This window comes from Carassius gibelio, chromosome B20 (genome assembly GCF_023724105.1).
Source record: "Carassius gibelio isolate Cgi1373 ecotype wild population from Czech Republic chromosome B20, carGib1.2-hapl.c, whole genome shotgun sequence".
Taxonomy (NCBI): domain Eukaryota; kingdom Metazoa; phylum Chordata; class Actinopteri; order Cypriniformes; family Cyprinidae; genus Carassius; species Carassius gibelio.
This window is the reverse complement of record NC_068415.1, coordinates 8,028,384-8,290,301: the sequence shown is the minus strand read 5'-3', so window position 1 is coordinate 8,290,301 and position 261,918 is coordinate 8,028,384. Positions and strand designations below refer to the sequence as shown.

The following is a 261,918-nucleotide window of genomic DNA, read 5'->3' as shown; positions in this document are numbered from 1 at the left end:
CCAGGGGGTAGCATTGTGTAAGACGTTGCACTACAGAAGAATAATATATCCAACAATCAAGCTCCAAAGCAAGTGTTCTGAAGCAAATGCCAGGGCCCCCTAGGAAAGTTTCTTCACCTCAGTTTTTCTTTTTTTAGTAACAGTGGAACATGTGTTCTCTTCTTTCCGCTACAACAGAATAAAGGTTCCAGCCGAGCAATCTATCAAACCACAACATCAATACAAGCTCCCTTTGTATAGTGAGTGCTTTTAGAGAGGTGGTTGCGATAATGGGAAAACATCGTGAAGCAGCATGAAGTCAACTTCAAACGTTGTCGGAATGCATAATCACAATACTGAGAATAAGGAAACACTTTGACACAGAATACCTTTTTAAAACATCGCCATATTTTCCAAACAAAATCAAATATAGGGCAGTTTCATTGGGGGCACTAATATATATGAAGCACCGTTCATTCACATACTCTGCACTTTAGAGTATCTCAGCTTCGCTATCTATTGAAGTTTTGCCTTTCAGTGAGTAAATCCTTTATCTCATCCCAATAATTAATAGCTTTATTGAGGTATTAAAAAAAATAGAGAACCTGACAGTAGTGGCAAAGGATGATCTGATACTTTGACATTGTTCTACCAATTTGTCACAGCAATTTTAATGATTAATTGTCCTCTATGAATACATGAAAAAATATTAAACCTCTTATTAAATAAAAAATCAGTATAAACATTTATCTGCTCCTAATGTCAGTTCAAACAAACACATAACAAAATGAGAATATTGACTGTACATCAGTATTGTAACGGTTATATTTGTGAAATATTTATTATCCTAAAAAAAAAACCAATTTAATTTGTTTTTGTCTAAATGCATTTTAGTTGTGTTTATTTTAACACAGTATAATCTTCATTTTCATATTAATATGAAAAAAGTGCAAATATCAATGTGCATTTTAAACACCCAAATACATAAGAAATACAAATCAAATTAGCTTTTGGATTTCTAGATCCTAAACTTCACAGAGTTATGGGATGTGTCCATAATAAAATATGAAATATTATGAAATGTTTTGAAACTGTGGATAAACTGTCACATCTGTAAAAATGACTAATATTTTTGTGGGATACGGAATACATTTTCTCACTGCCGATCTCTTAAATTCTAGTGGGGATCAACCTTCCAGAACGTTCCCGTAGGCTAGGATTATATGAATAGAAAACAATCTTTCACTTGTGTCAAACATACAGCAACAGAGTATGACAGATGCCTGCAGCACAGGTCTGGCAGTGTCTGCGGTGACAGCTGCGCATCAAGGTCAAATAATGCTGGTGCTTCATATTTCAGAACTTTTGGCCCATAAAACTTAATAACACATTTGAATGGGTTCATTATCCCGATGCATTTGTAAATTGTAATACCGGGGTACAAGTACAACATGTAATGGTTTAATGGTTTAATCTTTCTTTCTCTCTACCTCTGTGTGTGTGTGTGTGGGTGTGTGTGTGTATGTTACAAATTATTATTATTATTTATTTTAATTCTAACAACATATCTTAAATTATAAAATAGCCTCTATATCTGGAGCAAGAAACTTTTACAGAATGTATGGATGACTTTTGATATCATTTTTATTAATATTTATTTCTTTATAAAGAGTCATTAATGTATAATGAATGAATGAATTAATTAATTAATTAACTATTTTATTTGAAATTGTTTTGACTATTTAGTTGAATTATTGAAAAACAATGCCAGACAAAGCAGAATCCCAGAAAATCATCTTAAATGTCAATTAATTCTAAGAATTGTACACCTATGAATATTTGCTTTCAGATTATTTATTTTAAATGAAGATAGCAATATCATAATAGCAACATCATGAATACAAATTGAATGATTTAATTCAATATTAGCCTATAGGATTAAAAAAAAAAAACATCTGTACATCTGGAAATAGTGAATAACACCATTTATGTCAAAAAAATTAAATGTAAAAATAATAAAACTAATAACAAGAGGCCTTCTTTAAAGTAATTCTGATATTCAAATACAACGTCATAAGATCACTATTTTTGAGAGACACAAAATTATATCAAGCTTACCCTATACATGAATAGAATATTGTTTATGTAAATCATAATAACGAAACATTAAATTATTATAATAAATGTTAAACCAAGAGAATACATAAAAAATACACACACACACAGACATAAACATACATGGTTATAAAATGATTGTCATATCAATTCTAATAAATTCTAATAAAAAATATACTGGATAATTATAACAAAATAAACAAATAATAAATAAACATAACAAAATAAAATATTAAACAGTGGTCTCACAGTTTTTGGTCCACCTCACTGTATAACTGTGTCAAGAGATAGAACATGGAATATTGTTTGTGACAGCTCTGTGGTTAGTATGTTCAAGCGGGAGAGAGAAGACCTCTCTAAGCATGCAGCTAGATCTGCTGACCTGGCATAAGTCACACTCTTGGGTCATGTATTTTTAAAGGCTTTCAGCTGATGAAATGACAAAGATAAGTGTTACAACTGCTCATCAATGTTGCCCAGAGCAGGGAATGCCCACTGGAGGAATCCCAGGTGGCTGGGAATAGCCCTACATAAGTAATGTGCATATCTATCTATCTATCTATCTATCTATCTATCTATCTATCTATCTATCTATCTATCTATCTATCTATATCTATATATATATATATATATATATATATATAATTTATATATATGTGTATATGTGTATAAAATACCCATTACTGAGAGAACTCAAATGGTTCAGAGAGAACAATTCCCTGAGCTAATTTAGTTTAGCTAATTGTCTACTACATGAAGTGTATCTTGTGCTACACATTAAAGTGCACAAGTCCCATTTCAGTAGATTAACAAATAGATTCCAAACAGTGCAAAGCATCACATTAATATTTTCCTTTAATATGTCAAATGTCAGTCTGAATCATCAGTGGACAGACTCATCTCAAATAACTCACAAACTTGTTATCAAAGTCAATACTTTTAATTAAAATATCAAATATAGCACTTTCTGTATTATTGTCTGCTGGCAGGTAAATAAAGTGCTGCATATTTAATGGAAATCAAGGAAATCAGGTGTAAGATTGCCTTCACTCATGTTTGGATTATGGATCAGGACTGGGACTCCAAACACAAGTGACTCGGAGAGAGACAGATGCACGTGTGAAGCGGGAAGGGACTCTGACAGGCCACTATTACATATTGAAATATTGCTCCATCCATCCACAGGCTTTATAAGCTCGGTGTTTTTCTATTCCGCCTGCTCGTATATCACTGTCAGCTGTAGTCTCGATCACAAGCACAATGACTGCTTTTTAAATCTCAACTGAATTGTCCTGCATTCACGCAGACTATAAGTTGTCTGTTGGGTGGTCATGCTACATGTTCGTATAAACGATCAAGCTCTTATAAGAAGGACAACTCTAATTTTCATCCAGAGTAGAAGTGTCACAAAAGTCTTTTATGGTGTGGCCTTGGTAATGGCGCATTTGATGCAACAGAGTAGGATACATAAAATGACAGCTAGCCCTATCTCAAAGAGTCAGTCGTTTAATCTGAAGAAAAAAGAAAAGAAAGAACACAGAATGCGGTTTAGAATTATTGTTATTTGGATCTATTGCAAATCACAGTTGTTTTTTCAGACAAAGATGTCAAAATAGACACATTATCTCTGTGACAAATTAAATAAACTAAGTGAGAAAGAATTCCCAGGGCTAAAAGTGTTATTATTGCAAAAAAAGAAGAAAAAAAATGCACAAGAAAACAGGGGTGTTTATTGACTTTATGTCTTTTTTGTCACACAAATCCAGAATGTGAAAATATAAAATCTATAACTGATTAAATTTAAACTTTGATAGTCTAAAGAAGAGGTTAAATAAACATAAATCATTATATTTACTATGCAAATATTTTACATCTATTTAAAAAAAAAATGACTGTCTAACTGTTGACAAGCATCTAGTTTCCACTACAACAAACAGTGTTGGTCTACTTGTTTTCCAAGGAGCACCTTGAGTTTTTATTATTGTGCATCATATATAATCCAGTTTTAATTTGACCAAATTGTGCAGTAAGTGTGAAAATACTATTAATTTGTGTACACTACCGTTTAAAGGTTTGGGTCTGTAATGTTTGTTTAATGTTGTTGAACAAAGTCAATAATATATCAATAAAAGATTTTTTAAAAAAAAGTTAGTAGTCGCATTTGTGAAAATTTATTACAATGAAAAAAACAACAACATTGTAGATTCCCACTGAAGGCATCAAAACTATGAATGAACACATGTGGAATTATATATGGAATTATATGCATAACAAAAAAGTGTGAAACAACTGAAAATATGTCATATTCTAGGTTCTTCAAAGTAGCCACCTTTTGCTTTGATTACTGCTTGCACACTCTTGGAATTCTCTTGATGAGCTTCAAGAGGTAGTCACCTGAAATGGTCTTCCAACAGTCTTGAAGGAGTTCCCCGAGAGATGCTTAGCACTTGTTGGCCCTTTTGCCATCTGTCTGTGGTCCAGCTCACCCCTAAACCATCTGGATTGGGTTCAGGTCCGGTGACTGTGGAGGCCAGGTCATCTGGCGCAGCACCCCATCACTCTCCTTCTTGGTCAAATATCCCTTGATGCCTTCAGTGTGACTCTACAATTTTCATAGTCTTTTTTCATATATATCCATTTTTAATGTGATGAAAAAAATTATTTTCAGTGTTCAGTGTCCCCTGATCCTTTAAAAAATAATCCTAAAATGCTGATTTCCTGCTTAAAAAACAATTCTAATTATTATCAGTCCTGCCGTTAAATTGTTATTTTTATTTATTAATTTTTTTGTGGAAAGGTGGGAACCAATATCAAATCTTTTTTTTCTTTTTTTTTTCCTTTTGGATTCTTTAAAGGATTGGAAATTCAAATATATTTGAAATAGAAATCTTTTGTAACATTTTATGTACTTAAGTTGTTTTAAATGCTATTTTAAATGTTTAAATGTTAGCTACTTGAAATATCTTTACATTTTCTTTCAAAAACCCATTTCCACCACATCATCTCCTCTGCACAATTCGATTAAACAAAATATATGGTGGCAGAAGTGATCAGAAGTCTCTTTCAAAAAATTCAAAAAACAAAATTCCCATCTGATGATTGTATACCAACTGCAGCATTATTATACACATTTTAATAGAGCATAAGATAAGTGTATTTTCAAGGAGTTTTCAGAAACTCCACAGCATTAAAATTGCTTAGTTGAAATCATCATGAATGACAGCACTGCAGTATTTGCAGGAGGAAGCCCTCAGTTCAGCGTAGCAGGAGGTTACACTGGAGAAAACTGCATGCTAAATAATTGATTATGTACATAAAGCAATGCAGAAGGAACGAGGGGCAGGAAAGAACCTCAGAAGCCTGTAAATAAATCCACAAACACCTAAGCAGCAGCACGACGCCCTGGTATCTGTTTTGCTATCTAGTGTAATCTGCAAAAGAGAGCAGGAGTGACTGTGGCTTTCTAATATAAATCTATTGATAAAACTGTCAGTCTTACATAATTGTGGCTATTAAGAAATGTATTAGCTGTGGCACAACATCTTCATGTGCAATCTCTTTGGGGACTATGCAAATACAAATTGCAAAAGGAGAGAGGGAAAAAACTGTTTTGCATTATTCATAAAGGATGCCTTCAGAAATTATAGCACATTACACTGCAGGTGCAATTTGAAATATGAACAGCTATTAACAGGAAAGATTAGTCATTTATTACTGAATAGTAGTTATACAAAGAAGAAACACAAAGCATGCTTTGACAAGGCTATCTTGTCATGAAGTGGATGAAAATAAATGCATTATGAATACACTAAACTTAATTTGTCTCTAATTTGTAGCAAGAGACAAAATATGTAGTAAAATATACTCAAATTAAGCAATTCATTAAAATTAATATATTAAATAAATGAAGACAATTAATTAGTAAGATTTCAATCATGTATAATAATAGAAAATGTGTAAAAGCCTACTAATAAATTCCAAACTGAATATTCATAGGATAAAGAACAACAAAATGTAATGTTTTGTATCTGAATATGTTGCAAAGGCTATTTGAAATTCCATTTCATTGTCTGGATATATTTTAAATTGCCCTTCCACAAATCCTATTTACATCTTCTGAAATGTGAACTGTCAAGACCAGTCACATTAATAATGGTGAATTGTTTTCTTTCCTTTTTTTTAACATTATGTTGTCAGATACAAGAAATTGCCTTTAAAATACATCAAAAAGAAAAAAAAAAAGAAGAAGAAGAAATCTGCCCCCGGCACAATGTTAGATAAATATTTTGCCATATTCTCCAGTCTAGCAAGCAATCTGTAAGTAAGATAATAGATCACAAAATTACCTCTTTCCACTGAATGATATTCAGTATAGTGGCTTGATTTTTTTTCATTACCTAAATAAATTCCCAAAGCCGATGATCATGACAGTCATTATTCACAAGCATTGTAAAGGCTTTTAGTATTCCAAAGAGCAGCTCAAACTACAGCTCCATGTTGCAGTGTTAGCCGACAGATGGTTTTGCCAGCATGAGTATAATAGTAAATAAACGTATCAGAGATGGCCGCAGCTGCTCCTTAACCGTCCAGGTGGACATGGGTGTGAAAGTGCATGATTACATGGTTCAGTTTAATGATAAAGTACAATCAGTGACTAAAGCAATTGGCTGGCTGTTAGCATTTGTAAAGCCACTATACATAGAAATGACAAAACCAGGTCCCTCCATAGCAGCTCTGATCAAAAATTCTAACTTAAAGTGTTTCACTTAAATCTGGATTTCTCCTATTCAAGCTTAATGTGCAGAGACAATTACAAGAATGCCATTGATAGGTTGGCTATCAAATGGATGTTATCACTGTGGCACTTTCAAAATATTGCACTGCTTATTTGAGTGGAATGACTCAACAGTACTCATTTGTCCAAACAATGAATTTAAGGAGCAGTAGAAGTAATTGGGAAACCTGTTTGGAAACAGCAAGTGCAATATGAACAGCTATTATTAGAAATGGATAGTGGCTAAGTAATTTATTTGTGATTTATAGATCCATTGAAGGCATGAACTGTAGATATGCCAAGCAAGCAGTGACAAGGATGTCCTTTGTCACAAAGTGCATTAAAAATATGTATTATGAATAAACTAAAAAAAAAAAAAAAACAACAACAAAAACAGACTTACTTACAATTGACTGCAAGCTCGGATTTAGATTTGCCTCCAGACAATCAACCAGTCTCCACCATACATTTCTTTCTTTATAATCTGTTTCAGTCAGATGTATAATACAGAATAAAGAAACATATTCATTATGCCACAACATTAAAGAAATACATAGATTACTCAAAATGAAACTTCTGTTATAATTTACTTATGTTGTTAGAATTCTGAATCATTTTATTAAAATCCACTGGCATGAATTCAATACCACTTTTCTCTTCATGCCAACAAGTTACTTCACATTTCTGCCACCTACTGACCAGGAGGAACAAGGGCGGTTGACAGGATTTTACTATATTGATTTTCACCAAGAGCGATCTGATCAACTGAAAAATTTTCAGCGACCAGCATGTACTGTACTTTCTGCTGACACTCTTGGGTACGTTCTTAAGCATTTAAGTAAATCATGATGTACAAACATTGTGCTAATTTTACCAAATTGGACATCAATTGAGTTCTCTCAGATAATCAGAAGCAAGAAAGTCAAACAAAGAGGTCTGGCACATGAGAGTGAGAATTTTCATTTTGACTAAACTGTCGCTTTAAGGACTCATCTGGTGAAGAACCATGCTTCTCACGGCTGCCCTTCCACAGCTTCTCACACTAAAGCAATCTCTATAATAAAAAGCTGAAATCTGAGAGCATCAATTTAGAGAATGTAACTGGATTATTAAGTGCATGTTTATAGGTAAACACGACGACTGCGGTGTGATTGCAGCTCTCCAGCAGATATACACTCCCACACTTGCCCCAGCCCAGAAATAGATCAAAGAGAATCCAGAAAGTGTTGATTTCCTCTGTGGATGTCCTTATTTACCAGAACAGCAATGATGAGTCAGACTGGAATACCCTGCAGCTCTGTTTCATCAAAACCAAATTAACATTTGCTGAGAAACTGCGAGCGAGGTTAAAGAAACACTGGCAACTTTTCATCATATTCGCAAAAACACTTAAAGTAAAATGTTGCTCTTCGTGTTACTAAAATCATCTTTCCAGTTGTAATAAATCGCATTTGCTCTTCACAAGGTGGCCTAATAAGGTTTTTGAATCTATGACATTTTTACCCAATTCATATTTGTAGAGCATCGCCGTCTTACGAACTATTGACAATTTCTTCTGTTTTTTCTCAGCGATGCTTCATGGAAGAGACAGAATGCCTAAATGGCTGCACGCTGTCCATTTTTATCTCACAGGCATGTCATACATAATGAAGTATAGTAAGAGTGTGTGAAATAGGATTTCTGACACTCTGAGGAAGAATCAATGCTGAGCAGACGTCCACAGAGCATGTCAGCTGGGGATTAGCAACTCACCGGTGGAAATGAGAACAGATTCCTCCATCTTTCCCCGCTTAATTCCTACCCACAACCATATATCATGGTGTCCTGACAGCGTGAGAGGACAAAAGACAACTAAACAGTCGTGGAATATAAAATCCCTGGGATAATGGAATGCAGAAATGGGAATAAAATAAGCATTAACATCTTATCCACCTAATGCTACAATAATCAGATCAGCTTTATCCTAGTCCCTGTTGTTTGACCACAATAGCTGATACTTTACCCTTTCAGGCCTGTCCCTAGATCTACGGTTGGCCACATCATTCTGCACGGAAATCCCACTGTGCATCCTTTCTCAAAAGCTATTACCAGAGGAGAGCAGAGCAGGTGCGCGAGCCAATAAGCGAGGAGACCCCACAGCAAGGCGGAGGCTCGGTAATTCACTTTTTCCATCTTCATGAACTTATGTGATTATGATAAATATGGTACTTTTCTGCAAGGGGGGCATTTGCAGTGAAGCATTTATAAAACAAAAACAGGGTAGGGCAATGGAAGCCAGACCCGGAGCCAGGCACCCAGTGCCTTTCTCTTGATTTTCTTATTTGCTTTTATCAGTACTGTCAGATGTCCATGCGTTATTCTTTGTACCTGGATAGAAAACAGGCCTGTTTTTAGATAAGCCTCAATTTCATTGCATTAGTGGAGTGTTTTGATTAAGACACCTAACCTGAGGGTACTGCCATCCGATAATGAGGTGAAGGGGAGACAAGTGGACTGGCTAAAACAATGCTAGTAACTGTCACGGATTTACGCTGCCTGAAGGAATACGGAGTCGAGGATAAACGGAATAAGGTTTTTAATATATCCAACACAGGGGATATCCAACATGGAGCACAGAGGTAGACACACGTAAGTAGCAAGTGGTCACAAGTGAGCACAAGTGAGGCACAAGTGAGACACAAGTGAGAAGACCCCACAAAACAGAACTGAAGGGACACGGCTTATGAACAACAGATAATTGGGGAAACACAGGTGGATGGAATCATTAAATTAACAGGGACATGGAACACATGAGGAAGATAATGGACACACCTGGGAACTAATCAAACACGGAAAGACAGAAACTGGGTCACGGGCAAAAACACATTAAATGAGTCCAGGTGTGTGACAGTACTCCCCCCTCCCGGTAGGTGCGTCCTCGCACCGTAGAAACAACAGGGGGAGGCGTGGGTGGGAACTTGGGAGGAGGTTCCGGTGGAGGACGGACTCCCAGGAGGGGGCCAGCAGACAGGGACCACAGAAGGAGGAGCCAGGGAGGAGACGGAGGAAGGAGCCAGGGAGGAGACAGGAGCAGGAGGAGCCAGATGGTCCACCAGAGACCAGCCAGGACGGAGATCCAAGGTGGAGTCGACGGCGGGAGGAGCCATGGTGAAGGAAGGGTCGATGACACCAGGGGGCCGACAGGCAGAGACTGCACCGGTGGGTGAGGAGCCCAAGATGGAGCAGCACAGCCGCAGAGCCAGGGTGACGACGAGGATCCGGAGGGCCTAGGTGGAGCTGAAGGCTCAGGCGACCAAGGTGGAGGCGGGGTCCCGGCAGACCGCTGTGGAGCCGGAGTGACCGAGGATGGAGGTGGAACCGGAGGGAAGGAGGAGCCTGACAGAGCCGGAGGGATGGAGTGACGAGGTGGAACCAGAGGAGTGGAGTCCCGAGGCGGCGGATGGTCGACGACTGACCAAGGTGGAGCCGGAGGGACGAGGGAGCCCGGTGGAGCAGGTGGGATGACAGGCAACGGTGGAGACGAGGGAGCTAAGAGCCAAGGCGGAGCCGCTGGGTCGAAGGACCGAGGAGGAGTCCAGGGCTCGGAGGCTGGAGGCGGAGACAGGGCCTTAACACGCCAAGGCGGAGCTGGAGACTGGCAGTCCAGCGGCGAACCACCGCGCCCCGATGGCGCGGACTGAGGGTGAGCTGCGGGACTGACTGGCACCAGCAGGGATGGCGAGGAACTGGCTGGTCTAGGAGGAGGAGAGAGGAGAAGGATGGGAGGAAGGACAGGAGGATCAGGACTGGATGGAACCAGCGAAGGAGTAGAGGGACCAGCAGGTTTGGGAGGAGGCGGGAGAGGGAGGCTGGGAGGGAATACAGGAGACACAGAAGGTTCAGGGCTGGGCGGAACCAGCGGAGACACAGAAGATTCATGGCTGGGCAGAACCAGCGAAGACACAGAAGATTCAGAGCTGGGCGGAACCAGCGGAGACACAGAAGATTCAGAGCTGGGCGGAACCAGCGGAGACACAGAAGATTCAGGGCTGGGCGGAACCAGCGGAGAAACAGAAGATTCAGGGCTGGGCGGAACCAGCGGAGAAACAGAAAACTCAGGGCTGGGCGGAACCAGCGGAGACACAGGAAACTCAGGGCTGGGCGGAACCAGCGGAGACACAGGAAACTCAGGGCTGGGCGGAACCAGCGGAGAAACAGAAAACTCAGGGCTGGGCGGAACCAGCGGAGAAACAGAAAACTCAGGGCTGGGCGGAACCAGCGGAGATGGAGCAGAGGAAATGACTGGAGGAGGTAGGAGTGGGAGACTGAGAGGGTATACAGGGGAATCAGGGCTGGACGGAACCAGCAGGGAAACAGGAAAATTAGGGATTACCTCCATAGACCAGTCCATCAGATCCTGAACTTGCTCCATATGATCTTCAGAGACTGCATATAGCTCACCCTCAGTCGCAGGAGTGTGGGCAGGGCTTTCCTCCACGCCCTCGATCTCCACGAGGACTCCCACGATGCACAGTGTTGCCGGCTCACACACCTGGTCAGTCGCGCTCTCGAGATCCGGCTCCCTGTCAGTGGATGGCTCGGACTCTGCGGCTGCGGTGGGCTCTGGCTCCGTGCGGCGTGATGGTGGCTGGCTGGTCTCTGAGTCGGGAGTGGGGCTGGCGAGGTCCTCTATGGGGCAGACGGTGAGAGGTGACCCATTTCTCGCCAGAGTCCACTCCACGAATGCGGCGAAATCCTCTCGAGGACCATCTTCGGACGACAACACTCTGCATTTGGAGTTCAGGCTGGTGTTGTAGAAGGTGCAGAGCGCGCCGTCCGGGTAGCTGGTGGCATTAGCTAATAGGAAAAACTGTCTGGTATGGTCCTCGAGAGAACGTCCTTCCTGCTTCAGCAGGAGGATGAGGAATTCGGGACGATAGAGGGGATCCATAGACACTAAGAAAAGAAAAGACTGTGAAAAAACAAAAGCAAAACGGAGGGAAGAACACGCAGTTTTCTATTTTCTCTTTTGTGGTCGGGTCTTCTGTCACGGATTTACGCTGCCTGAAGGAATACGGAGTCGAGGATAAACGGAATAAGGTTTTTAATATATCCAACACAGGGGATATCCAACATGGAGCACAGAGGTAGACACACGTAAGTAGCAAGTGGTCACAAGTGAGCACAAGTGAGGCACAAGTGAGACACAAGTGAGAAGACCCCACAAAACAGAACTGAAGGGACACGGCTTATGAACAACAGATAATTGGGGAAACACAGGTGGATGGAATCATTAAATTAACAGGGACATGGAACACATGAGGAAGATAATGGACACACCTGGGAACTAATCAAACACGGAAAGACAGAAACTGGGTCACGGGCAAAAACACATTAAATGAGTCCAGGTGTGTGACAGTAACTAGAGATAAGAAGAAGCCTTTCTTGACATTCTGTTTATTGTTCTCTTTCCCAGAGCTGTGTGCCAAATGTCTCTTTTTGGAGCTGGAAGATGAGGAGGACTTGAATAATGAAAGCGCAGTCATGACTACAAAAGAGAGGCAAGATCATTAAAGGGACAGTTCACCCAAAAATGAAAATGTTATTATTAATTACTCACCCTCATGTCATTCCAAAACCGTTAGACCTTTGTTTGTCTTGGGAACACAAATTAATATATTTTTTGATTAAACCTGCAAGCTTTCTGACCCTCCATAGACCCCAAGGGTCCTACCACATTCAGTGTCCAGAAAGATGACAACAACATTGACAAAATAGTTCATGTGACATCCAGTGGTTAAACTGTAATTTTATGAAGCTACAAGAATACCTTTTGTGTGCATAAATAAAAAAATAAAAATAAATTTGTTCAAGTATTCTCATAGCTTCATTAAATTACTGTTGAACCACTGATGTCACATAGACTATTTTGAAGATGTTTTTCATACCTTTCTGGACCTTGAATGTGGTAGGACCCTTGCTATCTATGGAGGGTCAGAAAGCTCTCAGATTTTATAAAAAATATCTTAATTTGTGTTCCCAAGACAAACAAAGATCTTACAGGCTTGGAGAGACATGATGACACTTGAGTAATAAATCCCAGAATAAACAATTTTGGGTGAACCATCCCTTTAAGCTTAAAGGGGGGGTGAAATGCTATTTCATGCATACTGAGTTTTTTACACTGTTAAAGAGTTGGATTCCCATGCTAAACATGGACAAAGTTTCAAAAATTAAGTTGTACGTTTGAAGGAGTTTTTCTGTTCCAAAAATAATTTTGGAAAATACTTCCGGTCTGTCACAAGTTTTGGAAAGTTTTATTCGAGTATGGCTCTGTGTGACGTTAGATGGAACGGAATTTCCTTATATGGGTCCTAAGGGCACTTCTGCCGGAAGAGCGCGCTCCCGTATAGCAGAGCACTGAGAGCACAGACATTCACTGATCAGAGCGAGAGCGTCGCGAAATGTCACAAAAGAAGTGTGTTTTTGGTTGCCAGGGCAAGACAACCCTACACAGATTACCAAAAGAGAAACAGCATTAAGGGACCAGTGGATGGAGTTTATTTTTACAGAGCATCAACGGAGTTGTGCAAGTGTTTGTTCCCTGCATTTCGAAGATGCTTGTTTTACAAACAAGGCCCAGTTTGATGCCGGATTTGCACATCGTTTATTTCTTAAGGATAATGCAGTCCCAAAGAAAAAGGGTCAAGATTGTGTGTTGGAACCGCAGGCGGTGAGTAAAACTGCTTCAAATATCTCTGTGTTGTTAACTTAGCTATCGGCGCGTAAGCACATCAAGTAAACAACATGCGATGTTGTCATCAAACTGCACTTTCCACATGTACAGCTTAAAAAAAAAAAAAAAAAAAAAAGACGACAAAGTGGGACTTAGTCATTTTCCAAAACCGCTAAGCAAATATATACAGTTTCAGTAAATACCACATAGAGACGTCGTTGCTGAGGCTGCTCTTGTTAAATTTCAGCCTCTGGATCTGATTCTGGATCATAAATATACGCTGAATCTGACTGTTAGCCATGGTTTGTTTTGGTTGGTTTTGTCCTCACGGTAATGTCACAGCTTCCAAACGCTCTCAACGTAAAAGCCTACTGGCGCTCGTGATTCTTTAGCTCCACCCACACGTCACGCCTCCAGCCGGTCGTGTTTTTCCGGGAAAAATCGGTACAGACTATCTTTCTCTTATGAATATAATAAAACTAAAGACTTTTTGGAGTTATGAAGGATGCAGTACTACTCTATAGGGACTCAAGATTAAAAGGATATTGAGTGAAAGCGAGCATTTCACCCCCCCTTAATCATCAGTATTTGTTGTATAATACTGATTGCAGTCCCTTGTTTTCCTAAAAAGGTTATATCGAGATACTTATGGTAACTTTTGATAGTATTTAATTAAAGGCATAAAATGCAGGGGGTTTTTTTATTTCTTTAATTCTTCTGTTAAACCTTTGAATTATTTGCGCTCTAAAGTTGTAAGACGTCTGTAAGACGTAACTGAAAGTAGTACTGTGTCAGCTCACTAAGGCTGCATTTAACTGATCAAAAACTTTAGATTTAAAATTGTATCTACAGATACTGTAGATCCAGTAATATTGTGAAATATCAGTAAAATTTAAAACATCTGTTTCCTGTTTCTTAATATATTTTCAAATGTAATTTATTCCTGTTATGGTAAAGCTGAATTTTCAGCAGCCATTGTTCCAGTCTGTAGTGTCACACAATCCTTCAGAAATCATTCAAAAATGCTGATTTGGTAATAAAACTTTCATTTTTCAAATTCACATTTTTTTTTTTTTCAATGTTTAAAACGGTTTAGCTCCTTAATATATTTATGTAAACAGTTAAGTATTCTTTGATAAATGTAAAGTTCAAAAGAACAGCATTTATTTGAACTAGAAATCTTTTATAATGTGGTAAATGTATTTATTTAATTTGACATCATCCTTGCTGAATAAAACTATTAATTTCTTAAATAAATTAAAAATGAATAATAATAAAACATACTGACCTCAAAAACATGAAATAAGTATAATTTTACATATTGTTTTCACATTAAAAATCATGTTTACACATATTGTTTATATCTTGTGGAGCAGTTTTAAAATAGAATATTTCAACATTTAAGGATTGGCCCTATTTACATGCAATTGTAAAGTGCCTCATTGTAATCCAGATTCTGTATTTACTTGTAATAAAAAAAAAAGTGGCAAACAATGTATTTTTATTTACATGCATACCCACGGACGACTGAAAATTGGCTAGTTTTTTATTTTTGTGTAATTTGCTAATTATTTTTTTCTAAAGCAACACAAAACGAAGGTATACATTTCATCAGTTTTTCCATTCCCCAGGAATCAAACCCACAACCTTGGTGTTGCTACTGTACCACCATGCTGTACTGTTTCCACTTCAGGAGCACTATGGGACATACATCATTGGTATGGAAAGCACCCGGATCTAATCTGATCTCAGCCGTCGCAGTTGCTCCTAGGCTTAAAGCATAGAGTATTAAGTTTAAAAGTGCTGCGGAAAAGGGTTTCACAGTCTGGAAGAGATAAACTGCTGTTTGGGAAGGAAAGTAGGCCCTCTGGGCAATTTCATTACGTCTCCTCTCAGCTCAAGCCAGCCCAGACACGGGTAGGTACCTCTTCCATGTCCTCACACATCCAGTTGGGCTTATGGACACAGTTAATGTGCCGCCTTCGGGGAGTTCTGGAAGTGCAGTGAGTAAAAGATGAAGGTGGAAGCAGGCAACCAGCCACTATATGCTGATGACAGTGTGGCTCCCGAGGTAGCACCAGCGATGCAGAGTGGTGATTCAAAATGTGCTAATAGGTTGACGGAGGCCTGGAGAGAAGTCGAATCTTGTTACACCCACACTCACACTACGCTCATTATCACCCAACTAAGCAGCAACTAAATGAGGGCGGTTACACATGCACCTAATAAGAAGATTTGTAAACGTCCATTTTATAAACATGGGTAAGAAGTCATGCAATCTGCAAATGTCGTTTGTTCTTTATGCATGCAAATGCAACATTGAATCCAGTGTTAAAGCTTTGGAGAAAAGCTTCTGCCAAATAGTTCACTAAGACACAAAATATGCTCAACTGCATCTTAGTAATATAATATTATTACACTCAAAAGCACTTTCATATCCTAGGAGGTTAACTAAAATATTTTCATATTTTACCAAACTCCTTATCAGATCATTCAAATGGATTGTTTATTAACTTCTCAAGGATGCCAAAGTCACGATGAAACGGAAGTAGCAACAGATCTTGAAGGGCTGGGACTTGTTCTATTTATTATTTGTTGTGGGCGTTGCCCTCAAAGAGTAGGCAAAATATATAAATAAACAAATACAAATTTAAAAAAGTATGTGAAAAGAGTAGTTTGTCTGATTTCACAATATTCATAAAATGATGTTTTATTAACAAGATTCGGGAGGAGCATGTCAGATACTTAGCCTAATCAACACAGGTGGACCATAATCAAGTAATCAATCCCAAAGTATAAATATTGCTGACTTACCTCTATTCATCCATCCTCCACCCCATCTCCTCACTTTGAGTTCACTTTATAAATAGACGGGGTTCGGGCCATTCCAGAGCTCGGAGCCCTTCTCCGGACAGCACGCCAAACATGCAAACTATGCCTCAGCAAATTATATGTAAGCGTGAACTCGTGAAACAGTAGATAAACAATAAATTATAATATTTTGATGAAAAAATACAAGGTCAATTTAAAAAAAAAGACATGCATACATTAATTGTGCACAATAAGATCAATAACATGGATTTTGAAAATAGAAAGGTTAAAATTTCATCCCATACAGATTTTAAAGGGCTTTGAAGAGTGCTTTTTAAAAAATGCTATTTTTGCTGAAAAATAAAATAAAAAAATCAGAAACATGATTCCAGGTGAAATAATAAAGTGAAAGAATTTGGTAAATAATAGCATATTTGGCAAAATGCAAAAGCAAATGATCTGTCCACATTACAAGACCAGAATAACAAAACAAACAAAAAAAGTAGTCAAGAAAGATATATTATTTGCAGTGTAACCTCATTTCTTATCTATGCATTTGCATTAACCTTCATTAAATGTGGTCAGAGTCCGTCCTAGACTACCTTCAAATGTATTTTCATTGATCCAAACATTATCACAATGTACATTGGGTCAATGCACACATGGATTTTAATGTGACTGAGGGCAACCGTGATTCGGTTCAAAAGCACTAATATACTCAGTTCAGCTACTTCTCAAGTAATTACTGCATTTTATCGCTTCTGTATTGATTATCAGTGCACTTCCATCAAGGTGAACTTGCAGCTTGCATAAGGACACAAGTTAATAGTCCTCAGTAGCTGTATATTCAGAAGGCTGACTGCTGGCTTCACTAACCACTAAAGCTAAATTAAAAAGCACAGGCCATAAGTGAATGTGGGGGAACAGAGCAAAATAACAAAAGACACGAACAGTGGAGTAATGGAGGAGAGGAGGCATAGGCTCTGTGAGCATTGTGGGCTGAAGATAAAGTGCTGATCCAGCAGACAGTGTCCTAAACAGATTGGTTCATGCGATGGACAAATTAGAGCAGTGCCCAGACACATGGTGCGGCTCCAGCTGGGTTTGACATTGCGAGGCCTGTGGCGCATTTGATTTAAACACTCACTCAATGAAATTGGAATAAAGATAGTGATCTTCTGAAGGGCCTCTTTTTACATATATGGGTTGGCGTGGGACATAAAAGGAGATTTAGCAGAATGTCTGACACTGAGAATAGAAAATTTAGAATTGCGAGATCAAATAAATTCACACAGTCCTCCCAATCTCACATAAAGGGGAAAAAAATAATCACGTCTTTACTGACATTAATACACCTCATTACTGACCCCATTTTAATTCAAAGGCAAAAAACAAAACAAAAAAAAGATGCAAGAAAAGTCAAGGAAATTGCAAGATGCAAAGTCCACATTGTGAGACAAAATACATTTTATTTGTTTATATTTTACATTGTGGTGGAAACAAGATTTTATATTTCAGATGTTTTTTTTGCATGTTGACTAACATTTTGTGTTCCATGAGAAGCTATGCCACAGGGGTTTAGAAAATAATATGCAAGTAACTGCTGAAATAATTTTCTTAATATAATATCTCGAGTTTGCTTAAATGCATCTAGTTTTAGAGATGTTTCAATATTTTTACTGGAAAATATTAAAATATGATGATTACATTTTGCATTCATAATTTTGCATTCACAATTTGCCTGTAAGATAAGATTCTGATACTCAAATGCAAAGAGAAAATGAACAGTGTCATCTAGTGGTTGCTTCAAAAAAAAAAAAAAAAAACTTTTACTTGTGATGTCTCAGAATTTTCCCATGATCTCCACCGTCTCCACTGATCAATCAATGTACAATCAGAGATTAAAACCAGCTGTCAGGTTGACATACTGTATGCCTGAACAATTACTAAAGTGCATTAGAGATTCCACTGACCTCACTCACGTCGGAATAAATTAAGCTTATGACTTCTGGTGACCCATGCTAATGACAATTTCCCAAGTAAATTAGATTTAAAATTCAGAAAAGCTTTCATTAATATTTCATGAACACAGTAGGAACCAACATTACCCCTTAGTAGTACTTTTCCTTGGCTGCATTTAACCAGAGCCTATCAGTACAGTAGCCTTGTTTAGACAGCGCTGTCAGTTAATCAGGAGGCACTCCACTTATTACTGTCAGTGTACAGCAGTGCCACTGTCAGAAACAAATCCTTACAGAATGCTGTGTTGGGTGTTTCTCTGATGGTGAAGGATCAGTGAGCGATCATGGGTAAATCAATATGCTCTGGGGCCCTGCAACGGTCCAACAAAAAAAAAATTAACTCTACGCCTGTGGTTTGGAACAGAAATTACCTCATTTCAACAACCAGCCAATCAGAAAATCTCTAAATTAGTTTTTAAAGATGCATAAAAAGATGAAAATATAAAGAAATACATGTACTGGTGGCAATTACACCAACTGCAAATTAACGTCTCCACTGAATGCCTCTCATCGCATAAAAAAAAAAAAGAAACTTCGGCTTAAGATACATTTAATTGCTCCCCTCGTATTCTGAATGCTTTTATTCCACTAGAGGATGTCAAATTAGTATGCTATAAGTGATGCAAGATCTCTGATGCGCTCTGTGCAGTTTTTTGCCAGGGATTTGTCTTCCCCTTTTGACATAAATGCGCTCAAAAGGTGATCTGTAGGGCTTAGAAATTCTCAAAGGAGCTTGTCACCGGCTTTAAAGATTGTCACAATGTTGAAAGTGTTACTAGGAGGAAAGCCATTCTTGAAATGTCACGAGACTCTAGCCTTAAAAAAAGAAAATCATTTTTCAAATAATACCAAAAATGGTATTTGAACGTGAATGGACAAAATATGAGTATAATGGGCTTCACCAATGGCATTCTTAATTTACCCTCAATTCACCTTTCTTAAGATGAGACAAAACGGTAAACAAAAAATCTAGAGAAATGAGCATGTTATCTACTTCAAATGGCTAAAAATGGCCTACAAATGGACTCAAACAATGACTCTTGTTTTCTTTAACCACTGCATTCTACCGTCTTATCGTCAAAGACGTTGCACAGTGACTTGTTGATGCATACTAAATTGGGTAGCCCTGAAGGCCCAGTTCTGATCATACTCAGAAATGCTCAAATTTCTACGGAACAACAAAACTGGACAGATGATTTCAGCATTACACACTTAGCTGCAGTATTTTCTTACCTTAATAGAACTGTTTTATACTTTCTGACTACAGGAACTAGAACTCTGGAAACGGCGCCCTCTGGTGATTGGGGTGTGATTACAGAGGGGAATACATCAAAACAAAAGTTAGAGAAATAAATTATTAAGTAGGCCTACATGATTCATGAAATGCTGATTCCTTATTTATCGATTGGGATATTTAAAAAGTTTATCAATAGCCTATGATTTTAATAGAAATACACAGTTTATTGAAAAGGATTTAGTTTCATAAGCCATATATATGTCTTTTGTTGCCTGCTATGACAAAGAAATATATATTTTAATTAAAAAATTTCACTTTTAATTTTACGCCACTATATTACAAAGCATTTACTTTTTATTTAACAATATTTCAGGGAGGAAGCTGAATCGGGAGCCGAAAGTAGGCAAAATTTATTTAGTAGTGAAAAAGACCTGATATTGATGTCCAATCTGTGAATGAATCATTCTTTCAATGAACCAGTTAACAAATTGTTTAATAAATTTGCCTGATTCGATCGCACAAACCTAAATATTTAGCTGGAATAAATCATGTTTAAGGAAAAGTTTGCTCTTTTACAGAGTAATATTCAGCCTACAGTATGTATGTAAATTTAACAACGTGTTCTCTTTCTTCGTACGTTGCAGTCAGAACTTGTCAGGTCAAGTTCATCAGATGATGCAAAAAAGCTTTTGACAGCTCAAGGACTTTTGTTAAAAATATAGATAATACTTCTGCATTTTTGTATCCCTGTCACTGGACTGTTGGATTGAGCAGTCCACTTTTTGATTTGTCACTTCAGGAACTTTTTCCTCTTGTTTTTATTTTAACAATTCATAAAAGATGAATCACTGTCTGGCCATCTGAGATTTAGATATGAACAAGGATTAGGATCATGATTGTTGGTAGGCTATATATACATGTTTTATTGCCAGTAGCTATAAGGTGTAGTAGCCTAAGTGTCAAATTCCACAATGTTTTAATATATGGTCATGGTCTCTAAAATGCCATAGAAAATCAGCCAGTGTGGATCTGTAAGACCTCTATCTGTGCACTTGGACTCAGAACACAGAAGCACCTGACAAAACAAAGCGTCCTTACATTCATTCTCACTGCAGTGACGCAGCAGGTCTGAAATGTCTCGCTGGCAAGTGCTAGAAAACAGCCAGGCCTGTTTGCACCAGATAAGGTAATAGCAGTAAGGTGCTGTGCAAGGTTCAGGATGCCAAATTGCTTCAGGTGGTCCCAGACCCCCAAAAGGTATCTGCATAAGGCTGGAGTAAAAAGTCACACGCTATACAACCCGTCTCACTTTCTCATTCATTATTTTCTTTGTCCTTAATGACCCATAATGATAGGAGGAAAACTGCAAAAAGAGGCATACACTAAAAGGTTTCTAGCACATTTAGTTGGGGGCGAACATTACTAAATAGCTTCCTTAATGGTCCTCAAATTTGTGATCTATATAAATATGAATGACACTGTGGGCTGGTATAACCCTGTGGGTAGATTTTATGGAAATTTTATAGCATTATCAGACTGAAACAATATCATCTATCTCTATTGCATAAATATGATCCAAATTAAGGATGATGTATACATATTATCAAAGTGTGCTGTGTGAGGTTAGAGAAAGTATGGATGCATACCAATGGTAACATACAGGCTGTACAGTGTTGATAAGCTCATGGGTATTATTCATCTGCCTTTTGAATGAACCATATGGACAATGAATATGCAGCAAAACTACCCTAGATAAATACAAATAAAAAATATATATAAAAATAAAAAAACAGATGGCCCACCACAGAAATTCTTAAAAAAGCAAATAGGTTTATTTAATATTCTTTAAAGAGCAAGTTGGTTTGGATTCTCATTTTGTGAAACAACAGTCTATGAAAAGTTATTTTGCTATTAGATTATACATTCAGTGTCAGAACAAACGTTCTACAACAGAACTTTTGCTTATTATATCATACTGGGTATGAATGATACAGTATGATGAATTCAGATTTTGATGAGACAAGAAGAATGAAATTCTTTTATTAACTATTACAAACGTCTTGCCTACACAATCATACTTAACTGTCCCCTATTCTGTCCTGCAATTAAATTATGGCACATTGAAAAGACCTTCATTTGTCTTTGTCAGGGAATTAAGGAAAATCTATCTAATGGACCTCCAACTAATAAGGCAAAGAAAAGGTCAAATCATTTTCACTGTCTGAAGCCCATGGCATTTTGTCTTGATTTAACCCTTTCCAATGTGAAGTTCTCGAAGCTGAACAATAAATATCAAGTTATTGTAAAATATACTCAATGGAAAGCCTTAAAGTAGTGTCGGAGAAAAGAAAATAATTTAACAAAATAGAAAACACTAACAATACAACACATAACAACAAGAAGAATGTAAGCATGGTTTCACACCTTCCAAATTAGGTGTCCAGCAGAATTGCCCTGTGGTAAATGTGTAGTTCTGGTCTCCAGGTGCTCGGCCTCTTGACTTCAAGAATGTCCTCATCTCAAGCACAGCTTTTATGTTTCTCTGCATACAGTGCAGAGAAACATAAATACAGTACATACACCTTAAGAAATTCCATAGATATTTCTTATAAGACATGAACGGTGAAGGTCACCATCATTTTTTTAAATATATATATATATATATATATAATTTGTTGGTGGTTTTCAGCGAATAAATGGTTTCAATTTGACAAAAGACCTGGACCAGAAGTAATATACAAGTAAATATATATATATATATATATATATATATATATATATATATATATATATATATATATATATATATATATATATATATATATATATATATATGTATATATCAGTGTCTGTGCTTAAGTTTTGTCTCCTCACTCATATCTTCCAGATGTTTCTTGTTAACATTAGGTTCTTGTGTATTTATAGCCTTTGTGTTTTCCTTTTCTCTGGGCAGCTTTTAACCTGCTGTGTGCTGTGAAAGTTCAAACTGTTGGCTGTCTGTATGTTCACTTTCGACAGGGAGTTTTGAAATGTTGTACTTTGATTTATCCCTTCACAGGAAGTGGAACAAAGAGTGTTTTTTTGTTCATTAATTTGCATCAAAACATGGCTACAGTCCCATCTTTTTGGTCTATCTCACTGCATCTGCAGTAAGCATGTTGGTCCTTACCCAAAAGTGGCTGTGCGCAGTGATGATTCATATGAAAGCAAGGGCTGTACTCAGGAACTAGAAATGGTCTGACCTTTGTTGAAGGGTAGGTGCTGCATTTGTCTGTGGCTGAAAATAACCCAATATGTGTTTTATTGGAGTTTTGAATGTCTCTGAGACTATAAATGTTTCAAATTATGTACTGTATGTTAGAAAAAAATGATATATTACCCATAACCTAAAACAACAGTATGCACCAACTACAGTTCACTAAATACAATTCCACTTTTTTTTTAATAGTAAAACTGATAATGTTTTACCCTGCTTTTTTCTCCCCATGGATAATTCCAGGAAATTTTCTGAAATGCATCTCATGCTTCTCATACGATTAATGTCATCCATAAAACATCTCTTTCCAGCGTGATAGGTCTTGGACTGTCCAAAGTTTGGATAAAAGCTCCATTCAGATGCAGACACCCTATTAGACTCTAAATGGACATACCAAAAAACATAAATGATTCTGAAAAATTATCCCAGAATCTAATGACAAATTCCAAAGAAGGAGTTAAAAATAGAGTTAAAAGTGTCTTAGATGTTACAGCCTAAGTGATTACTGTAATAAAGTCATAGGAAACTTTTCATGTACAGCTGCCAGTAAAGATCTTTTTTTTTAATTCTTGAGATAGAAGTTGCTGATCAAAGCCTGAGTCACGTGGGAAGGATCTCATCAGTTTCCTTTCATTGGGAAACTTTATGTCTTTGATGTGTGGAAATGAGGCGTCACTGTATCGAGGTTCAGGTATCCAGCACAACTCGGATTTCCAGTCAAGAACATATCTACAACCATTGGTATAATTTTAATTAAGTTTATAAGAAAAAACTCCTATGCATAAAAACATAGGAAACACATAGACATTAGGTTTGACTTGATTTGAAATATTGACATTGGCTAGAGATGGAGCAAATCTCACAGCTAATGTAATGTTGTAACCTCAGAGCTTTAAAATTAAGACTCAAGAGTCTCTCATGTGTCCCACTCAGAAACTCTGTTCAATTTACAATTCAAGTTACGCAATAAAACTTTGACACTTTGCTTCTTCTGCTTCAAACAGTAAAGGAAAAAATGAAAAGCTGTCATTCACAAGTAACTTCAACTGCAGCTAAATTAATTTTTAATACTTTATGGAGAGAAACTGATTCATGTAGTTACTCAGTGAGAACAGGCTCAACGTGTCTAACGTGAGGCTTGAAGTCCTGCTCTTTTTCAAAGCTCCAGAATGAGTCAGCATTGTGACACCGTGTCACAAGTATTCATAAAATGTAAATAAAATTTTAATTTAAAAAGGATGATCCAGTACTTTCTGAACTTAAAGTAAATGTAGGCCTATAGGCTATTAATTGTGTTGTAAGTTAAGTATTTCTATGAAAAAAAAAAATAGCCTAGTCTACTTGTGCCCACAGCAACTTGTGTACTATAAATTTTTTGTAGCAGGCTAAATAAAAGATCTATGTTAGTGACCCCAACTAAGCAAGCCAGAGGCAACAGCGGCAAGGAACCAAAACTCCATCGGTGACAGAATGGAGAAAAAACCTTGGGAGAAACCAGACTCAGTTGGGTGCCAGTTCTCCTCTGACCAGACGAAACCAGCAGTTCAATTCCAGGCTGCAAAAAAAAGTGAGATTGTGCAGGAGAATCATCTGTTTCCTGTGGTCTTGTCCTGGTGGTCCTCTGAGATGAGGTCTTTACAGGGGATCTGTATCTGGGGCTCTAGTTGTCCTGGTCTCTGCTGTCTTTCAGGGATGTAGAGGTCCTTTCTTAGGTTCGATCCACAATCTGGTCTGGATAAGTACTGGATCCGGGTGACTGCAGTGACCCTCTGATCTGGATACAGACTGGATCTGGTACCTTGGAATAAGAGAGAAACAGACTAATATTAGCGTAGATGCCATTCTTCTAATGATGTAGCAAGTATATCAGGTGTTATGGGAAGTGTTCCCGATTCCGGTTTACCTAATTAATGAAGTCTAAAAATCCTTTAACGGATTTGGATATTAAAAGCATATTAGTATGTTATGTGTATGCCAAGTTAAAGAGATGGGTCTTTAATCTAGATTTAAACTGCAAGAGTGTGTCTGCCTCCCGAACAATGTTAGTTAGGTTATTCCAGAGTTTAGGTGCCAAATAGGAAAAGGATCTGCGCCCGCAGTTGATTTTGATATTTTAGGTAATGTCAAATTGCCTGAGTTTTAAGAACGCAGCGGACGAGGAGGATTATAATGTAACAAGAGCTTGTTTGTTCAAATACTGAGGCGCTAAAACATTCAGGGCTTTATAAGTAATAAGCAAGAGTTTAAAATCTATACGATGTTTGATAGGGAGCCAGTGTAGTGTTGACAGGACCGGGCTGATATGATCATATTTTCTGGTTCTAATAAGAACTCTAGCTGCTGCATTTTGGACTAGCTGTAGTTTGTTTACTAAGCGTGCAGAACAACTGAGACAGCTGAGTCAGATACAATGCACTGTAAATCGATTATATATATATATATATATATATATATATATATATATATATATATATATATATATATATATATATATATATATATATATATATACATATATATTTGAATAAATAATGCATACATTACAGAATAATATAAGTAAAAAAATGATTTGATTTTGCCTGATTTTAGCCTGTCAAAACGCAAGATGGCGCAAGAAGGTAGTCTAATTTATCCATACAATGATTTTATTATTGTACTGTCATGTCTACGTTGAAATATGGAAAGTGGCCTGTCAGGATGATGTCTGACTTTGATATTAATTGATTTTATAAATATCTGAAGGATTTATTTATTTATAAAACCTATAAAAGGGGAATCTTTTTTTAAATGACCCTCTTCTTTCTGTCAGGGAATAGCAAGTTGTGATTCCTAAAAACATACATCGACTATTGGCCAAATGTTTCTGTTTATAATGCAATCTGTATGAAATACATGAGTTAAGGTGTGAGGGAAATTAGGTTTTAGGGGTAGTAGGAGATAATGTAATAAATGTGATTAAATTAAATTGATTTTATTTTCATCTTAATAACTGTCGCTGTTTTAAAAGGTAATGGTAGGTAATGCTGTAGGACCTGCTTTGACCCAGTGTCTGATCTGAGTGAGACAGAGGAATAGAGAGCCAAAGAGAGAGAGAGAGAGCTCTTTAAATCCACCTGTTAGCCGGTGTTAGGACACCGGCATATATTCTTGCGCCTTCGGTTTGGGAAGGTGAACTGATCGCCAGGACCGTGTACCAGGGTTTTAACACAAAATTCTGCATTTTTCCAAAGTCGTCACCGCGAACGATCTGCATCTTTAATGGACTATTAACGCCGACGACACCGTGAGGGACAATGTTAATGCATCATTTGCTTAACCGTCCACAAATGCCTTGATCTCGCAGGGACTTCGCAACAGTGCCGTAACTCGCGCAAAATCGGCACAAGACAGGACTTTTTGTTTTTCATTGGTGAATATGGCAAAGCGACTGCACTGAACTGGAGCCGAGGTTTGCAACACACTGTTGCAAAATTTTTGAAGAAGAACACGATGCTCTCCCTCTCGCGTGCCCCGTAACTGCTTCCATTCATTCAGTCCAGCTTGGCTCGAGCGCCGTCTTCTCTCCTGGAGATTTTCCTTCCAGTTTCCTCTCAATTATGTTCACTTTCGCTGCCTTTTGTTATATGCTTTCCCTCGTCCTCTGTGCTTCTCTCATCTTCTTCGCGATCTGGCATGTAAGTGTTTGCATCTTTGACGTGCTTTGTGACAATATGCTGCAGAATGGCATGCATGTGTTAGAGCAGAGGTTGCTACATCAGACTAAACTCTCTATCACCAGATGTAAAGCCTCCTTGATATTATGAATGTCTCATCAAATTCTAAGTCACTGATGATTATTTGAGTGTAAATTCATAGTGAAATTAGACTTGGGTCACAGCATTGGTGCATATGATGACTTGGTGGTAACAGCTTGTGTCAGGGAAGTCTTTTGGACATCTTTTTGGGGGGTTTCCCATCTCTCTAATGGACAAAACACCTTTGTGGGTTGTTTCAGATCCTGTTTATCCATTTCCGGAAACACATACTTGTGTTTAACCCCCTTACAGTTCTACTGTACAAGCCACAGTTTGTGCCTGACCTGTTTTGATGTTACACTGTCCTCTATGTCTGTGGACTTCATGCAAGGTGTAACACTTTTTTTTTCTTCATTGAGGAAAGCTGCATTAAAGCAGTGGCTCACGTTCACAGCACTGCAAGACTGCTCTAGATTTGGGTCAGCACAGCCATTTGCCCTAGGCTTGCTTTTGCATAGCAACTGACATTATAGCCTCAAGGGTTAAATAAGGGGTAATTATGAGGACATCACATTTGACCCCGACCTTTCTGTAAGACATCACTGAACTCAATCTATTTCCAATAAGCTGTCCTTCAGTTATTCTAAAAGAAGTTCCTTTTATTTGCCAGTTATTTTGTGAGGAAGGCAGAAATGCTGTCCTCAGCGGTTTCAGCTTTTGAATCTTTAATAGATTTAATTCCATCGGCTCACAATGGGAAAATCCTGACATGTCGACCCTCTTTCACATCTGCAAAAAGTTTAGCATGATGTTACATAGTGTACAGTATGTTTGGAAGCAGAGTTTTTATTGAATGCACTGAATATAGAGTATAGGCATTATGAGACAGCTTCCTCACTGTCCTTTAAAGTCATGCTGACATTCAAAGACAGCAGCATCCGCTTTAAAAAGGACCTATTATTATGAAATCATGATTATTGAATGCCAAGACATTGGGAAATTCTGAATATCAGTGAAACTTTAGTTGATAGGTGTCCTTCAGCCAACATCCTTTTTGTAAGTGATTCTGTTTTTAATAACACACATAAATTCTTATTTACATATACAATTATCATGCTGACAGTACTTATCGGCTGATAGCACCACACAAATGCACACAATCCCAAAGGACTATCTTGAGCTGTGGTGTGAAAAGCAGCAGACAGGAACAATATCCTATAAAATAACATTTCATGCTTTTAAGAACCCTCCACAAAGAAACTGGAAAAGCATCTACTGTTATATAATATTAGTGATTTATTTATTGTGTTGGCAGAAGTTTTGGGTTAGTAAGAGTTTAGAATATTTTGAAGAATTAAAATATTTATTTAGCAAGGACAAAGTAAATTGATCAAAAGTGACAGTAAAGACATCTAAACATTACAACAACAACAAAAATCAAATAAATGCCGCTTTTTGGAACTTTCTATTCTATTTCTATATGTATCACAAAATATTAGGAATGCACAAATTTATAATAATAAGAAATGTTTATTGAGCACTGATTCACTATATTAAAATGATTTCTGAAGGATCACGTGACACTGAAGACTGAAATAATGCTACACACAAGTCTAGTGAAAGATAGCAAAATCCTTGTACTCTCTTACAACACCTTTTAAAAGTGAAGTTTTCAAACCCTGCTAAGCCTATCTTTCTTTAACTTTCCTTAACTTAGATTACGAGCATGGAAGAATTTGTCTGCCGTCCTTTTCAAAGGGATCTAAAGAGATGCCTAATCTGCATATTGCCCCTCGCGTGTTATTCTACATCTGAGGGGAAATGATCCCCACATTAGCTTAACTAACACTGAGAGTCAAAAGCTCCCTCAGCAGATGTTTCCAGTCCACTTTCACAGCTAGTAGAAAACCAACACATTAATGCCCACAAAACGTTTGGCAAAGATGCACAGTTTAGAGCAGTATTTAACAGATTGTCTATGAATGCAGTGGTGCGTTCATCCGTGAAGGTTTAAATGTATTATTGAGATGTATAGTGGTTGGCCTAATTGTGGCACATTTAATAAAAAAATCCCACAAGCTACTGTATTTCAAAGAGCTCTTGTTAAACACTGGACGGCAATTTGATTATGATACAAGGGGAACTGTGTTAAGGCTTACACATGCTAGCATGACTCGAATAATTCCAATATACGAACATAGTCTTTTTCAAACAATACTTTTAGAAATAACACCTTTGCTATACAGACTAGATTTTCAGTTATATCTATGTTCACAAAAACAGGTTAATGCTCTGTCTACTACATTTGAAAATAATACACCATGAACTAAACCCTACCCTAAATCTTACCAGTAGTGTAAGCAAAAGCTTGCTTTTACAAGAATAATAGTTTTCAGCTATTTTCCAGCTATTTTATCATGACTCATGATTCACATGATACCTGAAATGCTCTGCATTGCAATTACAGTGGTTACCGGGGGTGCTACTGAGTAAGTTTACTACATCAGAAAAGCCATACATATGAAACGTTGTGATGCAAATGTAAAAATTCATTAGTTTACAAATTATATACTACGGAAAAAGTCGTAACTGTCATTGTAACTCTCTTAATATCATAATTTATGTGAAAAGAAATAAAAGTTGTTGGTGTTTTACTGCTAATCGGTAATTTTATCTGGAATTATTTTAGTGTAATTTGGCTTACTCAGACTAGTGGTATTAGGAAGGGCTTACGCAGGCTAGTAGTATTAGGAAGGTCTATAACCCAAAATCTTGGTTAATACCACTAAGAAGTGGTATTAACACAATTTTGGAAATAATAGGCATTGGGTCAGTGCGAGGTGATGGATTAGGGCAAGTGTGATATCATTTGTAGACATTACAGCAGGCAATCAAAAAAGAATCTATATTTTCTCACAGCCCAGTTCCCTTTTACTGGCTACAGATTGTGTTATAATCATGACAAATATGAGAATGTTTTAGGAAATCACATCTAAAAATTATAAATATTAAAGACAGAGTTTACTGAGCAACGATTCTATTCTGTGCATTACGAGTATATTTATATAGAAGTACAGTTCTCCAGCTCAGCTTTTTTTCAATACTACATAACCCCCAGATGGGTAAACTGATGTCACATAGGGAACAAAACGGCAATGTTTCCACATGGATGCAATGTGCACATGTTATATTCTTTGTTGATTTTCTTTCTGGAAGGCATGTAACATATGCAGGAACATTTTGAATTTCACAACTATGATTAGGATTCATATGCTGCTGTCAGGTTTAAACCCGGCCTTATTTTAATTGAACCCGTTTGAAATGGTTTTTATGCTTCATCAACATTTATGAAAAGTGTTCAGTTATTTATGTCACTTGTGTAGCTTATATGGTTCAATGATGCCCCTTTCACGGTGCAAGTTTAAATGTGATTATTAAAGGATGGCCAGATTTAAAACGTGTATGTAATGCTTTTTTTTTTTCTGGTTAGGTAGCGGTTACACCACACACACTTATCTGACAGCCAAGCAGAAAAGCATCTAAAATCAAACCCAATTTTTACTGATCATGTCGCCTTCAGAACTGAGAGAGGACTGATATACTACAGGAGAGGTAGTGTAGGAGGAGAGGGCAGTTTGGTCTTTAACTGGGGAAATAAGCTTGTCTAATTTGATCTAACTTTAATTTAGGCTTCTCTTGCCTTGTGCATGAGCTATAGCCATGAGGCACCATAAGACCCTATTTGCTCTAATGCACTTAGTAAACGGGATAATTTCATATGCCTTTTCAATCTGTATAATTTTTGTCACATCAAACACTACTTCCACCCTCATGATATACTGGATATTCATGATATATTAAAGATTTCAAGATGTTGTGAACTCAAGAACCTTTATCACATGTGGTCTTTTATATATCTCATTCTACATCATATTAATGAATATACAGGTGAATCTCAATAAATTCGAATTTCGTGGAAAAGTTCCTATATTTCAGTAATTCAACTCAAATTGTGGAACCCGTGTATTAAATATATTCAATGCACACCGACTGAAGTAGTTTAAGTCTTTGGTTCTTTTAATTGTGATGATTTTGGCTCACATTTAATAACCCCCCCCCCCCACACACACACACAAAAATCTCAACAAATTAGAATATGGTGACATACCAATCAGCTAATCAACTCAAAGCACCTGCAAAGGTTTCCTGAGCCTTCAAAACGGTCTCTCAGTTTGGTTCACTAGGCTACAATATCATGGGGAAGACTGCTGATCTGACAGTTGTCCAGAAGACAATCATTGACACCCTTCACAAGGAGGGTAAGCCACAAACATTCATTGCCAAAGAAGCTGGCTGTTCACAGAGTGCTGTATACATGTTAACAGAAAGATGCACAACCAACAGAGAGAAATACAGCCTTACGAGGATTGTCAAGCAAAATCGATTCAGGAATTTGAGTGAACTTCACAAGGAATGGACTGAGGCTGGGGTCAAGGCACCAAGAGCCACCACACACAGACATGTCAAGGAATTTGCTGAACCACAGACAGCGTCAGAGGTGTTTTACCTGGGCTAAGGAGAAGAAGAACTGGACTGTTGCCCAGTGGTCCAAAGTCCTCTTTTCAGATGAGAGCAAGTTTTGTATTTCATTTGGAAACCAAGACCCTAGAGTCTGGAGGAAGGGGGAGAAGCTCATAGCCCAAGTTGCTTGAAGTCCAGTGTTAAGTTTCCACAGTCTGTGATGATTTGGGGTGTAATGTCATCTGCTGGTGTTGGACCACTGTTTTTTGTCTTTTTGAAAATCAAAGTCACTGCTTAAAAATGGACTCCCAACTCACTTTTGAAGCTCATATAAATCACCTATGCAAGACCTCTTTCTACCATAACATCTCCAAACTCCGCCACATTCTCACCCTCTCCGATGCCGAAAAGCTGGTTCATGCCTTTGTCTCTTCCAGACTGGACTACTGAAATGCACTTCTCATTGGGATCCCTAGAAAAAGTCTGCAGGGGCTTCAGTACATCCAAAACTCTGCAGCTAGGATCCTGATGAAAGTGCAGAAACATGAGCACATTACCCCCATTCTTCACTCACTCCACTGGCTTCCTATCTCCACCAGGACTGAGTACAAGTTTTCCCTCCTAACACATCAATGCATCCGTGGACATGCCCCCCCTCCCCCTCCACCTCAAAGAACTTATCAACCCACAAAGTACAACCCATTCCCTCCATTCCACTCACTCAAACCTCCTTCACATACCCAGAACCAGACTCAGGACAATGGGAGATAGGGCCTTTTGTACCGCTGCCCCACATCTATGGAATGCCCTCCCTGACTCCTTGAGGGCACCTCAATCACCTCACTGTTTTAAAAAAGGCCTTAAGACATTTATTTTTAGGATTTTTTTTTAACCTGTAGCACTTTGAGATCTCTGATGAAAAGTGCATTATAAATAAAATGTATTATTATTATTTATTATTATTATTATTACCTGATCCCCATAGAGAATCAATGGTGTATTTTCAAGACATCAAACAAGACATCAAAGAATAAAGAGGAGCTGAAGGCCTTGGCTTCCATACCACCTCAGCAATGCCACAAACCTTTCACCTCCATGCCACGCTGAATTGAGGCAGTAATTAAAGCAAAAGGAGACCCTACCAAGTATTGAGTACATGTACAGTAAATGAACATCCTTTCCAGAAGGACAACAATTCACTAAAAATGTTTTTTTTATTATTGGTCTTATGAAGTAATTTGTTGATCTAGTGAATTGGTGGGTTAAAAGAACCAAAGACTTAAACTACATCAGTCTGTGTGCACTGAATTTATTTAATACACAAGTTTCAAAATTTGAGTTGAATTACTGAAATAAATGAACTTTTCCACGACGTTATAATTTATTGAGATGCACCTGTATATATAATATGATTAATAATAGTACACAGCATATTTCAGTTGTATCAGCCAGCATAACTACTATGCCAATGAGATGCTGAAATAATGGATGATCAATCAAAGTTATAAAAGGAGCACGTATCCTTGAAAATCACACAAACGCTGCAAATTCATGTGTCTGGCCTAATGATAATGATCGTGTTCCCTTTTTTTCTTTGGGTTTTTTAGATAACCGCCTTTGATGAGCTTCAGGCAGACTTCAAGGTGCCGATCGATCAGGGAAATCCACTTCATGCGGTAAGTCATGCAAATAATGGACTTGATCATTTGATTCATTGCCCTTGTCCATGGAAACAAATGAGTTTGTATGCGTGCGTGTGTTTATTTGTTTATTGTGGGAGTATATCTTAGCAAGCCCTCTGATCTTTTGCAGGCACCAGGTGCGTTGTCTAGCCTACCCCAAACTCTGAAACATTTCCTGTCATCCGCAGCATTGCATGAATAATCCATAGAGCAGCTGTCTATGTGTTGTCTTTCCTCTGCTGGAGGCCCTGGCAGATTTAATCTCACTAATTAATTCAAGCTGAGGCAACTTTTCCAGCTTTTTGGATGCACCAACTGTTATCCAAAAGTTTAGAACAACCCTGTCAATCTAGATGCCAGCATTGCAAAATAATTTACATGTTTGTGCTTGATACCTCGCCAGGCTATGTAGTGACAGAAAGCAAAGCAAGAGGCACAGGCGAATGCAGATATTTTTGGTCTTTTGGACTTTGTGTCGGAAAGTCTCACTCAGAAAGTGGCACTGTGACGTGTAGACAAAGTATCTGAGTCACGTATCTACTCTGCACAAAACTTCTGTAGTTGTAATTTATTGCTGTCTTCCCAACAAAGTGTCAAAGTAAAAGATACACACTCTCTATGTCACCCACCCCTATGTCAGACTGGAAGGAACAATGGAGGATCTGGAAGGTGGGGGTGCTAAAAGATTGATGGCCTCCTAGTTGCTCTCACCACCCAGTCAAGTCAGTCTCACACCCTGCCTGGCTAATTGGTGGCTTCTGTCAGTTTTCCGCTGGGAGGAAGCCAGGACTTCATCCTGTGATTCTCATTGGAGCTCTCCTTATGACTCTAGTCTGCGCAGTAGTGCTGCAGTCACTGTGTACAGTCCCTCAGGCTCCTTTTACTTCTGGCATTAACATGCTTTTCATAACCAGACAGCAAAATCATTTCTTTATGAGTAGTTTTTAGGACTGAAAATGAATGTAATGCAATTAATATAGATGCAATAATTCACACAATTAATGCAGCATTGTTTTTGTTTTGTTCTTTTTTATTTCTGAGGGTATGTTTTATTATGCTTATGCTGTTTGTATCAAAACAACCCTGTCTACATGTACCCTGTGATCAGCCATACTTGAATGGCTATAAATATTAATTTGTTCCTCAGAAACTCAGGGGGAAAAAACAGCAGTATTGGTAAAGATAACTGTGAGACTGGCCTTGATAGTGCTTGATAGTAAAAAGATATTAGCATAAGATAAGACAGAATAGAGAATCTTGAATTCTGTTTATTTTTCTAACCCCGCTGGCAAGCAGTTTTCACCTTGTTTAAGCAGAAAATAATAGTAAAAATATATAAATAATACCACTATCAGTATAACTCTTCGTAATTACGATATTGGTGAGACTGATTTTGATAGGACAAAAAATGCCATTATGTACTGTAATTGTATGTGATATTTTATTATATTTTATGTAAAATTATGTAACATCTTTATGCTGATTCTGTATTTAATTGGATATTCAGTGTGCAATTATTATTAAATATTTTAATGTTAGATGTAATTAGTACAGATGAATTATTAACAGAAAACTGACTTCTTAAAACATTTTACTCGGTTTGCAACTTGTTTTGTAGTAGATCATATCTAAACATCCTTGAAACTTGAATACATTCACTTAGAGAATCAAAATTGCTAAAGATATTATCATAAGATAACAGTTTGTCTTACCCCATTTGGAAAATAGCATTTTTCTTGTTTTAAGCATAAGTCAAACAAAAACCAGTGAGGGTTAAACGTTTGAAACTTTAATATCACTGATAAATCAGAAAGCGAGAGCGAGAGCTAGCAGAACTGTCACATTTAACTGCCCTTGACTTCCGCTGCCCGGCTAATTCTGTGGAGCCATTCAAGACATAATTATCCAGCAATTAAACACTTCTGATGCTATTCTTTTATAAGAATCTCTAACAATCCTTGATGAGCTTTCTTTATGCGTTGAAATAATCATCTTTCAAGTTAACGTTATGAGCTCATTAGACTGAATTTGTATCTGCTGCGCTGCTTGACGCGCGCAAGCTTTTAATATTTAATCATGCTAATGTTCGAAATTGACATTACTATGCATGTGACTGATTTCAATGTAAAACAACACTAAATTAGAGGTATCGTTATGTTGCTTGAGAGTTGAAGAGAGTTTTATAATCCAGATGTTTATCAGCAGCATGCACAACATGAGCAATCCAACACATCAGTGCTTTTAGATTTACTTTTGTAGAAACGTATAAGGAACATTCAATACACTGTAAATCAAACTCGGTGCCAAGCTTTAGCTGAGCTACAGAAGGATTGATAAAACATTGGTTAATTGTCTACTATTCAGAACTTATGGTAACTATATTACTCCCACGTCATTTTTCGATTTAACATTAGACAAGCCAGAATTATTCATACAATCATTTATTTTCATAAAAGTAAAAAAGTGTAAATTACTGACATTTTTTTTTTTCTGGTTTTTTAAAACTGATTGTGGTCAGTGAAAACTGTTTGCAAATGAACCCCTACGTAATGTATTCTAAGCCATGTTTTATTATAAATATGTTAAATGTTTTATGTTAAATGTTTTAGTTCATGGTTTGAGTATGAGGGGATGCCACGCAACATATCCATGTTGGCATCTGCCTAATTTGGGCAGTCTCTTAAGTGTCCAAAATTAGTTTGTTCAGAGGCTCAGCTTTTGATCACATCTGTTCATGCTCTTTTCATGCCATCATTATAGATGCTGAATATTATTTGTGCTACAGAGATGACAGACACAGTTCTGCTGTGTTTGCATTTGTATGTCCGTCAAGGATTACCCATTTGTACGATGCAGATTGCATGGTTCAAGAGCATAATATTCTCACTGCTGTATTGACTCTTTGTCGTATATTTAATACATTGTTTACACTGTATGCCAGCACTTCTCAGGCAGAATTTACGCTGATGAATATTTCAAAGGGAGCTAAGTCTAATTGCCTGCTAATTAAAAGTGCTGATATGGCTGCAGTTATCTCCAGTCGCTATAGCTGCCAGTGGAATATATTTGCATGCTGTTGTTGAGGAGGAATGGTGTGAAAAAATATCTTAGGCAAATTTGGATGAACTAAAATGAGGTGCGGTCCAAAAATAGGATGAGAGTTGAGTGCAACTTTCATGGATGTTTGGTGTAATCTCTGAAACACAGCTGTGTGCTGGAACAAGAGAGTGGGAGGTTGCCAATCAAAGCCTTGAAAAAACTGTTTAAAAATGCACTGAGGAAACTTTGGGAAAATAGCTGCATATCAATTACTTTTCACAAATTCATCAAATAAGCGCAATGCCACATTTTTTACTACTGGAATTATTTGTGTCTTTGATAAATGCATTGCAAGATCATTGTAGTAAAACAGTTTTAATTCGTAATATATAAATTTTGAATAAATATATTAATGTAATCTATTACATTTAATTATATTATGTTAATATATTTAATCAGGCAACTTTTTTTTTCTTCAATATATTATACTGCATATTATTTGACCCTGGACACATCTTATATTAAATGAGAAATAAGTTTATTACAACGTTTGTCTCCCATGTATCTGGAATACAGTGTAAAAAAAATAAAAAAAATAAAAATAAATAAATAAATATCAAATTTCTTCTGTCTGAAAATCATTTGTACTGTACATGTAAAAGCAAATGGGAAAATAATACAGTATCATCATTAGTTTGTGTATGTTTTCTACTGGTATATTTGTGGTATATGTGTATGTATATGGTATATGTGTTTAGTGACATGGGTATTACAATGTAAGCAATGTTTATGAGAACACTTCCTGTGTCCCTGTAAAGCAAAATGCTTAAAACAACATACAAAATTCAAGTCTTATGAAATTCAAAAATTGCCAGTACTTTTCTGTAAGGGGTAGGTTTAGGTTTGGGGTTGGTGTAGGGCATTAGAAAATACTGTTTGTACAGTATAAAAACCATTACGCCTATGGAGAGTCCCTGTAAACCACAAATGCAAGTGTGTGTGTGTGTGTGAGTGTGTTTAAACTGACTAACTAACACTTTTAAGGCAAAGTGCTGCCATTTTTCTTCTGTGTTACTCATGTAAGATTTATTTGTGCCTTAACATGCATCCATGTCCATACATGCCACCAATTGAGTTCTGTTGCTTTTTGTGCCTCAAATATGAAAAATTATTCCATAGTACATACATGACAGAAAAGGCATAAAGATCTCCTAGATCTTCCATTGCACACATGTATGATAAACCATATACTTCTATGTCTGGGCATGTATAAATAAAAAATAGATTTTGAAACACTGTCCCCTGGAGGGTACAACAACAATCCCTGCATCACATGTGTGGCCTTCATACTGGTTTTGTCCTTGAGACTGGCATTTTAGGTGTTATGGGAGATTTAACAGATATTTATTTCTCTTAACAGCGTGAAAGACTTCGAAATATAGAGAGGATCTGTTGCCTGCTGAGAAAGGTATGTAACATCTTTATCTGTGGTGGTGGTGGTGGGGGGGGGGGGTTAAAGATAAACCCATCCTGATTGACAACTTTACTGAGCATTAAAGGGGACATGTACTGTATATTCTATTCTATGCTATTCTATTCTATTCTATTATACTGGAAACTAGTGCTTAAATATTTCAGTATGCTGCAATATATGCATGGTTATATATGGCTATATTGGAGAATTTATTAATCAAAGGTATTATAAAGTGTTTCCCACACCTACATGTGAAACTGAGCTCATTCTATGTGTTTAAACATTTGAATCCAAGCACTATCCAAGTTACAGAGGGAATATATATATATATTGTGCCAACATCAGCAAAACACCTTTATGAGTAATATGTCTGAAGGTATGAGGCTCGTCTAGATTCCCAGCTGCTCCGTGTGCATGTGCACCTCGCAGAAAAGGTTTCCGCTGTCACTCAGTTTCACCTGACTGCAAATGAAAAAGACAACACTGCCCGACAAAAGCACTTATCCAAGCAGAGTCTACAAGGGTGACTTGAGCTGAATTGCCTTTAGTTTTACAGACACATCATTTATAAAACAGTTTATAGCTTGTGATTAGACAAACCACATTTAAAGGCAATGAATGTTTTTAATGCTAGCAGTTCCCCCCTCCCTCTTTGTTTCTCGGATGGGGTCTTCATGTACACAGGGCATGTGGTTTGTTTGTCATTTATTATCATTATTAATTATCTTGGTTGTAAACATTAGCTTAAGGCTCTTATCGCTTCCCAATGGGCCACAATGTTTTTGATATGACTGACAGGAGCACGATGATAATTTGTTAGAATCAAGCCAGAGAGTAAATAAACAAAAGTGCATTTTCATTCTGAACAGGTAGTCCTATAACAGATGGTGTCTCTTTACTCATTAAATAAGAAAGTTTCATATATTTCTGCATAGGAGAATAAACATATACCTAGCAGAGTTTTTGTCAGTGAGACAATTTTATTGCCGAGTGAATCTGTGAATTGTGCATTTTTCCAGAATGAGACATTATGCTCACAGGTATTCAACGCTAGGGTGACAAAAGCTAGCATGAGATCATTTATTTTCCCCCACTAAAGGTGCAGAGCATTTTTCACAGCTGAAAAACAAACATGCATGCTTTCTCATTTTTGTTAGCCCGGTATAAATGTCAGTTTTTGGCCTCTGTGTCATTGTGTGTATTCACCAAAATGTGTGGATTAAAAAAAAGAGAGAGAGCTAGAAAGGAATGGTGAGTCAGTCAACTTAGATTCTGTCAGACAAACTTATGCTGAGTCACGCAGAGCTTCCTTGCAAAGCACCAGCATATTTTTACACAACTGCTAACACAGCTTTTCAGGATACAGTGGGTACCGAAAGTATTCAGACCCCCTCAAAATTTTCACTCTTTGTTATATTGCAGCCATTTTCTAGAATCATTTACAGTAAATTCTTTTTTTCCTCATTAATATACACACAGCACCCCATATTGACATTTTTGCACATTTATTAAAAAAGAAAAACTGAAATATCACATGGTCCTAAGTATTCAGACCCTTTGCTCAGTATTTAGTAGAAGCACCCTTTTGATCCAATACAGCCATGAGTCTTTTTGGGAAAGATGCAACAAGTTTTTCACACTTGGATTTGGGGATCCTCTGCCATTCCTCTTGCAGATCCTCTCCAGTTCTGTCAGATTGGATGGTAAACGTTGGTGGACAGCCATTTTCAGGTCTCTCCAGAGATGCTCAGTTGTGATTAAGTCAAAAGTTCATATAATTCAACAGTTCTGTGCTGTGGCATTGTATCTATGAATAGTAATATTGAAATTTTTCTGTGAAGTTCTGTCCCTGCAGTTTACCATCATTGTTTTGACCCTGTCTTTCTCTTAAGCTAAGCTTTTCCGTCTAACTCTGAAGGTCAAGGTCAATACTCCAGCAGCCAATCAGAGGCATCCGCTGGGGGAGTGCGGAGTAATCCCCTGTGGTCGCCAACGCTGTGTGTTTGTTCTTCAAACGGGAAGCTACTTTTTGATGTTGCAGTACAAACGTTTCTGTCCTCTCATCATTCCACTTCACACTTGCATTCATCACCAAAGGCATTTGCGCAGAATTTGCGATAAATGGAAATGACAAGGTGGAACTGAAAGGCAGAGGATCATTCATAAAAGACCTGTATGATATGCATATCTCTTTGGAAACTATCCTAATGATGTTCGGGTACATGCTGATACACATAATTCGATATGATAGAGCATTAAACATCTGATGAGACTTTTTTTGAACCCAGGGTCTGAGATCTGTGACGTTGCATCTTGTCAGAGGACCACAATAAGAACCTTGTTGCTGAACAGTGTACTTCTTGCACCAAAGGGATTTGCAGAATGCTGATTTTTTTTTTTTTCAAACAGGTTGCCTGAACATCAACCAAAGATAAAATAAATACATAATATATTTGGGGGGAATTTATAGAATTATAGAAATTAATACTTTTTAGCAAGCATGCTTAAAATTGATCAAAAATGTTATGATAAAGACATTTATAATGTTACAAAATATTTTTATTTAAGCTAAATGCTGTTTTTCTGTAGTTTCTATTCATCAGTGAAACTTAATAATAATTATAAATAATAAATGTTTTTTTGTTTAGCAGCAAATCAGAATATTAGAATGATTTCTGAAGGATCATGTGACTGGAGTAATGGTGCTAAAATTCAGCTTTAAAATTACAGGATTAAATTATATTTTAAACTAAATTCAAACAGAAAACAGTTGCATTAAATATGAAAAATATATATGTTTTTTTTTTTTTTACATTTTTGGATAAAATAAATGGATGCTTGGTAAGCAGAAAAGAATTCTAAAAAAAAAAAAAAAAAAAAAAAAAACATTAAAATCGCACTGCTCAAAACTTATGACTGGTAGTGTATATGTATTTTTAAGCACATGCATACACAAAATATACCCAATTATTTCTATGATGGTGACAACATAGGCCTTTTTAAGAGATTGAGATGCACTTTTGTCAAGCATAAGTTATAACAAAACTCATTTCAGATTTGTAGACTGCTGTGTTTCACCCCAAACTTACTGTAGTCTCTCGCTCTTATGACTTTTCCATGCAATCCTTATCTCATTAGAGCAGGAAATGTGATTTTTCTTTTTCACACCCTACACTGATATATTTGGGGGCGCAGCAAGAAATCCTGCCTCTGCCTGGAGGAAAAGCTCCATTTGCCATCAAAGGGCTCAGGGCAGAGAACGAGGAGGGGGCTTTGTTGCGCTGTTCTGAATCTACCTAGCCAAAAGCATCCCAGCCGTCATCAAACAGTTCAGTACAGAGACTAAACTACTGCTGCCGAGGCGTAGCCCGCAAATGAATTTGCATGAGCTGCCTAGATTGGTCGTGTATAATGAAAAATGGAAACTTGCTTGAGAATTTATTAGCTCGTGATGTATATGCTAAACTCTTTTCAGAAAGAAAACCACGGTTAAAAATAAACCTTTGTTATCAAGCCTCTTGTAGCCGGCCTGTCGCTGTAGGAGAAAAGAGCATTCTACTTTGTGGCCTTTAAAAATAGCAACATCTGGCTGGTAATCAGACAGTATCTGGTCTCTGTATGCATCTTGTTAGGTCTGAGACATGGGTGTAGAGGGCAGCAGGGGCCTATTAGCCTGTCACCAGCCTCTGAAACAACGTGCTCTCATGCAGCAGAGGTGTGGCAGAGATGCTGCTGCTGCTGCTGCTCATCTGTGGTATAATTAACTCTGGCCCTCAAAATCACAATCTTCCACTATAACTTTCAATTAGTGTAGCCCTTCCAGCTTGACGTCATTCGCTCCTACCCAAGGGTAATGTACATTTGCATATTTATTATGTTTTTTTTTTTTTTTGCGAGACTGATTGTTTAAAAGTGTTACGTTTCTTTCTGCACTTAGATTATTCAATGAATTCACATTATTATTGCACACAGAATGGATAAAGCAGGATTGCAGAAACACAGCATAATACTTTTTCAATTAAGTTCAATTTAAGTTTCAATTATTTTTTAGAATAGAATTTTTTACCTGGAAAGGTGCCACACACAGCCATACATTATCCAGAATGGTGATAATAACAGTCTGAATAGTTAAATGGAGAGCCAGTTCTTATGCTATCTAGTGTCATGTTCATCTTTTTTAAAGAGAAAATATGTATAATTCTTTGCTGCAGTTAATTATTGGCTGCTGCTGAAAGAGAAAGACAGTAATTGGAGGCTAGCAGCTCTTCTGATCTGTTAAAGCTGAGAACATTTTGCTGCTGCAAAGCTGAGATCGCAGCCAGATTTTCCATTGTAATGTGAAAAGGGAATGGTTTCTGAACATATATGAAATTATTTATAGTTACTGTATGTCAACCCCTATATTCTTGTGGTCAGTTCTCTGCCACAAAAATGTAATGTTATCACTGGTGCTCTTCCATTCCTTTTTTATCTCCATTCTTAATATAAACATTGTCAAAACCCATCGCTTAATTAAAGCGGTATCTACAGGTTTGGTGTCCACTCCATCCATTCTGCACTAATAGTGGACGTGTCATTAGTAGTAAGACGTGTTAATTGGAGAGACCTGCAGTGGCAGGCTGGTGAGAGTTTGTTAGGAACAGAAGGTTAGAGAGCAAGTGAGGGAGACGGAATGTCCACAGTCAAAAGCACAAAAGCCACAGCAGACCTCTCATTAGGTGACAATACTAAGAAGAGGCGCTTGTGTTTCCCTTAGGAAGGAAACCTTAAAAGTTACGCTTAAAACTCCTCAGCCACAGCCTTGTAATTATCATTCAGCTATAGGAAAAATGTAGGAGAAATTAGCTCCTCCTGGATGGTTAAATATGTGCATCAAAAGCATCAAGTGAGAAGAGTCAGCAAAATGCAAGAAAATGGTTGATATACAGTCCAAAATCTAGGGGACAAACGAGTTTAAACCCATTAACATACATAAACTCAGAGAAACTTATAAGACAATCTTACTTTTAACATGACATCTGCAATGCTCAAGATAGAAAGTTCTTTACTTTTTATTCAAATTGATCCCATAATATGGCTTTATTTATGCAGATTTATATTTAATGCTGGCTTAAGTGTCGCAGCTGGCCTGCTGATTAAAAGTTAACGGCACATAAACATCACAAACAAAATCACCACAAAATTGCTGTTTTTGTTTATGTGTGCCTCTGAAATGAAGGACAAAACATTGTGGCTAAAGTTAGTCAGATGTTCAGAAGCCCTGAAGTCTAATAGATAAAGACTGATCTTCCAGATGGGCCCATCCTAACCCAGCTGCCAGTCCATATTTACTTGATTATGCAGCATTCATCACTGCCCTCAGTTTCTCTGTTTCAAAATCTATACTGTGGCAGGATTTTAAGGCATTATAGGTGAACATAAATCGCTTCGAAAGGTATGCAATATAATTATGCTGATTTGTAAGATAAGTCTACATGTGCAGCCAAATTTGAAGTCAGTTTTACAAACATAACTCAATGCTCATTATATATCATTTTAATGTATTTTTTAGTTCAAGACTGAAACATATTAGAATTACTAATTAGAGTATTGCATTAGTTCAGCAACATGCTAACAACAAACTCTCCCATGCGAAGCAATTGGAGGAAGATTATTTTATTCTAGTGAGGAAAGTACTGTAGTAGTTTCAGCCAGTTTTAGACGAGAAACTTTGCCAACGGCAGTTCACAATTCAGCTAGAATCCAGATAAGAAATAATCCATGAGCCTCAGCTTGAAGCGAATAAATACACTAAGGGAATGGTTTGAGTTACTAGAATCCATGCGAAATATGTAAAAGTTTTTTTCATTTCTGTACATTTGGTTAAATTATGCATTATATTTCTCATTATGAAGATAAGAATGTGGCACACAGATAGGAATTACAAGGATAAGACTTTTTTTTTTTAAGCATTTATCATTTTCTTTTTATATCCAGGGTATTTTTGTATTGGCGATGGAATATTTTGGACCAATAAGGTTAAACAGCTAGGACAGGTCAAACTTTAATGAGCCCTCTTACGTAAAGGTTGGCCTGAACCACATTTCCTTTAGCTTGCTGTGAAAGGACGCCACAGGAAAGGTTTGTGCCTTAGGATGTTGTGTCTTAAATGATAAATGATTCACTGAAGCCAGCCCTTAGTCTGTGTCAGGTATAAACTGAAGTTAATGACTACAATATTACAAGCCTTGAGTCCTACATACTGCAAATATATAAACTACACTTGGCGATCGATTTGCTATACAGTCTGAGGTTTATGTGATGTTAAACTCTTGCTATTGTGTTTGTATTCATTTGTCAGTGCTTGATGGGGTTTCGTTACAAAGGAAACCCCACTGTGAATGGGCAACACATCTGACGTTGTTTGGGTATTAGAATACTTAGTAAGAAAAACCTTAAGTTCTGCTCAAAGTAACTGCCCTAAGGATCCCCTTTCTTGTCCATTTACAGCAAACTGGCACAGCAGTGCTGCCAAAAATTGTTCCGCTCTTCCTCAGATGAAGGTGATCTAACATAACCTAGAAACCATGTCCTAAAACCCACAGTAATGTTAACTCCAGTGATCACATACAGTACGATTAATTAATTTCATTTCATCAGGTCTTAGAATTTCTCTGAAAAAATGAATAGCTGTATCTCTTTTTCTTAAAAGAAATCCAATTCAATTTTCCCGGATCTCTGAAATTTCTCTAGAGCAACAGATATGAATATAACACAGTCAGTTCCTTTCTTGAAGGGATTCACCCCTAATGATAACAGAACTTAGATTAGATGGCATACTGAATTTATTGAAGATGAAAATGAGACTGTGAGTGACTGATTTACAATCTTTACAATGACACACACTGCATAAAGGCACTAGAGCACATAACAAAACTGTTTTATGGAGTTTTTGTCTACGTAAATGTTTTTTGAAAAGACATTTCATCAGCTGGACTATCTGCATGTTGTTAAGCAAAAGTACAATCCATTGAATGCACTGTACTTCCATTCCTCGCCTTGTTTTAAATTATTTTTTTAAGTTATTTATCTGCGTTCTCTTTAGTTGGTGCTTCCAGAGTACTCTATCCATGGACTCTTCTGTATCATGTTCCTGTGTGCTCAGGAGTGGCTTACTGTAGGCCTGAATATCCCTCTGCTCTTCTACAACACATGGAGGTGAGCACCTGAACCAGCTTTTACTGCTCTTAAACAAGCTATGTGCCTACTACCTGACAGCTTTCACTAAAACAGGTGTCCTGCGAAATCACACTTGACACCCTCTATAAACTCTCTAAACAGCCCCCAGACTCTATAGACAGCAAAACTTCTGATGTTAATATACCTCCAGTTTATGATGATTTAAGTACAAAACAACTAATTATTGTTATTGGAAAAATAAAAAAGCCATTATTATCAGCTGTGCTTGACTGAATGATCATCTCCAAAAAAATAATCTAAATAAATAAACAATTAAATAAGCAAAAGTAGAAACTCTTAATATTAGTTTTCTTGCTAAACAAAAAAAATAAATAAAAGAATAAATATCAAAAATGCAATGTTTTCTTGTAAACCGGTGTTTTTATGGATGCTTTACATGCATTATTATTATCAATGCTCAGATCATTCCCATTCCTAATTTTCCAATTAAAGCTTCTTGCACAGTGTTTTTATAATCTTGTCACTGTGCATGTGTCTTCCAAATTTTTTGTAGATGAATAATAGCAGACTGAATGCTTCATCACACAGTGAAAGAACTGGGGAAATCATAACTGGGATAAAATGAGTTTCAGTCATTTTGCAGTGGAGCTCTTAATCTTTCTTCGGGGTTTGTTACTGAATGTTCAGAGCTGTTGTCAGTTTCTGCCACCATCCTCAGAATATGAGAGATCATTCTGTTGTTTGTTTGTTTTTACAAGATGATGAAACACTGAACTTAATCACTACAATAGTAATAGTGGATTTTAAATATTGTTATGAAGTTATGTCTGATTAGCTGGTTGATCTTGCTATCAAAAAAATTACTCATCAGATTTATTGCTTTCCTTGAAATAAATAAACCTTTCTATAGCAGATCTGATGATGCTGCTATAATGCACTGTCTTTCCATTCTTCCCTCTGTTTTGCTCTAATTCTTTCACGTTTTTTTCCTCCTAATGCGCTTAAAGCCTCCACTCCTTGTTTTCGATTTCCCTAATAGAATTATTGCACCGGGGTGATGTTTTTCCTTGTCTTACAATTACAGGCTATATTTAAATATTCCATATTTAGGACTGCAAAGATTGACAGAAGTATTTAAATTAGGGCCGGGACTCGATTAAAAAAATTAATCTAATTAACTAGAGGCTTTGTAATTAATTAATCGAAATTAATCGCATTTTAATCGCAGATAAATATTTGACCTGAGAACAGTGAGAAGTAATTTTTTTTCACATGGATTTATAGTATACCATGAATAATGACTGAATACATAAGCTTAAGCAACAAAATATTGTTTATTTTTGTTCAACCAAGTCTAGCAGACCAGTGCAATTTTTGCCATGAAGTGTAGCAATAGCATATTTAGAAACAATTTAGAAATAGTACATTTCAGAAATTCAGGAAACTTATAGGTGCTGGAACCTTCTGTAAAGCGTATTTTTTTTTTTTTTTAAGTAAAACACAATACTGTCAATTAGATTCAGAACATTGGAAACACTGACTATTAGAAAACATCTCTCTGTTGCTTCAAAGGCCAAAACATACTAAGTCCAACTCTCAATAACCTTGGTCAAAACAATAAAGAGTTCAACATAAACTGTTGCACCAACAAAATAATACATAGTTCAACATAAAGTGTAAAGTCCACGCTAGCTGCTATATGTTTTGCGTTGAGGTGATACTTGAGGTTCGATGTGCTGCGGTGATATGCGAACGCTAGTTGGTGCTTCAGTATAATCGGTTCGCCGAAACTCATCCAGTGAGAAACGTTCCGCGGTGCAAAAATAAGTTATTAAAAATGCGGGAATTTTTTTTCTGTAATTAATTAATCTTAGTTAACGCGTTATTTTTTGTGTAATTAATTAATCTCAATTAATGCGTTAAAGTCCCGGCCCTAATTTAAATTAAAGAGGCTTAGACAAGCTAAACTTTGCATTAAAATAAATAGTTAAATTAAACACTGAATACATATAAATTAATAAAATAATCAATTCAATTCAATGTAAAAAACATACGTTCACTTAATGTTTCAAGACGCACTACCCGGCTCGTGTTTTTTTCCCATTTTCGGCAGGTACTTTCACAGCCCCACAGACACTAAGGAGCTTCTCTACGATCCAGCATCAGTCATGAACGGAGACACCCTCAAATTCTGCCAAAAAGAAGCCTGGTGCAAGATGTCCTTCTTTGTCCTCTCATTCTTCTACTATCTCTACTGGTGAGTAGATATCCAGCTGTTGTCTCAACCAAACTTAAGTGCCAACTAATGAGATTCTGTGCAATTTATTCACTGATTTTTTATCATTACAGCCAAGTATGCTTTTTAGTGTGTGCCTTTGCTATAGTATAAGCTACCTTAAGCCTATAGCATAGCAGAGATATATACGTAAACAAGCATTTGAACTGACAAGGACGCACTTGGATGGCGCCAACAACATGCCTTTGGGTAGAATTCCTGAATTCCTTTTTTCCTCCACACTATATCACGTCACATTAAATGTTAATGTACACATATAAAAATGCAAATATTCACCCTTCCAGCAAACAGGCCTTATGACCTTTTGTCAGATCAAAGGCAATTGTTGTGCACCAGCCATGTTCTGCATTATTTAACGCAGTTTGCTTCTGGAATTGAAGTTCTAGGACAAATACAGCCTTTTTGTTCAGAGTCTTTTGTACGCTGACCCACTCTGAGGAGTGACGGTAGTGAGTTGGGAGTTTTTATTCTCAGTGGTTATCTACTTAAACTTTGTCTAATTGTGAAAACATCGTCTTACTTCCCTTCATAGCATATTGCAAGGGTTTCCATCAATGGTCTCTGTAACTTTGATATTTGACCCCTCCTCTAATTGACCCTTTGCAAAGTCCCGCCCCCCTTTGTTACTGTTGCTACAGTATGTCCGACAATCCATGGCACTCTCACGCAACACCATGTTCTCATGTAGCGGAACAAAGATGACACTGACAACACATCTTTACTTTAGGTTTAAAACAAAGACCCATCTTTAATTTTTTTTTTTTTTTTTTTTTTATTATTCAACCAATAAATACAGTTTTGCGACTTTGTAATGTGTCGGGACAGATCAACGTAGCACCTCATTTCAATAAGCACATGAACTATTCCCCTTGTCATATTTAAAAATTAAATTAAATTTATGCATTTAGCAGACGCTTTTATCCCAAGCGACTTACAGTGCATTCAGGCTAGTTTTAACATATCACGTGTTCCTGGGGAATCTAACCCCCAACCTTGCGCTTGATAACGCGGGTCTCTACCAATTGAGCTACAGGAACACTAGTTATATTTACTAGTTAAAGCATGAAATTAACATGAATGAACATTAGAAGGTATCTTGTTTCAACCGCGGAAAGACTTCAATGCACACTTCTTTTCAAAGTTCAAGTCCAACAATGTTTATCTATTCTTCTGTCTGGTTTGTTTGCCGGACAAAAATGGCAGATTCAGCGTTATGATTGGTCAGATCCCCTGTCAATCAAACTCCCCGCAAAAGATCAGTTGTTTGCTTTTTATTGCTACCTTCTTAAAGGCATTCATTTTTATATAACATCTGATTTGATGAATGCTGCCGATTTGCCTGCCTTAGTGTAACCCCTGTGGCTTGATCTTCAAACTTTGTTTGTACTCTAACCCTTCTTAATAACCCCTTCCACAATGTTGTGCTCCCTCTCGCAAATCAATCTTACGAATCAATTGCAAATCCGACATCAGCACACCAGGCCATCACCCATCCAATTACAATAGTAGGTTTGCATTCATTCATTCCTTTTTTCTAAACACCATTCAAACCTAATGACTCAAGAAAGGAGTGCCACTCCAACAGAAGAGAAAGAGAGATTTGGGTAAACATCTCATGGGTTCTCATGTGCTGAAGCTTCACAAAGATTGCAAAGGCATAAGGAACATTGTTTGCCTCAGGCTCCATCGGGATCATATCTATGATCATAGCTGAAATACATTTTTCATTGATCTACCACTTTCAACATGAACACTAAAATTGTGTTTTCAGGACACAGATAAGCCGCAGTCCTTAATAATACAACTTTAGATTTGGGATAAGACTTCAGCAGTGTGCACTGAATATAATCATGACACTCAACATGCGAAAAACATTTTCAGAGTCAAGTATGCTGCAAAATGTAGCAGTGATATACTTCTAAAGAGCATCAATAGATCTGCTTTTTTTTTTTTTTTAAGATAAAGAATATAAAAGGTTCCACGCTGCTACTTTTCCAACCCCCACACACTGAAAATAATAAGACACAGCGAGCCAAGAACTGCTTATGCTGTTTTTATCAGGGCGACCCCTTATTATGTATTAATGCCTGTGGACAGCATTCTGGCATGACATCAATGGCCCCTAGTGGAAAGTCAGCACAGAAATTCAACATACATCAACATATGGCAGTGCATTCTAAATAAATACAATCCGTATCATACATGACCTGCCTGGAGTGATCCTCAAGCTGGTGAAGCTGTCATTTTCCATAGTATCAGCTGCTTTGAAGCCTCTCGCCTTATATTTACATGCCTCCACCAGCTGAGTATGAATGCTGCGGTTTCAGCTGGATAATTTGGGGACAAAATGCATCTTTGTGTTTGTTTTTAGCTAGGGAGAAATGAACTAATTAAAGCCATTCCCTGACAGAATGATTTAACCCACGGGCATAAACTAATTTCATCAGAATCGAAAAGTCACGTGCACAAAGGGAGAAGTCCCCATTTCAATGCAAGGGATGGGGGTTATGTAATAAAATATTCTGAAATCAATTAAAATTCATTCCATCTGTCTGTCTATTTATCTATCACAAGAAAGCACTCATTTTCTTCAGAAAATATAGAAAAATAATTGTTGTTTTTTGGGGGGGGGGTTTGTTTTTCCGTTTAATCCATAATGTAAAATGGATTGTTATTTACAAAACTCAATGAATTTCTAATATCAGATGCTTTCACTACAGCTTTGGTCTTTGAGATAAATCATAAACTCTGAAATTTGACTGATTTAATTGATCACAGCTCACTGAAATCATGAGTGCATGATTGACGTTATAAACTACTTCTGGTGTTTCTTCTATTTGCATTTTAAATAGCTCATTTGCCACCTTCAAGTAAACAGATCAAAATAACTTTGAATATGGCCCACAACCAAGATCTTGTGTAAGTTTTTAGTAACTCCGAACAACATTCATCTGATTTTACTCAATAGTTTTTTATTCTAGTCTAACTTTTGCACACAAAGTTACTAACGCTTGTTTGTTCTGTCTTCCAGTATGATCTACTCCTTGGTGACTTCATAACAGAGTTCTCAACACTGCTGATAAGACACTGTTTCTTGAAAGCTCTAAACTAAATTTGGATTTAAAAAAAGAGCACCGCTAGACACAAGTTCGACACACTGCAGTGTCTGAACCTACAGAGAAGACTTGACCCCATCTTCCCAGAGTATCAGAAGAACCCAGTGTTGTTTACAGATCTGACTCAACGCCCTAGATGTCTCATGGACCTGGTGTGACGCGCTTTTCACAAGCTCACAGTAACATTTGCACAGATTGTCTCAGGCATAGCACAACATGTCCTTTACCACTCTGAGGCACAAAAACTGCCAACCTTTACACTCACTATATGTAGCTTCAAATTCATGTCGGGTTAAAACTAAGAAAAGAAAAAGATGGCTAACTTGATCAGAGAATGTTTCATTTTTACCAGTCACACACTAGGCCACTGGGTTTGATTAAGTGAGAAGCTTTTGTGATATATTTTGTGTATCTGTGCACTCCTAAAATAAGCGTTTTTTTAATATGAAATACTTATCTGTTGCATTACTTGTGTACATAAAGAACTTTGTGTAATGCTATGCTGTGTTGGTGTCCGTGGGTTGAGTTGTTTTTGGACTTTATATCTACAAATGCTGATATCGAGGCTTTGTTATAGAAAACAAGAGCCACTTTTCCACAATTTTGCACAAAGTTGTTATGAGTTTGCACAGTAGATACAGTTATTGGTTGTGGTGGAAAAAAAGTCATATTTATATACCCAGTATGAGTCTTCCAATATATTACAGTGCATCAAAATAACACAGATTTTCATTCTAGGGAAGAAATTAAAACCACAGCTCATGATCTACGCATTTCACTTTCTTATTTTGTATTATCATTATTATATTAACTGTATTACTGTTATACGACAAGGTCAGCAATACTGAAACAAGTTATTTGAGGAACCGTCGGATGAGTTTGTCTCTATCTATCTATCTATCTATCTATCTATCTATCTATCTATCTATCTATCTATCTATCTATCTATCTATCTATCTATCTATCCTCTTATTTTTTTGGGTCGTAAAAAAAAATCTCCAAACACACAGTTAACAAGAGTGTTTCTGATTACTGCTTTCTACATTTTTTTAAACTATGTTGTTGGATCAGTTAGGCTTACTGTCTGAAGTAACCACATGATGCATATAAGCATAAACCCCTCAAAACATCTATATGTGATGCTTTGGGTAAGCAGCATATAATGCAGAGTACTGAAAATAACAGTATTAGACACACTACATCATTTTCATTGCCGTGTAGGGGATAATAATACCAGTCCCCAGCAGTACTATACTATGCTGCTGTCATGTAGCCTGCTGTCTTTTGTATGCCTTATGTAGTTACACATATGATGACCAAACATTTTCTATATCTTTATTGTGGACGTGTTCACCCATCCAAATATCATTTGTATATTAAATAAAACAGACTATTTTAAAAACTGTTACAAGTGCTTTCCTATGCATGCTTCTCACGTATGCTTGAATACCACTGGAGGCATTGGTTTTTTCCCCTCCATATTCATATTAATTTCATCAGTCATGCGGTTCATGATCCATATGTGGTTATTTCACTCAATTACCCACAAAGCATTTCTCACATTTCCTCATTTGAATCCTCACCCCGGAGTGACTGTCTGAAAAACATTGCCTCCATCTTTCACATGTCTCCTCTTCAGGGAACGTTGCCTCCCGCTCGTAAAGTTGACTATTATCTGCGTTTTCCGGAGCCAGGCCCTGTGTGGCAGTGACTGGCTGACAGATCGGTGACAGGCTGTCCTGCTCCACCTGCTACCCGTCCAAATCACTGCCACATGCTCCGTAATTACAGTTTGTAAAGGATGCGGCTCCGTTTGCCAGCAATCTAACACTTTGCCACTTATAGCCGTGAAATTAACGTCATCAGATGTCTGCAGGTCTTGGCGCCCAAAGAGCGTTTTTGCCACCCTTTCGACACCCATCTCTTACCCTGGTCAGTATGCCGTGACACCAGATGTGATAGGTGATGAATTTTGGCTTCGCCTTCAGTGGGACATGAAAATCTGAGATGCATAGCTACAGTAAAGAGTTTTTTTTTTCTGTACGTTTTCATGAAGTATCTTTGCTTTTAAGATTTCCATGCGTTCCTCTTTCAGAAAACATCCCTGCCCTCAAGCGAAGAGCTTTGCACATTATATGCTTTGACAAGTGTGCTTGTCCCTCACACAGTGCTGGATGGGCAACCTGTCAGCTTGGCGGGTTTCTCAGATGCCCTGCCTGTCAGCACAGATTACCCAGAAGGCCAGCTGAGCATGGATTTTGCCTAACTTGTCTTTCTAGGACTTTTTCACCTTGCTTCCTGGCCACACATACAAGCACATAAATATTGGCTTGTGTAAGCTTTCTGCAAAACTTTGTATACTCTGCAGTTGCTGGCACATTCAGACAGCGTGCTGGCAACAAATCATAAAACCTAATAGTTACCCAAGAGAAGAACAGTCACAAAGGTGCTGGTGGTTTTTTTCACAGATTTTGTTCTCGACTTACTAATAGGCTACATCCTCTTAGGTACCAGATAATCATTAAAACAGGATAAAGAATCCAATCAAGCTTACCCCATGTTCTATAGAACAATAGCAAATAAAAAGAACATCTGTAAATGTTCATAATCCGCTTTCCCCCTTTACACATTTCTTTTTTTTTACAAAACTATATGCAGAATTTTTTAGTAACGTGCATTTTTTTTTTCATTCTTTGCTCTCAACTGGCATGGCCTTTTTAACTGAAACTTTTAAGTGTTTTTTTTTTTTTTTTTTAGTGTACTAAGAAATCCATAGGGTTCTCTTGCCTTATTACTGGGTATATTTTCATATCAACAAACAGTGCTGACTATCAACAAGCTTCAACTACAGCCTTCTGTGAATCATAGCTTCGGGTTATTAAAGACAGATGAGCACCATTTCAGAGGAACGCAAGAAAATAAAAGCTGATGCTTGCAAAAGAGAGCAACTCTGATCATTCCTAGTTAGATAACAACACAGATGCCTGTACTGTATATGATGCATAAATTGGTCCGCTGGGTAAACTAAAAAATGATGCTGAGAGCAGACATCAGAGGATGTTGTCCTCTGCGGTGATTCCCCTGCTCTCAGTGTCTGAATCTAAAATCCATTTCAAAACACGTCAGTACGGATGTAGAAAGGCGATAACAACACCGTCAGGTGGAAAGCGCAGTGTTGGCCTCGCTATTGTTTGCACAGAACATTTATTTCCTCCCACCAGCTAAAAAGAAAATGCCAAACCTGAGATCTCAACAATCTAACCCATTTAACACAATACAATGGCACTTCCTACTGTATATCTGCTAACCTGACAGAAGCTGAATCAACTCTCTCTGCCAAACAATCTGCACTTTGTGTTCATAAACCCCCCAGTACTGTCATTTGGCTGAACAGTTTTGTAAATATATTCATATATCCATGTCAAATATATGTATATATATTGATGTATAGATTTATCAATGACATTTTATTGCTTATAATTATATGCATTGTTCACAGACAGTGATGACTATTATTTTCTTATATGATATACAGTATTTCCTAATTCAAGTATGTATGAAGAGTGACCCAGTCATGGTCAATCTCCTCTCAATTGCTCACATATTGTTCCAGTGGGTTGAGAAAGGGCAGCGTTGAACATCTGCCTTTATTAAATGAATGTGGGTGCATGGGGTTATTCAGTGGCCTAAAGCAAAAGAAACAGGGACATCTGACTAATGAGGATATGTATATTAAAATACCAGAATAGTCAGAGCACATGGACTCAAAACAAATAACTATGTACCAGCGCCACATAAAGCTCCACAGATTTTTTTTTTTTTTATTAGAAAATGTTTGATAAAAGAACTATATTATTAATTAGAGAGTAAAAAATCCAGCTTCCAAACTGTGTTTACTTTGGTACTTTACTTTGATAGACCTATAATAAATATTTATAGCCAAATCGCAATCAAAACAATGTATTGTTTCTGCAAGACGTTACATAATATATTCTGTAAAAAAAAAATAATAATAATAATAATAATAATGAAATAAAAATCTTTTCTGGACCTGCTAATGACATATAATTCTTAATAAATTAGCAGTTCAGAGAAAATTCCACTGCATGAAAAGTAAAATGCTTAAATTTTTCATGAGGCCTTCGATTCCATCTCAACACATTTCTCAGTTTTCTCGGCTATTAATAATAATTATCAGAGTTAACCGACGCGCTCTTCTATAACGAGGGTGGCTGTTTGCATTAATCTCGGGCAACTGGCTCTGGCTCCTGCGTGGATACGCCTCAGTGAGTCTGGGGGAGGACAGCACAGATGCCTGAGTCTCCATGAGTCTATTAATTATGGTCAATTCGTCCTGCCTCTTTACTCTGTCTTAACCTTCAGCCTCGTCCTTTGACTGTCTCGGTCATATCATCCGCACCTGCGCAGCGTGTAGGAGGGAGGTAGAGAGGAAAGCACTTAAGCAGACTGTACTGATGTCCTTACTGTAGGAAACAGCACTCTTCCTTTCATTCACGCTGAAGTGGAGATATGTATTGGTTGGATTTACTGTAACAGCTTTGTTCTGATGGATTTAATTTTTTACTAAAGGATGGCATAAGGCGTCTGTGTGTGTTGTGTTTTGGGTTTGAGCCCTTCTATGAGTCAGACAGCCAGTCTGATCTCTTGGTTGCCATACTCTTGGAATGTGCCTGCTCACACCTGTGCATAGATTATAAATGATTTTTGTGCCTTCTGTCATACTATAAACAAGCCTGTGAAAGCAAAATATGGCCCAGAACAGATTAGAGTGTATATATATATATACTCTCCAGCCTGTTTTAAATGAATGCTCTTCTGTCTGTTTATCAAAGAATTGCGCAAAAATTATATCACCTTTCCAAAAAAAAATTCTAAAAAGCACAACCATCTTTGACACTGATAATAATAATGTTTCTTGAGCACCAAATTTGTAATGACAGCTGAAAATATAGCTTTGCCATCACCAAAATAAATGATTCATATATGTGTGTGTGTGTGTGTGTGCGTGTGTGTGTGTGTGTGTGTGTGTGTGAGACCCTGGACCACAAAACCAGTCTTAAGTCACATGAGTATGTAGCAATAGCAAACATTACATTGTATATAGTAGGTCAAAATTATCGATTTTTCTTTTATGCCAAAAAAAAACATTAGGATATTAAGATCATGTTCCATGAAGATATTTTGTAAATTTCCTACCCTACATGTATCAAAACGTAATTTTTGATTAGTAATATGCACGTCGGACGTCATTGGGAATATGGCAGTGGGGATTTCTCTGGTTTTCAGTATTCATATGAGGTGGTATCCCGGACCCCCGTCCAAATAAATCTCTGTCAGCTTGCCCAGAACTAAGGGCTGAAGACTGGCCAGCAGAGGGGAACAGACAAGGCGCTGGCAAGCAATCACCACCTCCTCATGCACTAATGCACATTCAAATTCCCCATGCCCTTCTCTACTAGTACCTATTTAATATTCTAGAACATTTCCCTCCGTGTTTAGCCAACACTATAATATTCTGCAGAAGAATAGAACATACATGTTTTATTCAGTCCTATATAAATGCATACTACCAGTATTATAATAATATTGTACATTTCTACATTACCATTACCATTTTTTATTGCTTAAACCGTAATATGAACACAATGAGCACAAGGGAGGTAAAAAAGAGCTCAAATGTCACAATATTTCTTTTATTACAGCATGTTTATTGTACTTTCAATTATTTATCATCCAAGTTTTATTGAAGAAGCACTACCTCCCTTGCCTTTTCTAAGAAAACAGCCCGAATGCTCTTGAGTTAGACCTCTGTCCTCATAACCACACCGATTCAGGGATGTTGTACTCATAAACAAATCTAATAACAAATTGTCTGCTGCAGAGCTCCTAGAAGAGTTCCTGAAATAGCTGTAAGCATGTTAGTGGCTATTGGGGCTCTGCAGTTGTCCCTCATGTCCACACGAAACCAGCACAGAAAACTCATCTGAGCTTGAACAAACAACTCAGCCTTCAAAGACTTTAATTCTCCTGGTCCAAACCATCATCTTGTGGAGCTCTCTTACTCCCTAGCATTTTCACAATACACTTTTGCAGGTCTTGTATCACTGAACAAACAGGAAAATAATAGAATCAAAGAAGCAAACTTCAAACATAATACCAATTTTCCTCATGGCCTAGCAAACGAACACGGTGTGAATAATGATTCCAGGCTTCATCACAAGTCAAATTTGTGGTTTGAATATTCAAAAATGTTGCTTCAAGATTGGGGTCCATCATACTGGAAAGACTTAAACAGCATGCATTAGGACCACAAACTTAGCAGCTCTGTGCAGCTTAATATGAAAAAGAACTGAGAAGTTTAGTCAGTAATGAACCTTCTCTTGGCTGTCTATAACTTTAAATAATCCTGCTCTCATTTTAGCCTTCATACTTCAATCCATAAAGTAAGCATTCCTTATCTATCCTTAATTTCTGAGGACTTATTTTTCATACAGATGAAGTTGAACATGTTTCTGTAGATAATGATGAGGAGTCACTGACTGGATTCTGCCTCTCGCCTCTCTTACAGCTGGATTAAAAGCATGGCAGACCAACACATTTGCACATTTACTCATTATTCATCAATTGGTTTGAAGGAAATGCAGCTTTCCGAAGAGGCGATCTTAGCTTTCATTGAGGTCGAATGAATGTCTTGAGTGATGCAGAATACATTTGGTGGCACCGGATTAGTGAAATGCGGAGAGAGATTAATTTAGAAACACTGAGGGACAAAAAAGCGAGGGTGTGAGAATGTGGGTTTCTCGCTGGCTCGACAAGCCAGTTTTTGGCAGGAAAAAAAAAGTTTCCTTTTTTTTCCATTGATGTGTATTATTGGCACCATTGCAGTTTATCTAAATACTGATATCTGAGCCATGTATTGAGATACGAAAAGGGCTTGTTAGGAAATACTCTTTTAATTATGATGAGTACATCAGCTAAAGAAGACTTATTGATGGGAGAATGTGGTGTGTCTCACGATTAATCGCATCCAAAATAAGAGCTTTTGTTTACAAAATATATGTGTGTTTACTGTGTATATTAATTATGTATATGTAAATAAAAACACATGCATGTATATATTAAGAAAAATCTGCTATGTCAACGCTATCTCACGACCAATTCGTACGTATTTTACGAGGTGGCTTATTCGTATGAATTTGTACGACCCCAGTGACGGTTAGGTTTAGGGGCGGGGTTAGGTGTAGGTCATTCGTACAAATTCATACGAATTGTGCAACTCGTAAAATACGCACGATTTGGCAATAATCATATGAAATTGTACGAGTGTGGTCGTACGAATTCGTACGAATATGCCACCTTGTGAAAAATGCACGAATTGCCGTGAGATCAGGTTGGCTATGTTTATATATATATATATATATATATATATATATATATATATATATATATATATATATATATATATATATATATATATATATATAAAATATAAAATATAATAATATAAATATATAAATTTATACACATGTGAGTATTTTAAAGATATATACAGTACTGTATGTGTGTATTTATATATACACATAATAAATAAACACTACACATAGACATATTACGTAAACAAAAACTTTTATTTTGGATGCAATTAAACACATACACTCACAATACAACTATTTAATTTGACACATTTGATTTTTGTTATGTAAAATAAATTGAAATATAAAAAAAGAACATTACACGTTTTTTTTTTTTTTAATCATGAATTTTTCTCTTTAAGGTCCACAGTACTAATATCTAAACATTTGAGACTGAACTTCTCGAATCTGAGGGAAATAGTATCTTGGCCCCATAAAATTAAAAATCACCCAAAGCCTGACATGCCATGCACCTCATGCACCTGCCACAAACAAACAAAGACAGCTCCTTCACATAAACAAGGTGATACAATGGCTCAAAGTCATTCAAAAGAGTGGCCTGGATCAATACTGCAGCTCCATTGTTGCATGCTTTTGTCCTTGCACCATTCACTCTCTCACACACAGTCACAGACCGCCGTTCGTCTGATTCATTTAAAATGTCTCCCACTTCACACTACGCTCAAAATGGAATCCGATGGAAAGAAACAGATTTTTATGGCTTCAGTGATACACACAAAGTTATTAATAAGGGAGTGATTAAATAAAAAAATGAAGTCACAAAAGCTGAATAATTCAAGTGCACCAGCCTCAGCGATGTCAGCCATGCAGCTTCAAAGGCTTGAAAGAGTGCAGGATCATGTGGGGGAGTTTCTTTAGAAAGACTTTTCGGCAAACCAGCCTTTCAACTCCCTTTTGTGCCCCACAGTTTTTCAGCTTTCCAAAAGAACTCCTTTAAAATGCTTTTAATAAATTACTCTGCCGTGCAGCAGGCTGGTAATGACCCGCTGAAGACCCAGACTGAAACACAGCTCTGCTAAACTCCGACGCACAGAGCACAGAGCCGGTCATTTGTAATGACCAATGTGTGTTACAATGGCAGTTTTTGAGTATTCCACAGGAGAATTCAGGAATGCTAAGGCACAGTGGGAGGTGTCAAATTGCCTCTCTTAATTTGCCATTTTCAGCTGTTGAAATTGAGATCTATATCTCCGTAGTGATGGTATTGATCCATGGCATTGATCCACGGGATGTGACATGTCACATCCCATCACCCCTACAGGACACAATGTCCTCTGATTGATGACACCCATACAGCACATTTAACTATGCAATTACGGGGGCCTCAATTGGGATTTAATGGACATTTGTAAACCATCTTAACAACACTAGTTACAACAAGTCTTTTTTTAAGAATTTGGTCACTTCATTTTATTCAAACAGACTAGATTAAGTATTTTGAATATGACTGATTGTATCACTGAAGGTCACCATATGACTGCTTATTATAGTAGGCGTTCCTGTTTGTTATTTTTGTGATTGGTAGGTGAAAAAGTGAAAATCAATACATAATGCATTATATCATAAATGACTATCAGACTCACATTTTTGGCAGTTGCAGACAGTTTTCTGTGCATTTTTTAGTACTACACTATTATACTGTAAACTATTATAGCTTTTATTTTGAATTGGCTTTAATTTTTATATTTGAAGTTTATTACTAATTTGTTTAGTTTTTATATATACATATATATATAATGTACACACACACACACATTTAATTAATATGAATTAAAGATCAATTTTAATGTTTTATTATAGCATTATTTTAATTAAAGAAAATGACAATAAAAACACTGCATTAATTCTAATTCCATACCAAATGGATTCTTGGATTGGATTTTGAACCCAATACCTGTTTTGTAGTCTTCATTTCTTCTTCAATTTTAACAAAATCACCAATTAATCCGCCTTTTAAACTCAATATCTAATATTTTCCCCTCCATTTCATCCAAGCACCAGACTGAGCATCTGCCGTTCAATCCTGTATTGAAGCTTACACGCTTTTTCAAACCTAATGATAGTTCCCTACTGCTCTGTTCCCTCCGCCAAACAAAAAGCACTCATTCTGCTGAACAGTACAATAATACTTTGTGGATCCCTGGTATGTATATATGGCTTTTAAAAACCTGCACCATGTCAGAGACAGTAGTCAACCTCATTACCAGATAAACACACACACACAAGGGGGTGGTATCATGCCGGGGAAATGACCTTATTACTGCCTTTAAGCCTTAACCCAGGCTGCTTCTAAATATTTATGTACTCGCCAGGGAATAGGGCAACGGCTCTCAGCGTTACATGTTGATGAATGCAGGCACACTAAAAGGGCCATGGACAACATACTGTATGTCAGAGACACAAAGATTTCACTTTACTATATAAATAATATGCTATTGATGCATTTCGAGCTGCATATCTAATGGGCCAAAGTGTAATATTGCCCTGGGAAAGAATATGCTTGCCAACTGACACAATCCTCTGGTCAGGCTTAGAATTAGATTAGTGAGCATCTCAAATTAATCCTGTCTTCAAACAATGCAGTATATTTAAAACTTTTTTTTTCAGAGGCATTATGTCAGTAATGACTTTGGGTAAGTAAAAATGACCTTTTTATTTATTTATTTGGTTAAAGCATCTTGCAGTCAAGCTCAAGTCTAAGAATCCCAGTGAAGCTCATTGTTACCATACATTTTTGCGGAGGATTTTTATATCAAATAATATTGCTGATTATTGACTGATCTTAACTGTCATTTTAAGAGCTGTGAGCTCTTGCCAGGTTATCATATATTCTTGCGGCTTTTATGTTAGCATTCTCAAAACAAGAAATAAAATCAGAATGAGCTGACTCTCTGGGTATCATTTCAAAATGTTTCATGTACCATTAGTTGTTTGCATATTATTTATTCAATACTGTGAAACATAATTGTAAAAGAAGGCAAAAGAAAAGGCTGTTTCGAAACCTAGATGCTGCCATGTAAAAAATGCTCTAAACAGGAGATTCATCTCACAATTTAGTTCAGTGTTAGCACATTGTTAATCTAACAGTATGATTCTTGAATGAATATAAAAGCAGTATTTTTTCATGCACTCTGGGACTGCTTTCTCCATTGAGGATATACATGTGATATTAAATTTGTCCAAAACAAGGCAGCATAATTACTGCATAATTTGTCTACCTTTAGAACAGATTTGTGTTAAGAACATGCGTATGATAGAAATGAATGTCTCAGAGCATGAGCAGAATGTAGGTAACAATAAGAAAGCAACATTCATATAATGTATCCTTACATATACTGTGCTCAAGATGCTTTCAGCAACTAAACCATTTTAATTAGTGCTGGATGTGGCATCTGCAGTCTCATACTGATCTCCTCAGGCTGTGCATGAACAAATGAAACTCTACTCTACTCTAGCATTATTCATCAAAGTAGAATATCATAAAGATGCCTCTCACAATAAAACACATATACAAAAACCGTAAGATTTAGCTTTTGCATGTAAATCACAGTGCATGTATCTGTTCCACTTAAATTAAGATTATTTTAAAGATTTATTGAGAAATTTAGCTTTTTGTTTCTTTCTCACAATCAACTTTTATCTACAAATACAACTTTTCACATAAAGTTTATGTTTCATAAAATATATTTACTGTTTATCATGTAAGAAACAATAAAAAGCATGGTTGCAAACTAGCACTACAATACTGGGTAGCTCAACAATGGTAAAACATACACAACCTGTTACATAAACCCCAATTCTGGAGCTTTAACTAACCAACCTTTTTTAGAAATATTAGAACTCAACAGGCCACAAAACCATAGATTCCAATAAAGAACCCTTCAGAACTTTTAGAGTGTACAGTACAAAGGACTGAAGCCCTGTACCCTCAGAAGGATAACTAAATAATGTATGAGCCATTTCATATTCTAATAATTTTCTATGGGGTTTGCAGTTTTGTACAACCCCGGAAACAATTGTATATGTCTGAAACCCAGATTAGTGTGATTTTATTACTGTCTATATTATGTCAGTATCATATGGGATACAGTCGATACAGTCAAGATCTCTGAAGCAGAAGATGCCCAAATGTGTCTTTTTTTCACAAAATGTGTGTGCTGCTGTTACAATGTGAGTGCACTGATTCTCTAATACTTCTGTAACCGGATGTTTCTACAGTGAACTATTGCTTTTTTGGCTTCTCTATTGCAGTGGATTTTCTCAAACAATACACGATATGTCTGAGTGTAGGTTTTCCCGCAGATTTAAAGCCAGCTTACTGAGGGAACAAATAGATGGCCTTCTTGTTGCAGGACTTGCATGAGCAACCTCTAATCCAATTTGGTCATAAATAACACAAGCTTTTATGATTTCCACATATTAATTATACTTAGTGCTGCGCTTTAGCCAATTATCACTGGTATGCGGAAATTATCGGGGTTTTTTTTTTGCTTCTTTTGTTTATCGTCGATATCTTGCATCCCAATACGCACAAACACTAGTGCCCATCAAGAAGGGAGCTGCAAATAGTTTTCCCTCAAGCATGACGCATCCATCTGACATCCAATTTTGAGTGTATTAATAGTGTTTGATTTTTGGATCGTGTGCGTTGTTTGATGTTTATACCATCCCCCCACCATACACCCTTCAGAGCCTGCCCCAATTTCCAGACTAGCTTTAAATAAGACGAATGCAGTGACATCGCAGTGTCTGCTGATTGAGAGGGATGGGCCAATAAATATGTATCATGTTCTTAGGGTATGTTATGCGCTTATGTGTTTGGACAAAGGGATACAATTTGATGTGAGCAGTCAAGTGTATTCAATCCACAGGATATATTTTTGTTGTAATGACTGGGCCTAGTGAAGCAGAAAGCCAATGTTCTCCCAGGGCAGATAACAGAGCATTCAAATAACCCAGAGTACATGTAGAGGTGCATCATGATGCTAGACATTGAGGAACATCTATTTAAAGGGATACAGCTGTAATGATGATATTTCAGCATATGCTATCTACTCACAATTTGTCTTCCTAAGAGGTTTAAAAAGATTTGGGGGTTTAGATTAGTAGTTGTAGTAGTAGTATTTGCAAATTAAAATTGTTTAGAAATTGGAATAACAATGAAATGTTATTGTCATTTATTTTTCTAATAATAATAATAACAATAATAATAAATATTAATAGGAAACATATTTGTTTTGTTTTGCAAATAATAATAATAATATTTATTTTTAGTATTTCATTAATAATAATAATAACAGCAACAAAAACAATAACGCTTTTTCCAAATGTATTCAATAAATAATTCTTTAATTATTATTAAATAATATCATTTATATTTATAGAACTATTGTTATAATTATTTATTTATTAAATAATTTTTAATATATATTAATTATTATAAAATAGGAATTATTAAAATAGGAATAAGAATAAATCACTTTAAAAAAGCATCCATGGTATTTATCCCATTTTTCATTTGGCATGATTCAGACTTGTTGTGTGATTCCTTCACTGTGCCAGATGGAATGGTCCAGTCAGATCATCTTAGTTATTTGACCCACAGTTAAATCAACCTGATCGCATCTATTAATTGGTTGGTGAGCAGGAAGCGGGTGGAATGACTCCAGCTGTTTCCCTGATGGATCAGAAACCATCATTTATTGATTCATCCCTCTGTTCTCAGGTGTCATTGATCAGTGGCGAAATGTTCAAGTGAGCTTTCTCTGCACTCCCATTCACACTGATTGTGCAGGAGGTTTGCTGTTGTTTAATAGGGATCTCAGGGGAAAGGAGGATAACATTGGACAAGGGCTTTTGTGATTTCTGGTCTGCTTATTGTCCATCTGGTGGCAAAACGTCTATTGAACTTCTGAGGGATAAATAAAGTGTGATGTGCTCGCCTCTCACACAATGACACAATGACACAAGCTTTATTACTTTAAAGACCCAACGCTTTCAGTGCCACAATTGAGAAGGACAAATTCAGTCCAAAAAGCATTCATGGTTATAAAAAAATAAACAACAACAACAGCTGGAAATAATATACAATATGGGTACTTTCCACATAATGTTATTACATAAGCCTCTTTATCACAGTCTGGTAAATGGCAAGTTATTGCAGAGTACCACAATATTTTCCAGAATTATGTAGCTATTGGTAATGCCAAATTAGATACATTTATGCATTTGCTGATATTTTTTTACATATTCACTTAATGATACTGACTAAAAACTTAACAATATCAAAAAGTATTTTGACAAATTTTGCTACATCATCATGTTCCCGTATATAGACAATATAAAAATAGTAAACATTACTTTTTATACCAAATGTTGTGGCCCCATCAAAATGTAAGTTTAGTAAAATACTAAATGAGAATACTTTATTAAGCATGGATGCATTTAACTGAACAAAAGTAAAGATTTTTATCATGCTGATTTCTATATTAATATTAAGAAGCACAACTGTTCAGCATTAATAATATTAAGAAATCAGCATATTGGATTGAAAAACTCATACTATTTCGTAATATTACAATTTTTACTGAATTTATGATCAAATAAATGTATCTTTGCTGAAGATGAAGGGTTTTTTGAGTAGTGTATAAATTGAGACTAGAAAAGATGACATTTTCTTTAAGTGGGTCTTTAAATCCCATTGTATCCTACTGTGATTTCCAGCACACTTCAAATCTCGCTTAGCATTTGGGACGGACAGTAAGTGTATTATCATTCACCCAATGTCTATATCTAGCATATCTAAAACCTCTCTGTCTCATCTGGTTACACTAATCGTCCTCCACAGCGTTTCACAATGCACTTCACAAACTCAGCCTCTCTTTTCCCAGTCAGCTCTGCCGACTCTTTGAAAAGTTCTGCGTTACAGATTCCAGTCAAATGAAAAGTTTGATCACAGCCATCATGCCATTATCCGTGGGATCGAGAGTGGCAGAAGGCCCGGGTACGGCAGCTTTAAAGTCAGACGGTAAGCCACTCTGCATACAATTTCCTCCACGAGTCCCCAGAGGCGGAGCAGTGGTAATGGAGAGCAGGAGCAGACTGTCATTATCTCCCCCTGTGACGCTCCATCTCATTGTAGAGCAACAGCGCATTAGTAGACTGACTAACTACGTGTGGAATAGGGGCAGTGTGGAGCTTGGTCGAGGATAAAGGACAAACATATGCTGCGGGCATCATTTCAGTGGTGCTAATCAGCTTTTAATGGAGTCACAAAGCATTAAGACTCCCTATATCGTTTTACAAAGAGTCAAGTTGTTATTCATTACTTTGTATTGTTCACTCCTGAAATGGCTGTATGTAGTGTTAATAAACCTTGCATAACTTGGCTTTAACAAAATCTTTAATTCGTTACCTAACTAGTAAACTATTAAACAAAAGGCAATAGATTTACAGCATGTAAACATATGCATTAATGTTATACAACAGAAAGCATGCATGTTAAATAGTTTTAACTCTTTAATAATTTAACACTTTTTTTTTTTTTAATGAATAGTTCACCCAAATAAAAGGTTCCTTACATTTACTCACCCTCAGGCCATCCAAGATGTAGATGAGTTTGTTTCTTCATCAGAACAAATTTGGAGACAGGTAGCATTGCATTACTTGCTCACTGATTGATCCACTGCAGCGAATGGGTGCCATCAGAATAAGAGTCCAAACAGCTGATAAAAACATCACAATGATCCACAAGTAATCTACACACCTCCTGTCCATCATTTCACATCTTGGGAAACGGAAAGTTGTGTGACTGAATTAAACAAATTCATCATTAAGACATTTTCGACTTCAAATGGTTGCTTCCAGCTAAAACGCAAGACCTCTGTCCATGATTTTGCTCTCTCTTCAGTGAAAATGTTATCTTGTCTGAATCAGGAGATGAAATATGTTAGTTTCAATGAAAAAACAAACTCATCTACATCTTTGGATGGCTTGAGGGTAAGTACATTTTCCTGTAAATTTTCATGTGGGGGTAAACTATTTATTTAAAAACTGTTTAATCCATTCAAAATACATCAGTCTGATAGAAGCAGCATGAGGTTATGTTTTGTTTCAGCTTGTGTTTAGTATGTGCTCTCCATGACAAGCATCAGTGGGTGTTAGATTAGACTCGCGGCTGTGTTCATGTGCGTGTCCTGTAGACAGGACTGACTTATGGTCAACAGCAGGACAGTATCTGTGATGGTGACAGCTAAGGTTAATAAACAAGGCGCAGATCTTTGCTCCAGGGTTGTGGACGAGTGAAAACCCTTGTCCTTTGCATGGCCAGCAATCAAAAGGAATACTTAAATGCAGTCTGATATCTAAAGAACGGGTCTTCAACCTTGATACAGAGATGAAGAAAGGACACCCTGCCATATATTGTATGAAATTGAATGTTTCCTTCAAAACACAACAGTGCCATAGCCCACATTCCATTGTTTTGCTTTAGAAAATCAGAAATAGAAAATAGGCTGTTTCTGTGTAATTGCTGTACCTGGCGGAGGAGAGAGCTGCTGGCCTTTTATCCGCTAGTTCTTTAAGAAGTGAAGCCCCAGCTAGGAAAAGTCTGCAGGGGGTGTCCATATGCTTTATTATGCTCTGCAATGGCTGAAACCCCACCTGTTTCCTCAATACACGCTCTGGAGGGAGCTCCCTTTTCAAAACCTTCAGTTCCAACTTACTGCTTTGCAACAACAAGTATTAATTGAAAAGATGATGTAATGCTTTGAAACACATAGACAGATTGTTTGAAGATTAAACTAGGTCACAAAACTTTTACTGTATCTTTCTTTTACGAACTATAGGCCTAAATGTTTTGCAGCACTTTTTTTCCTAGAAATTCTAAATTACTGTATGCCTTTTCACTTGTACAGGAGACTGGGGCTAGTTGTCACCAGGATTCTCATTGTATGTTAACTTTCGAAAGTCAGTATAACCAGTATTATTTTTGCAACATTTAACAAACTATTAAAGTTTTTTATTTATAGTTTAAATTAGTTATTTATTCGTAATATTATTATATTTTCGTTGTTGATGGTGATAGCCTTGTTGTGAGTAGACAGTAGAGCGAGCCAAAATTTGCGCTTCGGGTGTCTCGAGTTCGAATCGCACTTCGTGAAGAACACTGAACGTCGAAACACGATGCCAAGGGATCCTTACCAAGCATCAGTTTGTTACAATTCAGGAGTGAGAACATGTTTAAAAAACAATCATTTATAAAATTGGAATTCCACAAAAAAAAAAAAAAATGGTACTGAGATAATGTCACAACAAGCCCAACTAGTCACATTTTATTCTAAGAGAGACAAATATGATCAAAAACAATTATTCATTTAATGCACCTCTGCTATAGCTAGTGAAGAGTGAAATATTGAAGCTGAGGTTGAAGCTGTTATTCCTATGGTCTTTAAAAACCAGTGCACTGGACTTAATTTTTAAAAAGTCACATGATGTTGTTACTTCCCTAAAACAAAATGCAAAACAAATCAAGTGCAAATTCATTCAGTTATATTTCTTTCATCATAACACATTCATTCTATATTTATTTTAGCCTTATCAATAGTCTTACCTTTATTGCATTATAGTCATATGAATTAGGTGACTCCTGTTATACATTTTTCAACTGACATGACTTTAAAGGTTTGACATTTGGTTTGTGTAAGTATAAAATAACGTGCAGAACTGCCAGTGGATATGATGGCAAGGGTTAATGTTAAGCCTCATGTGTATAAAATGGATCTGTGGGAGCATGAAAACTCTGTGAAACAGAGCAAAATTAATTCAAGGCTTTCTCATGCGTATAGTGCGTCACACATGACTAAAAACAGCACACAATTAAAGTTCTGAGAAATTCACATCGATCACTGAATTATGAATGTGATGTCATATCAACAGCCACAAAAAATACAATGCATGTAATGCAATGAAGAAAGAATAGCATTCATTCTTAATCATAAATCACCATTTATTATTATTGAAGTACATATAATTGATTTATTTTTCTTAATCTATTTCAATGTAGGAGGGACAAATGAAACATTTTTCTGAAAATATCAAATGTCACAATGTTAATTTCTTTCTAAATAAAGCATTTTTTCTTAGTAACGGTAACTGATTACAGTTATATTCATTTTGTAATTAAATTACATAACGCTGTTACATGTGCTATGGTGTCAACAAACACTTAAATAGGGACACTGTACAAATTGTGAGTAAAAAAGTAATGGAATAATTTACAAATTCCATAAACTTATATTTTATTCACAATAGAATATAGATAACATATCAAATGTTGAAAGTGAGACATTTTGAAATGTCATGCCAAATACTGGCTCATTTTGGATTTCATGAAAGCTACACATTCCAAAAAAGTTGGGACAGGTAGCAATAAGAGGACGGAAATGTTATATGTACATATAGGGGGAAGTTGTGGCCTAATGGTTAGAGAGTCGGACTCCCAATCGAAGGGTTGTGAGTTCGAGTCTCGGGCCGGCAGGAATTGTGGGTGGGGGGAGTGCATGTACAGTTCAGTTCTCTCTCCACCTTCAATACCATGACTTAGGTGCCCTTGGCTCCAAGGCATCGAACCCCCAACTGCTCCCCGGGCGCCGCAGCATAAATGGCTGCCCATCCGGGTGTGTGTTCACAGTGTGTGTGTGTGTTCACTGCTCTGTGTATGTGCACTTCGGATGGGTTAAATGCAGAGCACAAATTTCTGAGTATGGGTCACCATACTTGGCTGAATGTCACATCAAATCACATCTATAAGGAACAGCTGGAGGACCAATTTGCAACTTATTAGGTCAATTGGCAACATGATTGTGTATAAAAAGAGCCTCTTAGAGTGGCAGTATCTCTCAGAAGTCAAGATGGGCAGAGGATCACCAATTGTGGCGCAATATCAGAAAGGAGTTTTTCAGAGAAAAATGTATGTACATGCAAACATAAACATAATCTGTAGAGAGTCACTTCATGAGCATTTTACTTATTTTGAGAAAACTATCCTCATATCATATACAAAGAGACAGCAATGTTTCAAAAAGACACCAATGTTTCAGTAGTTTAGTACACAGAATAGGACACATGCTTATTAGATAACCATATTTAAGTTGATTTATGCTTTTATTATTATTATTTTTTAATTCAAACCATTGTTAGATGCAGTGTTTCCTGTCGTTGTGCAAAAATTTGGTTTCAAAAACAGTATCAGTAAACAATTTCTTATGATTTTAAATCTGCATTGAACTTCAGATCAATCATAAAGTAAAAGGCAGTACTAAAGTCTGATTTTGTGGTGGATTTGTCCAAATTTGACTTTTGGATTTTAAAGTCTGACAGTGTTGAGCACTACTGTAAGGTTAACCCTGCATGGTGTAAGCATTTGAAAATGTTGAAAATAAACATTCATTAGAAATTTAGAAAAGTAATCAAAAAGTAATCAGTTACATTACTTTAATAAAGTAATTGTAAAAGTTACATTACTATTACATTTTAAACAGGACAACTTGTAATCTGTAACCTATTACATTTCCAAAGTAACCTTCCCAACACTGCTAGCGATGCAGAAATGACACACTTCATCTTTAAAGATCATTATGTTCTCAGTGATAATACAATGAGGATGTTTCTTACAGGAAAGTAAAACAACTGACAGAATGAGAAGCTTATAGAAAGATAATCCCTTCAATGTCCTGCATTTTGATGATAAAAGAATTTTCACTCAATCCCTCCAGGAAGCATTTAATCCCAGAGCAAACTCCCTGGCCAAAAAAGAAGAGTGCATGGCTTGCATGATCTCAAGCACCTGGAATCACAAAAGCCTGCTGATGTGGGAAGATTTAGAGATGCCTGCTCAGGCTTCCATTAAAAAAAAAAAAAAAATTCTAAAGTCAGATGCAGATTTAAACAGGATGTATTTTAACCCAAATTCTACTTTTTCTTTTGTTGGTGGCTCAGATAAATATTTGATCAATTTACCATTAAAAAGCACTCTGTATCCTAATATAGTGGGTAAATTTAGAGTCCATTGTGGTGGTGGTACCTGTTTATGTTTCATGATCCTTTTTCTCTAAATCTCTAACACAAATAAAGATACATTAATGGAGTGGCAAAGACAAAAGACACAAGCATTTAATTTTTCTATCTGTTACTTTTCTGTTACCAAATAAATAACTACATGGACATAAAATGATAATTTAAGTCTGTTTTATAATTTTACCTATATAATATCTTGTTATTATATAATGATATAATATATAATATATTAATATATAATATATTATATAATATGATATAATATATAATATATTATATAATGAGCCAAGTCCTTTAAAGCGTACTTTTTCAAGTTTAATACTCAAATCTAAGGACTCTAAAACATCAATGATCACAAATCTGTTTGGAAACTTGCAGTACACAATCTATCTACAGCATGCCTTCTGTCATCTAGTTGATAGTTTACACTTTTCTAGCAAGTAAAAGGCCTTTTAGAATAATTCCTAAAACATCCCCATTCAGCATGGTACAAAAATCGAATGATTTGAAGTAAATTTAAGTAATTAGTGCTGTCAAACGATTAATTGTGATTGTATCCAAATATAGATTTTTCAGACTGCTAGAAAGGACTTAATATTTACAGACTACTGAAGTCCTCTGAGGTCATTTTCAATCAATAATTTCAAAACGTAGGTGCAAGATGGCAATATGCTTTAAGTAATCAGCATTTCATGTAATAAATGTGATCAATATTTGACTATGTGATCAAAGACAGCCCTAGTTTGTACTTTTGTGGTAATAAAAGTAAAATCTTTAAGAAACGTGTGTTCATGAACCCCTTCAAACAACCCTGTGTTGAACATGCTGAGCCAGGCCATTTAACTGATAGTCCAGATTCTGTCAAAAGGGATTTACGATGGGATTAGGATACTGCACAAAGTTTTTAGTTATCACCAGTATGGTCCCAATGTGACTTTACCTCCTCACTAATTAGCTTCCAGTGAGTTATGATAATAGGTAGCTAATTAACCAACGTAATGAAGCTCTTCCTAGACCTTGGTGAGTTTATAGCACTTGCACAGATGCAACACGTCCCCTTTCCAACTGCCTGGTAAGCACTGGGATTTTACAGAGATCCACTTCAAAGAGTTGATGACCTTTCTCAGATGATCTGTACAGCGTTAGTGCCTCTGCGATGCTGTTTAGTACTGAAGTTACACATGCAACAATGATCTGAGCAGTGCAGTCCAATGTACTTGTAATTTTAATATACTTTTATAAATGTGTAATGTCTACTTTAATTTCAACTTGAATTCTTTTTTGTTCTAGCAGAACATACAAAGCTACTGTACGTGGCACTCATTAGTTATGAGGTCGGAGGGTCTAATCTTAATTTATTCAAGAAGTCAATTTTTTGCTATAACACTACTATCTGCATGTTGTAAATTGGGATAATTTGTTTTATAATAAAAAAAAGGTTGAATCAGTTCATCTTGCTGATGGAATTAAAGGTACAATTTGTAAGATATTTGCAGTAAAATATCCGAAAACCACTAGGCTAGTGTTACATATTTTGTCCAGCTGATTACTAACAACATTTCTAATGTTTTCAACTACTTGTAAATCATGAGAAAATGCCCATACTAAACAGTGACATGGGGCAGTACAGTTGCCTGTCAATGACGTCAGTTACCCTTTGTTACCACCTTTACAGACGTGGAAACCACATGACAACAGTGTCGTAGACAAATGCGGAAGTAATGTCTAGCGTCCAGCAAACCACTAGCTTGCTTCAAGCAGTTCCTTATTTACTTCTTGCACATTTTATGGTGGATTGTGTTACTTATTTATGGAACATAATTACTGTTTACTGTCTGCCGTTGGTTCTGTCGACAAAGACAACTCCGGTAAACGTAAGCGTACGGGCTAACCAAACAACCCAAGAAGAGTTTGGGACAAGAGGAGAGAAAGAGCGAGGATCAATATCAGTGTTGCATTTTCTAGATGGAGAGAGCTTCGCGAAAAACTTCAACTATAAAGAGATGCCGATCTCGCTTGTGTTTTACTCGACAGGTGAGTTGTTTTGATTCATATCTTTACAGAAAACGTATGCTATTATAACGATCAACAAGATTAATATTATGCAGCATACACACCAAATGCGGGGCATTGCGTCTCTAGACCCGCGCGAGGACGCGTCTGATCCATAGTCTGATCGTGTCTTTGCATTGACTTTGTATGTAATCTACTCGCGCAAATCGTTGAACTCGCGTTTGCTATGTATGCACAATTATTGTGTTAGAAGACAACAAATCCCATCATTCCACGCTCCTTCTTAGCGTCAACAAACCACGCGATTATTATAGTTTGGTAGTGTGCCCTCTAGTGGCAGGTCCTACAACCTGTACCTTTAAGAGAATATAAATGGGGTTATTTCAGCTTCCTTAAAGTCAATTAAAATTTAACAGACTTCATCAGTTTGATTTTGGATTGGTTTAAAATTAAATATTATATATTATGTAATAATGTATGTATGTAATATAAGTAAACTAAAAAAAACAATATATTAAAAATAGAATATATTTAATTTTATAATAAATGTATAATTTTTTGAGATGCTTTTTATTTATTTATTTTTCTTTTCATAGTCCATCTGTATGTACTGTTAATTATGATAAAGAGAACAACAACAGTCATTAATATTCATTGCTGGTGTTCAACAGCACAGATGCTGAGAAATGTTCTTAAGTAATGTTACTCTATGAGTACTCCACTACCTTTGCCTGACTAACTACTGTAGTGGAGATCGGTACTTTGGGAAAGTGCACCATTATCCCCATAATGAGGGGAGCTGTCATAAAAAATTACATCTAAATTTTATTACAACCTACACATGCTCTCTGCCTCTTTTCAGAGCATGCTTTGAACTCCCATGAATCGGAATAATGCACGCCAACTTTTATGATTCATATCATTTATCTTACAGAGGAGCTGTCTCGGAAGATACAGGCAGTTATGGAACTAATTCAGGACTCGAAGGATGAGGGAATTTTCTGGGACTGAACTCTAGTAGAAAGGGCGAGCGAGAGAAGAGGTGTTGAAGGATTAATTAGGCTTTGGTGCACTCGGTGAGAATGAGGCTCTGTGGCCCAGTTGGAGAGTAATGATATGTGCCCGTGCTGGTCAAGGATTACAGACTGTGCCTCTGATGGAATCTCATCCACCCCGTCCACATTGACTTATTAATGCCACATCAACACCAAAACACTTCCACTAAGTTCCTGTGCACTGCATCCTCCAAACAATATGGGACTGTGACCTGTGTATTTTCACCAGCTCTGAATATTTTTCTCTCGCAGCTAGGTACTGTTTTTGATAAAGACTGCCGGTTCAACTATTTGTGCACACAATTCAGTCTTACTGACATACCTAGGGGATTTGAGTCTCTGTTTCCTTGTAAATAACATCTGAAGTCTACAATCTGGACAGGCAGCAGGAGGCAGTGTGACTGAGAATTTGAAAGGTCTTTCTGATACTGTGAAAATGTGCGAATCAGATTCTCAAACTCTGTCATAACTTCAGAAGTCGCACTGAGCTTCAACTCACAACTAAGTTAAAATGTGAAAAGCAATATTACACAGGAAAGACTGCCGAGTATTGTTTGACTGTAGGCATGAGGCCTGAAATAAAACCGTTTAATAAAAGAAAAGTACAATTTGTCATCAAATAATATGCTAAATTGTTGAATAAAGAGATCTTGAAGGAATAGTGAAAATGAACCAAAAATTGAAAAGTTGCTGAAAATTAATTCTGGTCAAACAAATACCATCATCACTTGCTCACCAATTGATCCTCTGCAGTGAATGGGTGCCATCAGAATGAGAGTCCAAAGAGAGTTGATAAAAACATCAGTGTAATCCACAAGTAATCCACATGATTCCAGTCCATCAATGTCTTGTTAAGCAAAAGGAAGTGTGTTTGTTACAAAGAAATTAATCTTTAAACCATTTTAACTTTGAAACATCATATCCAGCCAAAATAAAAGCCCCCCCCCCCCCCGAATGAAAATCATCATATTGTCAATACCAACAATCAGCAGGGAAATACAAAAAAATAAAATATGAAAGCAAGACGATAGAAAAAGGATGTGATAAAGTACTATCAGACTTGTGTTTTGAAGCAATGTTTCTGAAGTAATATCATAATTTACAGTAAAACAAACAGCAAAAGGCCATTCTAAATAAAGCCTACTTATATTTGTTTAAATCGATTTGTTTCTTGTATATTATGTATGTATTATTTATTACTAAAATAATACATAATTATATATAAATAAAAACATTTTTATGCAATACTTACATAATATCTTAATCTGAACTCTAAATTACACACCAAAAACCTAATTAACCATTTGTTATATGCACCTTTGTGCAGAGTTTACATCTATACACTGTGTGTATATGTACAAGGAGACTTTGGCTTTTGTGGTGTATGGGGTTTAACGATGTTGCCTCAGTCGATGGAGAGCGTTTGAGAATGGGTCTCTGTAATCCTCATATACAATTCAAAAAGAGCATATTTAAACCTGTACAACCCGCCTATAGCAGCTGCCTCCACAGTCGAGGGAAAGAGATAGAAAAAAAGCTGGAGTAGATGATGGAGGAAAGACAGGATAACAATTAATATAAGGAGGCATTTCCCAATCAGTTTATGCCTCTGTGTGAAATTACATTTCTGTTTATGTGCATGCTTCCATTGCCTGTGACTGACAGCCCTGAAAGCACCTGTGAGGGGAACGAGTTTTGAAGGAGTGAGGGGATGCACACAAATCTTCTAACACTTGAAATGTAAACACACCTGCCACCTTGCATATAACAGCAGTGCAACATTAGCAACCATATCTCTGTTTCACCAGACACACTTCACCAGTTTTTAGAACAGAAGTCTGCTTTTTGTATAATTGCATGCAGCCCCCAGCAACAAATTATTCTCTAAATCTGTACTTTTGTCTTATTTTCAGAGAAAATATCTAAACATCCTTAAAACAAAATCAATTTAGTTGCGTAAGATATTATGATTTGTTTCCAGAAATGTTTGACCCTTTTGACAAATTCAGTTGATTAATTGAACTGATTAAGAATTGTAATTAGATTTAGAAAAACATAACCTTAATTCAGTCAAAGATTGATGATGCATAGAGTTATTCTATTTTAATAAAATATTTACTGGAAAACAAGACAAAAATACTGAAATAAAAAGTTTTTTCTGCGGTTACACTTGCTGTAAAAAGCATTCAAGCTCTTACTGATGATTTTCAAGAGCAGTGTGGTGTTTGTGAGGAAACTTTCTCTTTCCTAACTCTGATAATAAAGCCCTAACACAGGCAGTCGCATGAAACAGAGCAGGAAGACTCCTTAGAGAAAGCCAGATGGGTCTCATCTGAGCGGAGAAGATACAAGTCAGGCTTTCAGGCAAACATTAGAGTAGGCTTTCACTGTCATTGTGAACTCACAAGACTAACCAGAGCAGAGAACAGTTGTTGAAATAAATAGCAAATGTGTAAACACTTATATCTGAACAGAAATATTACAGTAATTAGCCAAGAAAGACTATATAGATGTTGACAGATTCTTTTAGGTGCAGAGCTGTTGTGTTCTTATAACAATCTGTTAAGACATCTAAAGGGACATTCAATTGCCAAAGACAGTCCCAACAGAGTATTATGAGTCTCAATGTTGCATCTCCTACAAACACGACAATCTCTGACAGTCTCTCTGCTAAGACTTCCCCAATAGAAAAAATCCACACTCATTTAAGCACACAGAAAATCATTAACGTTTCATTTAACTATACTTTTACTGGTTCATCTGAAATGACCCTTTATCTAACTGTAAATACCAATGAGCAACATATTATTAAATGTTTACTTTAAAGTCATTTGGTACACAGAATCTTTAGGACAAGCAGTCAATCTAATGGTAATTTAGGCTAAACCAAGAACCAAAAAAAATGTCATACCACCTGACAACCACACAGTTTCTAGTTTCAGTAAGACGTGGATAAAATTAACATAACACCTCTATCATATAACATTTGAGAAAATTCGAAGTTGAAAACAGATAAGAAAATCTCAGCTGAAGTTCTGTTAAAGCCGTCAGGGCCTGTTAGAGAGCCAGTATTTTATGTAACGGCAGTCTAAGGCTTAAGTCAATGAGTCATGAGGCCAGTCAAGTGCCTCCATTTAATACAACCGCTAATATAGTCGCTTTTAACCCTGAACTGCTCCTTCAAAGAGACGTCAGCAATCAGAATGTTAAACGGAGGAATATCTGGCAACACTGATCTGTATGACAACATGAGCCAGGACTGCATTCATTTAGAGACATTACTATGAAACCCACCTATTGATTTTGATCAAATATGACAATTTTGTCTTCAAATGTTACTTTTAAAGGGTTAATTTTTAGCCTAAGGGCCTTTATTCCACTGTGTGAACATGCTTAAACTTCACATTTAAATTACAGAGCTATAGAGTGACTTACAATAAAGCACTCAAAAAGGAATGTCAGATGCCGCTAGTAGAGGGAGTGTTTTTTTTTTTTTACACAAGGCACATCATTAGTGTCTTTTACTGCAAACATTAGATCCAGAGGAACACTGCTGTTGTATTTTACTGTGCTGTAATCATCACAACCCATGAAAGACTTATCCGCACCTGCAAAACATCCCTTAATGTTTTTTTTCCCGCAATTAACAGTGTTCATCATGAATGCAGAATTATTTCCCAAGGTGCATATTTTAAACATTATAGTAAAAAAGAAACATGGCTTTAGAGAATTGCATGAACACAAACCCTATGCATAAACATAATGTCTTATTTGATGAGTATTTATTTACTACTGTATCATTGCTCGTCTTAAAATGAAAACTGTCAACATTTACTCACGCTCATGTCATTCCAAACCTGCATGACTTTCTTTCTATATGGAACAAAAACAAAGATATTTTGAAGAATGTTGGTAGGTGCCTATTGACTTCTCAAAATATATATATATTTTTTTCAGAACAAAGTCAGTTAGCAACAAAATGAGGGTGAGAAAATTTTGACAGATTTTTTTATTTATTTTTATTATATATATTTGGTTGAAGTAAAACAACACTCTATACTAAATTAGAAATAATGTTAACCATTATATGTTGCTGTATTTACAATACTAGTACAAATTTCATTAGTGAGAAAAACACAAAAGGTAAGCCTGAAGAAAATATTCTTAATAGAAAGATTCTTTACTTCGTTGCTATAGTTTGTCTGGACGTAGATATTATATTTCTATATCTTTATATTTTCTACATCAGTTTTATACTTTTCAACATCAAGTCAAATATAGATTTTTACCATGATGAAACACAGATGGAAAGAAAATGAACAATTTTTTGGAAATGATAAATACAGATAATACACCTTTGTGGCTGTAGATGTAAACGAGGTGACCTTTGACTCCATTAGACACTCTGTGGGCAGTTACATCTAATACTGGATCTGCCAAGAGGAAAACTATCTCTGCATATGGTTTCATTAATCATTAAGTCTTTATGGTTAACTGTTAGATAGAAATCACTCTTAAGTGATGACCAATAACAACCCGAGTGGAGTTTGGCAAACAGCAGTTAATGGACTAAGACCCTGTCAAAAAAGATTCTCTGGTCTGATGAAATAAATGTTAAACTCTTCAGCCTGGATGCCAAGCAGTGTGACTAAAATGGCTCAACACCTGGCTAATACCATACCTACGGTGAAACATGGTGATAGCAGCATCAAGCTGTGGGGATGTTTAATAAGCCTCAAGATTACAGATCACAGTTCATTTTGGCAACTCCAGCATTTCTGCCAAAATTTATACAGAAAAAGCAGCAAGCAAGTGTAGCGTGTTTCATTCTTAAATGGCTGTACCTTTGAAATAGCATGCTTCTAATTAAGAGCTGAAATTAGTTTCTTAATCATATTCAAATATTAAAAAGGTTAAACACCAAAGAACACCGCTGTCCATTCATCCGGGTTCAGTAAAGCTTGAACAGACCCATGTTTTGAGCATATTAAAATTTTGGTATATTATGAGAGTATAGATCCAGCTTTTCTTTTTAGGGTCAAAAATATATAACATCCATGGATTATGATGAATTTGGATGTTTTGTTAAGCTTATATTACTATTATCTCGATGCATAATGTCATTGCCACAATGCAGAGTCAATTTGCAAATGACATCAATAATACAAAACTGCACTAAAACAGCAATTTATCTCCTTCATCCATGGAATTCCAACTAATGTAGTGTTGAGGGGGGGGGGGGGGGGGTTCTGTAGCTGATTAATGTAAGCTGCTGTAAAGCTATTTGGTGCCAGAATCATGTCAATTTGTTGTTGTAGATCTACTAGTGAAAGTGAGGCAGTTGGAGGACGCTGAGTCGATAACAGCTGGTTGAGGAGGAGATGCAGTGAGGGGTAAGGCATCTGCAGGAGCTCCCTACTATAAGCTACGGTCGCCATGGCAACGCTGGGGGAAATTAGGTGTTAAAGGAGTATCTTGTTATGCACAAAAGCACAATGCACCAGTAATTTGGTTTCATTTTTAAAGTTAGACAGTAGATATCCACAATCAACTGAGTGTGAAAACATTGCATGCTTGAGTGAATTTTATAGTATGTCATGACATATCAGGCACTATTTCATAGGTTACAATAAAAACACTGTTTGTGTGTGTGTGTGTGTGTGTGTGTGTGTGTATTAGGACTGGTAAGTGATTATATTTTTTATCTAATTAATAAAACATAACGTGTGACAGTGCGCGGTTTAAATATTCAGTTTAATATTTAATGTTCTTTTAAACTTTTAAATGCACTTTGAATACACGCTGTCCCAGCAGTTGGATTTAATATCAGTTAACTGTAAAATACCAAGGCATAAGTTTTAGCAGCCTGCTTTAATAACACCTTCCCAGCATCTGAAAAGATCCCACTCCTGTATGTGGGACTGCAGCTTCAGCGCCCTGGGTGGAATTTAGAGACAGAATGATGATTTCAAAGGAAGCTTATTCAGCTGTAACAATCCGATGAGGAATTCAGTCTCAGGTGGTGCTGGAAGTTTACAGTCGGTCTCTGAGCAAACCTCTATTTATTTCGTTTAGGCTTCACTGCATCTTAACAAAAAATCATTTGAAGTTGCGAAATGTGTTTATTGTGTGTATACTGTATACATCAAATAGATAAACAATTTTGAGAATAGGTTTAATTACATTTAAACTGCTGTATGATACAGTATTTTTTATTTACTCACCTACTAACAATATATTTTGACAGCGTCTTCTACGTAGATGCTGAAGGACAATAAAAAACACTTTTGATGAATAATACATAGAATATATAACATGAGCTTTTGTAACATTAAGTTAAATGTGAAAACATGTTATTATTATTAATACATATTAATAAAAATAGGCATTTCATTTGTATAGGAAAAAACAAACGCACACTTCTTCCTTAGTTTTTGTAGGATGCACTGCTCTCCAGGTCGCCTGAAAATAGTCGACTGGTGTGGGTGAAAATTATGACTATCTGCAGAACAACAGCTCTATCATTAACCTGTCAAAGCAAGTGTGGTTGGAGTTCTGTGAAGCATCGCCATTCAAACGCAGAAAATTTCACGCTGTTATTATACTGTGCTCCCAACTTTTGGAGGTCGTTCGTGATGTGACATCAGATGTGAGGATTTTCTAGGCCCTGCAGGGAAGTTCATCAGATTTCAGCTGGTGGATGGGTCTGTCACGAAACTCTTCTGGGCTGGTGCACCGAAGTCTTTGCAGAGGAGAGTGATTAGCCCTCGTCTGGGCTACGTAATGCACCAGCGAGTTGATGCTGCAGTCACATTTCCATGGGTTATCATGCAGAAACACCTCCTTTAAACCTGAATCAATCAGAGATGTGATTAACATGTTACCCTTAACAGATAAGAATAAAGAATTATTTGTAATTGTCTTCTACTATGAAATATTGTTACATCCTCTTGTCGGCTAATAAAATTTTTTCATTTATATTTTGGTTTGATATATTTAGTTTCAATAACACTGCACTCCATCAAGCTCAAAATGACTGAAAATGTTTACCACAGAAGGCCAAACTTGATCTTTCCATTTATTTTTAGCTTTGATATATTTAAGAGTTGCATTTTTAAGACTACAGCTCATAATTACTATGGAAGGCTAAAAACTTGTCTGAGGGTCATGGGCCAAAAGTAAATGTTGTTTTATATCTAGCTATATTATTATTATTTTTCAAATCAACTATTTGCTTTACATTTTAGTTTAATGTTTGTTTGTGATACAACATTGTGGGCCAAATCAAATGTCATCACCTGCCAACTTTGGCCCTTGGGCTCTAGTTTGGGCATCTCTGGATGCAAACATAAGCTATGTTAATAGCCCCTAAGAATCAAGTCAGATCGGGGTCAGAGGAACCTAAAACTAGCCTAATAATTTTTGGCCAACTCACATACTAGTCCTAGTTCTTACCTTGCATGTTGGCTAGCATGTTTCCGTCAATGGCATGAAGCTGATTCCCACTTAAGCCCACATGAGTAAGTTTAGGTGTGTGGCGGAACACATCTGCTGGCAGACTCTCTATTTTATTCTTTCTCACATAGAGTTCCTGCAGGTTGGAAAGACCTTCTAGCGAGGCCGCGGTGAGTGTGGAGAGAAAATTGTTGTCTAGCACCAACATCTCAAGACCAATCAGGGACGCAAAGGTCCCAGCTTGGATATCCTTCAGCTTGTTGTTGTCCAAATTGAGAAAAAGCAGCTCGTCAAGTCCGACAAAGGCTTTGGGAGAGATGCTTTGGATGTGGTTCAATGCTAGATCCAGGACTTTGAGGGCAATCAGAGGCTTGAATGTATTTGGTGGGAGAGCAGTGAGGGCGTTCAGGGGCAGATCCAGCTCTGAGAGGTTCCTCATGCCAATGAACATGTTAGGTTTCAGGCTAGCTATCTGATTCTGGCCCAGCATGAGAAAGCGTAGGTTTAGGAGATCTTTGAAGCCCTTCACTGGGAGTTTGGACATCCGGTTTCCTTGCAGATTCAGAAGCATCAGTCGCTGGGCCCCAGAAAATGCTTGAGGGTGTATTGATTTGATTGAGTTTCGCTCTAAGTTTACGCTCTCGATTTTAGGGACAGAGCTCAGGATGTTGGCTGGAAGATCCTGCAATACATTTTCACCTTGAAAATGAAGAAACAGAAGGAAGCGAAAGAGGTGGATTTAATAAGTTTTGCTGAAGTAAACATCATTATGCTCATTCTTAGGGTAAACAAACAATAGAGTACAACAGTCGAGTTCCAGGAGTAAAAATCCCATTCATTTTCTCCATAGGGGAATTGTTTTTTAATGAATAACTTAAGGGGAAACCAAATGGAAGAATGCAGCTGAAAAAGTAGACAGGCACCATACATATAAAGACAATATCTCAAATTCCGTAGCTGATTTATATAGATTTTAAATGATGAACCAGAGCTTTAGCTAGAGACCAGAATATCAGGGTATGTTGAGACAAGCACATAGCAACCACCCAAAATACCCTAGCAAGTCCTTAGCAACCACACAGAGCACCCATTTCAAATACCGTAGCAATGGCCTTGCAACCATTCATAACACCCTAGTATTATTATGATGGCTGTCATCTAAAGTTTCTTCAGAAGATGTAAAAAAAAACACTTATTCAATTAAAAAATACCATTCTTTTAACTGGTCCATTCTTTACTGTAATAGCACACAAATTACAAATTGTTCATTCTTTAAAGTAATATCATACAAGTTTTAATCCAAGAGAGAGGTTTAGGTCTAAGCACTGGGCCAGGAATAATAACTAATGGACTAACAGTGTAACCACAGTAACCGTCAAATTACCATAATTATTGTAATTATTATTACTGTGAAACATTAATATAGGAATACTGAATTTCCTTTAAGTAAACAACACAACAGTTTCCAACACTGATAATAATAAGATTGTTATTATTGTTTCTTGAACGCTAAATCAGCGTTCAAACTATTTTGTATTAAGTTGTATTTGTATTAAGTTTGTATTAAGTTGTATTAATATTTCAAATATTACTGTTTTTACTGTGTTCTTGAACAAATATAACATTATATACTGTATATATATATATATATATATATATATATATATATATATATATATATATATACACACACACACACACACATACAACAATGAAAATTTTGAAAGTACACTGAAAGTATATACTTTCAAAATTTTCATTGTTGTATGTGTGTGTGTGTGTGTGTATATATATATATATATATATATATATATATATATATATATATATATATATATATATATATATATATATATATATACAGTATATAATGTTATATTTGTTCAAGAACACAGTAAAAACAGTAATATTTGAAATATTAATACAACTTAATACAAACTTAATACAAATACAACTTAATACAAAATAGTTTGAACGCTGATTTAGCGTTCAAGAAACAATAATAACAATCTTATTATTATCAGTGTTGGAAACTGTTGTGTTGTTTAACATGTAAGTGGACTATTTCCGGGTTCTTTGATAAATAAAAGTTTAAAAATGTAGTCAATGTCACTTTTGATCAATGTAATGCATCCTAGCTAAATGAAAGTATTCACTTCTTTCAAAAAAATAAAAACATTTTTGTATGGTTATATGAAAATCCATGACATGAAAATTTTTAATATAAATCTTGTTCCTTATATTTTGTCAAGAGGGTTGGTAATATAACTGAGAATATTTCCTCCCCCCAAAAAACTTTGCAGTCTGCTCACTCATTTTAAGGATCCATGTGTCCAGAGGGAGTTTGGGTGGGATGCTCTCAAGTCCCTTCTTCTGACAATTGACTTCAGTCTTTTCCGTACTAGTTTTCTGGCTGCATTTACAAGCATCAGGGCAGTTTTCCATGGCCTCCACAACCCACAGACACAGCACGGCTAACCCTGCAACCAGCTTCATATCCCTGAAAACATACAAAGCCAGTGATTTAATTAGGCCATAATCCAACTGAAAAGAGCATTAGGAGTATTACTGCAAAAAGAAACCCACATATCGCCTCAAAACTTACATAATGTTTGTATTAGATGCAAATTATTTATGCAGACTTACCTTGTGACCAGACGCTTAGTAGGACTTCAGCTTCTAAATTCAAAGCTGCTGTTTCAAGCAAAGACAGCAGTCGGTCTGTGCTCGGTCTGGAATGAGCCAAAGTGTCTGTCAAAAAAGGGCAAGGTCTGTAAAAACTCCCAAGCTGGTGAGAAAAATGACATGCACAGATCATGACAGGTTCCCTGCCAAATGAACTCCCTGGAGAGAAATGTGTGGGCATGTGTTTTTGCGTGGGTGTGTGAATTCACAGGTCACCTCATGCATGGCTTTGATTGTTTAACTTGGCACAGGTACGGTCTGGTTGACGGCAGATTGATGTCACTGTTATATCAGTGAGCACACATGATAATAAGGCCGGTGGGTGAGCACTAGTGAATGGTGGAGGGAGGTGCCACAACCGCTCTGCTCTCTGAGACCCTTCTGAGCTGATAAGGACAAGGACCTCATACAGCTTCCCCCTTGGGCTTTTCTTGGCATTGTCCGCCAGGATTAACAGTAAGCGAGTCACAGTTTCTCAGGTTCTCACGAGCATCATCAGTGTCACTCTCATTTTACGCTTTGAAAGAGGAGGCCTGGCTGCAGGAAACGCGCAGACCTCCAGAGATGTTATTATAGCTGCGTCTTTAAGTTTGATGTGTCTGTTCACCGAGATGATTTTATTGCGTGATAAAGTCGAAAGCTCTTTCAAGGCCCGCCAACAGCAACACAATACGCAAGCCATCTGGAGCAGCATAATTATATTTTCTCCAGCTCAAAGCTGAGAAAAACTGACGCACCGCCTCTCGCCTCCCAAAAAAAGGAGCAGTCAGAGCTGCTAAAAAAAAAACGTCTGTGTGATTCTGATGAATATGTGTTAATGCTGCATCTGTTCTTTAACCATTATTAATTTCTGTATCACGTAAACAAACAAAAACAGCTAGATAAATCAAAGTTTGAAGTGCATTTCATGCTTGCTTTCAGTGCACACTGCACACTACTTTCAACATTACTGAACGCCCTCCTACCACCAATATTGATGGATGTGTTGTTGTAAAATTAAACTGCGTCTCGAATGCATTTCTCAGCGCACTACAGCTCTACACTCATGCTCTGTGAGCAATGCTGAAAAGTACCAAAGCCGGATAAATTCCTGTAATTTCCAGTGCTGTAATAAATTGCAAATGGACTCAATCATGCTGTAGTCAAGAACGCAAAGATTGAAGACAAAACATGTTACTAGAGATCACAAATTGTCTTAGATTTATGTCCATCTCCAATAATTGGGCTCTATTAAAAATGCCCATCTTGCTCTGTATGAGAGGAAACGAGGGGTTACATTTTATAACAGCCATTGGGAAGTAATGATGAATGCACTTGGCTTGGATTGTGTAGCCTCTCCATTGGCAAATATGAAACACAACTGAGCAAATCTTTGAATAATTTTCACATGAAACCTCATTTGACTTCATTTAAATTGGTATTTATACAGTCACCGAAATTGTGTGTTTAAAACAATGATTCAAATATGCTAAACTCTTACAAAATTGTCACGGGAAAGAAGAGAAGTCGTTTAAAAGCCAGAAGCACTTCACACAGATCCAGGCTAACAGGTGTCGTCTCTAATAAAGCACTATTTAGCATGACACTAAAACCAATTAGCTTTCTAATGTGCACATTCATGGGTGCTTCATTTGTTGCGCATTGGCCAAGGAGTGAAATGGTTTCATGCATCAGTCACTTTGTCATTTCCCTTGATGAGGGAAGTGATACTCTGACACTACATCCTTCACCCCAGGAGCCCAAAATAAACATCCTTATGCCAGCTGACCTATCACAGAGCAAGCCCTACATCAATTGTACATTACTTTGCTGACATCTAGTGTTAGACTGTAGCTAATGCATAAGAATTATCACTGACGAGTTTAAGCGCTTGTTCATACTCGAACGTCACGAATCCAGTATGGGGACAGGCCCTAAGGAAAGGAATACAAATTTGACAAATTAATGTTTACCCACTCTTCAAATACCGACTCTTATTCCGTGGAAAATAAAGGTAGTATTTCTGAATAGTATGTATCCTCCATTCATAGTAAGGGATGTTAAACTTTCAAAAACTTACTTGCAACCGACTGCCAACAATGGATTATGTGGCCTAACTAAACTTCGACATTTCCCGCCCAAATTTTCTTACAGACTCCAATGTGTTTCTAACTTTGTTTATCTGTTATATAATATTACATCCAGGATGAATATGCATTTTTTAATCTTTACAAGATAAGAGAAATGGAATATTTTTATATATTTTGTGAAAACATTGATCATCTGACCTGAAAGGGCAGAATTACTGATGGAGAAAAAAAGGATAATGTAAATTGGATTTTAAAAAAAAAAAGAGGATGGCATCTACAGTAGAGGACTTTAGGTTCAACAGGCAAAATTAATGAACTATTAAATATCTTCCAAACTTAAACTATAAAAGAACGTATTCTGAACATTTCATTTTGTGGCAACACATGTGGCAGACGGTTTGTCTAGTGGTTTAATTATTAATGCATATTTAAAAAAAGGTGTTTGTACAGAAATTGATTGCCAGGTAACCAAATTTAACAAAAGTGAACACTCTAAAATTTAACCAGATAAATAACATTGTACAATGCTTCATTTCACTGCGATAAAGTAAAAGCTCATCTTAGCTATAAACACTTATTTCAAACTTTCATTAGGACAAATGTTATGCCCACAGTGATATACTCGCATTATAGATAAGTTAAGAAAAGCTTTACATTAAATTCACAGTTTATAGCATTGACATTTTAAATTAAAACCTTAATGAAAATGTAAAGAAGTGAGGCTACCTTGTACAAGATTGAAGTACATAGCTCAACATTATTGTTCACAGCAAACAATTATGATTTCGCAAAAGATACTTACGTAGACACTTCACATAGTGCCTGAAATCCACAGTTTCCGAAAACAAAACAAATTTTTTACGTTGTTTTCAACTGGAAAAATTCTGAGGTAGCAAAGCCAAATCTTGTGAACTTTGGATAAAAAGAAAGTTGTTTAACATAGTGCATAATGCCTAAAATACAAACCAATCCTAACATTTTTCTATTAAATATGTACAGAAATTAAGAAAATAGTTTTTTTTTTCACAAATTGCTGGTCCTGAGAAAGAACATTCCATCTTTTCTTACTATACATATTCAAAAAAAAAAAAAAAAAAAAAAAAATCCCATCATACACAATATACAAAAGCATTAAACGAACTGTTGTTACAAAAGCCAATGGTAAATAGCCAAGCAGATACTTTAAATGTGTATATGTGTACATAAAATGAGATTTAAAGTTACGGATTATTCAAAACAATCTTGTGAGTAAAAAAAACACCTGTACAACAATATACATCTTTAAGAGATCGAAAATGGGGCAGTGTCCACAATCCGTAAACATTTTGTGACAAAGCAAATAATTTGGTTTTAACTTGATGCTCAATTACAAAAAAAGTCAAAGATTTAAAAAAGAAGCCAAGCTGCTAAGAATTCATTCCCATGTCTGATGTTCAATGTCATCCTGAGGAAAGTTTTATTTTGCCCCCGAGTGTCCGTAACAGATCGAGTCTGTGAGTCCTCAGTATATTCCCGGGAAAATGCGGAACGGAACAGCTTTGCAGTACTCGTCCCATGCAGAGCCGTACTTTTTCCTGCACTGGCGCTCGTCCCGTGCATTACGGTGCACCAGCAGACCGATCAAGTAAATCAGGTAAAAGTATGGGATCAAATGGTTGAAACCTACAGGAAAGATCAGGAATAAAATGCAGGACTGAGTCAAGTCAAACTGATATGACAGCTTCACTTCATCAGAAAGGTGAACTCAAGAGACAAATGCTTACCGCACGGAAGAGACCAGGCCAACCCCATGATGATGTCACCCAAGTAATTAGGATGACGGACCCACCCCCAGAGACCAGACACAATAAGACTCTCTCCAGTCGCAGTAGGGATGGTTTTCAGGTCTGATAAGATAAAAATGTAAATTTAAATCAAACTATTTTAACATTCTATGTTTGTTCTTTTGGTTAATTTGTTTCAAAACACTTACGAGACACTGCTGGGTCAGAAGGGTTCTTACTGAAGGCAAACTTCTGAGAATTGGCTTTCCGGAAAATATAGTACCCAACTCCTATTAGGGAAGTTAAAAACTTGTGTTTAAAATCTGAGCATAATAATATTGTGATCTTTAAAACTAGTGTAGCTAAAGAGAAATTGCACAACAGAAACTGACCATTCATAGCGATGAGAGTAATGATCCAGAATGCAGAGAGTTCATTGGGATGGCTGACTAGATAGTAGGCTTGACAGGTGAATGTGAAGGGAACAAAAACCAGATCTCCAAATGTCAACATAAATCCGAAGCCATCGTACACTATATCCATCATGGTCAGAAGTTTCTCCTGAAATACGGAGTGATTTCATTACAATCAGTTCATGGTTTCTACACCGCATTAAGAAATAATTGTGCTTCATTTGTAAAACACATTTGTTGTACCTCATGCCAAAAGCCATCAACGACCCACAGGAGCTGGAAGATGTTGACCAGGAGCATCGCTGGAGAGGGATTCTCAAGATTCTGGTGCTTCATTTCAGCTTGCAACATCACAAAGTTAATCAATACCTGTGGAAACAAGCAATGATTATGTTTCTTCAATTAGTGAAAAAAAGAAAATTATATAGAACCAGAGATGTATAGTAACGAAGTAGAACTACTTCACTACTGTTCTTAAGTACTAAAAGACGGTATCTGTACTTTACTAGAGTATTATTTTTTTCTCCTACTTCCACTTTTACTTCAGTACATATTTTTACTGTTTAATACTTTCTCCGATATTTTTTTATGTGCTGCATCGTTACTCGTTACAATTATAAAAATGTTACGAATCATTCCATTACAAACCACTGCCAGAACTGTAGATGGCATGGCAGGTTTGATGAAGCTGGCACATCATTGAGCGAATCAAGCGATTAAGAAGACTGCGCATGCTGACTGAACTGCTGTGAAGAGAGAAATGAACACCGAGCCGAGCCAGATAATGACTCGTTCACGAGTCAAGAACCGGTTGCATCGGTTCTCGGATGACCAGTAACGTTAGTTCTTTCTGACAGTTCGATTCAATAAAACAGTTGAAGAAAAAGTTCACCGATTCTTTTGCGCTCGACGCAATGGCGTCATTGGCGTTGACTGCACCTTGGCTCATAACATTAACACAGAATCAGTTCAGAATCAATCACCAAAAGAATCAGTTCGGTTCAGACGCTCTGTGTTTCTGTTTGCTTCACGCTAAATCACACATGCGCAGCATCATCAGCTCCTCGGTTCACGAATCGGACGCGTCTGACAGAAACGGTTCTTGACTCGTGAACGAGTCATTATCTGGCTCGGCTCGGTGTTCATCTTCAGTTCTCTCTTCATCAGTTCAGTCAGTGTACTGTTTGAGTAAATGAATTACTCCGGGATATTGGTTTGTTTTAACTCAGAGGGAGTGTCAGACACATTAAACAAGTTAACAGCTTAATTCATCTGTGGATTAATGCGTATTGGAGACGCGAACTGTTTAAAACGATTCAGTTCGATTTGGTGAACTGTTTCAAAAAGATCCGGTTACATCGATTGATTCGTTCGCGAACCAGATATCACAAACTGCTTTGTTTTTAACTGTCTTACAACAGACACGGAAGAGAAGACAATGCTGAATAAAGTCGTAGTTTTTGCTATTTTTGGACCAAAATGTATTTTCGATGCTTCAAAAAATTCTAAATGACCCTCTGATGTCTTAAGGGTTTAAACAACATGAGGGTAGGTAATTAATGACATAATTTTGCAAATTGGGCTAACTAACCCTAGTAATGGTTTTTTGTTTACAAGAAGTTACAGTCAAAGGAATTGTGATTGTCCTGTAGGTTAATCATTTGAAATAGTAAAAACAATATGTTCAAACTTTTGACTTTCTTTAATAACTACATAACACAATACTTCTACTTTTACTTTCAGTACTTGAGTAGTAAATTTTAAAATAGACTACTTGCAATACTTAAGTACAAAAAATGTTGAATATTTTAGTACTTCTACTTAAGTGTGGTGCTTAAAGAGCACTTCTACTTCTACTCAAGTGACTTTTTTGATAGAGCACTTGTACTTTTACTCAAGTATGGGTCTCTAGTACTTTATACATCTCTGTATAGAACGCTATATTATATAACGAACATGATTGAAACTGTGAAAATTTAGAGTGTTACTGATGTTTGACCACAAGAGGGAGTGATTACAACATCAGTCTAACCAAACCAAACCATCACTGGAAAGATGTAAAACAATAAAAATACTAACCCAACCCATCAGGCCTGGGCGCATTTCACAGAAGAACTTGATATCGAAGCTCTTGATGCGGGGATTTAACTCTCTGCCCATGAAGAAGTCATAGATAAAGTAGCCTAGAGGAATAAAAGAACAAGAATAAACTTTTAATTATAATCAACTCTGTTTGGATGATTATTTAGACCTAAATAATGGTGACTAGAAACTTTAAAAGCCATCGGAGTGAAAATAACCAGATCTAAAATGGGAGAAGACGGTCAGTGCAGCCTGATTTAACACTAAACATCTTACCAGAGTTGCCTCCAGGAGCGAGCTCATCTTCAGACGCCCAGCGGGAGCGGATGAAAAGGTAGATGCTGAGAAGAATGACAATGAGCAGGGCCGAGGTGTAAAACTGCAGGAAGTGAGCATGGATGTAGCTGAGATCCACCTCCTGATACATGGCAACACCTACTGCCACAGCCGTGAGGAGAAGTGCATAGAAACCTGATGCAGAACACAATCAGAGATCATTAAACAGATCATGAGTAGCTATCTGAGTAGTAAAGTTTTAAAAACCAAACCCAAATATGCCTCATTTTAAATGAGCAGTTGACTTCCAGAACAAAAATACAGATAATTGGTCTCACCCCCTTGTCATCCAAGATGTTCCCGTTTTTCTTCAGTTGTAAAGAAATAGTTTTTTTAGGAAAAAGTTTCAGAATTTAATTCCATATAATGGACTTCTATGGTGCCCCCGAGTTTGAACTTCCAAAAGGCAGTTTAAATGCAGCTTCAAAGGGCTCTAAATGATCCCAGCTAAAGAAGAAGGGTATTGACTAGAAAAATAATTGCTTATTTTCTAAAAAAAAATATGTACAATTTATATACTTTTTAACCTCAACTACTCGTCTTGTCTAGCTCTGCATGAACTCTGTGTATTTCTGTTCATGACAGTTAGGGCATGTCGAAAAATCTCATTCTCTCCTCCAGCATCGCTGCAGAAGAACCAACCCACAGTTTACGAAGTGAATATGCAAAGATCAAACGCCCTTTACAACAACAACAAAAAAAAAACGAAAAGTAAAACCACAATGTAGGATGATTTTGAAGTTGAAGGAGAAAATGAGATGTATTTTGGAAGTTCTAACTCTGGTGTACCGTAGAAGTCCATTATATGGAGAGAAATCCTGAAATGTTTTCCTCAAAAAACATAATTTCTCTAAAACTGAAGAAAGAGAGACATGAACTTCTTGGATGACAAGGGGCTGAGTAAATATCTGTAAAAAAATTGTTCTGGAAGGGAACTACTCCTTTAAGTTTGTTAAATAGTAGTCTTTTAGATTGTCGTTAGAAATGATAACTTAAAATGTATCAACAATGAAGACTAACCATTAATCCTGTATTTCAAAGTTTTTCCATTCTTGAGAGGCATTCCTTCAACGAGCTGTAGTGTGGAGGGATGGAGAGAGAAGAAGGATTTACATCTGACCACTAATCAGTGTTGTTTTTAACTAAAACTTATAATTTTGTTAACTCAAATAAACCTGAAATGACCTAAATTAAAATATTAGAAAAAAAACTTTACTAAGAAAGGTAAAAAGATATTAAAGTATTAACTGAATTAATACTAAGTACTAATTATATTATACTATGCTATTACATTATTATTATACAAATTTTTACATTTTCAGCATAGGATTATCATAATATTTTAATCATTATAACTAAAATCTTACATTATTATATATTACAGTGATTCACAAATATTTTATATATTACATAACCATGTAGTAACATCTGTTATTCTTGTGACCTAATACTTTTTAAATAAAAGGGACACAATCCAAAGTAATATTCATGAACAAATAAGTCTGGCAAAGAGTTGTTTCATGTTATGCTACACAAGTTGAAAAAGCAGTAATACATTAAAATATGAAAGGATAAGCCATATATAAATATATTGTATTTTTTGAACTCTATAATAATGCATCAAGTAGTGACGCTGCTTTGCAATTGTATAGAAATACATAGTTATAGTGTGATTAGACTGGATGAGATGCATCAAACTAAATCATTCTGCTTGTGGTCAAATATTATGCAGTATATAAAATATAAAATAAACCAGCAAGTCTTCATGTTTTCCAGAAAGGCTCCCTATCTGCATGCTACCAATAGTGATTAATCTAATTTAGCCTGCTTTACTGCAGCTAACAGGCAACGCAAAAACAAGAGCCATGGAGATATGTGGTCATGTGCCTAATCCTGGGTCACGGGGAGTCATGTGATTGTGACAGTACCTTTCCGACAGGGAGCAGGGAGAGAACGGCCTGGAAGAGAAACCAGAGCAGGACGATGCCAAAGACCTGACAGTCCCAGAGAGACTGAAAGGCAGGGAGCTCAAGAGGGAAGCTCTGGATACTGGCATCCTTCTGTCCACAGAGAATGAGCAATGCCAACACAGCCACAGGCAACAGAAACATCAGGAAAAACACACCTGAAAGACCAAGGAAATGGATAATCATAGCCTTTGATTTACTCAAAATATCCTGGAAATAGATATTGACATTTCAAATGCACAAAATTCTGATAATAATTAATTATTAATGCTTGCTTTGCTGTAGATTTTGAGACCATTTCCTACATTTGTTAAGCTTTTTGTTTGTAGCTAAATTATTTAGACCAACATTTTGCATCATGATGGTGCTGTGGATGTCTACACAGTCCAAAATCCCATTAAAGTGCTGAGAAGACTCACCAACTCTTCCTCCGAACTCCAGATCAGTCGTCTTGATGGCACTGGCAGTGGGTGGTTTAGTTTGCGATAATGTCACCGTCTCTGTCTTTTGCTCCATCTCTATTGTCTTGCCATCGCTCTGGTCCTTCCTGCGCCGTAGATTGTAGCGCCCACCTGCCTGGTTCTCGGATTCAGTCTCTGTCTTCTCCTGTTAGAACATTTCAATGAGAAAGCATACTAAATATGAATACTTTATTCATAAATAGAATAAATACAAAATATATTTTTAAAGACATAAATACTTTCATTCAGCAGTGATGCACAAAAGATGACAGTAAAAGTCATTTGTGTTAAAAAAGCTTTTCTATTTCAAACAAAAAATCACAACTGTTTTCAACATTTAAACCAATAAGAAACGTTTCTTGAACAACAAATACTAGAATGATTTCTGAAGGATCATGTGACACTGCAGACTGGAGTAACGGCTGCTGAAAATTCAGCTTTGTCATCACAAGAATAAATTACATTTTAAAGAAAATCATTAAAGTTTCTTTAAACTGTATTTATATTTGACTGCATAAAAGACCCCAAACTTTTTTAGGTAATGTAAATATTTGTATGTGTTGTGTCATGCTCGAGCACAAAGTTTCAGTGGCAATCAATCTCAACGTCAGTCCAAGTCAAGAAAAGAAACATTAGGATTACACAGTCATACTAGTGTAAAGGTAAAGCCGTCTGCTCATGCTTTGTAAAGCCCATTCATTTGTCCCATGAGCAGAAACATGCTGAAAAATGTGAGGGTATGATTGAACAGAGCCCACAGTCAGCTTTAGCTTTGTGTGAACAACTAAATGGGCTCCTGTCACACATGAGAGGCACAACATGCATGCATCATGACATTCCAGCCTTAACTACAGCAGTTTCGAACATCTGACAGGAAACATTAAGGAGGTTCTATTGTTGCTAGCGATTAAGACATTAAAGAAATGTGAATCCATGATGTATCCATACCTCTGTGATTGTGGAAGCTGGATTGGCTGTATTATTTTCCTCTTTCTTCTCATGTTTGCCATTGCTATTGTTCTCGTGTGTCATCGACTGAAACAGATGGCAGTCAAGAACACATAAAGTGAACCCATGAGGAGAGACAAATGAGTTAACAGCATTAAAATGCTTGAGTTAACTGCTTTAAATTAGATTCAACTCCTTTACTTGTAATCAACCGGAATAAAATGTATTTCAAAATATTTTAAAACACGCAAAAAAAAGTTGTAGTTGAATTTAAAAGTAATACTTCATAATTTTACACTTTTTACTGTGAATGCAGCCTTGGAGAACATGAGACTTCTTTTAAAAAGGTCTAAAAATCTTACCGAAAAATTATTGTTAAATCTTAATATGAAAAGAACAATGTTTTTACTTTATACTATATATTAAAGTTTTTAATGTATTTGACTTCCTGAACATGCTACCAAACAGATCGGGGTAAATAAATAATGATTCTGTGTTTGTTTTGTCCTAGCACACAAGTCCCTTACCACAGGGGTGAGTCGGACCTCCAGTGCTTCTTTGAGTTTTTCCTTGCGCACATCTGTGGTGCGAGTGGAAGATCGGCGGGACGTTCTAGCTGGAGAACGGGAACGACTGCGACGAGGGCGTCCTGGCGAACGAGAGCGGGATCTGGACCGAGAGCGTGCAACGCCCTGCTTAAATACAGTCAGGCTCTGCAATGAAGAAAACACCATCCACACCGCAACTTAATCTAGTGTAAAATCTATATAAATGGATTTAAAACCTAGAAATTAAGCTTTAGGATTAAAAAAATGAAGAAATACTATGACATAAACTAATACAAATATTGTGCACAGTTTCTAGGTCACTAATAAATCAAATAAGTAAATTTGTGACACTGATCATGCAAACTCATTTGTATGAGACGATCAGATGCTCTTGATTCCAGTGAAGCACAAGACATGCTCTCTAAATGATTCTAAAATTCACTCATACCGTGATGTCAGATTCCTTCAGCTCCAGTTCAGTCCCATCTTTGTAGATGACAGTGTAGAGCCGAGTCTTGTTGTCACAACTCAGCACCTTGACCTCATAATAAAGGTTACTTCCAGGCCAGCGGCCCATTACAGTATCTCCATTCTGAAACCTCGCAGTCGGCATCGTTTACCTACAAAACAATTAACACAAGATAATTGCCTTTCCTTTTTAACTAACTACCAAACAAACGTAACAGTCTGAAAATTAGGACATACTAGAAACAAAACACATCAACAGCAACTCTACTGATGATAGCATCCTAGCATGCAGCCTTTAAAGATGAAGTCAAGTGTGTAATCTCTGTGCCAAAAGCATCACCAAAAGGATTCTACAACTGGTTCAAGCACTCAGGTTTCAGAAAAAAACAAAAGTAGCTCATAATGGTATCCTGAGATGCTCCAAAAGAGTTTTGGTAGAGCCAGTGTTTATACTTTTTGGGTCAATTAACATATAAATAGCTTACAGTTATCTCTGCTTATTACACTGGGATAGAAGTATTTTTACACACAGTTCACCTTTATAATCTTAGTGCACACGAGCATTTGCTATCCCTTCAAAACAAACCAGTAATCTATCTTTACAGACTTAAAGATTCTCTGTGATATTTCAAACACGTTCAGTGGTAAACCCATAAGGGAATCACCAGAGTAGCTGCACATGGCCTGATGACAATGAAGTGATGATGTCAGCTGCCGTCTCAGAAGTGCTGATGGGTCTGAATTACACCCCCACACTGTACTCTCTGCACCAGCACTATTGTTGAGCTCTCAATGGCCTTTATGAGAGGGATTCTACTATCAACAACTTCTGGTCAGTGAGATGATTTTTACTATCCATATGCAGACCAAAAACAAAACAAAAAAAATCACTACAGAAAGACCAATGCAACTATTTTTGTTTACAAATTCACAGTTCTCTACTTAACTGGTTCTCATTTTTGGATCTACACATAATTGGCACCATCTGGTACATCTTTACAGAATATTGCCCAAAAACACCATTACACTACTATATTTAAAAGGAAAAATAATAAATAAAATAATACAATTTTTGCATAATTATTTAGCTTTTTACAGACATTCATACCCAAAATAAGAAATGCACTAGAATATAAGCAAAATAACCCCAAAACAAGACACTAAAGAATAATACATATTTCTAAACATAAAATATGCTCACTTGCAAAGATTTAGACTGTAAGTTTTTCATAAATACAATGCTTAAATAATATTATAATATATAATAAATTGACCTCTAATAAAAATATATTATTCAGAATGCAGAATACGTTTTTTAATTGTTTAACAGTCTAACAATTACTGGGTTATAGTGTCAAAATAATAAAATTATTCTGGATATCACTTACACATTTGAACATAAAAAATAGCAAATAAATAAATAAAGTTAGTGTCTAAATTACATTTTTTAACAAACTACCTCTTCAAGCCTGAAGACAGTAACACTTGATAATGAAAAATATATATATGTGTTTAAAAATCTGTTGTAAAGACCAAAACCCAGCATCAAATCATCCTGATTTTGGCACTTAGGCAAGGCCAGAAACAAGCTTCTGCCCATACATCTAGAAATACTTTATAAGCAGATACTCTCCATTACAGGAAACACCCAAAAAAAATTATATTGAAACCACATGTAAAGTACTGATCATAAAAAACATGAGCCATCTACTCTAAAACCATCTAATCCAATGAAACACATTCCAGACATTCCTGAACCAGATCACAGACACACACCCAACACTGAGATGAAGTCCAGCACTGCAGAAATCCGATGTGCTTCCAGAGAGTTGAAGTGAAACTACAGAGCAAAAGATTTAAACTGAGTGAACGTGAATGGGCGGAGCCTGTTGCTTTTGTTATGCAAACGAAGGGGGCACACAAACGACACGCGCACTTTTAATGACTGGTTTTAAGCACTACCAGCATCGATTCAAAGTAAAATTTAAGACAGATAATCTGAATTTACTTTTTAAATCTACAGTATTTTCAACAAATGACCACATTTTTACATTTTACATGATCAAACCAACGAATAGAATATATTAGCTCTGGCGGACTGAATATAAATTCTGGATTATTCATTAGAAATATGATAAATTAAATAGTTATCGTGTCTCATTGTTCTTTAATTTGATGCAAAGGCACCCAGAGCAGATTCACATGCTGTTCCTTTAACACGGCAAAAGAATGACACAGGAATGGAGGGAAAACGTCATGTATTCAAACCATTGTCAGTCCGCATGCGAGAGAGCTCATAAATAGCAACATTAAATCCGTGTTAATAAACAACGGACACACAAAAAACAACAACGGTTACAATGAACTAATAGTGTGTTAAACACAAACATACTGCCAGAACAGAGTAAAATTAAGTTAACGTTACCATTAAACAAGACTATTTCGCGCAAGATTGGAAAGAGTCACATGCACTTTCGTGCACAAACAGAATAATGAAACTGAAAGGTCCAACATAAATGATAATTTTAACTAACGTTACTCCAAAATTAAAAAACGAATGAAGAAGTCGTGAGGGAAACCAGTAGTTGTGTTAGAACACAATAAATGCGCGCGTGCCCAAGTTTCCTGTGCAAAGAGCCGGCTGTAAATCGGGTATATGAGTCAAATTTCAAAACAACGACAAACAGTGGTACTATTTACATTAATAAAGAGTTAAAATATTATGTTTCCTGCAGACAGAACTTGTGATCCTTAATAGCAATACATTATGCTTAGCTAACTTTACTTCATAAAAGCAGAGCTGAGGGCGAGCGCTGATCTAGTTCTGCACCGTTAGCTACGCAGTCACAATATACACATTCCCATACAACAACAACAACAACAAAAAACATGCAGAGTGAATAGATTAAGATTTCTTACCTTCAGTCGATCTTAATATCCTAAAATCTCTAAAGCTTATCCACGGTACTTCATAAAATAAAGAATATTGTTTAAAAACACTGGCCCCCGCTCTGAAGTCGTTCCTCCCTCTGTGACCGCTCAACCTACCAGCGTCCTTGAGGGCGGGAAGCTCTCTGATTGGCTGGGATGGCCTGTTTTTAAATTTTTGAATTTTCCGATTGGACTGCGTAAGGGTTTACGTGAGCTTTGATTGGAGGCAAAGCATTTGAGCCTGAAGGGATCGTTTTTTACAAAATGGAGTCATGTCCTGGGGAGACAGTTGATGATCAGTGAGATATGATGAGAAGAAAGAGGATGGACAGCCAACGTCATACGTTGTGCTTGTAAACGCGAAAAGTTTATATAAAAAAAAATGCTTATTATAGTTAGTTAGTGATGGGTCGAGGCATAGAAAGGGTCAACCAATATTTAATAAACCGGATGAGAGGGCTAATAACTTATGATTTGTTTTTGTTTGTAGAAGAGCGCACTGAAGGGGTAACGTTAATGCTTTTAGATACATAACGTTTATCACTAAAACTGACGATGGTTCACAAATATACTCTTAACCGCCCATCTCTAACTTACATTTTTATTCAAAGGTATTTCTACATAAAACAGAATGTTTTTTTTTTAAATTCAAAATACTTTATGTAAGTTACATGTAGCAACAATTTTTTTTAGTTGATGCCAGAAGCTATTAAAAGTGGAATTTATATTTTATGTATAGACCACATCTAAATTTAGTGAACATTTTAATTTTGTAAACTTTGTGCAGGCAAAGTACAGTACAACTAGCATAAATTGTGTAAATGATTGATTTGATTGCAATTAGATTCAATGTTTAGTATTAATTCTTGTCTTAAATACCATTACAAGAATATAAAATGATGCATAATTTACAATAGTTTACAAAGAAGTTCAACATTTGTAGTTATTCACGAATCAAACTTGTTCATCACAAACCAGCTTTTCTTTTGGTAACGTTATATGCTGAAGAGTAGGCACTCAGCAGATGTAGTCTCAGTTTCCGTTTTTGCAAAGTTGCATTGCTGCATTTGACCTCAGCTGAACTGTAACAATGCCTTTAACATGCTTAATCCTGGAGGTGTCAAGAACTGTGAACCTCGATGCTTGAACTGCTCATACTATTGTAGATTGTTGAAGAGAAGTATAGTGCTCAGTAGCTCTTTGTGTAATGCTCTTATTTAGCTTCAGTGTTGGTTCAGTCATGCCTTCTTCCTGTTTGCCACAGCTGAACCATACAGCAGCAAACAGAAAAGTAGCAGCATTTGCTACCGAGGAGTGTCATGTTGAATAAAGTGTAAATTAGTACATTCCAAAGTCAAGTGTACAATTTATGCTACATTTGATTCAGGTTTTAGTAAAAAATCTAAATGCATTAATATAGTGTTTACAAGCCAATTGAGATAATCATATGTGAATTGTGAAGTAATCAGTTTCACAAAAGTTATTTCCACATTTAAAATTCAAAAATAAATGCAAACAGCAATGTATTGCAATTTTTTATTTAATTTGCTCAAACAAAACAATGTTAGCATGTAAGAAACTTCTAATTAACATGAAAACAGTATGGTACAACATGAATGATAAAATAGAAAGATAAGCAAACTGAAAATTGCATTACAAGGACATTCAGTTGAATCCAAGCATCAAATTCTGCTCATAATCGAGTCTCCATGTGCTTACAACTCCATGAACCTTTTGCAAAGATTGTTCAACTGATTTCCACAAGGACAAAGATCAGTTTTTCAGATTTCGCCAGCATACATGGTCTTAACCAGAACACAAACCACACTGTAATGCAACAGAAAAATGACACTGAGAAGAATGTGAATGCATGTTTGATTTTAAACAAAGATCGTAAAAGCATCCTTTGCAACTCACTGAAGCAAAATGCAAAACAAATGATTAAATTTATGGCAGGCCCTAAATTAATACTCTCTATATATACGCTTTTAAATGTTTGACATATCAAATGCAACTTCCAAACAAGGCACAAACCATGAAGTTCACAAACAGGTTTATCCAGGAATGAATCAACCCTGATCAAAACATTTCACCTGCTTCACCTAAAGACCAATCAACAAGAATTATTTGTTGTCAAAACAAAGGTGGATCAGGAGATTGTGACGTTCTAGAGATTATAGTTTAGCTTTGGTGATAGTGCCAATCACAAAGTGACGGCCGTCTTGTCAGCAAGAGAATCATTTGAATTTCTACGGGTTTTTAAAGTGCAATCAATGCTGTAAACACTCTATACAAACTTTCGGATTCCTTGAGAGATTATTTCGAGTGATGGTTTTGAAATGAAAAGAAATGACAAAGGACTGACAAGTGAGCATGGCGGGGGGAAATGGATAACAGAGGAAAAATCTGATCGGAGAGAACGTCTCAAATTCATGTTCTCGGTCATCTCCTCCAAATTCGCACAGCCTATATTCACACTTCATATGGCCTTAAAAAGCATACTTCCCAATATAGTTCCCCAATAAAACAGTGTTGGAAGTTAAAGCCCCTTTGAAAAGCACAGCCGAGTGCCTTCCAGTGTGTAGAAAGAGGTTTAATGATAAACGACCGAAAAATAAAAATCCCAAAACCATTCAAAAAAGCGGTGATGTGCTGCTTGGCCCTCATTAGATACTCCAGACTTGTTTAGTTGATTGGTAAATAGCCCATGCAAAATAAATGATCTTTCGCATCCCAAAATAAAGTAAAATGTTGCAAGATGTCAAACCCCTGCAAATTTATTATGGCTATAAAGAGGTGTCCGTTGCGAACTGCATTTTGAGAATACGTATGGAGAACGTCAGAGTGGACAAAGGAAAAAATGGAGAGAGAGAGAGAGAGACAAAAAAAAAAATGCAACAATGCTACACTTATTGCTTATGAACAGAAAACTAAAGTATTTTTCGTGGCAACCATTTTTCCCTTACCAATCATAAGACGACATGCACTGAAATATGAAAAGAGCCTACGGTGAATAAAAAGTTCATAGTATTTCTGGTTAGCACTATCTACAGATACGGTCTGAGTTGACCTTGACGTCAACCTTAACTTCGATTGGCTGAGAGGATTTTGGTAGAGAGCTACAATGATGTACAGTAGAAAGGCATTGTCCTTCGTGATCTTTCCGAACACTTAGCGAACACACAAGACGAAGGTATACAGATACAGTAACAGTGGCTCACTGTTAGAGACAGCCTGTTGAGCATTCACGTTCGAAAAGAAGAATGAAAACCGGCCAAAAGAGCAAGTGAGCTACCTGATGTGGTCATGGCATACATTGACTGAATGACTTGCAGGTATAATGTTTATTTTGTTGTCATCATTTTAATGTACATATTCTGGTTAAAATAGTAGGAAGACAAGCTTTAGTGTCCTGCAGCAAGAGACCATACTCATTTGGTTGGCCAGATTCAAGGTTTTGCTCTATACAAGGCCAACTTCATTAACGTTATTTTCACCACCAACACCACTTTTTCAATTCATAAACAAAGCCTGCCCTTTGCTAAACGATGTGCCGTAGAATGAATGTCATCTGCTTGATTTACAATTTCACTCTTCTATGGTTAATACAGTATGTAATTCAGTAATAGTTTGTCTTTTTTCATCATTATCTTTCCACAGTAAGAGTCATCCATTGCATACTGACAGTCACTTCCTCAAGACTGTGTCCTGACCCCCTTCAAGACGGGGCTTTTGGTGTATGACGTCGCTTTGAGGTGTCTGGTTATCCTCTGGCTGTTACGCCTCCTGTGCCCCCACGCTCAAAACCAATGTCTGTCCCGGCATCATACTCAACATATCCTTCGAATTATCATGGTTATTGTGATCACCACTGGTTAAAACTGTAATTTTCCATTTTCATTGCTTTAGAGAAAGTGTCTTAAACTGAAGCTGACCTCTGAAGTGACAGATTGTGGTTAAAAAAATACAGGTGCATCTCATTCTCCTATGCAGAGTTTGACTTGCCCAACTCCTCCCTGATTGCTGAAAATACAAAAACGACAAAGGAATTTGATATAGTCCAGGTCAGACTGCAAGTTTAGTTCCATTTAACACTAACAGTCAAAGGTTTAGACACCTAATCATCCATTATTATCATTTCATATATTTTAGAAAAGAATCATAGTAAAGTCATTAAAACCAAAAAATAACAAAACGGTGATATGGCAATCTTGTAGTGACCAAAGACGAATAAATCTTGTATTTTAAATTGTCAGAGATTAGCCACCCTTTGTATGCTGGACACTTTGTCATTACCCATTCCTATTAATTTATTTGTAATTAACAGTTTACAAAGGCAATTTTGTTTAAAAAATTTAATTAAATTAAAAATGAAAACATGTACAGTATAAAATAAGTCATTTATAATAATAATAATAATAATAATTATTATTATTATTATTATTATCATCATCATCATCTAGACCTTGTAGGCTACTTTTCCTTCATCTATTTCAACTCTTATTTTTATGTTTACTAAAATTTTGTAAAGACATTTTTATTTGAATGAATGAATAAATAACATTGCCATCATAATCAGCATAGGGCAGAAAATAGGAAATTAGGGAAATGTTTTTTTTTTTTCAAATATTATTATTTATTATAAAATAATATTATAATATTATTAATTTATAAATATTAAATCAGCAGTTTAACCATAAGCCATTAGATCAAATAATTTTTTATATCATAAGAAGAAACAAATTCAGTCAAATGTATCCAAACTCTTGACTGTTAGTGTCAAGTATTTTCATATTTCTAATGTAATAAAGCTAAATGTGCATCATATATAGTGGAAATACAACATAATGTGTTACCATCAATAAGTTCTTCTTTCAGCTTTGATAGTTCCTTCCTCATCTCCTCTAGAATGTCCTGAAAAGCAATACATTTGTAATTAGATTAGAATATTACTTATAATAATCTACAAATCAAAAGAAGTCAAGCAACTTATAAGTGCATGTCACAGAACTGTTTTCTTGTCAGTAATATTGCATATTAGATGATAATATATACAATAGAGAAGAGAAAATAGCTACCATGATACTGTGACAAGTTAAAAAAATGCATAATAAAAAAATATATATATATATCTCTCAAATGCACTTAGCCTTGGCCGTTTAAATGACAAGAGGACTAGATGAGTAGGTGTATGTTATAACCTCAACACTAACACTCATTACACATTAACATTCTCTGGGCAAAGCTAGAGTGAAGCAGACAGAGCTGAGCAGTAACTGTGTCCTCTGATAAGTAAGACTCCCTCTCATATGCCTTTCATATCTAACATGCTCATTCATACAGAAGGGAGGCATTGCCTATGTAGAGAGGACTATAATTGTACACACCCACAAAAGCATAACTGTACAGTCAACCAGTATTTCTCCCTTGTTTTTTAGGAAGTGCTGTAATACCAAACACGTTTTTCAAATGAGAAATTGTACCACTAGCTTTGGCAAGACTTACATGCTAACATATTGAGGAAGTGTACAGCCCCTCTATCAAACTCGTAAGGGCTAAAAGGTTACATGAGTTTCAGTTCTTCTTGAATTTCGAGAAGTACCTGTTTCAATCTGTCGTAGTCAAGAGCTTCTGTTGGCACCCCATTGGCACTTATGGATCCGGTAGGAGTTGGTGTAGACCTTGGTCTAAAGAGAAAATAAATGGTGTGATGCAAAGCAACTTTAGTCACCATAGTCGTCACTGTGCAGTCAAGATGCAAGGCAGAAGTTTAGTGACACACTTTAACAGTCATTTCAGATCTACAGGGTTGAATCACAATTGGTGATTCAAAGAATAAACAGCACTGACATGGGATAAATTCAAGAGGTGCAAGGTATTTCAGAAACTGCTGTACTGCAAAGGAAATAGACACATCCAGATATATACAGTATATGCATAACTGGGTGACATGAGAATTGTATTTCCTTGAGAGGAGCTGCAAATTCATCAAAACCAACACATTTGTAAAGTCAGCCTCAAATAGAAAACATTTCAAAGCACAGCAAACCAAAAAACACAGCTTGAGACACCATCCACACCTTAAAACACACAATGCAGCTGCCATATCACTCTCATGCTTGTCTGTAGCCGAATCAGATAGGATACTATTGCCAACACAATAATCACCACAGGGTGGAATAAGGGAAGTGAGGGAAATGACGCTTTAGCTATCCCATCGGGAAAGAAACGAATGCTGAACAGTGGGTTGCCTTGTTCAGAAAGGAAGTATAAGTCAAGCAGATAAGAACATTATGACAGCTTACAAAAAAACTAATTATAGCGCAAAAGTTATGTATCAAAGCTTTCTGCATTCAAAGTGAGAGGATAACTTCCTTTCTTGGCAGGATAAACTAAATTAAATGCACATTTGTAGGGGAGGGGGGAAGTGGGTTATCTTTGGAGCCAGGTGGACGAATTGGCAAGAGTGGACAAATGCTCCAGCTTTCTGATACTACATGACCTCTGACGACATCTAGTACTGCAGAATTTATCAGGACGCTCTAATAATCGTTTAAAATATCTTGGACTTGATATTTAAAATCCATTAGTTTATTACTTTTCAAATGCCTTATGTATATATTTTGTTTTACTCTCATCCAAGACTTAAATCATGAAAATCCATAATGTTTTATTACATTAAGAACTATGTTAATCTATACAAATTATAAAATAATTGTAAAATTTGTATCATTTATATATTTTTAACAATAACATTCAAAAGTTTTTTTTTCATTTAAAAAAATAATTCCTATGCTTAGCAAGGCTGCATTTATTTGATCAAAAATACGGTAAAAATATAGCAGAATTTTCACCAGCAATTATACCAGTGTTCAGTGTCACACAGAACTTCAGAAATCATTCAAACACATTCTTATTATTATGTAAAAGTTTGTACTGTCACTTAATTTTAAAGGCATCCTTTCTAAATATAAGTTATATATATATATATATATATATATATATATATATATATATATATATATATATATATATATATGCCATTTCATGGTGATTATATTGTTGGCAACGGCAGAAAAAGTGATTTTTTTTTTAGACAATCACTGCAGCAACCCTCATCCTATTTAGAGAGCACTCTCCGCAAACAAAGTCTAGAAAGAGTTCTCAAACTAGTCTCTTATACCTGTTTAAGGAATCATAGTACTTGTCAGTACCCATCTGATTTCTCCATGGTGCATCCCGTCTGTGAGAGTAAAGAGACTAACCAGGTCAGGTCAACAGCGTGGATCGGAACTATAGTAAACTTCTAAATACACTGATTCCAACTCAGATGAAAGGAGATTTATTTAGATTTCAGCGTAGACCTACTGAAAAGTGCTTCAACCATTTGTATAGCTGTATATGCAAATGCCTGAAAGAATTGCATATACCAAGCAAAAAAAGAAATGCTGAACGGCTCTGGTACACACTGATCTGATGAGAAGCAACAGCACTGTGCTTTAGTGATGTCAAGCACGGGACCCGACTGCCTGCATTCTGACATGCGATTGTGAAGGGCCCCCAGCCGCAAGCATGTGATGCAAAGCAGTCGAAGCAACAATAATTCAAATTAGACCTGCTGAAGATTTAGATCCCAAACTCTGGACATTTTCTTTAAAAGGCATTATAGTGCGGTGGAGGTATAATGCACACACTGATTCAGTTCATCAAAACAATGACATGCAAATTATTACCTTCCAATGACTGGTGATTTGCTACCATTCATGGTGTTTGTCCTCTCCCAAGGCTTTCTGGGCATATCTGTGTGTGGGGGGCAATGAATGTTAAATTTTATGATATTTGCAGTCTTATTTCACATAAAAGCTATGGTATTGGCTTTGAGGCCCAGACTGAACAAAATTAAATAAACAAAAAAAACACTTAAGTGGAATTTATTTAATAGATATAAAGATGACGAACTCCACAGGCTCAACAACAAGCTAATTTATTTAGATAACACTGATTGAACAGGAAAAGAGACATTTATTTAAATTAACATTTTCACCCCATTCACTTGAATAAACTAATGATACATATGGAGCATTATTATATGGTAAGCTGCATTTTATCATTTTTTTAAGCACTCCCCACTTACCTGGTGTGCTACAGGCTGACACTTTTGGAGTTATGGTAGCCTCAATATCATCCTGATAGAAAAATAAAAAGGTAATCAATCTGAAAATCAGTCACATAAAGGGTATTTTCATATCAATAGGTTACATTAAGAGTAGTCTATATGAACAGATTTAAGAGACTGCATACAGCTGAAAGAAGCAGTATTAACTCACAGCTTTCTGCTCGGGCTCTGGTGATGATCCCTTCTCAGCAATTCTTCTCCTGTATCAAAACAATGGTACTTAATGGTTCTTAAATTTCATTAAATTACTGGATATGATATAACATTCTGATAATCTCAAAAACAAAACTTTTAATTAGTAAGTTAGAGCTATGCTCTGCTTCTATCACCGCAACTGTTCTGGCATTAGAGACAGATAAAGCACACAGTTCACCTCCTGGCCAGCAGGGCGCTCATCTCCTCCATCAGACCTCCTCCTCCGGGTAAAGGGCCATTTCCACGCGATGCCTCGGGCTTGGCACCACCAGAACTCACCGCTGATCCTGGAGCTGGAGCCAGGGGCTCATCACTCTACAGTAACACAAAGGATTTGGTCATGTTTAGCATTTTTGATGATGTTTAGAAAAAATTAAATGTTGTTTCAGTTTTAGTGTGAAGCGCATCAGTCAAAAATAAACTCTTCCATTAAGAAGCGGTATTTGCCCTCTGGAATTTGTTTACAAGGACATTTTTCTAAACTTTTTGAGGGCAATTTTTACAAACACCTCATTAAATATATCTGAACTGGCTTACATTAAATACTTAAATTAAACCAATCACCACAAGAAATTGGGCAAGGCATGTTTATTTACATAGCACATTTCATACACAATGGTAATTCAAAGTACTTTACATAAAAGGAAGTAAAATAATCATAAAAAATAATCACAATAAAACAAGGAATTTAAAAACTTAAATAATTTAAAATAAATGTAAAACATAATTATTAGATATAAAAAAAAACTACAATCAGTTCATACATATTCAATAAATGCACAGCTAAACAGATGAGTTTTGAGTCTGGATGTAAATGTGGCTAATGTTTTAGCACATCTGATCTCTTCTGGAAGCTGATTCCAACTACAGGCAGCATAATAACTAAAAGCGGACTTGGTGTTTCTAACTGACTCAATCCTAATGATCTGAGTGGTCTGTTAGGTTTATATTCAGTAAACATATCTGCAATATATTTAGGTCCTAGGCCATTGAGTGATTTGTAATCGTGTGTTGTGGATGAGACTTACTGGGAACTATACAGGCTAAACAAGAGAAGTGCAAGAATTGAGCCTTGTGGGACTCCGCATGTCATGGATGTCCACTTAATTAGAATACTAGGTTTTTACCAATACAGCATATTGCAATGGGAGCAGATCTAAATTACATGCCATGGTAACACTCTAAGGTGTCCTAGTTACATGTTACATCCACTTACTATTATAATAATAATAAATTATTCATAATTACACACAAGTTACCCTCATTCTAACCATATTGTAAGTAGATGTAGTTAATTAATATTACTCTGAATGATTACACTGTAATGATGACACCTTGAAATGAAGTGTAACCCACGCAATTAATTAGCTTTCACATTAATTGTGACAATCATAATAGATTAAGTGTAATTATGCAGGTCCATTTTTGCACCCTTATTTTGAATTTTGGAGGGAGATTTTTGCAGTTAATTTCCAACCCTTGTTCTGTGTTAAGAAGCTTCAGGTGAAATTCAATGCAAATGAGAGCTTTATGGTCCTTTAAAACTTACCCTTGGCACTTTCTTTAGCTTGGCTCCAGCAAGGGCAGCTGCGAACCCAGACAGGCCCTTGTTCTCCTCTGTGGTGGGCGAGGGGGTGAACAGACCCGAGGGCAAAGGTGGGGCCGGGGGTGGAGGTGGTACTGGCGGTGGTGCCTGGCCTGAGGGTAGAGGCGGTGGCCCGGGGGGAGGGGGAGGACCTGTTGGGGTAAGCGTTGGGGGCAGAGGTGGTGGGGGAGGAGGAGGGGGACCAGGGGGTGGTGGAGGTCCAGCAGTGGTGGGAGTCACAGTGGAGCCGGGAGGGAGAGGTGGTGGGGGTGGAGGGGTTGGTATCCCCTGTACTGAATCTGCAGTGTTGAATAAAAAAAGATCATGAAAGTTAAAAACATGTCTTTCACTTGCTGAGCGGAGCAGTTAAAACTGTATGTTCTGCATCCAGGACTCTTTTGAATTATGAAATTGATCACCACACTCAGAATGAGCTAAATGGATGTCAATACAATACAGTATAATATAATATAATACACTAGAGTTCAAAAATGTGTGGTTTCTATTATAAATGTATCTTCTCTCATCTTTGTCCACTTTAATGGATGCTTGCTGAACAAAAAAATAATAATTTTATGACCCCAAACCTTTGAACAGCAGTGTAATATCAATCCATCAATGATAATAATAATTAAAATAAATAACACAAACAACGACATGCAAAGCTAATTCGTAATAGTGAACGAAGACAGATGAAATTAAAACATGATGTGAACAGACTGAACACTTGCCAAAAGCTGATGATCATTATACAAACTTCCACAAGAGACTGATGAGTTATCATAATAAGAAACAAATGTGTACATCAATCTAACAAAATGCAGATATGTAATTGGGATAACTGTCTCAAACCATTTAAGCTGATATTGCACCACTTTGTATTATGAGATAAAAATCTTCACAATTTAGGAACGTATCAGCTGGATATAAACAGCTGAAGTTTTTCAAGTCTATATGACATGCATGCCTGTCAAACACACAAGTTAATCATATTAGTGTGTAGAATTTAGCTCAGTGTCAAGCTGCATCATGCATATGAGGTGTTAAGGCTCATTCTGAGGACTAATGAAATGATATGAATAATTCAGAGGAAGGGTTGATCTTATTTCTTCATTGCTGTTGACCTGACTTCATATTAAAAGCCCTGCTTACAGTATGCACTATGCAACATACAACCTAGTCGAGGACAAACGTAATCAAATTCATTGTCATTTTGCTTCTTTTTAAAATAAGGATGTGGTATGAGACAAATGTGTGAATGTCAAGAAAAACCAAAAAGGATGCCGGGCGGCCAGTTATAGATCATGTAAAGCTCACTGCTTAATTACAGCTCACTTGTACATGTTAACATCTAGAACGTCTTTACCAAAAACCAAGAATCAGAATGAGATGAGATCAGAAAAACACTGATGAGAACTAAAGCGATGATATCGCAGCTTTGCGATCTGAGAGACTCGAATCAAAGTATCACGAGAGAGAGTGGAGATGTGTTTTCATGCCATGCAATTTCATCAAATTACTTGCCACACAAATGAGCATCCATCAAACAGACGAACCAGTACAACCCAACAGACAAGACAAAAAAACAGCAAAACATTCCTAAGGACTTTCATATCGAGCCAAAAAGCAATCGCCAATTGCAGCCCAAAAAAAACTAAACAACAAAACAAGCAACCCAGCTCAACATGGCAGGCCCCCTCCTTGAAACCCGAGTAGTGGGTTAGTGGAGGCTGAGCGACACAGAAGAGGCCTTACCCGGCTGGCTGGGGAAGTCAGCAGGCTGAGTGGGCAGCTCTGGAGCAGAGGAGCAGGAGTCTCCCAAACCAGAGTTTACAGAGTGCTCAGCAGAGGCGGGGAAGGCTGTGGAAGGAGAAGGGAGAACAGCAGGCTGGGGTGAGGGACAAGACACAAGGGGAGCGATGGGCAAGGTGGGCGAGGGGGAATATAGGGGCGGCGGAGGGGGTGGCGTCGGGGGCAAAGAGAACGGCTGACCCGAGACAGGTGATGAAACATGGAAGTGAAGAGAAGTGGGTGGCCCGTTGGGCGCAGAGATGGGTGAGGGTGGTTTCTGGGAGAGCGGACTAGGGGCCGGGATCGCAATCATCGGGCGAGGACCTGTGGCCTTGCCTGGAGGGCTGCTGATCATGACCGGAGGTGAGGGCGGTAGGGGTGTGAAGTTGTTAGCTGTCCAGACTACGGATTTTGAGGCCGGAGCTAAAGGAGGAGCTGGGGCATGGGGCGGTGGCGTTGGCGGTGCGTGTTGTCTGCGAGGTACAGTGGCGTAATGAGGCAAGACCGGGTGGAAGGCGGAGCCAAGCGACGTGGCGAATCGGGAGGCAGAGTGGCGCAGGGGCGGGGTTGGAGGAGCGGCTGTGGAGGGCGATGGCGTTGGGGGTGGGTAGCTGGGGGTGGAAGGAGACACAGGTGAGGAGGAGGTGGTCTTGTTGTATTCTGGAGGTGGAGGAGTGTAGAGGGAGCTTTCAAATGCTGCACACAACCGGAGGACAGGACAGGATGGGACGGGACGAGAGACAGGAAGCGGCAACCGTGCAAAGGGAAAGAACACAAGACAAAGAGAGAAAGGGGGAAGGAGACAGAAGAGAGAAAGGGGGCAAATGAAGCAAGAAAACCAGCAGAGACCTACAAGTCCATCATATGTACTTATTTCTGTCTATGAACAGGGAACACACTGGATTAGTACAATTGGTTAGCCATTGACAACATCATGAACCAGAAAAGATGGATCAATTTCAACACATGTGGACTTGCACAAACATCTAGTTTAGCATGTAGTACTTTCAGGAGAGAGCACCGAAGGGTTACTGTAAAACCTGGATGCACATCACATTAGGTTAGTGTCTTAGCATCATCACACACCTGCTACAGGCTATTCATCCACTCTCGTCATGCCAAGAAATTGCTAATGAAAACTTGCACTTTTTTGCACTTTCTCCAGTATAAGATATGACTGAGACACTGAATTTAACCCGGTAACCAGTAACCATTTTATACAGTGTATGTAACAGGGGCCCTGACATATTTAAGGGTGTTTATGAAATGCATGTAAATTTATGTTTTGGTTTATGGTGAGACTGCACTGTAAGAGTCACTGCCTGCCATATGTTGGCCAAATCTTTCTGCTCTAGTGATTCTCATAAGCAGCCTGCAGACCCAGCTGCCCTCCTGCTGCGTGAAGCTCATCACGCCCCCCTGAACACTCTTCAAAATACATGTCGACACACAGGCAAACACAAATTATCATGCCCTACATTCAGGTCATCTCCTCATTAACACTTTTCTATTATTCACGCTGGCTTCATGACTTAAGTACCACTGTTTTCTGTTTATTCCTCGTTTTAAATTATAATGTAACCTATCTGTAGTACCTTGCTTTCTTCCATTTCATTTTCCTCCTCCGCCTTTCCACACTATTAGCTTTGACAAGCAGAGCACATGACCCATATTACCCATTATGTAGCGCAGTATGTTCACCAAAGTGACTTAACGAAATTCTTCCACTCCTAAAGCACAGGCGGTCACATGGCAAGACCTATCGGCTGTGCTCCAGAGAGACTAATCCAAATGTATTAAATCAACTTGTGACTAAGATCCTCACATAATGTTTTTAATACAGTACTAATGAGTTATACTACTCTAAAATACTAGCGAAAGAGTGAAAGGATAGCTGATCGTTTTGCTATAAATATACATTAATGCCAAAACCAAGAGAAGAAGAGCTCCAACTAATGATACAGATTGTGTTATACCTATTTGCCTAAATCTCAGGGTATTTTTGTTTTGATAATTCTCAGCCAAAAGCAAAATTCTCCAAGACATGACTCAGAAAAATCACTGAGCCAAGACAAGATCCACTAAAAATACAACTGCCATGCAGACGTCTTTCCAGACAGAGAACTCAATCCGGTCTCAATTCAACACACAGAATAAAACATTCAGTGAGAAATGCATCAGCTGCAGTCTAGCTGTACAATGATTTGCCAAAGCACAATGTACTTTAAAAAAATGTTTCTTTTTTAGAATTTTTCTTATTTTTTCTTTTTACTACATCTCCCACAATTCCTTTGTCCCTTTACAATATCCCTTGTATAATAGATATCCAATGGAATAAAAGAGAGCAAAGTTTTTTTTCCAGTGTTGTAATCAGACACACCACTACGTTTCAACAATTTTAACGAACTTTGGATATTTTAACATCTCATATTCAACAACGACACTGTAGCATTATGTCAGAAATTTGTGATCAGGAAACATTATTCTTGCCTTCCTTGAGAGCATTTGGATGCATGTAAAAAATAAATTAATAAAATAATCTAATATATAAATCTTCAATGCGAGTGAATAAAGCTTCCGTTTTCTGTAAAATTATGTCTCCTTCCCAAATCTTGCCAATATATTCATGTGTAACAGGAGCAATTTACATTCAACATTCCTGAGCAATCGATGCTGCATTTAAAGGGTTTCTGACATCTCTGCTGTGGAACAAAGCATTACATCACTACCAAATAACACCGATTATTTGATAACATGATCACACATGAACTAAGCTAAACTGCTCAAATGTTTAACACTTGAAATGACAATTGTGTCTATCAAAGCCTGAGGCCTGACCTCCCACACATCATCTGTGGAATAAACATCGCCTCCCCATCTTCAGAAGAAAAATGTCTATTTTTGGCACATGATTCTGAGCAATGTCTGCAATCTCCATTTATGAAAATTTATCTTGTTTGGTTTCTTAACGAAGGTTCCTAGTCTTATTGTGAACAATGTCTTATTCTAAGCAAAAAAAAAAAAAATCTAACTTTCCTTTAATTTCTACTAACTTGCATCCAATCTAACCCTGATGGCTGACAAAAAAATAAAAATAAAAAACTCAAATTACAAAAGTGAAACAGGTTACAGCAACATGTGTGTTGACAGCTGCTGAAGATCCATAGCCTTTTTCGCCTGTCACCTAAATTCTTGAGTTTTGTCAGGTTACCCATAATCCTAGTGGGCTGTACACAGGATAGCATGAGGGAAACGTGGTCAGTGTTCAGCTCTCCCCGAGTTTTGTCATCTTTCAAGCTGTTGATTCAGACTCTTCCAACATACTGACAGATGGACACGTCAGGAGAAGATCACATATTGATATATTAAAACGCGAGGAGGTGCTGACCCTTCCTTCATATAAACAACAGCTTTACACAGATCTACAGGCCAAAAAATATATTTTAAAGCAAGAACAACAAAAGGAAATGTCTGAACCAGAGATTCACAGCAGCAGATATCAGTGGATTTGATTCATTTAAATTTTTAATTTTTTTAAATCACATTTTTATTTGTGATATCCAATATAAGCGACTTTTGGTCAATTGTTTCTGCCAATTTTTAGATGTTAAATTATGTCTCAGTTCATTGTTTTAAAGGGACAAACCCTTTAAAAGCCATTTCTTGAATACTGCTTTCTAATAATAGAGACCCTGCTTTTTTCATTCAAACACACTTTTTTTTTCTTATCAGATGTCCAAATGAATAGCTATCCAGACTTCATTTTGGGATACTATATTCACTCTGGTGCCTACATTCACAACCCTGATTTAACATTGACAAGAACAGCACAGAGTTATTTTTAGACAAAATAGTACAGATTTTTTTATCTTTTGTTTACCGGTTATCAGCCATGGCAAGGAAATCAGCAAAAATTATAATATTGGTTCATCCCTGGTCAGAACACATTAAGGATTAATGCATGCTAAGCATAGTGTACAACAGAAGAAAAGCCACTTGTACTGTTAGTTTGTGTTAAAATCTCATTCATTGTCCGACTCCAGCCCATCTCGTCTACATCTTATCTGTCAGTCCTATCTATGAAAAGACATTGGAGAAAATGAAGATGCTCACCGGCGTTGGAGATGCGTCTCCCTCTCTCCCAGTCCATCTGCTCTCTGTCCAGCTGCTCTTGATGCTCCCTTTCTTGCTTCTCTCTCTCGGCACGCTCTCTCTCCATCAGTTCCCGCTCGGCGCGCTCCCGTTCCTGGCGTTCTCGCTCCAGCTGCTCTTGCTCTTGACGCTCACGCTCCAGGCGCTCCAGATGTTCCTGCTCGGCACGCTCCCTTTCCAGTCGCTCCCTCTCCAGTCGCTCTCGTTCCTGACGCTCCCGCTCCTGACGTTCCCTTTCAGCGCGCTCCCGTTCCAGCATCTCTCGTTCCTGGCGTTCTCGTTCTAGCCTCTCTCGCTCCAGTCGTTCCCTCTCTTGCTCCTTCTGACGCTGGAGCTCTTGCATCTGCCTGAGGACACATGAGAGCAGCAGGTAATGCCCAAGTGCACAGTGAACCTACAACTTTTTATTTATCAGGTTAGATTAAAAACAAGTTTGCCACACCACCTTAGTATCAGATTCTGATTTGGTTTCAGTGGTTTTGGTACAATGTATTGTACTATTCAAAAGTTTGGATCAGTAAGTTTGCTTTGCACATGAAGAAACATATACATACACACACACACAATTAATATTAATTCATTCTCAACTGATGGCCTATGAAAAGCGTCTTATTAGACAATTCCAGTGTGTAGATAGGTGTCACACAAGAAACATTTCATGATGGGTAAAAGCATAGAGCTTTCTCAAGACCTTTGCAACCTTATTGTTGCAAAACATGCTGATGGCATTGGTTACAGAAGAGTTGTCCAAGAGCCAAGGATCACTTGGGGAGAGCTTCAGAAAGACCTGGAAACAGCATGTACAATTGTTTCAAAGAAAATAATAAGTACAATAAGTAATGCACTCAACCGCCTGTATGCACGCTTCCCACACAAGGCTCTATTGCTAAAGAAAAAGCATGCTGAAACTCGTTTAAAGTTTGCCGAACAACATGAAACACAAGGAGAATATAGTCTGGACAGATGGGACAAAAATAATACACACCAAATTTGGAGGTCAAATGTGACATCACCTAAAAACATCATGGGGTGCGGCACTGGCAAAATTCATATAACTGAAGGAAGGATGAATGGAAAAAAAAAAAAAAATGTACAGAGACATTTTTGATCTGCTGCCATCTACCAGGATGATGAAGATCACAAGGTGGACATTCCAGCGAGACAATGATCCCAAAAACGCAGCAAAGGAGACTCTCATTTGGTTTGAGAGAAAGAAAGAAAGAAAAAGCTGCTAGAATGGCAAAGCCTATCACCTAACTTGGATCCAATAATAAATCTATGGAAAGAACTAAAGATTACAGAAGAGGTACATGGAAACTTAAGGTACATGGATTTGAAGACTGCTTGTGTCAAAGAATGTCCCAAAATCACACCTGAGCAATGCATGCGACCCCGAGTCATTCAATTCTATTGCACAAAACTTAATTTCTGAACTTATTTGTATCGTTTTCTTTGTATGCATGGGTTACTTGGGTTGCTACCAACATCTGGTGAGAATTTCATGTCAACAGCACCTTTAAACATACATTTACTGAGAAAAAGGTGATTCGTTCAATACTTTTAACTGCTGTGTGTGTGTCATATATATTTATATATATATAGTCATTTGAGCTATATTTAAAATACATTTATGCTACCACTGTTATATCACCAATGGTTGTAAAATTACAAGCAGTGCAGTACATTATATCATACACTAGATGGTAGCACACTCAAATGGGTAACAAGAGATGTGAGAAGAGCCAACTTCGCATCCAGACCAGCTCGCCTGCAGATGTTCTGCTAAGTAAGGGTTTATGAAAGATTTGCTTGTCCGTCCTCTTGTGCTTAATCAGCATCCAGCACAACCACATGCCCAGAATTCCAGTGTGTAATTACATTAGAGAGCCAGAGACATTTAGACTGTGGACAGCGGGGACAGTAAACAAAGAAAAATGGGCTGTTTGCAGCTCTGGCGCTGAAGCAGGACAGATGGACCTAACTCGAAGAAAAGGGGCTGAACAAATTGGAGAGCATTCATGAATGAAAGCAAATGAAATGCAAAGAGCATAACAATATGAAGAGTCATCATGTAAGGTTCATCTTCCAGGCTGTCCTTAACATGTCTTTTTTGTAACATTTGACTTTAAATAAACATTAAAAAAAGTCATAACTTAAAATCATGTTGTTTCAAACATGCAATAACAACAAAAGTAAAAAAAAAAAAAAAAAATTATGTATATATAAATATATACACATACAGTATACCTGTGTATTTTGAAAATATTTATATGTATTAACATGTATACATTTATATAATTTATATTATATATAAATAAATTTAATATATAAGTAAAACAGTTTTCTTAAATATATACATGCGTGTGTGTATTAATATATACATAATATACACAGGACACATATGCAAACAAAAACTTTCATTTTGGATACGATTAATCGCGATTAATCGTTTCACAGCACTAAGATAAATATATATGTTTTTTATATAAATAAATATATACATTTTAATATTAACTTGGGATGTATATTTATACATTTTAAATATATTTCTATAATTATTTTTGGGCAACTATTGGGAAAAGCTATGGAAATGTGTGTAAATGATACATTTTAGGATTCAAACTATTCTTTTAAAGACACCCACTTTAACTTTTTGTTGATTTGTATAACTGTTGAATAGTTTAAACTGTGTCCCACTGTGTTTGTGAACAGAGACAGCTGTCATGGGAAACTGGATAGATGATAAATAAGACATCAGGGTCTCGTCATCAGGGTTTACATTAAAACAGGTGATTCGCTCTTTCCATCTGACTAATAATCTCCCACACGTCTTTTTGTATGAATGGGAGTACATAATGTCATTTCCTTGCCAGACACACCTTCCACTCAGCATGACAGTCATCATCATGACAAATTCTAGCTTAAATGCAGTAACATCATGCCTCCACATGTTTCCAAAGAAGAGAACAAGATAGGAAACCACACCTCAATCTAAGACCCCTTCAGAAGAGCAAATTTAGGCCTAAGGCTCCAACGGATGCAGCCACACCTGAAGCGATATACAGTCACTCCTGCTGTCTCATCAGTCCTGTCATTGAAATTGACTTCAAATCTCAGACCAAAGCCAGGGCCATTCACATTTATATCAAAATACCAAATGTATCAAAATGTTTTTACCTTTCAGTTACAGGATTAGTTCACTTTCAGAATAAACATTTCCTGATCATTTACTCACCACTCATGTCATCCAAGATGATCATGTCTGTCTGCAGTCAAAAAGAAACGGAGGAAGATTTCTCTCAATATAGTGGGACCCAACAGGTTGATTTCACACATTACATAGTCACTTTGGAAAGTTACGTTTACTTCTTTGTGTACAAAAAATTTCTAAATGGTAGGGTAGGGCAAAAAAAACCTAAAATTTTCTCCTCCAACTTCAAACTTTTTAAGTGCGCTTAACTTTCTTTGCATGTTCGCTTTGTAAACACTGGGTCGGTATATTTCCGCCTTTCCAACGGAATTACATAATGGTTAAGTAAATCATTTATTATTTATTTTAGAAAATGTCTAATCATTTCACTAGATAAGATACTTCTTCCTCGGCTGGGATCGTGTAGAGCCCTTTGGAGCTGCACTGAAACTCCAGTTTGGACTTTTAATCCATTGGGTCCCATTGAAGTCCACTTCATATACGAAGAAAAAAATCCAGAATCTTCTTCCTCAAAAATCTTTATTTCTTTTCGACTGAAGAAAGAAAGTCATGAACATCTTTGGATGACATGGCAGTGAGTAAATTGTCAATACACCTTACTTCAGAATTTGCATATATAGAGTTGATTTAAATCCTGAACAATGACTGCATTACAAACCTCTCCTCCTCTAGCAGCTGTTGTCTTCTGCCTTACCAGACTGTTTTCTAATGATGGTCTACTAAAGTCATGTACCTTAAGCTTTAAGCTGAATTTTACACAAGATATCCAAAAATGAAGTAAAACGTGGTATATGCATTTAAAATAGTGATGTAAGATACAATGTACTGAACCCTATTTTAAATAAATGTTGAGAAGTGCAGGCCATGGGTTAAACTGTGTGTCAGTCTTCATTCTCAAATGAATTTGTGCAACATCAGTAAGAACACAACATTTTCTCCAAGGTAAATTTATATAAATGTAATGAATCAATGATTCGGGTCATAGTAGAGGTGACAGCTAAAGAATTCACATTATCATAGTGTTGAATAGATAGTAGCAGATCTGTTCATTATCACTTGAGATCTTTTACAAATTCGGCTTTTCTCTTTAGTTGACTGATGACCATCGATTCTGATGGTGTGTTTAAATATCTTATGAACTGAAGGCACACGAATGCCAGTATTTTGAGTGGGAAACTCTAAACTTTCCCTTTACCGAGTTTCTGAGATGGGGTATGTTAGTGTGAAAATATGGTGGACACAATGGATGCACTTAATAAAAAGCTAGGTTATGACTTCAAAGAATCAATTCTTCCACATCTGAAAAGGATCCGACAAATGCAGCTGGGTTAATTAGAGGGGAATAAAACTATTAAGAGCAAACTGAATCCACAAGGGCCACTATATGTAGATCTTCCAAAAGGAGCTTCCATATGCTTGGTCTACTGCCCGAGTTCTCTAGATCTGCTTAATTTAGTTACCTTGTTTCAGAGTTGTTCTTGTACCTGGGTTCCCAGAGAATTATATCCTGAGCCATTCCATTATGAAATGCTGTCGAGGCGTGGATTTCTGCGAGCGTGTCCCACTTCCCCCAAAATCCCTGCTGAGCCTGAGCCATGCTCTCAGAGATGTAATTAAAGAGCAGAGGAGGCCTTGTTCATGTCTGTGAAAATATACTACCCCAAAAGACCCTGGCAGCCAAACCGGAGCCATCCATAAGTCATCCCTGGATAGGGTTTTAGAACAAGCCCCCTATAGAGATGAGTGCTGACTGAACGCTTAGAAGAAATAGGGTCAAATGGATATGTGATATTAGAGGCCTATGTTTAATTTCCATGACACATACGGGTTGTGCGAGGTTAACTTTTCATGATCGTAGAGGGGTTGAGAGGTCACAATATCATCAAAGGCTTCTTGTTTTCGGGAGCTGCTAAAATAAACTTAGAACAAACATTACTTTAAACCAACAGGAAAAAGGATTTATGGGATCAAATGTGTGCACTCCTTGTTGCTTAAATAAGAACGAAGTGCAGTTCACACCCTTTCGGTTGAGAGCTTTATTTGTGCGTAATCCTATCGGACACATACACATTCCCTGGCGTAGGAGATCACAACATTCTGAAATAATCAGCAGCACAAACTGAAGGGGCCAAAATATGGAGTTAAGGGGCTTTTTTCATTTTACTTTTTCAAGATTCACCTCTTTCTGATCATGTCAGAAAGGCTGAGCAAGCACTCTAGCTCTTCAACATGCCAGTGCATTTATATAATAGCCCCAACAAAACTCATGGCGGCTTAAAGGTACGGTTTTGTTCCACTGCAATGACATACTTAAAGCATGACAGGGACTGTTCTTATATTTTGGAGCAGACTCCGAGATGCTTGTCATCCAGTATACTTGCAAGAAGTTAAACCTGTCCACAGTGTGAGAAAGTCAAAAAGTCCCATAAAAAATTATTTTAAAGCAATCAAATAGCAGGCAATTGACCAAATTCGGAATCTGCACCAGTTTATGACAGTTCTGCCGCAGTGTAGAGTATTCTTAATATAGGAAAAACTACAATGGATGCAAAATTTGTCTACAAGCCCCTCCCCTCAAACGTTCCCCTCTCCAGCATGGAAGAAGGACTTAAAAGATGGGAGCCATGCAGCAGATCCATTTATCGGCGTCTCCATCCTGACATCAGTTACCAAGGAAACCGTAGCTAAGGGAGTGTAGGCGGCTCACAGCCTGATTCAGAATGTCTTCCAACAACTTACTACAATAGATTCCAAAGGCTGTATGACTTCATTAGGTTTTAAAACCGTAGTACTACAATACAAAAATACAGGATAATATGATATAGAAAATAGATTTTTTGCCCCTCTATAACCATTTAATTTCAAATGATGTGCTACAAATAATCCTTATCCATCATTTAGAATGAATGGGCTGTACATTTTCGTTCATTTTCTATTTTCACAAGTTAGGAAAATAAAATTACATTGTATATTAATGTGAAGTGCTATCTACAGAATATCGCTTTTCAGCTAACTTCATTATTTTCCTCCTGATTATTTCCATGTTTCCTTTGTATTCTGCTGTAAGTAAATGAAAAAAGAGCACATATACAGTGCATTAGTGGTCTGCTCTCCCAAGTTTATCTAGTATATAAACCATGAATAATTCCCAGGAATGCACAAAGAATCTTAGTGTCTCTCTCCAGGTTTGTTTTCATGTGAATGCTGTAAATTGTATTGTTACGAAATAGACATATAAACCCTTAATAATAATATTTAACACGTCTGTAATATTAATGCAGATAATAGGGGGATCTTTAGAAGTTATTCATGGTGTGCTGAAAGTAGTTGGTTAATGCTTTTACACTTAAAACATTTCCTTTTAATGATCCATGGTTGAAGGCTGAGTGAAAGTGTCCCCTCGTTGTACCTATTTTTTGAAAATGCTTATTATTGTGTTCATACAGCGAATCGTTTGCTGATTGCTTATGGAGTAAATGGTTATGTTGTAAAAAATTACGGGGTGTAGGATAAACTAAAACAAAACTGTCAGCTTATTGAAACAAGATAGAGTTATTTTCATCGTACACTAACAACTAAAAATTTAACAGTTGCTTTAAGTTAATGCAACATCTTATAAGGACCAAGTCTAACAACGCTAATTAAACACTCATTAAAAAGTATTATATGTGAAGTTATGTATATCATTCCTAACTTGCAGACCCCAAACAGCTGTTCAAAGATTAGTGATATAAAAGAAAGTCATAAAATATCACTACCAATAGTTGAAAAAATAGAAGAAAAAAAAAAAAAGATTATGTGCAGGAAAAGCCAACTTTGACAGACCGTCGTGAGCAAGAGAGCAGAATGAGCACCATATTGAAATCTTTTTGGCAAGTTCAACTCCCCTCTCTCCTGGAAATGCTCGGCAATTTGGTTAACATTGGCTGTGTCTAAGCTAAGCCATATGGTGTCTTTTTCAATGCTTCCTCCAAAATTTCAACACATTTGGGCCCAGCTCACTGATTCCCCCTTGCACAGAAGAAAGAACATCTTTGAACAGAAAGGGCGGAACAGCACATCCTGAAGGAGCTCAGAAAGCAGGATGTGGGCTTTCTGTAGCTGAAGGGTCATTCATAAAGAGATGACAGACATCCGGATGAGGCTGCCGAGCGATCCGGCGCATTATTGTGCTGAAGTGTGAAGAAGTGGCTATGATTATGACAATCAGCTTTAAATTATGCTATCAGTCTGCTAATGAGGTGATGGCTGCTAGCGGGATATGGTCGGGGAAAATGTTCTTTTGTGTCTCCACCTGACAGATGTGCTGAAAGCCGGCAGAGCAGCAAACCTGGATCAGCGTCCCACTGACTATTTTTATCCTCCCATTATGCCACTTCATGTGTTTTTAATCAAATACTAATAGGGAATATTTTTGGCTCACAGAACACGAGTCGACCCACATGTCACTGCGTTCCTGCTGGAGTTGGAACAGCCCGTAGAAAAACATGAAAGCTAAAAACTACAATCTCTATTTTTATACATGTAATCCCCTGGAAGCTAATCCGTGAAGTCCTGGTGACGGAAGACATGGCCAAATATTTATTTTTCCCAGCAGGAAAGTAATACAAAAATGTAGCATGTCTCAGTACAGGGGATGGCATGCATTTCAGACCTAATGGGGCATAAATACGCCACTACGTCATTTTTGAGGTCCTTCAAGAGCTTTTTGTCATCATTTCATCATGAGGTTTACAGGAATGCTCGAGTCTCTAATTCAAAGCATGTGTGTACTGAAAAACTCTCCACAAAATGAAAAGACAAAAAGAACAATCCCAAAAAAGTAGCTTTGGGAAGAAACATTCTGGGGCCTCAAACATAGTGGATGTTTTGCACAAACAAAAATGGACACAGACTCATACAAAAAGAGCTTTATATGAAGAATTATGCAAGACCACAGAGAATTTTCTTTGCGGTCATTGCTTCAATGTAATTGTAACCATGCAACACCAATGGTCATTTTAAGGTGGTGCACTGGTCAAACTGCTTGCTATTAAGATAAAAAGCACTCAGTGTCCAAAATAAAAGTTGTGTTATGCACAATGTTCTGTCTGCAAATTAATGTCTTTTCAAGGTAACCGTTCAATCGGTTGATTACAAAAATAAATTCCTGGTAGCACCTTCTATGCAAGCATGTGACCTTTATTTTAAAGTGACCTCAGAAATCCTGTCTGACAGGAGTGACAGCACTCCTAATTCGTCTTTTGACAGTATGCAGATGCCCTGATAGCTGTTTATAAATTGTCTGAGTAACCTGCCTCTCATTCCTTTCTTCCGCTCTCCTTCACAGCAGCATTGTATCAGGTTTGCATCACGAGATGACATCAGACACCAAGCATGCATCCAGTTCCATTGACTGCAATAGCTAAATATGGCTGTGGGCCGGCCGGGTGGGCAGCAGCAGGCCAACTCTATTACACGCACTCAAAGACATTCTTTTAGAGAATATGAGCCCTTTACTTTCTGGCAGATCTAACACCGAAAGGGGAAAATATCCTTATAAGGAACATTTCCACTATATGTACACTACAGCACCTGACTGATGAACACAAGATGTTAGAACGTATGAATGACTGTTTTTTTAACTTCCTTAAAGGGATAGATCACCCCAAAATGAATATTGCTAACTCTTATTTCTTTCAGTTTTAAATACTTCCCTGAATTTTTTCAGAAATAGTGATAGCACTTTTTTATAGTCTTGTTAACCATATACTTGTTATATTAATTAGAATAACTGGGTAATAACTAGGTACTCACCCTAAACCTAACCAAAATAGTTAACACATTATCCAATACTTCCTTAAGTATGTACACTGTAAGCACTGGTAAGTGCACATGCTGATAAATAAAGTGAAATAACTAAGAGTCTCTTTTATATTTAAGCAAAATCTAGTCTTAATTGAGCAGTTGTAAATCATAAAAACGAAATATGTACCATAAAAGTAGCCATGCATTGCTATCATACTATTCCTCGAAAAATGGAAATTTCAAAGAGGTTTATCCAGTGTTATTGTCAACTAAAACTATTAAAAATGATCTTCAATTATTGAAATCAAGCTGAAAAAATATAATCGTATAAATATAAATCATTTTTTATAAAAAATAAATGATATAATAAATGATAAAAGTTAAATAATAATGACAAAAGCACCTAAAATGACTACAATTTAAACTAAATTTAAAATAGAAACTGAAAAACAGGCTATTATAAGCTCATTTAAAATATTAAAAATATATTATTTTAAACCAACAATAATGAAACTGGATGGGTCCCATCATTTATTTTTCCAATCTATTGAATATCTTATTTTAATCTGACCCAACACTAAACACTAAAATACAAAACTACTTCGAAATTACTTCACAGAACATTATGTGTGTAAAAACAGCCAGTTCTGAAGGGAAGGCCAGAGCTATTAAACCCCCCACAGCATTTAACCATGCAAGAGAAAGCACTGTCTGTCCCACACTATTTTAATAAATCCCAAAACACCTGCTTGATGATTATAAATTATAAATGGTGTCTGCAGTGTACTGAAGCTGTGCACCCTCCTCGGGGCGCTTCACTATGCCGTGGAGCTATCAGTCTTGAGAGAAAAAGCCAAACAATGTTTGTTATGCAGGACGCGCTGCATTGTCCAACGCCGTCCTCGCCTGGCTCACAGCACGCAGGGAATACACCAATGGTTAATGTTTAACAGGCTGCAGGGGCTCTGCAGATAAAGCCTGTGAAGATTGAACATTTCTTCTGTAGCAGAGAAGTAGGACATGAGCACTGCTGAGTCACCATCAAAAGACTGAGATCATATTCCGTATTCAACAGAGCATCCCAGACTCCCTTGGGTTCGTCTCATGGAATGATGCATCACTGAGGGAGAAACACTCACATAGCAGATCTGTAGAAGATCTGCTCTCCGTCGAGGCAAAGGCTCAACTCTTAATGTGAATGATCTGTCGTTTACATTAAACAAAAGAAAAAATTGGGCAGAAGGATTTTCATAGCCTTTCTGCCCCTTTGTTAAAAAAAAAAACATTACTGCAATGAAAACCAATAGAGATGCAATAGCTGCATCAATGGCAATCTATTATTAAAGCAAAAATTTGAAAGAAAACTCTGATAAGCAAGTAGTGAGCTTTGAGCATGTATATTCCAGTCAAGCAGCCTCAACCTTGACTGCTGCTTCCTTTGGGAACTCACTGCAGAAAAGCTTTTCGATAACGAGACCAGGGTGATGAGTAACAGCCTCCGTCATCCTTTGAAGTCCACAGAAATCTTGATAAAACACGCTCATGAAAAAGCGAATTCAGGGCTTCAAAGTGGCGATTTAACTGAACTTAGTCCAACAGACATTAACATTACTTTGCTGCTCTATCAGTGTGAGAGTTCACCTGGTTCATATTCTCACCATCACACATGCAGATGTCAACTCGTAATCTGTGAGTGCACGTGTTCTTTCATGGGGTGCAAGGTGTTTTGTAGATGTCACTTTCCCACTAACACTAATTTTACACTAGGGCTGCAAAGCCATTAATCATGATTAATCAAGTCAAAATAAAAGTTTGTTAAAATACTACATGTTGGCTATTGATAAAAATATACCCCAGCGACTTAAGACTAGTTTTGTGGTCCAGGGTCATATAGTTGCGTGTACTGTGTATAATTATCATGTACACACACACACACACACACACTTTATATATAAATCTAACTTATTTTCCTTAATTATACAGGTATGTGTGTGTGAGTACACACACATAGACAACTTTGTAAACAAATATTTATTTTGAATCGATTAATCGTGCTTAATCACTTTGCAGCCCTATTTTACACCTTAAAAAATTAATTTTTGATTAAATAATCACAGTTTTGTTGGAATTTGGGAAAACAAATAAAATCCCATAAAACATAAATAACTTTAAACCTTTAAATGATAAGCATCAGAACCCAAAGGCTTTTTGTTTGCTAGCTGATTCAAGCTATTAACCCAAGATTATATGGTTTACTGCAGTCAGTGTCTGTAACTTTGGTTTTTACCTTCTCTGCACCTCCAGCTCCTCTGGTGATGGGCCATTCTGCACCTGAGGGGTCTGTCTTGGCATCGGGGGGCCTGTGGGAACAAAATGGGAGAAAAAAAAAAAGGGAAAAACCTGGAATAAGTATCTATTTGAAACTTGGAAAGAACTTTGAAATCTGATCAATAATGTAAAGCACGTTGGACAAGCCCCAAAAGAGTAACAGAAGATCAGGTTTTAGAGAGAGAGAGAGAAAGAAACATGGGCCGCTGCCTGCAAGACACATCGATCAGGTGTGTTGGACAGCAAGACTTAATTAGGACATTATATATCAGGGAAAGGGGAAAAGATTATCTGTAAAAGGAACCGTCAGCAGCAGTTCAAATCACTATCACGTAGAAGAAAAAAAGAAGTGGATAAGCACCGAAACAGTCAGTGCCAGGTTGAATTACTCCACATTTTTGTCACTTTACATTTTTGTTAGAAATGGATTTGCATAACCGTAGCAAAGATTACTACAAACTAAAATAAAATTAAAATATAAATGGAAGGAATTAATCCTGGCTGATGACCTCATGCTGGAAATATATCATGCAGAAGGAAACCCAAGACTTGATATTGTCTTTTTTTTACATCATAGCTTGAGTATAGAGGCTCTGCTGATTTTGTCAGGCTGAATTCGAGAGCAGAGGAAGGCTAAGGTCTGAATGAAAGCTTTAGCGCAAGTCTCTGCCATGACACGCTTGACTAATCGATCAATGCAGCATTGTGCAGGTGAGAGAGGTCTGTTTACAGAGTCTGGAGGCAAGGCCCTCTCTGAAGCTCATTACCAGACTACATATGCCCTCTGCCATTTCCTGTTTATATGCTACACACAGCAGGGCACTGCAAAAACAAGAGCTTTTTTATCCTTAAACCTGTTTGACCCATTTCTTTCCTGTAGTTTCATTTATTTAGGGGACAACATAATAGCAACATATAGACAAACTATTGACAACACAGCAAAAGGTCTGGCCCACATTGCTGATTTGAGACCATCTACCAAACAAAAGGTCAATAGTTGAAAATGTTGAAATTATGTAAGCATGTATGTATTTCTCTAAAATGGATTACGGATTAATAAAATCTAAGCAAGCTAAAATAACAAAACATAGCATTTCACAAAAAAGCATAAACCCTTTAAAAATAAAAAATATGTAACCAGAAAAAGCCTAAAAAAGATTTTTTTTAATTATATATATTTTATATATATATATATATATATATATATATATATATATATATATATATATATATATAAAACCCAAAGAACAACATAAACATAACATTCAACATACATTACCTATCATAAAAAAATACAAAATAAAACGTACCATTACATTTCACAAAAAAGACAACACAAACTTAATTTTCTTTGTTTTATAATACTTTAAAAAAACTATATAAAACCTGAAGAACAACATAAAACAATTAACAAAACAAAATATAAAACATTTCATCCAACATAAAATAAAAAACAATATAAAACAAAAAAACAACACAAACGTAAATTTTTTTTGTTTTATACTACTTTAACATAAAATAAAAAACGATATAAAACCTGAAGAACGACATAACATAAAACAAAACAATTAACAAAACATAAAATATAAAACACATTTCAGCCAACATAAAATATAAAACGATAAAACAAAAAACAACATTTAACAAAACACGACATACAAAACATAAAACAACATCTGTCCCGGGATAATAAGTAGCATATTTTTTACATCAACATGAAAGTTGCAGCAAAGTAGATCATGGCATGCAATGCGCACCAAGTAGCAAAGCTAAACTCAACTTTAACCAGAAACAAATGGCTTGCAGAACACATTAATTGGATTAAACAAGTCTGAATGCAGAATTCTCCCCACAGCACACAAGACTCCATGAAAAAATGACATTAAAACTGAGCCATCTGGACAAGCCAAGCAGTAATCAACTCATCTTTCAAATCTAATCTAACATTACAGTTTTGTGCCCCCCTTTAAGAAAATCGACCATTTTTTCGATTGTCCATGTTGGTGTAACCCACTCTACAAATTCCCTTCTCAAATGTTCTGTTTTTAACACATAAAACACACCTACGCTAGCCTTAATGTGTATGTAAAAGGCCCTGTTATATAAGCAGGCACCCTCAGTTTCTCTTCCTTCCTTGAATAGAAACAAACCATGAGCTTTTTACAAATTATCAAAGCTATTCAGATATCATCTAATGAGTCAGCAGATATAATCTCTCCAGAGACCAAGGTCAAGTTATACAAATATTAACTTGATTTGTTTTTATGGCTACATTATAGAGATTTTTGAGTGCAATGACTGCAATTTGAAACTATGGCACAAAGGCAAGTATACTTGGCCCATTTAACCCTGGCCAATCTGAACAGCACTTTAAAGGCTGGCTCTGGTCCAGAAGCACTCAGTGTCAGCTTTAATATGGACTGATCTTTCTTCAAGCCAGTTTGGTAATGTACTGCCATTAGATCACACACAGATAGCATAACCTACAAATGGACCTTTTATTCTACTAGTATTCACAGATCAAATTTAATTAAATTAAGGAAAAAAAAAAAATTCAATAAGATATTGTATAAAATAAAATATAAATATTAAACGTTGCATCATTAGAAACAATTAAATTTGCATCTTATATTAGTTTAATATGTATTAAACAATTAAAAAATAAACTTTTTTCTTGTACCACCTTGCTGAATCCACACATGTAACTAATTATTAGCAATTATTCAAAGACAAAATAATATTTGCACTCAAATATCAGCTCAGTTTAAGTTTCCACTTATTAATGGATTGTTTACAGACCAACAGAAAGCGAGATAGTCAGAATAGCACCTACATGAGATGAGGGAATCACCGAGCCTCTTCTGACAGCAGATGTATTGTAGAAGTCCATCCTGGTCTTTATGTACACTTGTAACAAGTGCACTAGAGCCATTCGCATCAGCTCCTAAACTGCCATCAGTGACTCCATGAGATCTCAAAGAGAGCAGCATGTTGTTCTAGCTATTCTCAAGCAAACGCTGCGGTGGTAAAACAATAAATTAAAAAAATAAATAAGACTGGACCAATAGGCTGTCAGATGTTAGACGCTCTGCCACAATGTTCACTGAGCAGGATGTGATCCATTTATTGCACTTTCCGGACCTGATCAATTATTCATGCCTGGATGGGCGAAGGGTAAAGCGGTCAATGTTACAACCACATCACAACTATTACAATCATGGGTGGAAAATAGGGGGTTTAACCATTTTGAGGCAAGGACAATGAGATACAGCTGAGACACTAAAATCTGGAGATCTACTACAAAGGGCAAATTTTAGACACACACTTCAAAAAAATGAGAAAAAAAAATAGACTATTTTCCTCAGGGAGGATCAAGGAACTTTCTCTAAGCACTGACAAAGAGAAACAAAGCTGGTCTTGGCCGCAGGACCAAGTAATGGGCTTGAAATCAAGTTATCGGATGATGTCACCAACAACTAATAGCCATGAATACACCAGACAGCTTTAATTTCACAGAGTTGAATCATCTTTCACACCATCAAAATTCACGCCTTATTTTATGACCATAATAAGATCACAATGAGCTCAAGGGAGGAAAAATAAATTCTGTTCCCTTCTGAAACTTTGCACAGTTTACCCGTACTTACTATATGCACTCTGTGACCATGTCTTAATGGATAAAATAATACTGGATATCTTTTTTTTTTTTTTTTAAATATTTGAAATGTTATGACAAAAATGTTTGGTTACGGTATAGATTCTAAAATTAGTTTTTTTGTTAGTTCGATAATTTTAAATTAAATTTTACTTCTGTGGAACAACGTAAAATATTTGTACGATTTTGGTCGATACAATGAAACTGGCTTGACAGTTACTGTATGGACCAAAAAAAAAATGTTTTAATCTAAATATTCTTTGACATATCTTCTGTTCTAAGAAATACAGTCATACAGATTTGAAATAACATGAGGCTAAGTAAATTATAATGTGAATACACACATAAAACATCCACATTAATCCATAAATGCTCTTACCAGGTACAACACGGTAAGTAACAGAAACACAGATTAGACGTTCAACAAATGTATGGGACATTGTCATGGTTGTTCTGGATATAAACTAATTTGTTAGCAATAGTGCAGTAACTCATTTACATGAAAGTGATTGTTCAAATTCCTAAACCTACATACAAGCAATAGTAATTGGGATGCTTCTCTAAGCAAGCACCATTAATTATGCCAAAAGGCTTGACAATCAGAACAAGACTGAGACACCACCTGTTCTTGAAAGACCATTTTTTTCTCCTCAATGTTTTAAAACAACATTTGGGAAAAAACAAGGAGCCCCATTACCAAACCATGATCCCCTTATCACTCAATGTGTTTCACACAAGACGGGCCCAAGCCTTCCAATTAATTCCACAGTTGTGCTTCCACAAATGGGAAAATTACAGTCAAGTGCTGCATAATTTGAAGATGAGGAAGCAAACGATTAGTCATCTAGCTCTAAACAGATTCTGATTGGATTCGGAGCAAGTCTGTGAACCGGTTAAATGGGATGTTATTAAAGCAAGATTATGAAAGTCAAAAGAAATGTTGCATGTCATTGTATACAGGATTCCTGTCTCAGTGGTAGAAAGGTGAACCAGTCAAAGGAGCGGAGGCGTCCTAGGATTAGGATATAATGATAATCGTTAGCATCACAGTTATGACTCGTCTCATTATTCAGGGCTTAAAGACAGAGACACAAAATCAGGCAAGAAATGGGACTGGGACCTAAAAATAGCAGAAATCACCGGGTTCTACTTACTATATCTTGCTAAAATAGTTTGTACATCTAGTTACACATTGTGTTATGTCAATGTAAAAATAAAATAAAATATTAAAATAAAATGAAAAAAAAAAAAAAGATAAAATTCTTAAAATAAAATGGTAACTAGGAATACTACTGGCGCTAGTTCAGCTGCCTCATGTACGAGGTGTTGATGTTTTCAGTGTTCGGCATTACCCCAGAGATACTAAATAGCATCACCTGATCCCACTTCAGCCCTGGGTCGGGTAAACAACTGCAGTGGCAGGAATGAGGTGCAAAACCATTGGGGGGAGGCTTTTTGATGCAATGTTCCCTAAAAAAAGTAGTTCTGCTTGGAAACAGTTCGGCCACTTGTAGTCCAAATGAAAGAAAATCCGACCACTGAATACGTGCAGGGTGTAAACAATCAATTTTAGCACTTCTGAAATAAGCTGCCAAGACCACTTTTATCTAAAGACCTCCTGTCGAACTGTAGTCTATACAATGTGTTCTTTTATTGAGATAACGGATGTCTTTAAAAGCTATTGTCAAACTAGATTCATTACATTGTGTAGACCATCACAAACATGTCACTTACATTTCTGGTAGAAAGCTGAAATGACACTGGGAAACTGTATTATCTTGGAAAGGCAAATCAAATGGAGAAAAAAAAATTACCTACAGGATAAGCAAGATTGAGAATGGCTGCAAAAGGAGTGAAAAGACTGACTCAGCACTCCGAGCTAAAACAAGCACACATTTCACTGAGAAAAAGAGCAGCTCTTGGATCGTTACGGACAATCTGTTTGAGACATTTAATGACTTCTTGTGATTAACTTGGCATGGCTGTGCTGTTAAAACCCAGGAAAGGAACGTGGAGTGGTTAAGTGGTTTGACTGATCAAAATCCGTCAGCTGTCACAATTAACATACATTGACCAGTATTTTGGTTTGATGTTGTTTAACAGATTCAAATCTAGAACCGTACAAATTGCCATTTGTGCTCAAAGCTGAAGTAATGCGGTGCAAGAAAAGGAACTTGCTTTTAATAGGTAAAAATAAATAAATTAATAAAAAAAAACGTGACTTTTTTTCCATTGATCACGTTCAACTAAAATGACACATCTGTAATACACAGATTATTGTGCTAATACTATATACTGTATACTGAATAATGTGTGTTAAGACTTTCCTTCCTGTGGCAGGCAACCAAAACCTTTAACAATAAACAAGACCGAAATATACAGTTACTCTTTTGAAATGCTTACGCTTTACTATTGCTAGCCACTCATTTAAAAAAGAAAAGGGAGATGAAATATGCATTCTCACAACCATCTATAAAATATTGCAATAAACACAACAAAGTAATCATTGTTATAATTCATCAACAGTAGATCATAAGCAATATTGTGTGGTTTTCACTGAATATGAACTGCTGCCACGGTTTTACTTTGAAACATGCAGCGTTCATATTTAATGAAATCATATCTTTTTGAAGTTTAGTAATGAAATTGGAGTACACTGCAATTCCTGCTTTTCCATGCCTTAATGTATGACCTCTTAATACGAGACATTTGTTACAAAGATTTTTTTATGGACCCACTGGGACTTTTTTTTTTTAATTCACACATGTGCTGCTAACACACATAATTTTAAAGTTGGAAATATGAGTGAGAAGCTCACGCTGTGAAGCTCTGTAATCCTGCCACTAAACGAATTCTACTGCCTGAGCTGCTGCTGTTTTGACTGGCTGCTTGAGATTTTGAATTTTTTTTTTTTTATACTTGTTTTGGTAGTAAATCTATTATTATCTATGGTGTAATTTAAATCAAGCACAATGCTTTTAAATTGTGTAACAAACTGAATAATCTTTCTTAATAGTAAACAAACATTGTATCACATGCCTTCATTTCATTTGTGCTCAGACAGATGATGCTTGTTTTCTAGGACAGAATCCGATAACCAGGCTTAAGCATCTCAAATACTGATCAAGATTTTTACAAAGGTTGTTGCATCTTTTATTCATAGCCATTTTACTATTTACCTCAAGCACATCACAGTTTATTTGAACCCAGCGGTGACCATGTGCCGTCCCAGAGTGCCCTGACTGCCCCTGCTGGGAGTCTCTCATGGCTAAAGCCCCATCCCTCCCCATCAAACTCACTTCTCAAGATGATCTCAGTGCGGCTGATCTTCTGCGGGAAGCGGTACACTCTGGGGGCTGGCATGATGGACAGGTGCCTGCAGGCCTGCCTTTCTGCTCTGATGCTCTGAACCCGGACCAAGTCCCACTGGGAGTGTCGAGGTAGAGATATTGGGCTCTACTCTTGTATACCTGAGTCAGATTCCCATTCAAAAAAGAAAAACTGAAGGAATGAAACCGCATAACTAAGCACAGAACTCAAAACCAACACTAATTCCACAGCAACCAAGCCAACCTGAGTACTGGAAGATCCCAAGAAGTGACAAGCCAAGCTCTGCAACTATTTAGAAAGCTGGAGAAGAGAAACCTTCTGCAACGAGGACTATTAAGAGTCTGGGGCAAGAGAATGAGCTCATCGATAAAAAGTGTTCTGGGCTGCCAACGTCATCTCTCCCACCTTGGCTGTTGGAGCAATTTGGTGGTCATGTGGTGTCAGGAAGCAAACAAACACCAGACACCGGTTCAAGCCCACCCCTTTCAAGCCATATTTAGGCTCCACGGCCAGAAAAACAAACTCTTTTTGGCTCAGGAATGTTCCATCTTTCTATTTCCTCTCAGAGGTGGCGCGTCTCAAAAGACAAACACCTGTCCTGCCAAACTGTAAAGTCTCTAAGCAGGCTGACCTTCATTTAGACCTCTAGACGCAGACAGCTTCCCGGGGGTCTACGGTAGGACGGGGTGAAAAGCCTGCTTTGTTCTGACATGGATGAGCTCATGCAATCCCACATATTTCACGACTGTCAACAGGTCGTCACAAGACAGTATTTATACACAAAAGGTGGCACAGGAACCTCAACTCATGACCATCTTACATGTGGCAGATAGGCTACTGGCTCCAGAGAGGTTATTATACGGAAGCTAGTGACAGATGACTAAAATTAGAGCTCCATTTAATCGTAATGGTATCAGGCTAATTAGTTATAACAGTTGCCAGGTAAAGCTTCCGAAAATCCCAAAAATATAAAAGATTAAACAAGGTTGTTTTTCTGTGCTACTACTTTTCTCACTAGATTACTAGTCCACCCTTCCATCTAAGAAAGTGATGAAATGAAGGTCAGGGCACATTAGCCATGTGACAGCTAAGGTATCCAGACTTCTAGAGCGAAGATTTTTTTCCCATTTTAGGTAAAAGGATGTGCAAGATGCTGGGTAGCTGGGTATAAAAGCACACACTTATATTCAAAAATGTCCTCTGAAAACAAGCCTTATATAGCCTAGCTAAAACTATTAATTATACATATCACAGTTTCACTGATCAGAAAAAGAGAAAAATAAAATGCCAGATATATGATTAAAGTGCCCCAATTATGGGTTATGAAAGGTTCATATTTTGGTTTTGGGAGTCCCCAACAACAGGCTGACATGCATGCAAAGTCAAAAAACACATTCATTGTCTTAAAATATGCATTTATTTTTACCTTACTTGCTCAACTACTCCCAAGCGATTAGCTCAACGATTCATTTTTCCAAACCCCTCCTTTGCATGACAGTAATTTACATGATTGGTGCAACTGGTCATTTGTATTTCATCTTGGCTGTAATGACTGATAAAGCAGTGTTTGTGAGCAGTGCTGCTTTGTGTACAGCGTTACCGGGGGGACAGCTATTTTTACAGCTGCAAAAGTGGCACTTAGTGGCAAAGAAGAATGAATTAGCATTTTCATTCAGACCAAGTTTTCCCGCGTATGTGTGCCCAACAAGTGGACAGACAATATGCTAATGTTTCATGTTGACATCAACATGAAAGGGGCTTGCGATTCATTTTAAATAGGCCTCAACTGATTCAGAGTAAATTCTTTCTTTCAGATTCATAACTTTGCAGAGTGTTTTTATTCACTTAGAGCTGTTACACACTGCATGAAAGGTCATTTTCAAAAAAAAAAGTTTAAAATGTATATATTTTTTTTCATTTAGACAAGCAAGATGAACGTCAGAACATGAACATAATTAGAAACCAGAGTATTTATATCGGTGTATCTCAATTGTGAAAGAGCATTTCAACAACAAGGTGATTATTTAGGTAGAAGACGGGTCTTTTTCCCCACTGAGATTTCACGGCGTGAGAAATCACACGGCTTCAGCTAAGCCAGGGTATTGGAGGAGCTTAACCAACAGCAACTAAATTACACTGTCCCATCAGCACTACAACAAACTTCACATCCTATTCCTAAACCACAAACACCTGGCTGTCTGTGCCAGTAAGCAATCATGCTATTGTTCACACATTCCTAACAGTCACGTCAAGGTGGAAGATAAACAAACTAAAATGAAGAAAGAGTAAAGTTTACAAAGCTAAACTCCAATTACCCGTGGGAAAGATGAAAGGTCACATTTCTCATGTAAACTCCGCAAGTGGATTGTCTGGTTTGGACGCTTTGATTTCTCAATGAAAAACATGTTCATACATTACCTCACCAATACATCAATCAGCAAAACCATCACGCCTCCATGTATATATAGTCCATGTTGCCAAGAGCTCTAGGGCCGTCTGCCTTGCAACAGAGATCCTCAGTCATGCTGGCAACAACATTTATATAAAAACTCACCAAATCTCACACAGTCTATGGCTCCAGTGTCAGTGTAACATCACCCTGGCATGTGACTTATGTTGCACATTTCACTCAACTAAAATTAGCAGATCCATTCTAGGTGTTTGTAAAAAAAGAACTTTTGATTCCCCTGGACTCCTCAGCAAACTCTCAAACGGTGTTGTAATGTAACGAAGTAAAAATACTTCGTTACAGTATTTAAGTATTTTTTGGGAGTATCTGTACTTTACTTGAGTTTTTATATTTCAGGCAACTTTTACTCCGATACATTTCCCGTAAGTATATTCATTACTACAAAATAGTCAGAAAAACACAGACTCCAGGAAAGCAGGTTTGACAAATCAGTGGTCTGGCGTTTGCAAGTTAGACTCCTAAAAACACTTTTGCTCATGTGCAAACAAGTGTGCGCCGCTCACAACCACGAATGCTTTCATTTCATTCACTCAAGTCGAGTCTGGGGTGTGCGATATACAGTACGTCTGCGATAATATGGTAAGTGTTGTTGTAATGGTTTTTCTGCAGATGCATAATCACATTTAATAATCATTTTATTCAAGTTCAATAAAGCAATAAGTGACTTACATTTTAGACATAATATTGCTTGTTTTTGCTCAATTTTGCCAACGAAAATAGTTCCAAACAAAGATTACAGCCCTGTATTGCATCTCTAAGCAATGGACTGTGTTTACTGAATGAATCAGCTTTTTGAACAAATCGGTTGAATAAATGATTCAGTGATTTACTCATTAACACAGTCAAATGCTTTGTTTCTGAATTAATCAACTGTTTAAAAGAATCAGTTGAATCTCAATGACTTACTCATTAACATTCACTTGCTGTCACCAATTGGCAGTTTTAATTTCACATTTCAGCTTTTTTTCCCCCCATGTTTTACATTTTCAAATTTCAGTATTCAACGTTTTATGTTAAAAACAAATCATTAAGCCTATATATGAATCTGTAACTGCAGTTTAAATTAATCCATGTCCCATCTGAAATACACAAACTGTTGGCTAAATGCTATGTCAGATGCTGATTCCAGAAATGTTTTCTTATGTTGGAATGAAAGACACTAAGTATCGGATGAAGTGCTTCTTATTCTTACCCAAAAATAACAAAATGGAAGAAATGGTTAGAACTGAACACAATCTTGCTACTCAAGCGATGTATGAACATTTATATATATGGATGACATGCGGCACAAAAACTAAACAAAATATAAACATGAATGTCTTCAAAGGAGATCACCATTAGCTAAACTTGCTTTTACAACAGGATGATGCACAAAAATAATGCACAAAAGGGTCACAAACATTCCTATCTGGCCATGTACACATACTACTCCATGTGATGCTCCAAAAATACAAACACAACAACTAAGAGTCTTAAAAAAGGGATGACTACATTGTTATTCCACCTGAGTCTGTGTTTAGATGCATGGTAGAAGACAGTGGATCGCATTCTGGGATTGAGGCATGTGATATCTGAGGGGTATTGGCCCACCTGAGGTCATGAATATGCTAAGAAAACATCGGCTGACATGATTTAGTAACAAGTCTGCCTAGCAACATTGAAAATCACTGTACAATCAACAGGTGGCATATTTTACTTTTATTATTTTTATTTTTTAATTTTTCTCAATCTGAATATGCCAAGAGAGGTAATAAATAAAGCCAAAGAGCCAGGAGCTAAACGGTTTAAAACAAATAAATTGTTGTTGCTTTTTTGCCCACCAGTGCTTAAATTTTTTAATTTATTGGCTGGTAGTATTTAGGAGTTATGAAAATAAATGTGAGTGGAAAAACAGTCAAGCAGGGGTTTAAGGTAAAAAAATGCATAAATACTATTACTGGACAAACGTGGATGAATCTCAAAGCCCTTAAACATGTAGCAAAGGTTAACTGCATCTTGACTTGAGAGCTTCAGTAAAAGAGCCAATACAAGCACACACTGCAAATAAATTCACTTTGAGATCTGGACGCAGACTGCAGTTGGTTAGATGGCTCTAATAGAACACATTTAGCTCTATTGCAGCTGTACACAGCTTAATATTGACAATGTGATTTAAGGAGAGCCAATAACGCTTTTCTGCTCTGGCACAGTCACATGGGATCCTACTGCCAGGTACCTACAAGCATTAGCAAATTCAGCAGAGATAGCGTAGCACACACGTCAGTGCTGGTGAGTAACGCTATTAACGTAACTGGTATTTGTCACATTACACAGTAGCTCAGCAGCAGGGGCAGACTAGGACCAAAAAGTGGACTTGGACTCCACCACACATAACGCATCCGCCACTGTTTTGATGTCATTTATTAATTTAAGTATACAATTTGGGGATTTTAACCAATAGGGATACAAAAACCTGTGTGCAGCAGCTTTTAATTTAACGACTCCTAGTGAGCGATACATGCTCATCATGACACAACATTCACCTAGAACTCATACTGCATTCAGTTAACAGATCCATACGAATCATGCATGAAATAGAAGTTTATAAACTCAAACGATAGCTTTGTGCGCTTTACAGATGAACTTGGTTTTTATTTATTCGATTTGTTCAATAATAGATTATCTTTAACTCGATAATACACGTTCATGATCTGATTCGTGAACAGATTATTCTTTTGAGTCAATCTTTTAAAATAATCATTTATTTTGTTAAACGAAACAAGTGTGGAAACCAATGGTTCACACACTGGACAGATCTGAGGTTCAAGGCTTGTAAAATCGCCAGCCCGACATCTCGGGGCTATTGTGTTTTCCAGTCGGGCTCCAAAATATATCACCGCCCTAACCGATGGGCTATCGTGAATAGTGATGTAAAATTCCTAACTTGATTCATGTTGGTTACTCGCGCTAGAAGGGGTGAAAAAGATCGTAGTTGATTGTTGGCACTGGTTTAGAAATCTTGCCGATTCAAGCGTTTTAAACAATTTGCACGCGTTCGGAGCTTGCGCACTCATTCAAAGCATGCGTTGAGAGCAGCATTTCAGACAATGCGCGTACACAGAATTAATTCATCTTTCGCGTATCGTAACTTCTGAATGAACACATACACACACAATTCTCTCAAAATAATTGTCTCTGCAAGTATTCTCGTAAACACAGTGAGTTATGTTTTAAGTGAGCTTGGCCAGCAGTGGCCTGCTGCTCAGAGAAATTCGCTGTACCGGATGAATCTGTCTCTCGCTCTCTGTAAATTAGATGATGCGAAAGGGGGCATGTTTCAAGATACGCAATGGAGTAGACCAAACCAAACAAACTAAACAGGGAGGGAAGGCAAAACACTCATGCAAAAAAACACACTCATCCATTTGAAAAATCCAGTCTCTGCCTGTGTCAGTTTGAGTCCTGGTAAAGTTTGAAATCCCTGCCGCCAAGATGCTCCTCTGTTGGTCACGGATTATGAAAAGCGAAACAAATCTATAGGGGTGGTTGGATTTATTCCACACTTTAAAATGTTTATTTGAAGCTTCTTTCTTTTCAGATTCTTATTTATGGCTTTATCATAATAGGCTGCATATTAACTTATTGGGAGAAAACCACAAGTTATATGTGAAATCATACATTTGAGCACTCACATATAGTCAGAATGGCATAATCATAACAACCCGTGAATATTCGACTGTGAGATTGGTAGTCGAATCAGGTTCCTTGAATCGAAGCTTTGAATCGTCGACTATTTGGGGTCAGCCCTACTTTAGATATAGATTTTTAGACAGTATTTTTCACAAATAAATGAATATTTAATAAATATATAATATGTATAAAAAAAAAAAAAAAAAGTAAAAACCATAATCAACAGAGCACTCAGTATTCTGGGAAGTTTGTGTGCATTGGGAATTATATTTTTCAAATAAAGCCAGGGTAACCCATTTTACACAGCACAGCAAGTGTAAATTATATGAATATGACAGTGGGCAAATGCATAAAGTGCAGTGTAATTTAAAATCACGAGTTTAAAGTTTAAAGCATTCAATTCACACAGACTGACCATCACACAGAGAACACGCGATAATGCAGGATACACATACATTTGAGCTTGACTCCAGCTTTGCATGGTTTGTGAAATTAAATGTTCATTAGTCATTCAAAGATTTGTTTAAATTATATAAATGCATATTTGCTTAATGCTGACGGCAAACGAGAAAATATAATGTTTGCCTTTCTATCACTAAGAGGCCTAATATAAAATAAATTGTTATAATACTTTCTGTATACATTAATTCCTTTGTTTAACCGTTCTGATTATTAAACAGACTATCCGTATTAGACAGAACTGTTAACGCCGACAATAAACAAGAGAGAGTGTGCTGTCAAAATAAAAGTCCCACCTCGAACACATCGACCAAGCAGAAAAACGTATCGGCCAATTCCGATATTTGGAAAAATGCAGAAATAGGCCGATATATCGGTCCACCACTACTTTTAATAATCAAACTTAATAATCTTAATAATCAAATATGCTGTCAGAATTTAGTTTTATTCAGATTTTCTTTTTACCAACTTTAGTTTTCATTTCATTAAATGTTAATCAAAAGCATCTCTAATTTATTGATTTTATAAAAAAAAAAAATTATTTTAGTGTATGTATTTATCTTACATAAATGTAGCTTTGTTCCAAATTAGTGTAACTAACTACTGCTCAAAAGTGCAGCTTGACTGTAGCAGAACTACTTTAAAATTATGATTAGCTTGTGTTCCCAACACTGGCACAAAGTAACAAAATGTAAACCTAGTCTCTAATAAGGGAGAAAGTGGACACATAAGGAAGGAAGAGAGGACCAAAGGGATCAGATGTGAGAAGAAAGCTGCAAGGCAGATGAAAAGAGAGAGAAATGAAAATCTCAAAGGCAAAACTCCTTTGTTGAAGACTCCTCTGCCCCAAGGCCTCAGGAGATGATCAGAAATTTCTCTATGTTCCCCAAAGCTTCTGTCTGCAGGGTCTGAGAGATTAAAACAAAAATCTCACAATAAACAGCATTTTACATCATTCATTCAATGCTTTTTGGATTGCAACAGTCAGAGGACTTGGACTGCAAGACTATCTGCACATCAGCAAAGTATGCATAATTAACATTGCTTTGCATAATTAACTCCCGTGCTACCAGGTAATTAATAGGCAGTATTAAGGCCACAGAGTCTGAAGCTTCCTGTGGTGATAACAGGAGCCCAGAGCTGTGACTAGATAACTTTCCATAGCGAGATTTGTGAGACAAAGAACTGAAGGTCATGGAAAATGGCAACAGTCGCCATTTCTGCACTGCTTGAATAAATATTATTTCACAAAATGCCTTTTCTTCATTCTCAGATACAAAAAGAGAACCAAGCTGTGGAAAATACAGCAAACTCTAATTGTGGTACTTTGGTGGTGGAAAAAAAAATTCTGGGTGGGAGGGAAAACTTATTTTATATATTTTTTTCATTTTTCTTTTTTTTCCTTTCCTCTCGCAAATATATATTCGATCTCTCTTTTCCTGTTTATGCATCCCGGTATGCATCAAGAACCGCGGTACCACCGGTTCTTGACGAAACGTGGTACTGTGACATTTTCATTTTTCCAGAGATGGAAAAGTTACGCCCCTCACCATATGGTGATGACGTGTGTGCCGGCACGACAAGACAAAAACAAAAAAAACCATTACAAACGAAGCATTTTTTGCATCCAGAGGGGACATAATTATGGATTATAATGACTTATACTGTCTTATTACACGTTCCATTGCGTATCGTGCTGCGAAAACCTAAAACCATGTCTGCATTGTGAGCGGACAAACAACTAGCTCTACACAGCTCAAGGCGAAAGTAAAATCACTTAATTTGGCATTCTCAAAGTAGATGCATTTAGGAATCTTTAAGATTACTTACAAAAGAACAGCAACTCATTTTATGGACAACCGTTTCGTGAACCTAGGAGAGAAGGTCATTCTGATTGCTACGACAATCTGGTGCTTCTGAATCAACTACTGTAATGTTATTAGTGCTGTTATTCATTTATTAATTTTCTATTGAATGTTCAAATGCAGAGTTTTGTGACGCGTGTGTGTTTGAGACAGAGAGAGAGAGAGAGAGAGAGAGACAGGGTTGCACAGTGGAGACAGTGGAGTGTCTTAACCGTGTGTGGCTTTTCTACTGCAAACACATAGGAGCTTCATCACTGTCCGTCACGCGACTCTGTTCGCCTTTTGGGCTTGAACTGATGGTAAAACTAAGGACATTATTAACAGTCTTTACATTTATTTTGAAAGATGAATATCACGATAATGGAAAGTGGCGTTACATTTCCAGCAAGTGCTTGTGGCCGTTCGGCCAAACACAATGCTCTGGGTCAGTTGGCCAATCAGAGCAGACTGCGCTTGTCGGAAGGAGGGACTTTGTAGAAAACGAGGCTTTAGAGAGATGCGGGGCACAGAGGACCTACAATAAATGTACAGTATTTGAAAAAGAATGTTTTTTGAACATTAAAGGTGTAATAGGAGATGTTGGAAAATGCGAACATTAGCCTGACAGCACTGAAAGCGAACGTCCCACCCTCTCTGCAAATGGCGTCCAAAGCCACGCTCCCTGAACGCATTTATGCTCACAGACCAGAATACCAGAGACAACATTACTACAATAGGCTACATCAGTGGTTCCCAATTCAGGTCCATGTTCCTAAGTGAAGTAAACCCCTGCTCAGGGAGTAGGGAGCAATGAACACAGTGTAGGGACCATATCGATTGTAACACAGTTCATTCACATAGCTCGAGTTGGTCATCTTAATCGGGTGTGATAAGCGAGACATGCAAAATATGTGGGCGAAAACTGGAATTGGGAACCGCTGGGCTACAAAATGTGTCATTAACCAGCAAGAAAACTTTAAAAGTACTACAATACCAGGAAGGAAGTCCGGGTTGTTGATGTTTGTTTGCCATTCTAGCTCTATCGGCACGATGTGCGAATAACGTATTCGGTCTGCGCGAACGGTACACAGAAGTACGCAGATACACATGTTGACAGGCAGGTAGGAAAGCCATTTAAAACACTCAGACGGAGCGTTTAGATTGAACGTACATTTCTTGATCCTACATCTTCCACAGATCATATAAATACAGTTAAATAAATTTAAACCACTTAACTTAATGATTGCTATCAGGATGTGAAGAGACTTTCAACCAGTATAACAAAAAATGTTTCTGAAGACACCTTTAAAGCATGTCAACATATTCTGTTACACAAAATAATGATCTTTAAAAAAAGCATCATATGACCCCTTTAATAAAATATAAAATTTGGGCTTTTGACATCACAGTCTTATATTAAGCAACGTTAAAATACAAATTTTCTATGAAACACTACATTGTGGACATACAGAGCTGTATAAACCACCACAAGCTGTAAAAGCTTAGGAAAATCTCAAAAGGCGAACCAAGCTGTAAAGTAAATAGGATCAACAATCAAATCAAACTCAACTGGTTTTGCCAGGAAACGAAAATATCTTTGTGAGAGAATGCAAAGTTTCTTGAGGGAATATTAAACTCTTATTTTTTCCCCTCATTTTTAATTTTTTTAATTGTTAATTGTGTAAACTTCAACTTTATCTTCATTAACTGAAACCTGAAAAAAAAAAAAAATGAAATACACCTAGAAATGCTGTGTGTAAATGCCAATAACTTCTAATACTAAAATGACCAAAGCTGAAAAAAAACCCTGATAAAAATAAAAAAAATACAAAAAAAATAGAAAGCAATTATATAGTTTGTATAGTAAACTTTGCCAAAAATCTAACTGTGACATTCATATTTATTCTATACATCAGTAAAACACCATTTTCCTATAATCAAAGCCTGACTGAATAGAAATCAGCTTGCTGCAATGGATACAAACAATCCTTTCAAAAGCTTCCTTGCCTCAAACACACAGTATGGAGTTCACAGAATGACCTTACTATTGTGATACACAGTAGAAAAGAAAACTGCTCAATATGCATCAGCTCAGGACTCACAGATCCACCATATCTCAAAAAGACAAGCAGGGTCCAGTCCAAAAAACAAAGCATCATCTGTTTCTAATGGCAAAATAACCTCAGCAATGAACTGCTCTGACACGCTGAGAACATTGAGCTCAGTGTGGGGAATGACCCCCCGCTGTGATCGTGCCAGGGTCTCAGACAGCAGAGGAAAAAAGGCTGAAAGCGACACGTGTATGTACACATGCACACGCAACCACTGCAGATAAATGGATTTCATGCAGACTGTTATACACAAGCCGAGGCACCTCCTCCTAAACCTAATCAGAGGTAACCCAGACTCTCACTCTCATAAACAACATGCATACCAAACAAAACCCCTGTGAGTGGGCCCCGTTTGCTAAATTACAATTAATTGAGCACAATAGGCTGAGTCTGGCTCCAAATGTGACCTCACTAACTGGGCAGAGAACAGAACACAATTAAGTTCTGCAGAGCTCACTAGCACTAAAAAAAAAAACAGTGAAAGACCATTTACTAATTAGACTGTTTTTAACAGATTTAAATAGTGTCTAACTTAGAATAAAAGCACAAAGTGCAGCATCAGTGTTCTTACAGTAAAGCAGCAAGCCATGTGCGTTACAGCGTTTTTAACAGCGACATTGGCTGAGGTTACTGTGGTACAAAATCACTGATGCACATCCTGGAACTTTTCAAATAATGTTAATTTTAATATGATATCTAATCTGAAATAACAGTAATATGACACCAATATACTAGTATAATAACAATAATAAAATAACAACAACAACAACATTTCTAGAAACTATTAAAATGGTTAAACAAATAATAAACACTAATGATAACTAAAAAAATTTTTATTAATACATTATTTTATTTGAACATGACAACCAAGAATCATTATAATGACAACAATAATACTTTTTGTTTTTGTGGTTATTATTGTTATAATATATATATATATATATATATATATATATATATATATATATATATATATATATATATATATATATATATATATATATATATATATATATATATATATATATATATATATATATATATATATATATATATATATATATATATATATATATATATATATATATATATATATATATATATATATATATATTTTTTTTTTTTTTTTTTTTTTATAATTTTAATGGTTTTCAAATGAGGCACTTATATTTATTTAATAAAAATACTTTACAATTTTTAAACATAAAAATACTTTAAAATTTTTTAACATGATTCACCCTAAAATCTTTAGAACTATAATTATTATTATTATTTTTTTATGTACACTGTTAGGAGGATGATTCTGCAGAATTTCCTAAAGTAGTTCCAAAATGATTCATCAGAAGAATCCTGAGTATCACTATTGGAATGCTACATAAGTGCGGTAGAACCCAGTTCACACAATTCTCACGTCATTAAGCTTTGCACGCTGTTTTGAAAACAGCATTCTCACCTGCATCCTGAGAGTTCAGCACCTCCAGGGCATGCATCATGGCACTGGCAAATACATTGGCATCCTCTTTGCTGCCAAAGTTAAGGCCGTACACCTGCCGTGCATCTCGCCACTGGTGAAACGTTTGTGTGGCCTGGTTGTACTTCAGCCCCTTGGGAATGGCACAGTTTATTACCACCTGTTGACAGAATAGAACAGCATATATGCAAATCAATGCTTGAAAACCATATAATTTGAAATGCAAGCCTTAACTAAACTCAGAACAGCTCAGAAGGCTGTAAAGCACTACATGCTGTATCCTCACACAACATAAGTGTTGTAGTAGTCCATAAAACTCCACATGGTCTCGGGGGAACAATGTGACATTGCATACAAATTGCTGCAGCTTTCATGTGAAGTGTTAAAACAAATGTTTTTAAGCATTTTAAAACCTCATCTGTACTGAAGAAAATAAAACCCATGTTTAGTATGGGCAACATAATGTTTTTGCATATGCTTAGCTACTTTTTTCCCTCATGAGATCAAACTGATAAAACTTAAGGTTTCAAAAGTTTCAAGTAAAAAATTCTCACTAAACCACCTCTCTACACAAAGGACAAACATCTGCATTACTAAAAGAAGAACTTGCTCAAAGGTAACTGAGGCCATCCCAACACCAGGCAGGTGCTACAGCAATAATACTTCTCGGTTAATATGGTAATCGCATATGGGTTGGAGATACTTAAACATCAAACACTTGACTGGCTCCGTCAACAGGGTGAATCTTTCTCGAGCTTCTGTGGTAACTGGCTGTTTTCCCAGTCATTTCAGTTTCTCATCCTTTGACATCAACGTAATTACCATGAGAAGAGCAACTAATTAGCAAGCTTTATAAAAGGAACTGTGAACTGTAAGCCATCCTGTCACAACTCACAAGTGAAGAAAACTTCTCAGTTTTTTTTCAAACACATTAATGAAACTGAGCAGCAAGAATTAAGACTGGGGCATGGTCTTATATAAGCAACTTTTCTATTGTTTGAGCCCTGCTAGTAGGGCTGTGAATCTCTGGGTAGTGAATTATTCAATTCGATTTACAATTCATAGGTTTTTGATTCGATTCAAGAACAATTTTTGCAAAGTTACACAGCAGCCTTTATGGTTACAGAACCATAGGTTAGAGATTTATATATAAAAAACCTTTGTCCATTGTTCGATGCTAGATTAATGATGCTATGGCATAAAATAAAAAAATAAAAAAAAAAAAACTTTTAAAAGTATTATGCATAGGCTAACATTTTGTCAGACCAAGGGTGTATATATATATATATATATATATATATATATATATATATATATATATATATATATATATATATATATATATATATATATATATATATATATATATATATATATATATATATATATATATATATATATATATATATATATTTTTTTTTTTTTTTAAACAAAGAACTTTTCTTATCTTATTTTGAATTTGCTTTAAGAAATCAAATACACTGCTGGAAAATATTTAATCATTTGTATACATTTTTCCTAATGGCAATAGGGCTGGGCGACTTGGCAAAAAAAAAAAAATAATTTTGATATTTCAAGATTGTTTGACCAATTAACTAAATTAAGAAAGTAATTTATTGTGTATATATTTTGAAAGCACTTAATCGCTATAGAAATCGTGATTCATTTGATTCTTAGCATTTTAAATTGATTCCGGTCCTACATCGACAATTCACGATTTAAAAATCCATGTTTCAAGATCGATGCATCGAGAGAGATACTACTCCAACCATTTTCACAGAAAATATGAAAGCAAATCCTTACTAGCTCATCTTAATATAGTGTTGTTATTGTAAAAATGTTTCTAATAAATGACTAGGCTAATTACTGGCACATTTTCAAGTATATATATCTAAAGACATTGGTCAGCTATATATAGATGCCAAGGCTAAACATAAAAGGTGTGTTGACATTTTTGTGCAGCACTTTGGCGCTTTACTCATCTTGGTCACTAAACCATCATGAATGGCTCATCAACAGATGCCAACAAGTTTCCTGAAGTAATACTAATATTCTCCATCCTCTGATATCAGTGATAATTGTGCCATTCATGACTTAACGCAACTAGGACTAAAAAAAGGCCTAGCTACTCTTAGAAGCAGAAATAGGCTTTCCACAAAACACTGAATAACCATAAAAAAAAAGCAATGAGTCATGTACAGTGTCACCACCCCCTCAGCATTTCTGCCATTTGTGTAGCAGGGTGCAACAACCATGGTCAGTGCTGAATAAAGGTTACCTTTAAGTGCACATTATCTTGCACTTCACTAAAAATGTAGAGATGTCCTCACCTAAACAATGGAAGGGAAAAAGGTTTCTTTAACGGTTCATTTCTTCACAGGAAATGAACAAATGAAGAAAGAACCAGGACAGACACTAATTAAATACATATGCAATATACAGCCTGAAGTGAATTACGTGTCGTGAAATGGTCTAAATTTAGCACACAAAAGTGCATTTCTATGTTTCTGAACAGAAAAGCCAAAACTCTTTCCAGAAAGTTCTTAAACATGCCTTGTCTACCACTGTTTGAATAAACCGATAGCTCTGCTGAAAACTCACATCACTGATTGGCCTTTCTTGCTATGCCAAGCTGTTTAAGATGCAAAATCAGAGCAATGTTTAAGGAATAGTTCACCCAAAAATAAAAATTCTGAAAATGTACTCGGCCTCAGACCATCTAAGATGTAGATTTGGATCACTTGTTCATCAAAGGATCATCTGCAGTGAATGGGTACCGTCAGAGTGAGAGTCCTTGGTTGCAATATTAAAAACAGTATTATGGATAGAGGACTTGTATTTCAGCTAGAAGCAATGGCTTTCAGTTAAAAACATCTTATTGACTTATTTAATAAAACCATGCAGTTTTTTTCACTTGAAAAGATAATAACTGATGGACTGGACTACTTGTGGGTTATTGTGATGTTTTTATCAGCTGGAATCTCATTCTGATGGCACCCATTTACTGCAGAGGATCCACTGGTGAGCAAGAGATTTAATGTCAAATTCCTTCAAATCTGTTCTGAAGAAACAAATTCATCGCCTGAGGGAGAGTACATTTTCAGCAACATTTTATTTTTAGGTGAATTATTCCTTTATACACAGTAAACTCTATTCAAGGCAATCAACCTGAAAATTACTTCTAACCTACTACAAACTTGTTTTAAACTGAATTAATGACTAATGCGCTTAAGTGAAAGTTTTTTGTGAAAAATTGTCATAAAAAGAAACAGCTACAAGTGCTGGTCACTCTAAAAAAGAGATGCTTCAACTCCGTGACAATACAGATTTTCACGTACAATTAATATGTGCCGTTTAAAGACAAACACTAACACACAGCCTTCACTGAGTAACCTTCACAGAGAGATTGATTGGCTGCCTATTAACATAGATATAATGGTCTTGGTTATATCAGGATACAGCATACAAATAAGTTCTTGATGTCAGGAAATATAAAGCAGACTTTGCAAGGACATGGCAGCAGCAACTATACTGAGCTTGAAAATGAAAGCATAATCAAAATGATAAAATGGATCCAATTAATAGTTCCATAAGCAAGTATTGTTACTCATTTCAAATGCAAACATGTTTTTGATGCATAGAACCTTAACATGATCACTTTAAAAAGGAAATGTACTGTAAAATACAAGTTAAGCTCTATTGACCACATCTGTGGCATGCTCGTTTGTAAAAACAAATGAAAAAACAAGATCAACAGAAGTCTATATTTTCAATGGAACCACAAAGCTGCTGCTAAACAGCTGCTTTCACATTTAAATAACCCATTTTCGACTTTATTTTTTGTGTTTTGCATACATATAAACAGTTAATTCTGTATATTATGTCTTTACTGCAACTGATTGGAAATATAAAGCATGAGAATATGAGCTTTTCATTTCTTTTTCTTCATACCTAACTTGTACTAAATCAACCAAATCATCAAATTTAGTAGTTCACTGCATACAAAACATCCTTAATTGTACGCACTAAAATAAACGAGCAAATAAAACAGATTTTGATTCAAGGGTCATTTAAAAATAAACTGCAATATTGAACACATTAATATGCCTCTCATAAAAAAAAAAAAGTTGGGTAATACTTTAGAATAAGGTTCCATTACAGTAGTTAATGTATTAATTAACATGAACAATACATTACTGTATTATTTATAATACTTGTTAATGTTAATGTTAATGAAAATAGTTATTCATTTTTTAGTTAAATGCTAATTCACAGTGCATTAACTAATGTTAACAAACACAACTTTTGATTTGAATAATGCATTAGTAAATGTTGAAATTAACATCAACTAAGATTAATAAATGCAGTAGAAGCATTGTTCTTGCTTAGTTCATGTTAACTAAAGTAAAGTAGTTAACTAACATTAACTAATGAAACCTTATTCCAAAGTGTTACCAAAAGTTATTCTATTCATTCAACAAGACTGTATTCATAATGTGAACTTATAGATAATACATTTAATTACTTTGCCTAATTCATTGTTGGCATACATAGACTCATGGATGACAACAAAAATGCATCACAAGCAATATTCAACATTAAAAGGAGGTTCCTGTTTTTAAGTATAGGGGCATTTAATGAAGTCTCTCCCACCACATACGGGAACTCACAAAATACACATAAAACGATGAAAGGTTAAAAGGTTGCTGAAGCAGCACATACTTCTCATGTGTGCATGCCCATTTTGCAGAAACTATAGAGTAGATATTTTAGCAACCTCATAAGCTTTTAAATTACATCAATAAAAAGTAAGAAATACAGTCTTTTTTTTTTCTTCTTGCGGCAGAATTTATTTTTTGAAGTTTTATTTATGATATGTTAATAGCATTCAAATGCGACCAGGGTTACAATTAATCTCAGCAAATGGCACTTTAAGACAAATGGCTTCCTAACCACAAAATGTACTTGAACAGCACATAAATCATGAGATTTTTAAGAAATTTGCAACCATTTCCACTTAATGCAGTAGCTAGACAGTTCACACTTAATTCTGTATTATTAATATGGCATGAGAAAGATGCAGCAAGCGCATAAGTAGGGAGGAAAAGTGATTTGTGTATAGGGCTGGGCGATATATCTAGCAATATGATCACGCGCATCGAGTCAGTAAATCTGATTCCCTGATTAGCGGTAAATCGCCATCACCCGCTTTCAAATGGAGCAGCATTTAATAGACAGAGCTGTAGATCACTGACAAACTACACAATATCGTGTTCATTATTGAAGGCGATTCATCTGGGATAATGAACGTGATATTGCGTAGCTTGTCAGAGAACCAGATTTACTGACTAGATGCGCATGATCATATCACTAGATATATCGCCCAGCCCTATTTGGGTATTTGGTTAAGAACACAATTTCTCTTCTGAAATAAATGGGATTTTTAATGTTTTGATGACCTGTTTCCAGCACTAAATTTCAGTTTGACCCATAAATCAGGTGAAGAAATGGACTGGCTTCTTGAGCTATTAATAGCTAGAAAAATAAGAGGCATTTTCAGCAATTCAAATCACTTGCTAAGGTAAAGGTTACTCTGAGTAAAACAACATTCCCAAATCCTGAATAGAAGTTAAGTAGTTCAGTGCAGTCCATAAAGCTTTTATCTTAAAGGAATGGTTCGCAAAAAAATTAGAACCTCAACTTCAGTTCTTACACAAAGAACAATTTAAAAAATTAAAACAAAAAGCCTAAAGCATCATAAAAATCCTAAAAGCAATCCATAGGACTTGTGCACTATATTTCAGGTCTCCTGAAGTCATATGATGGCTTTGTCTGAGAAACAGACTGATTAATATAGGTCATGGATTGTATGGACCACTAACATTTAGAACACACGGAAAATAGCTGTCAGAACATTCTTTATCATTTCTCTATCAAGAAAGAAACTGCTCCAACTCATACTGCTCAAGAACAATTTGATGCGGAGGACACAGTGACTTTTTATTTTTGTGGGAATTATTCCTTGAAACCCCACAATGAACCACTAAAAGGAAAGATGAACGGAATTTTCCAAAATGTAGCCAAGCATAACATTCTTGTAATGACAAGAACAGGAGCATCTCTCCTGAGATGTTATTCTCTTTAAAGCATGCTGTGCTGATCTGTGAGCCACTCGAACCTCCCGTGTTCTGTGTCATGGGTCATCAAAGCACTGCAGTGAAACCAGAGCCCTCTCTGCAGGAGAGGCCAACAAGGCAAAGCAGACAGCCTCCTGGTTAAACCCACTGCCTTTCTGACACTGACTCCATTCTAGAAGACCTCGTGTCCAACAGCACCATTTATCTGTGACAATATTCACAATCAAATTACAGCATCACATACCTTACTGCAGATACAGTTAAAAGGTAAAATGAAGGCCCAATTAATTAGCTTTATTTTCAAAGCCATCCTAAATTAAAAATGTGAAAATCCACATTAATAGCAGTAAATATGCCACACTGACAGACTTCAAAAAGCCTAAAAGTGATTTAAAACATTGAAATAAATGAATTGGTTAACAAAATTTAGTATAAAGTTAATATTTATAGTAATACACTCTAAAAACAAATGTTTTGGTTTAAAACTGCAAGTTTGTATCAAACTTTTAGTAACAAAGTTAAACAATTTTTGATTGCTCAATTACTCAAATAAAGTTGTTCCAACTTATGAGCACAGTTGTTTGGTGGCTCTGGAAATAAAAAAGATTCTTATCTAAATTTTAAATAATTAGCTAGCACAGCTAATGCTAAAATATAAACTATTAAGCATGTGAATTTAATGAAGATATTACTTGTCAAGAGCATTGGCACAGTCATTACTCATAAGGTCATTTACTACAGTTACTACAATTTCTTTTTCTTTTAAATCAATTAATCCAGAAATTTGTTTAAATTACACATTATGTTAATGTAGTTTGCAATTTATGCTACTTTCTAAAGCAAATATTTAATTTGGAACCACGCATATAAGTTGTGGTAACAGGTAAACTGAATTTTTTTTTGGAGTGTAAAGCTGAGGGTAAATATTAACCTCTATTCCTGTAACAAGTATAGAAACTTTTCTTTGTCAATTCATCATGCTAATTAATGGTTTCCAACTCCCTGACACCAGAGCTCCCCTTTCTCTTACCTGGTGGTCCTGAATTTTTCGGCCCACTACTCTGAAGGCGTTGTTGCCAGTGTGGTGGTAGATGTGGACTCGACTAAAGCCTGTGGATCCACCAGCCGGAACCCACTTCTTATTGGCGTCGTCATATACCATGACGGCAGCCCGCGCCTGACAGATACTCTGCTCACTGAAAAGAAAGACAGACAAATATATGCATTAATGGATAAAAGAAAACTAATTTCACTCGATTCAATAAAAAAATCATTCATTAAAACTGAGAAAATTCAATAATATCATTAAAAAAGTTCTATTTCCTCCTCCAGTCTCTGGTCTAAAATGGCAATAAATATGGGAATCAGTGCATTAAATTCAATGAGAAGACATTTTATGTTAATAATTGCAGTAGTTAACTGTTCTTCCAATTACAGAAATAGAAGTAACCATTCGTCATATGATCCTTCATCGGCACTCAAGTACAGAATACCTTTATAGGTCACGCTTTCATTAAGTCGTCAGCCATTAAATGCAAACACTAGAAATAATTTTCCCTGTGTCTCTGCTCACTTTGCGCTATAGAGCAACTATAACACTAAATTATTTACAATGACTTCCAACCTCCCACTGCGTTAATAAAATAGGAAGAGAGACACTGAAAGGCACTAACATACACTTCCCTTATCATCACATGGAAGCAACACTTAACGCAGGTGGAAAAAGGAAAGAGCGAGGAAATGAGAAACAGTGGAAAAAGTGCTCTGACCTAGTGAAAACACATTTCTGGTTGTGCCCTTTTGGAAATCTCCCTCCTTTAGAAACCTTGACAATGTTTTAGCCATATTTCTTTCAATAAATCGGTTGTAGTTGTAATGAATCGGTGCCACTTTATTTCGCTAAAAAGAAAACAAGAAAGCTAGAATTTATGTCATAGTTCATGATTAGCTACGTTTCATTGGTTGCTTGGCTTCATGGCACCAAGTAGTTTCTAGTCTTCATGTTCGAAACACTGTATAAATAGTGCCAATTACATGATGTCCCTACTACTTGTTGATTTACACCAACACAAAACATTTCAAATTCTCACAGAAAATGATGTCACTTAATATTCACAGAAGACCACTGGAGAGATGGAAAGACTTTAGGATCAGATGCCACACATGTCTAACAGCATCGAGCTAATATGGTGAAATAAATAATCATGACCAAGCACTCAAGAATATACATTGACAGACTGTACAGAATTTTGTTTTGCTTTTCCCTGAAATCAATCTGAGGAGTCAGATGAGATCCTGGGATCATCCACCCAGCAGTTAAGGGCTAATCTAACAGGATTGTCCACCGAGACCAATCCCTGCACTTTAATTAAGGAACAAGCATGCAGAAGAGGGCTCTCCGGTGCTCTATGTCATATTAGATTGAAATTGATGGCAGACAGTCAGAGAGCTAAAGGCTTACACAGGACAACTGGCCAAGGCGAGAGAGCCATGACACATCCCCCCAAAAAACCCAACAAATCTATGACTCAAACAGAAAACTTTTGCATCCCCAAACGGTTCCTGGATAGAAACAAAAGGACTCACGAAACCCAATACCATTTAAATTTTTTATTTTTTTTATTTAAACTATTTAATATTTTCATTTAAAACAATTAATGAGCTAATCAAAACCAAATACACTCAAACAATTCACTCTCTCAGACTAAAGGCATTCTCTGATCAGATCATGATTTCACCCATAACTTGCTGCTTGTAAACTCAAACTGACACTTTAGCAGGCCTGGAGAACTGAAGATTTCAGTCTCACAATCGGACTACTGACAGTCCACCATTCATGTTTATATAGTTGTTCTGATTTGGAAATCTTAGTAACCTTCAAAAAACTATTTATCCCCCAAAATTCAAAGGACAGAGGGAGACCAGCACAAGGAGTTATGTGATCAAAGGAAAACTTCCCTTGATGGAATAATGCACATGCCCACATTATGACAGCTATGCAGTTGCATTTTCTTATACATTTTAGGATTAATAACCCATTTAGGGAATAAAAAAAAGCTCAGCAGGGCTGGAACTGGATGCAAATAAAAAAAGCAGCTTAACAAGCTAAACTACTGGTGCGTGTGTAATTATCTTTTTCAAACCTTACATTTGTCGACAAAGCTGACATGAACAATGGTAATAATTATATTAATATTAATTGGCAAACAATTGTCTGAACCTCTGTTGAACATCAAATGTTTGACATTTGGATCAAAGATGAACCGCAAAACTGTTTGGTTAATGCTTAAAGGAATTAATTTGACTGTAAACAAGCATTATGACAAAGTGAGATCAAAAACCCTATGATGTAAAAAAAAAAAAAAAAAAAAAAACTCCAAAAGCACAGCAGCAATGCAATCAGGAAACATTTTCATTCCCTCATCACTTTAACATCTCAATAGTTAAATAATACGACATCAGAGAGCTTCGTGCCGAGGCTGCAGTGACGCGAGAGCAAGCGCTGTCTGCAAAATGCTCTGGGGAAGAGCATGGTTTACCAAGATCTGATTACGCAACACAGCACCCACAACATCAGGAGGAATCATCATCAACCTTCTACACAGCTCAAAGTAACGTCCTCGATGACAGCTCCATTGTCTCTGGCCATGTAATGCACTCATTCACAAATAAACTACACAAGTTAAGATGAAGGGATGCTTATTGCAGCGTGTGGGATAATGGCTTTGCAGCTAAAAAAACAAGGACGCAGATTCTGCATACTGACAGTGATGCTGCCAAAATAAATTATGCAACATTGTGAATATCATCATTTTAATGCGCCTTTTATTCAGCCGTTACGTCACCAGACTAGTTTTACAAACCTACATTGTCTCAATTCAAACCATCTAATTAAACCAACTGTGACTCAAAAAAATGCTTGCATTATATTTATATGACTTATATTGTAAGTCACTTTAGATAAAAGCATCTGCTAAATGAATAAATGTATATGGTTCAAATTTTGTAAAAACTGGTTTTAAAATAAATTCATCCATTTAGGCAAATTCAAATAATGCAATAACATTCTATATAAATTCACAAGCAGCAGCAGGCTGTGTGTGAATTATACATGGATCTTGATATTTGTGATGATGCATGATGAATAGCCCTGAAGGTTTGATATGAATCAAGCACGTCACGAAGGCTAACTCTGACATGCTCACACTTTAACACTTAGTTTGTTTACACCGCTCAAATTGTCTAACACTATAACTCAACAAGCTGCCATCTCTAAGCCACATCACAAATCCACTGACACTAAGAAAAGGAATCAAACCTCCTTACAAGTCAAGTGGACTCATTGGCCTCAGGTCCAGAGATCTACAGCAATCCTGCTCAGAGAGCAGGGGATTTGAGGTGTTGTTGAGATCATGTATAAAGAATATATAAAAAAAGAATGAAATACAGACAAACAGTGAGACAAAGTTACCACTTTAATATCACAATATAACCAACAGAGAAAACCACAATGTGTTTCACATAATGAAGGAAAACTGATACAGATCTTGAAGGACAAAGCTTCATAGGACATGCTGTAAATCGTCAAGGTTGAATTGCTGGGAAATGTGCCCTTTAAACTTACATAGACAATGCTGCAAAAGAAACAGAAGCCCACAAACAAGCGATACAATTTAGTCTACTCTGAAACCATGTTTGCCAAGGTAGTGAAGAGCACAGTCATTTGGGTCAGCGAGTCAATTCAGTGAGAAACAAAGGTATTTTCATGGAGAAAATGTGGTGTTTCTAAGTGAGCCTATAGAAATTCAATGTCCCAGGCCCTGTGACAAAAGAATCCCATTAAATACCCTCTATGGTATAAACTACTCACTGGACCTGGGCAAGCAGTCAGATTCACAAACAAGGGACTCTTATGAAATGATTCCTTTTGGTGAATTAAAAAGGAGCACAAAATTTCTATAAATTCTCCAAAAAAAGTAATCCAAAAGTTCCTGGATGATCTATTACTCCTGCTGAGATTCTGGAGTGACCATTCAATTGACACTGGGCCATGAAGTTACAGGAGAGAAGCTGAGAATGACATTTACAGAAATAATGATGCTGGTAGTAGTGTTGGGCGATATGGTCATTTTTCAAATCGTCATATCGTCAGCCTGTAGGATCGACGATACACGATATTATCGTGCACGGGTGGAGCAAGAGAGAGACTCTTTGTCCTTTTCATATCATAACTATTTGGTGTTTTAAACCACGCAGGTGCGTGAGAGAGAGCCTATGGAATCTCCAATAATCAAAAAAATGTACTTTAAAAAATACTGATAAACTAACGTTAAATATAAAAATACTGTAATTAAAACGGCTAGTATAGTCGGACACAACTATAGACGGTTTCAACGGCATCAACATAAACAAACGTTAATGCGCGTGAGTGCTTTTGTGGACCTAACTTAACTTCCGGTAGACTCCAAATAGAATCAATAACAACAGCCAAGTCCCTCTAGAGTAGATATTTTTTTTATAACAAACAAAATGTGTTTTCTGCGTGGATCAGGCGGACTTAATGAAAATGCTAATTCATTATTTGCCAGCAGGAGATGTTTTAAAGCATAGACATAAAGCGCGAGAAATAGAGGTTTCCCCAGTAACAGCTGTAAACAAAGCAGAGCTGGTACGCTCACACGCTGCTTTATCACGCATATAACATGCACGTCTTCTTTCAGAAATACAGCGATATAAAAACACCCGTGCCTCGTTTTGATATGTAAACATAAATGTAAGGAATTATTATTATTAAACGTGCAGTACGTTACGTAACGTTACGTTACTCATGTTTATTAAAAGACGCCTTTTTGAAAATCGATCAGTTTTAAAATTGTTGCGAGTCTCCAAAAATAAATAAATGTATGGGAAACACATCCCGCAGCACAGCCATCGGAGCCCAACTTCAGTCTACTCATCACCTTGGCTTTAACTGCGTTTGTAGATGGCACCGCAGCCAGACCGATATACACAACACAGACCGGAAGTTAACTTATGTCCAGGCGCGTGCGCCCGATGAAACCGTCTATAATATAACGCGTCCTGTGACAAATTTGCCGCATCTGCGCACAGAAGTTATCAGTCTAAATGTTCTGCTAAATCAGTCAACGGTGAAAATCAACAGTGGATTTCATTTAAAGTCTAACAGTTTAACACTAATATTGGGCATAAACGAATACGTTAAATATAAAGTATTCAAAACAGGTAAGTTCATATATTATGAGTAAAGTTGAATTTACTCCGGACCACACACCACATGACGAGACCGACGCACCGCCACAGAAACAAGAATGAGATGCATTCTTACATAACTGTGACATTAAACTCCGTTAGTAAGGGCTCGTTTAAAATATTGCACATATATAATATAGGCCGTTCAGATTACTTGTTAAAGTGCAATGAAATGCCTTATATCTGCAGAGGATGTACGTCTGTTTGTGGATGGAGACTTTGTAAACGGCCAAAACTATGTACTTTGCATGCATCACAGTGCGGTGTGCATGGAGATAATAACGTCAAGGCGGCAGAGTGAACTTATCCGCAGTGGTTCTCACGTAGTCCTCCTACATCATCACCACATAGTGTGCGTTATAAATTAAGTGATCAGTCTTTAAGAGAAAGACTACATGAAAACCACAATGGAAGATAAGTTCGCCCTGCCGCCTTGTTATTATTTTGTCTTTACTTTATTTGTAATGCCAAAAAAAGAGTTCATCTCATGTATGAGAAGAGCGCGTTGCTGTGTACCAGCCATTAAATGTGTGGGACACAAAATCATTTTCTATCACTTTCATTTCATGGATTTAATGAGTTATCCGAATCAAAGCAGACACCTTCAGTGGGCTCTAATCCTCCTGCGAGCGGTGTGTGTGTGTGTGTGTGTGAAATGCGGTGCTAAAGTGAAATAGCTGGGCAGTTTGAGAGACAAATTATAATAAGCCGCCTAATAAATATAAAAATAGTAGTTATTATTATTATATTATTATTATCTAATATATTAATAGTAAAAAACTAGCCTAATATCGTCTTGATTATCGACAGAAAAATCAGCTTAAGTCGATTTCGCTGACTATATGCTGAATGTCAACGTGGCAGATATAGTACATCCAAAAAGACAATATTTGATTTCGAATCCGACTGAAATAAACCACAATCAAATCCGATGTAAACCGGAATGGAACCAAATCCAAAAAGAGTTTGGAAGTCAGAATTTTAATAAAACTGGGAAATCTGTATACAGTTGATACAGATCCAACTTTAAACTCTTGCCTTTGTTTGGGCCAATATAATTTCAAGAATACTATTAGTACAAGGCTTCCTTGTTTTTACCTGTACTTATTAAAGCTGAGATACGAGAAAGCACTACAAAAATGAAATTAATAATAATAGCAAAATTAACCAAATAATCAATGTCATAAAAACCCAATGTCTCCATTTGAGTGATTCTACGAATCCCTAAGAGGGCACAGACTCCTAAAATAACACTTCTTCCATGCTTTACCTACTCAACTAGCCACAGGTGCGTGAGAAAGAGCAGACAGGAGCTATTTTAAACCATACTCCTGTAACAGAGATGGCTCAGGCTGAGAGCTGACTGCTCACAGGGAGCTCGAGGGTCCACAGCATGGTGTAGGCGTTGCAGGGAGCTGGAAATAGGCTCTGACACCCACTGTGAGAAGCATACCGTCTCACAGCCACAAGGTGAAATCAGCGTACAGTGACAAATAACTCAAACCTTGATTACCGTCCACAAACTGAGATCATGATGAACCTGGCTAGAGGTGACCAAAACACATACATAAGGAATATGTATGGATGTGTAACAGTAACGTTATATTGACAGCAGTTTGTTCCTGAGGCTTTGTGTGTCATTAAATGTTAATCAAACAACAGAGTACAATCACTTTTGTAGCTTTAACACCGATTTATTAGATTTAAACAGTGAAGACTATGCAATGTTATTTTACATTCTGTACCTGAATAGGGTTACACTTACCTGAAAAATATAAAGCACTGCTTATTTCATTTGTATCTTTGGTCTGTATTATATTTTTCTATTTTTGTAATTTGGTTATTTTTTATACCGATTTACTCGCCTATAAAATCACCCCGATCACTGATTTTTTTTTTTTATTTATTTTTTTTTTCAAATAGAGCTATTCAAGACATCTGGTGATTTTTTTTCTTTTATAATCGCAATATATAAAATCGCAGAAAAAAAAAGAAAAAAAAAATATTCGCAATGTGAGATTTTTTCCAATATCGCGCAGTTCTAGATTAAACTGTCATTGTGTTCCATGGCGGAAAAAACATTAATGTGTAAAACAATTTTGTAAATTTTTAGTTTACAGCTGAACCAGATTCCTGTTATTAGAAGAATGAACAAACACTTTTGAATAGTAGTCAGGCAAACTGAAGAATTCGGAACATTACTCTTCCTGTATGACTATATAGGAGGCGTTTGGAAGGGGAGGATGTCGAAATCGCTGTATGAAGCAGCATGTCAACTGATTCAGCACTTGTATCGGTTTCCTGTGCATTTCATTTCCTCCATTTTGAGGAGGATATTTCATTATGTATTCCACAGAACTGTCCGTGATACAATCTTCATGCCAATTCAAACGATTTCAGACTCCATAGTGATCTCACACTAGTGTCGAGAGAAACATCCTAATAAGTCACACATTTTTTTCGCTCTCTTTTGGTCTTTTTTTAGACCGAGGAATTAAAGCCATCACCTTAGCAACACTGTGTACGTGGGTGGGTCTTATGTGTAGCTCCTACATAATTCTGGGAAAAAAAGATTCTGTATGAGAGCCATTCAGGCTCGTCTTTTGCTTTTTTGTTTTGCTGTATAACACGAGCTCTGAGCTCATGATCAGGCGCTAAATAGACAGTAAACTGGTCCATCACGAGACTATCCCAAAAATACTAAATGGATGTTAATTCTCTCAACCCGGTGTTCACTGTTCACCTTGGCATCTTTACTATGATCTTTTCCAGCTAATGACAGCAACTGCTTCCTTCCACAGTCGAGATGGAGAGTCCCTGAGCTGCCAACACCTCACCTCCTCCACAGAAACTGCAAAAACTGGCTTAAAAATACACTCCACTCACAAACCATGAGTCACGCAGAACACCCGTTTCGGTGGATGCCAGTGTAGATTCATTCATGCCATGCTTTGCAGGACAATGGGAGACATCAGGACTGTATAAACATCTCTGGTGACATCCTCTGCATGGGCAGCTATTTGGGAGAAGAGTCTGCTTTTAAGCCACTGGTAAGGGGACAAGAACACACTTAACCGGAAACCGATATGAGCAGAGTACTAATACCGTTTTAATTCACAGATTTGATAGACAAAATGAGCAATACGAAAGCTGAGGAATAAAAGTCAGCATAGAATGTGCCAAACATTTATTAAATATAGAAAAAAAGTATCAAGTAAACCAACTAAGACTCCATATTTTTTTCTAGACCAAGTATTTTTCATTTCTATTACATTTTTTACTCTCATCACATAATTTACCGTATTTTCTCTCGCGGCTGTAGATGGTAATGTTTTCTCTTGGTTCATTTCAAATTAATTTTGATAAATAAGTCGCACCTGAACAAACAAAACAATCTTAGCAAAATGGCAGCAGCTGCGTTTGTATGGAACAAGTCTGCGTTACCAGAATGACATAATTAAATAACTGTACACCATTTTGAATCGAGTTCTAATATTTTATTAGCTAAACAAATGCAAAGCTTCTACCAAGAAAAAAAAAAAAAGTTCACGCAAGAGTACAGCTCCGACTGCTGTTACCCGGATGAGCCCGAGTTATTAGATTTTACCCGTGTTATTTTCTTCCCCTCTAAGACACACTGAAAAAACCCACAACGCACTTTTTCTACAAATAAAAAAGGTAGACACAGACCTTGTCATTGTAGGAAATTAGTGTTTTGAATGTTTAAGTATAAATGTTTAAATATACCAATATCCACTGTAGCACAAATTTATGCCATTTTCCTTCAGGCGTCCTTGTCTGACTGGCCACTAAAAAACATCAGCAAAACAATGCTATCCTAAATACATTTTCACTTTGACAGCTGCCATCTGTCATCTTTATCGAAGCAGAGTGTCGGGTGTAATCCACACAGTTTGACATGTAGGACACTCAAGGTGTTCATGGTTGTATTGTCAGACGGATGGCTTTAACAAGTCTAAGAAATATTAGTTTCCTCTTTTTAATCATAAGGAACTTTTACTCTAACTAGGTTTTCCATCTACGATTTGAACTTAATTTACAATAAATACAGTGACCTTTAAGAGCATCATGGAAAGCACAAGTTCAACCACACAAAACCCCTATTTCATCAAATTACTCAATAGTTCAAGTTAAACCAAGCTTACATTGCCCTCTGAAACCATATGTGACCCTGGACCACAAGTCACAAGTTGCACAAGTATATTTTTGTAGGAATAACCAACAACACATCTTACAGGTCAAAATTATTGTTTTTTTCTTATGCCAAAAATTGGGATATTAAGTAAAGATCATGTTCCATTCATATTTCCTACCATAAATATATCAAAACAATTTTTGATTAGTAATACGCATTGCTAAGAACCTTATTTAAACAACTTTAAAATACTTTTTCTTCAATATTTCGATTTTTTGCACCCTCAGATTCAATATTTTCAAATAGATGCATCTCGGCCTAACAAACCATACATCAATGGAAAGCTTTAAGATTATGTATAAATCACAATAAAAATCTAAATAACTGACCCTCATGACTGGTTCTGTGGTCCAGGGTCACATGTTCCATATTTTCTAGATATGAATTTTTATGTAAAAATGCATTGCTACCCTATATAATGCTACTATATAATAATAGTAATATGTATTTAAATTAAAACGAATACATGTAACATTTTTGTTTGCATTTACAGTATGCTGCCAATGCAAAAATTCACATTCAATTTATTTAATATTTACATACTAATCTTTTTATGAGTTGGGAATGCTAGTTAATGTGTGTATATAAAGTTTACACATTCAAGAAATGTATTTAAATTAAAATGTTATAATAATAGTTATTATTATTATTATTATTATTATTATTATTATTATTATTATTATTATTTACTACTACATAAATATCTAAAAATACACTGTATACTATATATGCACATACACGTTTTTATTTGCATTTAATTTGGAGTGAATGTTTCCATAGCATTAAACAAAAATAAAAATCTTAATGAGCAGTCCTAACTCAAAAAACAGGTTCAGCATGACAGGTTTTACTCAGCACAGTACTGCAAAACATCAACATCAGCTAAACAAAGAATTTCAAAGAATCTTCTTGTTCCTGTGAAAACGGTCACCAACACCACACAACCAGAATGACCCAAGGCTCTCTGAAAACCAGGTTTGTACTGTGTTTATATACACAAGGCAATTCACTTTTAACAATAGCAGGTGAGTGTTGACAGTGACCTGTTTTGCCTCCACTGAGCTGCTATTCACACCCAAGGAACACAGTGACTTCTCACACTTTTGCATGCATGGAGGTCCCCCTGAAGAACTTCACAAGTGAAACTTGTTAGAATTGACAGCGAGTGGAAGCATGGTTTCTAAAAACACCCCATTCATCGCAGCTAAATGGGGAAACACCCTCCCTCCAAAGACTTTTAAGCACTTATTGGAAGTGAGAAACCCAATTTACATGGGTTGAGAACACTTATCAGTAAAACAAGGACAAAAATAAACTTTGCAATGGTCTGTAGGGCAATATTTGTGCGTTCAGATAAACTAGTCATCAACGTTTGATGAGTGAATTTGCAGTGCACAAATGTTGGTAGCCTGCCACCCGTTTTATAGACCAATTTGTGCATCTCCCATCCATTCCACAGGGAGCTATTAGAGCAAATGAAACTGATCTTACTGAAAACATTTTCCAGCACACTTCCTAAAGCAGCTCACATCTGCCATAATTACAATTGAGCACTGCTTTATTAATCCCAGACAGCAAACGAAACCAACGTGAACATAAAGATGTCTTTGAGCTACATCAAGGATGCAACAGTTGCTCGTATCAGGAAAACAGACCCACGAAGCCTGCGGTGTACGTACCGGTGGACTTCCATTTTTGAAGACATGCTGCATCTTTCATTCAGTATGAAGCCGGACACCTTGCATTGTGCTGCAGAGTGGAGCTGCATGGCTTCCTCCAGCTCCAACACTGCAGATTCGATCCCGATCACACTCACCTATTCATTGCGTTCCCCCTATTCTTAATGCATCGGTGATTCATTATTTAGAGACGGGCTCAAGTCAGCGGTGCTTCTCCATGCTGCTCGCGTACACAATCCCGCTTTTCACAGTGCTGGACGGTAACCTGGCAACAGGCATTTGAGCGCTCACAGTTGTTAAAGGAGATCACGTCTGAGAAGATGAAATTGCTACGCTGTGTTAATACTGCTCAACTGAGCAGGCTTTTCCCGCCCTGCCTCTCCCTCTTCCTCTCTCTCTCTCTTTCTCTCTGGTCTTTCCTACCCCCACCCCTCCTCTCTTTATTCTGTGCTGCTCCATTTCAATAGTGATTTATCTTTGCTGGCTAAGCTTTGTTTCGAAGCAGCCTGTGCATGCAGGCATCTGTGCAGAATGAGGTAAACATGTTTTAAATGCATGATATACAGAATGCAAAATGTAACGATTAAGAAGAAGTATTGAGGTAATCGAAAAGGAGAAAACTCTTATTTTTGGCCTTGTGTGACCTCTCAGGTCACAAACGTACTTTAAGTACTTACATAAAATGTGAGTGCTTAGACGGCAACAAACCGCAGTACTAAAGGGGGCGCTAGAGTTACAGTGTCGTTAAACCAGATGTGTTCAAATTAGTTATAATATTGACTTCTATTTGATCAGCTAATTACCTAGGGCTGGATAATATGACTGAGAAAAAAAAAAGAAAAAAAAAAGGGATAACTTGCCCAAAAACGAAAATTCTGTAATTACTTCCACATAGCATTCCAAACCCATAAGACCTTTGCTCAGTTTCGGAACACAAATTAAGATATGTTTGATGAAGTCCGTTATCTGACCCTCCATTGACTGCAAGGGTACTACCACAGTCAAGGCACTTAAAATTATGTTTATAAACCATATATAATCAATAAAGTTGCTTAAACAATTAGAAGAAGAAAAAAAAGAAACAGCACCATGCATGTATGTATAGTTTAATAGAAAGGACCGAAAATTAAATCACAAAAGTAGGCTACTTCATTTAAAAATATGAGAAACAGTGGGATGGGGAAAAACCACCATAAAGTATTGAGACATGTTTTTTTTTTTTTTTTAAGTTGAACTTACATAAATTTTACGTGGCTTTCTAAACATGCCGCTCTTGAGCGAGACGCGAGTGCAACGCTGATAGATGTCCCTTTAAAAAATGTGATAAATATGCATTCTGTGTGAATGGCTTGGTTGTAGTTTGATGTAAACAACATCTCCACGCTGATGCTCTCATTTTCCGCAATATATGGAATGAACAACGTAGCAGTGCCACATCTATTGGGTTCAACAGGATAGGCTGACACAAGCATTAAAATGCAATGCCACTTACATTGTAATCGCATTTCGTGCGCCACTGAAAAGGCTGCCTGATGTCTGACACAGACCTAAAATTTGAATGCAATGTTTTTGCATTCAAATGTGGATTTTTTTTTTTTTTTTTTTAATTCAACAAATATTCACATTTTTACAGCCCTAGTGTGCAGCGCATTAAGGAGGACAAAAAAAGACAAGGGGAGTAGCCTATTATGCCAGTGTTCAGACAAATAATGCTGACTCACAAGCCTGTAAGTATGTTTTCATATTTAAGGTATTCACCACTAACTATTCAAACGTGAGTTTTAAGCATTTTAACGCATGGTCCCTGAACAGTAAAATAAACCTGGGGGAACGTGTGACAGATGCACACTAGGATCATGTGGTTCAGTGCATGACACAGATCCTGTGGTTTGCGATTGTCTGGCCTGTCTCCACAGGAACAGATGGGTGTGAGTGACAGGTCAGGTGTGGAATAAGAGCCTTGTCATTTCTGAGGGTGTTACTGACTGAACAGACGCCTGATCATAATGCACGGGCACACTCCAAGCGTCCAGCCAGTAAACTCTGCAATTAATCACTCAGGAGTTGACGTGGCCTGCACCGGTCAAGGACCCACCCAAATCAACCATCACTGACAGGGACGAGCTGACTGCAAGAGTAATCGATACGGCTTTGGTGTTTCTCAGTAGGGCTGTCAAGATATCACACTTTTAGTAATCTATATTAAATGAAATACCACAGCCATATTACTAATATACAACATTAAAAATAAATCAATTAAAAACTATTGATTTAATCATATTATAAATAAAACATAAATTTCTTATTTTTTTTACTACTACTACTACTACTACTACTACTAAAGATTACAATTATTTTTAAGCAGTATTTTATTATTATTATTATTATGATTATAAAATGGTACATTATTATATTCTACAATATTTGCAGTGGTGTTGAAAAAATTATATGGTGTTTACCCTGTAAAGACTAAAATGCCTACCGCTCAACACCATTAAACCAATTGCTGAAAGCAGAAAATGTTCGCTCGCATTTTCCATGTCACTGATGGAACCTCACAACTATTTTCAAACCTCTAAATGTTACTGCACTTGAGCAAACGTGCAAATCAAGCACAGTCACAGCAAGCTCTCACGTTTAGAGCTCACCGCAATTACCCAGGAATCAATTAGCTACTACGGCTGAGAGAGCAGTGGGCCAACAAGCTACCGACTTTAACAGCAAAAGTAGGCCTTCGGAGTCTCACGTAGACTGCAGTCGGCAGTCCCAGACTTGTCAGGCACTGAGTGAGCCACCTGGAAGCACCAGGTCCCGTGAGTGGGCAGTGAAGTCGTTCAGGCTGAAAGTGAGAAACCTTGAGCCCGGCATCAGATGAACACATGGTGCATGGGAGGATACAAGCAACACCTCTGCTTATAAACCACATGTCCACAGGAGGCCTGGCACCACCTTTTCAAGCTTTATGCCTCTGCAGGCGGTGGCAAAACAGCCATAGAACCAGTCAGGGCTTGTCCCTTTCTGAAAAATACTATGACACTATATGAGTGTCCTTCTTTCTCCATAGAAAGTCAAAGTGCTTAATCAGATAAGTGTACAGAAGGTTTGCACTTTCTAAAACTTCTTTACTTAGATATGGACACTTAATGTTCAAAATAATGTGTTAGTTGTATCTTTAAGTGATGTTGTATTATTTGGGATGTAAATATATGTAAAGACAAGGACTAGATTTATTGACTCATATGACCATAAGATACTATGATACCATTACTGTGCCAGTAATTTTACTGGATTGAGTAAAATTATATTTTAATGTGTATATATATATATATATATATATATATATATATATATATATATTACACACACACACACACACACACACATACATACATATAACATATATACACACACACACTTTAGGGATGTTCATTTTGGTTATTTTTTCTAACCAACAACCAACGCTCATTAACCACTTATTAACCATTAACCGACAAGATTATTTTAATTTTTAATTTATTTTAATTGAATTTAATTAAATTAGAAAGTATCCGTGTCTGTGACCCATTAAAAATACTAACATTTGTTTCCTGGGGATCAATTTTACATGCGCAAAAACCAGCAATTCGCAGAACATGAGGATTCAAGTTCGTCAAATCACATCACGCACCTGCAGCGATTCTGTGAGTGGAGAAAAACATAATAAAGCTAGGTTGTATATAACAAATAAATAGGCCGATACGAGAAATATATTTTTAATTAATAAATTAAGAAAATGAACGAAAAAACGCAGTTTCGGTTCATTTTGGTGCTGCAAGAAAGGAAACAAACAGCAGAAACCGATATCCTACTTTTCTTTAGGCTTTTTACAACTTAAGAAAATTTTTACAATTCTGATTATATTTCTGACTAAAAGGAGCAGCTGCTTTCACTGTTAGAAGGAAAAACTCAAGTGATTGAGCTGGCGCTGTATGTGTGCACAAAGTTAAACTTTGCTACCTTGACCATGTAGCCTGTTCATTACCATCATAAAATTCAGCCAGTTAAAGGCAAGACGAAAATAAAAATGTTTAAGACGAGATTTAAAATAAGCATAGCATATTTTAACCATGCAGCAAACTTTCTATTTTGATAAATAACTGAAAATAAATAAATAAAAGACTTTTTAAACCGTTTAACATTGTACTAATCAGTCAAAGTTGGGTTAACGGTTAAAATGAAAATCCCTCTATATATATATATATATATATATATATATATATATATATATATATATATATATATATATATGTGTGTTTTTTTTTTTTGATGCACTATGAATTACAGTTAGAGGTATTTTAACACTTCTAACTGTGATCCAAATTTTGAGCTGCTCAAATCTGAATTGAAAAACATGTGAATGCCTTTACATTTACATATGCAAGCACTCTATCCTGCCCCTAGCAACAACCTCCCAGTATGCTGCTATATTCTAATACATGTGACAGCAGACATACAGAGCCAGACCCTAGTCTGTCTGTCTAAGCAGGATATCATGCAACATTCCAACCATCTCAATGTCACATTTTTACGCAATGCTATAATAGACATCGACTTCACGGATTCTTGCAGCATATTTTAAAGGTTTTGATGTCATGATTGCTTCACACAATACTTTTTTTTTTAAGCCAATACAGCAGTATAACCCTTAGCAGTAGAAAGATCATGAATCATCTCAAGTAGTGAGGATACACTCATCCGCCCTTAGACTAAACAGAGCTCAGAAAAGTGCTGACAGCAGAGTTTCTTCATACCAACACATACCAACAAAAGCAAACAAAAGGTTAAGAGTTCACCAACAGATGACCATACATGATCACCACTAAGCCAAGATGTCATACTGATTCATCATTCATCAGTATGCCGAGTTTGTAATTTCACTAAATATGAAAGTCTTACAGTCTTTACAAATCTGGATTCGATTTCAGCTCACATCCATTTTATATATATATATATATATATATATATATATATATATATATATATATATATATATATTTTTTTTTTTTTTTTTTTTTTCATTCATTCTTTTTAGTATAACAGCTCTGAATAATAACCAGTTATTGTTTCTTAACAATAATTTTAACTTTCACTTCAAAAAGATGAAGGAATGAAGACTGTGCCCTTCAAATGTGGAAAAAGAACAGCAGAAGGCCATGGGGCTCTTGTGTTCTCTGCACTCTCAGAAGCAGACAGACAGAAAAATCCCCAGATCAGTACCACACATCATCCTCAGAATAACAAATGGAGGGAAGTAATGCGGCACTGAACAAATTCACTCGTTCTTCCTTAAAAACACAAAGGTTTCACCTTATGTACAGAGTCAAGGCATCTCCGAGAGGTCATGAGCTGAGATGTTAACTTAAGTTCCTTTTCAGAGAATTGAACCGGGACGCCTGCAATGCCGAGGGGTAGAACAGACCAAGCAGGACAAGCAAGAAATGCTAATGATTTACTGCAGTACAGACATACATAACATGCAGAGCATCACTATCCCAAACAAACACATATGGCTCCAGGTGACTTATTCGACAATCACTTCAATCAGCTCTGCAAACTATAACGACTGCACATGCCAGACGCCTGCTGTCTCATAACATGCATCTATATTTTCGATAATGGCTTTAAATGTAACTATCGGCATCGGCCCGATATGAAAAATTATGCCGATATATCTTGCCGATAAGAGGAATACATGAACGCACAGGGTGTGTAGCGATCAGATCCTAATGCCCACTCAGTTAGGAATTTTATTTCATTAGCTGATGGCCTACTTCTAATGAAATAAAAGCAAAATAACCAATCAACATTTAGACGGTTTCTGATTAAATAAAGCAGTAATTGATGGCATAAAATTATGAGTAGCCTATGTTTTAATTTGAAGGTCAGGAGCTTTAGCTTACACAAAAAAAAAAAAAAATCACAAACATTACACTTGTAAATTAATTCTATATACACTGATTTATTCATTGTTTAATGTTATATTTTTTTAAATTATGATCTCAATTTTCAAAGATTTTTTACAAGATTTTTTTTTTGACCTTTTACAAATGTTAAATCTTAAAATAAAATGTTAAGGTTAATACTGCATCTTTCAAAAAAAGGAAGTTGAAAAATATCAGCATATCGGATAATCAGCACAATCCAATATGTTCCATCCCCAATATTATCTTATTTGTAAATGTAAGACCTGCTAGTCTTACAGAAACCACTTTGACAGGTGATGTCAAATATCAAATTAAAAGAGCCAGTTGTATCTGTACAGTGCTTTTCACAATGCAAACTGCTTTAAAGCAGCTTTACAGAAAATAGTGTCTCAGTACCCAAAGCGACAAAAAGGCAAATGTGCCAGGGAGAAACATATTAAGCACATAATACGGTGATACTGAATAAACAGTTTTAAACTGTATAGACAGAAAAACCTGTCCCCGACTATACTGCTGAGCTAATTTACATAGATGGTGATGAAAAGAAAAAAAAACACATCACTCCCCATCTGTTAAGAATACATGCACATGCTGGAGAGTTGTTAATTTGTGTGTGGAGAAACCACATGATGAAGTGTATTATAATCCATTGATTTATTACATGATCCAACAAACTCATTACTCACAACACATACACACATATACATACATATATATATATATATATATATGTACACATACACACACACACACACACACACACATATATATAAACACACATATATATGCACACAGACACACACTGTATATGTACGGTACTTACTGTATAAGCTACTGTAACTGTTGATTGATAAGCACTCTCTATTTTAGTGCTCTACGCTCATCTCTGGGTTAAAAATAATTAGGTTGGTACCTCTGCCCATCCTAAATTTAACATAAGGTGGTTGAGTTTAATATTCACTTGCTGTAGTGATAACCTCAAGCCACTTTTACCTCAAGTTCTAACCTAAGCAGCACAAGCCAGAGGGTATGGTTTATAGTCTCTATTTTTACTCAGACTTCAGAGAACACCAAGATTAGTTATCAGGAAAGACATCAAGCATGATTACTTTTCCATATGTTCATGATACAGAAATATCCAGAAATCATATACAATAAATCCTCTACATGTCCACTAGATCTTGAGGGCCTCAACCGAGCACTCTCTTGGAGACTTACACGTCACGTGTCATTGCTGCGTGATCCAAACCTCCACCCGCAGTGAGTCTTCCTACTCCTGTTCTTCTCCAAAGCGTCGTCCAAAGATTCCTCGGAGTCTGAGGTGTCCTCGAAGCTGTCAGACGCCTGACGGGTCTGTGGGACTCAGAGAAGAGGCTGGGACAAGCTTCGCCGTTAGGACCCCTCCCTCAGGGCTAAATCAGGCAGGCTGGGCAGTCCCTTCAAGAATGCCCCCTCTCCCCAAAATAAACCTGCTGACTGAAGGGTGTCATGAGCTCACTGATATTTTCTTTTCTCTTTCACCCCATGTCTCTCATACATTTCCCAACTGGGGCAGTAGAGTAGTGACAGTTCATTTACTGTCCATTAAATCAAACCCAGATGGGATGGTATACTAAATCTAACAAGCACGAATGACGACTAGTAGTTAAAAAGTTATGCTTGCATGAAGGGCACAAGTGGGCTGCGAACCACAGGCTTTGAAATTAATGCACTGTTAACGCTGAATAATAGTTCTTGGTCAAGTTTAAGGCCCTTAGAGCTCATATTACATATATGAAATGATCCTGTGGTAACAAGGGTCACACAAAATTAAGAATAGGCTCACTTAGTTGGAATTTGAATTTAAATGGTCACATTGAACAAGAAGTTCACCTGGACTCACAGGAGCAATTCACTGAAATGCAATACAAAGTAATGTTTCTTTCACTCTGGTCCAGAAAGGTTAATTGAGGTTAAGGTTAGTCTGTCTGTCGTTCGTTCATCATTTGATCTATCATTCTTTCTGTCTACCATCTGTCATTACCATCTATTGTTCTGTCCAGTCTTTTAATCGGTTGCTCTGTCCATCCTTCCTATCTATTGCTTTATCCATCATTCCATCCATCCATTATTTATCATTCTATCTGTTGTTTGTTCTATCATTCTTTCCATCCTCTCGATCCCCCTTTTATTCCTTTCTATCAATTGTTCGGTCTATCTGTCGATCTATTAAAAATAACTTTTTTCAAAACTTTCAAACAAAGCTTTATCAAGCCCACATACAAAATTCATCTTGTTTTAATACATTTCACTATTTAACATTTTTAAGAAATACAATGTATTTTGATCCTACTTTGCATTAAAATTCAATTTGCCTCGATTCAATTGAGGAACTTTACATTTAAAAGGCAATTCTCAAGTCATTTCTGAATAGCACTAAACTCTGTACTAAACTCTGCTTTCCAATGCTCCAAGTGGTAAGGAACAAGAGGCTAAAGATTCCAACCCTTAAGGTCTATTTCCTCACAAGTAAGTACCCTCAGTACATGGCGTAGTGATGTAACTGGCAAACAAGGGGTTAGTCCTTCAGTCTGCAGAGGCTTTTCTAAAGTTACCATGGAGAGGAGCTCTGCGGTGAAAGCCTATCCTTGAAAGAGAACGCACAGGCCACCGAAACCAAACTGCAAGTTTGAATGAGCTGGGATCCAAACAGAGAGCCACTATTAAATAGATCCCTTAAAATACAGACAACCCTGTATCTTTCTCCAAGCTAACCTTTCAATCCTGGCCATTTGTTGAACCTGTCTCTATGGTGACTTGGCCCCGTCCATCCATCTGAAGAGATGGGACCGATAGACTTGGAGGGGATTGGAAAGAAAAGGGACCAAAACTTTTTGCTGTTCTCAGACTATCTGGGATTTGGTCGAAACATTCAGGAGAGCCAAAGTCAGTTCCTCCACATCTAGTTTGGAACTGTTGGACGTTTTTGTGGTGTTTCACATAGCAAGTAAGGCTTGGGTTAAATCCCATATTAGCCACCACAGCGAGGGCCTGTGTGTGTTTACTGAGAAACTGAGGAGCAATACAGTGACTCAAGCATGGAGTCTGGCAGAGCTTGATCGGAATTCTCAAATAAAACCCTCAGTGGCAAGAAGTTGTTTGCTAGCGACGGGGTGTTGCTACAACAACGTGAAGGTAAAGATCAATGGGAAACACAGTTTTTATGCTCTGAATAATGGGGCAAATCAACCAACCCCAGGTGGCACCACTGGGTTTTACTGGTGCTGCTTTGTACAAAAAAATATATTTTTATAAATAAATTTAAAAAATGTAATATCAGTGTACTATTTCTGAACATAAACAATTCGGTCCCTGACAGAAAACAAATAGAGGGTAATTTTGATCTGCTGAGCAGAAACATAGACGTCAGGTTGTGGCCTTCTTGTATCAGCTGCCAAACTTGTGTCTTGTTGTTGACAAAGTGCTGACTATTCAGCTGTACGCTCAGTTTCTCAGGAAATTCTACCGCAGCCGCTGGCCAACTGCATTCTGATCTCTAAACAACCGGAGTAGCCGATGGATAGCGCTTTCACATGCACTTTCCTTTCTGTATCATAAAGAACAGAGAGATGCTGTTACATGGAATCAGGTGAATATTCTAATGGAAAATTAAACCTTCCCTGTCAACAAACTTGCATCAGAACTATTTGCCTAATGCATTACATATTCCAGTAGCTTCTTTGGAAACGCTATACAATAAGGTTTCATGAATTATCATGAAGTAATGAAAAATACATTTACAGCATTTTTTATCTTGTTTACATTGCTAAAACTTTTTTACATTTAAAGTTCTATAAATTAACGCAAGCTAATGTATTATGAACTAACAGGAGTTAAAAAGTTGATTCTCCCAAAAATGACATTACTGTCATCCTTTACTCACCTCAATGACTAAGACAAATGAATATATATTTAGGTAACCAAATAGTTATCTGTTAGTTCATGACACCTAATGCATTAACTTATAATAATGAACTGAACAAAGGCTGAAATCAAGCAAAGAATATCTGGATGTCACATGGAACAAAATCACGTTTTGCTAGGCTGGGAAGCGGCTCCTGCCAACCTGGTCACGTAAAAAACAACAGGTCGCCCTCGGTGCTCTGTCACTCAGCTTACCAGCAGATTTCAACTGGTAAAAGCAGGATCTAGTGCTTCAGTGATGCTGAGAGCATAATCCCTAAATCTTTTAATATCATGTAGAAAATGTTCGGACAGAGGAGGAAAAAGTCATGGACAAGTGAAATATCTGGGCCAAACTGCTCAATAACAGACACCAGGAGTGAGCAATGTGACAAATTCTTATTTCAAGGCAAGTAAGCTTTTTCTTAAAAAAATAAATAAATAAAAAGTTCTGCTATATTAAAAACGGTTAATAAATAAAATACTTTTCATAATTTATTTCAAATCGACGTTAACATCAAGTTTTTTCATTATAAGCTTATAAATACTACAAATACCAACCTGACAAGTCCCAAGACTCTACTTGGTTTGCCTTAGAGCAGCTACCTACCCAGTTAACTCAGGACACAAGATCCATTGATCAAGTACACCTTAGAATATTGATTGTTCTGGACCACAAAACTGATACATTGCATTGATTGTGTGCAGTCGATTCTTTGGCACTGTACACAAAAGATATGTCTCCTTTAGGGCTGCACGATTAAACGTATGCAATTGTCATGCGTGTCTCGTCAGTAAAGCTGGTTCTTTGATTAGTACTAAATGTCCATCACCTGCTTTCAAATGGAGCAGCACTTAATACATGGAGCCGTAGTTCGCTGACAAGCTACGCAATACTGCTTCATAATCGCAGATGAATCGCATGCAGTTATGAACGTGATATTGTGTAGCTTGTCAGCGAACTTCTGTATATTAAGTGCTGCTCCATTTGAAAGCAGGCGATGGATATTTACCGCTAATCACAGAACCGGCTTTACTAACGAGACACGCATGACAATCACATGTGATTAATCGTGCAGCCCTAGTCTCCTTGTAGGAAACATCTCACGCAAAAAAAAATTAAAATAGAGGAATCCACACTGATATCCATGAGACTGGGATAATCTATCCTTCTTTCAAACACATCATCATCATCATCCAACATAAATACTCCATATTTACACGCATGAAACAAATACAGTGAAAACTTCACTGCTAGTTTAAACTAAATTGCGAACGTGAGTGTTCACTTCGCAGTAAACATACTGAGAGATGGTTTGAGATTTTAGCAGGAACAGATTTGCAATCAATGCCAAAAGTCATAAACAATTTCACGTGTAAATAAATGAAATGGACAATATAATGAGACGAAGCAGTAGATTGCCTGATATGTAATTGTAATGATAATGAGCCACAACACAAAAGGGCATCTGTCACGTGCAACTGAAGTTTTTTATTATGATAATGACAAGGCATAGCATAAACTCTGAAGCAAACAGAAATAATGTTCTCATTGCTACCCCTCCAGGTCCAGGGATGTGTTTGAGTCTTTCTCTCCCGCTTTCACTGAGGTAATCAAGTCCACATGGAGGTGAGAGTGAGCCGCTCCAGTACCAAACATGGCAATCAGCGTGTGATGAGTCATGCTGCCTTTTAAGCTGCCTTAACCCCCTGCTCTCCATTTTTCACTCAGAGAATAACTCTGGAGTCAGAGATCTGGAAGCTTGCGGGTCTCCACATTCCACTCAGAGCTGGAACTTTAAGTGATCTGGGTTGTTGAGCTCATCAGTATGAGCAGAGGCAACTCCAAAGAGGACAAAAAAAAAAAAAAGAATAATAAAAATAATAATTCACTGCATACTTTCCACCTCTTCAGGCTATCACTCATGGGACACAAAAAAACTGATGCAGAGTACAAAAGCAGCGCAGCACGCTTCAACCACAAAGAAACCAACAAAGAAACAAAAAAGAACTTTAAATGTAGACTTTTTGAACCATGCCAGAATTCTGAGTTAAGACGATCATAACTAGAATCAAATACATCAGCTTTCAAAAGGTGTGGGTCAAGAATGTTTTTTAAAGCTTTTAGAAAATATTTTTTGTGCTCACTAATTTTGCATATATTTGATCAAAATACAATTAAAACAATATTGGGTAATAATATTTTTCTTTTAAAAGTTTTTCCTTTTAAAACTTTTTTCTTTTAATTTTTTAAATATTTTTGAGACAGCAAAACTGAATTTTCAGCAGCTATTACTCCAGTCTAGGGATGTCAGTGATTAATCGGTGATCGATTGTCGATAAGATGTGCAATAGATTAAAGCTATCGATGGTCTGTTAAACTATTTAATTTTGGGCTGTATGCGGCTCGTGCACAGAACACGTGCGAGCGGCTGTGAGTGACAGTTACGGTATATAAACGCATCATCATTCATTCACAATGTACAAATTAAGCTTTTAATGTGATTTAAACTTTAAAAGTACATTAAAATAGAAACAACATAAAAGTTCTTCAACATAAATCAATAGAAATGTAGTAACTAATTAATTTCCACATATAATTGTTTCATATCGTGCACTTTGCAGGGCTGTGGGACACAGTGACAGGACATATAGTCTATGCATTCCTACAACTTGTTAATAAGTTCCTACGACTTATTAATTTGTGGCAATTGTCCAATTTTGTCCAATTGTTAATTTTGTTCCCTAAATAACCCATGATTTAACTGAAATAAGGGAACGAATTTATAACTCTAACAAATTCTTAATTCATGAAATCTTTCATTTAATTTTAATTTAAATAATTTCTTTACCACAGTAAGAGATGTGAAAACAGTGATTAAAAGTGAAAGATAATAAAATAAACCTGTGAAATAAAAGGGTTAGACTATGAAGATTTCGGAAAAGAAACAATGCCTAAAAAACTGTTTCGCTGCAGCAGCGCTGATGTAAGCAGTTAAATGTGCAAAGCAGTAACACGCGCGCCATTTGGGATCATTTTATTTTAAATACCATATGTTCGTTGAAAACATTGCAATTGGGTTTTAAAATACAACAACGAGCACCACAAAACCATTTAAAGAGGCGCGTTTAGCTTAGCAGTCTCCTTGCGGGATAGGAAACGGTCAACAAAGTAAAATGACCGCACGCTCGCTTCTTTTTATGAAATGATCATAATCACATCGATTCATTTTAGAATCCTGATACTAGCATTTTATTCAGACTAAAACCCCTTTAATTCAAGTGAGAAATGTTTTGTGTGTGCGGGGCTTTTGCTCATCCTGCCATGCCGGTGCAATAGACCGTTTCGCTGCATTATGGTTAACGATTAATTGATTCCTTGGTCGTTAATCGTTATTCACTGCAATAGACAATTTTGCAGCATTATGGTTAACGATTAATCGATTCCTTGATCGTTAATTTAAACGACGATCGATCATGGAAATAATATTTTACATCCCTAATTTTAATAGTTTTTATTTAAATGTATCCTTACTGAATTAATTTCATTAAAAAAAATAAAAATAGTTAAGAGTCTTAACTATCCCAGACTTTTAAATAATACTTAAACTACAAGGATATGCAAGGTCTGAGGTATGTGAAACTGCTTATGGTGCAAGGAACCTTAACTAATTTACAAATGACTTCAAATAAATAAGATACTAAAAAATTAAATACTACAAAAGTGCAGAATATAGACCCTTTGTTGACACGTGTATCCCAGGCATAGTCAGCAGGGCAAGAAAAAAAAATACCCTCAAGTGAAACATCCAGATCACAAGTAAAACAAGACAGAGTGTGATCCAAGGCACATTAAACAATAATGCTAACTGATTTGGCAGCAGTTGGTTTAATTAAATCCCAAGGCCGCAGGACCTTAATTACGAAGCAGAAGTCAGCCGCAGCCAAGTGACCCAAGCCTGGCCCTATGCTAAACCCCTCTGCCGTCTCCTGGGACAGCTGTGACCTGTATTCACTCATGACCTTACATCCTCCCTCCATTCAGTGCTACATACATCACACAGGTCAATTATCCGTATCTACTGCATAGCGATGATAGAATATAAAACATGAGATGTCAGAGTGAAGGCTTATCGTGCAATTCACATTAATAACACGTTCAGCAAAGTGGCAAATTTGATCTTCATAAAAAGCATTATGAAGTGTTTTTCACCCTCAAGATTGAGCGGTTACATCAAGTGTTCTTTGTAGTGAGTTTTTGAAAGAAACTAAAAAGAGTGTATCCAGTCATTCAACAACTCTATGGCTTTAATGGGCAAGCTGTCATTAATCACGCTGCGCGCTGCACGGCTCTTAAAGTCAGCTCAAACTCTCAAGTCATCCAAAGAGTCCGCTTGGGGGTGGGGGGGGGGGGGGGTTCAGCAAGACTGCAGGCCGAGCATTTTCAAGATATCTTAAAAGAAAAATTCCTCAGTGGAACACAAACATATTCACATTTTGGCATTTTCTTCTTGCACCCTATGGAGTGTGTAATTGATTTAGATAGTAATTGGTTTCAAAATAACACCATCTCACTCCATCATAGGCTTCTAAGAGGGTTTTATTCTTAAATATGTGACTGGAAATAGAAATCTGACCCCTTCAAGACAAAAACACTGATGTTAACTTTTTATCTCTCAGTACCAAACAACAGACCAACAAATACATTTAATTCATCACCACTAATCAGATCAGAGAAGCTGACGAATTCCCCATCACTTAAAAACAATTAACGAAAGCCTCTGTGTAGTACTTTTCATATATTAACATTTTCTTTGATAAAAATACATACTGCTTAGTTTTACTATATATTGTTGCATAAATGATCAATAACCATTTTTATTGTTGTGTTCCCTTTCACGATTAGTTTCGTGAAAAAGTTCAGAAAACGGGACATCAGTTTTAGAAATCAAATATAATAAAACTAAATAAAATTAGATTCATGTCTAAATAACAAAAGGTGCAAACAATTAACGAATGGTCAAAAAAAAGAGATTGTTTTCTATATATATATATAGAAAATATTTTCTATATATTGAGAACAAAGCATATTGGGATATCTTTCTTGCACAAAACCACTTTGATATTTCTCATCTCAATAGCGCCTTTGATTAGCAGAACGTGTCAAGACCACGTGAGGAACCCTTTCACGGTCTCATTTCTCTTAAATCATAACTTCTATTAATTACGAGCTGCTTAGCTCTGGGTCTAGAGCTCTTCCTTCGCTCTGCGCCGAGCACCATATTCCCTCGCGGACAGGCGAGAGAACACTGATCAAATAAAAAAAAAAGAGAGAGAAGCAGAGAAATTCTTCACATATTCACTCCAGGGCTGGCCACGTGCCACAAAAACACTCTAGAGGCCCTTTCAGCACATGGCCGGTGGGAGGATGGGGTGCTTGTGAAGAAAAGAAGGGAAGGAGAAGTAGGAGTGCTGGTTAATATTCTGACAGTGCGACACAGTCAGGCTGGATGCCGCAATGAAACTACACCAAATTTTTAATGTGCTGCCATTGGCCAACAGGAGCAGAGAAACTGCACTGTCCTCTAAACAGCCCCAGAGGACCAGCAGCACACATATATAGCTGTGTGATGGCAGTTGTAATTGATTTAATTGAACCAATCTGATCATGTCCAAGCAAATGCATCATGAAGACAGAATACTGGCCACCTGACAAACAACAACTAGCACATACTGGTGCTCTGGATCATTCTATGCATCTGTCCATGACACCCTGTTAGTCTTTATTAACCCTCTCTGATAGGGCTAACAGTTATGAGAAGGTTCTGCTGTTGATGCCTAATGAAAGGCAAGGACCGGTTGTCTGATGTTGACTGAGGCTCACCTGTTTCACCCACTGCTGCAAGTGTATTTGGGATTGACACAAAGACAGACAGAAAAAAGACAGCTGAAACATTTTCAGCTGTTTTACAACCTTCAATTCTGGCACGTCAATAGCATTTCCATCACCCTTAAAATTGAGCAAACTCAAATTGTGAATAGAATATAAGTCTAATGGAAATGCGTAAATTTCGCAAAAGCTCCTATATTTAGCAAAAAAAAGTGTTCATGCTCACATGAGGTGGGTTTTTGGGTAATTCAAAAAAGGAATTATTTCGCAAAACTGCAATTGAAACTTTTTTTTTTTTTTTTTACAGGTGACATGGCATATGTAAAATGTCATATGATTATTCTTCAATGTACTATAACCTCCAAGAAAGACTTCAAATGTGGCCGAGCTCAAGTGTAAGGGGCTTTCCCTGCCATTAATGCTTAGACAATTTACACTGCACATATCTGCGTGGCTCTGATACGGCCACCGGAGTTGATCTTGGCAACTGTAGTCAATGCTTGTGTTTATATGAGCTGCGCCGTGCTGCTTTTGTTAAGTTGAAGGCATACACTTGTAACACTTCCTATTAAATATAGCCAGAATCCTTCGAAATCCCACCAAATTCCATTGCCATGACTTCTTGTGAGAGAGAATGTTTTTTTTTTTTGTTGCATAACATCGGTTAATGGAAATGCCGTCATTAATCAACATTTATAAAGCATTACCAAAGGTTTGCGCAAATCTGTAATGGCAACGCACCAATTGTTGGTAACCAATTTAAAGAAATAAAACTGGCAGAGAATACATTTGCATTTGAGAGATATCTATAGAAAGCCTGACATGTCTACTTTTAAACTAAACAAGTGCCGCCGAAAACAAATAATCTGTGAGAAAGTAATCCATATGAAAACACTATGTCCGTTTTGCAAGTCTCCCTTCATTATCTTCTAATGCGACCACGACCACCCTGGCCGCACGCTCACAGTCTTCAAACAACACGAGCGCTGTCTTGCTCTCTCTCCCTCGCCCATATTAATCAATTGAGATGATGGTGCCGATGTTTTAAATAATTTAAAATGAGAATGTAAGTGTGCTCACCCCATTTTTGTTTGTAAGAATTTTTTTTATTAGATTTCATATCGCAATATATAAAATCGCAGAAAAATAAAATATCGCAATGTCATTTTTTCCCAATATCGTGCAGCCCTATATATATATATATATATATTTTTTTTTTTTTTTTTTTTGTAATGAACATCCCTAATACCACGTACACACTCACATATATTTATTTATTTTTTCATTATAGTAATGGAACTGCAGAAAATTCAAAAAGAAAAAAAATCTCTTAAAGCAGTTTTTTGTTTTTCTTTCTTGACAACAAACATGAAGAATATGTAAACATGGCCCTCTGTTAGAAGTAGTAGATAACACAGGTAGAGAGTATGTGACACTAATCCTGGAACAATAAATAAAGAGTTCAGAGATCCCAGTACCAGAAGTAGTGTAACATAACCCACAGACTACAGGAAAACAGCAAGAAGAAAAACACTCAGAGGTAATAAAGATGACAGCTGCTCTCTCTCGGACAGATGGGTCAACATAGAGACCACCTGTTCAGTACAAGCACACTGAGAGATTCCCAACCATAGACCAACAGGGGCAAAAGGGGTTAGAAAAAAGGGTGAGGACTTTGCATGAATGAAAGAACGGCCGTTATATTGAATCCCAAAGAGAAGATGAAAAAACATGGACCAGGGAAGTCAATTACAAAACTAGATAACCCTCCCAAAAAATATCCCGAAGAAAAATAAAAAAGGACTGCACTTGTATTCTCTATACTTTACATTAAAAGACACAAACACTACTCCACCAACCTCTGCAAAGCCTTGCATTTAAGTCACAACATCTGTTGCAATAAGGGTCTTTGAGCCCAGGGCTGACATGTGCTTCTTTCTGCCCACTAGTCAACCACAGGACATTGTATGAGTACTGATGTAGAGAATTAAATGGTGCCAACAGAAATTCTCCACACTTACTGTTAAAGATCTACACTAAAGCTAGTCCTCAGAAAGATCAACAAAAGTTACTGGCTGTTCTATTCCTCATGCTGAAACTTACATAAACAATTCAGAGACAATAATGATACACATTTAGCTGATGTACTAAAAATTACACTTCACTAAAATATATCCAGCATGCACAAAAGAAAAAAACAGTTGGGAGGAAAGGGCATCAGATTTTTGGGCAAGAAATGGCTGTAGTAATGAACAATGAATTAAAAAAAAAATGTAATCTTGATTTTCTTAATCAGATTTTTCTTTTTTGGTCCATTAGAAAATTATTTTTAAACAAAACTGGATAAAGTGAAACTTATTTTCAGAAGCATTGTCTTTCCCAAGTATCAAATTGTAATAAACAATACAGAGAAAAATACTTCATATACATTCTCTGAAAACAAGAATCAATATCTTAACAGTTTTGCTTCCAGTAGATTTTTCTCGGTTTAACAATGTTTAGATATTTTAACAGAGCTGACAAGGAGGTCACGGTTTAAAGCACATTCAGAGATGAACTGATGGCAGCTTCAAGTGGAACCAACATTTCATAATACACAATGTCCTTGCAACAGCTATTTTGTGCTGAAATGGAAAAAAATCTCGAGTTACAATACTGGAGCACAGCAAAAACAAGTCATTCCTGAAGATAAAGGTTTAAGTATCATGGAAAGAGAGATCTCGTATAATAAAGGTCAAACCTTCTAGTCAATTTCACAGTGATAACATACACACTGAGAAACACCAATAACAAAAGACAATCATTCCAAAGATAACTCCCCCCACAAAAACCTCACAAATCTCATGGCATATCAGCCATCCCACTTTTGAGTTTGTGGCACCTTGAAGATGATCCAACCTTCATTGAAAACAATAGATTTTGAACCATTGCTTGCATAAGCAGGCAGTGCCATTAGCACAGTGATTCAGATTAGGACATTGGTGATGCTGTTTTTTGTTTCAGGGATGTTCTCTTGGCTTGTGTGCTGTGAATGGCACAGCTTGAGGTGGGCAGAAGGCAGACGCAATGCTGGGTTCATTCATGCAGCTGGATTAGGGCTGTGCTTACAGATCTTTTAGCAGCACATGACACAGAGCCGCTGCATGGCATTCAAGCTGAAAGATCATGTGAAGCTTCTTAGCAGTGCCATATTAAATAGGGAACGCAGATGTATCCTTAACATTCAATCTGATATTGATAAAAGGCAGCAAAGAATGATTAAAGAAACACTTTATGAGAGACAAGCTGACATTAATGAAGCCTTCAAATATGAGAAAAGTGCATAGAAAAAAGCAAGTATTAGAGTCGACTATGCATAAAGAAAGAGGACTGGTGCTTGTTCAAGTAGGCAATTTTTGCCAAGTCCCAAAGTGGGGTATAACAGTATCTCATCCCCAGATTTGGCCAAACTTTTGGGCAGTTTTTACTGTTTTTGATAAACACTCTTCAGAATCCAGAAGTTGGCTCAGGACTGTTTTGTTAAACGCCCACAAAAGCCAGAGAAGGTTTTACAGCCAGTGTCCAACAATCCAGTTTCAGGGTCGAGCTCTATTGTTGCACACACAAAAGGGAGATGTTTTATTCACAATAGCAGGGCACTACATTGTGTAGGGCATCGGGGCCGGGGGCCTGGCGAAAAGGAATGCGGACCGATTGCCTCTCAACCTTCAAAGCCTCTATCAATCGTGCAGCTTTGCATTCTTTTGTTTATATTAAAACACATCGGTGCATCAACAAATTCCAAATTCATTCAATTCTGCCAAAGCATCCTAGTTGGATATCGTGTGGTAACTAGATTTTTTTCATTTTCTGAAGAAAACCAGCTTGGGTTAGCAACTCAAGGTGAACATAATCAGTTATATTAATTCTAAAGTCCCCTAAGATTATTTACACCATAACTGATCATTCAGGCACAAGATGGTGTCAGTAGAGGTTGTGGGAAATGAGAAGTGAGGCTTTGGTGTGATATGAAAGACGTAAAAGTACCATTGATTTTGATTATATTGATTTCAGTTATATAAGCTATTGCCATGGATGTTTGGGAGTATTAGGAAACATCTGACTGTCAAATGCCACCAGCACTGACCAATCAGATTCAAGAACTCTAAAGAGCCATGTAAAAAGTGCTGATGTTTAATACTGAGGATTTGAAAAAAAAACGTGATGTTATAGCAAGGATTATTTTGCTGATAAAGACTGGTCCTTATCCAAGTCTTTTTTGAGATAGCTATACAACCGTGCAAACTCATCAGAATTCTATGTTGTGATAACATTCACAGCTGTTTCAACACTCTACACATTAGAGTAATCATCCATGTCCTCCTCCGCACGCCGAAGTGCAAGCACCACACGCTGCCCCTTAAGCTTCTTACAAACCCAAATTTCACATCGGAAAAGTGTCTTTTTATTGCGACAGCAGCCTAAAGGTAGAGTGCCTGCCGAACAGCAGTTCAAGTTACTGGAACAGCTCCACAAACACAGAGGGACGGGGGTAGAAAGGAGGCCGTTGGACGACAGTAACTAATCCGTCGCTTGCTGTTGTGCTGCGTAGCATGCCATCTTGAAAACAAGATGAGGGATCCTGGCCAGATTTCTAAACCGAACGCACCCACACACACAAAACATCTTATCTTTGCTTCAGATGCTGTTATCTGTTCAAAGCGAAAAGGTCTTAAGACTTTGAACGGAATGCAGACATTGGGGATTCTTGTTGGTCAGCTTCACTAAGAGGAGAATTGTTAGAAAAATGCAAGCAGGTTGTAGATGCAGGTTGAGATGCAGCCAGAAGGCCACAGAGCGTGATGAGCACCACGCGCTCTCCAGTCATGAAGGCGTCCAAATCGAAAGACCTGGTTCCTCAAGGGGCTCGGTTGAGTGCCAACAGTCTTCGTTAGATGCTGGTGCTGCTACTTCAAGTCTGTCCATGTTTTCCTAGAGTACAGTTAAGTGAAGGTGAGAACTTCATGATATTAATGGTTGAGGTTTGGGAGGCTTTTTAGTCCCATTTTTTAACACGTCATTTCATTGCCTAAAGTCAAAAACCTCAATAGGCCCAGCATAAATTTTCCAGCCAGAGCTGTTGATTAATAGTGCTGATTGATTGCAATTTAAACACCAAAAGGTGGAAAACTGTAGCATTGTTCCATTCATAGGAAGTACAGTAGGGCCCCAAGGCATCGATGCATACTGCATAATGTTTGGAGAAAGGGATCACGAATAAGAAATGCTAACCAACTGGTTATGCCTTCCCAACATGCTTCTGATATTTTCTTGTTAATCAATCCAACAGACTTGGCACATGTAAAACTGATAATAGCCAATTTCCATGATCATGAGATAGAAGCACCGGTCATGTGTCAGTAACCATAAGTAGTTTTCAGTTTAGTTTAATTGGAACTTTAATTGGATCGGTTGAAATGCATCAAACAAAAGCGATGCACTAAAATTAGACTTATTCCTCTAGAATATAAAAGTTAATTTAGAAAAAAAAGGGTGCCCAGAAAAAAAAAAAAAAGCACATTCATGACCAGTCCACATTAAGAGAATAAATTGTGGTTGGCGTAGCATATGCAGCTAGTTAAAGGGGAAATAATGCAATGGTTAAATGATGCATTTCCTCTAGGGGAAAAGAGACAACGTGTCTTTCAGTCTAAAGATAGATCACTATTAGCCTTTCTGAGATGTGTAAATAGCATCTAGACAGAGTAGAAAATCATTCTTAATCACTTGATGACATGTATTGATTACGATGAAGCCATCTAAGGCATTATAAATACTGAAGAAAATTGGTTGGTATGGCCAGACTCAAGAGTGCCATGGACAAAAAGCTAAAGCCTTTTTCCAATGAAAAATCCTAAATAATAGCTCAGTGGTCGCTGCTTACATTGGATTATGAACAGGTGCTTACTGTGAGCACAAGACAAAGAAAGAACTGTAAGGAAACAAAGTAAGCAAAATAAACCCAATTAAAACTAAACATATGGTAGATAGATGGTTCGTGCTACCTCTCAACACTAGATGCAGAGTCAGTCAGCAGCATAGTGAAGAGGGTACATTTGGGTACACGCCACACGCAGAAGCAGCACATATTTATTTTGGTGCCCATGTTAACAGGTATTACAGTCCACACTGACCACACAAGCACTGTGCAAGAAGAGTTTCAGTCTTGATCTTGTTTTTACCATGCTTTCTGTTCTAAACTTAGCAGAAAACACTAAGAGAAATGTAATGCAGTCATGCAGAAACAAAGCCAATTATTGTTTTGTTTTTTAATTCGATTACTGGTATCAGGTTTTGCAACATTTCAACAAATCAAACAATTTATGCAGTTTAGATTTTGCACTTTACGACAATCAAGTTTGTAATGATTCTCAACTGCCAAGTTGAGATTAAATTATTCATTTATTGCAGTAAGAAAGACAAAAACACTTTAGTTACCTAGAAATTGCATTATTTTTACTTCACTTATGCACCGAATGCATTAGCAATATGAAACAGGACTTAGATAGAAAACAGTGCTGTGCTCCGCTACCTGACAACAAGGCCTTATGCAAACGCAACAGGAACTGTAGTGTATCTGAGACACTATCAAGCCTATTTTAAACACTCTGGAAGGCTTATCGGCCTTAAAGTGGCCATAAAGCATCTGGGAGACGGTGCGGACAGAAGAGGTAATCAGAATCGCTCAACTTGATGATTGCCACTGAATCTTTTCACTGAAAATTCAAGCTGCAGAGAGCCATGATAGCAGGTGTGATAGCAAAAAATAAATGAACTCCCAAAGTGACTGAATTTAGAAAAGCAGCAATGATAAAGGATTTGTGAAGACTACTCAAATGCAGCATTGAGCGATTTGTTCATAAGGGACCTACAAAGCCATAACAGATTGCAAGATTTCACAATCACATGCAGATCTGGAGCTAACAGGCATTTCTTCCTCTAAACTCAAGGACGGGGTCACCATCATTTTATGACTAGTTCTGTCTGATAGCAACAGACTATCCAAAAGATATCTATGATGGAGACGGAACTAGGCTAGAACCAAAATATTATTCCTATAATGCAGATCAAACCAAGACAATAATAATATACCCACTTATTCGTTGCTCATCCGTCTACTGAAAAGCAAGCTTCGTCTGCTATAGCCCTTAAAATTTCTAAGTGACTGTGGGCTTAAAATCGTGCTTCAATGTCTCATTAACTAACAATGAGCGTTGGGGGAAATTATACTGTCATCTTTTTTTTATAATATTGGTTGCAAATGTGCCATCACTGTTACCTGAATAATAATGGAAACGGTAAGTTCATGTTCCATTTGAGAGGCATTTCTTGAGAATCAACAGGACGACTGAATTCAGCTACACTGTTCAAATCAATCTATGCAGCATTACAGAAACAATCTAAGCAAGTATATTGCAATAATATACATACTTTGTGTGTGCAACATTGCATGTAATGAAACTTAGTCCATTACGGTAAGAAAATGATGTCAAGCCAAGCATTGATATTCAATGACATTATAAACTCGCTTTAAACAAAATACAAATCAGTGGTAATCCAGTATGATTAAATGCATTCTTGATTGCTTTTGCTTTATCTAAATCCCTCTAGAAACAACTTGGGGTCTGTGGTAAGTGAGGAGTGCAACAGGATGAGTCTGAGCCACTGACGTCAAAGATAAAGAACTTTTATAGAGAGCTCTGTATCTAAATGAGAGATGAAATGGAAAATCTAATGGGTGACAGGGTGTAATAGAGAGATAGTGCGTCTACCTCATCTGCACCACCACCCCAATCTCCACCAAAGAGAGTAATTACATAAGAAGAAAAGGAAGAGAAAATTTTAAATGGCCCCTTCAAAATGATTGTGCTCGCGTATTATTCTGTTCTGATTAGGCATGAATATTCTGAAGGGGCTTGAGTCCTTTCTAATGGTATATAGTTACAGCAGGAGCATACTAATGAATTCATAAAGACACTTTCACCTCTACAAAGCCCTGATGGGGCATAAAGATCAGAACAGCCTGATTTGGATTTTCCTAAACTGTCTGAAAAGATACAAAAGTGCTCAAGACAAAAGTTGAGTTGATTCTGATAGACTTCAGTTAACATGCACTATAATGAAAACACATGACCCACATTATTCAAGTACGTGGCTATTTTCATGATCTATGAACCAGACAGCAGTGTTACTAACTTGGACTTCGTGGAACTTTGGAAATCTTGGAACAAGTCTTTCAGGGGGTTGGTTAAACTTAGTTACTAGCCTCAAACATAAATTACCAGCCACAAGTCTGGACATACTCATTCTTTACTACCACTTTTTCCACATTTAAGGAAAAGAGTAAAGTCAACTATTAAACAACAAAATAGAAATTATGCTTTTTAACAGCACTGATGAAGTTCTTATGATGGTCATAAGCTAAAAACTACATGAATAATATTTTTGTAAGGTAATGCAGGGTTAAGCACTTTTTTTAAGACCACAAAAAGTGTCCAAACTTTTGATTGTTAGTGAAAAAAAAACAAATCTAAAAAAGCTAATCAATGGATTTGATTCACAGAAAGATTGATTATATCAGGTTCCTTCCTCACACACATAATAAACCTATGGTCGTGTCACACAATTAAAAGCTCGACACTTCCCAACACATGCTCGTGAAAAGTAAGGGGGAACAGCCTGGGTCTAAAAACACACAAACCACACCTGTTATGGCTAACAAACATGAACATTCGCCTCCGCTCAATCGCCCTCCTGAGCGAGAGACAATCCTGTTTTTGACACAAGAAGCAACCCACATACATCTGAGGTGCTTTACTATGCAACGCCACAGTTCGTGGGAAGACAGGACAAATAATACAGAAGAGATTCATCTAAACCTAAGGGGAAGGTTACATCACATCATCCGAACTCCGCTTTAAGGGCAGCTCGTTTCTGATGAACAGCTGGCTTGTTCTTCATGTGTCTTCAGCAGGAGTGTGGGAGGAAGTACTTTGTGATTCTGATCATCAAAGCAAGGCTTGAACATTTTAACACATGCTCTCACAAGATCACCAGACACTTGAAACATGCCTACAATGTGATGCAATGAATCCAATATTGAATCAACCAGTTATTAACAAAGAGTCTAGTGCATATTAGTGTATAAAAAAATGAAAGCCAACAGACACGAAATATATATATATATATATATATATATATATATTTCAATATAATAAAAGGAGGAAAGACTAAAATGGCATCATCATATGAAATGAACCCAATGTGTTAAAACACTTATGTTTCTTTTCTTTGTAACATGAACAAAAGTGTCACATGAATACGCTTATATAATGAATCCTAAACAAACAGGATTTCTATAGTTTAGTGCAGAGCAAAACTTGTCTATTTACAGGATTGTTCTAAACTGAAATGCACGCAAGTGTATGCACGTCTTTTCCTCGTACCCGATGTGAAGTATGAAGCAGAGCTTAACCTGATTTTACTAATTGGTCAATTTAGCAGTGAAAATTTGAGAGATTAATTATAACAATACTATCAATTAAGAGACTAATGCAACGACAATCCACATAGTGAATCGAATTCATTTAAAACAACTATTTGTTTATGAATTATTTATAAGATAACGCGTATAGCAAATAGCACGTACAAAATGTTCAGCTCTCTCTCAATGTATCGTGATCTTGATTCGCTCTGGGTTGAAATTAAACAAAAAATGTTCTTACCTCATGGTGATTTCTGCGCTATATGTTCGGCGTTATATAATTTCAGAGAGTTTACAAAGTTCGCACTTGATCACAAAAGATATGAATGAAATGCCGCAGGACAAGATATAGTTTTTATCCCGCAAAGTAAAAAAATAAAAACTAAAGTAAATTAAAAAAAGAACTCGGTCTACATGATCTACCACATTGCACCCCTTTTGTGGATGCTGCAGCGCAAAAAAAATGTAAGTGAGAATATAATTCTCTGTTTGGTCTTGCAAGCGCCTGATCTTCTAATAGCGGCAACGTGCCACTGGGATCCCCTTCTACAGCCACAGCAGCGACGCAGAGCTTTACTGGGCTACGTCACCACGCAACAGACGCACAGGCCACGCCCCCATATATATTTTTTAGCTATATAATATTTGTACAAGAATACACAAATTCTTGATAAAAAAAACGGAAATTAATCAATTAAGACAATATTAATTAAAAAGTAACATATATAAATGCCAATGTCGTCTTTCCAGCTAAATAATTAAAGACTATATTTGATAATATTTATTCAAGCCTTCACCATTTTAAAATGCTTGACATGGGTATGTCATCTGACTATGATCTGTCTGCTGTCACCTGTTCATAAAGGCAACCAATAGTGTGCTCGCATTGATGACAGAGGTAATGGATCTGATGGTTCATCACAAGTGCTCAAACCGTGTGACTTGAGCAGGGTTAAATCCACGTATCTCACTTACTAGATAGATCAACTACCACTGTCACTCGTGCATCTCCGATTCTGAACTGTGGTACTTACATGGGAATAAATATGTGGTTTGGGTATATGACTGAAGGCAAAATAAAAGGGATAAATTTGGAATACAAATTCAAAGTTGTGTGTAATGCAACTTTTAAAAGATATACACTGCCATCTACTGGTGCACTTTTACAGAGTTTAGTGTGCAGGCTTATTTGAACAAATCAATATTCTCGTTTTTCTTTCTGTGTATCATATCGTTGCTTTTCAGACAATATTTAGAGGTTAATACAATACTTCAATAATGAATTATATGTGCAATGTACATCTTTTAAAAGTCTTATGACGTTAAAAAAAAACACATCAATCTGCACATATATTGTTTTTCAAGACAATTACGATCGTTCTCAAAGACAAATAATATACTGTAAAACAGTTCTCATTTATTCCTCTTCTAGGACTCTAGACTACACGTCACTTTAACAGCCTTTCAATGGATATTTACGGGAAAGTAGGGAGTATTTGGATAGGACGTTGTGTACCAGCAGGGAGCGCTCTGGGGCTCAAAAAGCCCCCAGAAATGATCTTCTGAGCCGCGTTCAAATCGCAGGACGTTTTGAGTCCTACTAGGACTCATGTGTAACTAGAACGTGTAATCGTTTTTTAAAAGCTGTTATTTTAATGGATATGTAACTAGAATAACTATTGAACTCCGATTTAGCAAGAACTACAAAATTATTTTAAATACAGTCATCACAAATAACGATGATTGGCCCAGCCTGACCTGCGCTGTAAAATGTATCAAGTACCACATGACAACGCGGCCACTAAGCTCCGCCCCTCTTTCCACTTGTTTTACGCATAGACAGTAAAAGAAATGGACACAGCGACCCCATTGGAACTCAATTGAGACAAATGAAGCCCAGTTTTAGCGTTTTTTAGCACTTCCGTTTCTGACGCGCAGACTCAAACGAAGCTTGACGACGTCAGCAACCTGTCTGCCCAGATGTAAATCTTCTAGTGGCTGTGCGTGCAAACTGCCATCGTTAATCTTGCAGAGACGGCGAGCTTGAGCGGGGAGTTCTTTGTCGTGAGTGAGCAGGAGTAAGTATTCTGATTGATTATTTTGTATAGTATTTTAAAATGTAACGCCAGTACGCCATATTAAGTTAATTGCCTGCGAGCTTCTCCTCCTGTCTGTACGGTAATGCGACAGCGAGCCGAGTGGTTATGACGCAATCGTTAGCCTATTTTTTACAAAAACTGTTTATACGGGGCCATAATGTAACATAGAGGGTAATGGAGCCCTTTATACATTGTCGTGTATCTTTAGAAATAAATAATGGACAAACAGAGTCTTTAAACGCCTCAGATGTAAAGTTATTCGCTGTCAAAGTGACGCCAAAATGAATGGGAGTCAATGGGAATGCTAACGCAAGTGAAGTTCTGCTAAAAGATGGCAGCCCCCACCCGACTTCAACTTCCGGTCGAGTTCCTTGCCCCTTGGTTTTACGTCACTCGCGCATTCTATTCCTATAATAAACCAATCGCGACCCTCAATTCCAACAAGTACCCTACGTGTTATGTACGCATCAGTGTGCACGTTTTCTATTGGCGCGTTCAGCTGCTGACCAATCAACGTGCGTTTTCAACGACTAAAGGTGGCCATATTTTATGCCACCTGGGTTTTGCTTCAAACAGCTGTATTTTGCCTCGCCGCTAAAATATTTAATAACATTCCCTATATTTAGTTTATTACATCATGCCTTATTATCAGACGTGGGAAGAGTTTGCGCGAGCTGCAGAAAAACTTTATTTGACAGATCCGATGAAGGTAATTAATTAACAACCTCTTAGTTACAGGCTACAAGCACAGCTCATGTTCACATATTTTAGTCAAAGAGCAACTTATTAGTACTGTTGAAATGTGATCGGTGTGTCGTAGAAGCATCGTGTATATGTGCCCCTAAATTAAAGTGTCAAGCAGAGAATGGCTGCAGAATTCAAGCCTGAAACGTGCTGATGCACTGTAACTGTTTTGTGAATGTTGTTTATTCAGGTCAGAGTGGTTCTGAAATATCGACACTGTGATGGAAATATCTGTATGAAAGTCACAGATGATTCTGTGGTAAGTTTTGAGCCTTTTAAGTAGACTGCTTTGTTTGTGGTCTTGTGTAGAAGTTGTTATATTCACTATATGTTTTCTTTCAGTGTCTGCAGTACAAAACTGACCAGGCTCAAGATGTAAAGAAGATTGAGAAACTGCATGGGAAACTGATGAGATTAATGGTCTCCAAAGAGTCCCACAGTGGAGCCATGGAGACGGACTGAGTGAATCAAATGAACCGTTGGGATTGCATGGACAGTTGTTTGTTACTCAGTCCGACTGACAATGAAGAGAGAAAGAACCACAGGAGGTTGGAGATGAAGTTTGGGGGATGTTTATTGACTAATACTGAGGATGTTCATATTATGCTTGTTTGGAGAGCAAACCGCAAGAGCATCCTACAAGAGGCCGGTTTTTGTGGCCCTGTTTGGAGGACAGACAACGTTGTAGTGATTATACCGCTGTTTTCATTTGGTCTATTACTTAATGTTTGGAGAAAATAAGTTTTAACTGCATCAAAAATAAAAATAAAAATATTTTTTTGAAGCAGGACCTTCTTAATTTCTTAGATTACAGTAAAATTTCAGTTCTGAAGTTTGTATGTCTATTCATGATGTACAGTGAACCTTAATAAATGTCTATTTTTTTTTTCTCAACTTTCTTCTCAAGTATTACTCTCTGTAAAACATTTAATGAGTGCCTTTAAATGTCATTCAAATAGACGTTTTTTTTTTTTTCATTTGAGTTTTGACTACACTTCTGTCTGAAACACAAGATAGAAAGCAGTTGTGGAGTGAAGGAGTAGTTTTATTTGTTATATAATTTACCAGCTAATTTTCTCCATTGTAGTTTTTGAACGATTTAATTGCTTCGGTTTTTTATTTACTGAAACTTTTGTGATGGATGATAGATACAATATACTTTTAACAGAAAATCTGGTCTATCTGCTTAGGGTAAACTATCAGTAGCTTTCTCTGTCATGTTTCAGCTTACAAACCCTAATCCCAAACAGTAAGATTGTCAGGATTTAAAGCGGCAACATGTTAGTTTAATAAGAGACAGACATGTGTGTCTTGCCTCAGACAACCCAACCAGCTTCAATCAGCTGTAAAATTGCTCTACCGCACCTATTCAGTTTTTTACCTTAAGCAGAGCATAATACTCTTCCACAAATTACTTTTAAAACGTTTTATTTTGTTTAATCTTTAAAGACTTCTAGAACGTTCAGAAGAAAAAGGTTATTGCCTAACTACAATCACAGTGCAACATTGTGTAATGTAAAAACATTTGTTTTATGTGTATTTATTTGGCACTACAATAAAGCCACGACACTTATCCGAGAGAGAAAAAAAAAATTTTACATAACAGAATTACCGGTATGTGTTCTCTTATTGAAAAGTAGCGTGCTCAGCGCCTGATTGCATTGTGACTACAAAGTGACTACATTTCCCGTGGTGCACTGAGCTTAGGGTCTTGGTGCTGAACGATCGCAGAATTACATTGCTGCTTATTGAGGTGAGTGTGCTGCATTTCTGGTGATTGTAATCACGACCAATTTGGTAAATGTAGCTAGTTTGTTAATATTAATCTAAAGCAACAGCATATAATTAGGTTGTTGATATAACTCGATCTTTACATGTAACGTTATATTTATGAATTTCAAATCACTTATGTAACTTTCTCGTGCAATGCTAAGTTTCTGTGTGGGTTATGTTAGCGACTTGGTAGCTCACCGACAAGAAAAAGACTGCAAAAGAGTTGCTCAGTCTCTTACTAGATATCCACAGAATTTATTTAGCCTCTTAGATTCAAATCTGTATATAATTTGTTTGTACAGAAAGTAATACGTCAGAAGAGGTTATGTCTGATATTTTTGAGAATAATTAATAATTAGAAGAACAGCCCACATTCTGACATTCCTGTTTACTGGGTATTTACTGTGCATTGGTAGTTAGACAGAGAAGAGCTTTGTCATGCATTTTGCCCCAAATGTTGTAACCACAGAGCTTTGTCCATCCTAATCCCATTGTTGGGAATGTTGTGCAACAATAAACCTTTGCTCCATTTTCTTGCATGCATATATTTAAAGCACCTTGCTAAGTCCTAGAGGTTTTATGAAAGTTTGCAGGTTCAATCTCTGCAAGGAGTTATCCATGAGCTAACTATTGGCATTTCTCCCACTTCAGTTTACTTCGAGGACATAAAAATGTTATTTGCTCCATTCCAGGGCCCTGAACCATGTACAAAGAGTTGGCGGTGGCGTTGGGGCTTGGAGCGGTGGTAGCTCTGGTATTCCTGAAGAAGAGAAAGAGGGTCCTGAAAGCTCAGGATGGATGGTGGGGTGTGGGAGCTTGTCCCCAAGGACCTGAGGATGACAGTGTCCGTCCTTTTAAAGTTGAGACAACTTCAGAAGAGATTGAGGTAAATCCTGATCTGAACATTCAAATAAAATTTCATATAGTCGTTTCACTGGAAATACGTTCTGGTGTGTATTTAGTCTGTAGCAACAGCTCTTTTATGTTCCTTAGGATCTGCACCACAGGCTAGATCAGACCCGTTCCTTTCCTTCTCTTGAAGACAGTCAGTTTAACTATGGCTTTAACTCCAGATACCTTGAGAAGGTTGTGTCGTATTGGAGAAATGATTTTAACTGGAGGAAACAAGTGGATAAACTGAACAAATACCCTCATTTCAAGACCAAAATCGAAGGTGAGGCCTAACCACTACACAGCTATAGTAAAGGTGTTGTCAAATTAGCTTAGGTTTGTAAACTTTCATGCAGATTTCATGTACATCATGCAAAATCTCACAGAGCAATGGTAAATGCACCTTAAAGGAATGGTTCATGCAAAAATGAAAATTAGCTGAAAAGTGAATCTGAGATATAGGTGAGTTTGTTTCTTCAGTTGAAATGTTTTGGAGCTATTCAGTAATGCATCACTTGTTTATAAAAGGATCCTCTGCAGTGAATGGGTACCGTCAGAATGAGAGTCCAAACAGCTAATAAAAATATCACCGTAATCCAGTCCATCTGTGAACATCTTAAGTACTGTGTGGTTGTGAGAAACAAATCCATAATTAAGTTTTTGTATTTTATTTATTTATTTATTAACTTTAAACCATACATAGTCCCAGTCCAAAATACCAGTCCATAATCAATAATAATGTTTCCTTAAGTGAAAAAAAGTTAATGCCGTGTTGTCCCCTTACATCAAAATTCACGAACATATTTGTTTAAAGTGGTTTTGAACAGTTTTTACTTGTAAACAGTGCTTGATCTGTGCATATTTCTCCCCCGATTCAAACAAGACAACTTTTTCACTGAAGAAAGCATTATTATGGATAAAGGATTCATATTTTAGACAGAAGCAATGGTTTGAAGTTAAAAACCATCTTAATTAATTTATTTCTCAGAAACACACATTTTCACTTCCTGACATAGATTGATCAACTGGAGTCATGTTTCAGCTCTCATTTTGATGGCACCCATTCACTGCGGAAATGATGTAGTGCTAAATTTCTGCTAAATCTGGTTTGATGATGTAACAGACTCATCTACATCTTGGATGACCTGAGGTTGAGTAATTTTTCAGCAAATTTTTATTTTTGGGTGAACTGTTCCTTCAAAAACTAAATGTTTCACCAGAAGATGCTTGTATTTTGCAGACATTTAAAACTGATTTCATTTTTGTTCTTTGTTGTTTTGTCCGCTATAACAAAAGGTATTGATATTCACTATGTCCACGTGAAACCAAAGAACCTGGCCGAGGGAACCCGTGCTGTGCCTCTGATGATGGTACATGGATGGCCAGGCTCTTTCTATGAGTTTTATGGTATCATCCCCCTGCTTACGGAGCCATCCAGTCCTGATGACATAACCTTCGAAGTCATTTGTCCCTCAATACCTGGTTATGGTTTCTCAGAGGCTCCACATAAGAAAGGTAAAGGGCAAACTACCGATCAGATATTTTTATTGTTTCAAACACACATAGATAAGTATTTTTATTTGTATAATCATGTGTTCTGCACAGGTTTTGACACTGTATGTGCAGCTCACATATTTAATAAACTGATGAAGAGGCTTGGTTTCAACCATTACTATGTTCAGGGAGGAGACTGGGGCTCGCTTATTACCACTAACATGGCCCAGCAGGAGCCCAAGTATGTATAAAAGCATGTCATATTGGTTCTCAACTTTTTTGACTCCAAGGTCCTACTTTGTGCAAGACAACTGGTGCATTCAAGTGCCAATATATTTGTCATTTCATAAATATTTTAACATTTTACCATCAATACAGATACTGCATTTCTTGCATTTCCCATTTTTTTTCACGCTTGTGCTTTTTTTTTTCAACATGACTTGAATGCACTAAAGATTTGAAGGCCATTTGTTAAAGCTGTTATTTAATAATAAAAAAATAAATGGACAAAAATGTTAATTTTTAAATTTTGTATTAATATAACTAAATTGAAGTAAATTAAGAGTTATTGGGGCCTCCTGGTTGAGAACCCATGTATTTCATCATATTGAAATCCATAATAAACATTTCAAGTACTTGAAAGATTTCAAGAATTGATTTTTGTTGTTCATCTTTGTTGTCCTCAGTGCTGTGAAAGGCCTCCACATTAACTTTGCTCCCCCTGCACAAGCAGGCCTCCTCATGATGTTGTCTATTATTTTTGGTCGCCGATTCCCCAAACTCTTTGGCTTCACTGAGCATGATGTTAAACGCCTTTTCCCCACCAAGGAAAAGCTTTTAGTAGACGCATTAAGGGAGACTGGATACATGCACATACAGTCCACTAAACCTGACACTGCAGGTGAGAGACATATTTAAACTTTAAATCGACTTGAATATGAATGTGTTGTGACACTGGTCCATTGGATTATATATTCTGTGTTATTGAACAACAGACTTTGATTTGAAGCTTGACTGTATTGCACAGGCCGTGGATTGAATGACTCTCCCGTTGGTTTGGCTGCCTACATTTTGGAGAAATTTTCAACCTGGACTGAACCGGAGTTTAAGAACCTTGAGGATGGTGGGCTGGAGAGGTAGTCATATTTGACTTCAGCTTTATTATAGGCTGGTGAAATGTGTGTTCAGTTAAATAGTCTTGTCAATTCCCCAACAGGAAGTATTCTCTTGATGATCTCCTGACAAATGTGATGATCTACTGGACCTCTAGGAGCATTATATCCTCCATGCGTTTCTACAAGGAGAACTTCGGCAAAGGCCTGAACCAGCCCCATGCAAAGTATTTACCATTGTATTTTCTGTTCAATAACTCATCGATATTGTGTTCCCAAAAATATTTGGAGACATTTGGGCACAGAAATTTAGGCTATGTGTAATACTTTAGGTCGGCAAATTTTTTTTTTTTTTTTTTGCAAGAAGTTAAAAATCACCAATTTAGTATGCCATGTTTCTCTTTTCCCAATAGGCTTCCAGTTTATGTTCCGACCGGTGTGGCCTCTTTCCCTAATGAGGTGATGCATTCCCCTAAATTGTGGGTGACACAGAAATACCATAAGCTGAAGACTTACACTCTCATGGCTCGCGGGGGCCATTTTGCTGCTATGGAGGAGCCACAGTTATTGGCAGAGGATGTTCAGAACTTTGTCAAGATTGTGGAAAAGAGAAAGAAGAAATAAACAGTTCTATGTCCTTTTATCCATGGGACTAATGGAACACAGTGTTTAGATTCAGAGATACATGAAGTTAAAAAAAACAACTGTTGGACCATAACAGATGACTAATCCTAATCATAACTGTGTCAGAAACTATTTGCATTACATTCAATTTATGTAATAGTCCTATTAATCCTAGAAATGTATTAACACAATTTTATTTTTATTATGAGCCTTAGTTTTATTGCCGTTTAAATAATTCTATTAAAACGACAGGAGCTAACTTACAGTGATTATTTATGGAGCTGTCCGAATGGGACCACGTGAATCAATTTAATGCTGATGTTAAACCGTATGAAATGATAGTCGACACTTTATCGAAGCGCTTTCTAATTGCAGTTATTGTATGATAGCAAAACGTAGTAAAGACTGAAATCAAAAAAGACTGTCAGGAAGACATTTTTATTGTTATCAAGACAAATTTAATACCACTTTTTCATTACAAACAATTCATTAAGAGGAAAAATGAGTGTTCATGATTCAAAGTAATGCCCACTAGAGTGGCTAAGTATATCTGTTCTTCTATTCTTCATTCATCTATATAAATAAAAGTATCATCGCTTATAGATGCTCTGCTGGCCAATGCAATTTCCTCTTTTTCCACATAATGGAAAGTTCTTGGCGTGAACTTTCATGACCAATCAAATAAAGAGACGCTAAGTGAAGGCACGACCAAAGCAATGAAGCTGGTCAGACTCCATTGCTTATGGTTTTCTGGAATGCATATCTGGGAAATTAAAATAGGAAAACTTCTATAAAAAAATAAATATTCTCATAATATTTATACAACCATAAATATTATGTATTGAAATATTTATTTTGCACTAACAAGAGTTGCGCTTTCCATAGAAAATGAGTATTTAAAAATGTCATAAAAAACTATTCTCACAGTAGAGTCCACATAGGCCCCCCAAGGTCAGTTCTCTTAGGGTTACACAGTTTTAGATTGTAGGACAGCATAGTTTATAATAGGTCAATCCCTGCCTGTGCCTTAACAATTTGTCCTGTTGTAGGCAGTTTTAAAATGTGCTTGTGATTTATTCCTCCTTTGATCGCTCACAGGGGAAATGCATTCAGAATTAAGACATTCTCAGGACAAAGAGAAATGATCAGTGGAACAATTCTGATGCAATATTCAGTCTGTAAATGCAAGTGTTCTAGACATATGGGTGTTTTAAACCATTGTGCACACATAATTCAAGTAATTTCAGGTATGACAGATGGCAACTCTACATGATCAAGTCTTACACATACATACATTATGACACTAATTATGGAAAACAAAATGTCTTCTACACGATGAATGTGAATGAATGACCAAACTTATGAGAAATCAAGCTATGTTTGCATTTTACAATAAAGAGATGATCTGTATTGGGCCCTTTGATTGGAATGCTCAAATTTTCACACCAGAATGTGATTATTCTAATATACAGAACTGGATGGATTAAAAAATTGTGTCATTGTGTGTTAAAGAATGACTGAACATCAAATTCATATCTATTCCATAGGAGATGTTTGACAGCAACTACTATCCCCAAACTAACAAATGTTTAATTTTGCATCTAATACTGTTAAAAATGTATGTCATAATTCATTGCTGTGAATACATTTCTGGAGCTCATAAGAAATGTAGAGCAGTCATCACTCAACTAAAAGTAAAACCCTTGGGGCTGTTTATACAGCATGTGCACTTGCGTTCAAAAATAACAACATTAATGGAATTGAAGGCAATTTAACATGAAGTGTCCTAAATATATGGTGTTCATTGCATATGTCGCTTAAAAAAGAAAGATTGAGCATTATGAAATCAAACTGAATGAAAAGTGAACAAGTGAAAAATGGCACAGCGAAAAAAAGATGTCAGTTTTTCTTGCGTTTAAAAAAGCAAGCTCCAAAATGGGAAAAACACAGGGTTTCAAGCCTCTTTATTTTAACTAGTGCCATTAAACGATTAATCGTGTATAATTGCATCCAAAATAAAAGTTTTTGTTTACATAATATGTTTGCGTACTGTGTATACTTATGTATATAAATATATTTAATATATAAACTACATATTTTTCTTAAATATATACATGCATCTATTTGCATTTATATATACATTATAAATATACGCAGTACACACGGATATATTTTTATGTGAACAAAAACTTACTGGGGATGCGATTAATCATGATTAATCATTCGATAGCAATAACTTTTAACATTTTTTGTGAATGCTTTTATTTTAGCACTTTAATTTTAACTAATTGTAAAAGTGTAAAAACGCATCGCTCATGAGTTCGATGCTGAAAAAGCAGTGAGTTACGTACGCAAACAGTGCGTTTACTTTGGAAACTAATTTTAAAAACACCACACTGGAAGGGAAAAGCGCATTCTGTGTGAACCGACTTATTGTGTCTCCATATGTGATGAACATGCTTCCACATAGGATGATTCTTTGGAGATGAATGTTAAACTGAAACCTGTCGCCAGACCAAGATGATACACCCACAATAAAAACAAAACAAAAAAAGAAACGCCAGTAGATGTGAGACTTCCACAAACCGTTGACCCAGAGCGCATAACCTGAATATATAACTGACTGCCTGTGCTTGTGAGATTGTGACCGGTTTAAAGAAAGCTTTCATTCCAGTCATAGGCACAATACAATGACTTAGGAATCCTACAGCAACTACAAATGGTATGGCTTAGACGGAGGTCTAAAATTAGACTAGACAGCAAAGCAAAAAAAATGGCACTATAGCATAAAAAAAAATAAAAATCAAATGACAAGAAAACGAGTGCAACCAAATCGATCCATATGCTAATACTGAGAATTATGGTCAGTAACTCGCACTGAGGTTTCAATTCTAGAATAGTTAGTCTTGATACTATAACGAGTATCATCTATATCTAAGATCAAACATTTGAATAGGCTCTTATAACATTTAAAGAGCTTGTCTACATCACGAAGAACAGTTCTAACATGACCGTTTTCTAAAAAATCATCCATACCAAAATAATATTAAATCCAGGCAAATTTAAAACTTATTTTTTTGAGATGCTAAAGTATAGTTAGCCAGGCCCTTACAACTCAAAGCATCATGGGAATTCAATAGTGAGGTGTCCAGACACTTAAAAATGGTCCTATCAGGGTCAGGCCCATGCTCCATTTGGATGAGATGATGAAGCGGCACAATCCATTCACAAAACGACATCATACATTCAAATGAGGAGGCACTTGTCACAAACAATGGGCTTCAATGAGGAAACTAGATTCAACATGCATTAGATTCATTGTATCTATCACTTGCAGATGGGCTTTTCATGAATATTAAGCTAAAAGTTTACCACATTTAAATTTGCAATATTCTTCAGTCACTGTTAACTTTGAACTCAGTTTAGGTAACACACACTGATAATAGCGCGTCCAAGGCAAACAGAATGGAAATGCTAGTGTAGTGAACTTTGGAAGAAGCAAAATCTTTGGGAGAGAAAAACCCCAAAACTTGAATTGCACTGACATGAAATGACTACAGATTTGTGCAAACTGTGGTCTTTCTGGTGAAAACCATTCATCTTAAACCTGACGTTCAGCATGATTTCTTTGATTTGTGTGTGTATGTTTATAACGAACCAGCAATATTCAACGAGTGTTCTTGAGATTCAATATAGGACATGTAAACTAAAAGATATAGGTGATCACTTGTGTCGCTTCAGCTCAACGCATCTCAATTTGTTCAAGATCTAAACATCATAAAGTATCACATATAAATAAGACAACCCCTCGCCTCAATCACTGGCAGTTGAGGGCACAGCGTACCAATATTGTAAAGGGACCACAGCACAACCCACAACTTATGAACTTATTAAGAGGAGAAAACTGTGAGATTTTGTTCTTCCCAGAGCCTGTGGGAAACTAAGACCCTTTGGGTTTGTTGCTGTGAGGGAGATTTCACAAAGCTGTTTCCTGCACTGTATGAGCAAGGTTACAAGTAGGCTGGGCGGTTATCTTTTCTCCTTCTCCTTCCTCTTCCCTGAGCTTGTCTTCCTCTTTAGTATAAGCAACGCCATTGCTCTCTTTCTGGGCCATCTGGTAATGCTGATGGTCCGGGCCTTTGGACTATAGCATAGGCACATACATATACAACCATTCATATTGGAAGAAGGAATGTTGTATTTGAAACTGGATTTTGATTTGTAGCATTTAACTGACTTACATTGTCTTCCAGTGGAGTAACACAGCAGAGTTTCTCCCTGTAGCGTTGGGGCAGAAAGAACAGCAGATTGCCAAGCACAGGGTAAATCGTACCTGGGTTTAAATCTTTCTCTTTCCAGGGCCCTGAGTGAACACGAAGCACAACAACTTTGTGGTTGCAGCTTAATGATCAACATTGTTATTGGTAACTACAACTAAATCAATAAAGTAAAATTTAAATTAAATTTCAAATATGCTTATTAGATCAAAAGTTACAAAATTAGAGATGTTGCCGTGATGTACTAAAATAAAAATTGAAGCTACGTAGAAAGGTTTAAAAAAAAAAAGTGACGTAAGAAAAATATATAATAGTACAGTATATAAATAAAACAAATTTTAAATAATACATATTCTTAAAACATTTTCAGAATTAAATGATTAACTTGTATATGTAATTGTACTAAAGCGAAAATACATTTAAATATTATCTTGAATATATTTACTTTGTATTAGTGTAAGAGTGTAATATGAAAGTATCAACTTTAATGTATTTGTAAAGCACTTTTTTTCCATACTGTAACTCATGCATATTCATTTTATTATTTCAAATGACATTTTGTTTTGTCCTTTTCTCTGAAAATTTTGCTAATCCAGTAGCACCACCTAGCGATCTTCAATTTGAAAACACTTCAGTAAATTCTTTGTGTAATCTTACTAGGCCATTAAATTCTAACCTTATCTTTAACACTTAAAACTTTATAGACAACATGCAAAATATTCACAAAGGTATAGCTTTATCAGCAGCAAAACAAAACTTTAAACTGCTTTAAAGACTCTATGATACAGTAAGACGATTGAGTGTTTGATGTATTTTGGAAACACACTTTACCTGTAAGAAAGCTGACCAGAAGTCCCACCACAACAACTGTGGCAGAATTATGAGCACTGTACCACATGTATGATAGAGAGTACAAAGCCTGAACTCCAGAAGGCCTGAGAAGACAAGATCATAAAATAAATGAGCCAATTCGGTCTGTAATTTAGCTAAGATTAGTCGAAGCAGTATTTGCTACAGAAGCTGAAATAACTGCTTTCTGATTCGTCTGATGTAATCAAGCATTTTAGAACAGGAATTTCTTGAGCACCATTGCTTTATTAATAAAACTGACCTTGGTTTAGATGTGATGAGTGTCGTCATCACAGCTGTTGTCATGTTTCCCAAATCAGGTATGACAGTGGTATTTATCACCGGTGGTACAGATGCAGACATTCGTGAAACAAAGCTGCCGATACCGATCCAGAAAGCCATGACCAGCCCTGATGCCAGCCCAACCAGAGCACCCTGAAAAAACACACAGTCCATGAAATGAAACAGATTCCACTTATTTTATTACTAAAATAATAATACGATTGAATTAAACTGATCAAAAGTGAAGACTTCTATATTGATATAAAAAATCAAACCGACCCCAATCTTTTGAACAGTTGTGTATATACTTCGCTTGTTTGACTTACAGTGGAATTGGCCCAAGGGAAAAACATCCCCAGACAGAAAAGGCCAAGCAGAGGTCCACCCACCATCCCAAATATACTGAGTGCTGCCTAAGGATGTTAAAGATATATAGATTATTGTTAACTTTATGAATGCATAACACTAAATTACACTTAAAATTGATCTGCATTTCTTATATTATTATATCCACACAATACAATCATGGAGCTCACCTGCAGCACGGAGCCCATTAAAGAGGCGATGTATGCCATAGCCAGACACACAAGACCATAGGCAAGAGCTGTGAGGAATTTAATGACAAAACAATTACCCCATCATCCCAGGATTGACTTTCAGCTTAGTATGGACAATATCTTGTACTAAACTCATTCTATGAGGAAGAGATGAACAACTCATAGAAAAATAATGAGTGAAATAATACGCTCTGCCTTTCAGACAGTTATTGTAAAACAGCTTACCCAACATTTTTGATAACAGGGTGGCACGGGCCTCCGTCATGGGTCGTACGTGAGGTTTGATCAGATCCTCCATGGTGACCGTTGCTAGGGAGTTGAAGGCAGATGAGATTGTGCTGTAAGATAAATTGGACACCATTTAAAGATCAGTATCAACATCTAAAAAAAAAAAAACGTATAAATTATAATAGGAGCAGCTGTCCTCACAAAATCTGGTTGTTACCTGAGAGCTCCACTAAACAGACAGGCGACAAACAGTCCTGGTAAACCAGGAAGATCTCTCAACACATCCATTACAAAGTACAGCACCATCTGCAGATGGAGAGAGAGGAGGAGAGTGAGTTTCCCATAATAACTGTCAAACGGTTTGAGGATCTTGATATCAAAGAACAACAAGATACAGAAGTGAATGATAAAGCTTATCAAGAAGAAAAAATATAACAATAATCATTTTCAAAACAATAGGCTGTTGCATAAGTCAAGTCAAGTCTGCTTTATTGTCAATTCTTCTACATGTACAGTACAAACATACAGAGAATTGAAATTGCATTACTCTCAGACATTACTCTATTTATATATAATATAAGATATACTCTCTCTCTCTCTCTCTATATATATATATATATACAGTATTGTTCAAAATAATAGCAGTACAATGTGACTAACCAGAATAATCAAGGTTTTTAGTATATTTTTTATTGCTACGTGGCAAACAAGTTACCAGTAGGTTCAGTAGATTCTCAGAAAACAAACAAGACCCAGCATTCATGATATGCACGCTCTTAAGGCTGTGCAATTGGGCAATTAGTTGAAAGGGGTGTGTTCAAAAAAATAGCAGTGTCTACCTTTGACTGTACAAACTCAAAACTATTTTGTAAAAAAAAAATTTTTTTCTGGGATTTAGCAATCCTGTGAATCACTAAACTAATATTTAGTTGTATGACCACAGTTTTTTAAAACTGCTTGACATCTGTGTGGCATGGAGTCAACCAACTTGTGGCACCTCTCAGCTGTTATTCCACTCCATGATTCTTTAACAGCATTCCACAATTCATTCACATTTCTTGGTTTTGCTTCAGAAACAGCATTTTTGATATCACCCCACAAGTTCTCAATTGGATTAAGGTCTGGAGATTGGGCTGGCCACTCCATAACATTAATTTTGTTGGTTTGGAACCAAGACTTTGCCCGTTTACTAGTGTGTTTTGGGTCATTGTCTTGTTGAAACAACCATTTCAAGGGCATGTCCTCTTCAGCATAGGGCAACATGACCTCTTCAAGTATTTTAACATATGCAAACTGATCCATGATCCCTGGTATGCGATAAATAGGCCCAACACCATAGTAGGAGAAACATGCCCATATCATGATGCTTGCACCTCCATGCTTCACTGTCTTCACTGTGTACTGTGGCCCTTGGACCCAAAAAGAACAATTTTACTCTCATCAGTCCACAAAATGTTCCTCCATTTCTCTTTAGGCCAGTTGATGTGTTCTTTGGCAAATTGTAACCTCTTCTGCACATGCCTTTTTTTTAACAGAGGGACTTTGCGGGGGATTCTTGAAAATAGATTAGCTTCACACAGACGTCTTCTAACTGTCACAGTACTTACAGGTAACTCCAGACTGTCTTTGATCATCCTGGAGGTGATCATTGGCTGAGCCTTTGCCATTCTGGTTATTCTTCTATCCATTTTGATGGTTGTCTTCCGTTTTCTTCCACGTCTCTCTGGTTTTGCTCTCCATTTTAAGGCATTGGAGATCATTTTAGCTGAACAGCCTATCATTTTTTGCACCTCTTTATAGGTTTTCCCCTCTCTAATCAACTTTTTAATCAAAGTACGCTGTTCTTCTGAACAATGTCTTGAACGACCCATTTTCCTCAGCTTTCAAATGCATGTTCAACAAGTGTTGGCTTCATCCTTAAATAGGGGCCACCTGATTCACACCTGTTTCTTCACAAAATTGATGACCTCAGTGATTGAATGCCACACTGCTATTTTTTTGAACACACCCCTTTCAACTAATTCAACTAATTGCCCAATTGCACAGCCTTAAGAGCGTGCATATCATGAATGCTGGGTCTCATTTGTTTTCTGAGAATCTACTGAACCTACTGGTAACTTGTTTGCCACGTAGCAATAAAAAAATATACGAAAAACCTTGATTATTCTGGTTAGTCACATTGTACTGCTATTATTTTGAACAATACTGTATATAAAAGAAACATTATTATCAATGTTAAATTTTTTGAAAACCATAATACATTTTGTTTATTATACACAGAAAATTAGAATAGATTAGAAAGTTTTTATTAAAAATCTGTATTGTATTTATTTATTAATTTTTTTTTTTTTTTTGTCTGACCTGGTCATTGCTTTTGACATAGCCCTGATCCAGTGGGCTCTCCTCCCCATATCGAGCGTACATAACCAGACCCATTAAACAGCCCAACGTGAGCACGATCTGCTGGCATGGGAACACCGCATAACAGGACCTGAAGAACAAGATGCCCCAAAAAACACAATGCTCCATCAAACAACTTCACAGTTTGAGATTCTATTGACTTAACCAGAGTGTGGAAGAGCTGGGTGTTTTCTTACATGATGGCCTCTTTCTCTGTGCGGGAGCAGAGGTATCTCTGGACCTGAGCCTGATTCACTCCATACAGGGCCAGCATGAGGAAAACCCCCCCAACTCCCAGAGTCCAGAATGTGTGCCTCTCTAAAGGGTCGGGGTTCAGGCTGCCATGGGGACCACAAAACAAAGAATGTGAGCTTCAGTTACAGTTCTGGTATGTGGAACAGTGTTTGTTAGATAATCTTAAAGGAACAGTTTAGATACTCTTATAAAACCGCACCACTCACTCAAGGCCTGAGATACGGCTGCCGTTTTGTGCTTTCCTCCAAACTTCAGCGATGCCACCTGCCTGATGGGTACCAACTATAATCACTGCAAGCTGCCCCGCAAACATAACAACTGTCTGAAACACATCTGTCCAGATCACTGCTTTCAGACCACCCTGGAGAAGGAGAGAAGAGAGGAGCAGGTCCACTACCATTCAAAAGTTTGGGGATTTTTGAATGTTGTTGAAAGAAGTGCTCATCAAGGCTACATTCGTTTGATCAAAAATAAAAGTAAAACTGTAATATTGTGAAATATCATTACAATTAGGAATCGCTGTATAATGTAATTTATTCCTGTAATGTTCAAGTTGAATTTTCTATTCTTTATTCCTCTCCTGATCCTTCGGAAAATCATTTGGCATTCAAGAAACATTTCTATTTATTATAACATTGGAAACATTTGTGCTGCTTAAACCAGGATACACATTTTTTTTATTATTTGATGAATAGAAACCAAATTTACTTGAAATATAATTATTTTGTGACATTGTAAATGTCTTTTCTGTTACTTATGATTAATTGAATGCCACCCTGCTGATTAAAAGTGTTCATTTCTTAAAAAAACAAAAAAAACTTACTGACCCCATACTTGTGTAGCTGAGCAACAGTAGGTGAAAACAATACATCACATGTAAACAATGAGAGACATATCTCCACCCTACCAGAGCTGTGTAAAGTGTGCACACCAATCCTATGGCCAGCACTGCTCCCCAAAGGTCAAAACCTGTTACTGTGATCACAAACAAATTCAAACATTTACAAGAGGAAAAACACGAAATAAACTACTTATCTGATTAACATCAACATGCGTGTCTTGTAATGCATCAATAATCTCAATTACCTGCATTAAGTGCAAGTGCTGGAGCATACAGAACAACTCCCATATAGATCACCTGCGTAAAAACATAATAGGATAGATGTAACAGTTATAATGCTTGTTTCCACACCTACTGTAATAACTTATTTCTCTGAATGTCCCCGTCTAGTAACTGATAGTTCTGAGAATCATTACACTTTAGATCCACAACGCTAAGTAAAATATTGTCCATATCAGTGGGGGGGGGGGGGGGATCAGAATAAGCTTGTAGGTGAAAGTTCAAGTTTTTATACTGATAACAGGGTGTCTTTGTGTCTAACAAAACTGGAGTAAAAGACAATATTACTTTAGATTATTAGATTATACTCCTAAAGGTTTTAATGTCCTATTGTACACATCCAAGTGGTAACCACAACTCACCATCTGAAAGATGAAGGTCAAAGTGCCACATATCCGAACACTTTTACTAAAACGAAGTTCCAGATACTATGAAGGAGAAAAAGAAGGCAAGAATACAATACAAACGGAAATAGTGTTAAATCCCATAGAGCATGTTTTGGTACAGCGGGGGACTGTAATTTACAAATATTACATAATCATTTTAAGTTAGATGGATTGAGATGGATTCATCAAGCATGCATTAAATTGAACAAATGTAATAATAAATACTTTCTAAAAACATTTTCTTATTTGCTGTAATAAAATAGCATATTTTGATTTCTGGAATGCTTGATTTTGATTGGTTAAGAATTCTGCTGTCAAAAAATATTTGTATAATTGGGATTTATTTTGCTATTCTAACTGACGGTCCATTGTCCTTATAATGTTAAAGTGAGCTCCAAAAGTCTAAGAGCACTTGTTGTATGAGTGCTTAAATTTTGAACTTGCAGGTCAATTTACAAAGTTCCCACCCTTTTTGACCAATGAATATCCATGTTTTTTTTTCATTAACTTTGCAGTTGTTTAATGATTATCAGATTTAGTAAAGCATTTAGTAAAATCCTTCAATTTCAGACAAATTCTCTAATGAATCATTCACTGACTCATTTGTGAAACTGATTCATAAAAAAAAAAAAAAACTCTGATCCCCAAAAAGTGACACTTTCTCCAGTCTCTCGAACACACAAAGACAGTGAATTTCTAATGTAGTACCTGATACGCGCTGCTAAGACGGAGCCGATAGAAAACTGGTATGAAAATGTGTGCAGGGATGAGTAGGCCCAGGAAGTAGGAGCAGCCCAGGAACCAATACTGCGTGCCATGTGTGTAAATCTCAGATGGGGCACCCAGGATGGCCACCGCTGACTGAAAGGTGGCTAGCAGTGAAAGGGACACTGGAAGGCAGCGCATGCTGCGGTCGGCCAGCAGGAACTCCTGTGTGGTCCTCTGACGACCCCCTGAGAAGGCATAGTAAAGACCGATTCCAGCAGAGGCCACTAGCAGCAAGACAAAAATCACATAATCCACTGTGCTGAAGTGCATCTGGACTACGGCCCCCATGATGCTGTGAGGTATGTAGAGGAGCACACAGAGTGATGTGGCCCCTGGATGATCAGTGGAGGGTCAGTGGACAGTTGACCATTGGTCCATCATGAAGGATAGCAGGTGACTTGCTATAAGAAATAAATACAAAGACTGTTGAGGCAAAAATGCAGAATATCCACATCACACCTACTGACAAAATAGCAGTAAGGAAACATTTACACAAATGCATTGCAAAGCATGTGCAAAACAACTTGAAAGAGACAATGTATTTTACATCACAATTTGGCCTTTTTATACACATAAAAAGTTGCAGTCAAATCAAAATAGCAATCAAGTTAATCTTGCCTACTGTGAAGTACATAAAAATGAAATAGATTGTGAATAAAAAAAATTATCAAAAAGAAGTCTGTTGTTCTTAAAGCATTTACAGTATAATTCATTATAATATTTATAACAAAATAAAAACTTTATTCAAAATATCTTGTGTTGCACAGAAGAATTAAAATCATGTCAGTATGGAACGACAATTGTCAATGAAATGATTGACAACATGTTTTTAATATTGTCACAACAATGAACAGACAAACCTTCATGGCAGGAATCAATCTATTTACAAATTAAGAAATTATTTAACTATTATAATACAAATACATGTAAACTTCAATTGTGTGTAAGTCAGTATGTGTAAGTATGCATTCATGCCACTCAAAACTTCTAAGTACATAAATGAAATAATTGCAAAGTTACAGTCTTGTTCTCTTTTGTGAAGTTCCAGACATTGATCAGACATTGAGTCTTAATGAGCCAAACAAAATGATTGCTCTCAGTGCCAGTTCAAAAATTATTAAATACATACATTAAATGAAATAAAACACAATCACCAGTTTATCAATCACACAACCCACTGAAAACCAAGCACTGGTCTTGTGAGACATAATGACATGACACGGTTTATTCAATGAGCCATCATGTGACTTAGAAATCTCTTTTTAATTTAATATAGTGTTACTAGGGCTTCCTGTCGTAACAAATCAGCTTAACTGTTCTAACATATCCTGACATTATGTAGTGCTCAAGCTAATTCACACAAACGTGTTCAGTGCAAAAAGCACTGTGGGTCAGTGTATTTAGGCCAGAGGAGTGACACTGGTTACATTGAGAAGATGATGCTGATAAAATATGGCAAGTCACTATTATCACTTACTGTAGCTTTACCCCATCTGAAAACATCTGAGCAGGGTTTTTTTTTTAAAGAAATTAATACTCTCATTAAGTGAGAATGCATTACATTGAACAAAAGTGTCAGTAAAGACATTTAAAACATTTATATGATTTAAGTTTTTAAATAAATTCTGTTTGATAATTGTTTTATATTAAGAAGAATGTCTCGAGCACATAATCAGCATTATAGAATGATTTCTGTCACACAGAAATCTAAAAATACAGCTTTATCACCACATGATTAAATTGCATTTACGTATATTATTACGTATTTGTTAAAAATGCAACCTTGGTAAACACAAGAGTATTTCAAAAACATTTGAAAAAAATCTTACCAACCCCAAACAGCATAGTGGAAACTTCAAAAGTGATCAGAACAGACTGTCATGCATTTATTTCATATTAATTCAGGTAGACACATTTAGTAGTAGTAGTAGGTACCGTAGGTACATAACACCCTGTAAAATGGTCAAAAGTCAATGCTCATTGTCATTTATTGACTACACATGCAATATCTCTTAAATTAGTTGCATACAATGGACACAATTTACAGCACACAATCATGTCCTGTCTAGTGGAACAATACAGCTAGTTCTGCAGCAAATATGACATTTTTCATTTTGAGGTCAAGAACACTTGAGTTTAACTAGAGTGTAACTAGATCCAAATGATAACCACATAAAAATCTGTATCTAATCTGTAATGTGTGTATATAATATAAATAAATAAATAAATAAATAAATAAATAAATAAATAAAATAAATAAATAAATAAATAAATAAATAAATATATAAATATATAAATAAATAAATAAATATATATATATATAGGCAGGTTATTCATTTCAAACCCTGGCTGTGGGATATCATGTGTTGAAATATACTCCGCATGACTCTAACAGCAGGTGGGAAGACCTTTAAACAACTAGTTCTCCGAAATCTAAGCCAAGCCATAGACTTAATATGAAACAAATTACAAAATCATTTGTTCACTTTAGCAGTTGATCAGTTCATTTCGAGTCATCAAAGCTGTTGTCCTGGCTAGTTTTCTCACGTGTGGCATGATAAGGAAATAAGCGAAAGACTCTGACCTAGAAGGTCTGCGACAACTTTGATAACAACACCGCACAAACGATGTTTGGGTTGGAATGGATCGTTTTATACCAGTTTAATCTTTCTCACTTATTTCAAGAAAGGAAAAGGACAAACCGGTTCTTATCTGCAGTACAGTGATGCAAAATTCAAGGACACACAGGCCAGGATTTGTCAACTCACTATGCTGTCTGCTCAGATACTTTCCTGCTGCTGTGAAGAATAGTTTGGGTTTTTAGTTTAATACTTAAAGTACTAAATCTATAATGGATAAGAAATTAAATGAGCGAAAAAAGGGACAAAGCTGTATCGTTTCAAGGATTTTGAGGATCAAACAGTGGGATAAAGGCATAGCAAAGTGTCTGTTTGATTTTCTTTAGCCTCTATGATCAAGCCTGGTTCCTGATATGATCCATTAAACACAGCTTATGAGCATGAGAACCCACTGTATTACACATTGTACCCTGACATGGTCGATTTATAGTAAATATCAGCTGTGCTGGACCACCAAATAAAATAACAACCCAACGGTCTCATTATTTATGGTGGTTTAGTATGAGAGCCTCTATAATTTGCCTTATTTAAAAAAGAAACAATATTTGTCTTATAAATAGGGATGTCAGTTTAACATGTTTTCTACCAACAAAGCAAATCTACTTTCAATATCAAGCCCTATTCAAATGACAAGGCTGTCAGTCATGTACATTTTATGTTATAAAAACTTAATCTTTTATATTCTTCTTAGTGCTGGCCAACGGTTAATTGGGATTAATCACATTCAAAATAAAAGGTTTGGTTTATATGATGTGTACTGTGTGCATTTATTATGTATATAAAAAGACACACACATAAAGTTTATATGTTGAAAATATTTACATATATATATAAATAAAAAAATTTCTTAAATATATAAATGTGTGCATATTTATATACATAATAAATATACTTTATACACACCCGTAAATTATGTACACAAAAACATTTATTTTGGATGCAATTAATCGCGATAAATCATTGTCTAGCACTAATTCTTTTGCATCTTTATTTTTCTTTTCATATCAGCAGGGAGCCCTTGATAATAAAAACTGACTTTATGTTCTTATATAACGTATGTCAGAAATTAATCCTCAATCCACCATTTTTAAAAAGCTGAATATACAAGTCATACATGCCGCAGAAAAAAGTTCTATGCGAACCTAATTATTAATACTAACAACAATAAAAATATATCTGAATCTTAAAATAATAATCAAACTAAAAAACTAATAAGAAAGATAAAGAGGTTAATAAGATGCATCACTGATACAGCTTTACAATTATATGATATAAAAACAGTTTTAACAACAATAATAATGCAAATATAAATAATCAAGTATTTATATATATACACACTTCATTTGACATCAGATAATAGGATATAAAACAAGGCAATGGTATTGAGCAGAACAAGTTCTGACATGAATTATAGTACTGGTAAAACCAAGTTTATGAAAAGCTGTTGCACTCATTAAAATACCAAGCTCACAGCACGCCAGGAGGCCAACCAACATGATTAACAATGCCTGAAGTCATTGTTTTCACCAGCACCAGGATTAGCAATTTAAGAAACTGGACTGAATGTAAACCACCAAGGCACTTAAAGGAACAGTTAAGTCAAAAATGACAATTCTATAATTTATTCACCCATGCATTGTTTCAAACCCTTAAGACTTTCCCTAACCCTTAAACCCTGCACTTTCTGGTCACACTGCCGGGCACCTGTATGATTTCATAAAGCTATCCATTTTCAAACTTATCCGTCCAACAAAACATTCATCATGGCTGTAGATCTTTTTACAACCGCTATTATGCAACCTGACTCTATAAAACAATATTTGGTTGTAAACTCTGCAATAATTCATGTTCAAAGACCAATATTTGTCCATATGAGATTTGACATTCACTTTGCTGCCACTTATTTCCATACTAACCCTCCCCATAACTTATCCCTAAAATCAGATGGAAATTAAAGTTGAATAATAATATTGTAAAAGCTCTAACTCGTGTTGTAAGTCTGAACTTGACATTTACTACATTTACACCTGATTGGTTGATTAGAATGTTTGTTCTATTAAGTGAATTTGCATATACATTTCATTAGCTCTGTACTTGTACTCCGCATAATTACAATAAAGTTGAATCTAATCTAATGATACAGTGGCAATGTACTGAACACGTTTTTTCTCTAAAGTTGACATTTATCATCTTACATTTAAAGTAGGCCTATAGTTGTATAAATATTTATAAAATATTTTCATGAAAACGTTTTTGCAAACACTGGCACGTCACGCGTGTTATGTTTCAGTCAGTGACACCATGACATTTCCCTATTCGTTTTAATGGCGGGATGCAACGCTGTTTACATAATAAAAACTACATGCGCGTAAAATTAAAGAGAATATGATGTTAAGTTAAACGAAGATCCTTCACTTTTACCGGTCAATATCTCAACCCACACGCTATTCGCGAGCAACATGATCGCCACGAGCTCGAAAACGAATAGACTGCGCGCGTACTAACTTACGAGAGAGAGCGGCTGCGAATATTTGATTCCATAGATATCACCCGATGTAAAGAAATTTTACGAAGAGCTGCATCTGACAGCAACAGCGTAACATTAGCTGAATGACTGTGTCCTTTACATGAGGAGAATACCGCGATGCCTGAAGGAAATGACAGTCTGATGTAAAAGGGCGACACTGTTTCGTCACGACAGAGCAAAACGTGCTCTACCCACCAGAACATACGCTAATAGTATACGCTGCGACGCAAATAAATAGAGCGCTCCCATTGTAATCAACGAAGCTGTCTAGGCTGCCGCGCGCAATGTGCTCTGGCAGTAGTTTAGGCAGTGCCTTTTAGTGACCTTATCATTCATTCTGCTCAGACATCGTGTATTATCTTACCTCGGTCAGAGTTCATCCGGTGAACAATGAGCGAAGAATGGAGAAAGGCTTAAGCAGTGTCGTTTCAGACCACCCCTACTCCTACTCTCCTTGACATCACAGTAAAGGTTGCTGCTCCATAGTTGACGCACATGTGCTTCCGACGTCACGCTGAAACGTCACTGTGTCACTACCTCACTCGCGGCTCCCATAACGTGATCCTCCGTAATTCCCGAGGGGGAAAAAAGACTCTCAGAATGTTATGCCTGTTGAAAAGGTACAAAAAACACTGATTAGAGCCTACAAAATTATCATATACATATGTATGTGTGTTTGTAATGTACAGAATACAAAAGGCACTTTGAAAACCAAATATTTAATCATTTATAAATAATTGTTAATGTGATGTAATAAAGGAATTACTAATATATATAATATTTTCTATTTAAATATTATTATTGTTTTTTACACTGGTTTATTAATAGTTTATTGTAACCCCCCCCCCCCCCCTTTTTAAATTAATTATTCTTACTGTATTGTTCTTGCATTCAGCATTATTTAAAAATAAACTCATGACTCAAAAGTCAAATTAGGATTCATTATATATATATTCTAGGGTCTTCAGGAGGTGAATCTCTTGGTGAACGGCCAGCACCTCCTCAGAGGACAATATGGTGACAGTGGAACGAGGCACATGGAGACCACTCTGTTTGATGTTACAAGGGGAGTACCATATGCTACAGGTAACATCAATAAGTTCCTTTGAGAGGACAGTGAGGAACAGAGGAAAACAGGCAAAAACTACACTTCCCAAAAGGATGTTAGGCACCGGTTTAGGTTGTAACAGTCCAAAAAAACATATATAAGTCATCAGGGCCGTGCACAGACCTTTTGAGGGGCATGTGCTGAAACTGAAAAAGGGCACCCCCCTCCCTTTTTTTATCAATTATATATATATTCTCTATTTGAGATATTCTGTTTGGTTTTATAAGCTAATTTGTATTATTTGGTTAACATGATTATGAATGACATTGAGAAGAGGGGAAGGTGAGCAATGAGTCAAGTATTTTTGACTAACTTTTTTGAAACATAATTTAAAGGGGGGGTGAAATGCTCGTTTTCACTCAATATCCTGTTAATCTTGAGTACCTATAGAGTAGTACTGCATCCTTCATAACTCCAAAAAGTCTTTATTTTTATTATATTTATAAGAGAAAGATAGTCTGTACCGATTTTTCCCGGAAAAACACGAGCGCCTAGAGACGTGACGTGTGGGCGGAGCTAAAGAATCACGAGCGCCAGTAGGCTTTTGAGTTGAGAGCGTTTGGAAGCTGTGACACAGATCCAGAGGCTGAAATAAGTTCCACTTTATGTCGTCTTTTTTTTTTTTTTTTTTTTTTTTTTTTTTAAGCTGTACATGTGGAAAGTGCAGTTTGATGACAACATCGCATGTTGTTTACTTGATGTGCTTACGCGCTGATAGTGAAAAAGCAGTGAAAAGCAGTTCTGAAGGATCACGTGACACTGAAGAGTACTGAACTGGAGTTATCATGCTGAAAATTCAGCTTTGATCACAAAAATAAATTACATTTTAAAATATATTCAAATAGAAAACAGTTATTTAAAATTGTACAAATATTACACAATATTACTGTTTTGGCTGTATTTTGGATCAAATAAATGAAGACTTGGAATGAATCATGAATTACATTCTGCATGATAAAATATAAAGATTTCACAGTGATGTTTTTTTTTAGTTACTACTACATTACTGTAGTAAAACCATGTTTTACTACATTTTATACATGTGAGGATGAGCGGAGAGTATACCATAACATTATTAGCCTAAATGTTAATAAATTAAGTGTATCAGCAATCATAAATCAAAGAAGAAATTTCTTAGAAATATGTTATCTAGGTGACGAGGATCACTCGTCGCTTTGTGTAAGTTCCAGTACGAAACAGCGCAGTTTTTCCTGTGGTAAAATGCATTTGGCCAAAATCGCATTTTATAAAAGATGAAATGCTACTGTATGCACAGGCTATTTAAGTGTTGGCTGTATATTGGCTATGACTAGATGGCAAATGCTAGCCCTCTCTCAGGCGACGTCCCACATGTCTCAGTCAGTGAGTCAGTCAGACATCAAATAAATACAATATGAGCCTTTATAGACATAGCGTTTAGTAGTACTTATTCAAACAACAGGATATTTATTTACCCTTCGCAAAACTTTGTTCAGCTCAGCTGTTGTCTACTGTGCTGCTGCTGTTGAACTTCAGTTGATTCAATGAATATAGAGGGGGCGGAGTTATTAGCTTACTGACAGCTTGAGGATTGAATAAGATTTACACAAGCTCGTTTTAAGAACTTTCATTTGCTAAATATTTGTAAAACAGACAGACAGACGTAAAGGGTGACCAATAGCATTGAAAAAAAAATTAATATTATAAAAAATACCACCAAAAAAAGGGCACTTCGGAGTGTAAGGGCAAAATGGGCATGTGCTCTGCACAGGTTGAGCCCTACCTGTGCACGTGCCTGTAAGTCATACTGGACTATAAGTTGTTTTTATTTAAAACCAAGAACCAAGAGAAAACATTACTATCTACAGCCACGAGAGGGCGCTCTACACTGTAAAAAAGAATTTGTTGAGTCAACTAAAAATATTTTGTTACCCCGCTGCCTAAAAATTTTTTGTTATCTTGACAAAAAATTTCTTGTTGAAACAACTTCAAATTAGAGTGGAGTTAGTCCAGGTAACACATTTCTTTAAGTTAACTTGACTATTATTTTCTAGTCCAGTCAACTAAATCATGTTTTGTCAACAGGGATTTTTTTTTTTTTTACTTCGATCAATAATCATAAACAAATGTTACCCCACTGCCTTAAATGTTTAAATAAAGATGACAAAACACTTTTTTAATGTAATTTATTTAATGATAGAGACAACACTTTCATTCACATTTAAATTGAACAAGCAATTTGCTGTCAACACATCAACTGATAATTGATAAACAAAACAAAAAATGCAAAATACAAACACACGTCTAAAGATCTGAACCGACACTTGAAAGTGTGATGTATAATAAATAACATTGGCATGGGATTGAGAAACAAATAGTTGCATTTCAATTCATCAGATCAAAACCACAGGGATTGTTTTTAATTTCATAACTCAGTATGAAAATCAGAAGGTTGAACTCTGCATATTAACCCTGCACAAGTTCACATGCACTCCCCCCACCATAATGCAAGTCATGGTCAAAATGAGAAACCAAGATGTATGTATATAATATCACAATTAGTTACAAAAAATGAGTGTACTGTACTTCTGTATAATAAGATATAAATGGAATGAATGCACATGGAAGCACAAAGATCTAAACAGTCAGATTGTAAATTTCATAGCACAACATGACCAGACAGAAGTGTTAACATCAGAAGGATCTTGAAAGTTTCCAAACTCGTCCCCCATCATAATGCTACATACTGAAAATGTGTACATACTGTTTAAGAAAATGAGAGGTGAAACAACCTCTCATGTAAACAAAATTTGTTTACATGAGAACATGCATATTCCAAGTCATGACATGATAAACTTTTATGTACATACTAGAATGTAGTGAAAGGCACAAAAGAACCTTTCCTTATAAAAAAAAAAAAAACACTACTTTTTAAGAAAGAGTGCGGTGGAGCCGATGGACACATCATGAACACTGAAAAGTGAAAGTGACACGACATACATTTGTGCTCTTCATTTAACCCATCCGAAGTGCACACACACACACAGCAGTGAACACACACCGTGAACACACACCCAGAGCAGTGGGCAGCCATTTATGCTGCAGCGCCCAGGGAGAAGTTGTGCCTTGCTCAAGGACACCTTATTTGTGGTGTTGAGGGTGGAGAGAGCGCTGGACATTCACTCCCCCACACCTACAGTTCCTGCCGCTGTAGCGAGCACATGGTGGGAGCAGCTGATCTTCACAAGTTTTTGCAGAGCCTCAATGGTGTATTTAATGCGCTGGAGGTAGAGGATGTTCACTGCATACAGACCCATTAGGAGTCCAAATGCCTTGGGGACATGGGAGATGTCAGTGATGACAGGATGTCCAAATTAGACCAATGTTGGTTATTCCTTGGGAAGCACATCACATTGCTGCTCCTCAGTTATATTCAGAATGCCCTCTTCAATTTCTTTCTCAACATCCTTAATGTCACTGGATGGCTGGGAAAAGAAAAAAAATATTACATTACTTAATAAATTTATAAACGAACACACATATGTACATACACTATTAAAGTTGTGTGTTTTGTTAAAAGCACAGCTACCAATTAATGCAAAGTGTAATTCACCTTCAAGCGGAAGATATTTTGAAAAATTTAACCAAAAATGAAAGTCAAAAGTAAATGGTGCTCCTCAACGGTTTCGTTTAGAAACATTCAAAATAACTTCCTGTATTAAACTGGTAAAAGCCTAAATTCTTTGTTCTGCTGAACACAAAGAGTTTAAAATCCCATGGGAAGATAAGTGTAAAATACACCCCCAGAACCAACTATACTAAAAATGGGGGGAAATTATTTTCTTCACTGGTATTCTACATGATTTCTGAATGACATAAAATGTGACAAACCAATACAACATTCAGGTTTTTTTTCTTAATCTAATTCTAAGTGTCTAATCTGTCACACCATTTATACAATGATCAGAAAATATTTTGGTGTAAATAGGTATTCCTTTTAAATAATAGTCTGTTGCACTGCATGTTCAGAGTAAAGCATGACTCTTAAGGGCCGTTTCATAGTCAACGCGGGAAAGCGAGCAAGCAACGCGAGCGACACACTCCCTTTCATAGTCTAAACAGTGAACGCAAGCGTCACGGTTGATGCGTGTATGCAATACACCGCTCACGCAACAGGGGGTAGTAGAGTCGGGTCGCTTGATATTCAGATCACAATGGCAACTGAAGAGGAGTGTATTCTGTTGTATAAATCGTATAAATGTGGATGAATACGTATAAGTTCGCATAATTTTTCCTCTTCGCCCGCCATTGTATTCAAACCTTCTTCTTCTGTAAACACAATATACTTGAATTAATGTACAATACTTGCAATGTCGCCCCCACCGACAACGCATAGTATTGCGTGAATCGGCGCGTTGGGGACACGTATGCGTACAGATGCGTTGACTATGAAATGGCCCTAAAGGGTTGGTTAACCCATGTATGTTTTACTCACCCTCATGGCATCGTAGGTGTGTATGACTTTCATCTTTCAGACAAATCCAGTCGGATAATATAAAAAAATATTTATGGCAATAGGTGGGTGTTTTTTTCAACAGTCCAAAAGTAGTCAAATAATGTGCATCAATTCATAATAAAAAGTACCTCACATGGCTCTGAGAGGTGAATAAGTTCCTCCTGTAGCGAATCCATGTTTTTGTAAAAAAAAAAATACATATTTAAAATGTTATTCAAAACATATTTAAACCCTTTTCTCTCACTTTCGTGAGAGCCATTCCGGGTGCATGAAAATAGGACATAGGGGTCATGCATGCACCGGTGATTAGTGACGAACACGGAAGAGCGGAGGAGAGACAACAATACACCAATCACGAAGTAGAATCACAAAATTAGGCTTGCATGTATGATAGTCAGTGGAAGAGAAAAAAAAGTGTTTATTTAGTGTATATTTTTCTTACAAAAAGCGCATCGATTTGCGACAGGAAGCCTTTATTCACCCCCCTAAGCCATGTGAGACACATTTTATTGATGGATGGGTGCATTTTATTTGACTATTTTTGGACTGCTGAGAAAAAAAACACACCTCTCTGCTGCCATTAAATAACTTGGAAGAGCCAGGAAAATTTTTAATTCAACTCAGATCAGATTCGTCTGAAAGAAGAAAATCATATACACATAGGGTGCCTTGAGAATGAGTAAAACATGGCCTAATTTAAATTTTTTGGTGAAATAATGCTTTAAGCAAAGTTGCTAATGGCCAATATGCTAGCACTGAACATTTTTCAGGATCCAAAACAGTATTCAGCAAAATAATAAAGAATGGCTATGTCCATTAAACAGGGTTTCTGGTGGTTTTATGAAGATAAATTCAACACTTTATAAAGACATTTTAAATACCAATTATAGAAAATTCACGGAATAAAACTGGGGAAAATAATGTCAAATTATGTTCTCTAAAATTTGAAGCTGTTCTCTAATTCAAATATCTACATTTTCGTAAAGGGTTCACCCAAAAAAGAAAAAGAAAGAAAATTGTCATTTACTAAACCTCAAGTTGTTTTAAACCTGAATTAGTTTATTTCTGTTAGTCCCAGTCCCAGATCGTCTAACACCGTACACAACACCACAACGTGTTACAACCCCAGATCACCCAGATTTCTTCTTCTTCTTCTATTACCTGGATCACATCACTGCAGACTGATGGTGCTCAGATTGGTCATCCACAAGCGTAATCCCAGCAGTTATGTCCTTGATGAATTCCTGCACAGAGCCTGTGTGCTTTAATAAAAACAAAGGGATGCATTAAACAGGGCCTTACAATCTTAAAGCATATAGACTCCAATAAATGTGCATTTATAAATAAATAAATTTACTTACAACTTCGTCCAAGCTCTACAATGTAAATGCCATTTGCATTATGTCTGCATATCATTTTGATGGATAACTGCAAAAGGACTCGCTGTGGTCCATCCACAGGATTATTGAATTCTGTGCTGAATCTTCAGTCATTCCAAAATATCATAAACATGAAAAATACAAAAACATGTTAAAACACTGTAAAATAATAAACATACATATAAATAAATCTTTACAGAGAAAGTCAAATGTATTGACAATTTTGTTTTAAATGCCAAAGACAAACTATACCATCCAGACAATGCTTTTAAATGACACAACACATAATTATAACACAATAAAAGGAAATTTAACACATTTGTGTCGATCGTTATTGTATCTCTATTTATACAAGATATATGCTATTATTACTTTTATTCTAAAATATATAGATTTAAACTTATGCAATTTACTTATGACCGTATATTCACCATAGACTATATAAAAACAGATATTCACGCAGCATTACACTGCGTTCTAGGTTCTAGTGAGGCACTTGAATGACTAACGTTACTTCAGAAAACTGAAAGAAGAGTTTGTAACGCTACCTCAGAAGAAAAAAATCATCAGAACTAAGCTTATGTCAGCGATATCAAATGTAACGTTAAGTTACGCGCTCCAGAAGAACTCTGAGGGAGGTGCTCATCTATGGTGCTCATTTGTTTCCCTTATAACATGCAGAAAAGACACAGTTCGGGTAGGAATCTTCTTTTTTTTCCCCTAATTTTTCATCGATGTATATTCTGACAGATGTCTTACGCTGTCAGGTTTAGAGCAGTTCCTTTTTTTTTATTCCCGCCGTTCTTAATCCATAAAGTGATCCGTTGAGCTCTCGCGCTCTGTTTGAACGGTCTCTAACGCAGCTCTGGGCTCAAGTTATACATACAAACTGTATTTTTATCGTTCTCCACATAAGTTCAGCTCCGCTGTCCCGCATGTGAGAATATCGGTTTTAATATTTATAAAGAGAATACTGTGGAACCGCCTGTATTTTGAGGCTTCAGAGTGCTGCGAAACGAACATTTACATACAGTAACTTACACACAGAATATACGACTCTTTAAACCATACTTACTCTTCTGAGACAACAAATGTAATTTTACACATTAAGCCAATAAATACGAATATTTTACTTACCAAAGTTGTATTCTAGTCAAATGTCCAAACTTTGAGGAGAAACTGACTAGAATGGCTAGACCTTCTTCTCTCTTCAACAGCATTCACGAGAATGACGAGATCTCGCGATAAGTGATGTTGTGAACGTGATATTGCTATTGAATTGAGTCAACAAATTTTTTTAAGTTATGAGGACAAATGACCTAGTTCAGTCAACTTTCAAACTAGTTGAGACACTGAAAACTTAAAATTTTTAGTTGAATGAACAAATTCAGTAACTGCAAGTTGTGTCAACATAAAAAAATTCATTGAAACAACTAAACTGCTAAATAATTTTTTACAGTGTATGTTTTCAGTCCTAGACTACAGGAGCACAGAGCAGCATAGAGCCACCTCTCGCAGCTCGAGACGGTAATGTTTTGACTTTAACTTCAATGGTAAACAAGGGAGAGCAAGCGAGAGTGCTATCAGTCGCTTCTGTCATTGTCGTCCTGAGCTCATTCTTCACTCGTTTAAAAAAAAACTTTCGATCCCTGGAACATTTTGAATTGTAGCTTAAACGTCTTGCGTTCTTGTCTGTCTTTAACTCTCAAAACCACTCAATTGATGTCTGTCCATTTTGATTCATTTTCTGTAGCCGTTAAAAAAATTACACATTTGCGCGTACTTGTAGTGGACCAACTCAACTCTGACAGATTGGGGGCGGAAGGGGGGGGGGCTGATAGTGGTCATGTAATCTTTATTTATTTATAATTTATTATTATTATTGTTGTTGTTGTTAAGTTAGCTTTCATAAACGAGTTATGTATGGTCTTCAAGTTAATAATAAAACAATTTACGAAAAATATTTCTAAAGCTAAATGTTGTTAATGGTTGGTCCAGCGCTGGCACATTCAGCATATCCTGCAGTACAGGGGTCTGGTCTCATATAGGGAAAGAAGGAAAAGAGAAACAGTTTAGAGCTATTACAATGTAATTAGTAGAAGAAATAATAAGATACTTTAGTAAACTACTATAAGTAACTACCACATTGGGGAAAAACTACTACTCATATTTACAACCGCTTTGGGGAAGTCGTGGCCTAATGGTTAGAGGGTTGGACTCCCAATCGAAGGGTTGTGAGTTCTAGTCTCAGGCCGGACGGAATTGTGGGTGGGGGGAGTGCATGAACAGCTCTCTCTCCACCTTCATTACCACGACTTAGGTGCCCTTGAGCAAGGCATCGAACCCCCAACTGCTCCCCGGGCGCCGCAGCATAAATGGCTGCCCACTGCTCCGGGTGTGTGCTCACAGTGTGTGTGTGTGTGTGTGTGTGTGTGTGTGTGTTCGTTCACTGCTCTGTGTGTGTGCATTTTGGATGGGTTAAATGCAGAGCACAAATTCTGAGTATGGGTCACCATACTTGGCTGAATGTCACTTCACTTCACTATAGGTCACCCAAAAATGAAAACTCCAAACATGGAACAACTTAAGGGTGAGTAAATGAATTGTAAAACTATTAACAAAAAAGTATTAAAAAAAAGTAGCAAAAGTATTTTGTTCATGGCACCATGGTGTTCCAGTCGCAATATAGTGGTATTTTTATTCAAAACAATTTTAATAATTTAGCTACTCAACCTCAAGTTGTTCTAAACCTGTATAAATGTCTTCGTTCTACTGAACACAAAAGGAGGATATTTGGAATAATGTTTATATACAAACTACTCTTAGATCTCATAGAATTATATCTTAATCTGACTACTATGGAAGTGAATGGTGAACATTCTATGAAATATCTTCCTTTGTGTTCAGCAGCAAAAATAAATTAACACAGGTTTGGAACTCTTGAGTAAGTAAATGACCATTTTAATTTTAGCTATCCCTCTATGTGCTTTTTGTAACAGTTTTCTGCTGTTATTAACAACTTCTGATTAGCACTAAATATCATTAATGCCCAATAGAAAAATAGTTTAAACAATGTCTTTTATTAGTGCATGTACCTTAACAAGAAGCTGTAACATACCTGTTAGTGGATATCATCTGACGAGACGTCGCCTGAGTCTTCACTGGAGCATCGTTTCTAGGGGAATGGACGATTCTTCGTGGGTCTGCCTCAATGAAGTAGAAAGAGCAAACATATGGAAATTTCTGTGATCAAATTTTCGATAGCAATCCACAGGGCCATAGCTGGGGTTTGCAGGGCCCCCGGAGCAAGTTGTACCAGTGGGTCCTGTTTGAAATTGATATTTGCACGTTTAAGTTTTTTTTTTTTTTTTAGTTTGTAGGTGTCCAGGTACAGAAACCGAATGATTAAATGTAAAATAGCACTACATTGTCTTCACTGTAAAAATTAAATATACAATCAATCCAAAATGTATTCAGAGTCAGACACCTTCAACATTTCTCACATTATCACAGTTCATATGCTATAGTTTAGAAAATGGTATTATAATATGACAAGAAGAGTTAAACTGTCAGAACAAATTCATGTTGATAATGTTAGATAACTTTGATAGAAAGGTATGTAATGGATTACAATCAACCAAAACTTTAGACAACTGTTAGTATGACAGTATTTACACAACAATACTTTGTGACCAATTACCAAGCAATGCTTAATTTTAAGGCTGAAGGCTCAATGTGGTATTGGTTGCTGCCTCGAAGCTGGAGACTTAGGACTTGGTATCTGTTATTGCCTTTTCCCTTACGGGCCTGAGGCTCAGAATGTTGGAGATCTGTTGCAGTCTCACCTTCACAAGCCGGAGACTCAGAACGGAGGTTGATCTGTTAGTGACGCCTGGGGCCCGTTTCACTAAGTAGGTTCAACCAATTCTGAGTTTAAACTTGAAGTCTGAGTTGACTTACCCTGAGATGGGAATATCCGAATCTTATATCTTATATCATTTTATTATATAGAAAATCAATCTTTATTTTTTTTTATGTTTGTACTCAAGGCTCAGTACTAGGGCCGCTACTCTTCACGCTTTATATGTTACCCTTGGGAGATATCATCAGGAAACATGGTGTTAGCTTTCACTGTTATGCTGATGATACTCAGCTCTATATTTCCTCGCAGCCCGGTGAAACACACCAATTTGAAAAACTAATGGAATGCATAGTCGATATAAAAAATTGGATGACGAGTAATTTCTTACTGCTAAATTCTGAAAAAACAGAGGTGTTAATTATAGGACCTAAAAACTCTGCTTGTAATAACCTAGAACACTGTCTTAGACTTGATCAGAATCAGAATCAGAATCAGAATGAGCTTTATTGCCAGGTATGTTTACACATACGAGGAATTTGTTTTCGTGACAGAAGCTCCGCAGTACAACAGAATGACAGCGACAGAACATAAAACACATAATAAAAGAATAAAAAATACAAATATGTAGACAGTGAATGACAATATACAAATGACAATTGTAGGCAGGTATATTACAAAGTGAAGTTATGTATGTACATATATATTGTGTGCAAAATTTAAGTGTATACTAAGTATGTGTGTTAGATAAATAAAGTGTATGTGTATATAAATATAAACTGTAGTGTGTTCGCCATTATTGTCAGCTGTTCATAAGATGGATTGCCTGAGGGAAGAAACTGGTCCTGTGTCTGGTCGTTCTAGTGCTCAGTGCTCTGTAGCGTCGACCAGATGGCAACAGTTCAAAGAGGGAGTGTGCTGGATGTGAGGGGTCCAGAGTGATTTTGACAGCCCTTTTTCTCACTCTGGATAAGTACAGTTCTTGAATAGATGGGAGAGTTGAACCGATGATTCGCTCATTGATTCACATTGATGGTTGCTCTGTCAATTCTTCATCATCAGTTAGGAACCTAGGTGTGCTACTTGATCGCAATCTTTCCTTAGAAAGCCACATTTCTAGCATTTGTAAAACTGCATTTTTCCATCTCAAAAATATATCTAAATTACGGCCTATGCTCTCAATGTCAAATGCAGAAATGTTAATCCATGCATTTATGACTTCAAGGTTAGACTATTGTAATGCTTTATTGGGTGGTTTTTCTGCACGCTTGGTAAACAAACTACAGCTAGTCCAAAATGCAGCAGCAAGAGTTCTTACTAGAACCAGGAAGTATGACCATATTAGCCCGGTCCTGTCAACACTGCACTGGCTCCCTATCAAACATCGTATAGATTTTAAACTCTTGCTTATTACTTATAAAGCCCTGAATGGTTTAGCACAGGGCCGTGCACAGACCTTTTGAGGGGCATGTGCTGAAACTGAAAAAGGGCACCCCCCTCCCTTTTTTTATCAATTATATATATTCTCTATTTTAGATATTCTGTTTGGTTTTATAAGCTAATTTGTATTATTTGGTTAACATGATTATGAATGACATTGAGAAGAGGGGAAGGTGAGCAATGAGTCAAGTATTTTTGACTAACTTTTTTGAAACATAATTTAAAGGGAGGGTGAAATGCTCGTTTTCACTCAATATCCTGTTAATCTTGAGTACCTATAGAGTAGTACTGCATCCTTCATAACTCCAAAAAGTCTTTATTTTTATTATATTTATAAGAGAAAGATAGTCTGTACCGATTTTTCCCGGAAAAACACGAGCGCCTAGAGACGTGACGTGTGGGCGGAGCTAAAGAATCACGAGCGCCAGTAGGCTTTTGAGTTGAGAGCGTTTGGAAGCTGTGACACAGATCCAGAGGCAGAAATAAGTTCCACTTTATGTCGTCTTTTTTTTTTTTTTTTTTTTTTAAGCTGTACATGTGGAAAGTGCAGTTTGATGACAACATCGCATGTTGTTTACTTGATGTGCTTACGCGCTGATAGCTAAGTTAACAACACAGAGATATTTGAAGCAGTTTTACTCACCGCATGTGGTTCCAACACACAATCGTGACCCTTTTCCGTTGGGACTGCATTATCCTTAAGAAATAAACGATGTGCAATCCGAAATGCAGGGAACAAACAAAAACACTTGCACAACTCCGTTGATGCTCTGTAAAAATAAACTCCATCCACTGGTCCCTTAATGCTGTTTCTCTTTTGGTAATCTGTGCAGGGTTGTCTTGCCCTGGCAACCAAAAACACACTTCTTTTGTGACTTTTCGCGACGCTCTCGCTCTGATCAGGCTTTGCTCAGCCTCTCAGTGCTCTGCTGTACTGGAGCGCGCGCTCTTCCGGGCAGAAGAGCGCGCACTTAGGACCCATATAAGGAAATTCCACTCCATCTAACGTCACACAGACCCATACTCGGAAAAAAAACTTTCCGAAACTTGTGACAAACCGGAAGAGGTTTTTTTGGAACAAAAATACTCCTTCAAACGTACAACTTAATTTTTGAAACTTTGTCCATTTTTAGCATGGGAATCCAACTCTTTAACAGTGTACAAAACTCAGTATGCATGAAATAGCATTTCACCCCCCCTTTAAGTAATTATGTCCAACTCAATTCCATTTTATAAGAAACTATAGCCATACCGTTACTATAACATATACAACATGTATCCGCCTACCTGGCAAAAATTTGATACTGTGGTGGACCAGGGATGTTGGTCTCTTGAAGGTCTCTTATTCACTACACTTTCCCTAAAATAAGCCAGCAATGAATAAATAAATAAAAATAGTGTAAAAAGTACAGTTGCAGTGAAAAGCAGTTCTGAAGGATCACGTGACACTGAAGAGTACTGAACTGGAGTTATCATGCTGAAAATTCAGCTTTGATCACAAAAATAAATTACATTTTAAAATATATTCAAATAGAAAACAGTTATTTAAAATTGTACAAATATTACACAATATTACTGTTTTGGCTGTATTTTGGATCAAATAAATGAAGACTTGGAATGAATCATGAATTACATTCTGCATGATAAAATATAAAGATTTCACAGTGATGTTTTTTTTTAGTTACTACTACATTACTGTAGTAAAACCATGTTTTACTACATTTTATACATGTGAGGATGAGCGGAGAGTATACCATAACATGATTAGCCTAAATGTTAATAAATTAAGTGTATCAGCAATCATAAATCAAAGAAGAAATTTCTTAGAAATATGTTATCTAGGTGACGAGGATCACTCGTCGCTTTGTGTAAGTTCCAGTAGGAAACAGCGCAGTTTTTCCTGTGGTAAAATGCATTTGGCCAAAATCGCATTTTATAAAAGATGAAATGCTACTGTATGCACAGGCTATTTAAGTGTTGGCTGTATATTGGCTATGACTAGATGGCAAATGCTAGCCCTCTCTCAGGCGACGTCCCACATGTCTCAGTCAGTGAGTCAGTCAGACATCAAATAAATACAATATGAGCCTTTATAGACATAGCGTTTAGTAGTACTTATTCAAACAACAGGATATTTATTTACCCTTCGCAAAACTTTGTTCAGCTCAGCTGTTGTCTACCGTGCGGCTGCTGTTGAACTTCAGTTGATTCAATGAATATAGAGGGGGCGGAGTTATTAGCTTACTGACAGCTTGAGGATTGAATAAGATTTACACAAGCTCGTTTTAAGAACTTTCATTTGCTAAATATTTGTAAAACAGACAGACAGACGTAAAGGGTGACCAATAGCATTGATAAAAAAATTAATATTATAAAAAATACCACCAAAAAAAGGGCACTTCGGAGTGTAAGGGCAAAATGGGCATGTGCTCTGCACAGGTTGAGCCCTACCTGTGCACGTGCCTGGTTTAGCACCTCAGTATTTGAATGACCTCCTTTTACATTATACTCCTCTACGTCCGCTACGTTCTCAAAACTCAGGCAATTTGATGTATTATCAAATATCAAAATATCAAAATCAACTGCGGGCGGCAGATCCTTTTCCTATTTGGCGCCTAAACTCTGGAATAACCTACCTAACATTGTTCGGGAGGAAGACACACTCCTGCAGTTTAAATCCAGATTAAAGACCCATCTCTTTAACCTGGCATACACATAACATACTAATATGCTTTTAATATCCAAATCCGTTAAAGGATTTTTAGGCTGCATTAATTAGGTAAACCGGAACCGGAAACACTTCACATAACACCGTACTTGCTACATCATTAGAAGAATGGCATCTACGCTAATATTTGTCTGTTTCTCTCTTGTTCCGAGGTCACCGTGGCCACCAAATCCATTCTGTATCCCAATCAGAGGGTCACTGCAGTCACTTTTTTTCTCCATTCTGTCACCGATGGAGTTTCGGTTCCTTGCCGCTGTCGCCTCTGGCTTGCTTAGTTGGGATCACTTCATCTACAGCGATATCATTGACTTGATTGCAAATAAATGCACAGACACTATTTAAACTGAACAGAGATGACATAACTGAATTCAATGATGAACTGCCTTTAACTATCATTTTGCATTATTGAGACACTGTTTTCCAAATGAGTGTTGTTCAGTGCTTTGACACAATGTATTTTGTTTAAAGCACTATATAAATAAAGGTGATTGATTGATGGATATGAGAATGATAGTCAAAATACCTGTCAAGATTCTTTTCATGGGGCCCCAAAACCCTTAGCAGCACCCCTGGATGGCATGCCACCTATATCTGTGACTGAAACAGACAGATGTTTGGTAACTTAACGGTCATGTGAGGAGTTTTCTCTCTTCTCTGTGTCAGAAGTTATTTATACATATATAATACATACTTTAAAATATAATTTATTTCATGATGCAAATCCGAATTTTCATCAGCTGTTACTCCAGTTTTCAGAGTTATGATCCTTCAAAATATAATTCTAATATATTGATTTATTAACAGTGCTGGAAACAGTTTTGATGCTTAATATTTTTTTGGAACCTGTGACATTTTGTTTAGGATTATGATGAAAAAACACCACTGATAGTAAATCAACATATTGGAATGATTTCTGAAGGATTATGTGACATAGAGGACTTGAGTAAAGGCTGATGAAATATATATATTTATACAAACACACATACATACATTTTATCTGTATATCTAAATAAAAATAGGCTCAGTATATATGACCCAAAGTAACTAGTAAAGTGACGTGACATTCAGCCAAGTATGGTGACCCATACTCAGAATTTGTGCTCTGCATTTAACCCATCCGAAGTGCACACACACAGAGCAGTGAACACACACACACACTGTGAACACACACCCGGAGCAGTGGGAAGCCATTTATGCTGCGGCGCCCAGGGAGCAGTTGCGGGTTCGATGCCTTGCTCAAGGGCACCTAAGTCGTGGTTTGAAGGTGGAGAGAGAACTGTACATGCACTCCCCCCGCCCACAATTCCTGCCGGCCCGGGACTCAAACTCACAACCTTTCAATGGGGAGTCCGACTCTCTAACCATTAAGCCACGACTTCCCCTTAGTAACTAACTACTTGAGTAGATTTTTTTATCCGATACTTTTTTTACTCTTACTCAAGTAACTATTCAGACTAATACTTTTACTTGAGTAAATATTTCTATAAGTACTTTTACTTTTACTTGAGTACAGTTTTTGGGTACTCTACCCACCAATGCCCCTATAATAGTCACCACCTTTCACCCCACTAGCAACGGCCCTGGGAATCCATGAAAGTCTTTTAGCTCAATTGAGTTTCCTGATGATTGTGTTTATGTCTTCAGCTCTGGGTCCAGAATCACCAACATCTTTCAGCAGTCCAACTTTGTCTTTAGCAGCATGTCGTGGAATTGACAAATTGAACGGACACAGGAAGTTGTTTACCACCTTGAAGTTCTTTCCAGCAGAACAGATCTCATGAATAAGGTCCTCCAAACATATGATCCCATATTGTCCTTGAGACAAAAACAAAAGAAACCCATTGTGAATATACATTTCATTAAAAATTTTAATCGTCAGTATGAATATCAAAGACTGTTAAGACACTTAGACCATCACTGAATATCAAAGAATTTATTTTACTTCAGTGCATTTCTAATAATTACACAAATTCCCATTTCCCCCAAAGGATTATTACTAGGTTCAATACCCCATTTCCAAAAAAAAAGCTCAATGCAAAAGTTTATCACCTGAATCCTTTTGCTTGTTAAAGTTTTGTTAGGTACCCCAAAATGACTAATCTCCCACTGAATGAAATTCATCCACCATGTCGATGACTTACCTAGATGCTGCTCTATGAGTGTATTGTCGGTCAGAGGAATCCTCCTCTTGTCAATCCTCACCAGTCCTCGTTTCAGTATGAGGTCACGTACTGATTTCAAATTGGGATACCTGTTAAGAGATCACAACAATAAATCAAACAAGTGAAAGTCAATAAAAGACAGAAGAACACTGCCAGCTATTTTATAAAATAAAATAAAAAAACATCTAAAATCCTGGAAGACTTTTGCTCAGTTTTTGTCCTGATTTATAGTGTGGACGACTCAATAATAGTTGCTGAAAGTCAAAGCCAATCTGCAGATCTGGTGTTTTTAAGATATGTTTCCTGTAAAATGAACATTATATGATTACCCACCCCCAAGCAACATAAGGTTCCACTGTCTTAAGCATTTTTATTGAAGCCTTGCTGACTTTCACAAAGGTGCCACTAAAGATCTTCCTCAGCCTCAGCATCTGAATGGCCTTCATCACTTTGGGGCTCACGCCTTTGACCCTAACAAGCAATCATACGAGAAAATGAAAAACATATTTAAGCAGATGTGGAAAGGTACAATTCATTCATTCATCCCACTTTCAATCATTTCACAAAAGTAGATATTTTGACCAGTTTTTTACTGGTTTTGTCCACAGAATGAATGTTGGTTGAGTCTAATGCACTTTACGTTCCATCAGATATAGAATAACATGAAGTTGAGTCAGTTATGACAATTGTCATTTTTACAGGAAAACCAGCCCTTTAACCTCATTATGAATGATGAATAAGTTGACCATACTCTCTGATGCGGACAGCAAACACCAGGCTGTTCTTTGCTGGGGGCATGGCTGGCAGAGGTCTTTGTTTGAGTCTGGCGAGTCTTGTTTCGTCTTGATTCCTCCTCTTGCTGTTTTTCAAAATGTCCTCCAAGCGCTTAAACTTCAAGGGAATTCCTTTTTGGACCTGTTTTAGACAATAAAAATTTTGTTCTAAAACAATTATTGGTCTATTTATAAAAGCAGTTTACAAAGAAGGAATTCTTACTTTTCTCTTCTGCTGTAACACAAGTTTGGCTTGAATAGCTTTGATAGCCTGGGATGCCTTGCGTTTCTTGAGAAGATTCTGCGGGACAAGCTTGATTACTTTCTCAGTTCTGAACAAAAGAAATGAAACCAGAACAAAGTTGTATTAAGAATTCTAAATGTACAAAAATAGAAGGACATACATGCCTAAAATTGGGCACTTTCTGTGTAAAATATAAACTTTAATTTAACTTAATAATATCATGATTTGTTTTTTTTTACTTTCCCACAATCCCCCTTAAAGGTTTTCAGCAAAGCAACTAAATGTCATGTCATACATAAGCAAATAGCGCTAACTTTGCATGATATATTCAATACATGTTGCTGTTGATCATTTCACACTTGAAATATTTCCAAATCTCCACCTTAAAGGGTTAGTTCACTGAAAAATGAAAATTATGTCATTAATAACTTACCCTAATGTTGTTTCAAACTCGTAAGACCTTCATTCTCTTCGGAACACAGTTTAAGATATTTTAGATTTAGTCCGAGAGCTCTCAGTCCCTCCATTTAAACTGTTTGCACGGTATACTGTCCATGTCCAGAAAGGTAATAAAAACATCTTTAAAGGGGGGGGTGAAATGCTCGTTTTCACTCAATATCATGTTAATCTTGAGTACCTATAGAGTAGTACTGCATCCTTCATAACTCCAAAAAGTATTTAGTTTTATTATATTCATAAGAGAAAGATAGTCTGTACCGATTTTTCCCGGAAAAACAAGAGCGCCTGGAGGCGTGACGTGTGGGCGGAGCTAAAGAATCACGAGCGCCAGTTGCGTTGAGAGCGTTTGGAAGCTGTGACAGCTGTGAAGGCTGAAACTGAACGAGAGCAGCAGCAGCAAGGACTCGCTCCGAGCGGGGCTCGAACCCGGGTCTCCGATGGGAGGCGGACGCACTAACAAGGAGGCAGAGATATTTTAAGCAGTTTTACTCACCGCCTGTGGTTCCAACACACAATCGTGACCCTTTTTCGTTGGGATTGCATCATCCTTAAGAAATAAACGATACGCAAATCCGTCGACAAACTGGGCTTTGTTTGTAAAACAAGCATTTTAGAAATGCAGGGAACAAACACAGACACTTGCACAACTCCGTTGATGCTCTGTAAAAATAAACTCCATCCACTGGTCCCTTAATGCTGTTTTTTCTTTGGTAATCTGTGCAGAGTTGTCTTGCCCTGGCAACCAAAAACACACTCCTTTTGTGACATTTTGCGACGCTCTCGCTCTGATCAGTGATTGTCTGTGCACAGCCTCTCTCTGCTCTGCTATACGGGAGCGCGCGCTCTTCCGGGCAGAAGAGCGCGCACTTAGGACCCATATAAGGAAATTCCTCTCCATCTAACGTCACACAGAGCCATACTCGAAAAAAACTTTCCGAAACTTGTGACAAACCGGAAGGAGTATTTTTGGAACAGAAATACTCCTTCAAACGTACAACTTAATTTTTTAAACTTTGTCCATGTTTAGCATGGGAATCCAACTCTTTAACAGTGTAAAAAAACTCAGTATGCATGAAATAGCATTTCACCCCCCCTTTAAAGTAGTCCATGTGACATCAGAGGGTCAGTTGGAATTTTTTGAGGCATCGAAAATACATTTTGGTACAAAAATAGCAAAAACTACGACTTTATTCAGCATTGTCTTCTCTTCCGTGTCTAAACTGCATGTAAGGACCTACATTCGCCTTGATTGGCTGTCCACCACCACATGACATGACGGGGAGGATTTCTGAAGATACTCGCAGTCACACAACACAAGTGTAGTTGTTTTTTTCTCAAAACGTTTCCATTTTACAATGCCAAAGAGGTCTAAAGTGTGGCTACACTTTATAAAAGTGGATGCCGAGTCAGCAAAGTGCAACATATGCGATAAGAGTATTACAACCAAAGCCGGCAATACCACCAATTTAATGAAGCATTTGTTTGGATGATTGTTTTGCACTCCCTCCGTTTAGTTTGGTCTAATCCATTGCTTATCTTGAAACACACCCCCTTTCACGTCGTCTAAAAAACTGTTATTGGCTAGCAGACCCCCATCTGCTGTTAGCATTCCATTGACATTGAGCATTCCAGCGAATAACTTTACATCTGAGGCGTTTAAAGACTCCATTTGTCCATTAATTAATTCTAAAGAAAGACAAAAATGTATAAAAGGCTCCATTACCTTGTATCTTACGTTATGGTCCCGTAGGCAGTTTTTGTAAAATAAAAGGCTAACGATTGCGTCATAACCAGCGACTCTCTGTCGCACAGTAGAGAAATTACCATGTGGACACGAGGAGAAGCTCGCAGAATCTTTTATTGTCTAGGAGGCTATCCATGGGATGTGGAAGCATGAAGTCAAGGAAGATAATTAATCAGAATACTTACCAAAATTTGCTCCTGTTCACGCTCGCCTTCTCCGGAAGATTCCGTGGGTGATTCAGATTTCTCTTGGCAGAGCGATTAGAAGATTTACAGGTTGCTCACGTGTCATCTACTTCATTAAGCTCAGTTTAAGTCTGCGCAGTACGGCCGACCCCCAGGAAGAAAGTGCTTCTAATTGACTTCACTTGTCTCCGTTGAATCCAATGGGGTCGCTGTGTCCATTTCTTTTACGGTCTATGGTTGCAAGTAAAAGTCTTTATTAGAGACGTAACATCAGGCTGGGTTCGTGTTGGGTGGTGCAGGAACCTCGATGGCAGCACAGACTGGTGAGAAGGTGATTGAGTGCGCAGGTGAGTGATGATGAGGTATCCGGGTGATGATGGTATAATCCACAGCGACCGAACAAGACACAAGGAGGAATGCTGAGCAGATGGAACACAGACAAGGATCACGGAGTACCTCAAACAACGATCTGACAAACAAGAGACGAAAGACAGGGCATTAAATAGGCTGATGTAATGAGCTGCAGCTGCCGCTGATCAAGATGATCAGCGGTAACGCCCACATGAAACAACCAACATGATGTAACATGAGACAAGCAGGAAACAGTGCATTCATGAACCGTGACAAAAACAGAGAGAAAGAGACCGATTTATCTGGTACAGCGAATTTCTCTAAGCAGCAGACCACGGTATAAGTTCACTTAAAACATAACCGACTGTGTTTACGAGAATACTTGCAAAGACAATTATTTTGATATTGTCAGGGTTTGGCAAGGAGGAACTCAAATGCAGACAGGAATCAATTTTAATTTTTGTAATTATTTACAAAAAGGGGAAAAACAAAACCCACGAGGGGGAAAACACGGAGTAAGGTAAAGACTAAATAACTAAACAGGACTGGGCTGACATGACAAACAAACTCTTAACACTAACTGCAAACAAACACTCACGGTAATACAAGGACTTCAGAGGTACAGAAACAATCACAAATGTGGAATAATCTCAGACGTGGAACAATCACAAATGATGAACAATGAACCGACGAAAGACAGAGCACACTGGGAGATCTAAATAGGGGAACTAATCAAGACACGACAGGTGGCACAGAAAGGACAATCACGACAAGACTAGGAAAACAAGGGGGGCGGGGCAAGGGAATGAGACAACACAAGCACATGGCCCAAAGACAAGGCCATGTGCTTGTACACAAAACACGGGTCTGCCATGATCCTGCCTCAAGACTAGGAAAAAATCAAGGACACGAGGGCAGAATCATGACAGAACCCCTCCCTTAAGGAGCGGCTTCCAGACGCTCCTCAAGGGAACATCAAACACGGGACATGACTGACATGACAGACTGGGACACCGACACAAACCAACAAGACATGACAAATAATAACAACGGCAAACATGAATACACAATGGCAGGGTTGTGTTGTGAAAAAAAAAAAAAAAAAAAAAAAATCAAGGACACGAGGACATAATCATGACAGATATAATTGTGTGTGTGTTCATTCAGAAGTTACGATACGCGAAAGATGAATTCATTCTCTGTACGCGCATTGTCTGAAATGCTGCTTGCAGCACATGCTTTGAATGAGTGAGCGCAACCTCCGAACGCGCGGAAATTGTTTAAAACGCTTGAATCAGCAAGATTTAGAAACAAGTGCAAACGATCAGCTACGATCCGTTTCACCCCTTCAAGCGAGTGAACAACGTGAATCAAGTTAGGAATTTTACATCACTCACGATAGCCCATCGGACTGGAAAACACAATAGCCCCGGGACGTGGGGCTAACAATTTTGCGAGCCCTGCACCTCAGATCTATCCAGTTTGTGAAACACTGGTTTCCACACTGGTTTCGTTAAACAAAATAAATTATTATTTTGAAAGATTGACTCAAAAGAATCATCGGTTCACTAATCAGATCATGAACTTGTATTACCGAGCCAAATATTATCTATTATTGAACATCTTGAATGAATAAAGACTTCAAGTTCATCTGTAAAGCACATAAAGCTATCGGTTGAGTTTATAAACTTCTATTTCATGCATGATTCGTATGGATCTGCTAACTGAATACAAAGTGTGAGTTCTCGAAGAATGTTTGTGTCTTAATGAGCATGTATGGCTCACTAGGAGTCGCTAAATGAACAGCTGCTGTTCTTTTATTTCAATGGAGGATCAGTTGCTCTATTGGTTAAAATCCCCAAACTGTTTACTTATTTATTAATTTAATAAATTACATCAAAAAAGTGGTGTTTGCGTTATGATGTGGTGGGCTGTTGTGGGCCAGAAAGTCCAGGGCAACTTTTTGGTCCCAGTCCGCCCCTGAATGGCGCACCCCTATCCAAAAAGCACAACCAGTTGTATTAATATTGTTATCCTGAGTGAGAAGTGTTACCAGAATTTGTTTTAATAAGGTGAAAAATAAAAGTTTTGTGTTTAAAGGGGGGGTGAAATGCTCGTTTTCACTCAATATCCTGTTAATCTTGAGTACCTATAGAGTAGTACTGCATCCTTCATAACTCCGAAAAGTCTTTAGTTTTATTATATTTATAAGAGAAAGATAGTCTGTACCGTTTTTTCCCGGAAAAGCCAGAGCGACTGGAGGCGTGACGTGTGGGCGGAGCTAAAGAATCATGAGCGCGAGTAGGCTTTTGCGTTGAGAGCGTTTGGAAGCTGTGACACCGTGAGGAAAAAAACATCATCCAAAACAAACCATGGCTAACAGTCAGATTCAGCCGTATATTTATGATCCAGAATCAGAATCCAGAGGCTGAAATTTAACAAGAGCAGCAGCAGCAACAACTACAGCCGGACGTCTCTATGTAGTATGTATTGAAACTGTATATATTTGCTTAGCAAATTTTTTTTTTGGTAATCTGTGCAGGGTTGTCTTGCCCTGGCAACCAAAAACACACTTCTTTTGTGACATTTCGGTCTCTCACTCTGATCAGTGAATGTCTGTGCTCTGCTATATGGGAGCGCGCGCTCTTCCGGGAGAAGTGCCCTTAGGACCCATATAAGGAAATTCCGCTCCATCTAACGTCACACAGACCACACCATACTCGAAAAAAACTTTCCGAAACTTGTGACAAACCGGAAGGAGTATTTTTGGAACAAAAATACTCCTTCAAACGTACAACTTAATTTTGGAAACTTTGTCCATGTTTAGCATGGGAATCCAACTCTTTGACAGTATAAAAAACTCGGTATGCATGAAATAGCATTTCACCCCCCCCTTTAATGTATTTGTGTTGATGTTGAAATGGATTTTAAAACATATGGTATCGAAAAAAGTATCGTTAGGAACCGGTATCGAAACTGAGGTTTTGAAATTGGCACCGGATCGAAAGATTTTGAACAATACCAAGCCCTACTTGACATGGACAGTATACCGTCCACACAGTTTCAATAGAGGGACTGAGAGCTCTCGGATTAAATCTAAAATATCTTAAACAGTGTTCCAAAGATGAACGGAGGTCTTACGGGTTTGGAACGACATGAGGGTGAGTCATTAATTACATAATTTTCATTTTTCGCGCGTCTAGTTCGAAGATTCTGCGGGACAAGCTTGATTACTTTCTGTGTAAAATATTATCTTTAATTTGAACTAAGCTCAAGTACATACTACACCTGCTTAATAATATCATAGTTTTTTTATTTATTTTTTACTTTGCCACAAACCCCCTTAAGGAATTGAGCAAAACAACTAAATGCCATGTCTACATAAGTAAATAGCATTTACTTTGTTTGTTGTCTTATCTTCATTATTAATCAATATTTAACATTTGTTGATAACATTTAAATATGTTGTTTCAGGGTTAGAATCATCTGAGGTCTTCTGAGGGGTTTGCATCATCTCTTCTCAGGTGTTCTGGATCCAGACTGGAGCTTGTGTAAATCCTAGTTACCACGGTTAATCCTGTGTCAAAAACAGAGAAACAAATACAGACATAATTAGCATAGCTGCGGTTCCAACCAAGTAAAATTAATTAGTTTAACCCAAGCTAAAGAATAATGATGTGCATTTGACTTAACTGCAGTCCAAGATTATGAGATTCATTATTTGAATACTTGGCCAAAGAGATGTGTCTTTAATCTAGATTAAAACAGAGAGATTCCAGAGATTGTGAGCCAAATGGGAAAAGCTCTACACTGTAAAAAATAATCCTGTAAAAAAACAGTAAAATACTGGAAGCTGTGGTTGCCATTATCATACTGTTAAAATATGGTGTGTTACTGTTTTTGAAATTAACAGCTAAATACTGTTTTGACAACCACAGTATAAAACTGTAATTTTACAGCCTTACAGTATTTAACAGCTATATGCTGTAGTTATCAAAACAGTATTTAGCTGTTAATTTCAAAAACAGTAACACACCATATTTTTACAGTATGATAATGGCAACCACAGCTGCCAGTAGTTAACTGTTTTTTTACAGTATTATTTTTTACAATGACACCCCAATAATTTCAATTCTAAATGCTATTATAACCCTGCACATTATTTTTGTCATGGATTACAAAAAAGGAATAAAGCCAAGTTAGGATTGTTTTTTTTATTATTCTGATACAACACAAGATAAATTCTGCTCAATTATTGTAAACTAAAACAGGCAAATAAAAAAATACTAGTCAAGTAATATTCAGTGCATACAAATAAGCACTCATCAAAATGCAAAAATGGCTTAAGAAAAAGCAAACAAATACAAAATATATAGAATTGACTTACCTCTATATAAAATACAAATCTAGTGTCAAATGAGGCTTTGGCAAACATTAGCCCAAAAACAGTTGCACTAAAACAAAGTAATTATTTAAAATAAATAATAATAAAAAAAAAACTCTTAAATCAGGCTTTAAAAAACACCAGCCCTTTTTAATATCTAAACAACTCTGTATAAACAAAATATAACACCAGACAACCATGTTTCTGAAAACAAACTGCATGAGTGGGGAGTGTCAGCTACATTTTAAATGAAGTGCCACTCAAAGTCCATAAGTCTTTTTAAAAGATTTGATACTTTGTTACTGACGGTTATGGTCTTCTTCTGCATGGTTTTCCCAGATTTTTTGGACATCACCTTTCGTCTTGCAGCCTTGGTCCCCTTTTCTGGATTAATTCCAACAAAACGTCTGAAAAATAAGAGGATAATATCTTCAGTGAACAATGATTTAAAGGAATAGTTCACTCCAAACAATAATATATCCCATAATTTACTCACCCTCAAACCATAAGTGTATATGGCTTTCTTCTTCCAGCCATAATGCATAACATCCTTCCCAGCTTTAAAGCATAAAAAGTAATCGATATGTATCCAGCGGGGTTAATAAATGTCTAATAAGGAAAGCCATGCCTTTTTTATCTGAAAGATATCTGTATTTTATAAATTTATAAAATATAATCACTGGCATCTGGCATGACCATATGCGTGTTCATAAATGAGTTGAGTTCTGGCGGAAGGGTGACCTCTGAACTGACGCATGACGTATGGCGAAGACGTAGCAAAAGCTTAGGTTTGAATTGACGAATGCGTCACATCTACATCCATTATCGGTGCACAAAAAGCAGAAACTTGAATACTGGCGCGATAGCGAGAGATTTTACGGTAGTTCATGTTGACTAAAAGAAAAAGCGTTTTGGAAAAAAAATAAATTTCGGCAATCACAGACATTCGCATTCGGATGGGATTAGATTTATCTGAGGACCGCCGAGTTTGACGAAAAACAGTAGGTCATTTGCTCTGAAATTTTTGCAGAGGTCGTGTGAGAAAAAGACAAACATGGCAGATTCGGACAGGATTCAAATCTCAAAGTACATCTGTGAAACAGATTATAAGATTTCATATGTCGGGTCAGAGGTCATTGTTCTGCCGGAACTCGACTCTATCTGGAACTCGCGTACAGCTGTTTCTGGAAGCCAGTGATTATAGTTGATAAAAGTTATAAACATGGATATTTTTCTTACAAAAAATATTTTACATTAACATTATACATTAACCCCCTGGAGTCGTATGGATTTTATGATGGATGGATGCGGTTTTTGGAGCTTCAAAAACACGGGATCTATTCAATGCCATTGCAAAGCTGGGAAGCCAGTATATTCTTTGAGCCGACTGTGTTCGGCTCAAATTGTTCTCGAAGAGAACAATGCAGCAAGTCCAGAGAGAAAAGTTGGCTGCACACCCTCGCAGATTATTTGGCCTTCGAGGCTGATCATCCATCGTTTCATCCATTGGCCCGGATTATCACCTGGACCATAAAGGAATGGATAAATTAATGTTTATTCTATGATCTCTGGAGAGTTTGGTATAGAAAAGGTAGTTAGAAATTAGTACATTATTTTATAACCTGAAAAAATGCACACAATGTCATGTCTTGCAAGATAACAAAACCTACAATATCTCTATAAAAATAAAAAAAGAAGAAGGAAAGGTTGTTTTAATCTGTTTTAACACATTGGTACCAAGTCGAATGTTGTCTGGGATTTGTTTTCATTAAAATCGAATGTAAAGAGTTTTATCTCTAAAAACTGATTAGCTTATAACGCTATATATGAGGGCATATCCTAAGTAAGAAGAAATTGCTAGTTAATACCACTAACAAGGCTCAAAATAGCCCCACACTAACACGGTAGTATAATAATAACATAAAAGTTCTCAATACTTAAGTTTGTATGTAGGGACCCTCATTATGCTACCGTGTTAGTGTAGGGGCTATTTTGAGCCTTGTTAGTGGTATTAACTAGCAATTTCTTTTTACTTAGGATATGCCCCCATATACTGCGTTATAAGTTAAACTGTTGTAGAAGAGAAAAAACTCTTTACATTCGACTTTAATGAAAACAAATCCCAGAGAACGGTCGACTCGGTACCAATGTGTTATTACACCCGAGGTTCATTTTGCGCCGGAGTTCTCCTTTAATGCTAAGCCAGCCTCCAAGAGGGAAAAAAAAGTTTACAATACAATAAAGTGTAGTGATTTTGTTGTAAAGACTCAAACTTGTCTTTGATTAATAAGAATGTCCTCAAATTCAAACCAGCACAGTGTAATAAAACATGATTCAAAGATAGTAAACTCTAGAATGAAGCACTTAAATGTGAATCCTTTCTTAATAGTAAAACTTGTGTGAGCCTTGTTTAAGTAAAATAAATTGCAGACATGTCTAATATGACTTACCAAGCAGGATCAAACGAGGACTCACAGGCAGGTTCCCCGTCTTTTCGAGGTCAGCAGGAGTGGCAGACATCTATTGTCAAAGATAACAATTTAAGACAACTGACTAAATCTTAATGTGATACTTGCTGATAACGTTGATAATATTCTACAGAGGTAAAAGGCTTTTTGTAGTCAGAACAGGAATAGTTTATCTAAAATGATCATTTTCTTTTCATTTATTCACCTTTATGTTGATTCAAACATATAAAAATATATATTATATTTTGATTGGAGTGAATGATGAGAGGACTATCATGTTTGGTTGAATCATACAGGTGTTCGTTGTAAGAACTAAAGATAAACTTACATTTTCTTGAAGAATGAGTCCATCTTGCTTTTCCATGGGTCATCTTTGGAAAGGATTGACTTGACTTCTGAGTTGGTAGGCTTGCTTTTAAAAAACTCTAAGATGCTCTTTCCACACTCCTTCATAGAAAGTTCAAGTGCACGCAGGACATTAATGTCAGTGAGCAGCTCAAAATGGGCGAACAGGCCTTTCTGAAAAAAGAGGTATGGCCACTTTTCCATCAGCTCCGTAACAGATGGTGCTGGCACACTATTTATTTGGCTCCGTTGCAGGCAGAAAGTTGTCTCCATCAGTTTTTCTACCTCAGCTTTCTCAGCTCCCTTTGCACCTTCTTGACGGAATAGATCCTCTAGCTTCTGGCGTTTAGTCTCAATGGAGACATCGGTCTCATCTAAAGGAAGATCAGGCTGAAACCGGGTGCAACCATATGTGTTAGTGCCAGCTGACTGGTGTTGTCGGAAACTAGTGGCCCGGCTGAGGTTATCAATTCTATTCTTGATCTGGGCAAAAAGTGAGCTGTAACCTTCCCCTACAACTTGGCCATCATGAAGTTGATCAGCAAAGCTCTGGGGATATTGATGGACAATCACTTTACAAATAGTAAGACACTGTGCACGTGTTGGTGTTGGCTGAAATTTTCTCATTTCATCTGCAAGCACCCTGACCATTTGTCGTCTTGCTGGTGGTGAAGATCTCTTCCCAGAAGAGAGAGCAGACTGAATTTCTGCAGGCAAGAGCGGCCATGGTACCTGAAAAGTATTTGACCACGATTTCCTAAAATGCGATGTAGATGGTCGACTGTTTTCAAGACTGCTTGATTCTCCATCAGTAGTTACCGACATATTAGAAGAGCATGGCTGTGGTGAAGAGCTTCCAGCTGATAAGGAAGGAGTGTGCTCTATAGTGGTGAGATCCAAACTGACAGTTTCTGACTCTGAGTAAAACAAAATATTGAACAGGTAGTTAAAATCCACATGATCTGTACAAACACAACTTGATATATACAGAAAAAAATGGATTCAATTCCACACACTGTAACAATGGCCGGTTTTCTACAAATGTAGACATTGTTAACATCTAAAACTATTCACATTGTTCATGTCACTACTGGGGTGAGTGCACAAGCAAGATAACAAATTGTTTAAGTAAAACTGAGTAAACAACGGCCATATCTGATTAATAGAAAATTATAACCCCGTTAACATCTCTCAACAACCCACTTTTACATGTTCAGCCATTTTAAAATGAATAGAAATATAGATGAAGATGTGAGATTATAATTACCCATTTTAAAAGCATTGAGAAGTTTTCTTAGTTTTATAGTTGGTAGTATGTCACTGATGTCTTCTTGTTGAACAAACTGAAGATCATCTTTGGATTCCAATCCAGAGCCTACAAGTTTGTCAATCAAAAGCTGTGTGGTGTTCTCATCATTTGACGCAAAGCCCTGAGGATGATTTCCCTCAGTTCTCCCACCAAGGCGGACATTGCTTTAAATTGAGACAAAAGAATGATGAAGAACTATTACAGACATATCAAACACTGTACTTTGACAATGGATAATAATCCAGAAGGTCATTCTGATTAACACAAGAGTAGGATTCATTCATTGGTGTCAAGCAATGAACACCCATGTCAGAGATACTGTAAGTTTGGAAAAGTTCTGTGATGAAGTACACTGAAGTATTGTGTATGACTGTCATCACAATCCTCCCCACAATAAGCCCCTCATCAGTTTCATGAATGACAACATACATGTTTTTTTTTGTATGTTGTGCCTTTCACAGTTGCCTCATGAGAAACCAAAGAATTTTCAGGCTGAAAATAATATCCAGATACAGACTCTCTTATGACATCATTGTAGTCACTCACCACAAACTCTGTTGCCTTTTCTGCTACAATAGCAGGAGGGAAGAGCTCACCAGCATGAAGAAACGCCTGCAGAAGCGGATGTCTTTCTGAGAGAGTAAAGCACCGATTTTTAAAGTTATGTAGTTTTCTTACACACTGTTTGAAATACATGTGCTTTCTTTCTAATCTTAATGTCCACAAACGGATTAGTGGTCCAAAATTAATAATGAGCTCTGGGTAGTGGCTAAGGTAATGATGTTTAGGTCTGAGAAGTAGGGAACATGTGTTTCCTAAAATATAGGTACTCATCAATTAGAACTCTCAAATACCCTATCTGACCATTGTAAATGGCTGGTGCACAAATAAGTGCAACAATTTCCCTTAACAGTAAAATTAGTTGCCAAACTTCATTCTCACCAGGTGATTCAATTTGGTCACCAATTAACATTGGCAGCATCCTCAAAAACCACCAGTTCTGTACAGCATGCCCACTTAGCTTCTCACTTCCTGGGTTAATTTCACACGGTCTGTCACAGTTGTCATTACCTAGAAACTTGAACTGACTAATCCTTCGATTCAATTCCAGGTATGTAAACTGTCTGTCAACCTTTACAAGATGTTGTATACATACAGCAAGGTCATATGACACAACACCTTCAAACTAATCATGTCCAAGGCATGGGGGCAACCCTGGCTGAGAGACATGATAGAAGGAGAGCTCATTGAACAAAGAGTTAAACTTGATGCCTCCACTATGGGCCAAACCCTTATCAAGGTTCTCAACGTGACTGCCAAAAATGTATTCTGAGGTCGCATGCAATGCGCAGCTCAGCTGCGCAAAGGAATTGCGTATAAACAATACAATTACTGTATGCTTAACTAAATTAATTGCATGATTTATATATACATATACTTACACACAGACTGCATATTGTAATTTGAATTAATAAAACTACTAACACTAAAATAACATTGAAAGGTCTGCTGCTGGAGACTTGACATTGGCTGTTGTATTTGAATAATTAATGAGGTAGGTCTTTGCAAGGTTTGGGTGCTGTTTTGGGATGTTTTAACAGTCATTTATGAATATAATTATATAAAAAATTATGTTCTGTGTAATAATGCGTTGAATAATGAATTGTCTGAATCATTTCTGAAGGTAATGTGTTATTCATTTCTAGTGTTACCGTTGTAGTGGTTACTGTTCCTCTGAGTCAAGTTCTGCTGAAACAACGTCGTAGTAGCAGTGATCTAAATCAATAACATGCAATATCAAACATCTTATGCAAGTTTGGTTGATTGTTCTGTGCGTTACGACTTAGGAGGGCACAAAAAGTCATTTGGGGGGGCACTACCCCCCGATGCCCCCCATCCTTGACGACGGGCCTGACAGGTGTACAGAGTGAATGTGTGAGTGGGTGAAGGTGATAGGAGTCCGGGAGAATGGAAGTGGTGCCCTCTGTTGGTGAGAGGGAGAACCACCGAGTCCGTACTCATGACAAGTAGTAGACCTACTAAATTAGTCTTAATCGTTTAATCACCACCACAGCGTCTTGTCTCCATTGGCAACATGCAAGAACGTGTTGATTGCAAGTGATGTCACAGGTAGCGGAGAGTGCAAGTAGCAATTGCAAGTGATATTGCAATTTAGTTTCTTTTTTCTTTTCTTCACCACCTGGCTACTGTTGTAAAATGTTGAAAGATTCAAACAAAAAGTTATCAATAAATATAAAAATAATAATAATAAAGACTGCAAGTGACATCGCTAGCGAAAGCACAAGTGCCTGAGAGTGCAAGTCTGAGAATGCAAGTCTGAGAGTGCAAGTGCAAGTCTGCAGCCAGACCCTTCTCCTATCTCATGGACTGAAATGTGCACATAACATAACTTACCACAAAAGAAAAAAAGATTGATTTCGTTCATTCCCATCCATCTACTACTTGGATAAAGTTTGGTAAAATATGCAGGTTGGATGAAAATTAGGGATTCTTACCTGTGTGTGATAAAGATGGCTGTTTGACTTCAGCCTGGGATCGGTCGACCAATTATTTGCCTATAACATTAGTTAAAACACTTAATTTAATTGAGGCATCTGATTTAAATCACAGAAGCTTCATTAGATGTTTAAGATGTTATATGTTAAAGTAATAGGTCATTTAAAGATAATAAAATAATAAATCGTTGCAAACCTACCTCAATCTGATATTCCAAAATGCCGCGCCTTGTGCTCATTGGATGAAAATAGGGTATAATACTGTTAATAACAGTGTCAAATTGTTGTAGATCGACCACTCAACCCGAAGTGAACAAGTCTTCCCATAATGCATTGTAAAATAATGCAATGCAATTTGCTGTTAAATTTCCATATAAATTTACAGGATTTTTTTTTTTACAGTGTACCTCCTTTAGTGGACTTTGAGTTTTGTGACCTTAGGGAGTGTGATGGATTGTAGAGTGGTAAAAGACTAGTTAGGTGTGCAGGAGCTAAACCATTAAGGGCCTTATAAGTAAGTAATAATATTTTTAAACAGAACATAACAGGTAGCCAGTGCAGAGTCTGCAAAATGACCTGGTAAGGACCCTAGCTGCTGCATTTTGTACTACCTCTAGTTTGTTTATTGAAGATGCAGGACCCCCCCTCCCCCCATTACAATAGTCCAGTCTAGAGACCATGAACTAGCTTTTCTGCATCAGAAGCAGGTAACAACTTTCGTAGCTTGGCAATGTATCAAAGATGGAAAAATGCTGTTTTTATAACATGAGTAAGATGTTTTTTAAAAGACAAGTTAATGTCTAATACAGTATAACAACCAGATTTTTGAATGTAGAGCAAGTAACAGTACGTCTGTCTATTTGCAAATTGTATTCTGCAAGCTCTATACTGTATTCTTTTTAGATTCCGTAATAATGATTCTGGTGCTGAACCATAAATATACTACTCCAATATTATTGCCTTCTCTATTTCATTACTGTACTTTGCATCCATTGTTGATGTTTTAGCTCGAAATCCACACTCATATTTACATAGTAATGGTTCTCCTTCTTCTTTTAGGATTTCATGGTGGTTGGCAAGCCAACTTAAGGGTGCATTCCTGCCACCACCAGTGTTTGTGAAGCACACAGTGGATAGGAAGTTTAGAAACAAGAACTACTAACAAGAGGAAAAATAACCACAACAGAATCTGGTATTCTAAATCCTATTAATCAACCCTGTTTCCTTTAAATTAACAACTAATTCTCGAAAGAGCTCCATCTCCTAACAGAACCTTGTGTGACAGATCATTTATTCTAAAATATCGTAAAGCTTGACCAGCTGGAAACGTTCTCTTTCATAATCCACACATTTATCACAATTTACATTTACATGTTTTCCTATTCTTTGCAACTGATTTAATCATTAATGACCGATACGCATTCTTGTTATTAAAACGTCCTCTTTCCTCTTTCTAAATCTTCAATTCCGGATATGGGTCCCCATACATGGCAAATATTACGACTTTCAAATAAAATGAACATAACATTTAATAAAACAAAAAATAATCATAAAATCAAGTTATAATAATAAAAATATACTGCTGGACATACTGATGATCAATAAAATAATAAAGTTTTTTACTGATTACTATATACAAAGTTTTTAAGGAGGAGACAGTGTGCAGAAGAAACTATTAAAGACTGTGTGTTACAAAAACTCTCAAATATGAGCAGAGGGCTTTGGGTAGTAGATGTCATATAAAGTTTAAAACACAGATCGACTGCTTGTATTATCGTCTCCTGTTCCATCGCCTCCCTTATTTAAAATAATAAAATCTTGGGAGGAGTTTTCCTTGTCACCAAGCACCAGGACATGTGGATTCTGGCTTGTCTCGTGATTCAAGTACAGCACTAATTAGTGCCAACCTTAAAAGAATAAAAAAATATTTCAGTTAACATGCATTGTGATGATATTTCATTGATACACTCACTTTACAAATGAGTTAAGTTAAGTTAAAAGCTACAGCGAATTTAAATTGGTTAAAGTGATAATTCACCCAAAAATGAAAATTCTGTCATCATTTTTTTATTCAAAATATCTTCTTGGAACTATTTGTATTGTACAATGTGCGTCTTCTACAAAATAAATAAAGGTGACTTGACTACACAGGGTACTGTCATTTTAAGTGTTGCTTTTACTTACAGTTTGAATGTCAATGAAGGACCGTTTCATTTCCGTGTATGATGTGCACACCATTTTTCCATTTGTGTGGTATGGTGCAGATGGCAGGAAGGGTTTAAAGACAATTTCTGCACGAAGGCCTTTAAATGAAAAAAATACAGATATTTTACGGACAAGTAAAAAAAAAAAAGCTAAGCTTACAGTTTACATTTTTTACAGTCTTTGTGGGGATCTACTATCATTTGCACTAAGAGACAGACTAAATCAGTTTTCACTCCCTCCAGAAAATTTGGCTATATTTGCAGCTAATATGAGTAAATTTGACCACCCTTTACCCTTTGACTGATTTGGACTTGTAGGGAGGAATAAAAGTACACTGTAAATGAAAGGAAGCTTTGTTGGACGGAATGCAACAATACACTTATTTCACCTCATTTGTCCTTTTTCATCATTTTTGGAAGTCATAGGTCTAAGTAAAATTGAAAACTTATGTATCATTAGTTTAAATAGGTTACTTACATTGAAATGTTCCAGTTAACAGGCAGAAATTGTATTGTTGCATTTTTTCCTTCACGAAAAAGTCCATTGTCTAAAACATAAGTATAAACACATTTAGTACAACACATTTAAAAAACATGTCAATCAATCTAGCTTCATAAGAGAAACTGCTGTAATTACAGGGCATTCTGATAGATGCATAACAATATTCAATATGAATAAATCATAAAAACACTTTTACTGTACAATTAATTAGTGTTGGTGCGCTAAGACGAATATGGCTTCTGTTTTACACTCCCCTCTTAAAGATTGGTTGTAGGAGTAATGTTAACGTTATGTAAATTTGGGGCACTGGTATAAATTTTCGCTGAAAGAGCGGATTACCTCACGACTGCGCGCTTTTCTTTCGTCTGGGTTTTGCACTTTTATATCAGAAAATTGCAGGTTCATTCAAACGATTCTCGCGGAGTCCGTTGTCTGTCGCATCAGTCATGACTGATGTGTGTGAGCTCAGCTCGCGCAGCAGCTTCATTCATTGGTCAGATCCCATAAATGGTCCGTGCGGCTTTTCTAACATTTTTAAGTCTAAATCATTTAGTGTATTAATACTGGCGAACAAACAGGAATAGCATTCATTTACAATCGATCTAATTATTTGGGGGAAACAAACGGACTAAAGGGAATTAAAACTTTTTTAACGTATATATATATATATATATATATATATATATATATATATATATATATATATATATATATAAAGAATTAACGTATCAGACTCTAATGTTATGACAGTTATATACATCATACGATTATATTAACAGTTAACTTACCCTTCATTATCAGGCAGGCTGCCGCTGATGTCCGCACTGAGTCTCTGACTGGGCCGTTAAAATTTGAACAGGAGTGAAGCGGGAAACATTTAACCCAACAGTTGGGTTATAACTAAAAATAAAATAAAAAATTACCCAACAAATTTTAAGATAACCCAACACATTGACCCAATATGTGTAACCCAACGGTTGGGTTAAAAAAAAAAAACAACGTTTTTTGCTGTGTGGATGTCACTTAAACCCATTTCTTGTGCTCCATCATTGGCCTTCGATCCAAAGCTTGATAATTTTTTATATTCATATTCCCAACAGTCCTTCAACACCATTTTAACTGGATTACTGTCCAAGTGTCTCTTCGTGCTCATCCAGTAACTCATCTTTTACTTAAGCCTATGAATTTCTTGAGACATCTTGCCCAGTAGCGTAGCCAGAAAAAAGACTGACATTTATTGTCAGATTACTGTGCAAAATTATGGGATAGTATTTTTGTCGCACTGCTTCCGTCCAACCATACTCCAACCATACTCCTATGGGTAAGTTGCAGGTCATGTCAAAATGTAGTTAATTGTTAAATGTAATAATTTTCTTCCAAATATGATAATTATGAACTTCTGGTACTATACTTGGACATTTCCAATCTGGCAACACTGTTGATGTTGGGCCCGGCATCAAGCCAAGGTTTTTTGCTAAAAAAAAAATTAAGAAAGGAGCTGTGCAACATATTGCTAGCTAGCAATGTGCAATCAAAAATTATCTATTTATATCATAGACTGCTGGGGTCACAGTCAGCTGCTGTTTGCTGATTGGCTGGCAGTCCAAATGTCAGCAGATATATTGTATTTTAAAATTTAAATTACATTTTAACATTTTAAGCATTATTGCACCATATATTGGATTCTTATTTCTGTGCCCCTGAGAGTATGATTTAGAATGTTCAGTGACGTCACAGAACTGCCAGATTCAAACACCTTTGCGCGTTGGCTGGCACTGAGCCAGAGACGGACGCGCTCAGAGCTTGTCATATATCACAATTAATATGCAGTGTTTTCAACCCGTCCCCATAATGTTTATTTTAGGTTTCATACATTTAAATATACATAATCACAAGTAAAACAATACATTGGTAGTTTGTAAAATACACACTGATGTCTATGGAAGCAGCAAAAACTATCTAATCAAATGTAATTTGCAGACGTGTTTTATTCATATATCAGACAAACATAGCAGAACAATAAAGTTTACTCTATTCTTCTGCCAGTTCAACAGCCACTTTAATGTATTTCGGGAGAAACTGGGGAATTCAAGTGCTGTACGTTAAATTCCGGCTGACAGGACTCTGAACTGCAGCGCTCATCTTGTTATAGATCAAGATCATTTATAAAGTTTTTTTAAACGAAAAATCGGAATATCAGATAGTTGACATGATAAGCAAGTTTGTGTATATATTTTAATGAATTTTTTTTTTTAAATAAAACGAATACCGATACATCTGTTAGTGGCTGCAGTGTGTCACGTGACAATCATGACACGCTGAAACAAGGGATAAGCATATTTGTACACGACAGTATTTACGCGTGAAAGGGTTGATTTAAAAATATATATATTTTCTAATTAAGCAACAATAGCCCAAGTTTAGTAAACATTTTTTATTGAGACTTTAAAAAATTATTCTGCATCTATTTTTAGGTGTGCCAGCTGTCACTGTGGGTGGCACAAGCACACCCTGGCACACCCGTGGCTACGACACTTGCCCATCATCTCTACATGAGCTGCTGATAAAGGGGATGATCTAAGAGCTCCTCAACAAATTATTGTTGCTTGTGATTGTATTGCCTCTAATTTTAACAATTTTGCCTGGGTTTTTGCTACAGAATAACCTTTCCACTCACGCAACATTACGCCTTCCTTTCCACAGCGCAAAATCATCTGCATAAGACTATCTTCCTATCCCACTATCAACCATTGTAAAAATGTAATCAATCATTAAGTTAAACAGAACTGGATTGCTAACGCCACCCTGAGGAGTTCCATTGTCTATTGTATGTATCTGAGAAAAAGTAGTACCCATTCTTACTGTTATAGTTCTATTGAACAAGAAATTCCTGATCCAGTTATGCATTTTTTCTTTAATCTAATTTAATAAAAAGTCCCTCTTTCCACATCATATCATAGGTCTTTTCAACATCAAAAATACTAAACTACAGCTTCCTTGTTTACCTTGTCTATCTTATTTCTGTCACGGTGCAGGGTGCCATCTCAGCTTCCCCTGTGGTCTGTGTTGTCCTGTCTGTTCAGTAGCTCGTGGTCTGGGCAATCAGCGCTGATTGTGGTGGGGTTGTGCAGATCACAAACTGATTCTTCCCCACCTGTCGCTCGTTCCCCCACTCCCTTATATGTCTCTGCTTTTCTGTCTGTGGTCGTGAGTAGATTGTTTTGTCTTTGCCCATGTTTTGCATTATTCTCAGTATCAGTCTCACCTTCTGTTCTTGTGTCAAAGGATCCGTAATTCGGAGATCCGGCAGTGTGAGTGGTCCGCAGTGTGCCGGCAAGCTCGGAGATCTCTGTGTGCGCCAGAGCATTTCGTTATTATTTATGTTATTTTGTGTTTTGTGGCAAGAATAAAGATTCTCCTTTTTCTTTACTCTGCATCTGAGTCCTCTGTCCAGTACGCACCCATGACAATTTCAGATTCCAAGTTTAGCACAGAATCCATTTTGTTACGTCCTTTCTAAATCCTCTTTGGTATGGTGATAAGAAATGTTTCTTCTCAGTGACATATACCAGTCTACTCATTACCATAAGCCCCCATCAGTTTGAAGAAATTAGATGTCAAAGCTATGGGTCTGTAGTAAGTTGACTGCGTAAAATCCTTGTCTGGTTTTGCAATTGGAATTATAATCCCATGCTTCCAGTCAACTGGTCACTTTCCTGACTCCCAAACCTTTATCAAAAATATTTAAGAATAAATCTAGTGATGCTTTTGATAGATGTTTTACATCTCATAACAGATGTCATCTCAACCTGGAGAAGTTTGTTCAACCACTTGTGACGGTGGGGTGAAGGACAGTCAGGAAACAGATATGAGTTAACAGACTAAGAAGACGACACCCCGAAGTGGTGGTGAGGAGGTGAGGAATCCGGATGATGGCGGAGAGAAGGTGAGTAGTCCGTATGATGACGGTGAGTAGGCAGCAGGAGAGGATGGCACAGGAACTGCGGGGAATAGAGCCGAAGGTAAGTGTTCGTGGCTGAGTGGAAGTGTGGAGAGTGGATGAGGTTCTGGGAAAAACACAGACATCCAACGCAGACAACACTAGAGCCAACAAACAGGGTAACCGACATTAAACAATGATTTCACAAACACAAGACGTGAGACAAGCTAATATATAGGGGATATATTCTTGGAGACCAAACATCGCAACGTCCTCTCTAAATCTTGGTTGGCTCACTCAGATTGTCCGTTGCTTTGGGGATGATAACCCGAAGACAAGCTAACTGACACTCCTAACAATTTGCAAAACTCTTTCCAAAATTTGGATATGAACTGAGATCCGTTGTCCGAAACCACGTCTACTGGGAGGCTATGAAGCCGAAAGACGTGATCTAGGACAGTGACCGCTGTCTCCTTGGCTGTAGGTAATTTGGGCAAGGGAATGAAATGTGCTGCCTTCGAGAACCGGTCCACTACGGTCAAAACGACCGTTATACCATTAGAGGGCAGGAGGGCGGTAACATAATCTAGAGCGATGTGGGACCAGGGTCTCGAAGGGACAGACGGCGGTCGAAGAAGCCCATCAGGAGGTCGGTTAGATGACTTACCACTGGCGCAAACTGAGCAAGCCAAAACAAAATTGCGGACGTCGCGAGCCATACGTGGCCACCAGAATCATTGTCTAACCAACCCATTAGTTCTACTTATCCCTGGGTGACAAGCTACATTAGAACAATGACCCCACTGGACAACTTCGGACATTAACCCCTTTGGCACAAATAAACGGTTCGGTGGACAACCGGACGGAGGCGTTACCCCTTGTAAGGCCGTCTTGACCTTCGACTTGACCTCCCATACAAGTGCGGATACCACTAACTTCTCAGGTAAAACACACTCAGGAGTCACCGGACGGGCGGAGGGATCAAAAAGACGTGATAAAGAGTCGGGTTTGACATTTTCGGAACCCCGGGCGATACGATAAAGTAAACTCAAAACGACCGAAAAAAAGTGCCCACCGAGCCTGCCTGGAATTGAGTCTTTTGGCAATTCTAATGTACTCTAAATTCTTATGATCGGTCCAAACAATAAAAGGAGCCCCTGAACCTTCCAACCAGTGACGCCATTCTTCTAATGCTAATTTGACGGCCAACAACTCTCTATTGCCAATGTCATAATTACGTTCGGCAGGAGATAGTCGATGAGAGAAAAACGCGCAAGGATGTACCTTATCGTTCGAAGCAGCACATTTGGACAACACTGCTCCTACCCCCACCTCTGACGCGTCAACCTCCACCACGAACTGCCGTGTGGGATCAGGGGCCACAAGGATGGCAGCCGAAACGAAGCGGTTCTTGAGGTTAGCGAACACGACCACCTGAACGGAGTACTGGGGGAGGTCAAGGCTGTCAGAGGTGAAGCTAGTTGGCTGAAATTACGTATGAAACACCGATAGAAGTTGGCGAACCCCAGAAACCGCTGTAGGGCCTTACGGGAATCTGGAGATGGCCAATCTATCACAGCCTTAACCTTGTCAGGGTCCATACATATTCCCTCGGACGAGACGATATACCCTAGGAAAGGAACAGACTGTGCATGGAATACGCATTTCTCTGCCTTGACAAAAAGCCCATTCTCAAGTAACCTCTGGAGCACTCGTCTGACATGTTGAACATGTTCCTGAAGAGATGAAGAAAAAATCAGTATATCATCCAGGTAAACATATATAAACTGATCTACCATATCTCTCAACACGTCATTCACGAGTGCTTGGAAAACCCGGGCGAGTTGGAGAGCCCGAACGGCATCACCAAGTATTCAAAGTGCCCTCTAGGGGTATTAAAGGCAGTTTTCCATTCATCCCCCTTCCTGATGTGGACCAAATGATAAGCATTGCGTAAATCCAGTTTTGTGAATATGGATGCTCCCTGCAACCTCTCGAAAGCTGAAGACATGAGTGGCAAAGGATAGGTATTCTTTATCGTGATGTTGTTCAGCTCTCGGTAATCAATCCAAGGTCACAGAAAACCATCCTTCTTACCCACAAAAAAGAATCCCGCCCCCGCTGGAGAAGAGGAAGGACAGATGAACCCAGAGGCTAAGGAATCAGAAATGTATTTCTCCATGGCCTACCTCTCAGGAATAGACAGAGAGTATAACTTGCCCTTAGGCGGAGACTTACCTGACACTAAGTCTATAGCACAGTCGTAGGGACGATGCGGAGGGAGAGAAGCAACACGGGACTTACTGAACACTTCCTTCAGGTCCAGATACTCAACGGGCATGTTTAGCAAAACCATGCTCTCCTTCTGAAATACAGAAACAGGGACAACAGGACAAGCAGAAACCAGACAAGACTCATGACAACTTTCACTCCACAATGTGACAGTGTTAGAACCCCATTCCACTCGTGGATTATGTTTGGTTAACCAAGGGTGACCTAAAACAATGGGAGCAACAGGGGAGTCCATGAGGAAAAAGTATATGGTTTCGTGATGGTTTCCAGACGTGAACAGTGTGATGGGTTCTGTATGGTGAGTGATGTGAGGCAGTTCCTGGCCGTTGAGTGCGGTGACATGGATGGGGAGAGACACAGGAAGGACAGGAATGTTCAAGTGACGTGCAAGTGAAAAATCAATGAAATTACCTTCGGCTCCGGAGTCTAGAAGGGTGTGACATTCGTGATATTGATTCCTCCACCGCAGATTCACCGGAAGGAGAGTCGATGATGTAGAGGAGGACTTCTCAGCGGAGATCCCACCCGATAGTAGCCTCAAGTTTACTATCGGGCTAGCTCTTTTACCGGGCATGAGTAGGTGTTATGAACAGAGCCTCCACAGTACAGACACAGTCCTTGGGACCTTCGCTGTTCCCTCTCCCTCTGGGACAGCCGAGCTCTACCCACCTGCATGGGCTCATGGTCGTCGACGGAACCGACCGTGTTCTCTCGACTCAAGCGCCCCCTAGCATGAGAGATGGTAGGGCGAGAAGGACTGGGTTGGCGATCCAGGCGATTAATCCGTGCGTCGACCCATAGAGCCAACTCTATGAGTCCTTTGAGAGTGGGGGGCAGCTTGAGGAGGTAGATCTCTTTCTGAACACGGTCGGATAACCCATGCAGTAATCGATCCCACTGCGCCACCTCGTTCCACTGGCATGCGGCTGCCAGGGTGCGGAACTCGATGGAGTAATCGGTCACTGATGAAGAGCCTTGACGGAGTTCCGAGAGTTGATGAGCGGCTTCCCTGCCAGCCGCGGCACGGTCGAATACTCTCCTCATTTCCTCAGAGAGGGCGTTGAACGAGGCACAACACGGATGTTGGTTCTCCCACACCGCCGTCCCCCATAAGGCAGCCTTGACGGATAACAACGTAAGTGTGAACGCCACCTTAGAATCCTTGGTGAAAAACACAAAAAAACACAGACATCCAACGCAGACAACACTAAAGCCAACAAACAGGGTAACCGACATTAAACAATGATCTCACAAACACAAGACGTGAGACAAGCCAATATATAGGGGATGAGTAATGAGTGACAGCTGTTGCTGATGACAATTAACGGAGATGCCCACAAGCTAATCAGTGCAGACGCGAAACACACAGACTTCACCACAAAGTGCAAACACCCCGAGATCATGGTTTACCAACCGTGACACCACTACAAGTGCTTTTTTCAGTTCATACAAGGTAAATTCAAGGTAAAATATACTCCAATAAATGAGGGTATATATACTTTCTTTAAATCCTCTGATAAATTTGAGTTACTGTGAACTTTAACTAATGTTTTCCGCAAACACCTCTGCTTTTCTGCTTTCAGATAAAATGTGTCTATTATTATATATTAAACCAGGGCCCGTATTCATAAAGAATCTTAATACAAAAAGTAGCTCCTAGTGACAAAATTCTAAGAAAATTCTTAGAAATGTGGGCGTTTACTCTTAAAATTAACGAAAAAATCCTAGTAAAGAAAAAAGTAATTCAGAAAGCATCTTAACCCTTAAAAGATGTCTTAAGGTCAAACTTGTTAGGAGCACAGACGAGGACATTTAAGAGGCTTAAGAGTTTCTTTAGCAGAGGAGAAAATGGCAGAAAGACGAAGAAGCAGAAGAAATGTGTTGCAGACAATGGATGACAGTGAGTTAATAAGACGCTATAGATTAGATCGTGCAGGGATCATGTTTGTGACTGATCTTATTAGAGACGTGCTAACATCTCAGACACAGCGCAGAAATGCCATAGCGCCAGAAATTAAAGTAATCACTACATTACGATATTTGGAAACTGTGATGATTTGGGTCTGTCACAACCTTCTGCAGAGTGATCACACAAACAATTACAGCACTTTCAGAACATCTTATTGTGTCGCAGTTCATTTCGTTTCACCTGGACATTCCCACCTTGCAGGCTCAAAAAAACTGCATTTATGAATATAGCAGGCTTATAGATGCGCACAAGCAGGGGGAATGAACCGTTAATAGTTTGTGCTATACGCTCTTTAAGAATGGCCTTGTGCTCATCCACTAACTGGGCTAACAGTAAACACTGTTCCTCTGTCCAGTTAGGCTTTCTCCCCCTTCTTGGTTTTGATTCCATGTTTGATACATTAAAACCAACATTCAAACTGCCACTTAAAGGGGGGGTGAAATGCTCGTTTTCACTCAATATCCTATTAATCTTGAGTACCTTTAGAGTAGTCCTGCATCCTTCATAACCCCAAACAGTCTTTAGTTTTATTATATTCATAAGAGAAAGATAGTCTGTACCGATTTTTCCCAGAAAAACACGACCGGCTGGAGTACCTATAGAGTCTTTAGTTTTATTATATTCATAAGAGAAAGATAGTCTGTACCGATTTTTCCCGGAAAAACACGACCGGCAGAATACCTATAGAGTAGTACTCCATCCTTCATAACTCCAAAAAGTTTTTAGTTTTATTATATTCATAAGAGAAAGATAGTCTGTACCGATTTTTCCCGGAAAAACACTACCGGCTGAAGGCGTGACGTGTGGGCGGAGCTAAAGAATCACGAGCGCGAGTAAGCTTTTGCGTTGAGAGCGTGTGGCAGCTGTAACATTACCTTGAGGGGAAAACCACCATCCAAAACAAATCATGGCTAACAGTCAGATTCAGCGTATATTTATGATCCAGAATCAGATCCAGAGGCTGAAATTTAACAAGAGCAGCATCAGCAACGACGTCTCTATGTGGTATGTCCTTAAACTGTATATATTTGCTTAGCGGTTTGGGAAAATGACTTTTTTTTTTTTTTTTTTAAGCTGTACATGTGGAAAGTGCAGTTTGATGACAACATCGCATGTTGTTTACTTGATGTGCTTACACGCCGATAGCTAAGTTAACAACACAGAGATATTTGAAGCAGTTTTACTCACCACATGCAGTTCCAACACACGATCGTGACCCTTTTTCGTTGGGACTGCATTATCCTTAAGAAATAAACGATGTGCAAATCCGGCGTCAAACTGGGACTTGTTTGCAAAACAAGCATCTTCGAAATGCAGGGAACAAACAAAAACAATTGCACAACTCCGTTGATGCTCTGTAAAAATAAACTCCATCCACTGGGTCTTAATGCTGTTTTTTTTTTTGGTAATCTGTGCAGGGTTGTCTTGCCCTGGCAACCAAAAACACACTTCTTTTGTGACATTTCGCGACGCTCTCGCTCTGATCAGTGAATGTCTGTGCTCTCAGTGCTCTGCTATACGGCAGAAGTGCCCTCAGGACCCATATAAGGAAATTCCGCTCCATCTAACGTCACACAGAGCCATACTCGAAAAAAACGTTCCGAAACTTGTGACAAACCGGAAGGAGTATTTTTGGATAAAAAAATACTCCTTCAAACGTACAACTTAATTTTTGAAACTTTGTCCATGTTTAGCATGGGAATCCAACTCTTTAACAGTGTAAAAAACTCAGTATGCATGAAATAGCATTTCACTCCCCCTTTAAATAGGACAGCAATCACTGTAATTGGAAAGAGTGAAACAATTTCTATCATTCTAAGCCAATCAAATACCTTTTTAGGAAATGAAAAGCATGGTAAATGAAAAAAGGATTTATATACACACATAAAATGTGTGCGTGTATGTGCGCGCGAGAGAACGGTCAAATAGGAAAAAGTACATATGTAAATTCAAAGTGAGAATTAGAATAGACCCTATACTTAAAATCACTCTTTTTTTTCTTTCTTGGACAACCAACCAATCACAGTCTTCAAAAGATTGTGTCATACATTGCAACGGGGCCTCCTCACTAAGATGAACGTTTTTGTATTTTCCTTACTCAGAGTTGCTCTCAGATCGGTCCCAAATCGCTCTTAAGCTGACTCCTACGTTAAAGTTTTTAAGCTAAATTAAGAGTTTTCTGAGAGGATTCTTAGAATCTTTATGAATACGGGCCCAGGATGTTACAATCTCTTTGTATCCCTCCCATCTTTCTTTTCCCTCTCCTTTATTAATTTCAATGTCTTCAGCAACACTTTTACAAAATGTACTCCAATAATTTCTGTTAGATGTCTGAATTACTCTCCTCACTATAGCCAGTGCCATTTTATAATAAACTAAATCATTAAAGTTATGTGACATTCTTACCCCGTTGATGGCTTTATTTTTCAGCATTCATGGTTTTATAACCGCTGGCCAAATTCAAATCGAAACTAAAATTTAATAATCTTTGAGAGCAAGAGCCCCCCCTGTTGTTTGGGGGGCCCTAGGCATCTTGCGTATTTTGCGTGGAGGAAGGATCGTCTCTGGTTTTATTCATTCAAGCCAATACGCAACTGTGCTCTCTATCTCATAGATATGCATAGATTCCCCATTCGACCGCTCCAGGCACGTAGATTCGGACGCCATCTTGGAGCGGTCAACTCGACGTCATTCAACACACTGAATCGGGTCAGTGATTCAGTGATTACTATGGTGAATTCTATAAACGTATTTTTGATACAAAACAAATGAACGTCTTAATTTCGTTGTTACAGACGATCAGTTGTTTTGCATCAAAAATACCTTCATTTAATTCACCATAGTGATCACTGATTATTCAAAATATGCCACAATCAGAACGGCTCTGTGAGAACAAATATACCTTGATAAAATCACGTCAGGTTGACGGCTTACATATAGTGGCCTGTAGAAACAGTCGCTTACGGGGAATATATATATATATATATATATATATATATATATATATATATATTAGGGGTGTAACGGTTCACAAAATTCACGGTTCGGTTCGGTACGATTCACTGATGTCACGGTTCGGTTCGGTACGGTTCGGTACGTTTTAGATACAGCAAAAAGAACAAATTGGCAACAAAGTATGTTTTTTTTTTTTTTTTACATTGAACAATGATCTATTCTTTACCCATCTTCTATGGTGTTTTCTTAGCAGCATACTGTATAAAACAAAAACAGCTCCTTATTAAAAAAAATTGAAAATGTTATATTGTTGTAGTAGTTATGAACAAATACAAAGATGTAACTTTTCATATGGAACTCTATAACTCTTTATATTGAGTGTGTTTTTACTCAATTGGTTCTCTATAGGGCTTATGTTTTTTGGAACAAAGCAGGAATTACGGTCTGGCTGAAATGGGCTCGTGAAGGAATATAGTAACGGGGCTAAATTACATTAAGAATGTTCTTAAAACATGCGTTTTCCACTATAGGCGCTCGCTCACTCAGCACACGCTGAAGGCTCGTTGCAAAATGACTAAAGGGTCTTTCACACAGGACGCGATACGCGCGGCGCTGGATCCTGGGCTCAGCGTTGCCCTTCAGATACAACGCGATTTGCGCTGCACTATGCCAAGAGCAAAGTAGGTGGAGTTTTCAAAACTGCCCGTGCATACGTTCTATTTATAACAGTTCTTCTATAACGTGCAGGCCTGTTAATTGAATCGTACTGCTCAGGAAATTCCGACACAGTACAGTACTAGTCCATTTTGATTACCGTGCTTGTTTGGATGCCCCGATCGATTGGTAAAGTGCACCCAAACACCAGACCTGTTGGTTATTGGAGGATCTTCTATTTGTGGTCTGTTAAACGCATTGGCCATTTTGCAACGAGCCTTCAGCGCGTACTGAGTGAGCGAACGCCTGACCTGAGTAGCCTAACATAAACATAAGCTGGTGTTTTTTTTTTTTCTTGTTCGGGAGTGTCAGGGGCGTTGCCTGTTACGTCGTTTGGGTTATTGGGCTACCTTGTTGAACGCATATCATTATATTTCACAATTTTTTCTTTATTTTCCAAATATAATTAATTAGTCCAACGAACCGTTCGGTACATAATGCGTACCGCGTACCGAACCGAAAGCCTCGTACCGAACGGTTCAATACGAATACGCGTATCGTTACACCCCTAATATATATATATATATGTATATATAAGGATTTACAAATGGAAACTGTCTTGATTGCTTTCTTATTATGTGAATAAAAATCGTCTTAACATAAACTTGAATTTCTTTTTCAAGAACCAAAAATAAAGGATTGGCTTTTACTGTACTTACACTTGTGGATATGAAATTTTGCAAAAATTACAATTAAATTTATAATTGAATATTGCTTGGTTTTATTTGAAGGGATATTAATAAATCCAAATACAACGTGCTCTAAGCACAAAGAAAAAGTGGGGTCAGTGTTATCAATTATAAATCTAGTCAAATCTTTCCAAAATATTTTAACATAATAGCAATGCCAAAAAACAAAAAAATAAAAACAAAGTTTCAGTCCTGATATTACAAAAGGAACAAACCAAATCAATATAATTTTTACATTTAACAAGAAAGTTATTTACTGGGTAATATCTAGGCTATGTAAAAGATACTTCCTTGACTTTGTTTACCAATAAGTATTTGTTTGGCAAGGTCTAAATATCCTTCCATAATAAACCTTTTACTAATATATTCCAGTAAAATATACAGTTAGGAGACGAAACAATATCTTTTTGAAGTAAGGAACGAACAGTTTTGTTAACATTCATATTTCTAGTGCCAAAACAAAGTTTTCTAATAAAATTATCAAATAAATCAAATGCAGAGGGGGTTGTAAGACTGTTTTGGGTAACTGATGAGGAGGAATCTATGAAAAAATATATCTATGCTCTAGCCATACGCTACGCAACCCAGCGATTCCTCAATCGCACACAAACCTGCGCAGCCAATCAGATCAGATCTTCAAGTCATGCGTCGCCAAGCAACCTCCTCAAACCATGCCATAGAGATCAGCGCAGTCGCGCACCTTGTGGGTGACGTGAGCGATCCTCCTGTTTGTTTGTGTAGCTCGAGGATGAAAATGGCGGTGGGGAGAGATCAACGCGAGAATTAAACACACAAATTACCATTTGCCTTGGATGACAGCAGCACTGCAGCTCCGGGAGTGAATAAAGAAATAGCTTATCTTCAACATAATGCACGTACGACAACATACACCCGGAGTTTAACGGAGAAAAACTGCGTCCTGGATTCAAAATAGCTTCTGAAATTAGCCCGCTAACCTCGTTAGCTTAGCTAGCCTTCAACTGGAAGGTTTAACGGACACCATAGCACCACATTAACGGAATTCTTCTGTCAGAATAAGATGAACTGCGCTTTTCTCCAATTATTTCTCAAATGCAAGCTCAGTCATAGGCGCTGGGCTTGTAGAAATATTTGCATCGGACTGAATGCATAACTAATCGCTCCGTCTGGCTGTATTAGCAACAACAAACACCATCCTCCAAGACTTCTTAAAGTTCAGCGAGCATCTGTAACTTAATAGGAGAACGGAATAAACAGGTAACTGGAATGCGTTCGTGTTTTGTATTTGTTGTTGTTGTTGAGTAAAAAGAATATGTGGCGGGGATGATCCAGCTAGAGGTTACTTGATTTAAACATCCATTTGCATTAATATTGCTCAGATGTATGGGTTAGTTTACCAGACAGGTGGAAAAGATGTGGCGTTTACACAAACTGCTTTACAAGTGGTTAGACATGCATTTGATGGTTTCTTTTTGTCAAACTGTGAAATACAGATCTGTATAGTGAGATCATAAGATTTAATTTGGATTCTTGCAATGTGGTTGCATTTGGTTGAAGTGCAAGCTAATGTCATGTCGAGAGACTCTGCATGGTGTTTACTGACTCCTCAAGTTTGAGTGTCAGATTGTATTGGCAGGGTTTAAACTGAAGTGCTTTTATTTAGCTGAGAATGCAGTTATTTAAATCTTTAAATTATATGAGGTTAATAAATGTAAACATGTTCTGACAATATTCAGCTCATAATTAACAACAGTAAAAATTGTTGCCAGTAATAATAATAACAATAACGAATTATTGTTGTTATTAATATTGAGAATAAAATAATGATTATTATTTGAACAAACAATGATCAATTATTGTTGTTGTTGTTATGTCTGATCAGGTGAATAAAATATGATTTTATTCTGCCATATATCATTCTGTACTGACCAAAATAGGTGTAGGATTTAATTTAAATTACAAATGATCAGAAAGTAGGTTGAATTAAATGTGAAATATTGAAGCAGAAAGGCTGAAATAGTCAAATGTACTCCAAAAATAAATGTAATTAAAAAAAAAAAATTATTCAGATTATTATTATTCATAATACTAATACTAATATATAACACTAATAATTATAAAAGTTGATGTCATAATGATAATTTAAATAGTTATTGTAGTTATTATTTTACCAACCAGTTATACCAGTTTTTGTTGTTATTATTGTCTGATCAGCAGCATAAGGATATTTTATCCTGCCAAAAATAATTCTATTTATTTATTTTTAAGTTAATTGGTTTAGGGAGAGACTGCAGTTAGATCTTAAAAAAAAAAAAAAAATTGGATGATTTTGAGTAAAAACGATTTCCTAACAATAATAATCTTCTTGTTGTTTTAAAGGTTATATTATTATATAGGTTATGTTATATAATTATATAGGTAATAATAATATTATGTTAGGTTGATTATTCTTAGAAATCATTATTGTTGACAAAAAAAGGTAATTCTAAAAAAATTTAGATGATGGCTATGTAAAATATTGTTTTCATACCTACGTTTGTAGAATATTGTACATGCTATCAATGGTTCCCAGTATGTTAAAAGCAAAAAAATAAAAAATCTGTCTAAAAATAATTGTTATTATTAATTTACCACCCTTGGTTTATCAGGTGCATCAAAAAGGATTTGATGCCTTATATCGTTTTACTTAATCTAGTGCTTTCTTTGCATTTCACTGGAAAAAAGCTTTTATACTTTTCAAAGGCCCCAAATATGCAAAGCTCGTGGTCAGAATTCACAGCTCACTGTCACCCCTCGACATTCCAGCACATATTCATATAAGCATGTCCCTTCCACGAACCTGCCAGGAGAGAGATGGAAGATGTGGACTTCCTTGTTTTCAGAGTGTTGTGTTGATGCATTAGTTTGACTAAACAGGAATGTACCTCTCTTATAACTTTAAATTTATAACAGTCTCCAGTGGAGGAGCTTATGAATATGCACATTACGAACTAAAATAAACAGACGGCTTTTGATTGTAAGTAGCTGTGGAAATAAGGTTGTTATTCATAAACAGTTGGCTTTATGTTGTTCTTCGTTTCACTGGTGAAGTCTCGCTAATTATGTAATAAATATGTATGTATATATTTCTTCTAAATCTCAAGGGAAGTAATTAAAATATTTTCATCATAAAAA

At 36.9% G+C, this 261,918-nt stretch overlaps 9 protein-coding genes and 1 long non-coding RNA gene across 34 annotated transcripts; 3 read left to right on the top strand and 7 right to left on the bottom strand.

Moving 5' to 3' along the window:
* Positions 1-22,750: 22,750 nt before the first annotated feature.
* On the bottom strand, positions 22,751-24,090 carry LOC127983505 (spermatogenesis-associated serine-rich protein 1-like; the record flags this gene model as incomplete). Its single annotated transcript, XM_052585707.1, has 4 exons — positions 22,751-22,929; positions 23,121-23,288; positions 23,513-23,637; positions 24,011-24,090. Coding segments are annotated over 4 exons (552 nt in total), but the record flags the coding sequence as incomplete, so codon positions are not given.
* Positions 24,091-26,050: 1,960 nt separating this feature from the next.
* LOC127983637 (protein cornichon homolog 3-like) lies at positions 26,051-51,332 on the top strand. Of its 2 annotated transcripts, XM_052585833.1 has the most exons (7): positions 26,051-26,582; positions 32,771-32,839; positions 37,305-37,352; positions 44,443-44,555; positions 46,651-46,794; positions 49,686-49,752; positions 49,865-51,332. In XM_052585833.1, exons 1-6 carry the CDS (start codon positions 26,505-26,507, stop codon positions 49,705-49,707), a joined length of 474 nt encoding a protein of 157 aa, XP_052441793.1. In that variant the 5' UTR covers positions 26,051-26,504; the 3' UTR covers positions 49,708-49,752; positions 49,865-51,332. The 2 variants fall into 2 exon arrangements, with proteins under 2 accessions (XP_052441793.1, XP_052441792.1); XM_052585832.1 differs by lacking the exon at positions 49,686-49,752.
* A 27,314-nt stretch (positions 51,333-78,646) lies between these two features.
* Positions 78,647-83,780, bottom strand: si:dkey-1j5.4 (leucine-rich repeat-containing protein 15). The gene is made up of 4 exons (XM_052586806.1): positions 82,648-83,780; positions 82,314-82,501; positions 80,002-80,700; positions 78,647-79,397 (listed from the first exon to the last, which is right to left on the bottom strand). The coding sequence occupies exons 2-4, from the start codon at positions 82,495-82,497 to the stop codon at positions 79,207-79,209; spliced, it is 1,074 nt and encodes a 357-aa protein (XP_052442766.1). The 5' UTR covers positions 82,498-82,501; positions 82,648-83,780; the 3' UTR covers positions 78,647-79,206.
* A 1,371-nt stretch (positions 83,781-85,151) lies between these two features.
* LOC127984246 (delta(14)-sterol reductase LBR) lies at positions 85,152-96,827 on the bottom strand. Its single transcript, XM_052586805.1, has 14 exons — positions 96,661-96,827; positions 93,722-93,893; positions 93,253-93,438; positions 92,726-92,812; positions 91,736-91,922; positions 91,278-91,474; positions 90,370-90,424; positions 89,290-89,484; positions 89,011-89,114; positions 87,175-87,300; positions 86,911-87,079; positions 86,728-86,808; positions 86,519-86,641; positions 85,152-86,417 (listed from the first exon to the last, which is right to left on the bottom strand). Exons 2-14 carry the CDS (start codon positions 93,884-93,886, stop codon positions 86,257-86,259), a joined length of 1,836 nt encoding a protein of 611 aa, XP_052442765.1. The 5' UTR covers positions 93,887-93,893; positions 96,661-96,827; the 3' UTR covers positions 85,152-86,256.
* A 1,367-nt stretch (positions 96,828-98,194) lies between these two features.
* Positions 98,195-187,089, bottom strand: LOC127984225 (protein enabled homolog). Of its 8 annotated transcripts, none has more exons than XM_052586768.1 (15): positions 186,768-187,089; positions 150,074-150,239; positions 142,889-143,066; positions 123,857-123,929; positions 112,533-112,918; positions 108,384-109,115; positions 106,593-106,927; positions 105,222-105,358; positions 105,000-105,048; positions 104,807-104,858; positions 104,406-104,472; positions 103,856-103,915; positions 102,275-102,359; positions 101,529-101,586; positions 98,195-100,695 (listed from the first exon to the last, which is right to left on the bottom strand). In XM_052586768.1, the coding sequence occupies exons 1-15, from the start codon at positions 186,770-186,772 to the stop codon at positions 100,658-100,660; spliced, it is 2,421 nt and encodes an 806-aa protein (XP_052442728.1). In that variant the 5' UTR covers positions 186,773-187,089; the 3' UTR covers positions 98,195-100,657. The 8 variants fall into 8 exon arrangements, with proteins under 8 accessions (XP_052442728.1, XP_052442727.1, XP_052442726.1 ...); XM_052586767.1 differs by lacking the exon at positions 186,768-187,089 and adding an exon at positions 168,390-168,553; XM_052586766.1 differs by lacking the exon at positions 186,768-187,089 and adding an exon at positions 161,346-161,533.
* A 2,060-nt stretch (positions 187,090-189,149) lies between these two features.
* Positions 189,150-190,263, top strand: LOC127983839 (signal recognition particle 9 kDa protein-like). The gene is made up of 3 exons (XM_052586197.1): positions 189,150-189,334; positions 189,560-189,628; positions 189,712-190,263. The coding sequence occupies exons 1-3, from the start codon at positions 189,263-189,265 to the stop codon at positions 189,829-189,831; spliced, it is 261 nt and encodes an 86-aa protein (XP_052442157.1). The 5' UTR covers positions 189,150-189,262; the 3' UTR covers positions 189,832-190,263.
* Positions 190,264-190,960: 697 nt separating this feature from the next.
* Positions 190,961-196,673, top strand: LOC127983838 (epoxide hydrolase 1). Of its 2 annotated transcripts, none has more exons than XM_052586195.1 (9): positions 190,961-191,122; positions 191,835-192,028; positions 192,136-192,316; positions 193,330-193,548; positions 193,639-193,768; positions 194,214-194,428; positions 194,555-194,663; positions 194,744-194,866; positions 195,053-196,673. In XM_052586195.1, exons 2-9 carry the CDS (start codon positions 191,846-191,848, stop codon positions 195,261-195,263), a joined length of 1,371 nt encoding a protein of 456 aa, XP_052442155.1. In that variant the 5' UTR covers positions 190,961-191,122; positions 191,835-191,845; the 3' UTR covers positions 195,264-196,673. The 2 variants fall into 2 exon arrangements, with proteins under 2 accessions (XP_052442155.1, XP_052442156.1); XM_052586196.1 differs by lacking the exon at positions 190,961-191,122 and adding an exon at positions 191,146-191,166.
* On the bottom strand, positions 195,683-212,382 carry LOC127983837 (sodium-dependent multivitamin transporter). Its single transcript, XM_052586194.1, has 16 exons — positions 211,916-212,382; positions 206,326-206,786; positions 205,594-205,659; positions 205,198-205,249; positions 205,019-205,086; positions 204,318-204,472; positions 204,054-204,194; positions 203,818-203,947; positions 201,674-201,762; positions 201,454-201,566; positions 201,208-201,275; positions 200,998-201,084; positions 200,652-200,824; positions 200,372-200,475; positions 199,505-199,626; positions 195,683-199,407 (listed from the first exon to the last, which is right to left on the bottom strand). The coding sequence occupies exons 2-16, from the start codon at positions 206,671-206,673 to the stop codon at positions 199,240-199,242; spliced, it is 1,884 nt and encodes a 627-aa protein (XP_052442154.1). The 5' UTR covers positions 206,674-206,786; positions 211,916-212,382; the 3' UTR covers positions 195,683-199,239.
* A 2,143-nt stretch (positions 212,383-214,525) lies between these two features.
* LOC127984196 (uncharacterized) lies at positions 214,526-219,997 on the bottom strand. Its single transcript, XR_008160557.1, has 4 exons — positions 219,671-219,997; positions 218,516-218,637; positions 218,316-218,416; positions 214,526-216,123 (listed from the first exon to the last, which is right to left on the bottom strand). It is a non-coding gene; the product is annotated as an uncharacterized LOC127984196 (long non-coding RNA).
* A 518-nt stretch (positions 219,998-220,515) lies between these two features.
* On the bottom strand, positions 220,516-257,060 carry LOC127984191 (60S ribosomal protein L7-like 1). 16 transcript variants are annotated; one of them, XR_008160551.1, is made up of 14 exons: positions 256,814-257,050; positions 252,850-253,557; positions 252,451-252,511; positions 249,212-250,207; positions 246,995-247,106; positions 246,183-246,252; positions 245,685-245,803; positions 243,501-245,407; positions 241,531-241,616; positions 240,943-241,148; positions 239,659-240,592; positions 239,313-239,382; positions 237,359-238,385; positions 236,579-237,269 (listed from the first exon to the last, which is right to left on the bottom strand). XR_008160551.1 is itself a non-coding variant. In XM_052586719.1 (9 exons), exons 3-9 carry the CDS (start codon positions 235,899-235,901, stop codon positions 227,146-227,148), a joined length of 624 nt encoding a protein of 207 aa, XP_052442679.1. In that variant the 5' UTR covers positions 235,902-236,055; positions 249,212-253,557; positions 256,814-256,904; the 3' UTR covers positions 225,459-227,145. The 16 variants fall into 16 exon arrangements, 3 of the variants coding, with proteins under 3 accessions (XP_052442679.1, XP_052442677.1, XP_052442678.1); XR_008160549.1 differs by having other exon boundaries at positions 249,212-252,757; positions 256,814-257,051; XR_008160550.1 differs by having other exon boundaries at positions 249,212-252,511; positions 256,814-257,051.
* Positions 257,061-261,918: the final 4,858 nt, after the last annotated feature.

Excerpts from the sequence above, each read along its gene's own strand:
- LOC127983637 (XM_052585832.1), top strand. The coding sequence starts at position 26,505 with ATGTTCACTTTCGCTGCCTTTTGTTATATGCTTTCCCTCGTCCTCTGT. Across the intron at positions 32,840-37,304 it reads AGGGAAATCCACTTCATGCG|CGTGAAAGACTTCGAAATAT; the intron begins GTAAGTCATGCA and ends TTCTCTTAACAG. Across the intron at positions 46,795-49,864 it reads TTCTTCTACTATCTCTACTG|TATGATCTACTCCTTGGTGA; the intron begins GTGAGTAGATAT and ends TCTGTCTTCCAG.
- si:dkey-1j5.4 (XM_052586806.1), bottom strand. The coding sequence starts at position 82,497 with ATGAAGCTGGTTGCAGGGTTAGCCGTGCTGTGTCTGTGGGTTGTGGAG. Across the intron at positions 80,701-82,313 it reads CACATGGATCCTTAAAATGA|GTGAAAATGTATTGCAGGAT; the intron begins GTGAGCAGACTG and ends TTCATTTTCAAG. Across the intron at positions 79,398-80,001 it reads CATGCTAGCCAACATGCAAG|GTTTAAAGGAGGTGTTTCTG; the intron begins GTAAGAACTAGG and ends TGATTGATTCAG.
- LOC127984246 (XM_052586805.1), bottom strand. The coding sequence starts at position 93,886 with ATGCCGACTGCGAGGTTTCAGAATGGAGATACTGTAATGGGCCGCTGG. Across the intron at positions 91,923-92,725 it reads CAGCTTCCACAATCACAGAG|GAGAAGACAGAGACTGAATC; the intron begins GTATGGATACAT and ends ATGTTCTAACAG. Across the intron at positions 87,301-89,010 it reads GCCCAGGCCTGATGGGTTGG|GTATTGATTAACTTTGTGAT; the intron begins GTTAGTATTTTT and ends TTGTTTCCACAG.
- LOC127984225 (XM_052586766.1), bottom strand. The coding sequence starts at position 161,389 with ATGAATCACCGATGCATTAAGAATAGGGGGAACGCAATGAATAG. Across the intron at positions 123,930-142,888 it reads GCTGAACTCTCAGGATGCAG|GCCCCCCGATGCCAAGACAG; the intron begins GTGAGAATGCTG and ends TTGTTCCCACAG. Across the intron at positions 104,473-104,806 it reads GTCAGCCTGTAGCACACCAG|ATATGCCCAGAAAGCCTTGG; the intron begins GTAAGTGGGGAG and ends CCCCACACACAG.
- LOC127983839 (XM_052586197.1), top strand. The coding sequence starts at position 189,263 with ATGCCTTATTATCAGACGTGGGAAGAGTTTGCGCGAGCTGCAGAAAAA. Across the intron at positions 189,335-189,559 it reads ATTTGACAGATCCGATGAAG|GTCAGAGTGGTTCTGAAATA; the intron begins GTAATTAATTAA and ends TTGTTTATTCAG. Across the intron at positions 189,629-189,711 it reads AAGTCACAGATGATTCTGTG|TGTCTGCAGTACAAAACTGA; the intron begins GTAAGTTTTGAG and ends GTTTTCTTTCAG.
- LOC127983838 (XM_052586195.1), top strand. The coding sequence starts at position 191,846 with ATGTACAAAGAGTTGGCGGTGGCGTTGGGGCTTGGAGCGGTGGTAGCT. Across the intron at positions 192,029-192,135 it reads CAACTTCAGAAGAGATTGAG|GATCTGCACCACAGGCTAGA; the intron begins GTAAATCCTGAT and ends TATGTTCCTTAG. Across the intron at positions 192,317-193,329 it reads TTTCAAGACCAAAATCGAAG|GTATTGATATTCACTATGTC; the intron begins GTGAGGCCTAAC and ends CTATAACAAAAG.
- LOC127983837 (XM_052586194.1), bottom strand. The coding sequence starts at position 206,673 with ATGGGGGCCGTAGTCCAGATGCACTTCAGCACAGTGGATTATGTGATT. Across the intron at positions 201,276-201,453 it reads CCTGTTATCAAAAATGTTGG|CTCTTGCCTATGGTCTTGTG; the intron begins GTAAGCTGTTTT and ends AATTCCTCACAG. Across the intron at positions 199,627-200,371 it reads TCTGGTCAGCTTTCTTACAG|GGCCCTGGAAAGAGAAAGAT; the intron begins GTAAAGTGTGTT and ends GTGTTCACTCAG.
- LOC127984191 (XM_052586717.1), bottom strand. The coding sequence starts at position 235,901 with ATGAAGATAAGACAACAAACAAA. Across the intron at positions 228,812-229,055 it reads GAACCTTATGTTGCTTGGGG|GTATCCCAATTTGAAATCAG; the intron begins GTGGGTAATCAT and ends ATCTCTTAACAG. Across the intron at positions 228,376-228,701 it reads ACTCATAGAGCAGCATCTAG|GACAATATGGGATCATATGT; the intron begins GTAAGTCATCGA and ends TTTTGTCTCAAG.